A 285,814-nucleotide genomic window follows, 5' to 3' on the forward strand; every position below is an offset into this window, starting at 1 on the left:
GATTCCTGAAAGCTTCTATCATAATTAGGGTTGCCAACCTCCTGGTGAGGCCTGGAGTTCTCCTGGAATTCCAATTGATCAGTTCCCCTGGAGAAAATGGCAGCTTCAGAGGGCAGACCTTGTGGCATCACATCCTCACTGAGTTCCCTCCTCTCCCAAAGCTCCATCTTCTTCAGGCCCTGCCCCCAAAACTCCAGGAGTTTCCCAAGCTGGATTTGGCAACCTAACTATGAGGAAAATGATCACCTTTAAGATGTGAGAAGACTCCTTTCTTAGTTCTTGTATCTTTAAGGAATGCTTTTTTATAACATTTATTAGTTACACCAGTTTTGTATGTTTAAGTGAAATACTCTGACTTAAGAGAGAATTGTGTTAGTTCATATTCTCACCTATGAAAACTGTCTTGAAGTAGATTGGTATGTATAATGATTTCTATAAGATATTTTTATTATAGTCAAAGCAATGATATTCCCAGTAGTAATGTACAGCTGTGAGAGTTGGACCATAAGGAAGGCCGAGCTCTGATGCTTTCGAACTGTGGTGCTGGAGAAGACTCTCGAGAGTCCCTTGGACTGCAAGAAGATCAAATCAGTCAGTCCTAAGGGAAATCAACCCTGGCTGTTCCCTGGAAAGTCAGAAGCTGAAGCTGAACCTCAAATACTTTGGCCACCAAATGAGACGGGAGCACTCACTGGAGAAGATCCTGATGCTGGGAAAGACACAAGGCAAAAGAAGAAGGGGATGGCAAAAGATGAGATGGCTGGACAGCGTTACTGATGTAACTAATATGAATTTGAGCAGATTTCGGAGGATGGTGGAAGATAGGAGGGCCTCGCGTGACTTGGTCCGTGGGGCCGCAAAGAGTCAGACTCGACTGTGTGACTGAACAACAAAAAAATATTTTGCAATAAGTTTTCAAAATTTTGTTCAGTAGCTTATCAGCTTGTTAGAGGTTGATATTCACGGAAACTGTGTGTTTTGTTCTTTTCACTTGCATGCATGATTCTCATTTGGCTTGCTTTGCCTACAGGTGGGGCCTGCAGATCTCCCTGTGTTACAGCTGATCTCCAGACAAACAGAGGCTAGTTCCCCTGAAGAAAAATGGTCCCTTCCCTCTCCAAACCCTACCGCCAAATCTCCAGGCAATTCTCAACTCTGGCCTAGGTCGGTCCTCTTGAACAACTGTCACCTAAAGCAGCCGTCGTGGAGGAAGTGCAGCGGTGTGCGGGGGAATCCCCCAACCAGTCCCCTGGCAGCACTTTCAGAGAAGTGTCTACCCACTGGAGAAGGGAGCCTGAAGATGCAGAGGTGTGGCTTGCACCCACGACTGGCAGGAAAAGCTGAGCACGCAGACCCAGCTGCCTTCAGCAATGCTGCAGCCGCAACCTGCACGGCAGATAAGAGAAAGGGGTTAGCAGTCTCTGCTCAGGGCTGTTGATTCCTGGAAGCAGCTGGCTCAGTCCCTTTCCCAGGCACTGGCTGCACAGCTGCCTGCTCAGAAGCAGGAGGGAGGCAGATCTCCAGATGTAGCTGCACAGTTGTTTGGTGAATGTCCTTAATTCATATATGCAGGGCTTTTTTTTTTTTTTTTAGCAGGAACGCACAGGAATTCAGCTCCAGCTGGCTTTGCATCAGAGGTGTGGCAAATAGGTTCCTACTGGGCTTGTTCTGCCAGAAAAGCCCTATGTTTATGTATGTATAAGATTTTTTTGGGAGCCCCGTGGGGCCGAGTGGTAAAGCTGCAGTACTGCAGTCCAAACTCTCTGCTCATGACCTGAGTTCGATCCCGGTGAAAGCTGGGTTCAGGCAGCCGGTCAAGGTTGACTCAGCCTTCCATCCTTCTGAGGTTGGCAAAATGAGTACCCAGGAGTATCCTCATGATAAAAGGAACACCGGTGATTCTCAGTTCCCTGCTTCATTTTTTATTCTTAAATTTAAACTCTCCCTTTCCCCAGACCCTTTCCCTCTCTTGCTATGGAGGAGGAGGACAGAGAGGAGGGCCTCCAGGTAATGTTCCCTCTAAGCTCCACACCATTGTGAGCCAAAACTTTTATCTCACTCATGAGCGAAAAAACGCTAATCGCATTAAAGTTGTGAGCAAGTCTACATTTGACTGTCACATAAATTAGTTTTTAGAAGATTATTTCCATAACCTTGTAAAAAAAAATCTCAGAATGAATTATTTTAAACTAGATTTTAAGAATAATTTAAAGGTTATAAGAGAATCAAGTCAAATTTCATTAAGAAAATGTACACGATTACAAATGACCAAAGCCTTGTCTGTAACCAGTGTATACTATCGCCAAGGCTTTTTTTAAGCAGGAATGCACAGGAATGCAGTTTCAGCTGACTTGGTGTCAGGGGGTGTGGCCTAATATGCAGATGATTCCTGCTGGGCTTTTTCTAGAAAAAAAAAGCCCTGGCTATTGGACACATTTGCAAGATTTGCAATTGTAAGTGTTCCTCAGCAGATGTCAATGGAGATGTATTCTCTCAAATATTTACACCAACACTTTCCTGTTGGCCTTTCTCCTGTGAAGACCTTCCATCAATCTTCTCCTGGAAGTCTGTTGGTCTTGGCTAGAACCAGCATTCTTGTCTCTACCATGGTCCAGTCTTTTAAAATGTCTTGTTGGTCATAAGACTGAAGGGATTGGAATATTGACCATGGTCCAGTCAATCAAGGATGTCTTCAGGAAACAAAGGGATCTCTTCTGCTTATGTGTTGGACATGCCAGGCAATCATTGCCAAGAACTAAGATGGGACACCATAGAAATTGAGGATAGAGCAGCTCTATCCCATTCTGCATATGTCAGCCTTCATTCTGATGGAAAGCCCAGTCTTGTTTTTCCTGCATACCCAGAATCCTCCCGCTACGGCTGAACTGCATCTTCCTCTTGGCCAGCAGAGTCTGGATTGGGGGTGGCCAAGCTGCAAGTTAGGAGGCACATTTGGGTCTCTCACACACATCGTGTGACTCTCAAAGCCCCCACGATCCCACTGGAGAAGGCATTTCTCCCTTTAAATCACTTCTTCAAGCCAAGCCAGCCAGCAGCTTGGAGAATGCGTTTAAAGTTAAAGTTGCTTTCTTTCCACTTTTCCCTCCCTCCCCCATCTATTTTCCTTCCTTCCTTCTTACATTTATTCTATGTCGCTCTTAAGTTAAGCAAGTTTGGCCACCCCTGGTCTGGATCTACTAACCTGTTCTGTCATATTTCTTCTGGCTTACTCTCTCTAGGAGCACTGACCACTCTAAAAGCCACCTCAGAAAAAAGACCCTGAAGATAACCTTGCCGCTTCAATTACTCTTCATCAGAGACAAACCCACCAAGTGCTTGCCTTGATCTTTCACAAGGTTTTTTTATTCCTTTCATAGAGATACTTCAGGAAATATTGTCCTTGTGTACAGCTGGTGCCTTATCACCTGTCCTGTCCTCTTCCCTCCCCTGCCTCTCACCCACCCACCCACCCACCCACTCAGTACTGGTCTTGATATTCTGGAAAGCCCCAAACTCCAAAGGAAGTCCCCCTGTGGCTGAGGGACCTTGTAGAGTCCTCCTACACAAAGGAAGAGTAGAGGGAGATGGATTTCGCATGGCAGCAGCTACAGCTAGAGTCATGACAAGTGTCCCTCCCTCCCCATCCTTTGTGCACTGTGATGGTAAATACTTTTACAGATACTCAATATCAGTAGTTGAATTGGACAATATTTTGTCTCGGTTCATTTATGTGCAAAGCCTGCTTCTCAAATTCCATCCCACTCTTGTACGGCCAAGGAACAGATCCCAGGATTGGGCAGAGCAGCAGGCAAGAATTCAGACTGATAATTTTTAAAAAATGCAGCCTCGATTTGCCTGAGGGCCATGCTGAGAAGCGGAACGGGGCTTATCCCTTCAACCTCCACTTCGTTTCTTTGCAACTGGAGACTGGGCTCCCTGCATTGTTATTAAGCATTTTAAAGAAACAAAAAAGCATGTCGTCTTTTCTCCTTTAAAAGGCTAATGACAGGGAGATGGGTTTTGAATGAGAAAACTGAGTGGCGAAGGTGTTGAAGAGTTAAATGGTCTGCAGCGATTGAGGGGTTCTCAAGGGCTTGGGTCACTAGAAGTTTAGTATCTTCAACAGCAGCCTGGGTGGTACATGGGTCACCCAAGGAAGGGACAAATGAAGAAAATGGTGTGAGAGGGAAGCCAGAAGCCTCTCCTTTCCAGGCTTTAGAGGTGCTTTGAAAAGGGTTAGTATTTGAGTGGAAGACTGCCAAAGAAGTCCAGGATTGCTATGCAGAGGCAGGCAATGGCAATCCACCTCAAATGGCTCTTGCCTTGTTAACCCTCTGGGGTGACCGTACATTGGCTGTGACTTGATAGCATTCCTCATCTTAATCTCACAACAGCCCTGCGAGGTAGGTCAGGCTGAGACAGCAACTGATTCAAAGTCAGCGAATTTAACGACAGAGTGGCTTAGGAGGGAATAGAATGTGGCTCTTTAAATATAAAAATGATTTTTTTTTAGTTTACTGGAAGAGGAAGTAGGATGCTAAAAGAACCCGTATAGGAAGGGAGTGACAGGCAAAGATTTTAATGGGATTAAAGGATTTCGTAGAAATGCTTTACAGAAAGAGAAACGATAGAGGCGAACAGTTGCCAGTAATCTAAGAGTGACTCATGCACATACTTATGTGCTTAATCTAGACCACCATAACCCCTGTTGGCAGAGTAATTAACACTGCAACGATGCACAATCTGCTTAAAGAGCAGATAAAGGTTTATTTAGGAATTAACATACTTGATAGGAAAAAGGAGAAACAGAGATAGGTTCCTACCAGACAGACAAGGAAGGACAAGGAATTGTCTTCTTGTTGCTCTTCTTTGTACACCAGGCATTGCCTTTTCCAACAAGAATTGCACAAGGTGCTTCTGTCTATATTGATGACTTAAAGTGAGACCTTGCAAGTGTCACTTCCAGTTAAGATACCCTGACCTGGATAGCCCAGGCTAGTCTGATCTTGTCAGATCTCAAAAGCTAAGCAGGGTCAGTCCTGGTCAGTATTTGAATGGGAGACGAAGGAATACCAGGGTTCCTAAGCAGTGGCAGGCAATGGCACACCACCTCTGGGCATCTCTTGCCTTGAAAAACCTACCGTGTGAACGTGTCATTTCCTAATAAAGGACTCGCAACAACCACAGCTTAGGCCACAGAAACTTCATGGATTATTAATCAGCATGTCAGCTCACCAGTGATGTGGTATCGTTTCAGTTATGCAAATGGCCTTTCTTCTACTGACTCTTTGTTGATGTCTCACTTTGAATTTCGACATCCTTGGGCTCTTTTGCTATCAACCCTCAAATAAAACAATCAGTAAATATTTGTCATCATCTCATACACACACACACACACACACATCCGCCAAACTATAGCGTTTTCTTTAAAAAGGACTAATCCCATTCAGTCATTTAGCCCCAAGAGGCCCCACCCATCTCTTTGATCCACTGATTAGAACCTCCAACAGGTGAATTTTCCATCACCCCAATTTCAGTCCCAAAATTCACAGCGCAAAGCAGGGGTGGAGGGGGGAGGGAATTTGCACTCAAAAGTTCCAAATGACAACAGTTTGGAATTCCTTCCACTTTCCTCATCACTTCATACAGGTGCGAGGTTCACCAAGAGAGATCAGAAGCCTCCCCCTGCCTCCCAGGAGGAAGACCAGCATTCGGTTGGAGTCACTTAAAGTGTTGTCTAGTTAACACAGAAACGAAACATGGCCTTCAGATCTCAGGTTCACAGGGAGCTCCTTACTTTTGTTTTTTGGCTTTCTAAATTACCAGCTGGCAGAGCACACAATCCAAGGAACAAGTGCAATACTTCCTTAGAGTGGCTGCATGCCTTTAAGAAGAATCACTTTCCCCTTCTCTGTGACAGGAAGGACAGTCCTTGTTGAACAATGGCTTGATGTGCAGCTAGGGTTACCAACCCCCAGGCGAGACCCAGAGATCACATGGAATTACAAAGAATCTCCAGATTACTGAGATCGGTTGCCCTGGAGATATTGGCAGCTTTGGTGAGTGGAGTCTGTGGCTTTATACCTGGCTGAAGCCCCTCCATCCCCCCCCAGGCTCCACCCCCAAAATCTCCAGGTATTTCCAAACCTGGAGTTGGCACCCTATGTGCTGCTGGTAAAGTAGCAATACAGTGGGAATACCCCACCTCCCCCAATGTTTCTACACAGCCTCGTTCTGTAGGCCCCCAAATGGTGGAAGGGTTCCTTCATAGATGCATTTTTATCACACCTTTCCTCCAAGGAACTCAAGGCGGCATACCTGGACCTCCAGTCCTCCATGTTCTCACATCAGCCCTCTGAGGTTGACTGGCTTCAGAATACCCATTGAGCTTCATAAAGATTTCACCTAGGGTTCCCAGCTCTAGGTTGGGAAATATCTGGAGAGTTTGGGGGTGGAGTCTGAGGTGGAGCCTGAGCAGTGGCTGGGCACGTAAAGTGCCATTGAATTGACCCTCCAAAGCAGCCATTTTCTCCAGGTGATAGAGATCATCTGGAGATCACCAGCCACCACCTGGAGGTTGGCAACCCTAAATTCACCTCAGGACTCCCAGGTCTGACACTCTTGACCACTATACCACACACACTGGCTGTTAATCCAGTTTCTTCTGGCCAGATCCATGCGTCTTCAGTTTTGCTATACTATAAGGATGCAGGAGGCAAGATGCTGCTGCTGCTGCTTTCAGATTTCCCTCTCCAGACATTTCACTCAGGAGTCAACTTTCTTACCCACCTGATATGTAGCTATTAGTAGGCCATAGTCCGTGCTGTGATAAAGCCGATTTCAGCTGATCCAGCTGCCGGTAAACAAAAATGCCAGGCTAGGATTTTTTACTGGTTACCTGACAATCCTTAGACAGCTAAGGTACCCCCAAGATAACTGGTTTTATTACCATTTTCCTTAACTCCCCCCCCCATCTATTTTGTGTGGGTGATGCTACTGAGGTCCCTAGCTCTTCTGCCCAGCCACCCCCAAAACCATGGCACTTACCACAGTGGCACCAAAGGGCCAGAAATTCATCGTTCAAGCCCCGGGTTGAGACGTCCCACCTTGATGGAGATCGGTTGCCCTGAAGAAAACAGCTACATCCTCTCCCCAGCCACCCCAGAAGATGCGTTATCTCCAGCAGAAGCCTGAACGGAGCAGCCATACAGAAATACAGTCCTCCGAGAGAGCCCGTCTTGAGTACATGCTGCCCAAACCATGTCGCCTGGCTGCTGGGTGAAAAAGGGCAAAGCCACACTGGCGAAGCTTTTACTGTTAAAACCACAGTGGGAGGAAATGTGTTTCAGAAAAGCAACAGTTCTGAGTAACCAATCAGAAACTGGAGGAAGCTCTCATGCTGCTTGCAGCCTGGGAGATGAGGCAGTAAAGGTCTGGGGGGGTGGGGCGGGTCACCACTGGAGCCACGGCAGGCTAGGCCCATGTCCCCCAGCCCAGCTAGCAGGATCTCTCATGGCCTCATTTAGGGTAGTGTGAGCACTGTAACTATGGTCAGAAAACCATTGAAGGAACCCTTCTTTCCAGGTTGAGTTTTTTGGGTGAAGTATAAAGCCATCTTCTTGGAAAAGCTTTCTTATGCAAATCAACGCCACCTCTGCACAAGAAAGCACTGGATGGAAAAGAGACCAACACGCAGCTCGTTGTTTTATGGGGAGTTCCATCGATTCGCTCACAGTGCTTCACAGAAAACAGGATTTTTTGTTTGCCGTTTGCAAGGCGAAAAGCAGAATCGCAAATGGAAATTACTTCCAAGTAAACATAGCAGGGTCTCACCTACAGGAAAAAGAATTTTGGGGATTTTATAGGGAACACAGATCACTTGAACATGAGCTGATTGGCCCGGCCTGGATGCTATCGGCGAGCAGTTATTTCCCTCACAGTGTTGTGGTATTTCTGCCCCACCCCGGTTTTTCTCAGCTTTTTGGTGTTCAAAACATCCTTTGGTGCATATTTTGAGAAAGGTCACCACAAAGTTGGGCCAGCTGCCACTTGGGTGGGAAAGTCCAGATCTTCCAAATCCTGCCGCGCAGCAGCTGTTTCTCCTAGTCTGTGTACCATCAGTGGGGGGTTTTTTTGGAGTTTGTTTTAAAATCCACATGTTTATATTGTGGTTTATTGACATGTGAATGACTGGGTTTTTTTAAAAAAAAAAAGTCTTGGAAAGTCTTCTGTGTTTTGCATTGATATCCCACTTTTCTCCCCAGTTGGAACTCAAAAGCTGCTTAGAATATCATTCTCTGCTTCTCCCTTTTTTCACAAACAAGCCTGCGAGGTAGGTCAGGCTGAGAGTTTGTAATGATCCCCAAGTCACCCAACGAGGAGCTTCCATGGTAGAAGTTTTGAAACAGGGTCTCCCAGGGTCCTAGTTCTCTGCTGTATCCACTGTGATACCTGGGGACGAGGGCAAGGGAAATGCAGGAAATCTGCCACCCAAAGACGCCACTGCTGTTATGTTGCATTGTCAACTGCAGCGGAAAACGTTGTCAAGGAGAAAAGGCCACAGCACTATGTAAATGTGTCACGAGGGCACCCACTTTCAAGTTTCCAGCCCAACTGATAGCAGGACAGGCACAACCCTCCTATGGATAATCTGTAGCATAGAAGGGGGGGCTGCCTTCAAACACGAAAGGGTCCTGCCCCAGGTAGAAAGGACATTTCAGCCAGGGGAGCATTTCCAATTTCTGCTTTCAAATTCCCAGTGTCTGTGCAGCTAGTAAAGCCAGGAGGGACCAGACGTTGAGTGTTTGGCCGTCTCTGCACCAGGCAGCACTGCAAGCTCCAGAGGTCAATCCCTGACTTTCACTGGGTGCACAGCTTCCCTTCTGCAATGGGGAGAGAAGCTATCTTTGTTGGTACTGCATGGAGGGCGTTTTTAGAGTCTGGGCCTGGCAGCCCTTAAAAGTGTCTGGCTAGACTGCAGCTCCCAATCAGGGCAGTCATCTTTTTTTCCCTAGCAGGCCTCTTGGCTTTCAACCACTGCTTGACAGGCAGAAACCCAGCAGGGAAAGCTTTTCCTTGTCACAGCCCCACAGAGAGGGCTGTAGCTCAGGGGGAAAGCATTTGTTTTGCAGGCTGAAAGCCCTCCTTGTTCAGTCTCTGGCACCTCTGGTTAGAAACTGGTGCAAAAGACCTCTGCTTGAGAACCTGGAGAGCTGCTGCTGGCCACAGTAGGCAATAACTGACCACGATAGAGCAATTGTTTGCTCTGTATAAAGATTTACATCTATCAGCAGGGCTTTTTTTGAGCCGGAACATGCAGGAATGCAGTTCCGGCAGGCTTGGCATCAGGAGGTGTGGCCTAATATGCAAATGAGTCCCTGCTGGGCTTTTTCTACAAAAAAAGTCCTGTGTGAAACAATGGTGATGCCAAGGGGTGTGGCCTAATGTGCAAATGAGTTCCAGCTGGGCTTTTTCTACCCAACCCCCCCCCTATCGGTTTAGCACAGGTAAGAGTATCAGCCTGGCATGCAGAGGGTCCCAAGTTCAATCCCTGGCATCTCCAGTTATCAGGTAGTAGGTGATGCAAAATTAACCTGACACCATAGAGAACTGCTGCCTATCAGAGCAGGGAGTACTAACTTAGGATCAGGCAGCTTCACTTGTACCCAGAAGGCATCAAATTTGGCAACGAGAGCAGAAAACCCACTTGGCGAAGAACTCTTCAAAGCCAGGAGCCTTCTCAGAGAGAGAGCGGTCTGATGTAGTGGTTCGAGCCTCAGGCTGGATCTGGGAGACCTTGGTTCAGATCCCCTCTCTGCCATGGAAACTTGCCAGGTGACCTTGGGCCAGTCACTCTTTCTCAGCCTCACAGGGTAAGGATGGACAGAAGGGGCCTAAGGTCCTTGGGTGGAAGGGCAGGGATAAAACCATATCTATCTAGAAACAAGACACTGTGCCCCATTCAGGGTGTTTTTATGTACAGGCAACAAATCCCCCAGTCTTTAAAAAAAAAAACACCAGAAAGCTCTGATTGGGTGATCTGGTCTAAGTTTAATGGTTTCGTCCATGATGCTGACAGCACAGAGCAAGTATGTTAGCATTAGATGGACCAAGGAGCCCAATAAAATCCCACCCACCCCACCAGAAAGGCAGATCTGGGAGCGGAAGGGGAGGGACAAACATCAATACACAAAAGTGATAAAAAGGGACTAGTAATACTTCGTCTCCCCATTACACATTAGAGGATGGGGTTCAGAGTTAAGCTTAATAAATATTCAACTTTCAACACACACACAGAGAAAATACATCAGCCGGCTAACTTTTCACGGTAAACTAGACGGGATGGGAGCTTTTTGAGAATGTCCCTCTCCTTCTGTGCAGCTCCCATTCTTCACTGCGATGCTAGCTAACTGATGCTAGATTTAATAGGCAGGAGGACCGCAGTGCTGGAGTTCTCTCCCCGATGAAGCAGGAGGGGTCTTTATTCCCGCCTGAGGAGGAGGAGCGAGCAGGTCTATGCCAGCTGAGAGCCCCCCCTCCCCATTCTGCAACCCTTCTGGCGCAAGCATGTCCCCTTGCCAGAGGAAAGGGGTGATTAAAGAGAGGGTGGATCCCCCATCTGCCCCAAGGACTATTCGGCATAGAGGGTTGCAGGTCGAGGAAGAAGGGTGATTTCTCAGCAGCTCTTCCCAAGCAGGCAGAAAAAGGCAGTTCCTCTTACCCTGCTCGCCTGACTCAATTGCACCCTGATGACTGACCATCGAGTTTTTCTGAGAAATGCTGCCAAAGTCAGGACTCTCCGTGACACCCCCAGCTCTCTGCCACAGGTACTGCTTTTAGCATTCCCGGCATTGCCCTGTTCTCTGTTTGGCCTGTAGCACAGATCCTCTCCTGGCCCCTGACTGTCCCGGCTTCACCCTTGCCTCTGCTGACTCTCCCGCTGCATACTGACTCCCCATCCTCAACCTGTCCATCTGTCAATAACCTCCCAGAAGCCCCTCCCCATAGCCACTGGGCAGCCCTGTGCTGCTCTGTCAGCTCCTCTTTGCCCACCCTATTTCCTGGCGTGCTCAGACCATCCACCTCTCCTCTCTTCCCCAACATCCCGGTTCCCTCCTCCCCGCAGGAGCTCTCCTCCAGAGGATCAAGATACCCTGAAAAGTATCTTGCAAAAGGTACGGGAAGCAGCAGTTCTGACGAGGCCAAGGGAAGGAGCTGGAGCCCTTGGAACCTCTGACCTGAAGCCAAACTGAAGCTGTAGGATGAACCATTCAGGGGCATACTGGCTGCTTAACTTACAGGGAAAGTTCCCAGTGGGCTGCTTCCAGGCCTGGCCCTGCCACCAGGCAGACTAGGCAATTGCCTAGGGCGCTGGCTTCGTGGGGGTGAAAAATTGGGCAATCCCCCACCATGTGACTGGGTGACATTATCAGTGGGCCGGCCCTGGCTGCTTCTCTCTCAAGAGCTGCTGGCAGTCTGCAGTGAGCCAAGCCAAGCTTGAAGTGCACTGCCAGCAATGGAGGGACCATCTGGCAGGGACCCTCTGGTGGCACTGCTAATTATGGGTGTCACCTCACCAGCAGTAGGAGGCTGCAACGGGTGGGCAGATGCTGCTGGCTGCAGGAGCCTCTCGGCCTTGGCTTGCTTGTGGGCCATCGCAACTCCTCTGGGATTGCTCATGAGCAGTTCCTCCATTGGGACCATCTCATCTCTTTTGTCAACAGTGTCGGGAGGGTGGGATTGAGTCTATTGCTTTGGCCACCCCCATGGACATGAACTATTCCTGCTGCTTGTGCGGTCTGCAAGAAAAGGGTTCCCATTCCCCCAAATTAAGCCCTTCAAATAATTTGCTGCCATAACAGTTTGCAGGAGACTGGCCACAATGGGCGGAAGGCAGGCCAAATGGTCAAGGCCCCTCTGCTCGTTACAGGACGATGCAGGACAGGCATGCCACATGACTCCATGGGTGTAGCTATAGATGTCCCAAGCCTCTGAAATCCTCCTGATTGGTTCCCTTGCTTCGATTGCTATTGTTTTAATGGCCCAACCACCAGAGGGGCCATCCCAAGCAGAAGGTTTGGGGGTTCGTCACAGTGAAAGGCAGGCAGATCTGACTTAGGGGAAGAGCTCTGGAACAGCCCTTGTTCACTGCGCAGGTAACGCCCCCCCGAGGGAATTGTGCCCCCATGTTAATTGGAGGAGGGGAGAATTGGGGCTCTCCACCCCAGGCATAGAAGACAGTCACTCATCTGGAGGCCGGATGAGTTAGCATTCCAAAGTGCATGATTTCAGAAAGACCATCTCCCTGCCCTCCCCAGCCCAGAAAGTCCTTGTTGTCTGTCCAGATGAAGCATCCGAAGGCAGTGCAAAAGAGGAGGATGTGGCTGGCTGACTCCTGGGGGAAGCCTTTGTGTTCTGCCAGGGCCTTCCCTGGGCACTGACCGCTCTCACCTCCACGATCCTGCCGTCTTCCGCCTGTTTACACCCGAGCCATGATGCACAATTGCCACGGACAAAGAGACCCTGTACATATATGCACACACGTACACACTCGGCTTGCATGGATGTGCATGCCCCCCCTCCCCAGGTCCCCTGTGCAGGCACAGACGCCACGCTTGTGAGACGGTGTGCCTATGACTCACGCCCATACTGCCACTGTGCTGCCCGACGCACGAGGAGGGGCAGATGAATGTTTTCCAATGCCCGAGACTTATGATGCTACATAATTGAAAGATACGCGGAAATCTTGGCGCAAGCACCGGCGTCCCTCGTCTCTTTTTTTCTTCCTCCAGCGCATTCATACCTCCCTATAACAGACAGACAAATGGAGAAAAGAATAATTTAGCCATAGGGAGACAGCTGGTGCCGGACGAGGATCTAAGCGACTGTCATTAAACAGCACTGGGTAACCCAGTCTCCCAGGGGTTGTTGCGCAGACACAAACAGGGAAAGAAGAATTGTGTGTGCTGCCTTGACCTCCTTGAAGGAAGGGAAGGATAAAAATGTGACCGTTAACATAGCTAAGATGGATCCAGGTGGGTAGTCGTGTTGGCCTGAAGCAATAGAATAAATATGACAAAGTTAGAGACCAATAATACCTTTAAGAACATAAGAACATAAGAGAAGCCATGTTAGATCAGGCCAATGGCCCATCCAGTCCAACACTCTGTGTCACACAGTGGCCAAAAATTTATATACACACACACACACACTCTGTGGCTAATAGCCAACAAAGTTTTATTCAGTTTTATTTAAGGCCAACAAAGTTTTATTCAGGATGTGAGCTTTCCTGTGCATGCATGCTTTGTCAAACGTCCTGTTTGACAAATTGCGCATGCACAGGAAAGCTCACATCCTGAATAAAACTTTTCTAGTCTTCAAGATGCTATTGGACTCTAACTTTGACACATTGCTTCAGGCTGACACAGTTACCCACCTGGATCTATCATGACAAAATAAAGTTAGTGTTGTGTATGTGGCACAGATGTACAATTCCTGCCTGGCTCATTGGAGCCTTTAGGCTTGAGCTTGGGGACCTGGGAACAATGGGCTTCAGGACCCAAATCCCTGCCGCCCTGCTCCAATCACAGGCCCCCTGCTGGCTTAAATGAGCCAATGGAGTCCTAGCACTGGAACCTTGAACTGTATATAGCTGGCCTAGTAAAACAGTCTTCTTTGAGTGCAGCCATGACCTTGCTGTAAGCAATATGATTGCTGCAACCGCGTCTCCTCATTGTGTTGAACCCACTATATTATAGTTAGAGTCCAGTGGCACTTTTAAGACCAACACAATTTTATTCGCGGTATGAGTTTTCATGTGCCTGCATGCTTCTTCAGATAAAGAAAACGGAAGAAGTCTGCTTGCACATGAAAACGCACATCTTGAACAAAGCTTTGTTGGTCTTAAAGGTGCCACTGGACTCTATATTCTATAGCTAAGCTATTTATTCTATAGCTAAGATAGATTCAGGTGGGGAGCCGGGTTGGTCTGAAGCAAAAGAACAATGTTTGAGTTCAGTGGCACCCTGAAGACCAACAAAATTGAATTCTGGGTATCAGTTTGAGTGCATGTGCACTTCTGAATTTAACTTTGTTGGTCTTCAAAGTGCCACTAGACTCAAACATTGTTCTATAGCTAAGATAGATAATAAGGCTCTCCTTTGCAAGAAGACGACGACAACGATGACAACGACAATGACAACAACTATGACATTGGATCTATATTCCGCCCGCCACTCTGTATCTCAGAGTCTCAGAGCGGCTCACAATCTCCTTTACCTTCCTCCCCTGCAACAAACACCCTGTGAGGTAGGTGGGGCTGAGGGAGCTCTCCCAGAAGCTGCCCTTTCAAGGACAGCTCTGAGAGAGCTACGGCTGACCCAAGGCCGTTCCAGCAGCTGCAAGTGGAGTAGTGGGGCATCAATCCCGGTTCTCCCAGATAAGAGCCCGCGCACTTAACCACTACACCAAACTCTGTCCTGAAAAGCCCTCCTCCTTGATATGATAGGTGGACTGCCTGTAATTACTTATTAGCATGGAATGGCACCTTTGCACATGCCCTGTTTGACCTGCCTGCCTGTGCAGAGATCTAAAAACAATTGTGTCAAGAATACAATTTGACAAATCTTACAAAATCTATATATTGTATTGTGCAAAAACATCCAATTAATATTCCAAAACCATAAATCACATAGAGAACATAAAGTCCCAAACAGAAACGCTGTTTCTAAGGATGACTCCGACGAATTCTTTATAAAAGTCTATATGGAGTAACACTACTCAGAAGTAAGTTCCAAACGGAGTCCTTCCACTGATGTCGGCTTCCGAAGGAGAAATTCGTTCCTTCACGCAATCACTGGCTTAAATCGCGTTCCGCTGCACCTGCAGCTTCTTCATTTTTCACAACTGAAAATTCTAATTTGGGCGTCTGAGAGAGGCCGGTCTGAGGACCTTGTCAGTTGGCTTTGTGAAGAAGCTGCAGGTGCAGCGGAACGCGATTTAAGCCGGTGATTGCGTGAAGGCAAGAATTTCTCCTTCGGAAGCCGACATCAGTGGAAGGACTCCGTTTGGAACTTACTTCTGAGTAGTGTTACTCCATATAGACTTTTTTATAAAGAATTCGTCAGAGTCATCCTTAGAAACAGCGTTTCTGTTTGGGACTTTATGCTCTCTATGGGATTTATGGTTTTGGAATATTAATTGGATGTTTTTGCACAATACAATATATAGATTTTGTAAAATTTGTCAAATTGTATTCTTGACACAATTGTTTTCAGATCTCTGTTTATATTGTGTTGCCATTGCTTTTTCTGCCTGCCTAGGCAAGCTTATCTGGCTAATATGAGACAATTGCTTAAAACGCTCCTCATTTGTTCACTATAATGCAGGCTGATGATGATTCGAAGCTACCTTATGGTTGTTAGGCTATTTGGCTTGATGGTCTTTGCCATTGCTCAAAATTTCATTCAGATTGTTTTCATTCTATGTTGTGATAAGCTGTCACACGTGAACCCTACCCTTGCCCCAAGGAGCTCAAAGCAGTGAACATTACTTCTCCCCCTTCTTCCATTTTATCCTCACAGCGACCCTGTGAGGTAGGCTAGGCAGGGATAGAATGGCTTGCCCACAGTCATAGAGCAGGATGTCCCACTCTTTAACCCCTGGAAAGCCCTACTGAGCTTCTTTCTGGCTGCAACTAAGAAGAAGGGTTGGTTTTATACTCCACCCTTCACTACCCGAAGAAGTCCCAGAGCAGCTGATAATTGCCTTCCCTTCCTCTCCCCACAACAGGCACCTTGTGAGGAGGGGGGCTGAGAGAGCTCTTAGAAACTGTGACTAACCCAAGGTCACCCAGCTGACTGCATGTAGAGGAGGAGTGGGGAATCAAGCCAGGTTCTCCACCGCTCTTAACTGCTATGCTGGCTCTAAGAACCGGCTGCAAGGTTCCAAGCATATGCCCCTGAGGGCTAGAAACATACTTGCTGAAAAATATTCTTTCCCGGGTATCAAAGTATGCATTTGTGTGATGCAGTCATAAACCCACAGACAGTCTTTACAACTGCTTGCTGTGGGATAGCAGTCAGAGATCTGGACTTCGAAGGAGAAGAAGCGGGTTCAAATCCCCAATCAGCCGTTGGCTCTTTAAGTAACCTTGGGCCAGTCAGACTCCCTTGGTCTAATCTACCACACAAGGTTATTGGAAGGGTTGTCAACTCTGGGTTTAGGAAATACCTGGACATTTTGGAGGCGTGGAGCCTAAGGAAGGCAAGGTTTGGGGAGAGAAGGGACTTAAATTATGGTATAATGCCATAGAGTACACCTTCCAAAGTGGCCATTTTCTCCAGATCGCCAATATCCGGAGATCTCTTATAACAGTGGGAAATCTCCAGCTAAACCTGATAAAATGCCAGAGGAGACAGCCACGTTGGCTACCCTGCGTTTGTTGAAGGCAGGATGAGATAGAAGTGAGATCTGACAGTTTTGGACTACAGAAAGGACCTGCAGAATTTCTGGAATACATAGCAGAGTGCTAGTCCACAACTTGGAAAGCTTCGATACACCTTAATATCCCACAATGCATTGGGAGGCAAGACAACTGTGGCATCTTACATTCTCCCCAACCCTTACCATTCTGTTGTCTATCCCTAGATTCAAAGTGTTCTGCACAGGGATGCAGAGGGGAGACTGGGTTAATTGTTATGGCAGGGGGTGGACATGCAGGAATAACCAAGATTTCTTTATCTTGCAAAAAACTGTGTGTGGGGAGGGCGGGGGGGGGGTTAATGGTATAGGACAGTTCTATGGGTCGTGAACTGGCAATCATAGCCACAAACAAATGCATTTAAAATGCCTCACCTGCCCAGTTCTGGTACACTTTGCAGCATTGATACTTATGCCCAGGGCTTTTTTTGTAGCAGGAACTCCTTTCCATATTAGGCCACACACCCCTGATGTAGCCAATCCTTCAAGAGCTTACAGGGCTCTTAGTACAGGGCCTACTGTAAGCTCCAGGAGGATTGGCTACATCAGGGATGTGTGGCCTCATATGCAAAGGAGTTCCTGCTACAAAAAAAGCCCTGCTTATGCCTTAATAGGACTTCCCCTCCCCATTTCTCTCCTGCCCCCGGCAAGCACTCACGAGGCCGTGAGCGTGGAGTTGAGCAGCAACGTCGTGCGGATCCGGTAGAGCTGTGCCAGCGTCAGTTTACGGTGCTGGATCGCCTGCGAATCCGAAAGAGTCCGGCAAGCGGCCGGTAGTTCTTCCCCTGGGAGCTCACTCATCAGCCGGCAAGGGGGCTGCGGCAGCCCTTCGGAGGAGGCGACCAACGCTGGGGAGACACGGACCCTGGGCAACGATGACTCCTCAGTCTCAGACAGCTCCGAGGCACTGCTGTTGCTGCTGCTGCTGCAGGCACCGGCCGCTTTACTGCCATGCCGGTTTCTGGGTCTGCTAGTCCTCGGGGAGCCCAAGAGGCACACGTCCGGGCACAATTCGGAGAGGCTTTTGCTCTGAGACAGCTGGAGCATCAGGAAGGACGGGGACAGTTGTAAGAGGTTGGCCTCGGACTTGGATTTCAGCACCTTGGCCTTGGAGGGCAGCAGCTGCACAGGGGTCCGCCGACGGAGCTTCGGGGAGCCAGCCCGTTGTGAAGGGGTGGTGGCGCAGTCCTCCCCTTCCTCCTCCTCTGCAGTCTCTGGCTGCTGCTGCTGTCGCTGCTGTTCTGCAAACTCTTGGATGGAGGTGGGTGAGAGGGTCCCGTAGGCGCTGTCGATGGATGCTGAGCGGCAAGCACCCGGCTCGGGGTTCAGGCAATGGGGGGCGCCAGCAGGGAGGGGCTCACACAGGTCCATGGTTGGGGTAATGGAGGAAGCCGTGGTGCTGATGGAGGTCTCATCAGACTGCGAGCTGAACGGGCCAATCTCAAAATCGGGGGAAGGGGGTCCCTCGCTGGCATCGACCACAACAACTGAGATGGTCTCAGTGGAGCCATCAGAGAGGCTGCAACAGAAAGGGGTTGAAAGGGGGTGAGAGCTCTGGGGGTGTCCAATCAGTTTGCAAAGTCAATGCAAGTTGCCAGTGTTAACCTTAGAAATATGCTACCTTAGGGACGCTTACGTGGAAGGAAGATGCACTGATCACAACCGGATATATGTCCAGGGAAACCTGCATTACATAGCGGTATAGCATAGAAAACATTTTTTCCCTTACGACTCCCCTGTCTCCCAGGGCACTCAGAGTATCTGCCCTCTGCCACCATTTATGGAAACCAGAATGTCATCTCCCAGGAGCAGGGCCTCCTCTGTGGTGGCCTCTGCATTAGGGAATATCCTCCCCTTCCATGAGACCTGCTCAGTTACATCTGTTGTGACCTTAAAGGATTTTTTTAGTCAACCATACATTTGGTAACTTTTTGTTATTTTAATGCACTTCCATAGCTTCTTACAGCTAAACAACTTCTAAATTGAAGTTACTGATATACCTTCCTCTTAAACCAAAACAAACATACTTTTAGAGTTCCTGACAGCAAGACTGTCCCACCCCTGAAAGAGCCCAACCTCTCCGTTTCTGCCTGAGACATCAGAATGCGACGGCTAGGCTGTTACTAGGGCTCCCGAAGTGGGAGCACATATGGCCGGGGCTGCGCGAGCTTCACTGGCTGCCAGTTATATACCGGGTTCGTTACAAAGTGCTGGTCATTACCTTTAAAGCTCTATATGGTCGAGGGCCTGCCTACCTTAGGGACCATCTCTCCCCATATGTGCCCCAGAGAGTACTGAGATCAGGGGGAAAGAACTGGTTGACAATCCCTGGGCCGAAAGAGGCCAAATTGAAGAGCACGTGTGAACGAGCCTTTTCGATCGATCATCGCTCCGCGCTGGTGGAATCAACTACCGGATGAGGTGTGGGCCCTGCGGAGTCTTGACCAATTCCATAGGGCCTGCAAGACCACTCTTTTTAAAATGGCCTTTGCCTAAATGAAGGCTTAATGTAGACCTGCAGTAGATATAATCTACTATATCCATCCGCCACACCCACTAAGGAAAGTATCCAAGATGTAGCACCGAAAATGTTAATTTTAATTGCAAATGATGGTTTTAATTGCGTTGGTTTTATTTATGAATTATGTATTGAACTGTATTGATGTTTTATATTGTAAATTGTAATGTTGTAAGCCGCTCTGAGCCAGCTTCGGGCGGGATATAAATAAAATGTATTATTATTATTATTATTATTCTGGATGCTCCCCCTGAACTAGAAAGTCAAGAGGCACAACGAGCCACCTCTTCTACATGTAACAAGGTACAATTTTTTTTGCTTGTGTTTCCTTTCAGTTTTTTCTTTTGCAAAGGCAGCTGCCAGGACTGCTTCTCAAGGAGAAGGCGGCACAATGTTTAACCCTTTCCTTCCCTCCTGTTTTTTCACTGGCAAAAAAAAAAATCTCCATCTCGTCATCATGTAGATACCCATTAAGGTTTTCCCAGCAGGATGAAACAGGAGAGGAAGAGGTTAAACTCCACTTCCTATTTCCCTACATCTTTTTTCCCTCTTTAAAGAAAAAAGTACTTGAAAAAGTATTTGCAAAAATAAATAAATAAAATGAAGGATGGAGGGACATAACGTCTTTGAATATATTATACTACCTTTCTGCACCAAACGCTACTGAAAGCTCTAAACACACACAGTGTAGAGACAAGAGATCATTACAGTTGGAAGCTGAGCGGTGACTCATGCAGAGATGCTCCAGCCAGACTCTCTTGAAGCTCCCGAGTGCTTCACCCCAGACTCACCACTGCTGCGAATCCAAGCTGTTGGTGCTCTTCCGAAGGATCGTGGGAGAGCTGGCCTCAGAAGTGCCGCTCTCACCTTCCTCTTCCTCTTCTTCCTCCTCCTCCAGGCTCTGCAGCTGCTGGCTGCGCTGGTGCTCCTGCAGCCGCAGGCGTTGCAGCAAGTTCTGTAGCAAGGGACGGGGGAGGGCACAATGTTATTCTGGAATGTCTCGGGGAAGCTCCCGAGACACGAGAAAGAGGAAGGCTCCTCACTGGCAGACAGTGCCCTTAGAGCACCACTTGCAGAGGGGGGATCCTTGCAGACAATGCATGCCTCAGGGCAGACGCTGCTGTGCTCCAGTGTGCCCAATGCAAGATCTCAGGCACAGCCCATGAAAGGGGAGAGTCTCCCATGGAGGCCCTCAAAAAAGGAGTCTATGTAACAAGGGGAGCACATCTCAATAGGAAAATCAAAACGTTGGCCAAGAACGTGGAGTCTTGTCCTCATGACTCTGCAACACCTAAAAAGGTATCTTTGCACACACTCTAAAAGTATTTTTTTTTAAAAAAAAATGCCTGACCCAAAAAGGTTTCCCAGTGAGCCATCTCTTACTTGGTAGATGCAGTGAGACAGAGCATTTGATTTTTAAAAATCAGTGGTCTCCATGTATTGAATGGAGCCTGTTCCACAGCAGGATGCTGCTTCCCTCTTCCAGGAAGCCAGTCTTCACTGCATATGACACCAGTGTTTACGCGCATGCAAGGCTGAGAGGTCAGAAGGCCTCCATGTGGCAAAAGAGTGCACTGCAGTGAAAGACACATTGTTCTGCCCCTTTTTTGTCAAATGAAAGATTGCTCCCAGGAGATTTCGCTATAAAAACCAAGTACATACGAAAATACATGAAGCTGCCTTGTGCTGAACCAGGTCCTTGGTCCATCAAGGTCAGAAGTGTCCACTCAGACCGGCAGCCACTCTCCAGGGTCTCAGGCAGAGGTCTCTCCCATCACCTTGCTACCTGGTCCTTTTAACTGGAGATGCCGAGGACCGAACCTGGGACCTTCTGCATGCCAAGCAGGGGGGAACACAGGCCTGAATGTGTTCCTTCTCAACCCAGTTCTTTCTTAGTATGACAATCTTTGCTCCTGCCTATGTTCTTTACTTCCACATCTGGCCTTGCCTTTAAGCCTCGGCCTGCAAGCGCAGGACATGCTCTGCTGGCAGCACATAAATGCACACGCACACCTTTGGGCTAAACCAGAGGGCGCTTTCACACATGCCAAATAATGCACTTTCGATCCACTTTGCAACTGGATTTTACTGTGTGAACTGGCAAAATCCACTTACCAACGGTCGATGGAATGGATTGAAACGACATCATTTAGCATGTGTGAAAGTGCCCTTGCAACCTAGTTCGCAGACTCCTCGGAAATACGGCAGCAGCAGGCAGCTAAGTTCTCAAGCAGTGCAGGGGGCCCAATTCAGACAGGGACTGAAGCACAGCGGAAGAGAGGCTTTAGCCCCTTCCTCCAGCCCACCCCCCCACACCATTTTTCCCAACCTGAAATGTCTAGAGGGGGTATTGCTCTTTTGGAAGGGACAACACATGCAGTATTCAGTTTGTTTGTTCCTCTTTATTTTATTTCTTATTTGGAATATTTTATTTTATGTCTTATTTGGAATAGCCAATTGCCATGAAATGAATAGTAGAATGCAACGTAATTTGGAATGGTAGATTGGAATGTATTTCTCTGATCTAAGGACAGAGGAGACAACTACACTGCCAACCACCCTACCTCAAAGAAGAGGATACTGTTAGGTTGCCTCCGCGCTTGAGAGGAGACGAATGGAGCGTGATAAGCAGTGCCTCAGTTAATTACTCTCGGCATTCCAGAAGGGTACAGCCGCCTCAGTCTCCCATTTTGATTTATTTCCTTTGATATATTTATTTTGATAATATTCCTTCCCCCCACCCCTGGAATCAAACCCAAATAAATGATGACCCAATAAACCAAGTTTTTGTTATTCCAGTTTGGTCCTTGCATCCACCAAACACCTTTTCAATGTTGTATGCTAATTTGCTGCTCTCTGCTTATACATATGGACGGACAACTTTCATTTCACTGTATCTAAAGAAGTGTGCATGCACAAGAAAGCTTATACCTTGGCTAAAACTTTGTTGGTCTTAAAGGTGCCACTGGACTCAAACTTTGTTTTGCTGCTTCAGACCAACATGGCTACCCACCTGAATCGATCTTCAGTATTCAGTTTGGTTGTCAGTGCTTGGCTCTCCCCCAAACCCACCTGGGCATTGTAAATCGCTTCGATCCAGCTTCGGCACAAAGACTGCCCGCTGGCCTGGAAAGTGTAGGCGCAGACAGCACTCCGGAACTCATTGAGATAGATCAGCAGGAAAGAACCTGGCCAGGATGGAAAGGGGGGAATCACATTAGCATCTTGACATTAGTAGCTATATTTTCAGAAAGCAAGTCATGGGTGGAACTAGCAAATCCAGAGCACAGACAGGGCTGTGATCCAGCATGAGTACAGAAAAACCACAGAGTGGGCTACTGAGCACTGGATCTGTTATGTTTTTCTCCTCTCCTCCCTGGGTCCTGCTGATCAGAGGTGCAAAGTTCTGTGCTCAGAACAAGCAACTGTTCTCTTAACGCCTGTGGCAAGAATAATACCGGCCTGCCTTACAGGGGTGTTGTAAGGATGGCCAAGCGATGCAGTGAAAGGCTTTAAAGATTCCAAAGGTATTTATTAAATGCTACAGGTAATGCTGGCCACTTGCATCACAATAGCACTTGCATCACAACAACTAATTCCCGCTCCTGGAGCATGCTCCCAATCCCTAACCGCTCCTCCAAACTACTGGTGGATTGAGAGTAAATGTGGCCCAGGGCTTCCCAGGGCACAGGGGATGATGCAGATCCAAATAATGACATGAAGGGAAAGGGGTTTTCCTGGCTTGCAGAGCCATGGGAGGTGATTATGTCCCATTGGGGAAACCAGGTGTACTGTTTTTATGCACAATGCATGCAAGCAGGGCTTTTCTTATAGCAGGAACTCCTTTGCCTATTAGGCCACACACCCCTGATGTAGCCGATCCTCCAAGAGCTTACAGGGCTCTTAGTACAGGGCCTACTGTAAGCTCCAGGAGGATTAGCTACATCGGGGTGTGTGGCCTAATATGCAAAGGAGTTCTTGCTACAAAAAAAGCCCTGCATGCAAGTCTCTCCAGGGCAAACAGTGCCCCCTGGGGGCATTTCAGGTAAGCGACATGGAGTGGGAGAAAAAGCTGACATCCCTTCACCCTTTGTGTCATAGTCCTGTTCCAAATCTTCCCCTAAACACTTGAGAACTATCTTCCAAACATAGCAACAGCCAGGACTTGGGGGGTAGGAGAGGGTGGGAATGCAAGGAAAACCCAAAACGCAGTTACGGTCTCAGTCTCCTAAGAAGGTTAGTGTACATTTGCCTAGTGATTAGTGATTGAGAAGCTATAGTAGAAAGCGGGGTGGGGTGGGGGATGTGGTAAAACCTGAGAATAAGCCAACCAGTGATAGGGGGAACTGAGCAAAGCTGGTTGTGATAGCAGAATATCAGATACAAAATAGGAAAAAAATCATGCACGTTGGTTTAATTTGCATAATTTATGCCTGCTGCAGAATTCACATTTTCCTAGTGGAGAATTTGGGAAATCTGATATTTTGAAATCCAGTCAACCTGCAGTCCTGATCATGGGCAAGCTCCTGTGCAGGGTCTCACGGACTGAATTGTATTACCCACCTCAATAATGCAAAATTGCCAACTTTTATTATATTTCACCTTTCCTGGGGAGGGCAAGAAGCAGTGCAGAACACTGAAGCCCGGCTGGAAAGGGACCATCCAATGGCCACTTACTCAGAGCTCTGACAGAATCCCTAGTTGGTGTGCTTAGAATAGCTGCTGCAATCTTGTTCGATGACCCTTTCAGGTGTTGTTCTCCCCCCACCCCCCAAATATACTTTCAAGCAGGGGTCATTTTGTAAAAAAAATAGGTGGTGGAGCTCATTAGCATATCCCCCCAGCCAAAAGCAACCCAATGCAAGAAAGGAGAGCCCTGGGCGAGTGAGGCCTGCTTGGGCTAACTAGAGATCCATGTGTGGGTCAAAAGGCCAGCAAGCCACACACTGTCCAAAATCACATAAGAAGTAGAGAAAGGGTGGTGCGGGCTTCTCCAGGGGTTAATGAGGGCTGCTGGGGGTGTGGCAAGACCCCTGGTGGCTGTCTGGCTGCCCGCTCTCCTAATCCAGGGATTGTTATGCAGCTGCACCTAATATTCAATGGACAAGGTAGGTGGAGAAGAAGATGCAGAACCATCAGAAAGGTTCAGGAGCTGTGCTCCTATGAGCTCCTGCTGAATCTGAGGCCTGCTTTCAAGTATATTTTTCAGTGGCAGTAAGCTTGCTTCTTTCAAAGTGAAAGCTGAAAGTATTAAGCACCCAAACTCTGTGGCCAGCATAGCCTGTGGGTTTCCTGTGCTCCGAACAATTTCACCCTATAGACATGGCACCAGCAGTTGTTATTTTGTCTAGGAGAACACTAAATGGTGGTCAGAAGCTTGCAGCCTCAGGGAACTCAGTTCTGTGCCTAATATTGCTTCCAGAGAAATTGTGGCACAGATATGACCAACTTATGCAAAACTGGCCAGTCAAACAGGAGCACTTCTTTGGGGGACTTCTTTGGGTGTACACATGCATACCCACAGATAGACAATTCTCACCAGGATCCTTGAGGTCCCGGCACACCACCCTATCAACAAGCAATGGTTGGCGGATGACCTTTGTGCGTTCAGCCTTCTTCACCGGCTTGGTGATGAGGAAGAGGTCTGTGAACAGGAAGCAGTAGACGTCCATCTAGAGAAGGCAATGCCGAATCAGAAAAACAAACCGGAAACAATGAGATCCTGAACGGTGTCAGAAGAGAATCAGAGAAATCTGAGTTCAGCTCCTCACTCAGTCACCAAGCTTCCTAGATGATGTCCTTTCAGCCTAACCTACCTCACAGGAATGTTGTGAGGATAAAGTGGAGGAGGGGATAACAAGGGACCCTGCTCTCAGCTCCCTGAAGGACAGTTTGGGAGTAAAACATGGCAGACTGGCAAAGGAATGGGAACACCTATAGACTTGTTCCAAATTGTCAATGTGGTACAGCCCTCCTTGGGGCTATATCACTTCGTGCTGCGGGTGGAGGGCTCCATCTTTGAAATGCTGTGAGGCAGGTGGGGCTGAGAGGGCTCTGAGAGAACTGCTCTTGAGAGGGCAGCTCTGAGAGAACTGGCTCTCTGGCCAGTTTCTACATATCCTCCATGCATCTGATAAAGAAAGTTTTGTTTCTCAAAAGTTCATGCTACAATAACATTTGTTAGTCTTCTGATAGAACTTGTGACTGATCTGCGGTCACACCAGCAGCTGGAATCAAATCCAGTCCTTCCAGATTACAGTCTGTCTTCTTAACCATTACACAAAACTGGCTCTCATGCACAAATAAATATATGCAAGAAACAGTCATACTCCACTGCCCCCCCCCCCGCATCTACAGCGGTACCTTCCAGAAAGGGTATGCCGCACAATATTCTCCAGGCAAGATGACACCAAGAGCCTGGCAACATTGCATTTGGCCCTAACCTTGCTGTCTTTGCCCTCTTTCATTCTAAGGCTCCCCTCTAGCAGGAGTTGGCGCGTCTCCTCTGGGGATGTCCCTGGGATGGGGGTCGTCAGGTCCAGGCGCAAGAACTCCTTCAAGATCTGGGAATGGAACATAAAAATAGATTAAAATAGTACAGGCAAGCAGACAGATGAAGCCAGCCAAGGAGTGGCCACCTGCCGACCCATCCATTTGGCCCGCTCTGCCTCACCCCACCTTGTCCACTTCGTCAGTGCTGCCCTCCACCACTTCATAGGCGTCAATGCGGCTGACGATGGTAGCCAGGCGCTGCTGTTCCTGGCGCTGGCGCATGCGTGAGTTGACATGGTTGATGAAGCGTTCCACTGAGTTGATCTGGAAGGAGGGGAAGGTAAATAAAAATCCTGAATCCTGTAGGGACAAACACTTGGGAAGATGAAGCAAGGGAGATGGGTTCCTCCTCTGCTATTTCTACCCATGGAGATTTTCAGCTAGACCCTTCCCCCCCCCTTAGCTTGATAGAGTTGGAAGGTACCTCCAAGGTCATCTAGTCCAACCCCATGCACAATGCAAGAAATTCACAAATACCTCCCCCCACATCCCCAGTGACCCCTGCTCTGTGCCCAGAAGACAAGCATCCATGTATAGTGCTGAGGAGAGGCTGGGGCTTAACAGCACAGCACTTTCTTTGTATGTGGAAGGTCACAGGTTCAATCCCTGGCAGCATCTGCAGTTGAAGGATCTTGGCTAGTAGGTGCTGGGAAAGACCTCCCTCTATGGGAGAAGTGCTGCCCATTGGAGCAGGACATACAGAGTTAGAGGCACAAATGCTACATGTTGTTTCACTGCAGGGAATTGCCTGGATCGGGGTACACAGCTCTCCCTCAAAAGAGTGACTTCAGCTCCCACCGCTCTGGGGACTTTGAAAGAAGGAGCTGATCTCCTCGGTCGCATCATCCCCTCCTCCTATGTAGTGCAGCCCCAGAAGACTTTGCAAGGATACAAACTCATCAATGGGATTTGGGCACAGAAGGGAACATTCAAAAGCCCTTAACAGACAATGCGATGAACATGGCAACATTGGCCTGACCTGGATAGCCCAGGCAAGCCTGATCTTGTCAGATCTCAGAAGCTAAGCAGGGTCGACTCTGGTAAGGACTTGGATGGGAGACCGCCTTGGAATACCAGCAGTTGGGAGACAGAGGCAGGCTTTATTCAGCCACCTTAATATCCTCCAGGCCCCAGTAAGGGTCAGAGGTAACAATGACTTCCAGGTGCACACACACGCGCATGTAACAATACCAAAAAAAAGGGCAACATTGCACATAGAAGGGGAAAGGGCATGCGCCCCCATCTACATACAATCCTTGGCTCATGAGCAAGGAGTCTATACATGTATATGTGATTAAGAGTGCTACTTTTTCCAATGTTCTGATCACAGGGAGGGAACCCCGGTGCATATGTGACTGGATTTTGTACTCCCAAGCCAGAGGTTGTGCATAGGTGGGGCCAATGTACCCATCCTTGTTCTCTCTCTCTCTCTCTCTGTGTGCAAGTTTATTTCAATACAGACATTATTGCATAGGGATCAAAAAACCCAGTATTCATTTTTTTACAACATAGAAGCACATTTCTAGCCCTTAAAAAGGTGTGGGCAAAGACAAAACAGCAGCATTCTTTTGCAAAAACTCTGCCTCTCCCTAAAACAAATAATGCAAATTTGTGGAAGTGCATCATTTTTCAGGGTGAAGAATTCACCTTTTGGGGGCGGGCGGGGGGAGTACACACAGCCCAAATTCTTTCTCATGCTGTCCTATCCCATCCCCTCTCCCGTCGCCCCCCCCCCCAAGTTACCATAGTGACAATGGCCTCCCGGACGTGGGGCTCTTCCGTCTTTTTCAGCACGGACTTGAGCAGCAGCGGGTACTTGGTGAGGCGCTGGTGCGGCTTCACCAACATGTCGCTCAGCTTCAGCCGGTTGCACTGCTTGTGTTTCTCGGCCCACTGCAGGTGGCAAAGGGGCAGGCTCAGTGATGGCAAGATGGGGGCCAGAAACAGGATGCCCCCCCTACCTCCGCAACGTGCCTATGCTTCCCAAAGGACTGTGGGGCAGCCAAAAGGGGGACTTGCCAGGACAGGACAAAATCAACAATGTAAAAATGGGCGATGGCAACTCAACCGTTTTTTTAAAAAAGACTAAAAACAAGACATGAAAACCAGCCAGGGCAAATAATCAGCATTAAAAGGATATTCATAACAAACAGGAGGTGCCCATTGCCACCTTCCAGGCACATGTGGATTGGACTCTGCAGAGGGGCCACGGGTGACATCCCTCCATGCCAGCACCATCCAGGTTAGGGGGGGGGCTTCAGAGGGGCCGCTACTAAAGTCTGTCCTAGAGTGCTACCAAACCAAGCAACTGTGGTTTCTGTACAGTGAATGGAAACCTGTGCCCACCCCCCTCGCCTCAAGTATCGGCCTCTTGCTCCTTCCTACAGGCTGATCCCAGCAACAAGCCTGTTTGGTCTAGTGGCTAAGTGCACGGACTCTTATCTGGGAGAACCAGGTTTGATTCCCCACGCCTCCACTTGCGGCAGCTCTGTCTCAGCCCCACCCACCTCACGGGGTGTCTGTTGTGGGGGAGGAAGGTAAAGGAGATTGTAAGCTGCTCTGAGATTCGGAGTGAGGGGAGGGATATAAAGCCAGTATCATCATCTTCTTCAGACTAAGCTGAAGATATTATAGCTGGCAGCTCAGCCGAGGTCAGCTGACACAAAGGGCCAATAAGGCTGTGCCTGCTTTCATAAGTCTTCTGACTGCAGCTCAAATTTCCAGGCACAGGAGTTAAAACACATTTTTGACTAGCAACCATTGGTTGGGGTGGGGTGTATCCTACCCTGCTCACCCTTACCGTTACGTAGCTGCGAAAGAGATCACTGTCACGCAGCAAGTTGCGCATGTATTCCATACAGCCTTCCTCTTCCATGCAGTACCGAATGTAAGGTTTGAAGAGGGAGCCAAACTGCAAGAGAAAAAGGAGGCAGAGTTAAGAACCAATGTAGGGTGCCTGTGGCTAACTCCTGTGACGTCACCAACCCAGGAGGCAAAAATATTGGTGCAGGTGGGTACTGTACAAAGCTGGGACTGTACAAAGCTGACTGTACAAAGCTGGGATTCTGACCATTGGGAAGAAAGCCCTTGATCTCTGCATCACTACGGCAGCTTTCCATAAGAAAGCTAGTGGACTGGATTCCACTGCTCTTCAGCATCACCAAGGAGGGCCAACTGGTTTTATAACAGGCAACTAGTATTATAGCTAGCATTTGAATGATGAGCCAATCAGGTTGTCCCTACTGCTGGAAGTATTCTGTCTGTGGCTTGACTTCTCAGTCATCTTTTGAATTGAGACCAAGCCATCCTCAGACAGCCCCTGCCAGTTTCCCCAGCTGACAACTCCCCTGATCTCCTGCTCATCTTGCTTCAAGCCCCCTCCTCCCCCCCCCACAGCCCATTTTCAACACTAACATTTGAGGCTAGAACACAGCCACGTCACAAAGAAAACAACATCTCTGAGCACAGACAGAAAGATTTCCAGGCATTTCCAGACAGTGAGATTTCCAGGGCCAATTGCTTTGTGAGCTACTGCCATTAAAGTGGTGAGCTACTGCATAAATTAGCTTGCTCTGGGGCCATTTCTCCTGAGCTAAGACAAAAACGTGTGAGCTGGAGGCTAAAAAATACTCGTGAGCTAGCTCACACTGACTCAGAGGGAGCACTGTCCAGGGCCCACCATTTCCTTTCTGAGATCCCCTCCCCACCTCATGCCAACAGCACCCCCGAGGGCAGGGCTCTCACACCCACCATCTTGAAGCCCTTGAAGAAGTCGCTAGGGTCCAGCAAGGCCCGGCTTGCCCTGGCTTTCTCCAAGATGGGGCCCATGACAGTCCTCCAGAGTGTCCGGTGCAGCTGGATGATCTCCTGGATGTTGCTGAAGAGCCGCTCAGCATCCACCTGCGAGGGAAGCAAAAGGAGGGGCGGGGTTTGCCAACTTGAAGAAAATACAGATGTTGCAGAGAGCATTAACATTGAATTACAAGAAGAGGCTGATAACCCTGAAGGAAAGAGGAAGGAATAGTCCTGAGGACGTTTTTTGACGAAATGAGCCTATATCTGGGTGTTTGTTGAACGGACCTTTCTTGTAACATTGTAATGTACAAAAAGATTATATGGTTCCAATTTCAATTCCAAAAACCTTGCTTGGCATAACGATTATATGATTCTTTAAAAGGTTTTACTAAACATTGTTAGTCAATACATCACAGTATTTGTTAGTTTCTTGTATTGCCTGTTATGTGATCCCAGGTTGTTGATTTTTTTAACCTCCAGGTGGGGCCTGGAGAAGTCCTGGAGTTACAATCGATCAGCTGTCCTGGAGCAAATGATTGCTTCAGAGGATGGGATCTGTGGCATTATACTCTGCTGAAGTCCCTCCCTTCCCCAAACCCACACTTTCTGCTCTCAAATCTCCAGGAATTTCCCTGCCCAGAGTTGGCAACCCACGGGGGAAACTCAGCACACGGGGAGGCCTGCCTCACTGGGCCACAGCTAAGGCTGAAAGCACATTGCAGAGGGGGCATCGCAAGCAGATGAGAAGGGGAAGCCGTGTGTGTGTGTGTGTGTCATTATGTAACTGACATTTCAATAACATTAAGTGCAAGAGCCAGCTGCCCAGGTGGCTGACCGTCATCCCAGGGGCCTCTCTTTGGCCAGCATCCTAAGCAGTGGGAGCAGAGTTATCCCAATTGCTCAGCCAGAAGCAAAAGCTTCTTTCCCTTCCACCTCCATAAGCAAAAAGGCCAACAATCTGGTTTAAAACCAAAATGCTAGACATTCAAGAATGTCCGAAGAGTAGGGGGAGAGTTTCCTAAAAGGTTCTTCTGCTAGCAACGGCTCAGAATTATTCCCCGACCACTAAGGCTTCCTTGGAGGACTGGCGATTCAGCATCTGACTCCATTTTGTTTCCCTTCTTATCTTAACAGGGAGAACTTTTTCTCCCTAGTTCTTCACAAGGCAGCCTTTCCTACCCTCCCTGAAGTTCCATACCTATAACCCCGTTTGCCCCCAAAGGGGCTGGTATGTGGGACGCTGGCAAGCAACTCTCCAGCAATGTCTGTGAGATCTGAATCAGGAACTTACACCATCAGGGAATGTATTTCTATAACTGCAGAAATTAAGACTGGAGACAGAAGGTTGGAGAGGGCTGATGGTGGTGTGACGGCCAGAACGGGATCCCTACACATAAGCTTTTATCTTTGCTTAAACTGTGGTCCAACAGGTTGTGGAGGATTTGCATTCAAATGGCTGCCTAAACTGTTTAACCAGAAATAGCATTAGGAAATGGATAGATAAATAAATACACTCACGCAGAACCACTTTCAATTCTCTTAAAAACAAAACACATCATGCTGTCATCTGCCTCCAGCCAAATGCTGCCTCCTGCGGCACCCTCACCGTGGAAAATGTGGTTAAGGCACTTCTTCAAACCATTAATAATCTTAAAAGTGTTTTCAGGCAGAATATGACAAAGTGAAACCAGACCACTTTCTGAGAACAGACAGGAGGCTATGGAACTGAGGCTGTGGTCAAAAGTTGGCAGGGATGAGCAATGAGAAACCCTAGAGACCGACCAAGCCCCAGCAATGGGATCTGATGTGCTTCCTCAGTGCCTGGAAGAAAACTGGTCTTTCTTCAGTCCCTCAGCAATATTGTCCCTGACAAGGGAGGGGGAAAAGCACCTCTGAATTAAACTGAGGGCACCACCTCTTCTGTGGAGCACAAAGCATGCTGGGAGATAGAGCCACATTTGTCTTCTCTGAAAAGATGGGGTGGTACAGTGGCTACAGAATCTAAGAGTGAGAGGATCCAGGTAAAGACACCTGCTGGTCACAACACTCTCTTAGTGACCTAGGGCCAGTCATATTTTCGTAAAAGCATAAGAGAAGCCATGTTGGATCAGGCTAATGGCTCATCCAGTCCAACACGCTCACACAATGGCCAAAAAAACAGGTGCCATCAGGAGGTCCACCACTGGCGCCAGGACGCTAGAAGCCCTCCCATTGTTGCTCCCCCAGCACCAAGAATACAGAGCATCACTTGCCTGAGACACAGGCTAATATACCATGGCTAATAGCCACAGATGGAACTCTGCTCCATATGTTTATCCAATCCCCTCTTGAAGCCGTCTATGCATGTAGCCGCCACCACCTCCTGAGGCAGTGAATTCCACGTGTTAATCCCCCTTTTATCCATTCTATCCCGACCGCTCAGCAATTTCATTGAGTGCCCATGAGTTCTTGTATTGTGAGAAAGAGAGAAAAGTACTTCTTTCTCTACCTTCTCTATTCCATGCTCAGTCCTGTAAACTTCTATCATGTCACCCCTCAGTTGTCTTTCTCCAAACTAAAGAGCCCCAAGCATTTTAACCTTTCTTCATAGGGAAAGTGTTCCAACCCTTTAATCATTCTAGTTGCCCTTTTCTGCACCTTTTCCAATGCTATAATATCTTTTTTGAGGTGTGGTGACCAGAATTGTACACAGTATTCCAAATGAGGCTGCACCATGATTTATACAGGGAGATTATGGTACCATATAATTTGTTTTCAGTTCCCTTCCTAATAATCCCAGCATAGCACTGGCCTTTTTTATTGCAATTGCACACTGTTTCAACATTTTCAGTGAGTTATCTATCACAACTCCAAGATCTCTCTCTTGGTCAATCTCTGCCAGTTTGGACTCCATCAACATGTATTTATAGTTAGGATTTTTGGCCCTGATGTGCATTACTTCGCACTTGGCCATGTTGAACCTCATTTGCCACATTGACACCTACTCGCCCATCCCCAACAGATCCCTTTGGAGTGCCTCACAATCCTCTCTGGTTCTCACCACTCTGAACAACTTAGTGTCATCCACAAACTTAGACACTTCGCTACTTACTCCCAACTCCAAATCATTCACGAACAAGTTAAAAAGCGTCAGACCCAGTACTAAGCCCTGTGGTACCCCACTGCTTATCACTCTCCATTGTGAAAATTGCCCATTTATACTCACTCTCTGTTTCCTATTAATTAGCCAGTTTTTGATCCACAAGAGGAATTGTCCTTTTACCCCATGACTATTGAGCTTACTTAGGAGCCTTTGATGAGGAACTTTATCAAAAGCTTTCTGAAAGTCAAGGTAAACATCTACTGGGTCCCCCTTGTCCACCTCCTCAAAGAACAGGTTAGCTAGACAAGATCTTCCCTTAGAGAACCCATGCTGAGTCTTCCTCAATAGCTTTTGTTCATCAATGTGCTTATTAATTCTCTCTTTAATAACGGTTTCCACTAACTTACCCGGTATTGACGTCAGACTGATCGGCCTATAATTTCCCGGATTACAGTCAAAATTACCTCAGAGGGTTGCTATGGGAATAAAAGGGGGAAGGGAGAACCGTCTATGCAACCCTGAATTTCTTCGAAAAAACAGTGGGATAAAAATGAAGTAAATAAAATAAAAACAAGCCAGTTTCTGTCATGGCTCACAGGAATAGTATTGTTTAGTTAATTATATCCTACTTTTCTCCTCAGGGAGAGACCATTCTCCTCTGTTTTAGCCTCACAAGAGCCCTGTGAGAGAGGTTAGGTCAAGAGAGCACTGACTTGTTACACCTCAAACAACTTTTTATTGGGGAATATTAATATTTCTTAGCTCAAAATGGTAGGCCTACGAGAGGTGAGGTGTATGGGATCTATGTCTTTGTCTACGGAGATAGACCACTGAAAATCCTTTGGTTAATAGTGGATTTTATTATAGCATAAGTTTTCAAATAGTTACATCCCAATCAAACAATTTCAAGCATACAAGAGGAATACAAAGAGGTTAGCTGATTAAGCATGGGTGGGGGAAGGTGATACAATACCTAGATCTTGCAGGGTAGACTCAGTCAGAGGAAATGCAAGGCCTCTGGAGGGAGATTTCTCTTGAGAGGAAGGGGGGGTGAGGGTAGGAAGGGGGTGGAGGAAGGAGAGGGTGAAGGGATTCCCTTTTTCCTTCCTTTTTCTTCTTCTGCAACCAGCTTCCCTGCTCCTACACTACGCTAAACCTGACAGGTTGGGTTGTCTGTTTTCTAGGGTAAATTACGTCACATCACTCAATTAACCTACCCAATGAGGGGGCAGCGTGTCACACCAATGGAAAATCGGGGTGTCATTTGTGTAATATCCAGTCAGAGACCATTCGTATCATAGATCCATACCCCAACATAGGCATTTTAATTACACTGGCCAAATGACTTTATGGCCTTGTTTTTCCCAAAACTGGTTCCTTTGAAGCTCCCCAAAAGTGATAGATTTCTCCCTTAGTGTCAACCATGGATGGGCATCCATCAAGTGGTCAGGGGACTGAATGACTTTGATGGCCTTAGCAATTAATTAAAGAAAAATAGAAACTTTGTTAAGAGTCAAAATTGTGATATCAGTTTACAGGTTATAACACACATTCACAACAAGAGGAGTGCTTAGTCTCTAACCTTTGTGTTCCTGCTGTCTTGTCCTGAGGATTACCAGATACAAGCCATTTATTTGTGTTGGAGGCTTCCTGGGTCAATCTTATTTCCTTATGCTTTGATAACGGGACTTTTAAAGGTTGCCAAAAGTGAAGGAATTTTTATGGCACTGCCCACCAGTCTCTCTGGGCCCGGAACATTTTCATTCCCAGGAGCAGAAAGATGGATGCTTCTCAACCTTTCAGCTGGCCACATGTTGTTCTGGCTTGTGGACCAGAATCACATTACAGACCTGCTTTGGGGTCAAGAAGGAACTGGATTTGTCTCCCTTATGTGCAAGAAAGACCATTCCAATTCAAATGGGCATTGCTGTATCCAATTAATATTCTAGGGTTACATTGCAATATCACATTCCAGGGGTGTATGGCTTGGAAATAAGTACAGGGGTGTCTTCCTGGGTATCAGACTGGCCCAGAGTTACCCAGCAAACTTCCATGGTAGAGTCAGGATTTGAACCTGGGTCTTTTGAATCTTAGTCCAACACACTAACAACTGTTCCAAACTGGCTCTCTGTGGTTGTATGAAGGGATTTCTACAAGGTTTCAAACAGATCCTTCTCAGCACTCTTGTAAAAATTTCAGTTCCCAAAATTTGAAATGAAGGGGAGAGGGCAGAGCTGTGACGAAGTCAATTTCAAAGCAGGTTAAATATGTCCTTGTGAATGGCTGGTGCACTTTCAATTGGAAAACAAATATAGTTTGCGGGGGGGGGGGGCAGACAAAGCAGGGAGTCCTCACCTCACACAACAGCCCCGATTCCTGCAGGTTCAAAAGACAGCAGAGGAAGAGCTGTGGAAAGAAAGAGACAAGTGATGCTCCATTCAAACTCATGCCAGGAAGGGGAGGGGAACTGCATCAGAGTTTAACATGCTGGTGGACTCAAAGCACCCAGTGCAGAAGAGGCTGTCTGCTGCATCTCTTCACGATGTACTCTTTTGGCCTCAGCTCCCTTCCAGTCAAGCTTTTTCCTCCCCAAGGAAGATAAATAAGATAAATCTGCCTTGTCCCTGCATCAAATGTGACTGGAACATTCTGTCATCCTTGAGACAGACACACAATGCAACAGACAGCCTTTTCTGGGGGATAGGCAATCGCCTGTCCCCCCCAGAAAAGGCTGTCTGTTGCATCTCTGTAAGAGTTACTGCTCTGAACATGCTGGTTGGCTACTGAGGGTGAGCTAGTCTTTCTCTGACACACTGAAAAAGTAAGCTTTCCAGGGAAATAAAGTGTGTGCACACTCTTGATTCAGATAGTGTGCCGCAGTGATCAGGAGTTTAGAAAACACTGCTTCTGCTTCCTCCAGTCAAGGGTGCCAGGAATGTATAACATGCTCTTGTGTCCCTTTCAACCCCTGCCTTGAGATTCAGCCAAGTCACGCCTTCCACCGAGCGCTGTGCAGTTTTCCTTACAGTTTCTGGCTCCATCCATGAGAAGGAGGAACAACAGCCGCCCTCTCCATGGCTCTTTAACTATCCCTTACTGCATGCATCCACCTGCAATTGTTTGTGCTTTCGGAGCTGCAGATGCCTCTACAAGGGAAAAAGGCAGGAACTCACATCTGTGATGACTTTTAGCTTCTTGATGTAAGAAGCTTCCGTGTGCAGCAGCTCCCAGATCGCCTCCTGCTGGTGACACTGCCGGCGGGTCAGAGCCTGGAAGAGGGAGGGAAAGGGAGGAGACAAGTCAGCTTTTGGGGGCCAGGCCCATCTACTATCCACACATGGAGGTGGAACGTGCCGTCAAGTCACAGCTGACTTACGGCAGCCCCGTGAGGTTTTGAAGGAGAGAGATGCTCAGAGGTGGTTTGCCATTGCCCGTCTCCAAGCCTTAGCTCCCTTCCAATCAACCTCTTCCCCCCAAGGAAGATAAATAAGACAAATCTGCCTTGTCTCCGCCTCAAACATGACTGGAACATTCAGTCATTCTTCAGACAGACACCTCCAAGTATTGGCAACAGTCACCTCTTTTGAGCCAGCACTGGCTGTCCAAGGGTGCAACATGAACACTCCATCAGCAGACCTAGCTATGCATTTGTCTAATGCAGATGCTTGTCAGACTTCCCTGGAAAGAAATTTAAGAAGGGAAGCTCGAGGGTGGCTTTCCCAGCAGGAAAATGGTGAGGAAGGGAAGGGGTTAACATTCCTTACTCCTCCCCATCTCAGCCACGCTCACCCTTGATAAAGCAATCCTGGAGGCTGCATTTGCAAGAAAGAAAGAAGCTTTTAAACATAAACACAGAACAAAGCAAGGGCTTGGCTTACAGTGCTCTCTGAACCAGCGGATATGAAATCCCTAATTCTCATAAGAATAAGACACTAATGACTAGGACTGCTAACCTCCAGCAGAACCTTAGAGACCAACAAGATATCTGAGGAATAAGCTTTCAAGAGTTGAATCTCCCTTCCTCTGGCTGTACTTCTGCAGTCCAACATGGCTACCCTCCAAAACTACTGCGGGGTCATGAATCCCTACTGTCCAGCCATGTGCACACCCTGACCCTCCAGTCTTCGCATTGCAAAAATGTTATTCCTAAACTCCCCAATTCAAGGTCCCTATGATCACCTCATAGAGTTGGAAGGGATCTCCAGGGTCATCTAGTCCAACTCCCTGCACAATGCAGGAAACTCACAAATATCCCCCCCTAAATTCATAGGATCTTCATTGCTGTCAGATGGCCATCAACCCCCCAGTCTATTTTGCTATTCCCCACCCCTGGCAAGCTGTGAGTATTTTAAAGGCGGGAAAGATGCTTCCTTTAATAAACCTCCCGTGAGAACTGACCAGCAAAGAGAAACAAACTTACCCTAACAAAAAAAAAAATCTCCGGGGCTAACGCTATCTAAAATGATGACAGATGGCATCCTGGTACCCTTTGGGGAATGGCGTTTGTCCCCTCACCTCGGTGCCCTCGATGATCTCCTGCCAGCTGTCTTCCAGGCACAGGCTGGCATCGTCATCATCCTCCTCCTCCCAGGAGTCTTGATCGAAGCAGAGCTGCTGGGGGTACTTAGGCAGCCCAAAGAGGCTGTAGCTGTGCAGTTTGCTTTCCAGCTGCTCCATCTTGTCCATCTCCTGAAAGGGCACGAAGAGGCCTGAGAAATGACCCTTCGGGGCTCTGCTACGCTTTCCCACATCCCCTCCGGCACCAAACCCCTCAAGAAAGGATAGCCAAAGGCAACAGAGGACAGTCTTTTTCAGTCATTGCATAGAAGAAAGCAGAAGGCACTAACAACAGGTTGGGTCTCCCAAAATCCTCCCCACTCCTATGCATCTATTTAAAAAAAGAGAGAGAGAGAGAGAACCCAGTTATCCCTCTTGGGATCTGATTACTATCTCCTCTAGATCAGGAACCAATTAACTTTCCCAAACAGCCTTTATCTGCAAGTGCCTGCCTAGCTGTGATGGCTGATGAAGTTTGCAAGCACAGAAACGGAGTATCAGAAAGGCCACGGACATACCCGTGCAAAGGGGCTGGCGCTGTTGCCCGAGCCAAAGAAACCACTGAATCGGCTGGCAGCCCGGTTCTTCCAGGTATCGATGCCATTGCTGGACAAGGAACTGCCCATATGCTGCAAGGGATCCTGGTTCGGAATGCTGGCATCGCCCAAAAATTCATTCATGTTTTTCCTCTGCCGTCCGGGGGCCTGCGGGGCAAAACCGGCAACACATGAGAAAACCGAGAAAAGTAGAGGAAACATAAAAGTCTGGGGTTATCAGGTGATCAGAGGCACCAGAGGTAAAGGGCTTTCCCTCTACCTGCAGGCCACCCCCCACCCACCCAACCCCAACATGACAGCTGCGTGTACCTTGAGGAGGAAAGAGAGCGGCAGGAAAGCGCAAAGGAACATGTCTTGCACCTTGTCCCACTTACAGAGTAATGGCAGCTGCATATCTTGAGCTGGGCAGAGAAGCACAAATCTCCAAGCTGCTTGGCTAATCTGCACAAGGCCTTGCTATTCTCGGCCCAAGAAGACCTCTGGAGCCCTCGCTTTCTTCAGAGCTGCCTGGTGCTCTGCAGATACCGTGGGCCAGAATTTAGAAGAAACTTGAACTCATTGAGGTTTCTGAACCAAGCCACTGTGGCCTTTCTTTCCTTGCATCCCACCTGAGAGCCCCCAAAGGCAAATCGCAAAGTTGTGCAAGCCTGCAGGGAAGGGAAGGAGGGGTTAACCCTTCAACCTCCAGTCTATTTTGCTATCCCCACCCCTATCCTACAACCGACTAACACAGCTACCCTTTGCAATCATCAAGGACTTCTAGTTCCCACTGCAATCGATTACAGGTTCATTAGTTACAGTTGCATTGTGGCTGATTAATTGGTTATGTTTACATAATCAACATACTGTCAAATTTTTAAAGGCAGTTGCTTTCTACAGGAAATAGAGGGCAATTTCCACTGCAATAATGACAAGTCACCACTAGGAGGCAAAGCCATCTTTAATATCCTCTGGGCCAAAGTTAGAGTCTGGGGGCACCTTTAAGACCAACAGTTTTATTCAAGCTGTGCACACACAGTTCTTCAGATACACGGAAATGGAAGTTGCATACAGGTAGAGGGGTGAGTACCAGATTAGCATACAGCATAATTAAGGTGTTTGACAGATGCAAGGACCAAATTGGAATAACAAACTGTGTTTATATGGTTATCATTTTGTGTGTGTGTGGGGGGGGGGGTGTAATTCCAGGACAAAATATAGTGAAGAAAACAAATATATTGAAATTGGCGATTGATCAATGGTGACCCACAAGTCCAAATTTACTGGGTGGCCCCAGGGTTTTTGGCACCTCAGGCAAACTACGATCTTGGCATCCATCTAGTTCAGCATTCCATTTTCTGCAGTGGCTAACTAGATGTTTTGGAGGAACCAGCAAGCACTGCACCAAGGGGGCAGCTGCCCCCACTATATGAACCCCATGCAAGTGGCGTTCTGACATACCCAGCCTTTGCATATGGAGGTTTCATCCCAGACTTTGACCACCCCCTTCTTCTCCATTACTCCCTCTAACCCAGGGGTGTCAAACGTGTGGCTTGAGGGCCAGATCAGGCCCCTGGAGGGCTCTTATCAGGCCCATGAGTGACTCACTGTCATATGCTTTCTTCTTCATCACAGCTTGCTTTGCCAGGCTTGCTCAATCACACAAGAGCTACAGAGCAAAGCCTCTATTTTCTCCATTGGCTGACCAGCACATGAAGCAACTTTTGCACAAAAGTTTGCAGTGCCCAGCCTTTTCATGTTTTCCCCTGGGTCTAGGGCTCAAAGCATTGACCATGAGATTTCTGTAATGAATATCAATAAATCAAAAGTAGATTTGAAAAAAAACACTGCAAGAGTGCTAATCTTTTAAGCATATTTTATTTTTAAATTTTTTAAAAAAATCTTTAATTGCGTTTATCTGTGTCCTTTATAGAGTTTATATCTCCACTACCTGGCATTACATTTTATGACCCACATGGCCTGGCTTGACAAGGTATCATATATGTCAGATTTGGTCCTCATAACAAATGAGTTTGACACCCTTGCTCTAACCCACCCCTAAGAGTCTAAGAAACTCACTCTAGTAACCATTCAGTCATGTTTATGCGATGAACATGCATATTCACTGAAGAAAAAAAATACCAACTAATACAAAACATGGAAGATGCTGTTTCCAGGGTTACATCTTGCGAAAGGGGGTAATGGAAAGGGAAGGAAGGGGCAGCCATTAGGGCGGGTTGGCCTGCAACCCACTTTCAGAAACTTCGGGACCCATTTTTGGGGAAGGACGGTGGATTAGTGGTAGAGCATCTGCTTGATAAGCAGAAGGTCCCAGGTTCAATTCCCAGCATCTCCAACTAAAAAGGGTCCAGGCAAATAGGCATGAAAAACCTCAGCTTGAGACCCTGGAGAGCTGCTGCCGGTCTGAGTAGACAATACTGATTTTGATGGACCGAGGGTCTGATTCAGTAGAAGGCAGCTTCATATGTTCATATATGTTCACCGCTCTAGCAGGGCTATAGGCGGGAAGACTGGTGTCGCCCAGACTCACCTTAGCTCACGCCGCTTGCTCTTTGGCCCTGGGAAGACGCCCACAGAACAAAAGCTGAAAGGCAGGACAAGGGGCCCAACAGCCTGGCTGTCTCTAGTGGGCCAGCTGGCAGGCAGAGGGGGAGAGCTGCTCTTGAGTCAACACTCTGCTAGAAGTGCTCTCCCCCCCCTCCCCAAACTTCCCCTTCATTCACATTAATTGCATTGCTGAGAAGGCGTTGCAGGACACCCTGGTGATGAGGCATTCCTGAGCAGGGGAGGGGGGGAAGGCAGGCATCTCAGAAAGACAAGTCTGCCCCGGGCAGCGCGCCCATGCCACAAGCTCTCCCACCAAGCTGGCTTGCAGGAGGGCACTCGGCCTGGTACAAAGGACCACTGAGCGGCCCTATAGAATCGCTCTTTCGAAGCCCACGTGGCTGGCGCAGGTGAGAGTTGTCTCTTTTAAGTGGGCCAAGAGAGGCCTGGCCACTTCCCAGGAAAGGGATGCAAAATCATATTTCCTGCCTTGGGGTCAAACAGGCTGGGCAAGTTTTCAAAATCAAAGCAACCTGGAGCAGCAGGAGGAGAGCTACAGGTGCCAGGAGCCCCAGGCCTCTTTTAGACTGCCATAAACTCACTGGAAAAAGCTTATCTCCCTCTAGAAGTTGCAGGCGTTTCATTATATGCACAACAAAAAATGCAAGCTAGTGACCAATTTACTAAGAAATATATAGAAACCAGTCCAAATGTCCAAAACATGTACATTCAAGTCCCAAAGTAGTGTGGTGGCAAGTCAATCGATTAAGTACTTGTTTCTTTCCAGTCTTCACCAGAGCTGGGACCAATATTGATTCAATTATATAGATTCTTTACATAATTTTTAAGAAAGGGGGATGCAGAGCGCCTCCAGCAGTAATTTCACATCGGCTACAGCTCAGTATAAAGCTTCTTGCACAGTATAAGGCTTGAGTATAAGGCTTGAGCTGTAGCCGATGTGAAATTGCCCCTTTTTAAAAAATTATGTAAAGAATCTATATAATTGAATCAATATTGGTCCCAGCTCTGATGAAGACTCGAAAGAAACAAGTACGTAATCGATTGGCTTGTCACCACACTACTTTGGGACTTGAATGTACATGTTTTGGACATTTGGACTGGTTTCTATATATTTCTTAGTAAATTGGTCACTAGCTTGCATTTGTTGCTGTGTTATCCATTATAGTGACCTCTCTCGGTTTGTATTCTATTCTGTTTCATTATATGCAGCAACAAGCAAAGAGAATTGGTCTAACGCTGATGGCTTTAACTACGGCTGTCAACTTATGGTTGGGAAAATCCTGGAGATTTAGGGGTTGGATCCTGGCTAGGGTGGGGTTTGCCGAAGGGAAGGACCTCAGCAGGGTAGAATGCTACACAGTCAACCCCCTAAAACAGTGGCCCACAATCTTTTTGGCACCAGGGACCAGTTTCATGGAAGACAATTTTTCCATGGACTGGTGGGGGGGATGGCATTGGGGTTTTTGCCATCCCAGGCCGCCCCCACCCACCCATGCAACATCCCTGCCCCTCATGAGGGTCTTTAAGTGGGGGGAAGACTGGAGCTGTTTCTGCCTCCCCCTCCCATTTAAAGACTCCTGCCAATCAGCTGATCGATGGGGGAGGCGCCTTGGAGCAAGATTCTGCCACCTCTTAAGTCTGGGGCAGCTCTGCCTGGCTCCACTGCCTGGTTGCTAGCAGGCCACGGACCGGTCCACTGACCTGTGGTTGGGGACACCTGCTCTAAAACGGCCATTTTCTTCAGTGGAACTGATCTCTGTAGATAAGTGTTGATTCCAAGAGAGTGCCAAAATCCACCCGGGGATCTGGCAACCCTACAAACATAGCCCATGACTAGGAAGAGACGTCTCTCATAAGGAATTCATAGTTTACGGGGACCCATCCTGCTGGGCTGGCAAGGATGCTGGCCCTCCCAGCCAGCCATGACATCCATGCCCTTCTTTCCACTCTGCTTTGCCTTAATACCAGTTTTCCCCGAACTTTTTTTTTTAAAGAAAAGCTTGGAACTGCATGGTAGTAAATGGCCATAACTTGCATGCATACCATGTACCGCTTGAACACAACTGTGCCATCTCCTTGTGTGTACATCACTGACGCTGGACTCACAAAGCTGCCTTATACAAAACTGTCTACCAAGGATCATCTTGTCTATTTTGACTGACAGTAGCTCTCTGAGGTCAATCACAGCCCTGGCTACCAGTTATCTGGAGATGCTGGGGACTGAACTTGGGTCCTTGTGCCTGCAAAGCAGATGATCCATCACTGTGCTCCAGCTCTTTCCCTTAGACTTGACTTGAGGTCTCCATAATTTCTTTTCATTCTAGAACACTGGGAAACACTCTGTGAACAACAATGGTGTTTGGGGGAAGCATCTCTGATGGGAGGTGGGAAGAAAATCATTCATTTATCAGGGAAGAGAAGGAGGAGGAGGAGAAGGAGGAGGAGGAGGAGGAGAAGAAGAGGAGGAAAAGGAAAAGAAGAGGAGGAGGAGGAGACTGGATTTATCCCCCGCCCTTCACTTGGAGTCTCAGAGTGGCTTACAATCTCTTTTCCCTTCCCCCTCCCCACAACAGACGCCCTGTGAGGTAGGTGAGGCTAAGAGCTCTGACACAAACTGTTCTTTCCAGAACAGTCTCTGACAGAATTATGAGTGACCCAAGATCACTCCAGCAGCTGCATGTGAAGGAGTTGGAAATCAACCCCGGTTCTCCCAGATAAGAGTCCACACACTTAGCCACTACAACAGACTGGCTTAATGTAAGGAAATGGGCAACTGAAGCTTTTCATGGCATGGGGTGAATAACATCACCTATTACATCACGTCTCATGAAGCCTTTGTTAAAAGAACAGGACATTTCCCCTTCTCCAGGCAACTGGCAACCCGATTAGAGTCTAAAGCTTGATAGCAGCCTGGGATGACTCACTTTGCTTTTCACGCAGATAACAGTCGCATCTGCTACCATAGCACAAAACTTTATGCGAGACCTGAAATTTTTAACTGCACAAATGTTCTTTTGGAACTGCACATTTTCCCCTCCCCAGAACTGCACATTTTGTTTCTCATTGTACATTTTTAAAAGCCCTGGTTTTGCCCATAAAGCAGGAACCCACGCAGAGAGAGAAAGAGAGACAGAGAGAGCACTTTGTCTTTTCCTTCTGCAAATTATCATGGAAGAAAGGTTGCCAGTCGCTAGTCTCTCAGCACCAAATATGAACTCCCTCCCAGATTAAATCCCCTCCACCCACATTTCTCTTCCTCCGCTAGGCAGCTTTTAACGTCACTTGACCTACCAAACTCATTCCAATGCTCTTCCCTCTGCCTCTGAGTCTTCCTTCATAATTACACCAGACCCAAAGAAAACCACCGTCATTTATATCATCAATTCATTTCCATTGCAAAGAAAGGAAAGGAATCCCAGGCTTACACCCCCCAGGGGTGGAAATCCAGGAGGAGCTCCTTTGCATATTAGGCCACACACCCCTGATGTAGTCAATCCTCCAAGAGCTTACAAGGCACTTTTTTGTAAGCTCTTGGAAGATTGGCTATGTCAGGGGTGTGTGACCAAATATGCAAAGGAGCTCCTGCTGGAATTCCACCCCTGCCCCCCCCCCCAAAAAACCCATGTTCACTGCAAACAAGGCAAAGAGAGGAAAGCAGCAAGAGACACCAACTGTCAAACAGAACCTCTAAGAAGAAGAAAACAGGTGTCCGCGAAAGGGGTGAGGGGAGAGCTCTAGCATGAGAACAGAGAGTCAAGTTCATGGCTCACCACCCCGGAGCTGCAACCTTCAAGGCCACCTCCGGACATCTCTTTTGCAGAAAATCCTGAGACCGGTCCTAGAGGGAACACGCACTTCCACCACATTCTTCCAAGAAGCATCACCAGTCTCCCAAAGAAGCACATTTTGACAGCACCTGCTGCTGGAGCTCTTGCCGCCCAGGCCCACATTCATTACCTAGCCCCCTCCCCCCCCAAAAAAAATACAATCTGCAGAGACCCTCCGATACCTAGTAGACGTGATTGTGCTGAGCTCCTTGGGGGGGGGGGGTGGATCTTGTGCCAGAAGGAAGCCTGATGGCAACAAAAGCCTCCCTGAAGAGAAAGGTGCAGGGCTCTGCTCCAACCTCCTCCTGGCCTGGCAGCCCAAACACAGGGCTGGCGGATGATTCCCAGCTAGCCGGGGACACATGAATGGGAGGAGGAGAGGAGAGGAGAGGAGAGAGGCTCCCCCTCTGCTTGCCCTGCCCTGGGGCCCGCAGAGTGGCTGGGACAAACAACTGGATCCTCAGGGTCACCTCCCCGCGCATAAGCCGCCCCGCATCGGTGACAGCTAGTCTGCCCTCTGGGCAAGCGGAGAGCAGCCGCTGACAAGGAAACAAAGCACCTCTGGGGCCCGGGATAGCACAGGCTCCATCTTCAGCTGTCGCCTGCCTGTCCCCCCTCCCCTTCATTGTTTGGCAGGGGCTGGGCTGGGACTTGTGGGAAAGGGAGAGATGATCCTTAATGCCAGAACGGGCAAGAGAAAAGTGAGAGGTTTTTTTTTTAAATCAGGTAGACAGGTGGGAAGGAAAGGCTGCTCAAGAGAGAGGTTACATGCCAGTTTAATTCAGCACACTCAAGAGGTGGGAGACACAGAGAGAGACTGTGCGTCATTTCTCATTAGAGCCTTGCTGGATCAGACCAGTGGTCCATCTCATCCAGCATCCTGTCTTGCAAAGTGGCCGATCGGTTACTCCGGAGAGCCAACAACAGGGCATAGAGACTTCCCTTGTTGTCTTCTGGCTCTGGGATTCAGAGGATTAATGCCTGTGAATGTGGAGGTTTCCCTTTAGTCAATACCCACTGATAGACCCCTTCTAATCCCCTTCTAAATTTGTGTGTGCCTGCGGCCATCAAGAAGAAGAAGCCCAGGCTGCCTGATCTCATCAGATATTGGAAGCTAAGAAGGGTCGACTGTGGTTAGTACTTGGATGGGAAACTTCCTTGAAATACCCAATTGAGAGGACAGGGGCAGGCTTTCACCCACCTCTCAGAATATCCTCCAAGCCCCCAGGAGGGGTCAGTCACCAGAGGCTGACATGACAGACAAACACACACAAATATATATATATTTATATTTATATATAATATATACATATAAAATAACAAGAACAGGAGGGGGAGGGGGGAAAAGAAGAGATTGGATTTATACCTCACCCTTCACTCAGAGTCTCAGATCAGCTTACAATTTTCTTCCCTTCCTCTCCTCACCACAGACACTTTGTTAGGGGAGGGATGGTGGCTCAGTGGTAGAGCATCTGCTTGGTAAGCAGAAGGTTCCAGGTTCAATCCCCGGCATCTCCAACTAAAAAGGGTCTAGGCAAACAGGTGTGAAAAACCTCAGCTTGAGACCCTGGAGAGCCGCTGGCAGTCTGAGTAGACAATACTGACTGTGATGGACTGAGGGTCTGATTCAGTATAAGACAGCTTCATATGTTCATATTTTTAGGGGAGGGACGGTGGCTCAGTGGTAGAGCATCTGCTTGGTAAGCAGAAAGTCCCAGGTTCAATCCCTGGCATCTCCAAAAAAGGGTCCAGGCAAATAGGTGTGAAAAAACTTAGCTCGAGACCCTGGAGAGCCACTGCCAGTCTGAGAAGACAATACTGACTCTGATGGACCAAGGGTCTGATTCAGTATAAGGCAGCTTCATATATATATATAAGGTAGGTAAGGCTGAGAGAGCTCTGAGAGAAATTGTGACTGACACATCACCCAGTTGGCTGCATGGGGAAGAGTGGGGAATCAAACCCAGTCCTCCAGATCAGAGTCTGCTGCTCTTAACCACTACACCAAACTGGCTCTCTACACTACCCTACATCCTCTGGCAGTGAATTTTAATCATTTGCTGCATGAAGTAGTATTCCCTTTTGTCCATCTCATGCTGGACTCTCCCCTCCCCAGCACAAAATGGGGAACAGTGGGGTGCCATGTGACCAAACAGTCTGGGGGGCTCCTGTATCCAGTTCCTCTTCTTGGAGGTTCGACCTTGCAGGGTCGTTGCCAAGATCGCCAAGCAAACATCCGTGAAGCGCTTGGCATGCTCCAGAGTTCAACAGAAAAGCATATTTGTTTTTGTCATCTACGTTGGCCTCTTCCAGAGTCATGCCCTGGCACAAGATGCAGATGCCAAAGCCGAGGACTGGCACCAATGATGCCTTGCGTGGCAGCTGGTCCCTGCAGGTCACAGAGAAGAGTCTTCTCCCTCTTGCACAGATGTTCCATGCAAAGGGGTTTTCCCCCATGAGGAAGCAGGCAATCGACACACACAGAGCCAAGGAACATCCAAAAGCAGTAGAGCCACCCACACTGGTGGGCTCAAGAACATCCATAAAAAAAGAAAGGGTGGGGTGGGAAAAATTAGGAATTGATGGTCAATTGCTACTATTACTGGGAGACAAACAAGCATGTTTGGAGGGTTTTGAAGTGATTTTGTTAATTTAAAAAAGGCTTTTTGCTGCTAAGTTTCTTGAAGAAGCCAGAAATGGAAGGAAAGATGGTGCGAGGAGCATAAAAGAAACAAACAGGCACAGCTTATGATGGGATATAAAGTCTCTATAAATTGAAAGGGCCAGAGAAACCCTCTTGACAACAGAGAGGGACTTCTTGTACTTTTTGGAACGCCATAAACCAGGATTAATGAATAAAAGCCATCTCAGGGCACCTTGAAAGCACAGATTTACGGCAGGTAAAGCTTTTGTGGACAAGAGCCCGTTTTATATCTCATCCACAGAAGCATAATAATAAAATCTTTAAAGGGCCATAAGGTTCTTGTTTGTGTTTCTCTCTATCATAGCTCTGGAAGAAACCCAGACTGCAAGATCACGTATTATACATTACACAAGCCATAAAAATGTAGCCATTTCCTTCATTTATACCCTGCCGTTCTCCCCAAAGGGAACCCAAAGAGGCTTACATCATTCCCCTCTCCTCCATTTTATCCTCACAAAACCCCTGTGAGGTGAGTTAGTGGAGAGAATGTGACTGGCCCAAGATTGCCCAGTGAGCTTCCATAGCAGAGGGGGGAGATCTGAACCTGGATCTCCCAGATACTAGTCTGACACTCACAATTACTACACCACACAGACTTTCAGGTACATGTCTATCACTGCCAAGGCAAGCAGCATAACCAGGGGGCTTCTGTGTCCAGATTGCGGAGGGGTATGTGTGGAATCTCAAGCTGTGCAAGCATAATTGGCCCTGCGGTGTTGCACACAGCAAACCACTGAGAAAACGGGGGGGGGGGGGAGGCCAGGGTGCAATACTATGTTAGGTCAGGGTGCAATCTGAAAGCCATGAACTCCCCCAGCTGGCTGTAGGAGGACCAGTCACTTCTCAGTATCACAACAGGATAATTCTTGTAGCTTATGTGCTACGGCAGGGGTGGCCAAATTTGCTCAATGTAAGAGCCACATAGAATAAATGCCTGATGTTTGAGAGCCACAAGACATGAGCTTCAGATATTTGAGAGCAGGCAGGCAGGCAGGCAGGCAGGCAGGAAAGAAGGAAGGAAGGAAGAAAGGAAGGAAGGAAGGAAGGAAGGAAGGAAGGAAGGAAGGAAGGAAGGAAGGAAGGAAGGAAGGAAGGAAGGAAGGAAGGAAGGAAGGAAGGAAGGAAGGAAGGAAGGAAGGAAGGAAAGGAAATAGATGGGGGAGAGAAAGGTGAAAATAAAGCAACTTCAATTTTAAAAGCATTCTCCAAGCCACCATCTGGCTTGGAGAAGTGATTTAAAGAGAGAAATCCTTTCTCCAAGCTGGCCGAAGGGATGTTGGGGGTTTCAAGAGTCACATGTGGGTCCCGAGCCACAGTTTGGCCATCCCTGCACTAGAGCATTGGTAAGGGTGATGGAGAGGAACAGATAAGACCTTTCAACAACCTGAAGTGCTGTGTAAACGCAAAGTGCTATTGAAATAATGCCAATCACGGCCACAAAAGCATGTAAACAAGAGCCATCGGGGCCTTCCTGATGGTCTGAAGAGCCAAGAATCATAATGCTAAATTTCCCCCAGGAATTTCTCATCTCTCTGTCATGCTCTAGCCTTGAAGGGGACCAACATTCCCCCAAATATTTCACCTATCGGCTGTTATACAGAGATTTCCTGCCCTCTACCTCTCTACTCACATTCGGCCCACGTCCCTGGCTTCCCAGCATGCCACCGCCTGCCGCATCTTGGAACAAGAGGCCCAGACCCGCTGGATTCCGCTGCTGACTCAGCCGATGGTAAGGTCGCAGGCCTGAGGCCTCTTTGTCCTGGTGGAAAGGGCCTCTCCCAGGTATCACCCCCTCTTGGGGGGCTGGAGGACCGCCAAGCTGAGAATTATACAACCGGACCCTGGTGGCAACAAATCCAGGTGCTAGAGACAGCAGTCCGGCTCTCTGCGGGTCTCTAGCTGGGGGTTCACGAATGTGGGTACTGTATTTCCCACGAGGCACCACGGTTGTCCGGTCGCTGGAGACTCGCCAGGTCTTCCATTTGGAACTCGGCATGATTCACACCATGCCGCTGAACCGTCCCCACTCTTCGGAGTAAGAGCGCTTCCTCATCATGCCGGATGGGACCCCGGTGACCCTCTTCCCAAAAATTATTCCGCAAGCTGTTGGCGAAGAAGCTGCAGTTTGAAAAACTCCATTTGCCATGGTTACTGGATAGTAGAGATGGAGGAGGTTGGGAAAACAGCTTTGAGGGCCAGGGACTGGCAGGCCAAAGCAGGGACGTGGGGAGATACCCCCAAGCACAAGATCAGGGTCTGCTAAAAAGACTTCCATGTCAAAAGGCCTACATCAAGAACACACGAGAGAAGCTGCACCCTCCTCTGGAGGTTCCGCCTGACTGTCCTCGGCGCAGGCTGGCTGGGTCAAGGTTCTTCAGCTCACCTTTGGAACAGGTAGGCAAAGCTGTAATTCCTGCTTGGCTCAGAGAATCAGGGGCAGGCGGTTCCACCCATAGGCAAAGATCAAGGAGGCAGCGAGGACGAGGGGGGGAAACAACACAAAACTATGCAAATCTCAGCTGAAAGTTGGCCTCACACAATACTGAGCAGCCAGACTGCTTAAGCGCTCAAGCAGAGGAGCTCCACAGCCCTGCCTGCTTCCCAGAATCCCCCCGGAAAGCAAGCTCTGGGGCAAGAGGTTGGATTTTGCCACTCCTTCAGTTCCTGACTCCATCTCCATCTCCTCAGAGCCCCTGCTTCTGGAACATGGGGAAGGAGCTACAGTAAGGAAAACCATTCCTTGCCTGTCAAGACCCTGAGAGTGGTCTCACTTGGGACAGAAATATGGCTGGAGCTGGCCCTGTCCAGCTCTTTCTCAGATATGGCTCTGGAGCAGGGGTGGCCAAACTGCAGCTTGAAGCCCACACTACCCCATCGGCTGACTTCGAGAAGGCATTTCTCTCTTTATATAACTTCTCTAAGCCAAGCCTGCCAGTGGCTTGGAGAATGCATTTAAAGTTAAAGTTGCTTTTTTCCATCTCTCCCTCCCCATCTATTTTCCTTCCTCCCTCCCTCCCTCAAACATCTGACGTTCATATCTTATGGCTCTCAAACACCTGACATTTATTCTATGTGCCTCTGGCCACCCCTGTACTGGAGTGAGGACTGAGCAAATATTGCCATAGAAGCACATTAGAAACATGTGCTCTCAGCACAACCGCACCGAGCTCATCTGCTCACAAGGCATGAGTGAGAGCTGTTCAAATGAGAGGAACAAGAGACCCCTCCCCTTGCCCCAAAGCCACAGGTGTCCAGCCCTTGAAGCCACCTGTTGGCAAAGCTGCCTCTCTTACTGGACCGCGAGAGGCTAATTTCCCTCTGGCATACTTTGCTCTGCTGCGGCGCTCCATGCACACACGCAACCCAACGGAATGAGCACAACTGAGGTCGACCTGGTTACCATTGCTGACAGACATGTCGGACAGACTGGTGAGCGAGCTAGATCTGGAAACCTTTGCAGCAGTTACCCATCGACATACACAACTGGATTTCCCCGTGTGGACACGCCAAGCCAGTCATAAACGATCGCTCTAATACAACAGCAGCACACTATCCAGTTGCCCACCAAAGACAACTCCTCAGCAGCTGGCCCTCCTGCAATGCCCTCTTCTGGTAGCAGCCCCCCCTCCAAATGAGAAAGAGCCCCCAAGCACACAGCAATCTAAGCCAGATCAGTTTCATATCCAAGGCGGGATTGAAACTGGATGGAGGGGAGTTCCGCATTCAGTGGCTTTAAAATGTCTCTTGGGAGGAGAAAATGACTCAGCAAAGCAGATGAACGACCTGTTCTGGACTCTCCTTGAACTCGAGACCTTCAGTCCCACTCGATTTGTTGCACCCCAGCAGCCCCAACGGGCTTCTAGCGCCCCCGTTCCTGAGCTGCAGCCACCCTAAGCCTCCCCCACTCCCCACTCACCAGGATATCAGCGTTCTCTCTGCGAAGCGGCAGGTGCTCCAGCCGGTCCAGGGAGGGGGTACAGGGGAAGGAGGAGCCAGGGCCGGAGGGGTGCATGATGGGCAAGCTGAGGGACTTGAAGTCTTTCACCGCCTGCTCCACTTTGAGTTCATCCCCAGGTTTGGCTGAAATGGAAAAAGAGAGAAAGGGCACCACAAGTCAGCACTTGGATTCTCCAACCAAACGCTGGGCAGCCATGCTTGTCTTGGGGTGTATGCTCATCAGCCACCATGTGCCTGGAACTGCTTGGCAAGGCAGCCGCATCCATCCCGCCCTGAGCAATGTTCTCTCTAGGCTGAGTGAGAGTGAGCTAGCTCACAGATCTTTAGCCTCCGGCTCACACGTTTTTGTCTTAGCTCAGGAAGGATGACCCCAGAGCATACTAATTTATGCAGCAGCTCACAACTTTAACGCCAGTAGCTCGTAACTTTAATGCCAACAGCTCGCAAAGTAGAATTTTTGATAATAAAACTCTGCATCTTCGAGGGAACATTGGTCCTGGGTGGTCATCTGAACACTAGTCCGGTCTCCTGGATTTCTGGCCTCCTACAGACGTGTTTCTGGTCTCCTGCAGCTGCAGCAGGCCTCGTCGCTTTTAATTCTATCTGATCTATTTGTTTATTGCCTATCTCGGTGACTTTCCATCCCTTATAACGAGATAAAATGTTTCAAGTATAAAACACGCAAATCCGATCCGACAGCATCTTTAGCACAATTCGATAACCTCACTCCCAGAAAAACCCACCAGTGCCTACCTTTCACACGCAGGTAGTGGCCCCCGAATCGGTAGGCTTCGAAATTGAGTGAGAGGGGCGTGTTGGACTGATCCAGGTAAATATCCACCTTTGACAGGTCAATGCCTTTCCTCTCAAACACTGGCAACAGCCCTTCACTGCATCGAAGGGAAGAAGAGAGAGCCCATAAATGGCACAGCCACTGCAAAGAAGCACTGGAGAGTCCCTCCTGCACACTACAACCAGGATGCACCTGCCTTTGACAGGAAACAACCAGGAGCTAAAGCACCTCATACTGGCCCAAAGGAATGTAACTAGGTTGCTGCAATAAAGGCACTCGGGCACAAGTGCAAAATGGGCATCAAAAGTCATATGACTTATCGGTGGGTATCAATGTGTTTTGCATGCAGTAGTCTTTTGCAGTTTGGAATACGTTTTGATGATGGTAGATGAAAAGACAGAGCAGTATGCTCAGAGGCTTAGTATGGGCAGCAGGCCAGGCAGAATGGCACCATTGCTTCAGACTAACCCTGTGCCTGCAGCCTAACACAATGGAGAGCATTCAGCCACTGCTGTTAGAAGAGAAAATCAAAAATGTGAAACTGGACAGCAGCAGGCACTACTCATGGATTTCACAGAGCAGGACTTTCCCACTTCCTCCTCCTCCTCCTTCCAAACCTCCCTCCCTCAATTCTATTCCTAGGGAGGTCAGTGGACCCTCAGGAACAGCTCAAGGGACAAAGTGAGGGTCTGCGTGGGAGGGTGGAATTGATGGAAATCACTGCTATCTCTTCTGCAAATGGAAGCACTGTTCCTTCAGGAGAACTACTTGCTTGCATGACTACAAGTAGGTTTTTCTGCATAATGGATTTTGTACAGGAGCAAACTACCTGAGCTATGAGGATTCAGGATTTCACCTGTCACTCATCCAATGCCTTCATGCTCGCTGGCAAGGAAGGTGGGAACAGGTGAACTTCTCACCGAGCAACTGGGTAGAATTCTGCACCAGAGCGCAAAAACACTGGCGCTATCTTAGGAAGAATCCCATGCCGTTTCTCAGTGGCTGCTGAGGCTCTCAAAACCCACATGTACCCCTTTCCCAATTCCCAGGCTATCTTTGATGTGTTTACCCCAGTGACTTCTTCTTCATGGCTGGCACAATTTCGGTCTCGATGTCCACGTTCAAATCAAACTTCAAAGTGAAGCATTCCTTGCTAGGGTCCTGGGAGAGAAATTAGCACAAGGGGACATGATCTCAACCCCAAAGCAGGGATCGGCATTCATCAGCCCCGCCTTATTAGAATTGCCAGCCACAACTGGCACCCTGATGGGAGAATGTGGGGGCCAGAGACCAGCTCTTCCGCATCACACCACGGCACAACATCACTTCCAGCGTGAAAACAGAAGTGACATTATCACCCTGGGGGGACACTGTATGATTCACTCAGTGTTTGTGGTAAATCCTGGGACATCGGGCTGATGCAATGATATCACTTCCTGTTTCATGCTGGAAGTGACATGAATCCTAGACCGTTGCCCCGACATGCTCACTTCTGCACCAAAAGTGACACTGTGATGCCAAATCACCTCTCCCCATTCCCCCCCCACTGGTCTGTTATGTGGCAGTGGGAAATTGGAGAGGGGGTCTAGACTGGGAGGTGTCCCAAGTATAGTGGGAGGCCTGGTCTCCCTACCCATTACCCATGCCAACAACTGCTTTCCCAATGAACAAATGTTCATCAGGCCAATGCCTAGAATCTTCAAGAGTGCAGGGAAGGGGGCAGCATTCTTGTTGATCTTGTGGGAATTTTTGGAGTTTTGAGAAAGTAGGATGGGGGCAGAAGCCAAGTGCCCTTACATCTGTGTGTCGCCTCCTGGCCTTCTTCTTGGGCAATTTCAGTGCTGAACCTTTCTTATCCCTGCAAAAGACAAACAAGGAGACAGACCTGGCCTCAATAAAAAAAGCTCTGTTCTCTCTTTACCACCATAACTGGGGGAAGGCAAGCAAAGACATTTTTCCAGTGCAAGAAAGAACTCCCCCACCTGCACCAGGAGGATTTTACAGACGTTTACAGAACTATGGAGCTTTCAATGGTGCAGGTGTAGAGGTCATATCTTTTAATTCCCCAAACATGCACATTTTATTTTTAAAAATCCAAACAAACAGTTGTCTGCCCATGACCAGCATATCAGAAAGGAAGTTATCTTAGGAACTTTCTCCCCCCTGAGCTGCTCATTTTCTAGATGCTGAGAGTTTTTCCTGAATTCAGCAGTGGCCAGGCAGCTCTCCCCGGCACTCACCCTCTTCCATCCATCAGCCCTTCGTCTTCCTCCTCCACATCTGAAGCAGGGCTGGTGCGTGGTGGGCAGGACCGCGTGGAGACATTCCGGGCCAGGACAGAACCTGAAAGTTGGAGGGAATGGATTCATGTGCTGCAAGAGCCTCAGTCACACTCCTCCTCCCCTAGGGAGACATTGCAGGCGGCAGGTCAGCACCAGGCTTCAAGTGCTGCCTGTGAGCTTCTCAAAGCCCCACCCACCTCCCCAACACTTGTTGAGTGCTGGATGATGGGCTAAGGGTGGCCAAACTTGCTTAACATGAGCCACATAGAATAAACATCAGATGTTTGAGAGCTGCAAGACAGATGGGAGGGAGGGAGGGAGGAGGAGATGATGATGATGATGATGATGATGATGATGATGATGATGATGATGATATTGGATTTATATCCCGCCCTCCACTCCGAAGAGTCTCAGAGGGGCTCACAATCTCCTTTATCTTCCTCCCCCCACAACAGACACCTTGTGAGGGGGGTGGGGCTCAGAGGGCTCTCACAGCAGCTGCCCTTTCAAGGACAACCTCTGCCAGAGCTCTGGCTGACCCAAGGCCATCCCAGCAGGTGCGAGTGGAGGAGTGGGGAATCAAACCCGGTTCTCCCAGATAAGAGTCTGCACACTTAATCACTACACCAAACTGGCTCTCTCACTACACCAAAGGGAGGGAGGAAGGGAGGAAAACAGATGGGAAAGGTAGGTGGAAGTCAAAAGAAAACAACTTTAACTTATAAGCATTCTCCAAGCCGCTGGCTGGCTTGGCTTGGAGAAGTAATTTAAAGAGAGAAATGCCTTCTCCAAGCTGCCCAACAGGGTGGTGGGGGCTTCTAGAGCCACACAGTATGTGTGAAAGAGCCACAGTGTAGCCACCCCTGGGCTAAATGGGCCTTTGGTGAGATCTTGCAGGGCTCTCCCATGGCCTTCTGGAACAAATAAGCACAGGCAAAAGCATTTCCCAGAAGCACAAACTGGCCTTCTTATCGGGATTAGCTGTTAAAGAGCAGCATTTCTAGGGCTGCCAGCTCCAAGCTGGACAGTTCCTGGAGATTTGGGAATCGAGGCTGGGGGCAGCAGGAGCTGCTTAGGAGAGGGGAGCTCAGTGGGGTATAATGCCATCCAGTCCTCCCTCCAAAGAAGCCATTTGCTTCATGGGAACTGATCTCAGGAAATCAGGTGTAATTCTGGGAGATCTCCAGGCCCCACCTGGAGGGTGGCAAAACTAGGTATTCCAGTGGCTAGGAAACAATTTTAACCGGTTGTGACAGTAAGAGTCAACAACTGATGGCCCTCAAGAAATATCTAGCCCCTTTAAAAGCTTGCCCTTCCACCCAGCAAAGAAACATAAATTGATTGGGGGTGGGTTTTTTTTAGGGTTTAAAAGGATTAACATCTGGGCTTGAAGACTGTACAGGAAAACGTGGAACGATGATGCCTTTGGGGGTGTCCGGGGATCAAGGACCAGGCCTCTGCTCTGCTCTTGACCCTGCATTCACACTAATGCACATACACACCCACACACAGCCTGGCCAGGGTCACCTTGCAAGTCGAAGCGGATGTGGCCGTCAAAATGCATGGCGCTGTGGAAGCGTCCGTCACACGTCTCGCACAAGTGGAGGGGGCTGTTGTGGTTCAGCTGCTGGCACTCGGCGTGGTGGCATACCTGGGAATGCGGGAAGGGAAAGAAAGAAACCATCGTGAGGCAAAGCCAACCTGGTCAAACTGAAGGCCAGTTTCAATATCAACAGGACTTTTTTTGTAGCCGGAACTTCTTTGCATATTAGGCAACACCTCCTGATGTAGCCAACCTCCTGGAGCTTACAGGAAGCCCTTTACAAAGAGCCCCGTAAGCTCTTGGAGGGTTGGCTACATCAGGGGTGTGTGGCCTAATATGCAAAGGAGTTCCTGCTACAAAAAAAGCCCTGGGTACCCTTAAGAGCTGCAGAGAAGAGGGGCATTTCAACACGCACCATTTCCCATACAGGAGAGAGGAAAGGAAGAACCACCAGCATCTATCTCCTCCATAGCTTGGAAAGGTACAGAGCCCTTGGTCGCCTTTGGATCTCCCCTGCCAGTGCAGACCAATGCCTTGCACCATAGTGGGGAAGAGGTATTTAAAACAGCCTCCAATTTGGCATCCTGTGGCTCTTCGGGCATCTTGAAACAAAACTTTTTTTTTTCTGCTTGAGGATGAGAAGCTGAAGATACAAAAACCCACAGGACGGCGCTGATTGCATGTGTGTCTGTTTCTAGCCAGAGAAGCACACGCAAGCAGAATTCCTTAGGTGGTTCATCCCCCCCCCAGTGCTGTTCCACATGTATTTTTATCCATAATTAAAGACTGAGAGAACAACCAAGCTCTGCACAAAAGGACACATTGATCCTGGGGCTCCTCTGCTCGGGAAGGGCACCGGGTTTGTTCATCTGAACTTCTGCTCTCCCCTTCTAGCCGCCTGTCAGTTCAACGAATGCAAACAGAAAAGAAAAAAAAGAATGTCACCCTCTTACGAAGTCTCCTTCCTTCTTTAAGTGGGGGGGAGGCTCAAATACAGACTGGAATGCACAAAGCTGCCTTGTACCTGTTTCCATGTGGATGTTTGGCTCCAGCTTCCCTACAGGAGCACTGCGTTTGGGAGCACCCACGAGACCTCATCTTCTAGGTCCTGCCCCCCCCCCCCCCAGGTTTCCTGCAATGTGGTTTGGTATAACCTTTTGGGAAAGACTGCAAATCAAAGTCCCTTTGGATAGCATCTGGACAGGAAGGTGCACATCTGTGCAAGGCCTGACAACACTGGCACCATTTTCCTTACTTCAGTCCTTGTGGTACCCATTTCTCTTCCACCAAAAGGCTTTCAGGGTTTTTTAAAAATCAGCAATAGCTGCATCGCTATAGCATTATATCCTCAGCACGGTGTAGTAGCCGAAAGCGATGGACTCTGACCAAGAGAACCAGGGTTTGATTCCCCACTCCTCCACATGAAGCATGCAGTGTAACCTTGGGCCAGTCACAATTCTCCCAGACCTCTCTCAGCCCCATCTGCCTAACAAGGTAAACTGTTACAGGAAGAGGAAGGGAAGGAAATTGTAAGTCGCTTTGCGACTCCGAGTACAGAAAAGCAGGGTATAAAAACCAACTCTTCTTCTACTTCTGTTATAATGATCTATTGCAACAATGCACCTGTTCCCAGCTTTAGTTTATTTAGGTATCTAGCCCTTTTCATTGCAGGGTTCTAAGAGAAAATGTACTGGCTATCTTGATCCCTAGAGACCTCCAAGCCAATGCATGTTTCAGCATGCTCACTTACACTGCTTTCACTGGACCTAAGTGCTGGTTTGTGGGCCATACCAGCACTTAACGTCAGCTTGTGTGTTTGTGTTAAGTCATTTTTGACTCAGGCACTGAGGCAACAGCAATACACTAATGAGAAGGGGGCACTGCAAAGAAGCTCACACAAAAGAGCTCATTGTATTGCAATGTGTCTCTTCCTATGAGCCCCTCAAGTGCTCACCAGATCTCTGTGACAAGTCCCCAACAACCCCTTGTAGCTGCACTGCACATGCAAAAAGAGTAAAATACGAAATTGAGATGCAGGCCATTTTATTGACAGACTGGCAGTTGCCACCCTAAACAGAGCTGTACCTTTCTAAGCCCACTGATGTCAATGGAATCAGAAAGGCATAGCTTTGCTTAGGATTGCACACCAAATTTCCCTCCAAACGTTTAACATTCTACCTCAGGAGAAACTATGCAACCAGTAAACCAATATATGGGTAGGAGTCAATCTTCCCTTGAGCCCCCCTTTCTACATAATGCCAAGTGGGGCTAACATCACTTATTGGTGTGGCCCTCCCATGTTGACAATGATGCTTAATGAAATAATACTATTTCCTATTGCAAAGGGCTGGCTAATTTGGCATCACAGATATGGGAGTAAGAGGGCACTGCTTCTGCAGGAGAGACCTGCAGATGTGTGTGTCTGACTCCAGGAAGAACTGAGAGGAGAGTGGTATAAAACAAACAGCCTGGAGAGAGAGGAGGGGTCAGAGAGAAGCTCCCAGGTCAAGAACAAAGAGCGGCATCCCATGAAGTGGATCAAACATATGCTACATGTCTAGAGCAATGTAGCACCACCACCACCACCCAACATCCAGGCATGCTGACTGACACTACTCCAACACGTCACTCCCAGTGGATGACGTCAAATATAACCAGTGCTACACCCACCGGAGCCACAGGTCCCTGACAAGCTAATGCTACATGCACAGCAACCGAGGACCACTTTAAAGGTGGAACATCACACGGATATGCAATTTTAGACTTATCTGACCTCCGTTCAGCAGCAGGAAAACTGCCCTCTCCTCATTTCTTCAGAAAAGTTGTCTGCAGTCCCTCCTGCCAAGGCATGACTCCCTACTCCTTCCCAGGGCTTTTTTTTTTTGTAGAAAAAGCTCAGCAGGAACTTATTTGCATATTAGGCCACACACCCCGACATCACCATTGTTTCATACAGGGCTTTTTTTGTCCAGCAGGAATTCATTTACATATTAGGCCACATCCCCTGACACCAAGTCAGCCAGAACTGCGTTCCTGTGAGTTCCTGCTAAAAAAAAAAGCCCGTCTCCTTCCCATATATGGAGCAGCCCACACCACTTGTATGCCTCCCCAAAACCATTAAACCCTCCCCTTCAGCTAGAACAGAAGCGCCACTAGGAAAGAGTCACCCCTCCTGTCTTTCTATCCTAAATACAAACCATCAGCAGTAGCAAAAGGCAGCTCCTTGGCTGAAGCTATGGCCCCATCTCTGAGTCAGCTGTAGAAGAGGCCATGGGGTTAGCGTTGGCCTATCAGTGTCCCCCTCTTGGGGCAAAGGAAACGAGTGTCTGCTGCAGAACAATGCACCGGCAACCAGAGTGTTTCCTCCGATTGTGAGCAGAGGCCGTGCTGTGCCCAGGGCAGTTCGGCATCGACCAGTGAGGGGGGCGGTATTTTTAAATGCACAGCCAGGCCCTTGGGGAGGAGGGGTGTGCTGCTCAGTGCCCTGTGACCTTTCTGCCCACACACAACAATGCCCACGGATGGCAACAAAGAAATATCTCTTAGGGCCGTCTGAATCTGCGGGGGAAGGGAGTAGATAGGAATTAATTGGCTTCATTTCCAAAATAAGAATTTCTAAAAATAAGAAGCAACTGTCCAATGACCTAAGGTCAACTGGACAGGAAATGTGGTCTACAGTCTGATCTTTTAAGTATGGATTCTGGTAAATGATTTTAGGATCTTATGCAGTTATAGTAATTTAGCTCTGACCAATCTTGTCAGTTCTTGATAGCTAAGAAGGGCCACAGAATCATAGAGCTGGAAGGTAGCTCCAGGGTCATCTAGTCCAACCCTCTGCACAATGCAGGAAATTCACAAATACCCCTGACAAGTGTTCCCTGCAAGCTGAGTTAGTGTGAGCTAGCTCATAGTTTTTTAGCCTCCAGCTCACACATTTTTGTCTTAGCTCAGGAAAAACGGCCCCAGAGCAAACTAATTTATGCAGTAGCTCCCAACTTTAATGCCAGTAGCTTACAAAGTAGAATTTTTGCTTACAAGAAGAAGACTGCAGATTTATACCCTGCCCTTCTCTCAGAATCAGAGACTTAGAGCGGCTTACAATCTCCTTTATCTCCTTCCCCCACAACAGAAACCCTGTGATGTGAGGTGGGTGGGGCTGAGAGGGCTCTCACAGCAGCTGCCCTTTCAAGGACAACTCCTGCGAGAGCTATGGCTGACCCAAGGCCATTCCAGCAAGTGTAAGTGGAGGAGTGGGGAATCAAACCCGGTTCTCCCAGATAAGACTCCATACACTTGACGACTACACCAAACTGGCTCTCTAGACTCCACAGCTTAGAGGAAGCATTGCCCACGACCCTCAGTGACACCTGCCGCACACCCAGAAGATGGCAAAGAAAACCCCTCCAGGATCCCTGGCCAAACAGGCCTGGAGAAAAATTGCTGTCTGACCCCAAAGTGCTGATCAGCATTTCCCTGGGCCCCGAGAACTAAGCACTGATGCAACCCTTCCTGCCCTCCTCATGATCTGCCTAAGTTCACAGAATCAGCATTGCTGTCAGATGGCTATCTAGCCAGGGTCGGCGCTGGCTAGTATTTTGAGGGGAGATCTCCAAGGAAATCCAAGGTCCTGATGCGGAGGCAGACAATGGCAAACCACCTCTGAACATTTCTTCCCTTGAAAACCATATGAGTACACACAAATCAGCTGTGACTTGACAAAAAAAGAGGAAATGGATAGATTGATTGACCAAAAGGCAGATAGGCCAGCAGGGGGCGACATAACACAGCCCACTGGAACGGCCTTTGCTACAATTTCAACTATTCAAAACTCCCAGAAGTTTTAGGATTCGCTGAACAGTGCAGTTTCAACTAGTTTTCATTTCATTTTGCAAGTTCTAGGGCTGCCACTCTCCAAGTGGTGGCTGGAGATCTCCTGGGATTACAACTGATCTCCAGCCGGAAGACCAGTTCATCAGGAGAAAATGGCCGCTTTGGAAGGTGGACTCTATGGCGTTAGCCCCACTGAAGTCTCTCCCATCTGCAGGGTCCATCATACTCTAAACGCTCTCCCCCAGACCTCCAGGTATTTCCCAGAGCCGGCAACCCTATTTGCAACTGGGTTACTGCGTGAAACAGGAAAATCTACTTGCAAAATAATCATTGAAGTGCACTGAAAGTACTTTACTCAGTGTGTGTCAAAAAGCCAAGGTGGGTGTGTTTCAGACTCCTGGAGTCTGTCTTATCAGGCTTCGATAGGAAATCTGCTTTCAGCAATCAATGACTACAATCCCCCCATTGTGTGTCAGCTACAAAATACTCTCAGAGAGTTCTGTTTTAATGTCTGCTGCCTTGGGAACTCTGTTTGGGTAGAAAGGCAGCATTAAAAATGTCTTAAATAAATAAAAATATAAATAATTATATGGTTGTATGTATCACTCACTGCACATTCTGTTTATCAGATTCTGTCAGGCACTCCTCACTACTGCATGTCAGCTGTCAAACACTGTAATCACGTATCATAGGATGTCAAATTACAGGTGCCAAATATTCAAAAAGGTAAAAAATAAAGGTATGCATGCCATTAAGGCTACCAACCTCCGGGGGCGGGGGGGGGGGCTGGAAATCTCCCAGAATTACAACTTGGTCTTCTGAGATCAGTTCTTCTGGAGGAAACAGCAGTTTTGGAGGATAAACTGTATGACATTATACCCCAGTAGGATCACTCCCCTCCTCAAACCCCAGCTTCTCCAGGCTTCACCCCAAATCTCCAGGTATGTCCCAACCCAGAGTTGGCAACCCTACAACCATCCTGACCTCCTAGGAAGGAGTAGATTGAAAACATGCCGCTATTGCTTTCGGCTACATAAGCCTGTCGAATATTCACCGCTGCATCTCTGATCATCACCGACTCCTACAGAATGTTAGCTGCCAGATGTTAAACACACTTTGGATGACAGAACATCAATCAGCGACTAGCTGCACGCAGCAAAAACTTTGGCCATCAGAACTTGCCCAGAAGAAACTGGAGAATCTGGGAAACAGATACGTTTCAACTGTAGCACAAGCGGACCAGAAGTTTTTATGCCATTTGCCTTTGATAACTCAGGGAAGGCCTAGTAATATGTCAGATCCTAGTATACCCATCAGAACTGCATCTCTGTGGGTTTTTTCCACCCTGCGACCAGTCTGGGCAAACACCTTGCGGAATGTCTCCTCTTTCTGTTCACGCACAGCACTGCACAACATTCATGACTCCACGCCCAACCCTGCCGTTCATCAGAGCTCGTTTTCTGCAAATGCATCAGAGTTGGTGCAGATGCATGGGCTCAATGAATGAATACAGCATTACTTCCGGGAGCCCGTAAAACTAAGAGGAAGCAAGTCAATACGGAATGAAACAGAATGAAGACAAGATGGAGCTAACGCTGGTCAATAGACCCCTTGCTCTAGTCTAGAAGGTGCTCCAGGGTTTAGACCTCACCAGGGCTTTTTTTGTATAAAAAAGCCAGCAGGAACTCATTTGCATATTAGGTCATGTCACCATTGTTTCACACAGGGCTTTTTTCTAGGAAAAGGCCAGCAAGAGCTCATTTTCATATAAGGCCACGCCCCCTGATGCCAAGCCAGCTGGAACTGCGTTCCTATGCATTCCTGCTCAAAAAAAACAGCCCTGGACCTCACTGTTCTACCGCCAAAGACAGCTACCCTCTGAAATGGCTGTAGAAGGAATTTGCTTCCCTGCTTTTGGCCATCCAGTGCTACCCTTCCCTAAGTATATAAGAAGCCTCTTGGGGTGCTTTTGGTTCCCCTATTGCTCTGCAAAACACCTGTGGCAAAGACTTTCCAAATTTATAGGATTGAGAAACTGTCCTCTCTTCAAGACCCGGCTAATCTGGCCACACTGCTGCATGTGCAACCCCAAGGCAGGATGGATAAAAATCAGTATCTAGAAGATACCAGAGAGTTTCAAAGTTCCCAGACTGTTGGTTTGTCTCCTCAGTGGTAACTTGTTTGCTAACAGCAATGCTGTTTTAAAATAAATCTTTTAAAATGTTTTAAAATAAATAATGCATATAGGTAGAATACTGTAAAACAGATGCCTACCCTACCAGCCCACTGCAAGTTGGTGTAGGTATATGCAGTCAATCCTTTACCTTCTTCTAAAAGCGCACAATGAATAAAGGATTCATGGGGACAGGAGAGATATGGATAAGGAGAAGTCTGGAGTTCAGCTACAAAAGGGCATGACAAGAAGCAGAAACAAAAGTAAAAGTGACTGAGCAGCACATTCCAGAAACCTTCAGATCTTCGCAGCTTGCCTTAATTTGAGGTCTACAGTCCTGCTCTCTCATGGAAAACCGGCTTAGGCTATAATGGTGACAGGCCATAAAAAAGACCCAGTTTGGGAACATTTTAATCAAGTTCTTCTACCTGTAGGCAGGGCTCTTTTTTTTGCAGCAGGAACTCCTTTGCATATTAGGCTACATCATGGGGATCCTTTACAGTAGGCCCTACAATCCTTTACAGTAGGCCTTGTAAGCTCTTGGAGGACTGGCTACATCAGGGAGGCGTAGCCAAGTATGCAAAAGATTTCTTGCTACAAAATGCACAGCCTGCTGCGTAGGGTTGCCAGCTCCAGGTTCAGAATTCGGGATGGGGGGCCAGGTGGGGATTTTGGGGAGGGGAGGGACCTCAGCAGGATACAAGGACATCAAGTCTGTCCGTCCTCCAAAGCGAGGGTTGCCAACCCTCAGGTGGGTAGAGAAGCCGAGAATTCCACAGGACAACGTGACTTATACGACAACACGAAAAACTGTGGAAAATAACAACTCATGAAAATTACTTCAAAAATATAATTCATCGATTTTTAAACACTACAGCATCATGTATTATTGCGTATTATCAAGAATTCATGAATACAAGGTATAAAGGGCAGGGAATAAATTTTCAAAAGTGCTTGCAGTTAATCATGTCCATCGCCGACTTAAGACGCTTGAAGCCTATTCACCCAACTCCGCGGGACAAATAAAGTGCCAGTGTCGGCTGTGTTGCAAATGCAGATAGTTTTTGTTTTTCAGAAAAAAAGTTTTGGATTTTAAGATGTTACATTAGACATTCATCCTTTAAAGAAGTTTAATATATAGTGGATGGTCATCAGCCTCTAACAGTAAAGCCTGTAATACTGTTTCAAGTGTCTTCATCTGGGAGACGTTTTCCACTTATCAGTACCTAGCATACCACATGCCTGTGACATGAGCTCTGGAGAAAACCTGGGATCCCCCAGGTTGGAGGCCCTCTCCTCCGCTTCAGAGTTATCAGAAAGCGGAGGGGGGAGTATCTGCTGGGCACTCCATTATATCCTATGGAGATCGATTCCCCATATAATAGAGAATTGATCTGTGGGTATCTGGGGCTTGGGGGGGCTGTTTTTTGAAGTAGAGGCACCAAATTTTCAGCATAGCATCTAGTGCCTCTCCTGAAAGTACCCCCAAAGTTTCAAAAAGATTGGAACAGGGGGTCCAATTCTATGAGCCCCCAAAGAAGGTGCCCCTACCCTTCATTATTTCCAAATGGAGGGGAGGCATTTAAAAGGCATGCAGTCCCTTTAAATGTGATGGCCAGAACTCCCTTTGGAGTTCAATCGCGTTTGTCACAACTTTGCTCCTGGCTCAGCCCCAAAGTGCTCAGATATTTCTTGAGTCAGACCTGGCCATCCTCTCCAAAGCTGCCAGGTTTTTCTTCAGGGGAACTGATCCCTGTCCTGTGGAGATGAGCGGTAATTCCAGATCTTGAGGCCTCACCTTATATATGGATTTCCTATGTCTTTAAAAGAACTACATATTGAATGAACAGAAGGAGTTTGATATTAAAAGTATTCTAGTGATTTGTGGGTTACGACACTTCGGTGGTTTTTCTGCTATTGTGTTCTGTACATAACTCCCTCCCTTTATTTGCAATTTTCCCACCTGGAGGCTGGTAGCCTTACTTAGAAGACCAAATGAAGCAACATCATGAGAATAGATCCAGGTGAGCAGCCGTGTTGGTCTGAAGCAGTAGAACAAAGCAAGAGTCAAGCTGCACCTTTAAGACCAACAAAGTTTTATTCAGAACGCAAGCTTTCATGTGCTCGAAGCACACCATCAGACAAAAGCATGGAATGGCAAGCAGTCCTAAATATACAGAAAATGGGCAGTGAGTTGCTATGTAGAGTCATGGAAATGTTTTTTAGCAGATGATAAGAGTCACAAATTGGGGCCTGGTGTTTGTTAACTGTTGTTGTTTCAGCCCAGTTAACATAAACTAACAAACCCCAGACCCCAACTTGTGACTCTTTTAATCTGCTAAAAAACATTTCCATGACTCTGCATACTAACTCACTACTCACTTTCTCTATATTTAGGACTGTTTGCCATTCCGTACTTTTGTCTGATGAAGTGTGCTTCTAGCACACGGAAACTTATATTCTGAATAAAACTTTGTTAGTCTTAAAGATGCCACTTGACTCTTGCTTTTGCTCATGAGAAGTTATGTAAAAAAAGGTAAAGGTAGTCCCCTTGACTAGTAATTTAAATCACAATTTAAATAAAATCCACCCTGTAGGCTGGACTGCTGCAACCTACTTCAAGTGGAGCTGCCCTTGAAGACAACTCAGGGGATCCAGTGTAAAAGGAAGTTATCCATTGGTTTACTGAGTCAGGTCAATAGCACCAGATTATACCCATGCTAAAACAGCTGCACAAGTTACCGATCTGCTTTTGGAGACCATTCAAAGTCTGCCAAACCTTTAATAACCTCGGGACCACATACCTCTTCCACTGACATATTTCCCATCACTGATTTCTTTTGTTGTCCCACTAAGTAGCCCAACTGGCTTTGGTCCCAAATCATGCATTTTCAGCTGTTGATCGATTATCACAGACCAGCCACCTGAAATCCGCAGGCCAGAGTCCTTCCTTCCTTGGCTTTTGGAAAGCTTGCAAAGCCTTATTTCAGAAAGTTTCCTGTTGACATAGCTGGCTATGGAAGTTTATATATATATAAAAAGGGCATTCAGTTTATTGGAGTATGAACTGTAAGTTGTTGCTTTGGGTGAAACTGAGATGTTTTCATGTTTGTACTAGGCATGTTTTTGAAGATTATTTTGTCTGGGTTTTTGTGATCGACATTAGCCGCCCTGAGTTTTGTTTGAAGGGTGGGATATAAATAGTTCAAATAAAGAAAGTGCATACAGGAAACTGTTGAGGAAGATGGATTAAATTTAAAGCAACCTAGCACTGCCATGGCCCTGATCTGGCTCACTCTGGTTAGCCCAACCTTCTTAGATCTCAGAAGCTCCACAGGGTGGGTCCTGGATAGTATCGGGATGGGAAACCACCAAGGAATTCCAGGGTTGCCACACAGAGGCAGGCAATGGCAAACCACCTCTAGACATCTCTTGCCTTGAAAACTCTATGGTGTTGCCATTAACTCAGCTGTGACTTGATGGCACTTTTCGCCACCAGCCCATAGGCTACAACAGCCAAAGCAAAATGCCAACTTCGATCTTTGAATCAAACTCCAAAGTCAGAAACTTGAAAAGTTGCAATGCAGAGTTGCTATTTAGAACAGAATCATAGAGTTGGAAGAGACCTCCAGGGTCATCTAGTCCAACCCCCTGCACAGTGCAGGAAATTCACAAATGCCTCCCCCCACACACACACCCAGTGACCCCTGCTCCATGCCCAGAAGATGCTCCAGGAACCCTGGCCTGGAGAAAATTGCTGATTGACCCCAAAGTCAGAGGCTAGATGGCCATCTGACAGCAATGAAGATCCTGTGAATTTAGGGAGGAGGTATTTGTAAATTTCTTGCATTGTGCAGGGGGATGGACTAGATGACCCTCGGGGACCCTTCCAACTCTATGATTCTATAATTCTTTGAAAGTGGCAATCAGCATTCCCCTGGGTATGTAAGAAGGGGCAATGAGAACTGAGCACTGATGCAACCTTCCTGACTAAGTCTGCAGAACCAGCAATGATTTGAAAGGGCATGGAAAATTCCTTGCAACATTCTCCAAATCCACTCTTGAGTGTGCCTCATTCAGTCAGCCTCTTGGTCCATCAAGTTCAGTGCTGCCTACTCTGGTTGGCAACAGCTCTCCGGGGTCTTTGATGGAGGCCTTTCACATCACCTAATGCTGGGGACTGAACCTGGGACCTCCTGCAGCTTGCCAAGCAGATGTTCTACCATTGAGTTTTGGCCCCTCCCTACAGAAATGCCAAAAAGCATTTTTTTATATAGCCAAAAGGAGAGAGAGGGCGTCACAGACTTGCAGAAGTTTTTATTTCTTCATTTATTTACTTCATTTATAGCCTGCCTTTCTCCCCACGCGGGACCCAAAGCAGCTGACATTGTCCTCCTCCCCTCCGCTTTATCTTCACAACAACCCTGTGAGGTAGGTTAGGCCAAGTATGTCCATCTAGCCCTATGTCATTCAGCAAACTTTCATGCCAGGCCAGGGATTAAAACCTGGGTCTCCCGGAAACAAGCTCTACACCAGGGTTGGCCAAACTTGCTTAACGTATTATTATTCGTTTATTTATATTCCGCCCATTCCCCCATAGGGGCTCAGAGCAGAGTCAGAATAAATGTCAGATGTTTGAGAGCCACAAGGGTGGAAGGGAGGGAAGGAAGGAAGAAAAATTGAAAGAAAGGTGGAAAGAAAGCAAAGGTATGGGTGAGGGAGAAGGGAGGGAGAGGTGGAAAGAAAGCAACTTTAAATGCATTCACCAAGCCACCAGCTGGCTTGCTTTGGAGAAGTGATTTAAAGAGAGAAATGCCTTCTTCAAACAGGCCGATGGGGCAGTAGGGGCTTTGAGAGCCACACAATATGTGTGAAAGAGCCACAGTTTGGCCACCTCTACTCTACACTCTAACCACAACGCCAGCTCTCCACTACACCATGCCAGCTTTCTATATGTAGCTAGCTATCTCACTGTCTTTTCTTTTTGTTCTCCTGCTTACATAATTGCCTTTCTTCCCCCAAAGTCCTGGAGTTCTTGCAGCCATCTTTTCGAGTTTTGCACTGTGTCCCAGATGAGCAGAGGCCTGCTGGACCTCTCTTTCCCAGAAACTTCAAGCAGACAGGCCTTGCATCTGTGCTTCTAGGGCCACACGGTTCCCTTCCAGCAGATGAAAGTCTGTCCGTCGGCCAGATGGGAAAGCTGCGGGGGGGGGGGCGGGGAAGATGCTGCAGAAAGGGCAACAGCTGCCAGGACACCCTCCCACATCTCTCTGTTCCCAGGGAGTTTTGCGGCTGGCCAGCCAGCCGGGCGAGGTTCAAGAGAGCCCACCGCCAGCAGCAGTTCACAAAGGACACAGCGATCCCAAAAGCCTCATGCTGCTGTGGCTTGTTCCCGTGCAGGAAGCAAACATGTAAATATTTGCAGTCTTCATAAGATACAGAATCCTAGAGGAACGAGCCAGAAAGGGGGTGGAGCGGGGTACTGACAACATGGCAACCAGCCCCATCAGCTGGCACAAGAAGCACTGAACAGATGAAGGGGGGGGGAATCAGCAGGTGGCTCTTTCTCGGGACCTGGGATGGGAAAAGCCAGGCACTTTGGCTCAGTTCCCACAGCAAGCCAGCCAAGCTCCCAGGAGAGATGCAGAAAAACACCTAGGCGGAGGGCAGCAGAGAGCCACGGCTGCTACCGTGCGCGCTGCTGAATTTTTAAACCATAGTGCGGCCGACATGGAAGCGAACGCCCATCGTGCAAAGGCCTGCGAGGACAAACGGGGAATCTCTTTGAAGAAAAAAAAGGTCGGTCCAGGGAAGAACAGAAGCCATGACTCCCCAGACCCCAGACTCACCTGTTCTCCAGCCACAGCGGTCTCCCCAGCCCCTTTTGTCCACCAGGCCGGTTCATCTGGACTGTGGCAGAAACAGTAGTGCCTCTCAAGCTCCGGGGCCTCTGGCCAAGCTGGAGCTGAGCTGGGCTGACTCACGGTTGTCGGAGGGCTCTGGGGTAGAGTCTCTGTTGTGACAAGAGGTTGACTAAGCAGGTGGGGCATCTCTGGGGTTTTGCAAACCCGCTCCCTGCCAGTCTGGGCTCAGACAATGCGGCGATTTACAGCTGGCTCAGAGCACGGCTGAACGGCTGCAGCTGCCTGCCTGCAGGTACTTGCCTCGGCCTTCGCCTTCCTCTCGCCCGCCCCCACTTTCTGCCGGAGACTCTCCCTAGCTGGAAATTAAGCTGCAAGCTCCAGCAGGGACATACCTCCACTCCAGCAGCAGTAACCAGCACCCTGCGCATCAGGTTTCCGGAAATGCTCTCTCTCTCTCTCTCTCTCTCGCTCTCTCATGCATGCACATATAATGGTGGAGCTGCGTACACACAGGTCATTCTGGATGTCTCCTTCTGTCTGGAGCCCACCAAAGGCCCACTCAAGCCATTTTTATTTTTGCTGAAGGCAAAAAAGAAATCCCTTGACTCATACACATCCGCAATGATTTGGCCAAGGTACTACAGAACAGTGAGGCATCCTTTGTTCTCACTGTACATATGACTGAAAGAGTGGCTATTTTTTAAAATGTCGCCATCGAGACTCAGGCTGCAGTCACACACACTAAATAATGCACTTTCAATCCACTTTCAGGGCACTTTCCAACTGGGTTTTGCCAGTTCACAAGGTCAAATCCAGTTGGAAAGTGCATTGAAAGTGGATCGAAAGTGCCTTACTTGGCGTGTGTGATCACAGCCACTGTCTTCCTGGATGCTGAAAGGCCTGTGTTAACCACCAAACATGTACAAGTTCTATAATTGGTTTTAATGACTGTATTATGAAAGGTCTGTTGACCGTGTAATAAAGACAATGATGAATACCACTGATCCCAACCATTGTGCCCTGGAGGACCACACTACTCCGCAAAGTGTTCCACGGTGCCTGCTTGTTCCCATGTTTCCTGGTCCCTCCCTCCCTCCTTCCAGATATCTTTTCCCAGTTCCCTTCTTCTCTTTATCCTTCTCAGCTCTTATTCTTTGCTGCCTTCCACATCCCTCCCTTTCCCTTCCCCTTTCTTTGCCCCCTTTCTCTTCCAAGTCTGATCTTCACCCCTACCCTACCCCCTACCTCACCTCAGGGGTACCAAAGGCGATGGGAAGATGGTGAGGTAGACAAGATGGGAATGGCAGGAGGGGAAAGAGAGAGATCACCAAAGCTCAGTGGCACACAACCCCAAGTCTGGGTAGTCACCACAGAAGCCTAAACGTTGCAGCTTGACTCCATTTGTCTCCATGGGGGTGGGGGCTTGTTTGAAACTACTTTGCCTCAACAACAGCTCCACTGCTAAAGAAAGGAAAGAGTAGGAGAGTGAGAAGTGAAAGCAAATGCAAGAAAAGCTTGAAGAGATAAGGGAGAAGGAGGAGGATTTCACGCTTCTCCAGGCTCATCCAGGGGAACTCCTCCTCCCCCACCTCGAGAATCACTCCAGACAACAGCCAAATAAAATCTGTTGTAAACAGGTGTACAACACCACGGTATTGGCTTCAATAAGATTATATCTGATTTATCAGAGTCTCTCATCCCGGGAAGACTTGTAGAGAGCAACTAAGGCTGCCCCCCCCCCCCCACATAAATATTCATTTGTTTCAACTGCATAAACAGCAATAAGCTCAGGCAAAGTCACCATTCTTCTAACATTTCCTTAGTCTTTTCAAAAACAGAAATCTTCCTTTTTTCCCCACCCCATGACCATTTTATTTAACTGAAAAGTTATGTTTAAAAGACAAATGGGGAGAATCAAAGTTAGCCTCTACACGCATATTCAGCAACCACTTTGTGGTGCCCCCCCCACTACTCTTTCCAAAGGTGTCACCAGTATTAAGACAGTTGAGAGTCCCTCATCAAACGTTTCCTCCATTCACTTGAATGGAGTGTGGGGAAAGAGGGTACAGTCAGGTAAAAGGAGAGAAACAGCTGACCTTGAAACTACACTAAGAGGTGTCAACCTCCAGGTGGAGCCTGGAGACTTCCTGGAATTACAAATGATCTCCAGACAGCAGAGATCAGTTCCCCTGAAGAAAATGGCTGCTTCAGAAAGCGGGCTGTATGGCATTATGTCCTGTGAGGACCTTCCCCTCCCCAAACCCTGCCTTCCACAGGCTCCACCCCTAAATCTCCAGGAACTTTCCAAACTGTAGTTGGCAACCCTGAGGAAGGATGTTCCCTTAAAAGGCTCTTCCTGCCAGGTGGGAGGACCAGCTTTGCTACATTAGTAATAGGATAGGGATGCCAACCTCCAGATGGAATCTGGACATCCCTCAGAATTTCAACTGATCTCCAGACTGCAAAGATTGGTTCCCCTTGGTGGAAATGGCTGCTTTGGAGGGGAGACACAATGGCATTATACCCCACTGAGGTCCCTCCGCTCCTCAAACCCCACCCTCCACCCCCCAAATCTCCAGGGATTTCCCAACCCAGAATTGGCAACCTTAGAAGGTAGGATGTTTCCTCAAAGGCTTTTCCCCACCAGGCAGGAGGTCCTGGAAATGTGCTGCCTCAGGCCATTTCCCGTGCTGACTACCAGGTTGGGCCAGCCTTTCGTCTACGAGGCAGCCGCCCCACCGTCTGTACATGTTTTCTCCTCATGGCTCAGTCTGATGACTCAAGGGAAATCTCTGAGGTAAGACATGAGCTTCATACTGTTTTGATCCAAGGCGTCATGCTGTTTTCACACATAGCAACGCTAAATGTCGATCAGGCGCGTCTTGGGGGGTTCAAAGCACTTAGCAGGCATTATCAAAATTATCCTTTCAACAGGAAAAAGACGGGAACTTTGGCACGGGCAACTGGGGGAAGAAAAACAAGCTCAGGTTTCCTCTTCAGGATACAGAATTCTCCATGCTTCTTTCATCTTGGACCTCTTAGCCAGCTGTTGGCTTTTACTGTCCCTATTTAGCAGAGATACCCTCTATTTTCAGTTCCTCGGTTTGATAAACCAGTGTAGTCTTGGACTAGGATGTGGAGCTAGGATTAAGAGCGTTGGACTCAGATCTGGGAGACCCAGATCTGAATCCCTGCACCACCGTGGAAAGCTGCTGGAGGGCCAGTCACTGAACCTACCTCCCTGGATTGTTGCAATAATAAAATGGAGGTAGAGGAGAATACTGTTGCAAGCTATTTTGGAAAGAAAGGCAGGGTATAAACAAATAAAGAAATGATTCACTTTCCTGATTTTACCTGCTTTTTCGCGTTAAAATGGGCTATCTTGATTGTACTGAACATGCATAGAATGGCATGCACATAAACACAAAGGCTTCATACCAAAACACCAAAAACTCTTGTGGCAACTTAAAGGCAGAAAATTCCGTGAGTCACAGCTCACTTGGCCAGATCCTGAGGCACCTTTTGAGCAGTGCAAGGATGTCTGTCAGACATTCTGCCTTCCCATGACACCTTCAGCCAAAATCACAAACACTCTCTTGACTTTTCAGCCAGAGAAGGGCAGGCTATTGCAGAGTCAATGAACGCAGCCTGCCACAGACAACCTTTGGCAGCGCATAAACAGGGAGGGGAAAGATAGGGCAGCAATCCACCGGGGTGGGAACTGAGCTGTATAACTGTGTCTCTGTTTTCATCCGAGAAGCTTCAGAGGTACGCTTATCTAACGATTTTTTACAGGACCAAAACAAGTTAAGCTGAGTCACTCTTAGAAAGCACAACAACCCGGTCACACTTTATTTAGAAAATGTGCTGTTTCTGTAGACGCTAGCTTAGGGCGGTTCACAACATAAAATAAGATTTTAAAAACCCTAGAAGCAGAAAAGCACTGAAATTAACAAACTATTAAAAGCCTAGCCAATTAAAAAAAACAAACCACAGACTATAAAAACACATAAAACCCCGCACCATAACCCAAAGAGTAATACAAGCCTGAAATCCCAGAGCATAAAAGCATTTTGTATAAGCATTTTCTTACAAACATTCTGGGACCAAGGGCTGAAGGCCCCAGGAAATGTGCAGAGCTTTTTTCCTCTATGAAAGAAAAGGCATCTTTGCCAGTCCAAACGTGCCTTCCTCTCAGCCTGTCCACCCAGAATGGCAGAACCTCTGTGGACAACTGATTGATTTAGAAAATAGTGTTTTTAGTGTACTGGCTGAGCATTTGCAGCCAACCAGTCAGTCACTGCCACACATGAAGCTGCCTTAAACAATAAACTCAAAAAACAATAATAATAGGATCACAGCAGAGATACACTACCAGAAACAGAAAACATAATTATGATTCATATAGGCTACCATAGGTAGATTTAGATAGGTAGCCTATATAAATCACAGTTATGTTTTCTTATACTGAATCAAAGCATCAGTTCATCAAGGTCAGTTTTGTCTACTCAGAGTGGCCACAGCTGTGCAGGGTCTCAGGTAGGGGTTTTTCTCATCACCCGCTACCTGATCCTTTCCACTGGAGATGCCAGGGACTGAACCTGGGACCTTCTGGATGCTGAGCAGAGGCTCTGCCACTGAGCCGTCACCCCTCCGCTAAGCCATGGTCCCTGCCCAAGCTGGGTTATCTGGTTCACTCGCACAGGGGCTGGCAGATCAGCATTCCAACATCCCTCTTCTCTCAAAATACCCTGCACAATGATGCCAGTCATCTCCATAGTCAACAACAGCAATGCTGATTCTGTGAACCTAGGCAGATAATGAGAGGGAGGGCAGGAAGGGTTGCATCAGTGCTTAGCTCTCATGGCCCTTTCTTACACACCCAGGGAAATGCTGGTTGCCACTTGGGGGTCAGAAAGCAATTTTCTCCAGGCCAGTTTGGCCAGTAATCCTGGAGGGGGTTTTTTTTTGGGGGGGGGGGTTATCTTGTAGGCAAGGAGCAGGGGTCTCTAGATGTGGTGGGGGAGGTGTCTGTGAACTTCCTGCATTGTGCGGGGCGGCGGGGGGGGTTGAACTTGATGATCCAGGAGGTTCTTTCCAACTCTATGATTCTATGACAGCCCTGCAAAGGGATGGTGTGTCACACGGCAGCATGGCACGCACCCCTGTGAGTTACCTTAAATCAGCTGCCATTTCCACGCAAATGACAGCTTAGCCACGTGCACTGGCACGCCACCTGCATTCCTCACTGGTGTTACATCCTGTACATTTGACAACTGGCCAAAATTCTGGTCAGGCCAAAACAGTCGGAGCCAGGCCCATAGCTACAATGGGGCCGGGGGGGGGGGGCAGGCCCATCCTTTCAAACCCCCTTCCGACTGTATGGCCCCTCTGTTGGAGGGCCCCCCAATCTGTCCCCTTTTCTCACCGCCACTCTGAACAAGTAGTAGCATTGCTGCCAATCCCTCTGCCGCGAGAGGGGCACATAAGAAAGGGGTGAGGGGAGCTGAGCTGCTGCGGCTGCCCAGGTGAAGTGAGGTTAGCTTGTGGAACTCAAGGCAGCCTACAGTGTCAAGAGCCCATGGCCACCAAACTCAATGGGCTCTTGGCCTCCCAAAACACCAAATCTTGCTTCCAAACATTAAATCCTGGCTATGGCCCTCGGAGTCAGATGGCAAACCTAGTTCACGGCCAATGACATCTACAGTACTTTCCATGCAGCAGGCAGGCAGTTCCGGAACGCCGATCACCACCAAGAAGCTACTTCAGGTTCAAAGTGGCCCTCTTGGGAGATGCCAACTGAAACCAACCTCTTTAACCCTCCAAGCAGCTCAGATGTCATCAGGAGCTGCATGCTCAGGATCAGGGAGTGCTCGAAATCTAATCTTCAATGCCAGGCGGGGTTGTGGCTGTTAACGGTTATCATCGTGAAGATCAAAGGTAAAATGGCTCATTTCCAGGCCTGGGATTTGTCAATCCAGGAAAAGAAAGAATGCAAATGATCTAAGCCCTTCTCTTAGGTCATGGCAAGGGCAGCCCAAGAACAGGCATGGCCACGCTTGGTTCACACGTGTGTGAGAAAGAGATGGTAGAATGCTGAGCTGGAACTATGCCCCTTTCAGCCTGCACGAGCTGCATTCCTGCTACATTCCTTTGTATTTATTTTTTAAAAGCTCCCTGCCGATAGAAAACAAGCAAGACAGGGAGAAAGGTTGTCTTTCAGCTTGCTATGCTGGTTTTCTAATTGCGGGGAGTGCTCCAACCACGATCCTTCATCTTCATTCCAAAGCAGTGCAATCCAGTCTAGAGCGCTTCTTGCTTGCGTGAGTAAGGCCTTCGTCAGGGGAAGGTCTCAAGCCTTGGCACGTTTTCTTACTTCAGGACTCTGTCCAGGGAGTACATCGAGTAACAATAGAAAACAAATTGAACTCATGCCATTCTTTCATCTCCCATTTGCCACCAGGAATTAGAGCCTGTGATGATGGGAATATACTGGCCTGAATCACAGGGTTGCCCTCTTGGCCAGTTTTCAGCCCCAGAGAAAGAAGGGAAATCCAGCCGAGCCCTTCTTGCTCTCTGTTTGCAAGTGAGCGTCGGAAGAATGCGCCAAGGCATTATGTCGGGGCAGGAGGTGAGCCTGCACTCTCAGAACAGTTTGTGCACAAGCATGGCACATACTGTGCTAGCGCATCGAACCAACACAGGGAGCTGAAGCTCTTTGTAAAAGGAAACCGTGAAACCATGGTCTGGCGGCACCACCGTTTTGCAAGGTGATTGCAGGAGACGGCCAAACAAGGTGGCCTCCCAGCCACTGCATAGGCCGAGCCAGAATAGCATATGGACCTCTCCTCCTCCCATCAGATGCCCCAGGCCACCCTACTGTGAAGGCAACCCCAATGGCAGAACCCCAGGAAGGTAAGTGAGGGGCGGCACAGCAAGGAGATACTCCACAAAACACTCTGTGCCTGACAAAGAGTAGAGTTTAAAAAGAGGAATTTACCTTTGAGAGAGGAACTCTGCACTTGCCCAGAGGTTAGTACAAATAAATAACTTGTACATTCTCAATCCCCATTTCCATGCCACTGGGAGATACCCCAGTTTTTACTGGTTTTTCTGCCTCAGCTGGAAGCAGAAATGAGTATTTGGCACAAGGAAGGCACCACCCAAATGCTACTCCTTGCCCACAGGTATTAGATAGTATAATTAGGGTTGCGAACTCTGGGTTGGAAAATTCCTGAAGATATGGGAGTAGAGCCTGATTGCTGCAGTCGAAATCACAGTTGTCATTCTGGGAGATTTCCCAGGCCCGGCCTGGAGGCTGGCAAACCTAAAGCCAGCCCAAGTGTTCAGGAAAAAAAGAACACTTTTCTTTCTGCCCTTGACACTGAGGGCCCAGCACTCCTTCCTGCCTCTCACTCTGGTCTTTGTGTGTGTTGAAAGTTCAGGAGGAGTGACTCAGATCTAACAAGTTGGGACGCAGCCATGTTACACAGGGTGACCTCTGGAAGGGACACCCCAGGGCTCCTCCGACCTGTGCCCTCTCTGCCGATGATGATCATGGCTGATGAAATGCTTTTCTGCTTGTTTGCAGTCGCAGAGCAATAACAAGGGGCAGCTCGGTTCAGCTAAGAGTCATCTAATGTAATGGTGATGGAAGTAATACGTTTCAAGGTGTCACTTCCTCCTTCCCGTGCACCCACACACCAGACCGTGCGTGATTATTCGTCTCGTATTACAAAATTTCCATCCCACCTTTCTGCCCTCGCAACGGTCACCAAGGAAACTAAAAAAAAACAAAATATACACCATAACATCAAAGCCAGTCCTAAAGCTGAAACAACTCGTCATCAAAGGAATTAAAACCAGAGCAAAAACATCATGGAAGCAACTAAAACCAGGGCTAAAACATGTTGCAAGCAGGATACACTATTGTGATGCCACCTCAGCACTGGCCCACTCTGAAGCCAGGGGGTTTTCAGATCTGTCAAAATACACAGATCTGCTGGTGGTAATCTCATATGCAGTTGGATTTAGGATTCTGCAGCCTATAAAATTGGCTGAATACACTACCATTATTCCTTCAAAACATACATAGAGGCATAAAAACAACAATTCAAACATTACTATGCAGATGCCTTTGTATCACTGGCTGACTCGTACGCTGACACACACACACCCATTTACAAGCACCATGAACTGGGCCTCAACAAGTAAAACTGAGAAAGCGCAAGACATACATTCATGAAAATAGAATAAAGCAGTAGACAAGTGCACCTTTAAGTCCAACTAAGTTTTATTCAGAATGTAAGCTTTCGTATGCTCTTAAGTAGACTTCATCAGACAAAATTTTGTCTGATGAAGTCTGCTTAAGAGCATACGAAAGGTTACATTCTGAATAAAATTAGTTGGTCTTAAAGGAGCACTTGTCTACTGCTTTGTTCTATTGCTTCAGACCAACACGGCTGCCTTCTGGGATCTACATTCACGAAAATGTTAATACTTTCTGCAAGTGCATCTGCAGAAGAGGATGCCCAGTGTGTCTCTTCATGAGCTGCTGTTGCAGCCTTGCCTCCTTTTTTTAAACCTCCACTAGGGATAGGCAGTGGGTTAGTTCATTTGCTTCCAGTGTAGATGCAACAGTGTCGCAGAGGATGCACCCCTAAGAACAGTGATGCATGCAGAAATGGGGGGGGGGTCTGGGTTCTCATAAATATCCTTGCCCTTTCCCCCTCAAAACATGCCCAATGACAAGAGAGAAATATGCCTCCAATACAAGAGTCTATCTACGCTTTTTGAAGAACAGGAGATACTTGTTTAGATACATGCATAACAATCTTTGACTGGTCTTGACCACACTGTGATAGACAAGGTATGAAAAGAACAGAGATTCTTAAAATATTAAGAAACACTAGACGACATATTGTCGTTATACAAATACATTTTGAAGACACCCAAAAGCAGGATTTTATGCCTAGGAAAGTCCCATCCCAAAATTGCCCCCTATATCTGCCAAATGTCCGAAAATGCCCTTGAGAAGGAGTGACAGCCAATTCACATAACCTCTTCCCAGTTCATCAGAGTACCCTCTTCACAAACCCTGAACCGAATTGTCCTTTGGGGCTCACAATCCACACATCTCCCTTCGACTTTCCCATTGCGCCAAGTTCAAAGGTGTGTTTCAGGTACCATAGTGACATATTCAGCAGCAAGCAAACACAACTCCCACTCACAGTGGAAAAGCCAAGTTTGCAACATCACCCTGAAGAATTTTTCCAATGCCTATGACCTTAGCCAATACACACAAGATGTCATCAATTCAATTTTCATAAATTTCCACAGGTGCCAAAACAGTAATTTTGAAGAATCAGACGATGCACTTCCTTGAAATTTTCACAATGCCCATACAACTCCTCGCAGGTATCATCTTAGAAGAGGCATTTGTTCCCTTTCACCGCCACAGAGGAGGAGGGATGTCTCTTTTTAAGATTACGCACATCAACTATGGATTTTGCACTAATGCTCAGGAAAAGCAAAACAATTTTCATCATCTTCAGCCCAGCAAATCCAGCGCACCTTTTAAAAGATTTTCCATCAGTTAATCCAAAAAGACTGATTCAATATTCCAGGAGGTGGATTTTGCCCTGTTCAAAAATAATGTTGAAAGTGGTTGGCAAGATTCTGGCAAGGGAGCGAATGGGAGAAAGGAGGGGCGGGGCTGTCACTGGACTGAACTCTTGAGGGCCAGCCCTAGGCTCAGCTGCATACCAGCCAACCGCAATAAATTTGGGGAAGGGTCCCGAGGGAGCAGCTGCCCATTTATTCTGCAACTGGTTGCACCCTGCAAATAGCACTAAACCAGCCCCCCCCCATCCAGGCTTCCCTTTCAATCATATCCACCAGCCCTGGGGGGTGGGGGAAAGAGGACACAATTGAAGAGAGCCAGCAGCCAAACCACCAGACAGCCTATTTGGCTGCAACCTTTGAATGAACGGCTCGGCGGTGCTACTCAGCAGCCGGCCTGTTCCCCCCCCTCCCAGTTGCGTCACTGCTCTTTGCTGCAGCCGCTGGAAGACGAAGGCAAAAAGGGCCGAGTGGACGGACCTGGCAGCGACCGGCCAAGGTCAAAAAATGGGTCAAATGCCATTGGGAGCAGCCCCTGCGGTCTCAGACATGCTCCCGACACTGTCAGCTGGCAGGGACTGGGGAGGCAGGATGCAGAAGGAGTGCGCCATAACAGCCCTTCTCTTGTTCTCCTAAAAAATTAGAAAGACACTTCTGAACGTGAAAAATGGAGCAGCCCTGACTAAACCAACTGGAGACAGCTGGCCAAGACCTCGCACCAGGCATGCCTTTCTTCTGTACTCAGGCCACATCCTTCCTCGGAGAGGCTGGGACTCTCACTTCGGCAGCACAAAGACCAGGGCTTTTTTTTTGTAGCAGTAACTGCTTTGCATATTAGGCCACACCTCCCTGATGTAGCCAATCCTCCAGGAGCTTACAGGAGGCCCTGTACTAAGAGCCCTGTGAGCTCTTGGTGGATTGGCTACACCAGCGGTGTGCGGCCTAATATGCAAAAGAGTTCCTGCTACATAAAAAGCCCTGACAAAGATTAACACTGGAACAATCCAGAGATGCTGGCCGGGACATCCTATACCTAGTGAAAGCTGTTCTGTCCCAGGTAGACTTTGTCGGGCATCAACCTGCGGCTCTTTGGCAAGTGCATCTGTGTGTGTACAGCACGGATTTATAGCACTATATGTAAAAGAAGCCCTGCGGCGCAGGAAGACCCCTTTCCACAAGTCAGGGCGAGGCTCCTGGAGGATGTGCGTGACTCTTGGGATGCCCTGTGTGAGAACGCAGCCCAAAGGGGCCAGAAGAGGTTTCTAGCCTTCAAGACTCTGCTGAGAGCAGATGGGCAGGAGGGGGCTAAGCTACAGTCTTCCCAGCCCCACAGAGTGTTCCTGCCTGGGGAGAAATGGATCCTTCAGTCCCCTCTTCATTAAGCCGTCCAGGGAAGCAGGCAGCACAGGTGAAGGCTCCACACAACCTTGCGTGGTAGTAGTTAGGGCTGGAAATCAGGGCTTTTCTTGTAGCAGGAACTCCTTTGCATATTAGGCCACACACCCTGATTTAACCAATCCTCCTGGAGCTGAACAGCAGACCCTGTAATAACAGACCTGTAAGCTCTTGGTTGATTGGACTACATCACAGGTGTGTAGCCTAATATGCAAAGGAGTTCCTGCAACAAAAAAAGCCCTGATTGAGATCTAACACAGGCTAGGACCAGGGCGACTAAGGTTTGAATGTCTATGCTGCCATGGCAGCTTGTGGATGACCTTGGGCCAATCACTCTCCCTCAGATGACACTATCTCACAGGGTTGTTGTGAGGATAAAACAGAGGAGGGGGAAACCCCAAAAGCCACTCTGAGCTCCCTGGAGGATCGGTAAGAATAGAATGTATGAAACCTCTAAAATCACAACTACTGAGTGAGCTGAGTGGAACCAGTCACCAGCGTGGGGCCAACAAAGGGAAGAACAGTTTGGTGCAGTGGCTAGGCAAAGGCCTGGGTTCCAGTCCTCCACTCTTCCATGAATTGGGTAACTTTGGGCCAGTCACTGTCTCTCAGCCTCACCTACTGCACAAGGTTGTTCTAAGGATAAAATGGGAGTGGAGAATCCTGCAGGAAGCCAATAGCTTTTGGAAGAAAAGTTGGGATAAAAATGTATAGATAAGGATAGAGGTAGTGCCTCTGCTTTTTGTTTTGTTTGCATTTTTGTATTTTGTGTCTATGTGTATGTTTGTGTGTCTGCACCTGAAAGTCATGTAGACTTCTGGTGACCAACACCTGCGGGGGGCCTGGAGGATATTCAGGGAGGTGGCCAAATAAGCCTGCCCCTGCATCCTAACTGGGTATTTCAAGGACAGTCTCCCATCCAAGTACTAACCACAGTTGACCCTGCTTAGCTTCTAATATCTGATGAGATTGGGCTTTCCTGGGGGATTTTTTTTTAAAAAAACTTTAATACATCTAATCTCACCACCATCTATGTGCGCCTTGAACGCTGCACAGCCAAGAATCAGGGCTGACCCCCCCCCCTTCCTCTGAGTTCAAATGCTAACGTAAAACACGCAATTCACTCACTGCTGGACGAGCAAGAACAAGCTGTTCTGACCTGCAAAAAAAAGATTCTTAACTCTGTCCCGAACATGGTAAATCAGACCCTGCCACACCAAGAGCCCCATGGCGAAATTTCCACGAAAGAGCACTCAACCAGATGGCAGGCCTCTTTCACAGAACCCCCTGTTCTTGGCATCGCAAGGATACCAAACAGAATCCAATACCCCCTGGGTAAGCCCAGATACAACAAAGTGCCTTTTCTCTATGTTTCGCCACTTGAAAAACTTAGTCAGACCCAGCAGCGATCCCCAACACAGGCTCCAGAATCTACTCCCATCTATGCCAGGTCTCTGAGAATGTGCAAAGTGCCTCTTCCTCACCAATGAGAGCATCTGCAAAGAATGTGGCTTGCAGGGCAGCGGGACAGCAGGTACCATTTGGCCAGGTTTGGGGGGGCAGTTTCCTCAATTCCAAGGTTCCTTTCTCTCTGGTTCCAGACACTGAAAACCAACTGTGTGTCCCCATAAAGGGGCAATCCCATTTTGTTTTATTACCCACAGCAACCACAACGCAAGTTGTTAAAATACGTTGGGTTTCCACCACCACTCCTCCCCCCCACAACATTTAATTTATCCAAGAACAGGCCTTTGAATCTTCCTGTGAATTTTGCCCCCCCCCATCATAAGATCTTCACGTTTAATCCCTTTTTCCAAATCAGTGTTGAGCCTCACTTTTGGTCCAATGCAACCCAAAATATTCTGTAAACTAAACCACAACTGCATGCACCTCGGCCACCATTCATGCACTGACACCCCTGGGTGCCCTGCTCACATGGGGTCTCCAAAACCAGGCTACCAAGGAGCCCTCTGGGTCTCAGCTGCTGAAGCCACAGTCCCTGGAATTTGGGAGATGACCTGGGTGATAAACCCCCTCCGTTGCCTGGGGGAAGACCCATTTGCAACAGAATCCGGAGACAGAAGCAACAGAACTGGGCGGCCGCCAAGGCTGCCGGGCGGCTCAGCTGGAACTCAGGCGGAACTTATCACTTCCCAGTCAACCGACCTGTTCTTGGAAAGCCAACTCGCTGCTGGGTTAGCAGAGCTGCTGCCAGAGAGGGAGGCACACAGCCAGGGCCGGCCCTAGGCTGTCCGGCACTCTAGGCAAGGCTAACTTCTGGTGCCCGCCCCCCCCCCCCGCACTGATAATGTCACCGAGTCACATGGGAGGGTGCCCAATTTGGCGCCCCCAGAAGGCTGGTGCCCTAGGCAGTCACCTAGTTTGCCTAGTGGCAGAGCCCACCCTGCACACAGCCCCTGTGTTAGGGGCACAAAAGCTAAGCCTTTGCCAGAGGCAGGCTCGCTTGCCTCATCTTTTGCTTTCGGACTGGTCAAACCGGTGTGCAGAGAGGGTGCTTGCTTGCTTTCCCTGGGTATGCCTTCATGCTGCACAGACCCTACCGGCCTCCATTCATCCAAGACTCCTGCTTTCTTTCTATCCACCGCAGAAAATCTCTCAGGCCCCGCCTGCCAATCAGAACTGGGCAAAAGCAAAACATTATGTACTGCTCTCCCCCCACCTCACCCGGCTCCCCAGATCTCCTTGGAATCTGTCAGCCGAGCCCAGACAGAGGCTGGAGGAAGGGAAAGACGGATTCGCTCTGCAGTCTAGACGCAGCCCGTCGCTTTGCTCGACTAACGTCAGATTGCAGCCGCGCTCCTCAATTCTTCACTGGCAGTGCCACCCCATACTTTCGCTGCAAGCCCCGCTTACACGCAGACCTGAGACACTGAACCCCCATCCGGCCACCCCTGTCCAAAGACACCACTCTCTCCAAGCCGGTGTGGGGCACGGATCTGCCAGATCCAGAGCCACAGAGATCCCACCGCCCGCCATGGCTCCCCTTGCACAGACAGATTCGGCCCTCTGGTTCACATCCCAGCTTCCCAAACTCACCAGTCGGAGGTGGCTTTTGGTGGGCAGCCCCTCGGGGGTCCCTCGCCCCTCGCCCAGCGCCTTAAAGTCCCCCAGGCGCTGCCTCATCGTAGCATTCCCAAAGGCGGGGGGGGGGTTCAAATGCTCCAACGCGGCTGGCCCTCTGTGCGCATCGCCTCCCCGCCAAGCAGCTCGGTCAGACGCCGCCGAGACAAAGCCACGTTCAAGCCCGGCCGGCGGGAGGGAAGGAGGGAGGAGGAGGCGGAGGAGGGCTCGTCGGAAGGAACCTACCACTTCCCTTCCCAGGAGAGGCCGGCCGGAGCGTACCATTCTTCCGCCGCTCCACAGCAGCCGCAGCGGCCAAGAGGGAGCGTAGCAAGGCGAGAGCGGAAGAGGGCCAGGTGTGGCCTGCTGCTGACCCCCAAGGGGGCAGGCAAGTCAGAGGCGGGCAGGCCCCCTCCCGCGTTTGTGGGCTCTACAGTGCCAAGGCAGCACGTGTTCCTAGGAACCCCAAAGCCAGCTTGTCACAGGAAAGGGATGATGATAATGATATTGGGTTTATATCCCGCCCTATACTCAAAATATTAAAGTCTCAGCGAGGTCACAATCTCCTTTCTCTCCTCCGCCCGCCCCACAACAGACACCCTGGGAGGTGGGTGGGGCTGAGAGAGCTCTCACAGCGGCTGCCCTTTCAAGGATAGCCCTGCAAGAGCTATGGCTGACCCAAGACCTATCCAGCAGGTGCAAGTGAAGGAGTGGGAAATCAGACCTGGTTTCCCCAGATAAGAGTCTGCACACTTAACCACTACACCAAACTGGGACCAGGCGGCCTGCCCATTTCCCTTAGGGCAGGGGTGGCCAAACTGAAGCTCGGGAGTTACATGTGGCTCTTTCGCACACCTTGTGTGGCTCTCGAAGCCCTCACCACCCAGTCACTCCCAGCTTGGGGGAGGCATTTGTCTCTTTAAATCACTTCTCCAAGCCAAGCCAGCTGGCAGCTTGGAGAATGCATTTAAAGTTAAAGTTGCTTTCCCTCCACCTCTCCCTCCCCCATCTATTTGCCTGCCTGCTCTCCAGCTGCCCTGAGCCTGCCCCGGCGGGGAGGGCGGGGTATAAATAAAATTTTATTATTATTATTATCTGATGTTCATGTCTTGTGGTTTTCACAAGTTATGGCTCTCAAACATCTGACATATATTCTATGTGGCTCCTACATTAAGCAAATTTGGCCAACCCTGCCTTAGGCCATCATAAGCACCAGGTGGCGGACACTGTGTTGGAAAATCCCGGGATATTTTGGGTGGTGGAGCCTCGGGAGGACGGGGGCGTAAAGGCCATAGAGTCCACCCCTACTCTCCTTCCATCCCAAAACAGCCATTTGCTCCAAGGAGACTGAGCGCTGTTGTTTGGAGATCACTTGTCTTTCCAGATCTCCAGGTCCTACCTGGAGGTTGGCAACCCCAGGAAAAAGTAGAGAACTGTGCTTCTGAAAGGGTCCAGACTTAAGAACCCTTTCCTGGGAGTCAATCCCATTCAGTAACATGAGGATGTTATTCCTCTCTTCCGATGTTGCTTTATCTTAATGCGTTAAACATTGTTTGTGCAATATTGGCACTGTAAATTTAAGCAATGCTTATGTGCTTTCACAGTTCTTACTTGATGTTTTATAATTGTGTGTTCAGTATATTTCAATAAAGTTTATTTAAAAAGGAAAAAAACGGGGATTACTTCTGAGTAGAGCTGTTTAGTATTGCTTTCTGAGGTCACAGGAGCACAGTCCTCTAGCCTCACATGTCAGTATGGAAACATTTTGATTTTCATAGTGAATTTTTTTAAAATAATAATAATAATAATAATAGTATCTTGTTCTCAAACATATCTTGGCTCAGCCCCGGTATCAGTTTCCATTGCCAGAGCTTAACTCTTAGGGTTGCCAATTCTGAGGAATTCCAGGAGATTTGAGGGTGGAATTTAGGCTGGGGAAATTAGGGATTCCAACCTCCAGGTGAGACCTGGGGATCCCCCAGAATTGCAACTCATCTCCAGACTACCGAGATCAGTTCCTCTGGAGAAAAGGGATACTTTGGGGGGGGGGTGGACGCCATGGCACTGTGCCCCACTGAGGTCCCTGCTCCTCACCAAGCTCCAACCCCCAATCTGCAGAAGTTTCCCAAGCTGGATCTGGCAGCCCGTCCCTTCCATTCCCTGCCAGTGGCAGACTGGAGCAAAAACCCAGAAGGGATGCATTTCCTCTAAGGGAACTGACCTCTGCCGCTTGGAGATAGAGATCATTTCAGGCTCCACCCAGAGATTGGCAAACCTACCTAGAATATGTGAAGAAAGAATGGATTATCTAGAAATGAAGCACTGCCTAGAAATGCAGATTGTCTGGTTCACCCCTCCCCTTTCTAAAAAAAACCCCAAAACCAAACAAAGCTATCTAAGCAATGTGATCACCATCCAAAGCATGCCCCCATCAGCAAAACACCAAATCTCATAAGTGAAACCTGAAGAGATTTGACAGTCTAAAAAAAACATTGTTGGCTTTTGGATCTGTGCAGAATTTGGTTTCTGCTTATGCAGAACCTGGATGCTGATCTGCAGAAAGATGCACCGTTTGGAGCCCGCATCTGTTACAGAGACGCTGCATTATGGGAGAGAAAGTGGCTCAGTGGTAGGACATTTGCTCCATATGCAGAAGGTCCCCAGTTCAATCCCTGGCATTTCCTCTTAAAAGTAGCATAGGGGCATGAAGCAACAAATGCCACTTCAGACTCCAAAGGGTACTGCGCATGGGATTGATGTCACATCAGTGCTCCTTCTGCCTAGTCCCACTGCACTTGTCATGCATGCCTGCTTCTTATTACACATACATTTTCTTCTTCTGCAGTCTGGCACACACGTTGTGATTTATAAACAGAATGAGCAAGTGGCTGCATGCAAATCTGTGAGAGCTTCATGCCTACCAGCTGACACCGTGGGGTTATTATGGGAAGAGAAATCCCAGGTGAACTCAAGGCCAAGAACAAGAGTCCCTGAAGGCTAGGTGGTCTGGGGACAGTTAAGCAACGCTTGAGAGGTTTCCCTAAGCATATGCCATGAGACATAAATTGATTTCTGTAATAAAAGGCACCAGAGAGCTTATCCTGGCAAGAGGCTGCCTGCCACTGCTCTGCAAGATTACCCTGTGCTAGCCTTGCTACTTTCCAGTTAGACTGTGTTGTACCGTACACTGTACAAAACAGTTCACAAACTTACTTGGATAAATGGTTAGAGACTGTTGTCTATACTGCTATGTATGGCTTGTAGGTAGGATCCTATTTATGTAATTTCTGTCCCATTTAACGTGTCGTGTGAATACTTCTTCTAGGCTTCAGTTTTTTCTGGTGGTTCCAGACTTCTAAAATCCTAATGCACTGGTTATTCAATCTCCCATTTTGTTGATTGTACTGACTTGCTATGTGTAATCTGTCTTGAACCCCAGTCAGAAGAGTGACCTATAAATGATGCAAAGAAAATGAAAATAAATAAAAGGGTCAGTAAGTCTGCTCCATCTTGGAGTAGGATCTAGGAGAGACCTGAGTTCAAATCCCCACTCTGCCACAGCAGATTGCTAGGTGTTGTTAGGCCAGTCACTCTCATGGAGCTGCCTCAAACCGAATCAGACCCTTGATCCACCAAATCCAGTATTGTCCACTCAGACTGGCAGCAGCAGCAGCTCTCCAGAGTCTCAGGCAGAAGTCTTTCGCAGTCACTTACTGCCTGGTCCTTTTTAACTGGAGATGCTGGGGATTGAACTTAGGACCTTCTGCATGCCAAGCAGATGTTCTGCCACTTAGCCGAGGCACTTGCTCAGCCAAACCTACTGCCCAGAGTGATCATTGTGAAGATAAAATGGAAGAGGAGAGTATAATATTGTAAGCCACTGGAGGGAGAAAGCAGAACATACATAGTTCAACAAATAAAGCAGAACCACCATATCCAAAGGGTGCCTGTTTCCTGTCCAAGTCACTGTTCTGGAGTCCTATACAGGAGACCCGTTCTGAACAGTGACTCTTAGAAAAACAGAGGGTGGGGGGGTCCTCCCGAAGGTTCCTTCTTACTCTTTTTTTGGACGTTAAGCATGAAGCACACCTGAGTTTTAATTAAGAACAAAACTGGAAATTGTAGTTCTGTGAATGAGGCCGAGGGATCTCTAACAGTGAATGATCTACGTTCACACCCAATGATGATTCCCAAGATTCTTCTGAGATCCCTTGTTTCAGAAACTGTGAAGTTTCTGTTCCCTCCATGGAAGAGACTCTGCTTTGCATGGAGATGGTCCCAGGTTGAGTCCCTGGCATCTCCAGTTAAAAAGGACCAGGCAGGAGGTGATGTGAAAGACCTCTCCCGAAGACCCTGGAGAGCCACTGCCAGTCTGAGTCAACAGTAGTACTGACCCTGAAGGACCAAGGGTCATTATAAGGCAGCTTCATGTGTGTTTATATGTGTTTGGGGTGGTAAAAGACCTGGGTTATTCTCCCTGGGCATGTTGCAAGAGGAATGCCCTTGGGCAGTGCCAACCAAGCCAGGACCCTTTCAAGGAACATTTTAAAAAGACTTTCCTTCCTTGTTTTCAAGAGTAGTGCAAAGGAATTGAGGCCAGGGGAGGGGAAAGAATTTCAGCTACTTGAAGCCTTCTCGGTTTCAAACCAAACAGCAAGACATTTTTCTGCATCTCCTACTAGAAACAGGCAAAAGGCAGTCCACCCACCTCATCATACCAGATTCTCCCACGATTCTTCGGGTCTTGAGATGCTGAGAACAGAGCCAGCCAATTCTTAGCAAGCACAGCCATCTTGTGGCTGATTGTGGAAGTGCTACCACCAAAGCAATGTAAGTGGGGAAAGGATGCACTAAGGGAAATCTTCCTGAGCAGAATCTGAACTGGACTTTTAAAAAGTGGGTGTAAAAGATTATTAGGATATACTGCTAATGAGATAACACTCATTCACTGTACAGAATGACTAAGATTCTTTTTAATGGTGGGTGGGAAACTAGCTAATGGCTGGGCTTGGAGGTTTAGTGAGGGCAGCAGGCTGGGCAGTATGGCACCACTGCAACTTCTAAACAGTCCCATGGCCTGCAGCCTAACAGAGTAAAACAGATTCACCCATTTTGTAGTGCTGGCTTAGCAGGAGAATAATTAGAGAGCCAATGGTATTTTAAAAAAAAAACATACACACCCAACTTTTAAATAGAGAGCACTTGGAATTTTAGCGTCAGACTCTTATACAGCCATGTTTGTAACTCAGCCCCAGGTTGTCAGGGGGGAGGTGAGGGATTGGGAAGCCTGCCCCAAAACTAGAAATTATTTCTAATGCAAATGGCCGTTATAATCATTAGCACATTTACCACCTTTGGAGCCCTGGCCTGGATAGCCCAGCTAGCCTGATCTCTTCTGATCTTGGAAGCTAGTAAGGTTGGCACTGGCTATTATTTGGAAGGGTGACCTCCAAGGAATGCCAGGGTTGTGACCAGTGTTCCCTTTAAGGTGAATTAGTGTGAGCTAGCTCACAGTTTTTTAGTCGCCAGCTCACGCATTTTTGTCTTCGCTCAGGAAAAATGGCCCAAGAGCAAACTAATTTATACAGTAACTCACAACTTTAATGCTAGTAGCTCATGAAGTAGAATTTTGGCTCACAAGACTCCACAGCTTAGAGGGAACATAGGTCGCAGTGTTCACGCTAAGCTGAGTTAGCGTGAGCTAGCTCACAGTTTTTTAGCCTCCAGCTCACACATTTTTGGCTTAGCTCAGGAAAAATGGCCCCAGAGCACAATAATTTATGCAGCAGCTCACAGCTTTAATGCCAGTGGCTCACAAAGTAGAAATTTTGCTCACAAGACTCTGCAGCTCAGAGGGAACACTGGTCATGACTGAGTGACCAATGTTCACGCTAAGCTGAGTTAGTGTGAGTTAGCTCACAGTTTTTTAGCCTCCAGCTCAAACATTTTTGTCTTAGCTCAGGAAAAATGGCCCCAGAACAAACTAATGTATGCAGTAGCCAAATCGCTTGCTCATAACTTTAATGCCAGCAGCTCCCTAAGAAGAATTTTTGCTCACAAGATTCCATAGCTTAGAGGAAGTATTGGTCGTGACACAGAAGCAGGCAATGACAAACCACCTCTGAAATGTCTCTTGCCTTAAAAACAAGTCTAGCTCAGCACCTAGTGGTGGGTAATGCTAAAAGGAGTTAGAACTTCTGGCTGCCAAACAATCTTAGGATTTCCAGGCTATTCTAGAGACAATGCCATGGGATAATAATTGTTATTTATTAATACCACCATTGGAATGTGTAAAGCACTTTACTGCTTCACTTAGCTATCAGCTATCCTTATAACAGCCTGATAAGGTGGGCCAGGATTATTGCTATCACCACAGGAATGGGGCTAAGGGATAATCTAAGGTGACCATTAGATTTATGCGGGGGACTTCCTGGACCATACAGATGCTAGCCTGACCCTCCAACCACTCTGCCACTCTCCCTCTCTCTTGAAGTTTTTCTCCTGTTTGCATACGGTCAGGATGAATCGTTTTGCTCAGTCCTACCTTTTTGTATAAGGGATTCTCATTCCCTTGTGCTGTCCGTGTTGCCCTATCCATTTCTTTGGTGCTCCACAGTTCAGCGCCTCATCCCTGTAAGCACCGCCTCTGTCCCCCAAATAACAGCTCCTGGCAACGGCAGGAAGCCTCCAAGGCCAACAGCCATCTCTATTCTAGCCTCTGGCAGGATTCCAGACCCCAGCAGAAGAAGAGAAGTCTCCGGCCTTGAGGAAGCCTGGGCCCTCCTGCCTCACCAGACCAGATGGGGATTAATCACAAGGAAAGGCCTTCTGGCTGCCAGTTGTCCACCCTCGCCAAGGTGAACGCTGCCTCGTAAATCAGACAGGAAGCCGCAGGGTCGAAAGAATGGCTGGCCTCCCAGTCCTGGTCTCGGTCTCAATGAGCTTGACTGTTCCAGGGTGAAATATTAGCTGCCTGTGCTTGCAGAAAGGGCTGTGGCTCAGTGGCAGAGTGTCTGCCTTGTACACAGAAGGCCCCGGGTTCAATCCCCAGCACCTCCACTTAAAAGGATCAAATAATAATTAATGTGAACAACCGCTAGCCAAGATCCTGGAAAGATGCTGCCGGTCAAAGTTAGACAATACTGACTTTAGTTCCCCTGGAGAAAATGGCTGCTTTGGAGGGTGGGCTCTATAGCATTATAACCCCACTGAGGTCCCGCCCATCCCCAAATTTCACCTTCCTGAGACTCCACTCCCCAAATCTCCAGGTATTTCCAAACCCAGAAACTGATAAAGCAGTTTCATGTGCATTCCATGGGAGAAAGACCCTAGCTTCATGTTCCCCCTTTTTATTTCACTTTTGCACCTCTTCCAAAGGCAGCCACACTCTAAAGCAAGTTAGGACTAGAATCTAGAGGCTACTCTCTTGGGCAGGGGTGGCCAAACTTGCTTAACGCAAGAGCCACATAAAATAAACATGAGATGTTTGAGAGCTGCAAGACATGAATGTCAGCAGTGTTCCCCCTAAGCTGAGTTAGGGTGAGCTAGCTCACAGATTTTTAGCCTCCAGTTGACACATTTTTGTCTTAGCTCAGGAAGGATGACCCCAGAGCACACTAATTTATGCAGCAGCTCACAACTTTAATGCCAGTAGCTCAAAAATACAATTTTTGCTCACAAGACTCTGCAGCTTAGAAGGAACATTGAATAACAGATGTTTGAGAGCTGCAGAGAAAGAAGGAAGGCAAATAGATGAGGGAGGCAGGAGGGACAGAGAGATGGAAAGAAATCAACTTTAACTTCAAAGGAATTCTCGAAACTGCCAGCTGGCTTGGCTTGGAAATGTGATTTCATAAAAGAAATGCCTTTTCCAAGCTGGCTGTCAAGGCATTGGGGGCTTTGAGAACCACACCATATTTGAAAAAGAGCCCCATGTGGCTCCTGAGTTGCAGTCTGGCCAGCCCTGCTCTAGAGTGTCAGAAGGGCCAGGGCACTAAAAGCAGGCAGCCCCATCACAGAGCCTCTCTAGCCCCATAGCAGCCACCCAGGTTGCTTGGCCAGCAAGCAGCTCAGGGTGTACCTGTACCAGTAGGGGGCACCAAAGGCACTCAAACAAGCCCTATTTAGGGTTTCCAGTTCCAGGTTGGAAAATCCCTGGAAATGGGGTGGGGCAGGGGTTGGAGCCTCAGGAAGGTGGGATTTGGGGAGAGGAGGGTCCTCAGTGGGGTAATTATGCTGTAGAGTCCACCCTCCAGAGTAGCCATTTTCTCCAGGGGGGCAAATCTGTCATCTGGAGATCTGTCATCCAGAGATCTGTCATCTCCAGGACCCACCTGGGGGCTGACATCCCCAGCACCTGTCTGCATCCAAGGATCCAACCAAACATCCTTTCTCTCCAGCACTTCAGCCAAAACACTCTGGTCACCCAAAACTAAGGGATATGTTTCTGCCAACCCATGGCAAACCTTTGGAGAACAGGCCAGGAAGGTGGCATCTCTTTCATCTTCTTCATTCCCCGGGATCAGTTTGCCAGGAGGTGTGCACTGCCTCTAGAGAGGAGAACTCTCCCACATGCAAATATGTCTAATCCTTTGTTTAAAGAAAGCCATCTGGGCCTATCCCTGTCAGAACAATCGGTGACAATGAATCCTGTAAATTCATTAAGTATTGCAGGAAGGAAGGCCTATTAGGGATCCCAGCCTCCAGGTGGGACCTGGGGATCCTCTGGAATTACAGCTCATCTTCAGACTACAGAGATCAGTTTTCCTGAAGAAAACAGATGCTTGGGAGGTTAGATTCTGTGGCACTGTATCCCACTGAGACCCCTGTCCTCCCCAGGCTCAATCCCCAAATCTCCAGGAGTTTCCCAACCTGGATCTGGCAACCTTGCCCCCCCTTCCCCTGCTGGTGGCCAGGGGGGACCTGGCAACCCTAACTTATACCCTGAACTCTCTGTCAATCAATTGTTCCAGAATCCCCCCAAACACTGGATGGTTGTTGAATAGGTAGAGACAGAGAAGTCTCCATTATCTCTTTCCTTGCTTTTAACCTGCTACAGTCTCTCCCACCCCCAAATTCCCGTAGGCTTAAAAAAGAAAAGAGAAAACTCTAGAACAGGGGTGGCCAAATTGCAGCTCGAGAGCCATATGTGGCTGTCTCATACATATTGTGTGGTTCTCAAAGCCCCTACTGCCCTGTGGACCAGATGGAGAAGGTATTTGTCTCTTTAAGTCACTTCTCCAAGCCAAGCAGCTGGCAGTTTGGAGAATGCATCTAAAGTTAAAGTTGCTTTCTTTCCACCTCTCCCTCTCTCCTATCAATTTGTCTTCCTTCCTTCCTTCCTTCCTTCCTTCCTTCCTTCCTTCCTTCCTTCCTTCCTTCCCTCCTTCCCTCCTTCCCTCCTTCCTTCCTTCCCTCCTTCCCTCCTTCCTTCCTTCCTTCCTCTGACATTCATGTCTTACAGCTCTCAAACATCTGACGTTCATGTCTTGCGGCTCTCAAACATCTGACATTTATTCTATGTGGCTCTTACATTGAGCACGTTTGGCCACCCCTGCTCTGGAGTGTTCTCAATGATTGCATTGGCTGATGATCTGCTTCCGATTATTCTCCCAGGAGCTGGTTACAAGGTGTTTTATAGCTGTGGGATGGGCCTGCCAAGGTGGAAGGGTCACCCAAAGCTAAGGTATACATTTCTGCCAACCCAAGGCAAACCTTCCATTTGCAGGTGAAGTAGGTCTGATGACCTTTAAAGCCCTAATTGGCCTGGGATCAGCACTCTGAAGGACTGCCTGCTCTCCTGCCCCTGCAGATCAGCATCAGAGGTGGTGAAGAAGGTGGCGACTAGTGACAAAGAGGCACAGACAGACAGATGGTAAGCCTCAACCAAGTCTCCCTCTCTTTGTCCCTGTAACCACTACCATTCTTATGGCCCAGATCCAGCCTGTCAAGAGACTAACCAGCCAAACCTAATAAGGGTGGGTGGAAATTTTGCTGTTTACTTTTAACAAAATGAAGTATCCAAGTCCCAGGGGCAGGGGGAGACAGAAAGACTGAAAGCAATGTACTTCATCCACTGAGACTAACGTTTGCATCCACACATTCTGCTTCTCTTTAAAAATCAATAACATTTAGAAACCATTTATAAACTGGTCCAAGAAACCATTTATAAACCGGTCCAAGAACTGAAATGCTGCTCAAAGGCAATGATGTTACAGGTGCTAACCAATAGGGTCCCCACAGCAGCCGTAAACAGATGCTGGGATTAGAGCTTCCTCTCCCTTTCCAAAGAAGGATTCATTAGCCGAACAGCTGCGAAAAACAACTAGCAGAACTGGTTTTTAAGAACCCGGCCATGCAAATGGGGGGGGGGGGGAGATGTATATCTGTATTTTGAGCAGGGATAATGCCCACAATCTTCCTTCAGCCAAAGGTGCCACCATTACAGTACTAAGCAGAGTTACACCCTTCTAAGCTTCAGTGGGTTTTGAAGGGTAGAACTGGGGCTAGGATTCACCTGCAAGTTAAGTCTGCAGTGCACACCCAGGCTGTGCCTTGATATGCAAAACACGCATCTCCAAAACCGAACAGGCTCAGTACTCTGAAACCGCCAAAGAGTCAAGAACACCCTAGAGAAAGAGGAGGAAGGAGAGAATCTGGGGAAGCAGTTTGCTTTTGACACCGCTAAGAAAGCATTCCTCGGCACTTACCTGAACTTCAAGATGGTCCTTGAGGGGTAGAAACAGGCCGTATTATTAAAACAAAAACAGGATTTACACTACCTGGAATTCAGTCCTGAAGGAAGACAAGCCCTCTAGAGAACTGCGCAGAAGGAACAATGCCGTCTGCTTGGACTGTGGGGGGAATAAGAGGCTCTAATTCCATCACAGCTTTACATTAAGGAGCAATTAGGTTAAGAGGGGGGAGGGAAGTCTCGCTGGTGTTGCTCTCCACATTATGCCTTGGCAGGGGGGGGAAGGAGGCAGGTCAGTCCCACATGAGTTGGGATAGGGTTGCCAGGTCCCCCCTGGCCGGTGGTGGGGAGTAGGGTTGCCAACTCCAGGCTGGGAAACTCCTGGAGATTTGGGGATGGAGCCTGAGGAGACAGAGGTACAATGCCATAGCGTCCGTCCTCCAAAGCAGCCATTTTCTCCAGGGGAACTAATCTCTGTAGTCTTAGAGGAGGTGCAATTCCAGGAGATCTCCAGCCCAGGCCCTATCTGGAGGCTGGCATTCCTAGGTTGGTATGACTCCCTCCAAGGCTGCTAGAAAGAGGTGAGGGGACCTGGTAGGATTAGAGAGCCAATCGGGTGTAGTGCTGAGAGTTCTCGACTAGGAACTGGGAGACCCAGGTTCAAATCTCCACTCCTCCATGGAAGCTTGCTGGGTGACCTTGGGCCAGTCATCTACTCTCAACCCAATCTACATCACAGGGTTCTTGTGAGGATAAAATGGAGGGGAGGAGAGAAACGTAAGCCACTTTGGGTCACCAGTGGGGAGAAAGGAGGGGTAAAAACATGGTTTTAAAAAATTAAATATTTCACCCATTCTGCAGAGGTAAGATGACATCTGTCAGAAAGTGCCAATTTGGCTGTCTGGTGAGCATATTTATGTTGATATTGTTTTAATTGATTTTAATATTGTTTAAGTTTTAATGCTTTTAATACTGTAATTTTGGTGGATTGTTAGCTGCCCCGAGTCCGTTTGAGGAGAGGGGGGATATAAATCCAAAGTAAATAAATGAATAAAGATATATGCTTTCAAAGACACATTTGACTCACTCAAATGTTGTTTTAGGTGTACCTTTTAGATAGATGAGGAGGAGACAGACAGACAGACAGATCTGTCTAATATGTTTGAATCTCGCACTTCCCCCAAGAATCTCAAAGCAGGGGTCTCTCCCCCCACCAGCAGCCCTAGTAAAACTGGGATGTGCCATGTATGCACACCGTAAGCAGGGGTCCTTCTTTGAAATCCTTTCCATCTCACGGGGTGGGGGGAATGTCTCCACCCCAGCCTGAAAGGGCCAGGATCCACTCCTCCACAGCCTCTATGCTCCTGAGCTTCATGACTTGTTTAACACTAAGGCCCACCACCACACTCTAGAAGCACCTGTCTCTAGCCAGCATCCGGCCTACTCATCTCCGGGACTCTCTCTTCCCCAAGGAGCCAAACTAAAGGAAGTTGCCTGCTCACCCCCCTTTGGGGAAAGAGGGAGCGTGAAAGGGGTCCTTGTCTTTGCAAGCCCTCTCCTTCGGCTCTGTTGCAACTCAACAGCTCCAGTTAATCGCTGGGAAAAGGACTGTGAAGGGTGGGGGGGAGGAGAGCAGCTGTCTCCGCAACAACACCCCCCCTTTCCTGGCCCAATCCCTTTGCTGGAGCGGAGTCAGGCTCTGCCCCTCGGAGCCAGAACGTTTCTCCAGCTGTTTTGGCGCTGCCACTCTGTCTGGAAAAGTCATTGCGGTCTGCGCTCCCAAGGAAAAGGGAGTGAGGTCATGGGAGACCCGGGTAAGGCCTGAGACTGAGGCAGGACGGGGTGTGGGGAGGGGAGAGGGGCAAGAGGAACAGCCAGCTCCACCTCTGGCACACACCGCTGCTGGGCACAACCTCCCCTCTCCTCTGTGAGACATCCCTCCCCCTGGCGAAGTGCTAGCATCTCCCAGTGGCCTCCTGAAGCCAGAACTTTAAGAGCGCACAAAGACAGACAGGAGACTGACACCCCCCTCTCAGTCTTCCTGCCAAGAAGGTTAAAAAAAAACAACCTGTCAACAAGATGACAGCTCGCTTCAGGATCTCCAGGGAGGGATTGCTTCCTGATCCATGGAAGCCTGCCAGTCAGCCAGCTCCAGGGACCCCCACTCAGCCGGGCACAGGGAGGTCCTCTCATGCCGTCAGATCCCCCCCTCCTGGAGGGAGCAGAGAGAAGGGGTCTGGATCAGTGTTCCCTCTAAGCTCGGGAGTCTTGTGAGCAAAAATTCTACTTCCTGAGCTCCTGGCATTAAAGTTGTGAGCCAGTAATTTGGCTACTGCATCCGTTAAGTTGATCTGGGGCCCTCCTTCCTGAGCTAAGACAAACATGAGTGAGCTGGAGGCTAAAACATTATGAGCTAGCTCACACTAACTCAGCTTAGAGGGAACACTGGTCTGGATGAGATTCTGCAATCTGCTGGAGGAACCCGTCTGGCACTTTCCCTTCATTCTCATTTAGGGTTGCTGCCCTCCAGGTGGTGGCTGGAAGTCTTCCACTATTACAATGGATCTCCAGGCAGCAGAGATCAGCTCACCTGGAGAAAATGGCCATTTTGGAAGCTGGGGTCTATGGCTTTATGACCCAGGCTCCACCCCCCCCCCCCCCCCAATCTCCAGGTATTTCCCAACCCAGATCTGCCAACACTATTCTCTTTTGAATCCTCACCTAGGGTTGCCAACTTCAGGTTAGGAAATTCCTGGAGCTTTGGGGAATGGGGCCTGGAGAGGGTGTGGTTTGCTAGGAACCTTGATGGGGAATAAAGCAGCGGCTCTCCAGAGTCTTCATATCACATCCTACCCAGGGCTTCTTTTTTTTTTTAGAAAAAGCCCAGCAGGAACTCATTTACATACTAGGCCACACCCCCTGACATCACTGTTGTTTCACACAGGCCTTTTTGAAAGAAAAAGACAGCATGAATTCATTTGCATATCAAACCACACCCCTGGCACCAAGCCACCTGGAACTACGTTCCTGTGCATTCCTGCTTTTTTTAAAAAAGGCCTGATCCTATCTGATCCTTTAAATCAAAAATCTTGAGGACTGAACCTGGGACCTCCTACATAGCCCGCAGCCATGCCTCCTCCCCTAATTTGTAATATTTTGTTCAACCGCGGTTCTTTTCTTTTAAGAAAATTACACATATTTAAATAAAGTAACATATCAATTACTCGCCTCTCCCCTTTCCTCCTAAGCGTGCAGCATTGCAATTCAGTCTCAAAGCCAGACAGTTCTGTTTTTCACAACAGGCAGCAGCCAAGGAAATTGAAGATATGCAAGTCTGTGACATCTGATGTTATTTGACCTCATAAGAACGTAAGAGGCGCCATGTTGGATCAGGTTGATGGCTCGTCCAGTCCAATGCACTGTGTCACACAACAGCCAAACCCTAGGGGCCATCAGGAGGTCCACCAGAGAGGCCAGAACTCCAGAAGCCCTCCCACCATTGTCTCCCCCACAAGCACTAAGAGGGCTTCTGACCCACCTCTTGTCCTGATGTCATCAGGCTGGCTGTAGCTTTGACCCTTCCGCCCCCCCCCCCCCCCATCAGCAACACCCAGTGATACAGGAACAGAGACAGCTTAATGATCATGACCCAAGGTAAGGTCTACTCCATATTACCGTTTAGGGGAGAAAACAGCCCAATGGGCTTTAATTTAATGGAGAATCATGTCTCAAAACCTGAACTTGACTGAACTCCAGCTGACAGGGTCTCTCCAGGGTCTCTCTCATGCTGAGGTCTTTCATATCCTGCCTGCTCCTTTTATCCGGCAGTTCTGAGGACCTTCTGCATACAAAGCTGATGCCCTGCCCCTGAGCCAGGGGCCCCACTCTAAGACTAACATGTGCACATGCAATTTTCAAAATTAATTGATTTTTATTGACTTTATTAATACCCCACCTTTCTCTGCAACGAGGATCCCAAGTGCCTTACGCCGTTCTCCTCTCATCCGTTTTATCCCCACAACAACCCTGTGAGGCTGGTCAGGCTAAGTGAGTGTGACTGTCCAAAGGTCACCAAGCAGGCTTCCATAGCCCAGTGGGGATTCCAAGCGGGGTCTCCCAGATCCTAGCCCAACACTCTAGCTGCTACACCATGCTGGCTCATAATTTTGCTACTTTAGATCTGATAAAAAAAAATTGCCACAGGGGCCTCCGGCTGTGTTTGCTGAAATCACCTGGGGAAAAATGCCCCCCTTTCCAACAATGGACCATATAACAGGGATTCCCTGGGTAGAAAACATCCGACCTCCCAAGCCCCAGGAACTATGCAATTGCAACCAAGTACCTTTACAGCTCTCCGCTTGACCGTGCAGTTGGGACTTTGGCAGTGCAAGACTTTCTCCTCCGTCACAGCCCGTTCGTCTAGAAGTAGAAGAAACAGATCAGCCTCTCTGTCCCTGGAACAAACTTCCACAGCCTGCAGACTTCAGATCAGCAGCCAGCCTGTGGCCACAATATTGCTCTGTCCATCTCTTGCAGGGGTGGGGGGGGAGTGGTAGGGGGGAGGCAGCCAGCTCTAAGAGTGGAAAAAACTAGTCTGTGGTCTGAGGAAGTGGGGAGGGGGGGGGGGGGGAGGAAGGGAGAAAAATCCAGACAAGGCAGATCTTCCGGAAACCAAGCAACAAAAGGTGCAAGACAGAGAAAGTGTGCCAGTTACAATCAAGGCTCCAAGCTGGGATGAAAAGCTTCCCGCTTGCAGGAACTGACGGGAAAGCGCATTTCGAAAGCGCAGCAAATCGCCTTCCATGTCAGCTTCACACAGCTGGAAGGGCTCAGCAGAGCATGCAGCGGTGGGGAAAAGGCAGAGACGCTTTTAGGAAACAGCAAGTGCCCAATCTCTTGAATCACTGTTCGTATTAGAATTTATTTACTTTGTTACGTCTCACCTTTCCCCTCAATGTGGACCCAAAGCAGCTTACGTCATTCTCCTCTCCTCTGTTTTATCCTCACCACAACCCAGTAAGGTAGGTTAGGCTGAAGGTAGGTGACTGGCCCAAGGTCACCCAGCCAGCTTCCAAGGCATAAGTGGGGATTCGAACCTGGGTCTCCCACATGTTAGTCTGATGCTTCAACCACTACATCACACTGGCTCTCATTTTGCACGATATTGCTTTGTTGTGTGATTTGTCTTAATTTTGCATTTGTAGTTTAACTAAACCTGTTTTTTTAAAAAAAACAACAACGGTAGTCCCCTGTACAAGCACCAGTCGTTTCTGACTCTGAGGTGATGTCACATCACAACGTTTTCACAGCACACTTTGTTACAGAGTGGTTTGCCATTGCCTTCCCCAGTCATCTGCACTTTCCCCCCAGCAAGCCGGGTACTCATTTTACCAACCTCAGAAGGATGGAAGGCTGAGTCAACCTTGAAAAGGATGGAAGGCTGAGTCAACCTTGAGCCGGCTACCTGAACCCAGCTTCCACTGGGATCGAACTCTGGTCTTGAGCAGAGCTTGGACTGCAATACTGCAGCTTTACCACTCTGCACCACAGGGCTGCTTTTTTACCTTTTTAGTTTAACTAAACCTGTTTGGAGTAGTTTAAAAAGTACCATTTTTAAAAAAAAAATTCACCCCTTTCTGCCCACAGTGACTTTTCCCTCCTCAAGAGCACTAGATGTTTCTTGGGCAGTCAGTACAGGGTCTTTTTCTTTGCCAGCAGGGAGCACCGGAGCCTTACAGCATTTGGGCAGCGTGTGTTTATTTGCAAGTAAGCAGGCTGAATGTGGAGGGAGCCAGCAAGCCTCTACAGACAGAGCCATTCTTTAAGGCAGCATCAGTCCCCTCCAAAGCAAACAGTTTCGCTGGGAACTTCCCCCCTCCCTATGGTTTCTCCTCCTAGCTATGAAAGTCAGACTTGTTTCTTTTTGTTGGCTGTGTTGCAGTTCTCAACTGCTTTTCCAGCTCCCACCTGCGCATGTGGGGTGTCCCATCATCTGCATCCACATAGGGACCATTCTCCGTATGGACTGATTGCCTCACATGGGGCCATTCTCTAGTTTTCCCTTTCTATGGCCCTGTGCCCAGAATCCTCCACCCAGCACCGATGGAGGTCTGGGGGGAAAACATTTGCCCTGACCTAGATAGCCCCAGCTAGCCTGATCTTGCCAGATCTCAGAAGCAAAGTAGGATCAGCCCTGGTTTGTGTGTGTATGAATGGGAGACCACCAAGGCTGTGATCGCGCACACTAAACAATGGACTTTCAGTGCACTTTCTAACTGGATTTTGCTGTGTGAACTGGCAAAATCCAGTTGGAAAGTGCACTGAAAGTGGATTGAAAGTGCATTACTGTGTGTGTGTGCTTGCAATACCAGGGTTGCTACACTGAAGCAAACCACCTTTGAATGTCTCTTGCCTTGAAAACTCTATGGGGTTGCACAGAGCTGCTTTTTTTTTTTTTTTGCAGAAAAAGCCCAGCAGGAATCATTTGCATATTAGGCCACACCCCCTGAATCCAAGCCAGCTGGAACTGCATTCTTGTGTGTTCCTGCTAAAAAAAACAACAACGCTGGAGTTGCAAGTCAGCTGCAACCTGACAGTCAAAATAGCATATATCATTATAATGATAGCAATATACCTGCTACCAGGGCTCTTTTTGTAGGAAAAAGCCCAGCAGGAACTCATTTGCACATTAGGCCACTCCCCCTGACATCACCATTGTTTCACACAGGGCTTGTCTGTAGAGAAAAGCACAACAGGAACTTATCTGCATATCAGGCCGCACCCCTGACACCAAGCCAGCCGGAACTGCGTTCCTGCTCAAAAAAGCCCTGCCTGCTATCAGTTTTTTAAAAGCCCTCCAGTGGCTTGAGTAGGGGGAGTGGCAGGCCAAGATGATGTGGAGAGGGGATTGGCAGCAGGGAGGACTGGAAAGCCACACCTTCCTGTTCCAATTTGGACTAGCTTGCTTTGACTCCAGTGCATCTGGTCCTATCAGGCCAAAGCAGGTTCCAAAACCCCAGAGCAAAGGAGGAGAAACTGCAGAAGGAGCATAGCAGTGGGATAATATTGTGCAGATGCTCTGAAAACCCTGCTGCCATTGGGGAGCCGGATACAGTCAGCAAACCCTCTGTGTGGAAGCCTCCCTAGTTCAGTAGCCACTGGTCATCAGTGTTGAAGAAGGCTGAAGAAGCCCTCCCCATCCGCTCAGTCTAGAAACAGCAATGAACCATCAGGGTGGAAGTTAAGCAAAGATGCCTTGACACGACACAACTGCCTTTTCATGATTCATGTTTCCCAGTAAGCTCCAAGCTGTTTCGGAAGGAGCAGGATATAAATGTACAGAAATAAATGCATAAATAAGCTGCAGCAACAACTGTGGGCCAGCAACCAAGCCACACTGTCAACTACGTAACTTTCTTTATTTAGGATATTCTTATGCCACCTCTCCAGAGTCTTGTTCAAGGCAGCATCTGATCAAAATAATAAGTTACCAATACAAGCCAATAAAACAATCCCGGAGACATAAAAACAGCATCCTTGTAAAACAAACCACAGGCCTTAAAACAGATGGAATTGTTAAAAACAACAACAAGCCCTTCAGTAAAAAGAAATGTTTAGTCCTGGTGCTTAAAAGACTGTAAGGTAGGCACCAAGTGAACCTCACATGGGTAACCTTTAAATGAAAGGTCTTTATAGAGTATTGAATGAATAAACGTTCTGACCTGAATAGTCCAGGCTAGCTCGGTTAAGGCTAGCTTGATCTATCACAGGGGTGCCCAACCTTCCTTAACATAAGAGCCACATAGAATAAATGTCAGATGTTTGAGAAGGAAGGAAGGAAGGAAGGAAGGAAGGAAGGAAGGAAGGAAGGAAGGAAGGAAGGAAGGAAGGAAGGAAGGAAGGAAGGAAGGAAGGAAGGAAGGAAGGAAGGAAGGGCAATAGAGGAGGGGTAGAAAGAAAGCAACTTTAAATACATTCTCCAAGCCAGCCAATGGGAGGCAGGCTTTGAGAGCCACACAATATGTGTGAAAGAGCCACGTGTGGGTCCCGAGCCACAGTTTGGCCAATCCGGTCTATCAGATCTGGGAAGCTAAGCAGGGTCAGTCTGGTTAGTACTTGGATGGGAGACCACCAAGGAAGTCCAGGGTTGTGAAGCAGAGGAAGGCAATGGCAAACTACCTCTGCTCCTCCCTCGCCTTGCAAACCCTACAAGATCGCCATAAGTCGGCTGGGACTTGACAGCACTTTACACACTCATGCACAAATCAATCTAAAGCTTTTCCAGTGTTGTGAACTTTCTCTTCATTCTGCATCATGAGGTGCTAAAAATGCTTTATTTGAAAACACAGCGACTGCCACTGTCTGTTTACACATCCCCGCTGCTTCACATTATCGCTCTCTCTGTGTGTTCTTATGTCCTACAATATCCAAACACCACTTCCTCATCTGCTGAAGTTTCCAGTTCAAGTTCCGATTCTGCATTCTTCATTACAAAAGATGAATACATATCATGCTGTGCCAACCGATGTTCAACCATTTCCCACTTAAACATCAAGGAATTTTTCCTGTGGTTCTTTTAAAACACGGTAGTGCAAAGTGCTCTTGAGTTACACTCAACTTACAGTGACCTATAGGGCTTTTAGGTCTAGAGATGAGCAGGGAAGGGATTGCCATTGCCTGCCTCTCTGTAGCAACCCTGGACTTCCTTGGTGGTCTCCCATCCAAGTACTAAGCAGGGCAGACTCTCCTTAGTTTCCAGGGCTTTTTTTGTAGCAGGAACTCCTTTGCATATTAGGCCACACATTCCGGATGTAGCCAATCCTCCAGGAGCTTACAGTAGGCCCTGGAATAAGAGCTTTCTGTAAGCTCCAGAAGAATTGGCTACATCAGGGGTGTATGGCCTAATATGCAAAGGAATTTCTGTTACAAAAAAAAGCCCTGTTAGTTTCTAAAATAAAGACTAAGAGCTGTTTTATAACCTTCTTTTGTCTACCTGATAGTTTACAAGCAGGTAGCAGTTTACAATAGCCTCCCCTTACTTTTCCCACAACAGGCACCCTGTAAGGTAGGTGGGGCTGAGAGAGTTCTGACAGAACTGTGACTGGCCCAAAGTCATCCTGCAGGCTTCATGGGGAGGAATACGGAAATCAAACCCAGTTCTCCAGATCAGAGTCCACCACCCTTAACCACCCAGCACTCTTAACCACCTTGAGATCTAATGAGATCAGTCTAGGGTTTTTTTAAAGATACCATGGCCAATTTCTTCTCCAACAAGACTTTCAGTGACATCTCCATGTCTCATTGTTCCTTTAATCTTGTAAACTTTTCTGTTTGCTCCAGAAACCATCCAATAGTTGTACCATAATAAATGCTACAACGTAATCTAATATTCAAGGGACATCTATCCTCCATTGGTTTTTCTTTGGAGCTGAGTAGCATATGCAGACCATGATTTTAGTATGCCTTCTCCCTTGAGGCTTGCCTGACTCCCATTTTACTCTCCTTTAAACATGGGGCCCAATCATACCTTTTTACTCCAGCTTTTAACTGGGTATTTCCACCTTCTAAATCTGTTTTTACAACCTGCTTCTAACCTGAGGACAGTTTCGCTGAACGTTTTTCTCCTTTTCTATGCTCCAGGCTTGTTTTTAAACAGCTTGTTTTCATTTTAACGGTGTTATGATTCCTTTCTTTACTCTTTTAACCCTTTTGTTTTTTTACTCTTGTTGCCTGGAGCAGGTTGGTGGAGAGGTGAGACATAAATTCTAGAAGCAAATGAATAGCCTCCTGTGCCATTGATGAATATTTAATTCTTTATTTCCTGTTTTAATTGAGCACAGCACCAAACTAATGGAAAGCAACAACAAAGCCACATCATTAGCGGAAAAATAAAGGGCTGCGTCAAGTCAAGGGGGGGGGGGGGAATCATGTGGATCAGGAATCCCCAGCCTTTTTGAACCTGTGGATGCCTTTGGGATTCTTGAGATGATCGTGGGGCACCTGTGATCATAAGTGCAGCAGTGGGTGCAGCCACAAAATGGCTGCCGCAGGAGGTGAAGACCCTCATGCTGTGATGTCAGCTGCTGTCAAAGCAACATTTTTAAAAAAATCTGTGCAGACAATCAAATCCCCAGTTGCTGGGACCCTGGCCTGGATAGTCCAGGCAACACAATCTCATCTTGGAAGCTAAGCAGGATCAATGCCAGCAAGCGCTTGGATAGGAGACCTCCTTGGAATACCAGCAGTCGAAAGGCAGGGGCAGGATTTATTCTGCCATTTCTCTGAATGTCCTCCAGGCCTCCAAAGGTCACCATAATTCCAGGTGTGCACGCACGCATGCATGCGTGCACACACAAACACACACAAAAATACAAAAATACCCCCCCCCCCAAAAAAAAGATTTGCAGGCAAAAGCCCTACCCACTTTTTAAAAACCACTTGGTGGGTGCCAGAAAAGGCACTTGTGGGTGCTCCCGTGCCCCCTGGCACCATGTTCAGGACGCCTGATGGGGATGTTCAGCTGCTGCTGTGAACACTTTCACATTTGCAGTGTCACTGAAAGCTCTATGGAGAATCATGGCCGTGTGGAAACAACCCACATTCAAAACTTGCCTCTGCAACAAACTCAATAGGAAGCCTTAAGTGAAGACATTCTATCTCAACCCCTCATTCACAGTGTTAGTTATTATTCATTATCGTCATCATCTGCTTTTATGTAGATGTTCCATCTTATGTCAAGAAGAGCGTTGAGGTTTATCATGTGGTGTGTACACAGAGTATGTCTCAACACTTTGTCTGGCTCCTTCTTTCCTTCCATAGGCTCATGATGCAGATGTGTGCCAAATAACTTGCCTTAAGTTACCCATATTAGAGAATCTGGCTTTACAGAGGGCAACATTGAAGTAACCTGTGACAGAATTTGGATAGTTGCTTCTGCTAGCATGACAGGGGAGTCAGTTTGGTGTAGTGGTTAAGTGTGCGGACTCTTATCTGGGAGAACCGGGTTTGATTCCCCCACTCCTCCACTTGCACCTGCTGGAATGGCCTTGGGTCAGCCCTAGCTCTGGCAGCTGCTGTGAGAGCCCTCTCCAGCCCCACCCACCTTACAGGGTGTCTGTTGTGGGGGAGGAAGGTAAAGGGATTGTGAGCCGCTCTGAGACTCTTCGGAGTGGAGGGTGGGATATAAATCCAATATCATCTTCTTCATGACAACACATGAGGGCCGGAGGCTATCAGTAAAATCCTAAGAGCACTTCCCGGGGAGTAAGCACCACTGAATAAAACTGAGTATGATCCTGAGTAGACCTGCTTAGGATGGCTCTCTAGCAATATGCTTCACTGTCATTGCTGATGGTATGTTATGATCACAGGCGCCCCGCTATCATCTCAAGAACAATGGGTTCTGCAGACTTCTGCAGCACTTCAAAAACCTGCAAAGCCTCTTTGACCAGAGATTTATAGTTGGGCACCAAAAATGAGTTTGATGCAACATGGTCAAAAATGCCACCAACAACTCTCTAACCGAGTCTCAGAGATTACCCCAACTTCTGTCAATCATCTCCAGTTTTCAGCTTGCCCAGTCCTTGGCACCAAAAAGATTAGGAACCAGAGAATGCACACTTCTTGATCATGCAAGTTACCACCCACTACTTACACAAATTTGCCTGATTCATTCCTGGCGAATGAACAACATTCCCCTGCAAATGAACAACAAAGGTAAATGCAACATTCCCCTGCTGTGATTTTCAAAGATCATTGATACAGCATTAACGTATTGGGCATAGCAAAAAACTCAGGATGCCGAACTCTTCCATGTATTCAGCCCCAGCGAAAGAGATCCGTACCTCCTCAAATATCTGAAATCACAGACAGATACTGATGAAGACATTGGAAGAAAGTTTTTGCAACTGGTATGAACATGTGACGCTGCTTTATATTGAATCAGACCCTTGGTCCATTAAAGTCAGTATTGTCTACTCAGACTGGCAGCGGCTTTCCAGGGTCTCAAGCTGAGGTTTTTCACACCTGTTTGCCTGGATCTTTTTTAGTTGGAGATGCTGGGGACTGAACCTGGGACCTTCTGCTTACCAAGCAGATGCTCTACCACTGAGCCACTGTCCCTCCCCGATCTATATGTGGGCAGGGAGCTTGGTGGGCAGGGGGCAGTGACAGTTTCCAAGACAGTGCTTGAATGCCAGTGCTTGGAGTGACACTGGTAAAAAAAAAGTGCACCATTTCCCACCCCGCTGTCTTGAGCCAGGGAAAAGAAAAAAGGCTGTTTTTGTAGGTATTGCTGCAGGATATGGCAGAGTTGGTTCAGTTTATTTTTAGCAGTGAACCAAGCAAGTCCCAAGTGCAGGTCTCCAGCCAACAACAACAAGTGAGAGTCTGCATTCGTCTTGACGGCATCAGCAATCTACCTTTGACCTCATGCTCCAAGCCCTGCCAGCAAACTGACTCACAGCTGGGATTTTTTTTCCCTCCCAAATTTCCACTAATCCCAAATGCAAAAAGGAACCCAAAACCATGAGGCTTGCCTATTAAGGAGGTCAGCGAGAGCCAGGTATGTCTGTTAACTAGAGGCAGCAAACGGGCAGAAAGGGATGAGTCAAGGTGGGGTGCCGGCTGCCATAGGTGTAGCATCAATGATGCACTTGGCAGTGCCTTTGCCTTACTGAGCCACAGCCAACCTCACCCACCATATTGTGCCACTGTTCTGGTGGTTGTAGGGATTTCCCCAAGCAAACTGGAAATGGTGTGTGTGTGTGTCACTCTAGTATTTCTGCCTCTGTGCCACACTCTGCACTCAAATCTCACTCTGAACCTCAAAGCTGTCGCCCTGACCTGGATAGCCCAGGAGGCAAACCTGATCTTGTCAGATCTTGGAAGCTAAGCAGGGTCAACTCTGGCAAGTACTGGAATAGGAGAGCCCACTGCTAAACTTGCCTTCACAACATTTTGCAATGGAGACAGGCCACACAATTCAGCTGTGAAGCATAAGTGTTTGGAACTTCTCTGCCATTCTAGGAAGAAGAGATGGGAAGAGTCCAAGAAAACAACAGCACTCTTTGGGGTCCACCTGGGAAAATAAGCCCCATCTGGCTGTCTCCTCCAGGTTGCCTTTGCTGCTGAGGGCCACCCCAAGCTTAACGAATCCCCAGTCCCCCAAATGGGTCTACAATCTGCTTTTAAGCTTTAACTGTTACAATGATCTTTAATCCAAATCCCATTGTGAAGGCTTTTCTTTTGTGATGGGCTGCTGGCATTCAAAAATAGCTCCCTCCTTCCAGCACGTTTCCAGACATGACACCCTGATTGTGCTCCCAGGGACTGTGGTGACTTCTTGGAGCTGTGCAGGTCTCAGCTTGGTAGGGGAGACTACTGAAGGAAGAAGAAGAAGAAAAGAAGAAGAAGATGATGATGATATTGGATTTATATCCCGCCCTATACTCTATCTCAAAGCAGCTCACAATCTCCTTTACCTTCCCACCCCCAACATACACCTTGTGAGGTAGGTGGGTCTGAGAGAGCTCTTACAGCAGCTGCCCTTTCAAGAACAACTCCTATGAGAGCTGTGGCTGATCCAAGGCCATTCCAGCAGCTGAAAGTGGAGGACTGGGGAATCAAACCTGGTTCTCCCAGATAAGAGTCTGTGCACTTAACCACTACACCAAACTGGCTCTCAGGAGGGGATAAACCGGTGAGTGGTGCCCTGAGTATCCCCCTAGAAAGAGCAAGACAAGGAAAGGGAAAGCTTATAGGAGCAGCTAACTATGAGATGAATAACCTAGATCAGGGATGGCCAAACTGGTTTCACACATATTGTGTGGCTCTCTCAAAGCCCCCACTGTCCAGTCAGCTAGCTTAGAGAAAGCCTCTGTCTCTTTAAATCACTTTGCCACGCCAGCCAGCAGCTTGGAGAATGCATTTAAAGTTAAAGTTGCTTTCTTTCCACTCTCCCCCCGCCCCGATCTATTTGCCTTCCTTCCGGCTCTCAAACATCTGACATTTGTATCTTGTGGCCCTCAAACATCTGACTTGTTTCCTATGTGGCTCTTACATTAAGCAAGTTTGGCCGCCCCGATGTAGACTTTTTGTTTTGGCAAGACTTAAGTTACTTCTTCACAATGGGGTGATTACCTGATTGGCTCTCATTGCTGCAGAGAAAGCAAAGGCATTTGCCATAGCTCAGAGACCCTTCGTATCAGGTGATTACCCATTCTTTATCCGCACACCTACTGTTTATCCCCCCCCTTCCACTCCAAGTCTCAGTCCTTCTGAGTATCTCAATCAGAGCCAAGCTTATATCACCTTTGGCAAGTCTAATCCTTTTAAGAAGCTGAACAGAGGAAGGTTATGCAGATTGGAGGATGGTTCCTTCGGGGGTTAGCAAACTGTTTTTTCAGATATGCTTCTGGAATTGTAAATATCATTCCTCCTCCTCTGCCACTTTGTACTCCACATACTCAACAATCATTCAATGGATCCTTTGGGGACATTCAAACCTGTTCTGCCTGAGCTTATATGTCTGGGTGTCTCCTGCAAAGGTTTTGTTAAAATAGCATGTTAGACCCCCAACTAAAACAACCGAGGGCATTGAAATGCTATACAGTCAAAATAGTGATGGGGTCTACATCACCTCAACATGATAAAACTCCCATCATACAATAACAATGCTATGTTATTTTCCTGCCTGTTTTTCTGCTTTTGTATCCTGCCTTTCTTCCAAGATATTCAGAGCAATGAACACTGTTCTCCCTTCCTTGTTATTATCCTCACAACATTCCTGTGAGGTAATTAGGCTGAGGGAGAGCATAACTTGCCCTAAGTCACCCAGCAAGCCTCAAAATAAAGATCTGAACCAAGGTCTCCCACTAGTAGGGTTGCCAGCCTCCAGGTGGGGCCTGGAGATCTCCCACTTTTGCAATTGATCTCCAGCTGGCAGAGATCAGCTCCTCTGTAGAAAACGGCTGCTTTGAAGGGTGGACTCCAGGGCATTATGTCCCATTAAATCCCCTCCCCTCCCCTCCCCAAACCCCTCCCTCTCCCAGATCTACCCCCCCAAAGTCTCCAGGTATTTTCCAACACAGACCTGGCAACCCCATCTCCCAGATACTACTCCAACCCAAACCAATCCTTTAACCACTAGACCACAATCACTCTCAGATGGTTTATGACCAGTTCTGGATGAAGTTGCACTCCCTGAAGGCACAGGTTCACACTTCACAGCCTGGGGGTGTTCCCATTCCCAGCTCTGTGGCTTCTGATACAAATTGCAAAGGCAAGGAGAAAGATATTCCAGCAGCTGGAACCGGTTCACCCGCCGTGACCGTTCCTAGAAAGGACAGGCTTAATCACAGCTGTAAGTGTCTCGGTAACATCCAGATTGGATTACCGTAATGTGCTGTAGGTGGAGCTGCCTTTGAAAAATGCAAGGAATTAGCATTAGGTTCACAACACAGCTTGCTAGGGTTTGCACAAGAAAGAACACACATCACCCTGGTGGTTCACGGTATTGGTTGCCCAATTCCCATGCCCCACCTTTAAAGCTTTGAGGATTCCTCCATTTTACCTGTGATCAGAGAGCAGTGGCTGGTTTCCTGCTTTCTAGAATCCTGTTTACGGGTTACAGTGATGGGCATCCGGAACAGAACTTCCTTGACTGTGGCTCTGAAACTCCCTAGCCCTTCAGCTCCTGCAGTTTTGGCCTTCCAGAGCAAAGACCATTAAACCCATGGCAGGCATTTGGTGATGTGTAATTGCCTAACCCAGACCCAATTGCTTTGTCGCCACTATTATATAGTGGGTTCGATGCATTGAGGAGGCGAGGCTGTGGTGATAATCAGCTCTTTATTAAATACAGCATAGTATGGGGCTGCACTAAAAGACTGGGGAACAGGGCCAATGGGGCCAACTATATGCAACTCAGGGTTCCCGCACAAGCACGTTATTGGATCATTCAAACCAGCAGGGCACCTGTGATTGGAACAGGGCAGCAGGGATTTGGATCTGGCTGCCCATTGTTCCCAAGTCCCCAAGCTCAGTCCTACAGGCTCCAATGAGCCCGGCAGGGACACCCATATCAGTCTTCACTTTGGTCCGCATACATAACATCCTGCCTTTCATTTCTGTTTTGCATTGCAGTGTTAATACATTGACTTTTTAACAAGTATTTTGTATTTGCAAATCGCCATTAATAGTAGAAAGGCAGGATAAGCAATATCTAAAATCTATATGGCTGCTGTTACACTGTGCAAGATTTGCTGTGTTGTGGTATCTTCAGGCTGGAAGAGCGCAGGAAGATTTAGGAATAAGCCTATCTCCATCCCTAATGTTTTCTGCCACCCCAGAAGGTCGGACCAGAACCAACAGGTTGAAATTAAATCAAAAGGACTTTTGGCTAAACATCAGAAAGAACTTCCTGACAGAGTGATTCCTCAGTGGAACAGGCTTCCCTAGGAGGTGGTGGTGGGCTCTCCCTCTTTGGAGGTTTTTAAACAGAGGCCAGACGGGCTGTGAACTTAGGCAGATCATGAGAGGGAGAGCAGGAAGGGTTTCATCAGTGCTTCATTCTCATGGCCCTTTCTTACACGCCCACGGAAATGAAATCACCACATTGGGGTCAGGATGCAATTTTCTCCAGGCCAGTTTGGCCAGGGATCCTGGAGGGTTTTGTCGGGGGGGGGTGCCATCTTCTGAGCATAGAGCAAGGGTCACTGAGGGTGTTGCAGGGGAGGCAGTTCTGAATTTCCTGCACAGATGACCCTGGAGGTTCCTTCCAACTCTATCATTCTAAGAGCAAATAGCAACTAATTGATTTTAAAACTCACTTTAAAACAAGCATACATTGGGACTCCACTGGAGTCGATTTGACACCCCCTCCCCAACAACATGTTAGCAAAATGCTTTTAAGCAGGGTTGCAGGGCAGGGGGGGGGGGTAGGGTGGTTATATCTAGGCTGGGAAACCTCTAGAGATTTCAGGATGGAACCTGAGGAGGACAGGCACCTCAGTGGGGTACAACGCCACTGAGTCCATCCTCCGAAGCATCCATTTTCTGCAGGGGAACTGATCTCTGTAGTCTTGGGATGAGCTGCAATTCTGGGAGGTTTCTAAGTCCCAACTGGAGGCTGGAATCTTTACTTTTAAGAAAGGTAGAAAAGTTTTTTTGTTTGTTTGTTTGTTTTTAAACCTCTCCTATGATCTTAGTTGAGCTATAGGAACAAAGAAGGCAGCTGCATCTCGGTCAGCTTCCAACATCGTCCAGAAGACACCCACCTCTCCCCACTGGCTAACAGTGGGTAACACTAACAACAAAGCATCTCCAGTCACTGTTTACATCCCTGGCCATTTTGCCAGCTAGCTCCACCCACCAAGTCTCTCCCACACAGATTAGGCTATAAGAAATGGACTTTCCAATCCACTCCTCCCCTGCATAACTTGCAAATTTCAGAAATCTCTTCTTTAAAGAAAACAGAACAATCCTAACAAGAATCCAGCAGTTTTTAGACCTGGCTGAGAAGGCAAAGTTGAAAGGCTTCAGGTATCAGCCATGGAAGATGGACACAGCCTGGCCTCTTTCTTTTGTCCTCAAGATGGTCAAGAGAAATATGCATGTTTGAGAGCCGGGCTACCCACGCTTTGAAATTATTCCCCCTACCCTCACCGAACAAAGACGTCTCTATCCACCACGAGGTCACTTCTGGCCCTGGCTGCTCGGTAACAGCCTCCCCATTGGCTGCCTCGCCAGGCAAAATTATCATTGCAGTTGACCTATTATGAATAATAACGGAAGTGAATGAGGAATTCTTTCAACTGGGGAAAAAAAGGAGAAAGGTTTTTTTTTTCCCAAATGGAGGGGAAAACAAGGAAATCCAGGGGCAGCCCTGGGATCAAGCAGCACTTTTAGGCTGAGACCCTTGAGCCAGGCCTCAAGAATGGGGTTGCCAGCCTCCAGGCAGTAGCTGGAGATCTCATGCTATTACAACTGATCTCCAGGTGGCAGAGATCAGTTCACCTGGAGACAATTGTCCCTTTGGAACTACCACCATCTATTATTTATTTATTTATTTATTTATTTTGAAATTCCTTTCCTCCCAAAACTCCATCCTCCTCAGGTTCCATCCTCCAGATCTTCAAGTGCTTTGCGACCCGGAGCTGGCCACCCTACAATGGAATTATTGACTGTTGTTTTCCACACCAGGGTAGGGATTGCCTTGGGAAACATACTTAAGAAGGTTACCCTGGCTGAATACAGGTATATGGGCCTAACTGCATGTTAAGCTTTCCACATGTTTCTCCAAAGACTTTCAGTCACACAGGGTTGCTAGCTCTGAGTTGGGAAATTCTTGGAGATTTGGGGTTAGAATTTGGGAAGGGTTGTGGGAAGGGACTCAGCCAGCTATAATGCCATAAAGTCCACCTTCAAAAGCTGTCATTTTCTCTTGGTGGGGGGTGGGGGGAATGATTTCTATTGTCTAGAAATCCATTGTAATTCTGGGGGGTCACCAGGCCCCACCTGGAGGTTGGCAACCCTATCAGCTGCTACTTCCCTGCTAGAATTCATACCAGGACTGCGACACTTTGGGTAAAGGACTTCAGCTTTCCCCTGGGCCATTTTCCTGTCCTGAAACAGCCCTGGGAGGGCTCATTGTTTCCATTTCTAAGGTCATTTTCCGTATTACCCCACGTTTCTCCCTAAATGGGACACCAAGCAGCTTGTCGCATCATTCACCGTTCTTCCACTTTATCCCCACAGCAGCCCCAAAGTCACCTGGATGAGCTTGCATGGCAGGGCAAACCCCCTTGTCCCATTCTAACCTTTATGCCTGCACATGCACTGATAGTGGGGACAGAAAGGTTTCCACAAAGGAGCAAAAAGCTGATTCACCATTACAATCTTTGTTGAGCTAAATACCAGTCACCAATGCCTAAACAGCAATCACTTAAGCAAGCTGTGATGCTTAATTTTTTATATTTATATCTCACTATTCTCCCTGATTGGAGACCCAAAGGAATGTTTCACATCATTCCACCCCCCTTCACTGAAGGTTCACAACAACCACCTCAAGAGGCTAGGTGGGGGTGAGGGTGAGAGACTGTGACAGACCCAAGGTCACCTGGCAGGCTTCCATGCTTGAGTAAGGGATTCAAACCCAGGTCCTAGTCCTACACTCTAACTACTAGGCCACACCAGCCCTTGATGGCTTGCCCCCCCCTCACAAACTTCACACCAACAGATGAAGCTGCCTTATGCCTAGTGAGACCCTTGAGCAACCAGGATCAGGCCTTGAATTCAGCAGGAGCTTACAGCTCCTGAACCTTTCTGATGCCCGCCCCCCACCTTGTCCATTGAACAGTAGGTGCAGCTGCATAACAACCCCTGGATTAGGAGAGTGGGCAGCCAGCCAGCCACCAGGGGCTTTGCCACACCCCCAGCAGCTCTCATTAACCCCTGGAGAAGCTGATGTCACCCTTTCTCCACTTCTTATGTGATTTTGGGCAGCGGGTGACTTGCTGGCCTTTTGACTGGGGGGGCAGCCAAGGAGAGCCCCAGGTGAGCGAGGCCTGATTGGGCTGACTGGATCTCTAGCCAGCCCAAGCGGCCTTGCTCCCCGGGGGCTCTCCTTTTTTGTGTCAGATTGCTTTCGGCTGGTGGGGAAGGCGGCATATGCTAATGAATTATGCTAATGAGCTCCACCACCTATTTTTCTACAAAATGACTCCTGACCAGGATCCTTGTCTACTCGACAGGGACTTTCTGGGGTTTCAGGCAGAGGACTTTCCCATCATCTACTGCTTGGTCCTTTTAAACTTGGATATGCCAGGGATTGAACCAGGGGCTTTCTGTGTGGTAGGCAGATACTCAACCACTGAGCCATGGCCTCTCCCATTAGAAGCCTGGTGGCAATCCTTCTCATCCCTCATTTCATACAGTAAAACAGATCCACAGGTCAAGGATTCAGTGGTACTTCAGCTCCTCTCACCATTCTCTCCTGGTTTTCCTTCCCCTCCCTGGTTGCTTCTTAGGTCATTATAATTCTTTCTACAATGCTCACATAAATTACTGATGGTACATTGATCCTAAAGAACAATCCCCACATCACTTATATTTTTATCCCATGCTTTCTCCAAGTTGCTCAGGTCAGTGTACAACGTTCTCCACCAGTTTGATATAGTGGTTCAGAGCAGAAGACTCTAATCTGGAGAAGTGGGTTTGATTCCCCACTCCTCCACATGCTGGTGCTGGTGTGACCTTGGGTCAGTCACAAGTTCTCTCAGAGCTGTTCTCTCAAGAGCAGTTCTTGAAAGAGGTCTCTCAGCCCCACCTACCTCAGAGGGCATCTGTTATAGGGAGGGGAAGGGAAAAAAGATTTCAAGCCACTCTGAGTGAAGGGCAAGGTATAAATGCAACTCTCCTCTTCCTTCTCCTAGCTTTAGCCTTATAACAACCCTGTGAGGTAGGTTAGGCTGAGTCAGGATTGCCAACTCAACTCTAGGTTTCCTGGGAATTTTGAGCCAGGGTGCAGGATAAGAGAAGGGACTCAGGGTGTGTAATGCCATAGAGTTCAATCTCCAAAGTAGCCATTGCCATCAGGGGAACGAATCTCTGTTGTCTAGAGATTAGCTGTAATTCTGGAAGATCTCCAGGCCCCACCTGGAGGCTGACAACCCTAGCACTGAGTAGCAAGACCAAGATCAGCTAGCAAGCTTCATAACTGGAGGCAGGACATCCAGAGCCAAGTCCAGCTCTCTAACCACAGCACCACTCTGGCTGGTCAAAAAGGTCAGGAGAATGGGGTGGGGGGCCCTCAGCTGATAATAAGGCATTTTGAATGATTTCTGCCAGGACCGGAACCAACAGGTTGAAATTAAATCAAAAGAGTTTTTGGCTAAACATCAGAAAGAACTTCCTGACAGAGTGGTTCCTCAGTGGAACATAATAATAATAATAATAATAATAAATTTTATTTGTACCCCGCCCTCCCCCGCCGAAGCAGGCTCAGGGCGGCTAACAATACGGTGACCAATGGTGCACCAACAGTAAAACAGTTACATTAAAAACATTAAATTAACATTAAACTAACCTTAAAAGCCTGAATTAAAACAATTAACTAAAACATTTTATGACGCTATCCTTGACATTCTTCTAGTTGATGCTGATGGCGGATTTTCAGTTATTCATAAGCTAATTTAAAAAGGGTGGTCTTGCAGGCCCTGCGGAACTGATCAAGGTTCCGCAGGGCCCGCACCTCCTCTGGGAGTTGGTTCCAGAGATGTGGGGCTGCGGCCGAAAAGGCCCGAGAGCGAGTATTCTGTAATTTAATTTGTCTTGGCCCAGGGGTAGTCAGTCTGTTCTTTCCTACTGACCTCAGTGCTCTCTGGGGTTCATACGGGGAGAGACGGTCCTTCAGGTAGGCTGGTCCTCGGCCATATAGGGCTTTAAAGGTGATAACCAGCACTTTGTACTGGACCCGGTATACAATCGGTAGCCAGTGCAGTTCGCGTAGCCCCGGCCGCACATGTTCCCATCTTGGGAGACCAAGTAACAGCCTGGCCGCCGCGTTCTGCACTAGCTGTAACTTCCGGGTCCGGCACAGAGGCAGCCCCATGTAGAGGGCGTTACAGTAGTCCAATCGTGAGGTGACCGTCGCATGGATCACCGTTGCTAGGTCCCGATGCTCCAGGAAAGGGGCCAACTGCTTTGCCCGCCTCAGATGGAAGAAAGCTGACTTGGCAGTGGCTGTTATCTGGGCCTCCATTGATAATGAAGGCTCCAGTAAAACACCCAGACTCTTCACCTGCTGCGCCGCCTTTAGCTGCACACCATCGAAGGTCGGGAGGGATATTTCCCCCCCTGGAGTGCCGCGACCCACACAGAGAACCTCTGTCTTTGCCGGATTCAGCTTCAGCCCACTCAGTCTAAGCCACGTTGCGATAGCCTGTAACGCCCGATCCAGGTCTTCCGGGGGGGAGGCGGGCCGGCCGTCCATTAGCAGATAGAGCTGGGTGTCATCCGCATATTGGTGGCAGCCCAGCCCAAACCTCCTGGCAATCTGGGCAAGGGGGCGCATATAGATGTTAAATAACATCGGGGAGAGGACTGCTCCCTGAGGCACCCCACAATCTAGTGTGCGCCTCTGGGATCGTTCACCCCCGATCGCCACCCTTTGTCCCCGACCCATGAGGAAAGAGGAGAGCCATTGTAAAGCAGACCCCTTAACCCCAATGTCGGCGAGGCGGTGGATCAGTAGCCGATGGTCGACCGTATCAAATGCAGCCGACAGATCTAATAACATCAGCACTGCTACACCGCCTCGATCCAGTTGCCGTTGGAGGTCATCTGCCAAGGCGACCAAGACCGTCTCCGTCCCGTGGCCCGGTCGGAAGCCAGACTGGCACGGGTCTAGGACAGAAGCGTCATCTAGAAATCTCTGTAGCTGCAACGCCACTGCCCTCTCGATGATTTTACCTAAAAATGGTAAGTTAGACACCGGTCGATAGTTCGCCAATTCGGCCGGGTCTGCTGTTGATTTTTTCAAGAGGGGGCGGACCAAGGCCTCTTTCAGAGGCGTTGGAAAACGCCCCTCTAAGAGGGATCTATTTATGATGTCCCGTAGAGGACATCTAAGCTCCCTCTGGCAAGATTTAATCAGCCAGGAGGGGCAAGGGTCCAGATCACATGTTGTTGGGCGAGCAGCGGAGAGAATTCCATCAACTTCTTCCAGGCTGAGTGGGTCGAAGTGGTCCAGCAGTAAATCCGAAGACAGGCGCGGAGCCTCAGTCTGACTTACTGTATCTAATGTGATAGGTAGGTCTTGGCGGAGTGATGAGATTTTATCTGCAAAATATTTCGCAAATGCCTCACAGCCTATCTCCAATTCTCTAATGTTTGGTTTGCCTTGTGGCAGTGTTATAAGATCGCCAATTACCCTAAACAGTTGTGCTGGGCGCGAATTTGCAGATGCAATCTTGGCTGCAAAGTATTGTTTCTTTGCAGCCTTGACTGCCATCTCATATGACTTCATAAACGTTCTATAGGATGTTCTCGTCACTTCGTCCCGAGTATGCCTCCACCGCCTCTCTAGTCGTCTGAGCCCTTGCTTCAGCTGGCGTAGCTCCAAGGTATACCATGGAGCCAGCTTCATACGAGGGCGCAGAGGGCGCCGGGGTGCGATTTCGTCGATGACCCTGGATAGCTGATCTTGCCAGACTTCCACCAGGTCATCGAGGGAATCGCCAGTGGGCCAAGGGTCCCTCAGGGCCGTTTGGAACCGTTCCGGGTCCATCAGGCCCCGAGGGCGAGCCAAAATAGGCTCTCCGCCCATACAGGGTTGGGGCGGCACCTCCATACGGGCCTTAAGGGCTAGGTGATCCGACCATGGGACCGCTTCATCTGCGATATCGTTCACCAAAATCCCAGACGCAAAGATCAAGTCTAGTGTGTGTCCGGCCTGATGCGTGGGTGTTGTAACAAATTGAGAGAGTCCTAGTGTCGCCATGGAAGACACTAGGTCCATCGCCTGAGTGGAGGCCGTGTCGTCGACATGGACATTGAAGTCACCCAGGACCATAAGTCCCGGGCTCTCCAATGCCCAGCCCGCCACTGCCTCCAATAGTGATGGTAAGGCGCTGGCTGGTGCGTTAGGCGGATGGTACACCAGCCAGATCGCCAACCCCTCCCCAACATCCCACCACAGACCGACACACTCGATGCCATCGATCTTTGGGGCCGGGAGAGCCCTAAAGGAGTAAGCCTCCCGTATGAGCAATGCCACCCCTCCCCCCCGCCCGTTACTCCGTGACTGGTGAAAGACCGAGTAACCTGGGGGGGTCATCTGGGAGAGAGCTACTGTCTCTCCTTCCCGCACCCAGGTCTCGGTCACGCAAGCCAGGTCCACGTCCTGCCTAAGCAGGAACTCCTTAAGGGTTGAGGTCTTGTTATTGATGGACCTGGCGTTGCATAACACCAGTGACGGAGACGAGCATTTCCTCTTAGGCCCACTACCTGCCACCGTTGGGATGGGCAATAGACTGGAAGGTGGCCGAGCACTGGTTTGTCTCTGTCTCCTTCCCTTATATAATTGTCTATTCCCACCGTCATATCTTCCCCTCCCCAGGAGCACTGGAATCCCCTGGGCCAACATCTACACTCACTTGGAGTGGGCTCGCAGTATACTCCTCACAGTTGTTCCCAATTATCCTCACCTGGCTTTCACTCTATCCTCCCCTGTCTGTTCTTCCAATACTTGCTGCCAGTTAACCAATTATCATAAGTAATTAATTTAGTAGTCCACTCAATTTCCCTTCCAATTAACTAGTATAATATTAAATTGATCAATTTCAGCACCATTAATAAACAGACCATCCCTCCCCCTTACCAATTGATGTGCTGAAATTATAAATATAATTACATATAAATTGATATATAAATATATTGTAGGAATCAATCACTAATTATTTGGCTAAAAAATCCAATAAATTAATTAATAAATATCTTCCCTAGGAGGCTTCCCTAGGAGGTGGTGGTGGGCTCTCCTTCTTTGGAAGTTTTTAAACAGAGGCCAGATGGGGAGAAAGAAAGGAATTTCAGCCTTTTGGATCACACCCAGCCTTCCTTTCCTGGGCTGCTGCAGTGCATGCTCCTTTTCCTGAGCTCCTGTGCTCTTCTCTGAGATCAGAGCAACCGAGCCAATGGCAGAGATGTGTCCATCTGCCCTGGGACATGAGGACAGCTCAGCCTAGATAATTGCCACCAACTATCCCTGGCATATTAGGATATGAGTTCCACCAGATAATCAGGAATCTGACTATCCTCCATGCGCTAAAGAAGGCCCTGCAATCCTGGCCCTCAGCATTTGGTGCTAATGGTGGAAACTGCCATCAAGTTGCAGCCAGTTTGTGGCAATCCCTCATGGGGTTTCCAAGGCAGGAGATGAACAGGGGTGGTTTGCCATTGCCTACTTCTGCTAAGCTGCTTTGTGTTTTCTTGGTGGTCTCCCATCCAAGAACTAACCAGGGCTGATCCTGCTTAGCTTCTGAGAACTAAGACTGGGCAGCCTGAGCCATGCAGGGCAGGGCTGCCTTTAGGCACCAGCTGAATATCCATTCCTGCCCTCCAAATGCCAACAGGAGGTTCTCCTGGTGCTCTTCCCAGTTCTTCAACTCTACTGTCAACTAGGGAAAGGCATCTGTCACAGCAAGTGGTGTGTTTACCAAACAGAGAAGCACTCGAGTTAAATATTTGTGTGAAGTTAAGGGGGCGAGATGAACTTTTAGCCACTAACTGTCCAACTTGCAAATGTTCACAGTGAATTATAGCCCAAAGCATCAAGTTCAAGCATCACAAACTCTTCCTGACTGATGCTCATTGGCTCTTCTTCATAAAATAAGTGACTCTATTTTGTTGAGAAGCTTCTCTGCTCCAGAAACTTCCAGCATGTTGGTTTTGTTCTAACCCAGCTAGTCTGCTTCCCAGAATTCTCTTTGCCAACATACATAGCATAATATCAGAGGCCTCCATCCCCCCAAAAGTTACATTTCAAATATACAATCACAAGATCCACTGATCATCAGTGGAGTCTGCCGAGCATTCATGCATAATTTTGTAAATCTTCATCATGTCACTGTTCAGTCATTGTTTCTCCAAACTAAAGAATCCTAACCTCTTTAACTTTTCTTTATAGGAGAGGCGTTTCACCCCCTTAATCATTTAGTTGCCCTTTTTTTTTGCACCTTTTCCATTTTTTTAAGGTGCTATGACCAGAACTGTACACAGTATTCCAAATGAAACCACATCATAGATTTATACAGGGGCATTATGATACAGGCTGATGTGCTTTCAATCCCCTTCCTAATAAGCCTCATCATAGCATTTGCCTTTTGGTGAGTCCAACCTCCAAAGTATCTATTTCCTCCAGGAGAACTGATCTCTGTAGTCTGGAGATGAGCTGTAATTCTGAGGAATCCCCAGGTCCCACCTGGAGGCTGGCATCCCTACTCTGGCACCTAGCTTGGAGAATTATTATAGGTCATCACAGCCATGGACTATAGTTTTGGGATTCTCTGTTCTGGGCCATCAAAACAGCTAAGAAACTGTGCTGTCATACCAAATCTGATGCACCCAAAGACTCACTTATTTTCATTGAGGGAGATAGACATCACGAGTAACCAGCACCTCTCTCTTTTCCTGTCCTGCAGAAAACAAGTCCTTTACTGCCCTCCCCTCCCTGCTCTAATTGCTCAAAAGCCTGGCTTGGCACACACAATCTTCACTATTCCTTTGTTGATTTACTAAATCTAACATTTTGTTTAAAAAAATTGTTTAAAAGCCTCTGGCCTGGTCATAAAACAAACTCTGGCACAGTCTGGAAAGAGACAGAAAGAAAGAAAAGCAATTTCTCTGAGCGGAAATAAATTATCTACACTTAAAATATTTGCATAGTTTTGGGGTTGGCTGTGGGAAGCGGAGAGGGCAGACGCAAACACCAGGACCGCTGACTTCATCCCTCGAGCCTTCCGCATGCAAGGAGTCTGACCTACCATCCAGATCGTTGGTCATGTCTGCAGCCGAACTCCAGGAGAAACGCTCCACTGTGCCGTCGTCCAGTCCCACCATATCCGTGGGGAGGGTCTCCAGCTCATAAGCCCCCCTTTTCTTCCAGTATAGAAACATGCTGCCAGGGAGGCCCGGAAGATTCTCAGAAATTCTGCTTTGCTCTACGGATCATGGGCTGGGAGGGGTAGGGGGTGTTGCTCTTAACAGCCCCAATTGGCGACCACCACATTTTCCAGCCCAAGTCCCATCTGTGGCTCTGACACCAGCCGGCGAGGCTTCAACCTTAAGGAGCAGGTTCTGACAGATGCCCGGACAAGCGGCGTATTCATTTTGCGAAACAGAAGGTTTCTGGGACAGCAAAGTGCTTCGAAGAAACTGACCAATGTTCTCTGCACCAAAGCGGACAAAGGGCCTTTCTTCAGCCTCCTACAGACATTTTACAAATTTCACTTTCCATCATTTTATGAAAGAGATCTCAGCCAAGGATACAAGACATATTTATGGTGGGCTTTAAATAAAGAAGAAGAAGAAAAAACTTGCCAGACAGCAAGGAAATAAGACTGTTCAGCAGTTTTGCCCCTGACAAGGAGAATTTCAGAAGCAAAGGGTAATGTTGCCTGACCACAGGCAGGGGAAGTGAAAGAGCTTCATCTCAGCCCCAGGAGCTAGATTCGAGTCCTGTAGCATCTTAGAAAAGAACAAGGTTGGGAAGGGGTGGGGTATAAGCTTCCTTTGTCAGATACAAGGAGGAACGGAGCTCTCTTAAGTCCAGTTATCCCAGTCAGAAGGTGGAAGGGGTGTTGCAAAGAAGGGAGTCAGGATGCAGAGGTACAATGCAAAATGGATTCGGCTTGATTAGAGCTGGGGAGAAATCCTTCAGGCAGGGGTGGAATTCTAGCAGGAGCTCCTTTGCATGTTAGGCCACGCACCCCTGGTGTAGCCAATCCTCCAAGAGCTTACAAAAAAAGAGCCTTGGAGGATTGGCTACATCAAGGGTATGCGGCCTAATATGCAAAGAAAAGCCTGCTAGAATTCTACCCTTGCTTCGGGGTAAAACCTTGTTGCAACTGGACTCGAATTTGGCTTTTCTACTGCAAACCAACATGACCACCCTCCTGAAACTCAGCTCTGAGAATGTGCTTTTGTCCTTGGTTTTCCATATGCAAAGAAAAGCAAAGCCTCTTCATTAGAAGGTGCAAAGAAGAAGAAGAAGAACTGCAGATTTATACCCTGCCCTTCTCTCTGAATCAGAGACTCAGAGCAGCTTACAATCTCCTCCCCCCCCCCACAACAGACACCCTGTGAGGTGGGTGGGGCTGGGAGGGCTCTCAGCAGAGAGGTGCATGTGTGACAGCCAATGAACCACAGTGGTGCAGTAGGCTTGCCAATCCCCAGGTCCCAGCGGGGGTTCTCCCGCTTTCCCAGGCTCCTTCCCGCCCCCAGTCAGCTGGCTGGTGGGTGAAAACCCCGCCCCCACAGCCACCATGTGCCTTTCCACCTCCAGAGGCTTCAGACTCCGATTGGAAAGGCTTCCTCTTGGGATGGTGTGTCTGTGTTACTTTGAAGAAGCTGGCAGCAACTCATGAGTAGAGATGCCAATCTCTCGCTTCAGAGTCGCCAGAAATGGGGGTTGGGGAGGGAAATGTTTGCTGGGCACTTAATTGTTCCCTATGTGGAGATCGATTCTCATAGGGTATAATGGGGAATTGATCTGGAGGTAAAGGCACCATATTTTCAGTATAGCATCTAGTGTCTCTCCCCAAAATACTCCCCAAGTTTCAAAACGATTGGACCAGGGGGTCCAATTCTCTGAGCCCCAAAAGAAGCTGCCCCTATCCTTCATTATTTCCTATGGAAGGAAGGCATTTAGAAGGTGTGCTGTCCCTTTAAATGTGATGGCCAGAACTCCCTTGGAGTTCAATTATGCTTGTCACACCCTTGCTCCTGGCTCCACCCCCAAAGTCCCCAGATATTTCTTGAATTGGACTTGGCAGCCCTATGGTGCAGGGACACAAGGACTCCTGTTTTCATCAGTGCACACTTGGTACTATGGAACTGGCCCAAGCAAGCCATCTGCCAAGAGGATAGAAGCCTCAGGATCTGAACATATGGATATATGAAGCTGCCTTATCCTGAAACAGACCCTCAGTCCATCAAGTCAGTATTGTCTAATCAGACTGACAGCAGCTCTCCAAGGTCTCAAACTGAGGTTTTTTCACACCTATTTGCCTGGACTTTTTTTAGTTGGAGATGCCAGGGACTGAACCTGGGACCTTCTGCTTACCGAGCAGATAGCTCTACCACTGAGCCACCGTCCCTCCCTGAAATGATCCATCTGCAGCTGGGACATTTAGAAAGGAGCAGGTTAGCTTGCCAATGTGGCCTTGGGGCCACCCCCATCAACACCAAGGCTCTTAGGAGCCATGCAAAGCACATCTGGTTTCCACACCTGACTGCAATTCAGAGCTTTTTTTTTTTTAAAGAACACAGCAAAATAATTCTTCCAGCTGGCTCCGACTCTCATGACCAAGTCCATTTTATTTAACTCTGAGCTCAAAAGCAGGAAATGCTCGATCAGGCGTTCAAAAGTGTTTCGCACCTAAGGAGAAAGGTCAGCCAGTCCCTCTGTAGACTAAACGGAGCAAGGAATTACTGGGAACTACACACACGCTAATCTCCCCATGCAAACTTGTTTTTATTTCCAGCTAGCAATGCCTTCCCCACGCAGAATGTGCATTTTACTAAACGCTCCCTCCCTTTGCTCCTGGGGCGCCACAGCCGTTGGGGACATTACTGGGACAGGGTCTGCAAAGCAGGGACACGCCTTCACTGGAGGCTTTTTTGAAGCTGAGAAATCTCAGTCCTCAAAGGTGAAGGGCAACAGCCAGAATTCCAGAAGGTGGGACTGCAAGAAGCCCACCCATTCCTTGGAAGGATGCCTGTCTCTTTTTTTCAGCCGCAGCCACACCCTTCATCTTCCCCCCAGTCCTGGCTTCCAAACTTCCAACAGCTCCACAGGAATTTTTCCTTCCTCTCACCCCAACCACCTTCAGATCCCTTTCCCAGTCGGCTGCGCTACAGACCTGTCCCACTTCGCAGGATGGGCTCCTGGCTCACTGCCCCACAGACTACTTAAGATTCATCTCCGGCCAACCGGTTTTTCCATAAACTTAACTCAGCTGCCAAAGAGTCCCAAAAGCCCTGGCAGTTCAACCCATCCTGAGCTGGTTGCACGAACCTCAGTTTTTTAGTTGCCGGCTAGTCTTTTGTGGACTGATGCTCTGTCACACTCACGGCTATGGGCAATACTCATATGTAGGGCCTTTTTTGAGCAAAAATGCACAGGAACACACTTCTGGGTGGCTTGGGGAGTGTGGCCTAATATGCAAATGAGTTCCTGCTGGGCTTTTTCTACCCAAAAAGCTGTGTGCAAAACAACAGTGATGTCAGGCAGTGTGACCTAATATACAAACAAGTTCCTGCTGGGCTTTTTCTATCCAAAAAAAGTGTGTGAAACAATTGTGATGTCAGGGGGTGTGACCTAATATGCAAACAAGTTCCTGCTGGGCATTTCCTACAAAGTTTTATTCAAGGTGTGAACTCTTGTGTGCAAGAACACTTTTTCAGATACAGTGCAGTGGAAGAAATCCATTCAAACTCATAGACAGGGTTGAAAAGCAAATTAGCGCATAATACAATGTAGTTATTAGAGACAAAACAAGAACAACAAGCCAACTATACAGGGCCAAAAGCTGTATGGATCCAATTTGACCCTATACACTTGGTTTGTTGTTCCTGTTTTGTCTCAAATATCTATGTTGTGTTATGTGCTGATTTGCTTTTCAACCCTGTCTACACATTTGAATGGATTTCTTCCATTTCATTGTATCTGAAGAAGTGTGCTTGTACACAAAAACTTGTACCTTGAATAAAACTTTGTTGGTCTTAAAGGTGCCACTGGACTCTAATTTTATTCTATTCAGGGCTTTTTTTGAGCAGGAACGCAGTTCTGGCTGGCTTGGTGTCAGGGGGTGTGGCCTAATGTGCAAATGAGTTTCTGCTGGGCTTTTTCTACAAAAAAGCCCTATGTGAACTAATGGTGACATTAGGGATGTGGCCTAATATGCAAATTAGTTCCTGCTGGCCTTTTCTTTTTAAAAAGCCCTGATTCTATTGCTTCAGACCAACATGGCTACCCACCTGGATCTATCAAAGGTACATTGTTAATGAAGAAACTTACCACCTTTGGGTTCAATGTGCCAATGACAACATTATTCACCACCTATCAACGACTGCTGAGCTGTCAGTTTGTGCATGCACTTCTTTGCATGACCTAACAGGAGTTTGTCAGCATCCCATGTAACCTGTGGCATGACCTGGACAGAATAGTTACACTTGTTTAGACAGCAGATCAGCCCAATATCCACAAGGGCTACAAGACTTCCAGCATGCAAATGAAGCTCCCTTTTTCAGAAACCTTAGACCAGGAATGCCCAAACTGTGACTCGGGAGCCACATGTGGCTGTTTCACACATATTGTAGCTCTTGAAACCCCCGCCACCCTGTCGACTAGCTTGGAGAAGGCACTTGTCTCTTTAAATCACTTCTCCAAGCCAAGCCAACCTGCAGCTTGGAGAATGCATTTAAAGTTGTTTTCTTTCCACCTCTCCCTTCTCCCATCTGTTTGCTTTCCTTGGTTGTCTTCTGGCTCTCAAACATCTGACATTTATGTCTTGCAGCCCTCAAACATCTGACATTTATTCTATGTGGCTCTTGCATTAAACAAGTCTGGCCACTCCTGGCTTAAACTCTCAAAGCTGATACCCTGAATCTCTGGTTGGTCTCTAAGGTGCTCCTAGGTTTTAGTCTAACTGGTATCCAGAGGTTGATAAGTTTTGTTCTATCCCAGACTAACATGGCTACCTTCAGAAACTTTTTTTTGTGTGTTGTAACCATCAGATAAGAATATAAGAACATAAGAGAAGCCATGTTGGATCAGGCCAATGGCCCATCCAGTCCAACACTGTGTGTCATACAGTGGCAAAAAAAACCCCAGGTGCCATCAGTAGATCCATCAGTAGGGCCAGGACACTAGAATCCATCCCACTGCCCCCGCCCCTATCACCAAGGATACAGAGCATCACTTGCCCCAGACAGAGTTCCATCAATACCCTGTTACTAATAGCCACTGATGGACCTCTGCTCCATATGTTTATCCAATCCCCTCTTGAAGCTGGCTATGCTTGCAGCCACCACCACCTTCTGTGGCAGTGAATTTCATGTGTTAATCACCCTTTGGATGAAGTACTTCCTTTTATCAGTTCTAACCCAACTGCTCAGCAATTTAATTGAGTGCCCACGAGTTCTTGTATTGTGAAAAAGGGAGAAAAGTACTTCTTTCTCTACCTTCTCTATCTTTCCCGCTTTGCCCATTTCCATCGCCATCATTTCGTATTTTTTTCTTCTTTATGCAATTTATAATGTTCACCATTTAAAACCAACAGCTGCAAAAACAGGCATCCATTTTATCGCTAATACAGAATCGAATTTCATTAGAACTGTTGGGAACAAAGTACAGTTTCACCCTTTGTGAGCACGGCAGAAATCAAAATGTTTGTAAGCGAAACAATGTGTTCAAATTCGGTGAACGCCCCCAAGTCTCACAGCACGATTGCCGCAATTGCAGACTGGCACAGCTTTGCCCTCAGTCCTGAGGACCCTCAGGGTTGGGCACAGGACACAGCTCCAGTCAGGAAGTGCAGAGAGCACACGCTGTGCGGAACATCACCAATTTTGGTGTCTTGCAAAGATCTTGACCACAGCCATCCTAGCAACAGCTTCCAACTTTAAGCCCAGTCCAGCCAGGTTTTCAGTCTATTTACCTTTTCTTCTTTTCCAGAACATTTTGCATGCAAAGACAGGAGAAGGGGGGGATGCATGCAGAAAAGAATGTACCGTGTCACTGTTAAAAAACCTCTGTCCACTTTAAAGCAGCGGCAGGATCTTGGGCTGCAGCAGGAACTAATATGATGGAAACAAAGATTCTCTTATATGCACAATTTTCCTTCATGACCTCTGGAGCACCAAATGGAGTTGATAAGCACCAGAGTCAGGATGGACAAAAAGGAAGGAATCCTTCACTCAGCCAGTGTTCAAACTGTGGCATTCACTGCCAGGGGATGTAGCTAGGGCCATGAGCATAGAGGGCTTTCATAAGGGATTAGGCAGATTCATGGATGAAAGGTCCATCAATAGCTGCTAGGCACGATGACTGAAGGGAACCTCCACATTCAGAGGCAGTCAACCTCTGGATACCAGTGCTAGGAGGCATTGTCAGGACATCAGGCCTCGGTCTCCCTGCTCTGATTGTCAGTCCTCCAGGGCTGTGGTCCCCAACCTTTTGGGCACCAGGGACCGGTTTTGTGGAAGGCAATTTTTCCAGGGACCATGTGTGCGATGGTTTTGGGATGATGCAATTGGGCACTTTATTTGGGTGTGGTTAAGTATGTGGGTTTGATTCCCCACTCCTCCACTTGCAGCTGCTGGAATGGCCTTGGTTCAGCCATAGCTCTCACAGAGTTGTCCTTGAAAGGGCAGCTTCTGGGAGAGCTCTCTCATCCCCACCTACCTTACAGGGTGTTTGTTGTTGGGGAGGAAGGTAAAGGAGATTGTGAGCTGCTCTGAGATTCGGAGTCGAGGGCAGGATATAAATCCAATGTCTTATTGTTGTTGTTGTTGTTACTACATTATAATATATAATGAAATAATTATACAACTCACAGCCCAGTTGCTAACAAGTCATGGACCGGTACCAGTCCATGGACCGGGGGCTGGTGACCCCTGCTCCAGGGCATGTGGTTGACCACTAAGTGAAGGAGGATGGTGATTAAATGGACCACTGGTCTAGTCTAAAAAGGTGACTAGACAAACTAGGTGATTGCCTAGGGCGCTAGCCTTCTGGGGGTACAAAATTGGGTGCCCCCTCATGTGACTTGGTGACATTATCAGTGCGGGGGGGCACCAGAAGTCAGCCTTGCCTAGGGTGCCAGACAGTATAGGGTTACCTAACCCTGGCGACTCTTTCACTGCATCCAGCTGGGGATGGTGGAAAGTGCCATCAAGTCACAGCTGACTTGTGGCGACTCCCTGTGAAGTTTTCAATACAAGAAGCAAACAGAGGCGGGTTTGCTATTGCCTACTCAAGCTGGGCAACTCTGGACTTCCTTGGTGGTCCCCCACGCAGATACACCCTGCTTATCTTCCAAGAACAGACAGGATCGGGCTAGCCTGGGCCATCCAGGTCAGGTCACCACAGATGAAAGGAGACAGAGAATGCAGAACTGGCAACTGTTTGGTCCCCACCTGTGGACTCATTGATGCCATCCCTCCTGAACTCACAAAAGGTTGCTGGGAAGCAGGATTGACATTAGAGGCACTCGGTGTCTTTTGTCATCAGAGGAGAATCAGCTCTCAAAGGAAGGCCATCTTGCCCCCCAAGAGCCTGTTCAATCAACTTCAGAACTGTGCAAGCTTCAAAGCTTGTTTTCTCCCCCTGGCCAAGATGAAAGGCCCCACAGAATCCACAGGGGCAGACAAAACACACACACTGTTGCCCAAGACGTTCCTCCCACCGGGCTGCGTCTGCTGCCTGACCAATGTGAGCTGTCTCTTGAGAGAACCCGCTCTTCACCCAAGCAGCAATGAGCAAGTAAGTCGAGTGTCATACACAACAACTTATGGCAGAGCTGGCTCAAGGATCTAGCTGGCCCTAAGGAAGCCCAATGAAGGGCAGGAGCGTCTTTGTATGAGCAGCAAGTGAACCAGGGATTCAACCCCCTGCAGGTAACCAAGGAGCCTCTCCCTCCATTTCCCTACCACCACCAAACCTAGTAACCCATGTCATCAGTTCTGAGATCCTGGTTTTTCATTGCAAAGGAAATGTTTTTACACCCCCTCCAATGCAATGTGGTTTTTATTAATTTAAGCATTTTCAGAAAATTGCTATGCACCCCCTTTCTATTGCCAGCAGCAGGCTGGGAAATTTCTGGAGATTTGGGGGTGGAGCCTGGGGAGGGACTTCAGCAAATTATAAGGTCATAGAGTCCACCCTCCTAAGTAGCCATTTTCTCCATGGTCTGGAAATCAGCTCCACTGCTCCATGGTCTGGAAATCAGTTGTAATTCTGGGAGATTTCTAGGCCCCATCTGGAGGTTGGCAACCTGGCCCATTCTAGTATCTAGGGACACAGCCCCTGAGCCTATTAAGTATGAAGGACCACATTTCTCAGCAAGCTCCAGCAGTCCTACAGGAAAGCTGCTAATTTTGCCAATGAAAGGTAAACTTTTTTTTTAATAACCTTCCTCTTCTTACACCTTTTCAGCCTCTGAACATTTAAAAAGTATTTTCCTCTCTCCCCCAAAAACTTAAAATGAGTTGCTTCCCCTCCCTATCTGCACCCTTGCCAGAAGTCACTCACCTGGGCAGGTGCCCCAGAACAGCTGCTCTTCTGTGGCAGCACCTACTCCAAGACCTGCCACAAACAGCCACACCTGAATATAAGCCTAGGGATTCTCCAGTTTGAGCTGCACAATGAAGCCTGAAAGCACTGCCTTTGGACCAGACAAGGGCAGACCCTCCCTTTACTGAAGCTAGCCACAATAGAAATGCTGCAGCACTTCCAAATACAGCAGCCAATGCAACACACACACACCCCACTCTTCCTCACCAAGTCCATGGGAATTGCTAGGCTAGATCCTGTTTTTAAACCAGAGATTCTGTTCTACAGCCAGCTACAGTGGCCATGCAACAGACACACACCTCTCTCCCTCCAAAGCGCATGACAATTGCTAAGCTAGATCCCTTTCCTAAACCAGAGAGCTCGATGAGGCTTCACTCCCCCCTCACTTCAGGTTCCAGAAAGGAGGGGGAGTGAAGCCTCCTCCAGTGCTCTCTTAAGAGAGAATGCTGAGATGCCCAGGCCGCATCTAAGCAGGTAGGGCTGATTTTAGTGGCGCTTCTCTTAGAGCGGGGGGGGGGGGGGGGGGCAGAGCGCGGCATCACAGAAGGGAAGTGGGGGCGGCCCAGCCTGGGGTGTGCCCATGCACCTAGAGTCCCCAGGGGCACAGGGCAGCAGACAGTGAGTCTGCCTGGGGCGCCACACACCCAAGGGCCATCCCTGCGCACACCCCTCTCTCAAAAGGCCCAAGTCTAGGGGAATTGCCATACTAGTTCTCTTTCCCAATCCTAAAGTTCTCCATTCAAGCCCAAAAGTTTCCAATACTCTTCTCCTTCCCAGGCCTCTCCCTCCCCACTGCCACCAGGTTTCCAGGCGAGGAAGCATTGCTAGGGGAAATTCATTTCAAATACATCAGTCACCCCCAATTTTGGTTCCAATTCAGTGACAAGGGCAGGACCTTAAGCACAGCTCACTCTACTGTTTCTTCAGTTGAGATCCATATGCAGGATTATCTATGCAGTGCCTTGCAGCCAGTAAATCAAATGCTGCTGTGCTTGAACAGCAGAGTCATCCTGTCCTCTCTCCCTTCCCTACCCCTTGGATTTCTGGAAGGAGAACCACTTGGCAGTCAAGAGCACCAGACTTTAGCCTGGAACCGAAATGCTGGCTGCAGCCGTCACGGATTTTACAACATCTCTGCCTGGATGAACGGAAATTCTGACGAGGCGGCGGTGTTCTTCATCAAGCGGGGAGGAAGGGTCATGAAAAAATACATAACGGAGAAAGTCGCTGGCGCAAAAGCCAACTGGCTAGCAAGCCAGTAGCAGAGGCTGGCAATTGTTCCCAGGGCAGAGGAAGCTTTGAAGGGACCGAAAGAGCAGCTAAGCCAACCGCTTTCCCACGAACAAGCCACCAACTAGCCCCCATTCCCAGAGACATCTGCCTAAGACATGTTGTTCCCTCTAAGCTGAGTTAGGGTGAGCTAGCTCACAGTTTCTTAGCCTCCAGCTCACACATTTTTGACTTAGCCCAGGGAAAATGGCCTCAGAGCAAACTAATTTATGCAGCAGCTCACAACTTTAATGCCACAAGCTCACAGAGTAGAATCTTTGCTCACAAGACTCCGCAGCTTAGAGGGAGTGTTGCCTTTTGTGCCTTTTGCAAGAAGATTCCTTGCATCTCTCATGGCAGAGACTTGTAGTCCAGTGTTCCATGAACTATAGCTAGAGTAGAGATACACAAAGACATTTTAAACTGCCTCATAGTGGATCAGACCATCAGTCCATCAAGATCAGTATTGGCTACTCAGACTGGCAGCAGCCTTCCAGGGTCTCCGGCAGAGGTTTTTCTTTTCACATCATCTACTGTCTGCTCCTTTTAACTAGGAGTGCTGAGGATTGAACCTGGGGCCTACTGTACACCAAGCAGAGACTCTTTCACTGAGCCAAAGGTCTTGCTTGGACATCCCATAGCGATGAAGGCAGTGTCACTGACATATCAACAATATCACTGCTTATGACAACTGGGAATTGGCCACTGTGATGCAGGATGCTGGACTGGATGGGCCATTGTCCTGATCTGGCATGGCCTCTCTTATGTTCTTCTGTGTATCTAGCACATTTTTGTCCCAGCATTTCAAGATACTCAGTCTGACACAGATGGATTTTCTTCCACTTTATCCCAACAACCCTATGAGGTAAGCTAGGTCAAGAGTGACAGACCCAAAGTCACACTGCTAATTTTATGGCAGAACGGGGATTGGAAACAAGGTCTCCCAGATCTTGGAACAGCACTGTAACCACTACAGGCTGGTAGTGTGCCATAAGCAGAGACCTAAAGGTGTCTGCCAAACTGATAGTTTTGGATTAAAAAGGTGAAAGTAGTCCCCTGTGCAAGCACCAGTCATTTCCGACTCTGGGGTGACATCGCATCACAACGTTTTCACAGCAGACTTTTTACAGGGTAGTTTGCCATTGCCTTCCCCAGTCACCTACATTTTACCTCCAGCAAACTGGGCACTCATTTTACTGACCTCAGAAGGATGGAAGGCTCAGGTCGTGAGCAGAGCTTGGACTGCAGTACTGCAGCTTATCACTCTGCACCATGGGACTCTTCTTTTTTTTGTTAATTACTTCAAGCCATTTTCAATGAGAGCCCCGCCCCCACAACTTCTGAGATGAGTGGTCAGTCTTGGGACAGAAATCCACAGAAAGAGTTATAAAATGATGACCAGACAAATTCTTCTTCCACTTTTTTAAGCCTATAGTATGAAGCAAAGGCAAGTCTCCTAATGAATCTGGTCTGCAACAGTGGAACAGCAGGCAAGCAAAAGTACTTTATCATACATCCTGAGCTTTTTTGAGCAGGAACACAGTTCCGTCTGGCTTGGTGCCAGGGGGTGTGGCATGCAAATGAGTTCCTGATGGGCTTTTTGGTAGAAACAAATGGTGCGAAACAATGGTGACATCAGGGGGTGTGGCCTAATATGCAAATGAGTTGCTGCTGGGCTTTTTCTACAAAAAGTTCCTGCATGCAATATTGGTTAACTTGTTGTCTCTGCTGCCATGAGCAGTAGCGATGGCTGCTACATAAGAACATAAGAGAAGCCATGTTGGATCAGGCCAATGGCCTATCCAGTCCAACACTTTGTGTCACACAGTGGCCAAAACCCAGGTGCCATTAGCAGTCCACCAGTGCGGCTAGAACTCCTGAAGTCCTCCCACTGTTGTCCCCCAGACACCAAGAATACATAGCATCACTGCCCCACACATATACCTTGGCTAATAGCCTCTGATGGATCTGGGTCATTTCAAGTTCTCCTGGTGGTACAGAATACAGAATTCAACCTCTCATACGACTGTTCTCTGAGCCCGGAAGGCCATGCCGGAAGCTGCCATATAGAGAGTCTGACAGGAGCTGTCCTGGGTCTCAGGCAAAGGTTTTTCACTTGATCCTTTTAACTGGAGATGCTGGGGACTAAACTCAAAGCAGAGGAGGAGGAGGAGATTGGATTTATACCCTGCCCTTCACTCAGAGTCTGAGAGCAGCTTACAATCTTCTTCCCTTCCTTTCCCTACAACAGACACCCTGTGAGGTAGGTGGGGCTGAGAGAGATCTGAGAGAACTGCTCATGAGACAACAGCTCTGAGAGGACTGTGACTGGCCCAAGATCACCCAGCTGGATGCATGTGGAGGAGGAGTGAGGAATCAAACCTGGTTCTCCAGATTACAGTCTGTTGCTCTTACTCAGTAAACCAAACTGAGACACAACTCCTCTCTTTCACAAGAATGCATGAGGCTGTTTTACACTGAAACAGACCATTGGTTTATCCAGGTAACCAGGTCGCTATTGTGTAATCAGCAGCCACTCCTCATGGTCTTGGTTCTTTCACATCACCTGCTTTGTTTAGCTGGATCTGCTGAGGATTGAATCTGGGACCTTCTGTATGCCAAGCAGATGTTCTATCACGGAGCCATAGCCTTGAAAGATGGATTAGATGCATTCATAAGAGATCTATCACTAGAATGCTATACATCAGGGATGGCCAACGGTAGCTCTCCAGATGTTTTTTGCCTACAACTCCCATCAGCCCCAGCCATTGGCCATGCTGGCTGGGGCTGATGGGAGTTGTAGGCAAAAACATCTGGCGAACTACCGTTGGTCACCCCTGCTATACATTAACTGATGACTGCCCTAAGATAGACAGATGGAGCCAAAGAAATAGGGTAGAAAGCCCCCCGTCATTATTTCCACTGATGAAAGTGGGGTGGGAGGGAAAACCAGAAGCTCCTCTCAACCCCATAGCACTCCCTTCCTGCACCAAGTGAACAATTGCTATTTCATGTGAACTCCCCTCAATGGACATCTGACTGTGAGCCAGGATCTGCACCTGTGACCTGACACATGTTGGGCATATTGTGCATTTTGGCCCTAAAGCAGGACCCTTCTTCCCCTTTGAATCTCTGGCCCTGTGGGTGGCACCCTCTTTAAGGAAAAAAAACTGGGAGAAAAAATCACAAGATCCCCATAAGCTTCCAGACCCCAGGCTCTGAAGTCCCACACTGGTTCTCTGCTCCTAGCCCAGCTGTCTCCTTGGAGAATGCAGCCCTTGGCTTTCTGATCTGCTGTTTTTTCCCACTTTTAGGGTAAAAGCAGAAAGCCAGATGTGCAGAAAAGGGAGGGGGGCATAGCCAAGGAGGCAGGGTGTGTGTCTGCACATACAGCTGTGCCAGGACCCTAGAGAACTTGCGTGAGAAGCCCGGCCGCAGAAAGCTTCGAGCTTTTTTTCTGCCTATTAAATGTAAAAGTGGAGGAAAGTGGGGCCTGGCCGCTGTGATGAGCAACAGGGTCCCGCATGACGTCCTGTTGTAAATTACGCTCCCGGAGCAAACCCAATTCCCCTTCCACTATACACAACCCCACAAGACGGCTGTTTTCTAAAGCTCATCCGACCCCAGAAAAAACTCCGAGAGCCCTAACTGTGGCTTTTATTTCATTTCGATACGCATGCCCTATTTCCCACCCCCAAGCAGCTGGCATAGCCCCAGTGCCATCATTACACCAACAATTAGAGCCAAACGGGTGGTGGGGACTGGGGGAGGAATTGTACTGTTGGCATCATGCAAATTGCAAGCCTCTTTCTGCACAAAACTTGTTTCTGCCTCTGGAAGTCAAGCTTCTGTCACCGGACTCTTTGCCTAAAGCGGCTGTCAGCTAGAACTGCCCAGCCACCAATTTTAAGGGTTCTTATTGGGGAACTGAACCCAGTACCAGTCTGGCATGCCAACCAGAATGCCACACTGGTTTTCAAGATCTGCCCTCTCTGTAGAGGGGAGGTGGATTTGGAAAGCCCACCTGGTGATATGGCTAGAGGACAAACTCCCTGTCAACCGTGGAGATCTCTAGGTGTCCTTGCTCTCCTCCAGCCTAACCTACTTCACAGACTTGCTGTGAAGAAAAAGCAAGGGGAACTATAGAACTGCCAACCTCCAGCTGTTGGCTGGAGATCTCGGATTACAACTGATCTCCAGGCAACAGAGATCAGTTTGCCTGGAGAAAACAGCCACTTTGGAAGGTGGACCCTGTGGCATTCTGCCTAAAATGAAGTCCCTCCCCTCCCCACACCCTGCCCTTTTCAAGATCCACCCCCAAAATCTCCAGGTATTTCCCAACCTGGAGCTGGCAACTATATGTATACCATTCTGAGCTCTTTGGAAGCAGTGTGTGTATGGAGAATAGAGAAATAAATTTGACCGTGCATCTTGAGATCTTCTGAAGCTTTCCTGCACACACACACCACCTTTACACTGCCCTGGATCCTGGTCAGGTATGTGTAGGGTTGCCAGGTCTGTGTTAGGAAATACCTGGAGACTTTGGGGATATCTGGGAAAGTTTGGGGTTTGGGGAGGGGAGGGGAGAGGCCTCAGCATAGTACAATGCCATAGAGTCCATCCTTCACAGCAGCCATTTTCTCCAGGGGAGCTGATCTCTGATAGCTGGAGATCAGTTGTAAAAGTGGGAGATCTCCAGGCCCCACCTGGAGGCTGGCAACCCTAGCATATGCAAGAGAACTTTGATGCATTGGGGCCCAGCTCTCCTAGTAGGAGAGAAGGGACTACTTGGATTTTTTTCTTTTCTTTTTTTTGCCTCTAGCACACAATAAAAGTCTTGGACCAAAGAAGAGAAATGGGTGTGGAAAAGATGAAAATAGCTAGACAAAAAAAAAAGTTAAGGGCAGTTTCATTCCTGAGAGGCACGAAAACCAGCAGAAACTCCCTATAATAGGAAAAAAGCGTTGGAAGGATACGCAAAGAGTTTTCCAGCCGGATAATCTATCAGTGTCTCCTCTGCTTGCTTTTCAAACAACACGTGGCTCTGAACGGTTTGTTGTTTTGTCTGTGCCGCTTGCCAAAGAAGTAGCCAGGGTTTTTAAAAAAATCACTGGCCCCTCCTGCTTCCGGCTCAGAATCGCTAAAATATCACAAGCCGCATACTTGTCTGCGAACATCACCAAAGAGTGTATATGTGGAAGCGATCTCAAGCTCCCCACCCCCAAGCCGTTCTCCAGACTAACTAGGGAAAGACCACAATGCATGTACAAAATAGGTCAGTTACATTCTGGGAGTTGACTAAGGGGGTGATCTCAGTAAGGGTGCAGCTTTGGTCTGCAAGTGCTTTTTAAAGAAGACCACATTTTAAATTTAGCAGGGGCTAGAGAGCTTGCTTACTCGCCTGAATCCTTGTGGCCCTGAGACAAGCAAAGGGCTCTTTCCCTCTCCTCTCCAAAGTGAACAGGAGCTGAGGCTTTGGTAGAGCCCCTCCCCTGTAGGTACTCCACGCTGCCTGTATCCTGGTTTCTGCACAGGGGTGAGTGACAGAAGATAATGATGGGGGCAAAGGGCTCTGCCCAAGCTAATCTTGCTGCTCCCACATGCAGGCACAAGGGTTAAAAAGCCCTTTGCCCATCTCTTAAAATAAGAAATTGTGACTACGTGGGAGGAATACCTGATAAGCCTCTAGAAGTGACATTTGGCTTGGGGGGGCCTCCGTTTGCCCATGCCTCACCTAGATATTCTTCACCCTTGCAAAGGCCTCTTGTGCCCTTTGCCTCTGATCCCATTTATGCTTTCCTGGGCTGCTTCTAGACACATGAAGCTGTCTTATACCAAATCAGACTTTTGGTCTATCAAAGTCAGTATTGTCTCCGTAGACTGGCAATGGTTCTCCAGGGTCTTCCAACAAACTCTTAAGTTACTTAACCTGTTTTGTATTTATTTATTTACTTCATTTGTACCTCTCCCTTTCTCCCCAAAAGGGATCCAAAGTGGCTTGCATCATTTTCCTCTCTTCCATTTTATCCTCATAACCCCATGAGATAAATTATGCTGCCTGGAAACTGACTGTGGGGGGGGGGATAGACAGGAACTCCTTGAAGTACAGACTGAGCCCCCCAGGTTAGTTGATTTACTCTTCTGGGGCATCAGGTAGAGAAAAGGATAACATAAATGCTTCCAGAGACAGAAGTGAAAAGGGAAGCAGGCCAGTCTGCAGTGTCTAGCACCAAAGTCTACCAGCTGGGAGAAAGTCAGTCATTCCCTTCCTCTCCCCCAGCCACCATAATGTAATGCTGAATGGGAATTCAAAGCTAGTTCCAAGAACTTGATTGTCAGCCCCTAGTTGAGAAATACCAGATTTGAGGGGTGGAGCCTGAGGAGGGTGGGGTTTGGAAAGGGGAGGGACCTCAGTAGGGTATAATGGCATAGAGCAGAGGTGGCCAACGGTAGCTCTCCAGCTGGCCAGGGCTAATGGGAGTTGCAGGCAAAAAACATCTGGAGAGCTACCACTGGCCACCCCTGGCATAGAGTCCACCCTCCAAAGCAGCCATTTTCTCCAGGGAAACTGATCTTGGTCATCTGGAGATCAGCTGTAATAGCAGGAGATCTCTGTGTGCCACTGGGAAGCTGGCAACCTTACCTAGAACTGATCTGTCCGTCAAACCTCACACTAGTTTGCAGAAGCATATTCCTTACAAGAAGGCTGCACCATTGGGGTTGGGGGGGGGGGGGAGACTTGCATGTCTGAACGCTAATGACCCTTTGTTGTTATATAGCACTTTTGCAGTTTAAATCACCTCACCAAATTGTTTTATCCCTCAGTTCCTTCCACTCATATCACGCTAAGTACCATGCTTTCCAAGGAGGTCTTGCCCACATTGTCAGCTACAGGTGCACCTGAGAACCAACTCACCCACTTGCCCAACTCAGGATGTTGCAGGGAATGCCCTTCTGCTTGCAGCCTCACAGCTGGGAAACTAGGCTTGCAAACCTAGCAAGAAGTATATCCAGCTCAAAGCACCCTTGATTCTCCCTGAGTGCATCTGATATGACACAGGAGAGGTATTTGGAAGGTCTGCCCAACTCCATCACTGCTTTCCTGTTAGTGAAAAGTAAAAATGTTGGTTCTGGAAAGCTTGGGGGGGCAGGGGAAAACACCCTCTGATTTATAGTTTCTGTCCCACATCTGTGTTCTGTTAGATTAACTCATTTGATTATTTTACATATTTACTTTTAATTTTACAGTGATGGCCAGCATAAATATCCAGTCGTCTCAGAGATTTTTTTGTGTCAGACAGGCAGGACAGAAATATTCTAAATAAATAAGCCAAGGCAAGGAAGCGCAAATGCTATTTCAGCCTCACATCCAATGACTCAAAAGCACACAGAGCTGCTGGCCTTTCCCTCTTTCTAAACAGCCTGAGTGGGCTTACTTTGGTCTAAGGGTACTCAGCTGCTCAGCCACAAAGTTGTTCTCTCTGCTATCTAACCCACCTCTCAGGGTTATTGAGAGGATAAAAAGGGGGTAACAGACCCAGATGGAGTGCCCTGTGTTCTTGATGGAATACAGGTGGAGAATCAGAAAACACCAAGGGATTTTTGGGGAGGACGGAGCAGAGAACACCATCTCTAGCGTTTCAGCTGGCCAATGAGAACAGCAAGGAATTCTCCAATGGAGTTGGTCTTTGCTACAAGAAGAAGAGTTAGTTTTATACTCTGCTTTTCAGTACCCAAAGGAGTCTCAGAGTAGCTTACAACTGCCTTCCTTTCCTCTCCCCACAACAAACAACCTGTGAGGCAGCTGGGGCTGAGAGAGCTCTGAGAGAACAGCTCTTGAGAGAACAACTTTAAGAGAACAGCACCTAGAACATAAGAACATAAGAGAAGCCATGTTGGATCAGGCCAACGGTCCATCAAGTCCAACACTCTGTGTCACACAGTGGCAAAAAATTTTATATATACACATACACTGTGGCTAATAGCCACTGATGGACCTGTGCTCCATATTTTTATCTAAACCCCTCTTGAAGGTGGCTATACTTGTGGCCGCCACCACCTCCTGTGGCAGTGAATGCCACATGTTAATCACCCTTTGGGTGAAGAAGTACTTCCTTTTATCCGTTTTAACCTTTCTGCTCAGCAATTTCATCGAATGCCCACGAGTTCTTGTATTGTGAGAAACGGAGAAAAGTACTTCTTTCTCTACTTTCTCCATCCCATGCATTATCTTGTAAACCTCTATCATGTCACCCTCTATCATGTAAACCTCTATCATGTCACCTGGCCCAAGGTCACCCAGCTGGCTGCGTATGGAGGAGCAGGGAATCAAACTGATTCTCCAGATTAGAATTCACTACTCTTAGCCACTAACCAAGCTGGCTTTCACCCACCTCACAGGGTTACTGAGAAGATACAAGGAGGTAACATTCCCAGACAGAGTGCCCTGTGTGCCTGGTGGAAAATCATAAAACGCATCTGGCCTTGTCCCATCAGGGCCTGAATCCTCACCACCACCAAAGTCCTTCTGGGACCAGTTTTTCTATAATCCCTGTTACCACTTTAGCAAGCGAAGGATCAAGGATGCTTGAGTGGCACTGCTTCTCATTTCTGAACATCGGCAGAAGAACGAGGCTGCCTTTTACACGTAACACGAGAAAGCATCTTTGCTTTGCTGCAAGCATTAATAAACTGGATACACATCCTAAACAATACAGATTTAAGCACCACAAGAAAGAACCCAGTCCCTGGAAGCTGCACCTCCCTGACCACCCCCCTTCCACAAGCTTTGTGGCCCAAGAAGAGCCGACTTTACTTACTCATCCCTAGGCGTAGGTTGAGCCAGCTACGAGGCGGGGACCCGTACTTGGTCAGGGCCGAATTCATAGCCTTGCCTCTCACAGAGCAGATGACCCAAAGTAGCAGTGGTCACGGTACCATGGAGGGCCTTGCCTCAAAATCCACGCCGACAGAGCCAGGGTGAGCAGCCGGTGGGGCTAAGCTCCCTTTAGGAAGGAGTTAGCACTACGCTTCCCCCACCTCCAACTCCTGTGCCAAATTCAGGCACAAGAGTGATTTGACTGGCTCAAGCTCTTTGACGAGAGAAAAGTAAAGGTCCACTCGACTGCTGTAAAGTCATGCCTCCGCTGATCCAGGCCTTCCCCGGGTCTTGTATATTTTAGACCTGGCTTGCTAGGGCTGTCCGTTTCTTGAGCCTTTCCCAGACTGGATTCCCGCGCTGCCTCAGCTCTCGCTCCCCAGCCTGGGCCTTCCCCTTTCCTGGCAACCTGCCACCTGCTTTCCCCTGGACGAACTCAGGCGTCACTGCCGCCGTCCTCAGCAGGTAAAGACATCATCGCCCTGGTTTCTCTCCCCCCCCCTTCAAGCCTGCCCAGTCGCTCTTCCCTGACAAACCTCTCCTCCGACCACCCCCCCCTCTAGAAGCACACACAAAAAAATCAGTCAGTGAAGCGGAGTCCCTTAGAAAAACTCAAGCTACAGGCCACTGAGCATCAGGGAGGCAGCAGGATTGGTTGCCACAGCAACCAGCTACTCAGAAACAACTAGGGAAGCATCGCTGCACCCCTTGTTTCATCTCTTCCCCCCCCCCCCCCGCCCCCATACAGCCATTTCATATCCAAGGCATATTCAGTTTGGACATCTCACCGACTCTGAAAGCCTGTGGTTGCAGAGTTCCCTCCCCACAAAAAAACAGGGAGGGAGCTAGAATAATTCAGGAGCAAGCTGAGGAGTTATGAATATGGGGGTAGGTTTGCCTGATTAGGCCCATGGTGACAGTTGTGGTCACAAAGGGCAAGTCAGATTGGGTCCAAACTAAGCGTCTGCGTGGTCTTGCTAATGACACTGGGTTCAATCCCAGCTGACAGCAACCCTCCAGAACTTTCCCAGAGTATTAAAGGGCTAGTCTTGCCTGGCCCGATTTTTCAGGGCTTCTTTTGTAGCAGGAACTCCTTGGCATATTAGGACATACCCCCCTCATGTAGCCAATCTCCCAAGATCTTACAGGGCTCTTAGTACAGGGCCTACGCTAAGCTCCAGGAGGATTGGCTACATCAGGGATGTGGCCTAATATGCAAATGAGTTTCTGCTACTAAAAAGCCCTGGGTTTTATTAGGATTCTGAAACAGATATTTTATAAACGTATGTCTCCTTCAACTTGACCGTCTTGACATTTTACATGTGATGTCCCCCCCTCCCCATCTCCTTACCGCACAGATGGCCCCCATATTTATTTTAGCCACCGTTCAGGGTAGATCGTCTGCCAAAGCTTTTTCTGCATTGCCAGACTTGGCCATATGGGGAGAATTAAGAACAGACAAAGCTACAATTTTAACCCTTCCAGAGGCAGCAGCGCAACAGATGCTGGCCTTAGCCAATAAGAGCTTTCGGCAGACTCCCCCAACACTGCTCCTCCCGCTCCCCGCAAGCCAAGCTTCCCTAGTTTCGGTCACTGTCCATGGACAATGAAGAGTTAACAGGAAACCAGTAGATTTCCCAGGGAAACAGACAAAAGTGTTTTTGAGGTTCTAAATCATGTAGAGCTGCTTTGAGGTAGCTGTCCATAGGAATCATAGTTCAGCCCCAAGGGAGATCTGGGCCACAAGGTTTGCACATCAAATACAGAGACACGGAGGGCTGTTTCACACACTGCACGCTCCACACGGAAGACATAACTCCAACAGCTGCATGCATTTGCAAGCTTGGAAAGCTTTGATTCAAGACACCGTTCAGCTCAGTGGGCAACCTTTGGCCAGCCAAGTCATTGTCTTTCAGCCTGACTGAGAAAAACTATGCCTCTCACACTGTGCTCTTTGGAGGAAGGGGGACAGTGTAAATAAAGGAACCAAACAAGCACGTTTGTTGCATTAACTTGAAGACACGTGCTTAAATAATGTGTGGTTAGTATGTCATTTAAGACACCTTGCTTGGGATGGTTTTGCCATTTCACAGAACTCTTTTTAACAGCTAGAACAAAAATGTGATGCTTCAGCCTCCAGTGAATCCGCCGGCAGGCACTTTCCACCAGACTCCACAAATGCATCTTGGAAAGCTCCCTTGGGAGTGCTACAGCAATGCCATTGCCTGAAAGGCATGCTCTGAATCCCTTGTTTCCAGATGCATGCCAAAGCACATGCACGCAGGCTCCTTGACTAGAATTACAAAGTTGCTCTGCCCCCCAACTCTGGAGGGCCTGTACCAGACCATGAGCCAGTTCTGTTTATATGTTCAAGGATCCAAAGCAATTACCCATCCCCTGCCTAAAAGACAAAACACTTCAGTTGTTAAAACCCTGAAAGTAGAAATAAAAGCAGCCTAAATCCTCCTCTGGTTAGATTCTTTCACTGCTGCCCAACTCTGGGATAAATGGCCCACGACAAACACTGTTCGAATGAAAACCTTGTAAGCTCATTTCGGCCTTTTTCAATGCACAATGACATCTCCTGATGCCAGCATTCTTTGAGAAACCATGCAAAGCCCTCTCGAGACATTTAACTGGTTTTAAAACATGAGCTCTGAGCCTGCACGAAGGTCTTCCAAAACACCCAAGCCGCTGGACTCTCTAAAGGGATGGTGCTCCCCCTGCAGGGAGCTAGTATATAAATCAAAAACCAGGCATCTTCCTCTCAGGCATCTAAACTGGATTTGGCGGAAAGAAGGGGAAAAGCCAGTATTAACAACTAGCGCAGACTCTCAAAAAGGAGACTGGTCACACACAGAACTCCAGAAGTGATACATCAATAAGAGGAGTCATCTCACTGGCTACCTTTGGGTGAAATTCTGTATCCAGAAGAATAGAGTCCGACACCAAGGAGTTTACACCAGATTTTAATTTACATTAAACAAAAAAAAAACTCGGTGGGGATGGGAGGGTGGGATATAAATCGAATAAAATGAAATTAAATGAAATTAACAAAAACTCAGTGGACCAGGATTATGCTGTTAGCCATAAATATAGTCACTTTGCTGTGTCCCTGCCAACAAGGCTGGGAAAAGGAATTTATGGTCCAAAGTGCTCTCTTCTCTTAAGATTCTTGTTCCTTTTCAATTTCCCAGCACCTGAAATGCCATGGTTATACTCTGACGTGACATATGGTATTTCCCCTTCAATTCCCAGCTGAAAAAAAAGAAAGAACAAGGATTGTGTTATTGTCTGGGTCACTTCTCTCCCTACCACGCCCCTAGGCAAATGCCACCAAGAGACTAACTGTGAATTTCTAAGGCAAAAACACCGGCAGGCATACAGGTAGACCTTTCGATGGCTGAAAAGCTGAGCGATGGGACAGGCTGAATGTGGTGTACGGAAGATGAGACAAGGAGAGGGGAAACTGTTATTTTTTTCTGGTTAATGAAACTCAGACTAAGTGACAGGTGTGAAGGACTGACCAAAGAAGCCCTTTGCCATGCCATGCATGATTAGGGTACGTTGCCACAAGATGTCATGAAAGCCACTGGCTTAGACGCACTCATCCAGGAGAAGACGCCTCTAAAGGGCTATTAGCCATGACAGCCCAATGGAACCTCCCTGAGCTCAGAGGCAGTGACACTTCTGGTTGTCAGATGCTTAAGACAAGGGACTGCGGACCTGTTGTTTCCGTGCCTGGCTTAGGGGTTTCTCTGCATACATAGGGTAAGCACTGGGATCTCTCCCTTGCCTTTATCATGGCATCCCAAACCACTGCACAGGCTACAGCTGTGTCAATACAATTGTTATTGAAAAATCTGCAAGCTTTGCAAGTAAAAAGCAAAAAGGTGGGAAAACAGAATTCTGGATTCATTTCCCGGCATCTCCTGCATTCTGGCTGGGGAAAGAACTTCATGCCCAGGACTTCCTAAAGAGCTCCTGGCTTACCAGTCCTGGACCAGACAGCCCAATGGGTAGTTTCATTATAAGCAACATGTACTTATACCCAAGGCTGGGCATATTCTGAACAGGTGTGGGGATGGGGGGAATTCGCATCTTGTGCTCAGGCCATTCAAACTAGACAACAGACTAAATTCTGTCTCCCTGTGCTAAATTACATAAAGCAAGAGAAATCACACATTCAGGTTTTGCTAGTCATTATGAATAAAGGGAAATAAACATAGAATACAATGACGCCTCTGAAAACCTTGCTCAGCCACCCCCTGGTTTCACTAGAGGCCATGCACTTTCATACATTCCTTGCAGTCATAACTGCTAGAGATTTTTTTAAAGGAAAGCCAATACCACACTCTGCACTTTTCTCTGCTATTCCACAGGCTCGTGGCAACACACAGCTCTGCTCTCATTTGCCACTTCTGAATCCTACTCTGCCTCCAAGGAGCACAAGGCAACTTGTGCGGCAATGATCTCATTCTATGCCCTGCAGCAAAGGTCCCCAACCTTTTTGAGCCTGGCGGCACCTTCAGAATTCTGACACAAGGTGGTGGGTGCAACCACACCATGGCCGCTGCCAAAGGCAGAGCCAACCACACAATGTCAGAGAGTGAGGTTATGCATAATTCTAATAACTTCGCATTCCAGGGCAAAAAAACCCCTGTGTTTTAACAGGATGCCTTTTTAAAAGAACATACTGTTTTAAAATGCTTTCTTGCATACATTCAGCTTACCTTCAGTGAAAGCACTGTGCAGTGGTGGCAGCTGTTGCCAAGGCAAAACTTAAAAAAGAAAATATCTGCAAAGCCAATCAGGCCAAACCCACTTTCTAAAGACATTTGGTGAGTTGGAGTGGTGCCCATGGGCACCATGTTGGGGACTGCTGCCCTACAGTACTTAATACTACTACTAAGCATTCCCACAGCTTTTTCAAGCATTTCACGTAATCTTGTTGTAATCCCTACACTGAAACTTTAAGGCACGTTAGGATGACTGTATTGCAGATGGCAGGACAAGGCCAAGAGAAAGCAGCTTGACAAACACCACTTGACCAATGCCACGCATTATGTTTACAGCAGATATGAGATCTAAACGGGGCCTCCTAGGTTCACAACTCAGTATTTTAATCACTAAGTTCCAACAAACACCTCAAACAGGCTTGCTCTACTCCAGTCAGAGGATTTTGTATCTTAGCTTATTAGAACCTGAAGTCCATGCTTCCCCCAGTTCTACTTAGCATTAGCTCTAGGGCCAAAGTACATTATATACTTGGCCAGAAATCAGGTTTGGGGAACTCTGACTTGCTTTGCCTCCATCCACACAACAACTGCAGGAACTTATCCAAATGCTGCAGGGCCTGATTTGGATTGGGGCTCCAGTGCCAGGAGAGACTCCAGCCTCAGGCCATTTTCCTGAGTCAAAATGAGTCAAAAGGTTATCTGCCCCATAAGCAGATCTGCTTCTTGCTGTCAGAACACACCTGCAGCCCATGTGCTAGTTTTAAATTACAGATGTGCAGACCATACATTCAGCTACCGAGTGTCCAACTTATCCTTACTTGGTTCAGGAACACGCAGTTAGGAACAGGGATATTTCCAATCAGTAAACAATTCACCAGTCGTAAATTCTCTGGAGCTACTGGGGTCAGAATATGATAGAGTTTCTTGTCCATGTCCACCCCTCGGACAATTCCTGCAAAACAGAAAAGGGGAGATATTACAATTGTTACTTAGCAAGGCAGCAGTATGTCTGGAATTCTAGAAATTCATCACAACTCAACAGAAATCATAATTCAGGGGACAGCAATTTGTTTCACTCTCCAAGCCACAGGGGAGCTAATCCATCTAGTTTGATAAAGATCTATAGCACAATTTGAGTATCAACCCAGAGAGATGCCAGCGGCTGCTAACAAATTCCACTCATGCTCTTATTCTTAACCAGCATTCGTTCCACAAACAAGAAAACCCCAATTCAATACACATCAGATAAAGAGCTACTAAGACCTGAGCCGAGCCAGAAAACCACACTCCTGATTGCTGGAAGCTAAGCTCAAAGCACCCTTTTGTCTCCGAGTCTTCAGCATCTATGGCTCACATACCATCAGAGCTATGTCCCAATAAGGATTAGAAGGTGGTGTGGAAGGAAAAAAAGCTGAATGAAGGGATTCAAGGAGCCATGCATCAGCATGCAGAGAAATCCATGCAATCTTGTCTGCAAGTGAGAACCCCAACATATAGCGGCGTCACAAACATGCTCATCAGTTCACCACTAGCAGTTTATTTTTCAATCCAGTGAGAGCCCCCCACCCTTTATGGAGCTTGAGAAAGGTCAGGGTCCTCCCTGACCTCACGCTAACTACCGACAAGCTCTTCAGCTGCTCTGAGCTTGAGTTTCTCTGTGACATCGCAGACTGAAGCCCATCCCAAACAAGATAGAGCAGAGGCCTGCTGAAATTTGCAGACCACTGCCCAGTGTCTGAAATGTTTCTGAACTATTCCCATGCATACCTCGGTCAACTGCTCTAGTCTTGCATGAAACCTAGATTCCGGAACACGGAGTCATAACAAAGTGGTAAGATTGCCCTAACACTGCTTACCAAAGCCCAGGCAATCACAGATTGGTGTCTGCGTTAATAAGACTGGTCCATCGGCTTTACCCTGGACCTCATCTGGTAACTGGCAGAGGCCAACCCAGCTGGCATTGACGGAATACAGTATGTGGGCAGGAGCAACATCTGTATGAATAACCTTGATTGAAACAGCACTGAAGGGTACCTAGAAAAAATTAATAAATGTGTGAATATATAGTCAGACAGAAAAGTCATTTTGTTGCAGAGAGAAGGGGGAAAATAATGGAAATGAGTTTGCTATACTAGTCAAGAATGGAAGGTCTACTTGACAGGCATACAATACTGCCCCCATTGGACAAGCAGCAGCAGATTTTTGGGGAGGTGGACAGCACAGCAGCAGAGCACATGCCTGGCACAGAAAAGCGGCACATTCAATGCCCAGCACCAGCACTCTAAAAGACAACTATCTTGTGTGTCTGGCTGATCCCAAGGAAGTAGTAGTACTAGAAGTAGATTGTAGATTTATACCCCGCCCTTCTCTCTGAATCTCAAAGCAGCTTACAATCTCCTTTATCTTCTTCCCCCACAACAGACACCATGTGAGATGGGTGAAGCTGAGAGAGCTCTCACAGAAGCTGCCCTCTCAAGAACAACTCCTGGAAGAGTTATGGCTGACCCAAGGCCATTCCAGCAGCTGCAAGTGGAGGCCTTAGAAATCCTGAACCCAGAGTATCCAGAGGTAGTTCTGGAGTGGAGCAAGACTAATACATTGAAGCTTAATCCTAACAACTTGGAAGTGCTACAGGGTGAGTGAGAAGTCCGACCTGGGACTTAAGTTGTCCTCCATTCTGTATGGGGCTGTGCTCCCCTTGAAGGAATGGTGCCATGGTTTGGAGGTGCTCTTGGATCTAAGAAGCCTACTGCTGAATAAGTGGGTGGCAGCTGTGGCCAGGAGAGCCTTTTACCAGCTCTGACTGGTTAGCCAGCAGCCACCTTTCCTGGGCAGAAAAGTCCTGGCCACTTTGGTGAATGCCTTGCATATAGGAGACTGCAACGCACTCTATGTGGGGCTGCCCTTGAAAAGTGTTCAGAAACTTCAAATGGCGCCTAGTGTTCCCTCCTTCCTGCTCTATATTTCAATCAATTTTATGGTTTTGTGAGTGTATTTTAGTTTTAGCTTTGTTTTCAGGATATGGGGTTTTTCCCCCTGGTTCTAAAATGTTTTTTTTTACAGATGTGTTTTTATTATGCTTTTAATCTGTTAACCAACCTGGTGAGGACAGAAAGGCAGGGTATAAATTCTGTAAATAAGAACAAATGAAAATAAATGATAAGAAAACCTGAATAGGCAAGCTCAGAAAAGATCTCAACTCTGACTCCTGACTGATTAAATAAGTCCTTGGTGGCTCCTTTCCCACCCCCAGGTCCTGTTCAGCAAGCCCTTAGCACAGGCCCTGCCTTTTACCTGATAGGGCACCAGGCTGTGCAAAGGAAGCACCAAGTCCATGTTGGGGGGCTGCAACTGAGCCAGGTAAGCTAGGATGGTCATGTCCCGGAGGACACTTCTGTGGGTTCGCCTGGAAGAGAAACATGAAACACAGCCAAAACTGGAGTGCGCCCTGGAAGCACAGCCTGTGCCACAGGTTTTCAATGTACCGTAAGTGTTTACATCCTCAGAATCAGGTGAAAACAGCCCTATTTCAGTGCCAGTTATGATTCAGTGCATTAATCCAGAATAAACTGTAGCAAGCGAGAACTGTGCAAACATGCCCTTGAGTTTTTGTTCTTCCAGCGCCTAAAAGGACGAGCAGGCTACTAACAATGCTGTGGGCTAAGGAACTTTTCTGTACCAACCTGCAAGGCTGCATCAGTCAACATCTAGATTCTGAAAGGGAGCCTCTGTTCTGCTGCCCACTGTTTACAACTCTGAGGCCGCTTTCAACATGATATCCGTGGCATGGAAGCTCCACGAGGCCTGGCTCTCAGCCACCCTGTCAGAGGTAATGCCTGACAGCAGCGAGGGCAGCTCTGGCACTGGAAGGAGCTGCAACAAAGACTCCCACATGGTCTGAGGCTTCCGACATTACCACATTGCTGTGGGTGGCTCTTTCCCACACCGCTGAGATCATGCTGGAATAACTTAGTTTGGCTGATCTCTCAAGAAACTGGACATCAGCATCCAACAACATGAATCCCCATGAAGGGACTTGCCTTATACGTTTCTTGAATACATTAATGTCAAGAGTCACTCCATCTTGTTCCTCGTCATGTGTATTCAATGCTAGGCTGTGCTTCAATGCTATGCTGCGCTTGCAATGCCTTTGACATAACTGTAACTTGTTACTTATCTGGAGGGATGGCATGTCTGGGAGTTAGCTAGTTGCTAGGTAACCAAGGGCAAGAGCTGGAGGAGATGTGAACCATGAACTGATAGAAAGCACCTGTGGTGATGAGAGCTTTGCAAAAACCCCACTTTTGCTTGGTGCGTTTTGGCTTGAATTATAATGGTCAGGGCAAAGATTTATAAGTTGGGGGAACTGACTGGACTTCCGGGGTTGGAAAATGCCGAGCTGAACTGCTTCTCAGAAGGGGAGCAGGTTGGAGCTTCTGTTCGGAGTAGTGGAAGGCCATCTAATGCCTACTTTTCTCAGTCAGAGATCAGTCCAAGATATGCACAGGAAACTTTGAGGAGATTTACCTTGTCTAAAAGGGAGTCCCCGGGTGGGGGGGCTCCTTTGAGGCTTTGAGTGATCTCGAGAGACGAGTTGCATTTTCATCATCTGCAGAAGTTTCCAGAGTCATTTATTTGACATAAGCTCGACAGGATCCTAATCTTCTTTGATACTGCTAAACATCTAAAGCTATACAAGACTGGTGTTGATCTGGATAACTACAGAAAAGGTACAGATTGCTATCTTTCATTCCGGGACTAATTAAAGTTAAACAAAATAAAATCAGAAGGTGGGAAATTGAAATCTAGAAAGCTTGGAAGAAGAAGGGGAGAAGGGGTGAAATTTGGACTTCATAAATTTAAAGGACAGTGCTAAAAAGTGGAAAGGAATTTATTGTTTTGTCTGCTTGTGGTTTTGAAGAAAAAGCCCCATCGTCATAGACTTGCAGCTCCCACAGCCGACACAGGAAATACATCAAGTATCGTGAGATCCCTCTACTAGCGAAAACGGGATTTGATGGAAAGCAAAGCAGGAAGTATCGGATGGAAAAGGGAAATCATTAAAGCAGCCAGCCTACTCTAGGACTATAATATCATAGAAAAACATTGGCGGCCATTGCTAGGAGGTTAAAAATTAAATAAAATTTTTAAAGTGTTCGGGATATTAAAAATTGTTGGAGCCGACAGAGGTGACGATTATAAGGTAAATACTATTGGACATTACTGTTAATAACCATTTTAGAAGCCTCTAGAAGAAAAAGGAAATGAGGCAGAAAGTTGCGACCACCATTTTGGAAAAAATGAAAACTTTAAAAATTAATATCTGAGCCCAGGAGGCTCTGAGGACAGTGAAATTAGGCTTATTGAAAAGAGCAAGCCTCACTCTTTTAAATCTGATAGCTGAAATTTAATTTGGTGAGGTCAACATTTTCGGTGTTTTTACATGTCAGACCATAAGCAAACCCGAGCAAGGACTGCTTCACTGGAGAAAATGCAGGACCAATTAGATGCAATGGAAGCCAGGATAATGAAAGGGATGAAGGAGATAACTGCTTCCAAAAAAGAAATTAGAAAAGATATTGAAGAGCTAAAAAAAGATAGAGGATCTCAGAAATGAGACTGTGGTGACATCAAAAAGGTGGAAGGGAAGAGTGAAAGTACATGATTCCACCTTGTTAAAAATACAAGAAAAAGTGGCAATTCATGACTGCAAACTGATGGAGACCCAGATACGTCTGAGAGGAGTACCTGAGGATAAAGAAACTGATTTGAAAGAATATATAATAAAAATAATTGCAGAATTTTTGGAGGAAGATCCTGAAGGGACTAGAAACATGTATGACTATATGTATAGAATGAACTCACTATATGCCAAAAAAAATAATCTACCAAGAGATGTGGTTATAAGATATATGACAAAAGAAATGGTGGGAAAGATCATGAATAAAAACTTTGAAAAGACATTGATAGTGGGAGGCAGCAGAGTAAGAATTATGAAGGAATTGCCAAGACAAGTGATAAATGACAGAAGAGCATATAAGACATTGATAGAAAAATTACTGGACAATGAAATGAGGTATAGATGGATAATACCTGAAGGTTTGAGCTTTGAGCTACAAGGAAAAAGGATTACAATTACAAGCACACAGGAACTGCGTGGATTTTATGAAGAACATAAATAATTTGCACCATGATGGATTACAAATTATTATCTTGGAATGTAAATGGACTAAATTCACCACAAAAAAGAAAGGCAACATTTCATTGGATTAAAAAGCAAAATTGTAATATAGTTTGTTTACAAGAAGTACATATCAAACAAAAGGATTGCAAATTTTTATGGAATAAACAATTGGGACTAGAATTTCATTCATTGGCTGAACAGAAGAAAAGGGGAGTGATTTTTTATATTAAACAAGAATTGGACCCGAAATTAGTGTTTAAAGATAAAGATGGAAGATTTGTAGCAGTAGAAATATTAAATGCAAAAAAAACATTGTTACTGGGACTATATGCACCAAATGGAGAAAAGGATGCTTTTTTAAAAGACATTATACAACAATTTGATGAAGTGACATATGGTCAAGTTTTGATAATGGGGGACTTTAATGGAACAATTAAGAACACACTGGATAGATCTGGGGGGGGGAGGGAATAATAAGGAAGGAAAATTGCCAAAGTGTTTTTTTGAATTGGTCAAACAAGAAAATTTGGAGGATATATGGAGGAAATTTAATCCTGAAGTGCAGGACTACACCTTTTATTCAGCAAGACATAAAACTTTTTCCAGAATTGACATGTTGTGGTGCACTAAAGACTTAGGCCTTATAACAAAGAAAATAGAGATTTTACCTAAAATAGGGGCTGATCATAACCCAATAATGTGGATTACAAAATTGTCTAAAAAGTTGAGAAGATGGAGATTGAATGAAGATTTACTACAGAATAAAGAAATGACATCTCTAGAAAATGAAACTAAAGCTTTCTTCCAAATAAATGATAAAGATATAGAATTTCAGACGGTGTGGGATGCTTATAAAGCAGTAATGAGAGGAATATTGATTATATTGAATAATAAAGACAAGAGGGCAAAAGAAAAACATGCTGGACATTCAAAATGAAATAAAGAAAAAAGAAGGGGAACTTAGAAAAAGGCCAGGGAAAAAGAAAATTATGAGGGAGATTATAATATTACAAAACACAAATGAGACATTTGTTAAATAAAGAACTGGAATGGAATCTGAAAAGACTGCAGCAGAAATCTTTCGAGGGAGCAATTAAACCTGGAAAATATTTGGCCTGGCAATTGAAGAAAAAGAGAGAAAGTAAAATTATTAATAAAATTGTGGTGGAGGGAAGAGAGGTGGTAGATCAAGAAGGAATAAAAAGAGAATTCTTTAAGTATTATGCCAAATTATTTAAGGGTGTTAAAATAAAAAAAAGAAAAGATGGAAGAGTATTTACAAAAGATTAAAATAGCACCCTTAACAGAAAATATGGGGAAAGTCTTGAATGATCCAATTGAAAAAACAGAAATTGAAGCAGCAATTAATGCAATGGAAAATGGAAAAGCACCTGGGCCAGATGGATATACAGCTAAATTTTTTAAAATCTTCAAAGAGGAGTTAATTCCAAAACTTCAGAAATTGATGAACATGATAAGAATAAAAGGGGAAATACCAAATACCTGGAAGGAAGCTGTTATTTCGTTGATTCCAAAGGAAAATAGAGATGTCACGAATGTAAAAAATTATAGACCAATCTCACTATTAAATAATGACTATAAAATATATACAAGAATCTTGGCAAAACGGCTTAAACAATATTTGATAAATTTTGTAAAGGAAGATCAAGCGGGGTTTCTCCCCAAAAGGCAAATAAGAGACAATATTAGAACTGTTGTAAATATTGTAGAATATTATGAAAGACATTCAGAAAAGGAAGTAGCATTATTCTTTGCGGATGCAGAGAAAGCATTTGATAATTTAAATTGGGACTTTATGTTTGCAGTAATGGAGAAAATGGAGTTGGGGGAAAACTATAAGGATGATAAAAGCAATATATACTGAACAACGTGCAAGGTTATGTATAAATGCAGATCTTACAGAAGACATGATAATTAGCAAAGGTACAAGACAAGGCTGTCCGCTTTCCCTACTGTTGTTTATAATGACTCTTGAAATCTTACTGATGCAAATCCAAGAAGATAAAGCAATAGAAGGATTAAAAGTAAAAGGATTTACTTACAAATAAGTTTGTAATGATATATCATTTGCAGATGATATAATGTTTATAAATGAAAATCCTATACAAGTCACACCTTTGTTGTTAGCTAAAATACAAGAATATGGGGAATTGGCGGGACTGTGTATTAATAAAGAAAAATCAAAACTTCTATGTAAAAATATGCAAGTAAGCAAACAAAAGGAACTGCAGAAGATAACGGGATGTGAAGTTACCTCTAAGGTAAAATATTTGGGTGTGGAGATAACAATGAATATTGACTTGTTTAAAAACAATTATGAGAAGCTATGGCATAAAATGGATGAAGATATGATAAAATGGAATAAACTTAATTTGTCATTGCTTGGCAGAATAGCTGCAATTAAGATGAATATTTTGCCAAGAATAATGTATTTGTTTCAAACTATTTCGAATCTGAAAGACAGTAAACAATTTAATAAATGGCAAAGGAAAATTTCAGAGTTTGTGTGGACTGGGAAGAAACCAAGGATCAAAATGAAAATCTTAACAGATGCAAAAGAGAAAGGAGAATTCCAATTACCAGATTTAAAATTATATAATGAAGCAGTTTGTCTAGTGTGGATAAAAGAATGGGTGACGCTGTTAAACAAAAAACTTTTAGCGTTGGAAGGTCATGGAAATAAATTTGGCTAGCACGCTTATATGTACTATGGGAAAAAAAGATGGATGTTTTTTCTCTCACCATTATATATGAAATAATTTGCTAAATGCTTGGATGAAATGTAAGAAGTATGGGGATGAGAGAAAACCGTTATGGATAGTGCCAGCAGAAGTAATAAAAATAACAGCTGAGACGGGTGAAGAAAAGTGGTTGTCATACAATCAACTATTAAAAATGCAAAGTGGCAAAATAGAATTGAAAACTGCTGAAGAGTTGAATAATAAATATGATTGGTTCCAAATGCAACAAATAAAGAGCTTGGTGGAAAATGATATTAAAACTGAAGGAATAAGAAGAGAGCAAACAGAAATGGAAAAAGTTCTGCTTGGAGACAATGAAAAATTAATTTCAAAATAATATAAATTACTACTTTTTAAATGGCCTACAGAAGATGAAGTAGTGAAATCTCAAATGATTAAGTGGGCAATTAATGTAAATAAAGAAATACAGATGAAAACTTGGGAATATTTGTGGAAGAATTCTATAAAGCTTTCGACGTGTCATAGTATTAAAGAGAACTGTTTTAAAATGATGTACAGATGGTATATGACTCCTAAAAAGTTGGCAAAGATGAACAATAAGATGCCAGATAGATGTTGGAAATGTAAAAAACATGAAGATTCTTTCTATCATATGTGGTGGACTTGTGAAAGAGCAAAAAAGTATTGGCGGATGATTCAACAAGAAATTTCTAGGATCTTGGGATACGAATTTAAGAAAGTTGCATAGACTTTTCTGTTGGGATTACAAATGGAAAAATTTTCAAAAGAAGATAGAACTATAATCTGGTACTTGCTTTCAGCTGCTAGGACACTGTATGCGCAGTTGTGGAAGCAAGAAAAAATACCAGAAAAATGGGATTGGATTGTAAAAGTTATGACATGGAGTGAAATGGACAAATTAACAAGAATTTTAAGAGACTATGACTTAGAAGTTTTTAAGATGGAGTGGAAAAAGTTTAGAAGATATGTAGAAAAAGAGTGGAAAATAAAAGGACATTGGACAATTTTTGATAATGATTAAGTCTTAGAAGGAAGAAGAATATTAATCTTTGTTTTTATTAGTTAAGGGTACCTTTAAATGTTAGTATTTCAAGTAACACCGGCGGGGGTCAAGTAATGGGGGGAGGGGTGGTTAGAAAGTAAAATATGGGATAGATAAAAAGAAGTTATTAATGATGCAAGAAATATTGTTACTATATGTTACTAAATAAAATTGTTTTAAACAATATAAGTTGGGGGAACTGACAGAGAGGTCAGTTCTGACAACACGTGTATATGCCCATGAAGCTGGAATAAAGATCTTGAACTTCAACTGTCTTTTCCTTGACTCTGGGTCTGACAATTTCTTCTGTTACTAAACCTTACTTTAGCTCCAACCAGGGCTTTTTGGGTAGAAAAAGCCCAGCCGGAACTCATTTGCATATTAGGTCACACCCCCTGATGTCACCATTGTTTTGCACAGGGCTTTTTGTAGAAAAAGTCCAGCAGGAATTCATTTGCATATTAGGCCACACCCCCTGACACCACGCCAGCTGGTACTGTGTGCCTGCTCAAAAAAAGCCCTGGCTCCAACTATTGTAAAGAACAGAATTATGAAGATGCGTTCATCAGCAATTTCAACAAATCAGCCTTTTTGTTGGCTATGCTGTAAAGTGATACGGACCTGCGAGAGTGTGCTAGGAGAAAAACAGGGCCCTGCCTTGGCCCACCCTACAAAGAAAAGAGAGAGAAAGAACCTGTCCAGTCTTCCGTGTGGAGCTGGGTGAATCTTCCTCTATGCTGCACAGAGCAAAGTGGGGCTCGCAGCTCCTTCCCTACTCCAGGCAGGACAAAGGCTGATGGCTGGCAAGCCATGCCCACCTGTAGGGGAGAAGCTCCCCCTTGCTTGCAGCCAGAGCAACCTCTGCGGGAGGGCAGCCCCACCAGTATAGCCTCAGTGAGGTGATCTCTCGGACCATCCACCCACCAGGACTTTTTCCAGTGGCCAATCCACCCCAGGGGACTTGGGCAGTTCACAACAGTATTCAAGGTATCAACTCTGGCATGCAAACTGTCCTGTCTGCCTGCTCTTGTGAGCCCGGGCATTAGCATTTGGAGGCCTCAAGTCAAGGCCAACCTTCTAAGGAGAGCAGAAACAAAAGGGATATGTGAAAGGGCTTGCTGGCAGGCCACCGTGTGGATGGGGTGAGTGAAGATCCAGACATTCACTCCTTAAAGAAGCCTGCTTTTAAAACTAGTTGCTGACAAGGGCTCTATGCCAATCAAGCCCAGGGAAAACTATGCAGGGGTTCCAGAGTGGAAGATATACAGCCTATAAAAATGATTCTTTAGATTAGCCAACAGGTCACACGGCACTTGCCAAAACAGTTTGCAGTGTGCTCCAGACAGAAATGCTGGCGGAGAGTTCAAGACTCCCAGTGCTTTGAGGAGATGGAGTCAGTGGGCAGCAGAGATGTAAGCAAAGACAAACAGAGTAGCCCAGGAGAGGACTTAAAACTTGCTTCTACTTAATACAAAGTTATTTCCTTCACCCTTCCTTTGTGTCCTCCAATCCCCACCTCCATTTGTGACTTACCCATTGCCAGCAACTCCTGCCCTGGGGAACTCTGGCTGAATACACAGCAGTTTGTGCCCAGAATGTGGGGGGTGGAGGTCTCCTTGGGCCCTGCACAGCTCCATGTCCTCTGTCCCATTCACCAGGGTCTTGCATTTGAGGGGCCCTTTGCCTTTCGTATGCAAGCCTGCGGAGCTACAGGTATACTCTGGGGAAAGCTGAGGCATGTCTTTGAAGTTTTCTGCACTGATCTGAATGACGTGAGTAGGTGAAAACAGCCGGATGATGTCGATCAGAAGCAGCAGTCCAGCACCTTTGAAGAAGACGATGACACTGGAATTATATTCCGCCCTCCACTCAAGAGTCTCAGAGTGGCTCACAATCTCCTTTATCTTCCTCCCCCACAACAGACACCCTGTGAGGTGGGCAAGGCTGAGAGGACTCTCACAGCAGCTGCCTTTTCAAGGACAACCTCTGCTAAAGCTATGGCTAACCGAAGGCCATTCCAGCAGGTGCAAGTGGAGGAGTGGGGAATCAAACCCGGTTCTCCCATGTAAGAGTCTACACACTTAACCACTACACCAAACTGGCTCACTACATCAAGCTGGCTTTGACCACGGGGGAAGAAATAAGGACAGGTGTTGGGCTACTCTGGCTGACAAGGATGGAATCCGGTATCTCATACAGAAGTGGGCAACCTGAGAATGTCTGCATTCCCCCACAAAACAAGGACAGTTCTCACCTCTGCAGATGCAGGAAATAGTTTGTAAACAAACAAGCAATGTTATTTTGAAAAACCTATTCTGATTTCACTAGTTGTGGGGAAAGGATGCACATACATAACTGTACAGAGCACCAAAGCTCCAACCACAGAAACCTTATCTTCCCACTGCTATGAGTTCGAAGTTTCTAACATGCCGAAGTGCAGATATAGACTAGAAGCATTCCCTTTAAAGATTAAAGTTAAAATTCTCAAGAAACTGGATTATGTATCGTTTCTGCACTTCTGCAGAACTGCAGCCCGGGGTGAGAGTGCTCCATATGTATCTCCTTCTACCAAAATCACCATCTTGAATTTTCCACCTGCAATTCCTATCTAAAAAGGTCAGTGCTGGTTCTCCAGGCCAATGTGCAAGACAGGATGATGGACTAGAAGGACCACTGGTCTAATGCAGCAAGGCACCTATTATATTCTGTGAAAATAGGAAACTTGGAACCAAAGTATGCAAATACAACGAATGGACTAAGACTTTTCCTCATTGCTTTCAATGTATCTTTCTTTATCTTCTCATCCAGATGTTTCCAAAATAAGAAGCAAAGGAAAGGAATGGTTTAGCTTCGACATGAGAATTTCAACTTTCATTTTCTTTTTCAAGACATGATTTTTCTAGCCTTCTGGGTTGCAAAGACAGGTTCCGGCCTATGTCTTCAAATCTAGTGAAATCTTCCAAAGGGAGGGTGAAGAAGCACAGGGCCCTACATTGCTCAAATATATAAGAACCAAACTATGCTACATAGGATTGCCAGGTGTCCCCCCACCCCCACCACTGGCAGGGGATGGGGTGGCCGGAAGGGGGGGTAGGGTTGCCAGTTACAGATTAACTGTACTTATCTGTGCAAATTAACTGTACTTATCTAAATAAATGTATTGCAAAGGTGTTTGAGTAATTTTAATTAATGAAGTGCTATAATATAATTGTGCTTTTGTCCATTATTTTTCAACTTATGCACAATCAAATATCACAATAATATACAGGATGCCCTCTTACAGCAACTTTGCAAGCTCCAGGAGGTGATCTTCAGTGAAGCTGGATTTATATGGATTTTATATTTTGTATTTATGCCATCCATATGGACATGAATATGATTATGTAAACAGTAAAGGACTCCGCATCTATATATTTTTTCGAGTTGAGTTTGGCTTTGGAATTGCATGATTACCTATTATTGTGATATTTGATATGCTCATAATTTGAAAATAACTGGCCAAAAACACAAGATTATATTATAGCACTTTATTCAAACGTCTTCATAATATATTTATTTGGATAACAGTTAATTTGTCCATGGCATTTTTTGCATTAGTTTACAGGTGAGCTATAGGGCAAAACTCCCCTTCTGAAGAAAAGTGTTCGCCCACTCCCAGTACATTTCCTGGACCAACAAGCTTACCTTTCACCCATCCCATGGTGTTGATGACCAAAGGCACATCTCTCTCATAGGCACTGAACACATACTTCAATGTGTCAAGATATCTTTCAGTCTCCTGTTCGCAACTAGTGTCACCAAAGTATGCCATTTTGTGGGGTGTACGCGGGTGAGTGAATGGTGGACCTAGAATGAAATAGACCAGATGGAACTGCAAGTACTCGAAAGCCACATTAAAATTAAAATACAGAGAAAAACACAGAAGAGTATTTCACCATTCCCAGCCCTTAAAATGCAACCAGCAACTGGCTTTCCTCCACTGCACCAGCAAAGCAATTGCTTCCCCCCAGTGTTTGTTTCATCTCTTTCAGAAAGGATGACGTTACAAACAGCAGCTTCGCTCGTTGCTGAGAACAGAACAAGGGGCTACGCATTTGACACACTTCTGCAAACCACTTCAAAGCACATACCCAGAAATGGTTCCGTCACATTAATTAGCGAAATACAGCCAGGGGGCGTGAACTCAGACTGTCCCAGATCACATTCCAAAAATTCAATGCATGGAAGGCTATGTTTAAAAAAACAAAAAGAAAGAGGACAAATTTTAAGAGGATCCCTCAGTCTACAAAGGAAAGAAAATACAATTTGAACAGGCTAAAAGATCAGCTGCCTTTCTTGATCAGAATCTCTTGACTACCAGAAGCAGGATGGTTTGGCTGCAAAAAATTTTCTTAAAAAAAAAGGTTGTTCCTCAGCCTAAGTTCTGCTCCCTGCTTTCCAGTCTCTGAACAAGCACTACATGCACAGAGCTCTTACTGACAAAACACATGAAATACTGATAGACAACAAAAGCAGGCCTGTTCCATAAGAAAAGAGACTGGAGTTGAGAAAAGGGAGTGCACGTTGCACCCCCTTTTGCTGAGGCAAAATTTCATCTTTGTGCACTAAATTCTTGCCCTCACTCACTAGGCTTTGCCTCTTGATAATATGAAAAAAAACCTGCCATCTTTTTCAGATCAAAGTACTAGAAGGCACTGGTTTGTCTTGTGACTGAATTATAGAAACCAAAGCTTTCTGAATATAAATGCATTTAAGAAGCAAAAACAGTACTATGAAGTATTATAGTTGCAAGAGGTTGCAAAAGAACAACAGCTCAACAGATAAAGGCCAGAAATTTGAAAGCCCATGCTGGAGAGGAAATTGTAAAAGAGAGAACTGCAAGATCAAAGCCAATTCCACAATAGACATTTAATCCTGGTCCAGGCCTGTCCCCAGACTGATTTTCTACACTAGAATCATAAACTCATAGAGTTGGTTTTCATGATCCCATTATTCAAGTGCAGAATTTCAGTTTGGAGACAAGGCTGGACCAGGATTAAAAGTTTAGTGTGGAATTGGCCCTATAGTCTCATAGAAACAGGAAAAGAGCACGAAGGATCAGCTGCACCATTTAACCGGAATGTGCCTGACCTGTGTCCATAAAGAAAACAGCACAAGAAGGCCAAGAGTGACAAGGAGCAGTGTTCCCTCTAAGCTGAGTTCATGCGAGCCAGCTCACAATTTTTTAGCCTGTCTCACACATTTCTGTCCCAGCCTACCCTGCTCAGGAAGGATGGGCCCCTGAGCACACTAATTTATGCAGTAGTTCACAACTTTAATACCACTAGCTCACAAAGTAGAAATTTTGCTCACAAGATTCAACAGCTTAGAGGGAGAATTGCAAGGAAGAGAGGTTTCTGCATACCTGGAAGAAGCCTAAGGTACACAGGAAAAATTATTTTCTCTCCAGTGCCCCACCTTTCGGCGGGGAGGGGGGAGTTATGCATGCACACTGTCTTTATACTGCCACAAAAAAAACTGGTAGCATGAGGGAGGGAGAGCAACCACATCTCCAATCTCTGCCTTACAAGCCGCCCTGAGCCTGCCTTGGTGGGGAGGGCGGGGTATAAATAAAAACGTATTATTAATATTATTATTATTACTACAACTGTTACACCAAATGGAATCTGGAGACTTACAAGCTCTTTCCCTTCAGCTATCTAGGGGAGGGGAAGGGAACTGAAGCTCCCCAGCATTTCTGCCCAAAGAAACTGCAAAGAAATCTTTCACATTCCTCAGACAGGCTGGCAGAGGGAAAGAGCAAGACACCCTTCCCCTGTCAAAACTTCCCAGAATGGCTAGAGAAATTAAGATCAAACCACATCAGACCTTACTTAAATACCTTCAAAACATACATTTAAGCAGCAGAAGGAGTGTAATCGCGAAAAGAAATATAGGATGTGGAAATCAAGGTGAGGGAATACGTACATGACAGCATCCAATGCCTGACTACTTTGACCTATAAGACTTCAAAAAAGGAAGCAACTGCCATTTCTTTCATTTCAACTGCAAACAATAGAGGAACTCAGGAAGAGGGAACAGAAGGGGGCAGGTCCGGCCCTGTGATTCGTCACAAGTCACTCACTGATCTCATTACTTTCTAGAACCAGCTTGTGAACTTTACAGCAAGCAGGACAGTCACTCACCGGTTCAGCAGAAGATTAATCAGGTGTCTGTTAAAAGTGGACTTGCCAACACTTTTGGGGCCACAAGCGAGGATGATAGGGCAGCCTTCATCTTCCTCTGAAGGCCAAAAAGAAATATTCCAAATTGCATTAATTTAGCAGTTCCTCTACACTTACAACTCACCCTTATCACTTGAAGCGTTTATACACATACGTACAAATAGAACAGTAATTTACATGGAAACGATACAAAGGTTAATGCATGTGTGCATAAAGTGCTGTTGAAGATACAACAGACTTATGGCAAAGTCTTAAGGAGTTTTCAAGGCAAACGCTGGACAAAGGCTATCTGTCACCTCCTGTCTCTACACAGCAACCCTGAACTAGGTCTCCCATCCAAGTACAAACCAAGGCTGAGATCACACTAGCCTGAGCCATCCAGGTCAGGACACAAATGTAAATATTGCTAATTATCTTGGTGTAGTGGTTAAGTGTGCAGACTCTTATCTGGGAGAACCGGGTTTGTTTCCCCACTTCTCCACTTGCAGCTGTTGGAATGGCCTTGGGTCAGCCATAGCTCTCGCAGAGTTGTCCTTGAAAGGGCAGCTGCTGTGAGACCTCTCTCAGCCCCACCCACCTCACAGGGTGTCTGTTGCCAGGGGCGGGAGAGGTAAAGGAGATTGTGACCTCTGAGACTCTGAGATTCAGAGTATAGGGCAGGATATAAATCTTGCAGAGTTGTCCTTAAAAGGGCAGCTGCTGTGAGACCTCTCTCTGTCCCACCCATCTCACAGGGTGTCTGTCGTGGGGAAGAAGGTAAAGGAGATTGTGACCTCTCTGAGATTTAGAGTATAGGGCAGGATATAAATCCAATATCTTCTTCAATAGAAGGACAGAGTCAGGCACTCCCATTAGACTTAGCATCAGAAAATACAAAGTCGATCCAAGCCCTTGATGTGGCATCGCTTCCACTGACAGGCAGAATTTTATACTGTACTTTAAGTCAGATCCTGCTGCATTTCAGCTACAGCTAAATGTTTTAAGCTACTCACCCTGACATGCTTGGACCAACTCTTCAATGGCCGAAAGCGAGCTCTCCGACAAGAGCAGGCCATCCCCCGGATCCTGCCTCCAAATGCTGGTAGAAGCGAGGATTGCATCTTCTGGGGTGGAACGGAGAACCTTTTTTTTCTGGGGATGAAGAAGCATTCCTCTGAGGAAAGTTTCAGCAAAAACAAAACAAAGAAAGAGTAAAAGAGAATACTCGTGGCTACTTTGAGGCTTTTAGCTGCTTTGGGCTTCCCTCAGGAGAGCAAGGTGCGGTGCATATTGAGAAAGGACTATGCAGAGCTTCACATTTAGGAGGCCAGAGTGCTCAACTTCAAGAGGGGATTGGAACAAATATAATGAAGCAGAGGTCCATCTATGGCTATTAGCCACAAGGTATAGATGGAACACTATGTCTGGGGAATTGATGCTCTGTGTTCTTGGTGCTTGGAGGGCAACAGTAGGAAGGCTTCTGGACTCTGGCCCTGCTGGGGGACCTCTTGTTGGCACCTGGGTTTTGGCCACTGTGTGACACAGTGTTGAACTGGATGGGCCACTGACCTGATCCAACATGGCTTCTCTTATGTTCTTAGATGTGCAGAAATTTCAAATAAAACCCTCTGCCCAACTCCTAACCGATCAATCTTTTATTTGTTATGACCGCAGATCAGCCAAGATTGACAACAGCACATCTCCTATACAAAGGAGAACACAATAAAAGATAGTTGATTGTTTCACTTGTGTTCAGTAGGCAGGGGCTGTGCAACTACTGATCTCAACTCTCAGAAGAAGGGAACACAAATCACAGCATTGTCCAAAGAAGAAGACGACTGCAGATTTATACCCCATCCTTCTCTCTGAATCAGAGAGCAGCTTATAATCGCCTATACCTTCTCCCCCCACAACAGGCAAGGCAAGGGCCACAACAGGCAAGGGAGATCAGATGGAGGAGACAGTCCCACGAGAACGCTGACCCTAAACCACTTGGGAGTTTTACAGGTTAGCACTACTGCCTTGGGTTAGATGTGGAAGCAAACTAGCAAGCAGTGCATGTCAGCTTTGCACAGCATGTGCTTGTGTTAAATAAGGCTAATTGCCAAATGGCAGATATAAACAAACAGCAGCAGGAATATGAAGTTCTGGCATAAAGTTAAGACAACATAAAGAAGGCCAATAAATCCAGGGAAGGCAGCACCAGTCGAACCCAACAGGTAGTTTGACAGCTTTCAAGTAGTAACGAAGCCTCAACTAAAATCAAGAAGATTTTCAACCATCATAAGAAACACCAGGGCATAAAAGGGCTTGATTTTGCTGAAATACACAGAACTCATATTCTGAAGGGAAATACGTTAAACAGAAATAATACTTTGTCCAGACCGTTGTTGCTTTGCCTCAATATAACCAAGGCTGCCTGCAATCGGTTTTCACCTTCCAGTAATTGCCATAGCGTAAACAACCAGGGAGAAGATGGAACTCACCTTTGCTGTGAAAACACGAGAAAACTCTGAGTGTCTGACAATGAACCTTGTCACTGGAGTGTCCAGGTGTTCCAGGAGAACCATGGAACACTGTGGAACAAAGCTTTTCATCAGCTTGATTCTTGCAGCTGGAAAGGAAGAAGAAGAGACTGGATTTATACCCTGCCCTTCGCTAGCCAAAGGAGTCTCAGAGCAGCTTACAAATCTCCTTTCCCTTCTCACAACAGACACCCTGTGAGGCAGGTGGGGCTGAAAGAGCTCTCTCAGAATTGCTCTTGAGCAGAACAACCTTGAGAGAACTTGTGGCTGACCCAAGGTCACATCAGCAGGTGCATGTGGAGGAGTGGGGAATCAAACCCATGCACGTAAACACTACACCAAACTGGCTCTTGCTAATGGATGAAGCCACCAACCAAGTGGAAAATGAAGGCAGCAAAAGTTTTTCTGTACCAATATGCAGCTCTCACAGGGCACTTGCACTCCATCAGGGATTGCAGCTTAAGCGCTGACAATCTTGGCCTATAGGATTTCAAGAAGGGGGCCCCTCCCAGTCTTGATAACCTTCAGAGAGGATTGTGAGGAACTCCAAAGGGATCTGTTGAGGTTGGGTGAGTGGGTGTCAACGTGGCAGATGCGGTTCAATGTGGCCAAGTGCAAAGTAATGCACATTGGGGCTAAGAATCCCAGCTACAAATACAAGTTGATGGGGTGTGAACTGGCAGAGACTGACCAAGAGAGAGATCTTGGGGTCATGATAGATAACTCACTGAAAGTGTCAAGACAGTGTGCGTTTGCAATAAAAAAGGCCAACGCCATGCTGGGAATTATTAGGAAGGGAATTGAAAACAAATCAGCCAGTATCATAATGCCCCTGTATAAATCGATGGTGCGGTCTCATTTGGAGTACTGTGTGCAGTTCTGGTCGCCGCACCTCAAAAAGGATATTATAGCATTAGAGAAGGTGCAGAGAAGGGCAACTAGAATGATTAAAGGGCTGGAGCACTTTCCCTATGAAGAAAGGTTGAAACGCTTGGGACTCTTTAGCTTGGAGAAACGTCGACTGCGGGGTGACATGATAGAGGTTTACAAGATAATGCATGGGATGGAGAAAGTAGAGAAAGAAGTACTTTTCTCCCTTTCTCACAATACAAGAACTTGTGGGCATTCGATGAAATTGCTGAGCAGACAGGTTAAAACGGATAAAAGGAAGTACTTCTTCACCCAAAGGGTGATTAACATGTGGAATTCACTGCCACAGGAGGTGGTGGCGGCCACAAGTATAGCCACCTTCAAGAGGGGTTTAGATAAAAATATGGAGCACAGGTCCATCAGTGGCTATTAGCCACAGTGTATGTGTGTATATAACATTTTTGCCACTGTGTGACACAGAGTGTTGGACTTGATGGGCCGTTGGCCTGATCCAGCATGGCTTCTCTTATGTTCTTATGTTCATATTAGTATCCTATACTTCTTCTGAGGATTTTAGGGCACCCACCTTCATTCTCACAGCAAGAGATCGAATTGAGAGAAAAGTGACGCGTCCAAAGCCATCCAGTAATTTTTACTGCTGAATACCCCAACCACTATGTCACACTGGCTCTCACCTGATACCCCGGGGAAAGATTCCTGTTAATGCCAGGATCTCACACATCGAAAGCGCCTACCTTATGACAAACCACATCATATTTTAACTGAAGATCTATAGGGTTTTTAAAAAGCTATTCATAACCTGCCTCGTGAGCCAGTGCCTGGCTGGGAGGCTGAAGGATTTAAACATTCATAATATAATCAGCACCAACCTCAGCCTTAGCACTGCTGACCTGTCCCCAGATTTGCAACCATAAGACCAGAAGTGTTTGTAATGCTTGTGCTAAAACCAGCCTTCTCTCTTCATTGGGCCACCTAAAATTGAAGTAGCCCATAGCAGATTAGCTGCTTTCAGATAAATGAGATTAAAACAGCGAAAGTACCAGGGCACAGGGTACCATGGGCATTAGCCATGCCCATCTGAAAGACAATTATTCATGTCCATTTGCAGTCAAATGTTCAAAGACAACTATTCAAAAAGTGCCCGGCACCTCTCCATAAACCTTCTGCTTCCTCTCACAATGGCAGGAATTCGTGAAACAACTGGCCATCACAACACCTACTTACCTTGTGGCACAAGATGAGCTTTCAGGATGGACCTGGCCTCCACCTTCATCTCTTTCTTGGATTTTTCTGACTCCTTATAGGCAACAGCTTCAATGGAGAGGGCACAGTGCGTATGAGGGGAAAAGAGGTTGTACGGGAGCTGTTCAGGAGCAATGTTGAAGCCAAACACTCGCACGGACCCATAGAGGCAAGTCAAGCAACACCTCCCATTAAATGTCAGGCTCTGCAGAAAATGAAAAGCAAGGAGTGGAATGAGGAATAAAGGAACTGTAAAAGGTCAAACGATTTCCTGAAGAGCCTAAGCTACTAAGAACGTGAAGTGTTCACAAACAGAGCAAGGGTGTCAAACATGCGGCCCAGGGACAAAATCAGGCCCCCCAGAGGGCTCCTATCAGCCCCCCCCCCCCCGCAACTGGCTCTTGTCTGCTTCCTTCTCCCTCTCTCTTGCTTCCCTCTGCATCTCAGCTTGCTTAACAAGGCTTGCTCAATCGCACAGGAGCTACAGAGCAAAACCTTGATTTTCTCCACTAGTTGAGGCTCCTCTCTCTCCTGGTCCCCTGGGGAGGGAGGGAAAGAGCCAGAGCTTCCTTTGTCCAGTTCCCTGGATCCCATGGGAGAGATACAAAGAAAACACCTTTAAGACCAACAAGTGCTAACGTTTTAAGCATCTTTACCGGTGTTTATCTGCGTCCTTTAAAAGTTTCTCTCTGCTACCTAATCTTAAATAGGTACACGCATGGCCCGGCCCGACAAGGTCGCATTTATGTCAGATCCGTCCCTTATAACAAATGAGTTCGACACCCCTGCTCTAGCTAGCAAATCCAAAGTACAAACAGTCCCTAAACCAGGACCATTCAGAAGCACGGCTTCCCCAGATGCTTCCGAAGCATTCAGCAAAACAATGCCCATAGCCCACCCCACAAACGCCCCAGCGGCGCCCCTTCCTACCCGCCCTTGAGGCAAAAGCAGCACCGCGCTGCCTCCTCCCTTGGCTTCCACCACCGTCAGAGGAGGCAACGACGGCGGTTCCTCCTCGGCTCGCTGCCCGACCTCCGGCGCTTTCACTAGGCCCGCAGAGACGAAGGAGGCGGCGAATTCGCTCCACCCGTCCGCTCCACTCCCGCTGTTTTTGCCGCTGGCCGAAGGGCGACAGCGAGCCAGGGAAGCGAGCAGGCGGCGGCGTCTCTGCAGCGGTCGCCGCTTGCGAAGCGACACGGAGGCGGGACGGCGGCTCGGCATCGCGGAGACCATAGCGACTAAGGCACGAGCACGACAACTCTCGCGAGAGGAAGGGGGAAATGGAGGAATGGTAGCAGGGGTCTCTCTAGGAACTGGGAAGATGACAGAGCTCGACTTAGAGAACCTGGGTTTTTTGTGCGCACTCAGCTCTTCCGGGTATGTTCTGCAGTTTAATATGCAGGACTTCCAAAGTTTTGTTCAGAATGTAAGCTTTCCTATGCATGCATACTTTTTCAGACAAGGATAGGTGAACAAAGAAAGAAGTGAAAGAGAGTAAACTTTGGCCTTTATTATAGCACACTGAGGGCAAGTCCCTCCCTTCCCAGGCTCCACCCCCAAAATTTCCCGGTATTTCCCAATCCAGAGTTGGCAACCCTATGTCCATTCCCCAGGCTCTGCCTATGTGCCCATGCCTGGAAGTCACGGCGACTCCTACTTAGGCAATGAGGACGTTAAAGGAATTGCCTTGATAGTCCACCCCTGCCTGCATCCCGACCCTGGTGTTCTTTCGCGGTCTCCCATCCAAATACTTGACAGGGTCGGCCCTGCTTGCCTTACGCGATCTGATGAGATTGGGCTTGCCTGGGTTATCCAGGTCACAGCTATGGGCTGCTTTTTAATTGATTCTTAAAATGTTGCAAGCTTTCTTGAAGCTCTGGCGGAAGGTGGGGCAGGTCGAAGGAATTCATTATCCAGGCAGGGAACTGATCCTGGTAGCCTGCTTCATACGTGTTGTCGCCATCCCCGCCCTTTCCTCTGAAACAAACAGCAGCAGTCTCTTAACCCTTTCAAACTCAGGCTTTCTAGCGCAGATGGCCGAGTGTGTTTTTAAACACTACTTGATCCAAATTTCCTCTACTGGGCAAGGAGAAGTAAACTGCCCACTATTTTTGCAGCTCATTGACTCTTGTTCATTTTTGCGCACTGTGGTTGTTGCCAGGTTGTGTGTAAACTGTCACTAAGAGAAAACTTTGCTGAGCTGAGGTTTTCAACAGTTCTGCAGTGCAGGGTAGCAGTTTTGCAGTCATGTTGTAGGCTTTAGAAGAGCTCCGTGGCACAGAGTGTTAAAGCTGCAGTACTGCAGTCCTAAGCTCTGCTCACGACCTGCGTTCAATCCCCAGCGGAAGCTGGGTTTTCAGGTAGCCGGCTCGAGGTTGACTTAGCCTTCCATCCTTCCGAGGTCAGTAAAATCAGTACTCAGCTTGCTGGGGGGAAAGTGTAGATGACTGGGGAAGGCAATGGCAAACCACCCCGTAAAAAGTCTGCCGTGAAAACGTGAAAGCAACATCACCCCAGAGTCGGAAACGACTGGTGCTTGCACAGGGGACCTTTCCTTTCCTGTAGGCTGTAGACAGGGATGGGTATGGCTTCTGATGACCCTGCAACATAACATGGTTGTTACCCTTGCACAGCTGGGACAGACCACTTTAAGACGGCTTGCTGCAACCATGCTTAGCTTCTGAGATCTGACGAGATTAGGCTAGGTTGGGCGGTAAGGGTAAAGTGGTCAAGGTGGTAAGGGTAAAAGCAGTTTTGAACACACCTTCAGGAAGAAGTGACTTTGAGCTGTGTTCCCTCTAAGCGGAGTTAGCGTGAGCCAGCTCAGTTTTTTAGCCTCTGGCTCACAAATTTTTGTCTTAGCTCAAGTACAATGGAATTTGTGTGTTATATTTACTCATTTTAAAACATTTAGCACCTAGCTATGCAGTCCAAGCTCCATTCACGACCTGGGTTCAGATAGCCAGCTCAAGGTTGACTTAGTCTTCCATCCTTCCGAGGTCGGTAAAATGAGTACCCAGCTTGCTGGGGAGTAAAGTGTAGATGACTGGGGAAGGCAATGGCAAATCACTCCATAAAAACTCTGCCAAGAAAACGTCATGATGTGACATCACCCCATGGAGCGGTACAACTTAGTGCTTGCACAGGGGACTACCTTTACCATTTTTCCTCAAAGGGCTCAAATGCAGCTAACAAATGCTTATGTTTTTTAAAAATATATATTCTTGAACAGAATTATTCAAATACAGAATATAAAAACAATCTATAAATCTCTCTCGGCTTGACTTCGCAAACGAAGATTTAAGAAGGGTGCAGTAGTCCACGTCTGCTGCAGGCTCGCTGGTGGCTGACAAGACCAATGCGGGACAGGCAGATCCGGCCACAGTGGCTGCAGGGAAAAGTCTGATTTGGGGTTGGTGCTGTAGCAGTGCGATTCTTCCTCAATCTCCTTTTGTCCTCAAGACCAGCTATGTGTGCGTTCTCAAAGGAAGAGACAGCCTGGTGGATGGTGTTAAATGGTGGTGGAGTAAAGAGCAGTCAAGATGCAGCTGGCTTATAACAACCCCAGAGGGTTTTTAAGGTGGGAATGTTCACAGGCAGTTTACCATCACCTCCCTTTGGGGAGAGACCCTGGACTTCCTTGGGGATTGCCCATCCAAGTACTAATCCTGCTTAGCTTCTGAGACCTGATGAAATCGGGCTAGCCTGAGCCATTCAGGTAAGGGCAAAACTAAATACTCAGAAATAATGTTACACTCGTCTTTTAGTTGGACTCTCCTATGGAACACTGAAACTGAAGCTCAAATACTTTGGCCACCAAATGAGAAGCGAGCACTCCCTGGAGAAGATCCTGATGCTGGGAAAGACAGAAGGCAAAAGAAGAAGGGGACGGCCAAAGATGAGATGGCTGGACAGTGTTACTGATGTAACAAACACGAATTTGAGCAGACTTCGGTGGATGGTGGAAGACAGGAGGGCCTGGCGTGACTTGGCCCGTGGGGTCGCAAAGAGTTGGACTCGACTGTGCGACTGAACAACAAAATGGAACAGGACAGGGAAATAAATGCACACAATTTGCTTAATGTTCTCACCACATCCTAGTGGCTCTCTGCTCCCGAAACTTGCCGTATCCTATTTCCCATGAGCTAGTGCTGTAGTGGTTCCAGGTGTGCAGGTTTATGTAAATGATCCATAGTGATTCAGGGACACACAAACCTCCACACTCTTCCCCTAAAAAGCAAATTGTCTTTGCACCAGCTCCATTCTCTCTTCCAGACCACGGTGCATGTTCAGAATGGGTTGCTCTCTCCCATCCTTTCTCTCCCTATCCGGCTTGGTCCTCTTGGGATGCATTTGCACAGCCCAGGACCTTTCTTCTCCCCTGAGAAAGGATGGAGATTACACCATTGCAGGGATGTTCAAAATTCACCGCATCGCCTTCAAAACAAAATCCAGGCCAGAGGTTGACATTTGTGCCAGGTAAGTGGATTGGCCATTCTGCAGGACGAAGGGAGGGAGGAGGTCAGTCCATTCTATGCAATCAAAAAGTGGTATGGAATTGTAGTGATGGTAGAGATGGGGCCATGGATCAGAAACAGAAAAGCTGCTTTGCACTCAGAAGGTCCTGGGTTTAGTCCCCAGCATCCTTAGTTAAAAAGGATCACTTAGGAAGTGACATGAAAGACCTCTGCCTAAGACCCCGGAGAGCAGCTGCAGTCAAAAGTAGACAACACTGACCTTGGCAGAGCAAGAGTGACTCAGAACGAGGTAGATTCATATGCTGTTTCCTTCCTAATAGTTCAAGTTTTGAAATGGCTCCAATCCTTTATAGATGAGAGAACATCTTGTACCTTCACACCCTCTTAGCTCTGCTTGCTTTCTATGTGGTTGTACACAACTTCTACAATATCATAGCTTGGCATGGTCCGTTACTTGTACATTGTTTCTTTCCAACTTGAGACCAGTGTTCCTTCTACTGAGTTAGTGTGAGTTAGCTCACAGTGTTTTATCTTCCGGCTCACACATTTTTGTCTTAGCTCAGGAAGGCTGGCCCAGAGCAAACTTAATTTATGCAGCAGCCAAATCACCCGCTCACAACTTTAATGCCAGTAGCTCACAATGTAGACTTTTTGCTCACAAGGTTCCACAGCTTAGCGGGAACATTGCTTGAGACACCTCCTCCCTTCCCTGCCTCCTCAGGGATTTTTGCTGATGCTGCATAGATTGACTGTTGATTTTTGAGCTTCAGATGCTTTTGATCTCCCTATCTCTTGGCTACCCCAACCTGGATGGCCAAGGCGAGCCTGATGTCAGAAATGAAGCAGGGTTGGCCCTGGTTAGCACTCGAATGGGGGGAACTACCAAGGAAGCTCAGGGTTGTGCTGCAGAAGCAGGCAACAGCAAGCCACCTCTATTCATCTCTTGCCTGTAAAATCCTACAAGTCACTGTAAGTCAGCTATGACTTGATGGCGCTTTCCAGGGCTTTTTTGAGCAGGAACGCACAGGTACGCAGTTCTGGCTGGCGTGGTGTCAGGGAGGGTGGCCTAATACGCAAATGATCCCAGCTGGGCTTTTTTGCAGAAAAACAATGGTGACATCAGGGGGTGTGGCCTAATATGCAGATGAGTTCCTGCCAGACTTTTCCCACAAAAAAAGCCCTGGCGCTTTCTATCGCTGCTTGTTGGACTCGATTTTGTACCTTGCTTTAGCGACAAGGGCCAGCCAGTGGCTCCAAGTCAACCCTCTCCACTGATTCAAATGATTCCAACCGTCTTTCAGGTCCAAGTTCCTCTGTGTTTTTTCTCGTTCCAATAGCATGGGGAACAGGAGCAGCCACGGCTACTACCTCGCCCAGGCCATGCGCTTCAGCATCGAGGAAATCAACAACTCCAGCTGCCTTCTCCCAAACGTCACTTTGGGCTACGAAATCTATGATGTCTGCTCGGAGTTGACCAACCTCTATGCCACGCTCAGTCTCCTGTCCCAGGGGGTCAAGGGCTGTAACAGCCATCAACGCATCCCCATTGCTGACAACTACACCAGCTATTTACCCAAAACGGTGGCCTTGATCGGGCCTGACAGAAGCGAGTATGCTCTGATTACTGCCAGCCTGCTGGGCATCCTCCTTATGCCAGAGGTAACCCTGGGAAGACTGCAGTTGATGGGTTAGAGACTCAACCGAGATTGTCTGCCATTGTCTGAAGAGGGAAGTGGATGGCGTTACCTGGGGTGTGGATGGGCTCATTCGGGAGGAGATGTGCTGTGAGCAGTGTTCCCTCTAAGTTGAGTTAGCGTGAGCTAGCTCACAGATTTTTAGCCTCCAGCTCACACATTTTTGTCTTACCTCAGGAAGGATGATCCCAGAGCACAATAATTTATGCAGTAGCCCACAACTTTAATGCCAGTAGCTCACAAAGTAGAATTTTTGCTCACAGGACTCTGCAGCTTAGAGGGAACATTGGCTGCAAGCAGGGCTTTTTTTGAGCAGGAATGCACAGGAACGCAGTTCCGGCTGGCTTGGTGCTAGAGGGTGTGGCCTAATATGCAAATGAATTCCTGTTGGGCTTTTCCTACAAAAAAAGCCCCATGTGCAACAATGGTGACATCAGGGGGTGTGGCCTAATACGCAAATGAGATCCTGCTGGGCTTTTTCTACCAAAAAAGCCCTGGCTGCAAGTACTGACATACATGGAACCCACACTAACTGGCCTGAAAGTTTGCTCACTGATCAGTGAGGGACCAGAGCTCAGTGGCAGAAGCCATGCCTTGCCAACAGAAGGTCACAGGTTCAGTCCTCAGCATCTCTAGTAGTAGCTGCGGGAGGGGGGACTTTTCTCTGTTCAAGCTGTTGCCAGTCAGAGTAGACAAATTTGATAGTCCGGTGGTCTGACTCTGTAACAAACAGAAGAGGACCGCAGTAGTGTCACCAATGTAACACATACACACCCCAACAATAGAGTGCACAGGAAATTACAGATACTAACCAAGAGGAAGACTCCAGGTCAGGGGCCCCAATTTTTCTGAGCCTCCAGGCACCTTTGGAATTGTGACACAATGTGGTGGGTGTGGCCACAAAATGGCTGCCACAAGAGGTGGAGCCAGCTATGCAATGGCTGCTACAGCTTACCTTCAGTCACAAAGTGAAGATATTTCTGCCACGATGGCAGCCAATCAGAAGCCTTTCTGGGCCAAAGCCCTGCACGGTCCTGCTTACTCTCAAAAACACTTAGCAGGCTCCCAGAAAAGTGTCGGCAGGTGCCATGATGCCTACAGGCACCATATTGGGGACTCCTGCTCCAGATAAATTCACAACTCACATCTCCATCAGATTCATGAGATGTTTTTTGGGGGGGGAAACACACACACTCCATTCTACACCACACTGGTTGTTAAACCCCTTTAGGGTTGCCAGGTCTGTGTTGGAAAATACCTGGAGACTTTGGGGTGGATCCAGGAAAGGGCAGGGTATGGGCAGAGGAGGGGTCTCAGCAGGGTCCACTGAGTCCATCCTTCAAAGCAGCCATTTTCTCCAGGGAAGCTGAGTTCTGCCAGCTGGAGATCAGTTGAAAAAGTGGGAGATCTCCAGCCCCACCTGGAAGTTGGCAACCCTACTTATTTACCAGGCAGGACACAGTAACTCGGTGGGAAGTTGTACAAGGGAGAGTATCTTGGAGGATTGTGCCCACAGTGAGTACAGCCAGCAAAGGCCCTGATTTTAATTTCGCTGTTATACATAGAGCAGAATGTCCCTCTTTTCATCTACGGAATGTCACAGTGGAGAAGATTTCACTTCGGTCTACTTACCTTACAGTCATTACCACCAACATTCTTTCCTGCCTTGTTTTGGCTTGCTCTAACCCTCTCTTCCAGGTCAGCTATGAAGCCAGCAGTCCATTGCTAAGCCTTAAGCGCACCTACCCCTCCTTCCTGCGCACCATCCCCAGTGACCGCCTGCAAGCAGAGGCCTTGGTGAGCCTGCTGAAGGCTTTTGGGTGGACCTGGGTGGTGGCAGTGGGCAGCGAAAACACCTACGGGCGCCAGGGCCTGCGGACGTTGCACGAGGTGGCCACCAAGGAAGGCATCTGCTTCGCCTATCAAGGGGTCGTCTTCATGGAAACTAGCAACACGGAACTGGTGGCAAATGTGCAAGTCGTACTGGCTTCCGACACCAAGGTTGCCATCCTCTTTGCCAACAAGCGTGGTGCTGAAGTGTTCTTCCTGGAGGTCGTGCGGCAGAACGCAACCGGGAAGGTGTGGCTGGGCACCGAGGATTGGTCGTTGTCTCGAGAAATCTGGGGAATCCACGGCATTCATGGTATTGGCACAGTGATTGGAGTGACAATCATGCAGGCGCCACTCCCAGAAATGTGGGCATTTGAGGTTGCTTCAGAGCATTCAGAGAGTCACAGAGTTCAGGCCTCCTGTTTCCAGGGTTGCAGGGAAACCTGCAGCCAGCACTGTTCCCAGTTGTATGTACCATCACTACCACCTATACTGGAGTCATCTCCATACGACACGCAAGGCGCTTTCAATGTGTATTCTGCCATCTATGCTGTGGCGCACAGCCTCCATCGCTTGCTGGGCTGCCAAACGGGGGTGTGCCGCAAGGATTCTGTCTATCCCTGGCAGGTGAGCATCAATTTTTCACTGGGTATGACAAATGCCATGCTTGGCTGGGGGAAAGAGTGCGGGAGTTTCCATGTGGGGGAAACACAATGAGCTTTCCTGAGATCTGGGATCCTGAGATCCTGAGATCCTGAGAGGGGGGGGCGTTAAGAGAGAAATGAAATGATGAGGAAGCCTTCAGCCAGTACCTATGTCCCTGCTCTTAACCAAACCATGACACTATAGCAGGGCTTGGTACCCTTTTGTAATTAAAGAGCTAAACTGCGTCAACATGCAGAGCCAGAAATCAACAGAGAGCCAGTGTAATAAAGCCCATTTGCATCACTGAAAATATACAGTTTAACATTACTGATGATTGACATGTGAGTTAATAATCCATAACATTTCCACAGTGCAAACACTGGTTGTACTGAGTCCTTTATTAGGAAGTGGCACACATGAAGTCTCACAGTAAGTCATCAGTGCATATACAGGGGCATCCTGCATGATTGTTTTAGTAGTGCATTGGCATTAATCTGCACATGGTTCACTTTGATTATTGGCAACCATCATTTCTGTCCTGTCCCATCTCTTAGAAGCCCTTTAGTCCCACACAGATCTTTGCTTACTGTTCCCAGCATTATTAACTTGAAGGTTTCATTTTTATCTCAAAAGACCCACATTTGGCTCTAGTGCTATAGGTCAGGGGTGGCCGGTAACTCTCCAGATGTTTTTTTGCCTACAACTCCCATCAGCCCCAGCCAGCATGGCCAATGGCTGGGGCTGATGGGAGTTGTAGGCAGAAACATCTGGAGAGCTACCGTTGGCCATTCCTGCTATAGGTTGCAAACCCATGGGCTTTACTGACACTGAAATGTGGAGGGATTCCATCAGAAACAAGAAAGGCAGGGTGACCATCTTTACTGAGGACCAGAGTCTTTTACAGTCTGATCCTCTACACATTTACTTAAAACTAAGCCCCCAGGAGCACAGGTCATTGAAAAACATGTAGGACTGCGGTTTTATTGTATCTTGTTCTCCATTAGCACCTGAGAAGAATTGGCTTGGATTGGACCATAAGTTTCTACGCTGCATGTAATAATTTTTTAAAACCCTCAGAATTTAGAGATACGAGTGGTGGAAGGGGGGAGGGGAAAATACACATCAGAATAAGTTCCCAAATTTATAGTGTAATCCTAAACAAAGTCACACGCTGCTACCACCATTGACTTCAAAGGGTTTTGAACTGGGTAAGTCTGTTTAGGTTTGCACGGGTGATGTTGGGGAGGATTAACAATAGAGATGCTTGCTTTACCTAGTCTGAATGGAAGAGATATCAATTCAGATTTTATGTGCTCGTTTTTAATTCACCTAAGCGAAATTGTAGTTCCAGGAGCAAAGCAACCACCTAATCTATTTAGTTTAGCCACCTTCCCAGCAGGCAAATAGACTCTTTCTCATCAATACTACAAACTTAACTGGTTTTGGAGCAATTTCCCCTTCATCAGAGAACTCTGGGAACTGCCACTGAGCATGTAGTTACCCTCACCAAATGGTAGCTGGATACGGGGGGGAGGGGGTGCCATAACAGTTATCCATTAATAGAACAAAGTATGAGTCCAGTGTCATCTTTAAGACCAAGTTTTATTCACTGTATGCACTTTCCTGTGCATGCACAATTCCTCAGATACTTGAGGAAGTGTGCACACACAAGAAAGCACATATGCACAGTGAATAAGACTTTGTTGGTCTTAAAGGTGACACTGGACTCAAATTTTGTTCTGTCGCTTCAGACCAACACGACTACCCACCTGAAGTTATCCAGGGAATGTATTTGAAGAAGTGTGCATGCACACGAAAGCATATACCCAGAATTAAACTTGTTGGTCTTAAAGGTGCCAATGGACTCAAACTTTTTCCTGTTGCGTCAGATCAGGAATGAAACCCAAAGAAGTTTGCAGTGCAGACAAAACCTTGGACAGTGACTCTCACAATTTCTCACTCTCTCCTGCAGCTCCTAAAAGAAATGAAAGAGGTGAACTTCAGTGTGAAAGGCAGGCAGATCTATTTTGACAGCAATGGGGACCCCTTGACAGGCTACGACCTTGTCCAGTGGAAGTGGGCAAACCAGACATGGTTCTATGATGTGATTGCCACATTCAGCATTAAACCAGTCCACCTGACCATCTACAGGGACAAACTGCAGTGGCACACTGGAGATAACCAGGTAAGAAGAACACCTGGGAGCCACAAGGTTGTGGTAAGGTGGTTCCCTTTTGCCACACATTGGTGACAATTTGAAAATGGAAGGTCTCTTCCTCCTGAGGTGCTTGATGATGCCTCTAGTCAAACAAGACTGACAGGTTTTTATATCGTTTCGAAATCCTGTCCTGCAAAACAAGTTTAATGATTTGGGCAGTGGGGGGGGGGGAGACAGTGGTGCTAAAGGACTAAAGTAGTGTATGGTGTTGGACGCAGGACCAGCTCACCCACTAGGCAAACTAGACGCTTGCCTAGGGTGCCGGGAGGGAGGGGGTGCCAAATTGAGCTCCCCCGCCCATGACAAATGCCTAGTTTGCCTGCCTGCCTCTCTCCCCTCCGCCGCCGCCGCTCTTTTCCTTCCCTTCCTTTCCCTCCCCGCCTCCCCATCGCTGCCGCCACTGCACTTTTCCTTCCCTTCCTGCTCGCCCCCCTGATTGCTGCCACATTTTTCCTGCCCGCCCATCGTCGCCGCTGCTCTTTTCCTTCCCTCCCCTCCCCACCCCCGCATTGCCACCACCACCACCACCACCGCACTTTCCTTCCCCTCCCTCCCTGCCTGCCCCCCATCGCTGCTGTTCTTTTCCTTCCCTTCCCTCTTGCCCCCCCCCATCACCGCTGCATTTTTCCTTCCCTCAGGCCCTAGCCTTTCTAGCGTATCCCCACGGCTGCCGCCTACTTGCGAGTAGGTGCGGGGTTACTCACAAGTAGGCAGCAGATCCAGTGACTGGGGTGGGGTGGAACTCTGCAGCTCAGGGCGCCAGAAGGGCTAGGGCCGGCCCTGGCTGGACGCAATCTTTGTCAGAAGCTGCTGTCTGCGGCTGAGACTGGGCAAAGGTCCTGTGAAAACAATTTATGTATTAATCAGAGAGCTCTCTCATGCTCTGGGTCTCCCAAGTCCCAAAGCATTGAACATGTGAAATTGCCTTGTACTGAAACAGACCATTTGTCTGTCAGGGTCAGTATTATTGACCCTGACTGGCTGTCCAAGGTCTCAGGCTGAGGTCATTCACATCACTTCCTACCTGATTCTTTGACTGGAGAATTTGAACCTGGGACCTCCTGCATGCAGATGCTCTAACAGTGGACCAGGGCACCTTCCCATTCCCCCTGGGGCTGTATCATGTGATATTTCTGAACCAGAAGAGCCCTGCTGGATTAGTCCATCTTGTCCAACCTGTTGCCTTGGAGGACCCACAAGCTGGGCACAGAGACCAAGGCCTCCCCATGATGTCACCTACTAGCAGTTTTTCAGAGGTGAACTGCCTCTAGATATGGAGGATCCCTTCACTCCCCATGGCTGGTAGCCACTGATGGACAGCCATCTCCTCCATAAATCCGTCTAATCCCCTTTGAAAGACTTCTCTGCCTAGCCTTAATGAATGAAATGTGTTCAGCAAATTCAACACTCCCATGGTTTAGCCACCGGGACCACAACATGGGCTCTCAAGCATGTACCTGGAAACGGTCTGGCCATGTTGTTTTGTGCTCCTCTTCCCCAGGTTCCTGTCTCAATCTGTTCCAAAGACTGTGAGGCGGGGGAACAGAAGGTATTGCAGGGGACCCATCAGTGCTGTTTCCATTGTGTGGCCTGCTCTCCGGGGACCTTCCTGAACAAGAGCAGTGAGTGAAGCATTGACAGCGGCCCACAAAGAAAGGGAAGCTGGCTGCCCCAGTTCCACCTCCCTTCCCTCTGTCCTGTGGCTTTCCCCAGGCAGCTGAGAGCTGAGCTTGAAGATGCAAAACTCTCCTTCCTGCGTCCCTCTGAAAGAGGGTGGCATGGAAATAGGAGCACTGTTTGGCCACCCTAGGTGAAAATTGGTCATTCCTGAAATTTCCATTCTTCAGGCATCTTGTGTGTGTGTGTGTGGGGGGGATGCGATAGAATGGCCATCGTACTTCCATAAGGTGCCAAACCCGTGGTGGTGGCTGGAGACCTTCCACTATTATAACTAATCTCTAGGTGACAGAAATCAGTTCTCCTGGAGAAAAGGTGGATTCTAGGGCATCATATCCCACTGAAGGTGGACCCTAGGGCATCATATCCCACTGAAGTCCCACCCGTCTCCAAACCCCACCCTCCCCAGCCTCCACCCCTCAAATCTCCAGGACTTCCCAACCTGGAGCAGGCAACCCTATCCTTCCACCTCAACTGTAGCGCCTTTCTTTCTCCATAAAAATGAATGGGGCATGGGGATGGGTCTGCCATCAGGTAAAGTCATGGAGAGAGAGAGCAATGGCCACAGTGGAGACTTTTGTGTCATCGGGGCTTGGTTGAGAAGCAAATGGTATCACCCTGCCTCTAACAGATCCATTCCCCAGCTCGTTCCATACAAATTAATGGACAGCTCCATTCTGTACACCATGTATATGGCAGGAAGAGCCAAACTTTTAGGGGTCCACCCTGCAAGCACCCATGGTGCCTTACAGAGTCAACTAGTGGGGCTGGCAAGTGTTGGATGTGAGGCCTTCTTTCACTGATTTCCTTTCTCCCTCTTTCAGATCCCTACACTTGTCAAATGTGCCCGGAAGACCAGTGGGCCCCTACCGGAAGTGACACCTGCTCCCCCCGAGCCACCATCTTCCTCCACTGGAGCGACCGCATCTCTCAGGCTCTCCTGTCTGCCACCACCCTGCTGCTCTTGCTGCTGGCCGGGGCCATCTTTATCTTTGTTCGGAAAGCCGACACACCTGTTGTGAAGTCTGCTGGGGGCTGGCTGTGCTTGGTCATGTTGAGCGCTCTGGCCAGCGCCGACGTCAGCCTCTATTGCTTTTTCGGGGTCCCCAACAGGTTCACCTGCCTGCTGAGGGTATCAATGTACACTGTTAGTTTTAACATCTGCCTGGCCTGCATGGCAGCCCGCTCCTTCCAGATCGTCTTGATCTTCAAGATGGCCACCAAGGCTCCAGGCCTGTATGAGGCCTGGAAGAATCATCACGGATGCAGCCTCTTCATAGTCAGCTGTACTGGGCTACAGGGGGCGATGTTCCTGGTCTATCTGTGTGCTACTCCACCATTTCCCCACAAGAATTATGACATGGCTGACCAAGTGATCCTCCTGGAATGCAAAGAGCGCAACCCTGTGATCCCTTTTGTGGGATTTTTGGGCAACGGGCTGTTGGGTATCTTCTGCTTTGTCATCAGCTACATGGGCAAAGATCTGCCCAACAGCTACAACGAGGCCAAGTGCACCACCTTCAGCCTGATCATCTACTTTGTCTCTTTAATCTCCTATTTCACCACCATCAGCGTCTACAAGGGCAAGTACCTGCCAGCTGTTCACGTCGGCTCTCTCCTCTTCCCCCTCTTCGGCATCTTCGGAAGCTACTTCATCCCCAAGATCTACATCATCCTCTTCCAATCTGAGCTCAACACCCACGAACATTTTCAGATGTCTATTCAGAGCTACACCAAAAAGAAAAATGTGACAAATTGAAGGGGGTGGATGGTCTGGGGAAGCCACCATGAAAGCAGGGATGGCTCAGCTCAGTAGGTTCTATCGGTGGCTTTATGGGGTAACAGAGCAGCAGAGATTCACTGCTAAGCAGGAAGTGCTTCTAGAGAAGCGGTTTTCAAACATTTTGAAGCAGGACCCACTTCTAGGGTTCCGGCCTCCCAGTGGCAGTGGGAGCTCTCCCGCGACGACAGCTGATCTCCAAGTGACAGATCAGTTCCTCTGGAGAAAACGGCCGCTTTGGAAGGTGGACTCTATGGCGTTATAACCCACTGAAGTCCCTCCCTTCCTCAAAGCCCACCCTCCTCAGGCTCCACCAGCAAAAGCACCAGGTATTTCCCAACCTGGAGCTGGCAGCCCTACCCACTTCTAAGTTTGCTGCGCCATCTGAAGCAAACCAATGGGCTTAGAAAGGGGTAGCTCTGCTCAGGATGGCCCAGGGAGTGTATTTTGGGGGCTGTCTGGCTGTATTTTTCGAGACCCACTTGCCTAATTATGTGCTACTTTGCCCCTCCTCCCCAACATCAAACACAAGAATCTCTCATCCCTTAACACTGAAATTTATTTTATTTTTCATATGTTGTGTTTATGAACATTGTTATACCCTAAGTTGGTTCCCTGTGGAGAAGAGAGCCCTGGAGGCCAACGACATTTTTGTACTGTTTGCTTTGATGACAGAAGTAAAGCACAGGTGGAGGCCCAGAGAGGCTCCCGGGAGCAGAGGCTACACCAACCCACACCAGTTGCAGTGAGCAAGAGAACCTGCACGCTCCAATTCCAAGCACTGTGTGTCTACTTCTCTCTTGGCTTGTTCCAGAATCTAAAATTCTTCTTTCTTCAGATGCAAACTCATGTTTGTGATCAGTTTAGTTTCTACTTTTTGCCTGTAGATGGTGACTGGCATTTGTGGTTTTTATGGTTTTGGTTCTGTTTGTATTGTAAGCTGCCTCATGTTACATAAGGTAGAAAAACAGCTAATAAATGCCTTAAATAAACAAACAATATTTGCCTTCTCCATTCAGATTGGGTTGGGGGGGGCCCTCTTTCAAGCCCTAAAGACAAAGCCATTTTCAACCCCATTGAGGAGATGCCTGCAGTCAATAGGAAACATTTCTTTTTGAGCTGCTCTAGGCCAAGCCCATGAGATAGACTCCTTCAATGCTGGATTAGATGACCCTGGAGCTCCTTTCCAGCTCCATGATGCTATGAAAGTAACCCATTTCTCCTACCCTACTGAGTCAGCAAGTTGTATTTCATGCCTATTTCACACATCATACAGAAGCAATGAGCGTCCCAGAGTCTTCTTTTTCAAGTCACTATTGCTCCTCCTTCCTTTTGGCCTCTAAAAGAGAAGGAGGAGGAGGAAGAGATGGAGATTGGATTCATACCACACCCTTCACACGGAATCTCAGAGCTGCTTACAATCTCCTTTTCTTTCCCCTCCCCACAACGACACCCTGTGAGGTAGATGGGGCTGAGAGAGCTCTTTTGAGAACTACTCTTGAGAAAACAGCCCTTTCAAGAACTGTGACTGACCCAAGGTCACTCAGGAGGTCTGTGTAGAAGTGGGGAATCAAAGTTCTCCCAGATTAGAACCCACACACTAAACCACTACACCAAACTGGCATTTTTGTGTCCCAATTTGAGAACCACTTCTGTAGAGGGAGGAATGCAGGTCCCCAGCCAAGCTCTTAAATCAACATAGTTCTTTATTTTTGACAATATTTATACCCCACTTTTCTCCTCAATAGGGAACCCAAAGTGGCTTACAACTTCAGTCTTGGTTTTTCCTCACAACAGCCATCCTCTGGACTGAGAGAATGACTGGCCCAAGGCCACCCAATGAGATTCTGTGACAAAGTGGAGATTCAAACCTTGCTCTCTGAGATCCTAGTCTGACACACTAACCACAACACCACACTGGTGTGCCTCTCTCCACTTTCCCTCCACTGAACCCCCCTTTTCCTCACTCCATGCAAGAGAAGAATAAAAAAAAGTTTTCTCTTATTTGGGCAGGATAGGCAGGTAGAGATTTCATGGTGCAGGCTCCATTATGCCACGCTCAGATGATCCTCCAAGCCACCATTTCTTCACAGTTCATGTGCAAAACTCTTCTGTTAGCAGCAAGAGCCCATCGGCCTTCAAAGGTATTAAAGTTAGAAGCAAACACTTTTAAAGGTATGCATTGTCATGTATGTGTACCAGACACAGGATACATGAACACAACATCATAAACACAACATCATCAAAATACAGGAAGAGCCGTATTGGATTCGACCAATGATCCCTCTGATCCAACATCCTGTTCTCCAGTAGCCAACCAGAAGGCTCATAACAAGGGGCGCAAAGGTCAAAACTTCCTACAGGTTTTGTCTCAGCAACTGGTACTCAAAGGTATACTATTGCTGAACATGGAGGTTCTATTTAACCAGCTTCACTAATAGCCAAACTGGACGTCATGATTTTTCACAAACTAGGCTTGGGTTCCCTGACCTGACTTCAGTCATAAAACAATCTGCTGCGGGGAATTTATTTCTTTTAAACATCACCACTGTTTCCAGTTGAATTGGCAGATCAAGTCACCGGTATACCGTATGGGAATCGGTTTCCATATGGAATAATGGAGTGTCCAGCAGACATTTCGCTCCCCCCGCTTTCTGATAACCCTCCAAAGTGGGGGAGGGCCTCCAAACCAGGGGATCCCCTGCCCCCACATGGGGATTGGCAACCCTAGTTAATCACAATGCAATATTAATAAATACTGTTCTTAAGTTTGTTAGTCACGAATCTCAATAACAACTCGTTTTTATCTCGAGCCAGTAGCATTAAAAACCATAAGTCTCGTTTGATTTATTCCTCCGGTTTCTAGCATCCGGGGGCGGGACTGACATGCCCCGCCTCTTTAATAATTTATCCTGCATTTACCCCGCCCACGGCCCCGCCCCTACTGCCGCTCGCGCGCGCCCCCTCTCTCCCTCCTTTTCGCGTCGTGACGTCACGTGTCCCAAGATGGCGCCGGTTTGGCTCATGTCTCCCTCTCAGCCTGGGCTGTAGCCGCGGCAGGGGGGGGAGGGGAGGCGCGACGATATAGAGGGCTGAGGTAAATGGGGGCTGAGGGAGTTTTTCTTTCGCGCTGGGTTTCTGCTTCCATATGGTTGCAGAGCACTGAAGGGTGCGGGGAAGCCTTCCAGAATTCTTCCCTGAGAGATGGGGAGGGGAGGCAGGCAATGCAACCCCCACACACACACCTGCCCTTTCGTTCGCTTTCTGTTTATTTTTTGATAATTTTACTAGGGCTTTATGTTCTGCAGCCTCTCAGCATGACAGCGACTCTGCTTTGGTCATCCCTAATATAATAATTCCTTTTTCATCTTCTTTGCCCCTCCCTCCCATACTTGCCCAAGTGCCAGACAAGGCGTATTTACTCTGAAGAAGTAAATATCACTGAGGGCAGTGGGGCATCTTCCTATGTAAGCATGCTGGACGGTTGCTGCTCTGGATTTCTCCCTTTTGTGCCACCTTCAGTTTGTGAACGAAGAGCCATCTCCTTTCCCTGCTTCTGCACAGAGGACAGGTTTCCTGTCTGCTGATCCTGCCCTTTCTCTCCTAATTTTGCTCACCTTCTCTTTGATTTGGAAGCTGTAAATAAACACTTGAGACTGCTCTCAATATAGAATGTAAAGGATTAATTTAAAAAAAATGTGAAAGGAAGTTTCGCAAGGTAGAGTGGCTGGGATAGTCTGTCTCTGTCCCCAGAATATTTCAGGCAAGCTTTTTTGCAGGGTTTTTTTTTTTTTGCAGAGGTCCATCAGTGGCTATTAGCCACCACATATTGTTGGAACTCTCTGTCTGGGGCAGTGATGCTCTGTATTCTTGATGCTTGGGGGGGCAACAGTGTCCTGACCCCACTGATGGACCTCCTGGTGACATCTGGGTTTTTTGGCCACTGTGTGACACAGTGTTGGACTGGATGGGCCATTAGCCTGATCCAACATGGCTTCTCTTATGTTCAGTTGGAGTCTAGTAATGTAGGCTGGTGCTGTGTTGATCCACCCCTGTTTTATCCTCTTCACTATTCTTTTCTCTTTGCATGCATCTGGTCTAAATTCTTTGTGCTTTCATAATCCGCAGTCCATGTTTTATTGATCACCATTCTCTTCTTGATGTGTTTTAGGCAGATGTCAGCCCATTGTTAACTACTTCATATTCACCTCCAGCAGAGCCTCCCTGGTGGTGGTGGTGGTGGTGGTGGTGGTGGTGGTGGTGGTGGTGATGGTGGTGAGGAGTCTGAAAAGGAGCTGTGTCCAGCCACCACCTACCCATTTTGTCTTTCTTCTCTTCCAGCAGGTCATGGAGGGCTCCTTTATACAACACAGTGTGCGTGTTCTGCAGGAACTCAATAAGCAGCGGGAGAGTGGACAGTACTGTGATGCCACCCTGGCAGTGGGCAGCTTGGTATTCAAGGCACATTGGAGCGTCCTGGCGTGCTGTAGCTCCTTCTTCCAGAGCATGTACACTGGAGCTTCCAGCCGGGTGATCCTGCCAGAGACCTTTGTGGAGATCTTTGCTTTGCTTCTCGACTTCTTCTACACAGGCCACTTGGCAATCACCTCAGAGAACTGGAAAAAGCTTCTTGCAGCTGCTAAGGAACTCTGCATCCCAGAAGCTGTCAAGCTGTGCCAGGAATTCAAGCCCAAATGCTTGGATAATGGCGACCAGAACAGCCAGCCTCCGTGTGAAAAAGACTTCAGCAGTCACTCTGAGGAGGTGACAGATGTGCAAGAAGAACCGGCCTTTCAAGCCGCGTCCAAAAATGACTCTGTTGAGGAGCCCAGTCCGAAGCCCTGTCCCCAGGGGGACAAAGTGGCCCAGGGTCAAAGGGAGAGCCCCTGTATCCTTCGGGGAAGGTTGAAAAGGGCTCTCAAAACAAACACACTGAGCAATGCAGGTGAAGTAAAGAGCATCCCGGAATGTAAAGAACTAAAAAGGCCATTGAAAAGAGGAGCCACCGAAGACGCGAGCGCCAGTAATGAGGTGGCGTGTGGAGTAACGTCCTAACTAGGGATTTTCTTTGGGTGTTGCAAAAGCATTCCTGATGGAAAATAAAGGCACCTAAGAGAGGAAATGTTATTACCAGAGATGGTCACAGCAGTATAAGTTTGCTGTTATATTGGGGTGGGGGGTGCAGGAGAAAGGCAGATTTTTGGGCCACATGGATTGGATCTTAAGGGGCAGCAGGATTGGGGTTTATGGAATTGTTGCATGTTCAGTGGAGATCCCACATGGGTCTTTGGGGAGGCCTTTCCTAATTCCTCCATTTTCTGCAGAGCACTTGCTCACTGCAGAGGAGCCTGGAAGATGGGAGTCCTCTCAATAGAATCATAGAGTTGGAAGGGACCTCTAAGGTCATCAAGTTTTCATGGGGCCCTGTGGAGCTCCGTATGAACTGAGAACATGTCCTAGTAGGAACCTGAATGTATTGCCAGGGAAGATCAGTAATGGCAGGCAAGCTGGCTTCCAGGTAGGTTGATGAACTTTCAATGCAGAGCTCCTACTAACCTTCCAGTAGGTTCTCAGTTGGAAGCTGCTGCATCCAGCAGAGATCAGCAATTGAACACCATCAGTTGAAAGCTGCTAGTGATTCCACACAATTAATTTGTATGCAATTATTCATATTTGGATGGCTGTGGTAGATGATTCCCAGATCATGTGGAGTACTTGCAGCCCTGGATATCAGTTCAGTTTTTGTTATCTGTGCCAGAAGTCACAGATAACAGTGGAATATCTGTTAAAAGGTTTATTTAAAGGCAACATCCATGTCTTGCAGATTCGACTAAGCATAGGCCACCCCAACGTAGCTGCTATTAAAATAATTCACAACATGTGATACTCAGCAAAGCTAGCGTGAGGTTTAAAAGTGCCCAAACGAAGCTGCTCGCTTAAGTAACACTCTCTGACTTTACTGTCCAGTAAAAGAAAGCAGGCTTGTGTGGCACTGGCCAGGGTTTTTTTAACCTTTCAGCAAGAGGTGGAATTTATTTAATTAAAACTGACATGCAAATAGGGCATTTTAAAAGCTGACACACAGGATTTTCTTTTGCATTTAAGAGCACACTTGAGTGGAATGTAACTTAACACAAATCCAGTTAAACAAAAATCCAACATTTATTCCAGACATATCTGAAGAACTGAGCTCTAACTCATGAAAGCTCATGCTGGAATACGTTTTAGTCATTAAGGTGCCACTGGATTCCTGTTTCATTCTTCTGCAACAGGCTAAAATGGCTTGTCTTTTAGAATTGATTTTAGACTTCTAGACTGCTCTGGTATTTAAACATAGCAAACCCTGGTGTGGTTTTGTTAATATTTACTGTATCACATTTGATGAGACTATCCTCAGCTTTAAATTTGTGTTGTGATTTGATCCATAATCATACATCATGACACACCCATACACGCATATCTCTTGAATTAAATTCTGCTACTGACTGCCAAAATGAAGGAAGAAATATCTGCTCCAACAAAATTTCAAGAAATCTGTTTCTTGACATTAGAAAAATCCAATATTAGAAAACATAACGAAACAACCAATTCCTAAACTCTCAAAAGAGCTGGTAGCGTGCTCTGTTTGGTTCCCAGAATGGTCCTGAGGATTTCATTTTGGAAGATTTCCAAGCTGATACCTCCCAGTAAGCCTTAAACTTCAATGCTGTAAACAGTTTTGAGACGAAAGGTTTATCTCTGGAATCTTCCAGATGTGCAGAATCTGCTTCTCTTCAAACTGCTCACAAAAACAAAATGGCCACAGAAGGAACTTGCTCCAGTTTTACCTTAGTAGCTGAATGTGAATAGATCTGCACAACCCTGAATATGCACAGTGAAGTGTTCTGGCAGCTATACAGTGTGTGCTGTTCTGGCAGGAGCACTGTAAAGTTTGCACCTCAATGTAAGGGTGCAAGCCTACCCAAAATGCTAACACACACCATCAAAAGCATGTATTTAGTCCCAGTGCTGTGTGAAAAGTAGCAATTAAAAATATAGCCCCTACTCTTGCACAGAAGCAGCCCCATGGCTCAGAGTGGTAAAGCAGCAGTACTGCAGTACTGTGATCTGAACTCTCTACTCATGACCTGAGTTCGATTCCGGCGGTAGCTGGATTCAGGTAGCCAGCCCAAGGTTGACTCAGCCTTCCATCCTTCCGAGGTCGGTAAAATGAGTACCCAGCTTGCTGGGGGGAAAGTGTAAAAGACTGGGGAAGGCAATGGCAAACCACCCTGTAAAAAGTCTGCCATGAAAACGTTGTGAAAGCAATGTCACCCCAGAGTCAGAAACAACTGGTGCTTGCACCTTTCCTTTCCTTTTCCATGCACAGATCTAACTTTAGTTGACTTTGCTCCAAAATAATGGCTATGAAATGCTGCTGTAATACAGTCTTATGGAACAGGTTTAGACCCCTGAGTCTTTAGATAAATCCCCACCCCCCAACTCTTAAAGTTCATGCTGGATCTTCTAGATCCCAACACGTTACACTAAATGCCTTTTTCAGGTAATGTTGTATTTAAAAATTCTCTGGTATAAACACTTCTCTTATTCAAGGTGGGAACCAGCGAAGTTTTTATACAAGATCCCCTAATGGAGCATTTACCAAAATACATAGGGATTTGGACCATTTAATAAAACTCTCAACCTTGCACCTTGTTCCTTTTTTCTTCTACCCACTGGTGCGGCCCATCTTCCTGTGGTATTTACTGTAAAAGCCAGATCAGTTGATGAATAATAGAAACTTTTTACCAGCAGCCATTAAAGTTTCTGTGGAAAGTACTGTGGGCCTTGAGCAGACAGTGATGCTGTCAAATCACAGCTGACGTGTGGTCATGCTGTAGGGTTTTCAAGACAAGATACGTTCAGATATGGTTTTGCTATTGCCTGCCTCTGAATAGCAACCTTGGATTACCTTGGTGGTCTCCCATCCAAATACTAACCAGGGCTGACCCTACTTAGCTTCTGAGATCGGGTTAGCCTGAGCCAGGGCAGAGCAAGCATTATATATTGTCAAATATCTGGGAGCCAAGGGCAGATGCGGAATGTGTGCTAATCCATTGTACATAGTGGTCAAAGTAGGTGCTGCACGTTCAAATCCGTATTTGGACATGACACTCTCTGGATGAATGTGGGCAAGACATTTGCCACCCTCACCTACTTCACAGGGTTGTTGTGAGGGCAAAAGGCAGGGATTAACTATATATGGTACCTGAGTTCCTTGGAATCAGGTAGGGGGGAAATATAGTTTGTAATGTGCATTTGGGTTGTTGGTGTGTGTTTGGTGGGAGTTCAAGCTTGCCTATATAAAGTGGGAAAGAGCTCAGCACATGCACGTGTGCATGTAAACTCATGTTCCATTTTGATGTGGTGATTGCCTTTCTGTATGATTCTGAATGTAACCATGCTCTTTTGCAGCTACTGTGTGCATGTTTGATTTTGTATCCAAACTAAATCTGTAGTGAGCTGGGCTGTTTCTGGGCTTATGTCAGTGAAGGAGAACTGCTTAGTCTCTTGAATGTTATTCTCACATATCTATAACTGAAGAGAATTGTCAGCTATGCATAGAAGTTGAATCCTTTGTTCACCATTTTGTTTTGTTTCATAATTGTGAACAGGACTGTAGTTAGCACATGCCCCTCTGCTGTAGCAAATAACATTTTAAATCTCTGTTTTTAAGCATGGGCAGCCATAACTGAAGATTCTCTTGTCACATCAGTAGCATAAGGTTGGACTTCTACTAGACGTGTAAAAATAACTTGTGATGTTTTATTTTTAATTCCAGTGGGAAATCCAGGTGGTCCTGGGCCCTAATGACCTCCCTGCTGAAGATGAAGGCGGAGGAAAGGGGTCTCAAGAAAGAGACGAGGATTACATTCCTGGGAAGAAGAGCATGAGGACCAAAAGAAGATCTCACTTGGCCAGAAAGCCCAGTGCCTCTGAGACTGCAGGGAACAGCAACCTGCTAGAGACTGGGCTGCTTGGAAACCGCAGGGGCACTTCTGAGCCTGTCGAATGTCCCACCTGCCACAAGTCATTTCTCAGCAAATATTATCTCAAAGTGCACAATAGGCAAGTCTCTGGTGCCCCCACCCTGAAGGGATGGGTGAATAATAGGGAGACGGGGCAGGACTAGGAACCTAGAAAAGGATGTATTCCTAGAACCAAGGCAGATGTAGCGATGTTTGCTGTAAAGTAGCTCATGGTGCTGATAACAAAACTAAGACTTATTGACTGTGGGAAATACAAAGGGTGAGTTCACACATTACGTGAGGGCAACTGTAGACCAGGCAACCTGAGGCCTGGTTCACACATTACATGAGAGGTTTGTAGGAGGCAATACTGGGTGAGCTTCCTTGAGAATCTGGAGAGCAACTGCTGTCTTGAGTTCTGCTTACTGTTTCTGCTGTGGCTCACACTGGCTTTGTTTTTTCTCCTCCCTCTTATTTGCAGGAAACACACTGGAGAGAAGCCCTTTGAATGTTCCAAGTGTGGGAAATGCTATTTCCGGAAGGAGAACTTGCTGGAGCACGAAGCAAGAAACTGCATGAACCGTTCGGAACAGGTACCTGGGGATGGAGGAGATGCGTCTGATCAGAGCATTCGTAAAGCTATCAAGGCTGAAACCTGAGGCTCACCTGGACAGAGAAGGATTAGTACACGTTCAGTATGGAGGGCTGGGTTGAAGTGTTGGAGATTGAGGTCTCTTCTAACCGTGCAGCTGCCAAGATAGCTTTGGGGGAGTTGCCATGTCTCAGCCTGTGGGTTGTGGGTGGGTGTGCTTAAGGTCACATGAAGTGTGGCAGTTCTAACAAGTCAAGTGAAGGTTTGGTTCTTGCTCAAAATAATCTTCTCAAAGCAGTCAGAGAGCTTTGTAAAAATTCATGTATTTGTAATAATACCCTCCATTAACTACACCATTTAAGAAATCTAGAACATGCCAAACAAGATGAAACTAGAATGTTTCTTCCTGACATGCTAACTTTTGGAAGTTTTTGATAAGTAGGAGGTTATGACTCCATCCCCCTTTTGCTGAGGTGTTATGGTTCCAGACAGAAAGCAACTGCACAATTTTTCCTTCTGAATGTGTAGACCTCTCTGAGTGCTCTAATGAAGTGGCTATTTCAAGTAACACCTTTTGTAACTCCCAGCTTCTTTTCTCTTCAGGTTTTCACCTGTTCTGTCTGCCAGGAGGTGTTCAAGAGGCGGCTGGAGCTGCGGCTGCACATGGTGTCCCACACAGGAGAGATGCCTTATAAGGTTAGCCTGCCCTGCCCTTGAGCATGTACTTGGCTGTGACTCTTATCACTGGGTGGGCTGAGGGATCTTGGGGAAACAGCTGGTGCTGCTTTGCAAGGACGCTGTGTCCAGGAGACATCTTGGGCTGCTTGTTTAGCTTCCTCTGTGTAGCAGTGGTGCCAGGTGCCCTCCCTGTTAAGGCTGGCAAGCAAGTGACACACACACACTGTTTGGGCAGCTGGGCCTTGTGTTCTGGTTCTGAATAGAACTTGAGCTTGGCAAGTGAGGTTTGGTTTCAGCACACCCAAAACGTTTTTTTTGGGGGGGGAGGGGGGAAGAGTGGTTGACCCCAAACATGTCTTACACTTTCAGTTCCTTTTCTTTTTAAAATTTTTCCAGATTTTATTCTAGTAATATTAAAGTACATATAGAAGTGATATTGGCATAACCAAACAAAATAATAGAGGCAGTAGGTTTCAAAAGCATATATGGTACAGTGCTTTAGCTATCAACTATTAAACATTAAGGACATGGAACTATAACACCTTTGAGAGAAGGGAACATATAGTGTTTTGAGGATTTTGGAGGTAATTCAGGCTACCTTAGAAAAACACATACTCAGTTAAAATAAAAAGGAGATACTGAGATTAAGATTGTGTAGGGAACGTTAACCTACATAGGTCTCAACAGCCAAACGTGCTTCAAAGGTAAAGGCATTTATGATCATTCGTATTAGATGGTAGAAGATCCCGATCTTCCATATAATGTAGCCCAGGTGAGGACAAATTTAGAATAAACTTTGTGGGGTAAAGCAGCTTCTTTGGGAATCCCCAATGGTGTGTTTGGTGTAGTTTAAGTCCCCTGCTATTCTCTCTTAGCTTCAATTCAATTGCAATATAGGGATAAAACAGGTCTGCCTTTCAGGGCCATTTTAAGTGTTACTAAATAAAGCATCTTGGGTTTTCAGAAAAGACATATGTAAATGATAAACAGTAGTTTTCATTCAGATGAAAAACTTACAGCATCTGGGGGAAGGGATGACTCCTACATTGTGTTTCCATTTAAAAGAAAAGAGAAGACATATCTGAATTTTAAAACATCTGCTTGGACAACAAAAATCAGCCACATTGGTCTGAAGCAGTAGAACCAAGTAGGAGTCAAGTATCACCTTTAAGACCAACAAAGTTTTATTCAGAATGTAAGCTTTTATATGCATACATCTTCAGACGAGGGGATAAGGTACAGTGGGCTGAAATACATGTAGTTGTTGGGTTAAGAGTGTAAACTGATACAAAGTTAGGGTCAAATGGCAAAATAGTGTAATAAATTGGAAGACTATTTGGTCTGGATAGCAATATCAGTTTGAATATTGTCTGAAGAAGAATACATGCATACGAAAGCTTACATTCTGAATAAAACTTTGTTGGTCTTAAAGGTGATACTTGACTCCTACTTTGTTCAACAAAAATCAGCATCTGCTTCTCAATCCGTGTGTTGATTTCACAGGACAAAAGCAATTTGGCACTGATAACTTATTCAGGACACAAAATTTGGCTTAAGCAAATTGTTTGCCTAGATTCTTTGCCCTGTCTTGCCAGACACAGAAGGTGCCTCCCCCTGCTCTAGCTAATGGGAATTCACTTTAATCTCTGTTTGCATGTTGAAGTTTCAACAGGTACTCCATATGCATGTCCTCACACTTGTCTCTGGAGTTATAAGTAACAGAATGTTTGCAAAAGCTGCTTGACCAGACAGTTGGCTTGTGTGCACTGAGAGGTTCTTCTGGGTCTGACTGAAACCAGCCCATAAGCATGTTAGCAAATGTCCTAGAGAGATGGCTGATGCTGATCCGTGACTCTTGTGTGTTTCAGTGCTCTTCCTGCATCCAGCAGTTCATGCAGAAGAAGGACCTGCAAAGCCACTTAATCAAGTTGCATGGAGCCCCCAAACCCCACGCGGTACGCCCTGGTAGTTCCTGGAGCTGGGGAGAGTGGATTGGGTGGAGGTTAAGGTTCCAGTGTGCTGGAACAGAAAGAAAAATGGATTCTCTAGAGTTAGCATCAGGGAACCCTGAACTCTTAAGAATATTGTGGAAATGACCCGTTAACAGCAGCTATCGTTGGCCTCCTATACACAGCTTCTGTTGCATTTGCCCCCAAGTGATTCTTCAAACGCCTTAATGATGGAAGCGTAAGTATTGGTACTGAGACACAGAGCAACAGGCTAAGCGGTCGTACCTCTGCCTGTGACAGGAAACTAATTCTGGTCCTCCTTTTGCTCTTCCTCCCAACAGTGCTCTGCATGTTCCAAGTGCTTCCTGTCTCGGACAGAACTCCGCCTACATGAAGCCTTCAAGCATCGTGGGGAGAAGCTGTTTGTCTGCGAAGAGTGTGGTCACAGGGCCTCAAGTCGCAATGGTTTGCAGATGCACATCAAAGCCAAGCACAGGTACACAAGGAACCTCTGATCTTTCTCTTTTTCTGTGCCTTTGTGATTAGCAGGTGTGTTCAGGTGTGACTAGTCCCCCCCCCTTTCTCTCTTCCCTCCAACCCCTCCCTCCCCGGCAGGAACGAGCGGCCCTATGTGTGTGAGTTCTGCCACCACGCCTTCACCCAAAAGGCCAACCTCAACATGCACCTTCGTACCCACACCGGAGAGAAACCCTTCCAGTGCCATCTCTGCGGCAAGACATTCCGCACACAAGGTACAAGTGCTAGGTGACCCTCTGCCAGGTGATCAGGGCTTTATTTAGCCCTTGAGGCCTGGAGTCCTCCCTCAATCACTGAGGGCTTGAAGAAGTAGGTGATGGGAGCAGAATGTTAGGGTTAAAGTGACAGGGTTCCTCCCCCCACCCCGTTGTCACTGCTTTGGAGACATCTGATTGGGGGCAGGGTTAGGGAGCGGAGCAAAGTGTACTGCAGCTGCTTCTGCTTATGAGGGGTTGGCTTAGAATCTGAGTTGCAGGGGAGGGGGGACAGTGTTAGACCAACCTGAGTAATTTCGGCCAGTTCTGAAAGGCCCTTTCACTTTTCTGTCTTCTGTTTGGGGTTTTCTTGTTAGCAAGCCTGGATAAACACAACCGGACCCACACAGGCGAGCGCCCCTTCAGCTGTGAGTTTTGCGGCCAAAGGTTCACGGAGAAAGGTCCGCTGCTGAGACACATCGCCAGCCGGCACCAGGAGGGGAGGCCCCACTTCTGTCAGATCTGTGGGAAAACTTTTAAAGGTAATGTCAAGAGGGAGGCTCGGAACAGGGAAGGGCAGGAGTCAGAAGCTGTTTCTGGCCTCAGTTCCTTTTAAAAAATTTGCCTGTGGTGTGCTGGCAAAAGAAAGCAGGGTGCAGAAGATGGTGACTCTCCTTGGCTAGACAAACTGGGGGGAGACCAAACTTCACTGGCACTGCTAGTACCGCTAGGGTGAGCCTCAGTCCTGGTTAGCAGCTCCACAGGTCCAAAAGGCAACAATGGGCATGATTTGTGCTTGTTGCTTCCTTCCTCCTGCTCCTGCTCAAGGGCATGCCTTGATTGCTGGGGTTGAAAATTGGCCTGCTTGCCCCGATCAGACTGTGTGTTGGGGGTTGCTTAGCTCTGTTGTTGGGCAACCTTGATGTAATAGGAAACGGGGGACTGCTGGCAGCAGAATGATGCTACTTTCTAGAGCAGGAGTGGCCAACCTTGCTTAATGTAAGAACCACATAGAATAAATGTTAGATGTTTGAGAGCCACAAGACACAAATATCAGATCTTTGAGAGCCGCAAGACAGGAAGGAGGGAAGAAAGCAAATAGATGGGTGGAGGGAGAGAGAGGTAGAAAGAAAGCAACTTTAACTTTAAATACATTCTCCAAGCTGCCGGCCAGTGGGGTGGTGGGGGCTTTGAGAACCACACAATATGTGCGAAAGAGCCAGAGTTTGGCCAACTGTGCTCTATAAGAGAGCCTTTGTCCTGATTGAGACCTAGGAATGAGTTTGGGAAACCTCTCCTTGATGGGGCAGGAAGGAGATGGGAGCAGAATCCCACATGCAAGAGGCGGAGTCTCAGTGGGTCAAGTAGCAGGACCGGCATGAACCTGAGACCTTGGAGAGCTGGTGCCTGTCAGAGTAAATAGCAGCAACTTGTCTTGGGAGTGAGGCGGCTTCCTGTCTGCTCCAACTTCATTGTGGAGTAACACAGCAAGGCTCAGGCAGGGCTTCCTTTGGGCAGCTGCATAACGGCCCCCTCCTGGTCTTTACTTTCTCAGCTGTGGAGCAGTTGCGTGTCCACGTTCGCAGGCACAAAGGAGTGAGGAAATTTGAATGCACGGAATGCGGCTACAAGTTCACACGACAGGTATGCAGTGTGTGTGCTGACTCAGAATGGCTATTCCTTGACTTTGCAATAGAGAAGAGTAAGGGTCCAGGAGTAACTTAGACTAACAAAATTTGTGGCAGGTGTGAGCTTTCATGAGTCACTGCTCACTTTGTCAGATACCAGGTTCCAAATGGTAACTGAAGAAGTGAGCAGGGACTCATGAAAGCTCATAAAGGTAAAGGTAGTCCCCTGTGCAAGCACCAGTCGTTTCCAACTCTGGGGTGGTTGCTTTCACGACGTTTTCACGGCAGACTTTTTACGGGGTGGTTTGCCATTGCCTTCCCCAGTCATCTACCCTTCCCCCCCCCAGCAAGCTGGGTACTCATTTTAACAACCTCGAAAGGATGGAAGGCTAAGTCAACCTCAAACCGGCTACCTGAACCAGCTTCCGCTGGGATCGAACTCAGGTCATGAACAGAAAGCTTCGATTGCAGTTGCAGCTTTACCACTCTGTGCCACAGGGCTGCTATGAAAACTCATATTCTGCCACAAATTTTATTGGCCTTTAAGGTGCTTCTGGACTCTTGCTCTTTTATGCTGCTACAGACCAACATGGCTACTCGTCTTGCCTTTGCACAAAGACTAAGAGGAACAGGGGGTGCTAGGGTGGGATCCTTTCATCTCTGCCTGTTTTCTTCCAGTCCTCCTTGGTCTGGCAGCTCTTTCCCATCGCTTTCTCTGAAATTGCCCCCCCCCCTCCAAAAAGCAAAGGTTTTCAAAAGCGGCTTCTGTGCCTACTGCTTGATATTGCAAAACCCTTTTCTAGTCATTAAGAGCATTTTTCTTGTAATTCCTTGTAATCCTAGAGCAGCCTTGTAAAATGGGTCGGGGTAAGTCTCTAATATAGCTGCATAAGGTGGCCTTAGGCAATCTAACACATTTTGATATGCACCCTGCGAGGTAGGTCAGGTGGAGAAAGAGTGATTGGCCTATGATCATCCAGTGAGCTTAATGGCTGAGCAGGTACTTGAACCCAGTTATCTCCCACCCAACACTCACTACTCCACCACACTGGCTTGTTCCTGTTATTTTGGGGGCCTTCCTAAGTTGTAGTTGACCTTTGATCGTGAAAGGGGGGCTGTGCCAACTCGTTTTCTATTCAGCCCCTCTCCTTTTTTCTCTCTCTCTTGTTCTTTTGAAGGCTCATTTGAGACGGCACATGGAAATCCATGATCGGGTGGAGAACTACAATCCCCGCCAACGGAAGCTGCGCAACCTCATCATCGAGGACGAGAAGGCGGTGGTGGTCGCCCTGCAGCCCCCCCACATCCTGGAGGTGGGCTCCGCAGAGGTGATTGTGGAATCTCTCGGCCACACCTCCCTGGCAGAGGAGATCCCTGTGCAGAGACTCTGTTCAAATGAGAACTTCACCTCCGCAGATATAATTGAACAATCGCTCATCATAACAATCCCCGACGACTGTGAAACGTAGCAGTCATGCCTCTGTAAAGCCCCCTTTTCCCAATAAAGTTCAGGTGGTCTCGCCTCTTGTTGTAGTCTTTAATGGGGCTGTCTGAGAAATTGCACTGTTTTAAATGTCTTTAAACTGAAAGCAGATTTTGAGTTGATTAAGCGTGTTGGAGGCAGGGAACCAAACGGACAGGAGAGCACTTTTCCTTCAGGGCAATACAGGTTTGCCTTAATTTGGAGCAGTAGGCAGTCTTTCATGTGTGCACACTGAGATGAGAAGGATCTGTCCAAAGAGCTGTGCAAAGCAACAGCAGAACGTGATTTAGGGCGGGGGTCCCCAAGATGGTGCCTGGAGGAGCCACAGCACCCACCAGCACCTTTCCTGCTGCCTACCAACTATTTTTAGAAAGTGGGTGTGGCTATTTTCCAGCCACTGGAAATCTAATTGGTTGTGCAAATTAAAATAACTGTCCAGGTGGCAGTTAACATCGGTTTTGGTGTCGGTTTTATTCTCTCACACCTCTTTCCCTCTGTATATTTTTAAATTACTCCTCCTGTCCCCTACCCTTGGACTTCCTTTGTGTGTGACTCCACCTCCCACGAGGGCCATTTTGTAACTGAGCCCACTACCTTTTGTCACAACTCCAAAGTTGCTCACAGGCTCAAAAAAGTTGGAGACTCCTGATCTAGGGGAAAAATTAGTGGAAGGCAGGATTGAGTTTCCTCCTATGGGCAAGAACAAATCAAAACCTTTTCTTAATTGATAGTTAGCAGAAAGGTTTTCCCACATTCTCGCTCAGAAAGCAAGCCATGCTTTCAGGAGATATTCCAACTGATACTGCTGACAATTCTTTGGGCTTTGCATGTGATCAAAAATTGCAGATTTCTTAGTTCTATATTGTGGAAAGTTTTGTTCTTAGTGGTAATGAATCTTCTAAAGGAGGGTTGGGACATATTCAGGGTGAGTTAAAAGAGTAGTCCTGCAGTCTGCTTGCAGTAAGAGCTACGTGCTTGTGTAGATTGGCCCACAAGATCAGGAATGATCCCACAGTTCTGCAGAGAACTGCATCTGCAAAGGGGTGGCAAAATTCCATTATAGTCATGTAGAAATCTTGTGCTTCCCTGCAAGGGGGAGGGGAGGAGAGAGAGAAAGTGCAGCCTGTATCTGCTGTAGGCGCAGACGTGCAGGAAGCCTGAGAACCACCACCTGAGGTCATGTCACACAATATGCACCCACAGCCTTGGCTGCAGGTGCCACAAGTTACCAAAGGCCAGTGCTTCTGGCTGGGAACCGAGCTTCAAAAACACAAGAGGGGCTTTAACACCAGGAACGTAGAACGAAGGAGTAAAGCTTGTGAGTTCTCCAACCAGTGTTCCTTCTAAGCTGAGTTAGTGTGAGCTAGCTCACAGTTTTTAAGCCTGTGGCTTACAGGTTTTTGTCTTTGCTCAGGAAAAACGGCCCCAGAGCAAACTAATTGATCCAGTAACACAACTTTCATGCCAGTAGCTCACAAAGTTAGATTTTTTTGCTCACAAGACTCCACAGCTTAGAGGGAACTTTGTCTCCAACCTATTCATTTGAAACTCTGATGAAGTTGGGGTGGCAGAGAGTTTCAGCCATTGCAGGAGTAATGCAGAATTCCTGTAAAACCCCGAACGCAGAGGCTAGATAACAGGTGCAGTTCTCAAACGGAGATGGCGTTCTGAAGCAGAAGTCTTACACTGAACGCACACTTTATTCATCCTTCAGATTTTCAAGTTTTGAAGGAAAAAAAATTTCAAAATATAATACCGTTTTTTCTATTCCCCCCTGCCCCCCCACCAGGTATGTTACATACAATACTTAAAGGCTGAACACAAGACCTCCCAAAGTTAAATAAATACAAAGTTGTCCATCTGGTTCTAGAGCTTCCAAGCTGCTACAGATCCAGCAGTGAGCATTACATGGGGGGGGGGGGGAGTATCATCTTAATAGGCCAGCACATGAGACTTTATGGGTTAAGTAATAACAGTACAAGATGTAGGCAGCAGTAGCAGCTCAAGGTCTGTAAACAGCTGGCGCAGAGTTGCAAAAAATCTGCCATCCTGAGCAAGCCCTTAAAGCAAAGGAAGGGCTTGGGATGCAGAGATCATCGGCTCCTTTGGCACAAAGGAACACGCAAGTCAGAAAGAATGAGAAAAACACAGGTTGATGTGTTTTTTTAAAAAGGTGAGTAAAGGCTGAAGCAGAACACACCTCGCAATATGCATGCACGCATGCCCTCGCAATGTACAGCCTCATGCTCTGGCACTGAGTCTTGCATGAAGAAGAACTGCAGATTTATACCCTGCCCTTCTCTATGAATCAGAGCGGCTTACAATCTCCTTTATCTTCTCCCCCCACAACAGACACCCTGTGAGGTGGGTGGGGCTGAGAGAGCTTTCACAGCAGCTGCCCTTTCAAGGACAGCTCCGAGACAGCTATGGCTAACCCAAGGCCATTCCATGGTCACAAACTGACAACCTGACCATGCCCATTCTAGCTTCACAAGCAGCTAAACCTTTTTCTGCAGACCAGTGGCCAGTCTGCTGTTTCCCGCAGCTCAGGAATAGCTGCTGCTTCTCTCTGTGATGGCAGCTCACCAGGGGATGCCTTCGAGAAGAACCAAGAACAAAGCACAGATCCAAAATGTCGGTCCGCCGTCTTTGGCAGCGCCGGTGGAGGGTGGGAGCTGTGGCCTGTTTCACACATTCAGAAGGAGGAGGCAGTGGAGCCCTGAGGGGGTCAAACGGTACCACACAGCTTCAGACATCAGGTGGAGGATTCCAGACTCTGGAATGTTTCTTTGTGCAGAAAATGAGCACCAGCAGGGAGAAAAGGTCTACTTTCTCTCTTGGCTGGAAATGCTGGTTTTCTGTTTGGGGGGAGTCGACCAAGAGAAGGCATGTCAAATGGGGACCCCTCTGCTGAAGCTAAAGTGGTGCATTTGACCAACTTAATTCCTCCTGCGTGTGTGAACCAGGGCTAAGGCTTGTTTCAAGCTGCATTCCATTAAGGCACCATTGGTGAAAACCTCAAACCTGTTAAATAAGAGTGCCCCACCCCCCCCAATGGAGATCCTCCCCTCTCTCCATCTTATCATTTGGCTTTAGAAAACTAAGAGAAAGTGCCCTGAACCAAACAGTGAGTCAAAAAAACAACTGGTCCCTTCTTAGGGACCTCCACAGCAGCAACTGGAAGGAAGGGGGGAAAAGGCCCTTGACTATCTGTGATAACCACCCTTCTCCTGTTTCTTTTCCAAATGGGAATCTGACACTCAGCAACTGAAAAACCTCATCAGGAACACCCACTGCCGACATGCCAAACAACTGACTGGGAGGCTTCTCTGGTTCCACACGCTTGCTCCGATTAAATAAAAAAAATAAAATACAATTGCTCAACTTGCTCTGTGAAAACTAGAACGTTTAGAGACCATCAGAAGCAATAATATTGTCCTAAGGGACAGGGGGAAAAAATAGTTCTCTCTACTCAAAACATAGAAGGCACCAACACTGAAAGGAGGTGCTGTGAGTTCATTAGAGGAACACGGGATCCTCTTGTGCCAAACACACACCATAGCAGCTACACTGTTTGCACAACAAAATTACTCACTTGAATACTGTTATTTTTCCTTTGCTCATCTTCAGAAGCAACTCTAGTTATTCTATCCAATCCCACCCCCCCTCCCCGCAATATGAGCAGCTAACAAAACAGATATGACACAGCATCTCCCAAAGCAGCACTATCCCACCCATTGGCACCTGATTGTGGGTTCTCTCCCCAAAAAAAGGAAACCGGGTTTGGAACTCCTTCCTTACAGGGAGAGGAAGGGGTCCACCAAAGGCAGGTGTTAAACAGAAGGGGTGCAGAGACTGCAGCTGCCCATGCACAACAGCAGCTTACCAACCTGCTGCTACCTGAACTATTCTTTTGTGGAGGGAGACTGTTTTTCCCTTAAGGAGTAAAGGATTTGGTGGGAGGAGATGCTTTCGGCAAGGGAGGGGGAGCTATCAGACCCCTTTTGGAAAGGCTACTCCTCCAATCATCACTCTCTCAGCTTCCAGCCAGGTGATGAGTCAACCATTCCCCCACCCCTAAAAGATTCCTTTCCAGGAATTCCCCTGTTCTGCTGCCCCCTCCCCTGCCAAAGAGAAGGCTGATCCCCAAGGAAAACACTCAGTGCCCCCTATGCTCCTCTTTTCCATCTGCCCGGCAATTCGGGTCGCCTCTTCAAGCATGCACGTCACAGACTCCAACGCCCAGCTTGCCTCCCGCCCCAGAAGTGACGTCCGTTCTGGGTGGCAGATTGGCTCCTAGCCACCAGAGACAAGCCGGCCAGCCGTTAGTGCAGCTCATTCAGGTTCTGGTTGCGAAGGTTCTGCTGCTGCTGACGGCTCAGGCTGACGGCGTTGTCCAGGGGGAGCTCCTCGTCTTCCTGGGTCTCGGGCATGAACTGGCGGAAAATGCTGACGCTGCTGTGCCAGAAGATCGGCTCCGGCAGCTGACCCACCACGCTCCAGGTCCGCGTTTCGGGATCGTACGCTTCGACGACGCCTGAAAGTTCGAAGGTGCTGTCATAGCCGCCAGAGACATAGAGCTTCCCGCCTAGCACAGCTAAGCTGCCCCCAACGTGAACCTGGAAAGAATCATAGAGTTGGAAGGGACCCCCTGAACAATGCAGGAAATGCAGAAGGGAGGCAATATTGACCACAGCCACACTCCATATGAATTAAATATAGCAAGCCCAGTTTTCAAGTCCTCTCTGCCACCAAGACGTCGAAGAAGAAAACTCCTCTGTTTAGATACTTAGCCACTTGTAACATCACATGAACACATGATGCTACCTGATACTGAATCAGACTGTCGGTCTGTCAAGGTCAGTGCTGACTACCCAGAATGGCGGCAGCTTTCCAGAATCTCAGGCAGAGGTCTTTCATTTCACCTATTACCTGGTCCTTTTTAACCGGAAATCCTGAGAATTGAACCTGGGACCTTCTGCCTGCCAAGTAGAGGCTCTGAGCCATTATCCTGCCCCCTCCATTTTATGCTGCAGGGCATGTAAGCATGTAATTAAGTGCCATCAAGTCACAGCTGACTTACTGATGAACCCAGCAAGAGGCTTTTAAGGCAAGTAAGAAGCAGAGGTGGTTTGCCTTTGTCTGCCTCTGCGTAGCAACCTTGGACTTAAACGATGACCTCCCATCAAAGTATCAACCAGGGCCATCCCTGCTTAGCTTCTGAGATCTGATAAGATCAGGCTAGCCTGGTCCATCCAGGTTGGACAAACAATCTGACCACTGTATGTACGCTCAGTCAAGTTGCAACCAACTTATGGGAACTCCAGCAAGAGGCTTTCAAGGCAAGTGAGAAGCAGAGCTGGTTTTTCATTGCCTTCCTCTGCAGAGTCTTCCTTGGTGGTCTCCCATCCAAGGATCCGCCCTGCTTAGAGATCCAACAAGATTGAGCTATACCATGCTGCCTTCCCTCCCATCCCTGGGAATGGGCTTGACCATAAGAGTGACTGGCCCAAGGTCACTCAACAAGTTTCTATAGCAGAGCAGGGATTCAAGCCTGGGTCTCAGAACTGAGTCTAACCACTATTCCATACTGGAAGTTTCTGACCATGTCCCCTACTTTCATGTTAAATTTGCTCATAAATCCCACACAATGGCTATCCTATGGATTCAATCACAGCTGCCAACAACAGAAGAGACGGACTGGAACCATGAAAGGGAAGTTGGGAAAAGGCAGCTCCTTAAATGTAAGTGTGGGATGCAAGTGCTGTCTGTCAATTCCAAGCCTAATGTTAGTTTCCCTAGGCTGTTCTTCACAACGAGGCCTTAAGAATGTAACCAAACACCTCTGGATGCAACAGCTCAACTGTTTTTCAGTGTGACCATGTAAACAGAGGCCACTGTGAAGTGTCATGCAGTCACTGACTCAGACCTACTGGATTAGTGCAATTATCTTTACTGATTCACACTCCCACATGTGCTGATGTGCTAAACAGAGGCTACCTGGAGCAATTAGGCACCATGAGCAATACTTCCTCTAAGCTGCAGAATCTTGTGAGTTACTGCATAAATTAGTTTGTTCTGGGGCTATTTTTCCTGAGTTGAGACAAAAATGCGTGAGCCGGAGGCTAACAAACTGTTAAGCTAGCTCACATTAACTCAGCTTAGAGGGAACGCTTGCCGTGAGGCTTTTTAATTTGCACAATTCATCATCAGCTTTTACAGAACTTATATCCCACCTCACTGTTCAAAAATAATAAGTCAGGGGTCTTAAAGTCATAAAGACCAATATGCATAATAAAATAAAATATCTAGCCACAGTAAATGGATACAGTACTAAAATCTATCACTATCAAACCTAGTAGTTAGAATCTGTTCAAAACTGCCCTGCAGCAATGAAGCAGAGCACTACCACAGAAGACCTCAGGATATAACCAGGCCAGCTCGTCAATTAAGAGTGAAACAGCCATGGCTCAGTGGGAAAGCATCTGCTTTGAATGCAGAAGGTCCCAGGTTCAATCCCCAGCATCCCTGGTTAAGATCAGATATTAGATGACATGAAAGACCTCCTCCACCTGAAACCCTGGACAGCCACAGCTAGTCTAAAAAGACAAGAGAGACTAATCTTCAAAGGCAAACCCAGGAAGAACATGTTACAGTAGTCCAAGGTGGATGTTACCAGGGCTTGTCTTGAAAGTGGCGAAGTCTGCTTCTTCTGGGAATGCAGAGAGCTGGCAAACCTGCTTAAGCTGGTAAAAGGCAATGGCAGCCACCTCCACAACACACTATTCAGTGAGCAACCATGACCTTGTCATCGTAGATCTACATACAGTTCTGATTGCATGTTACTTGCTGTAGATTTTGTGCACCAAGGCATTCGCTACCTCTAGTGACAAGAACCCTTACCATCCACAGACCTATCAAACAAATAATTTTTGAATCTCCAACACAGCACAAAGCAATACTACAATTAAGATCCCTTCTCCTTTCCCAATTACTATAAATTTCTGTCTCAAGTCTGAAACAAAGTGAAGACCTGGATTCCTCTGGTTTTGTATGTGTGTGTCTTAAAAAAAACACCTTTTTAAAAAAGAGAGGATCAGAAACAAACCTACCTGGAGCATTGAAGGGATTTTGTCCCATTCATTCTTCGCCGGGTTGTACACATCAACTTCAGCAGAGTCATCTCTGTAGATGGAAACAAAGGAAAAAAGAGGCTATGGAAGAGACCAAAGAGTATCCCATCATGTGAACAAGACCAAAGACATTCCCAGTTTGGTATAGTGGTTAAGTGTGCATACTCTTATCTGGCAGAACCGGTTTTGATTCCCCACTCCTCCACCTGCAGCTGCTAGAATGGCCTTGGGTCAGCCATAGCTCTCGCAGGAGTTGTCCTTGAAAGGGCAGCTGCTGTGAGAGTCCTCTCAGCCCCACCCACCTCACAGGGTGTCTGTTGTGGGGGAGGAAGATAAAGGAGATTGTGAGCTGCTGAGACTTGCAGTGGAGGGTAGGATATAAATCCAGTATCATCCCCATCATCATGTGTGCATACCTCTACTTCTCTCCCAGTTAGGTCAAAATCCACCAAAGTAATAATTATCTGCAGGAGACTTATTATATATTTATACTCCACTCTCCCCCCCTCATCCCGATGGGGTCCCAAGGCAACTTACAACAGCATTCTCCACCCCCCCCCCCCCATTTTATCCTCACAATCACCACCCGAGGAAGCAGGTGAAGTTAAGAATGACTGGCCCAAGATCAGCCAGTGAGCTTCTATGCAGTCTCTCAGATCCTAGTCCAGAACTCTGGTCACTACCCGATGCTAGCTCTCTAAGGGGCGATTCTTTCTTCCCAAAATTCCTTAAGCTTCCAAAACCATAGTGGTGATTAATGCATCGCCAGCACCTATGTTTTAGACAGGCACAGACTGATAGCAACTGTGGCACTGGTAGCAAATACACATCTTCCCCACAATCAAAAACAAAGTGAGGAAGAAGCAAGCAGTGGCTCACGAAAGCTCCTCCCCTACCACCAATTCTGTTGATTCTTAAGGTGCTACTGGACTCTTGCGCCTTCCTCCTGCTACAGACAGACTAACGCGGCCACCTATCTTGATCTAACATAAACCAAGGTGGGCAGAATCTTTCAAAAAGTTTTGCGGCTTTCTTCTGTGTAGCTTCACAAGCTCCCTTTGAGGAAGCCAGGTTGCCTGCTCTCTGCAAGTACATTATCACCACTGGTTTCTATTTAGTGTGTTTTAGCCAGGAGGAAATTATGAGACCCGGCATGGGCTAGTGCAGAGGTGGCCAAACTATGGCTTGGGAGCCACATGTAGCTCTTTCACACATATTGTGTGGCTCTTGAAGCCCCCACTGTCCCATTGGCTGGCTCAGAGAAGGCACTTCTCTCTTTAAATCACTTTTCCAAGCCAAATCAGTCAGTAGCTTGGAGAAGGCATTTACAGTTATAGTTGCTTTCTTTCCACCTCTCCTTCCCATCTATTTGCCTTCCTTCCTTCCAGTTTGGTGTAGGGGTTAAGTATGTGGACTCTTATCTAGGAGAACCAGGTTTGATTCCCCACTCCTCCACATGCAGCTGCTGGAATGGCCTTAGGTTAGCCGTAGCTCTTGCAGGAGTTGTCCTTGAAAGGGCAGCTGTTGCACGTGCTCTCTCAGCCCCACCCACCTCACAGGGTGTCTGTTGTGGGGGGAGAAGATACAGGAGATTGTGAGCCGCTCTGAGATTCTGATTCCGAGAGAAGGGCGGGGTATAAATCTGCAGTCTTCTTCCTTCCTCACGGCTCTCAAACATTTGACATTCATGTCTTGCGGCTCTGAAACATCTGATATTTATTCTTTGTGGCTCTTACATTAAGCAAGTTTGGCCACCACTGATCTAGTGGCTAAAGCATGGGCCTAGGATCCAGGTTCAGATTTCCACTCTGCCATGGAAGCTCACTGGGTGACCTTGGGCCAGTCACTCTCTCAGCCTAACCTGCTCTTACAGGGTTGTTGTGAGGATAACAGGGAGAAGGTGAGAGGAATGTTGTGCCACCTTGAACTCCCTGGAGGAAGAGCTGAATAAAAATGTACAAAAAAGCAGATAGGCCAGAGAGGAAGAGCCTGCCCTAGATGAATTGTGGGCATCTGAATAGGTTAAATAAATTAGAGCAGCGCTCTGGTTGTAAGAGGCTTGTTTTCCTTGCTTTGTTGATGAAACAGGAAGCTGGTGAGAAAAAAGTGCCCTTTGCCTGTCCTGAACTGTGGCACAGAAACCCAGCAAAGTAGAAGCCAACATGCAGAAGGGTCAAGGAGCAACTTTGCACTCCTTGTTCCCATCTGCAAACAACCGCCCCCCCCCCCCCCCTCGGCAACAACCTGCAGCCACAAGCACTTATCTTACTTGCGAATTTCACTTCTTTCTTACAGGCAAACCTTCCAGAGAGTAAACTGGCTAAAATGAAACCCAGCTTTCCCCTAAAGGAAAACTTGGGTTAAAAACAATGCTTCATAACGGAGACAGGAAAAGCAAGAGTAGCCGAAATGCTGGGCTTCAGAAAAAGCAAAGTATCTCAGAAGTTGGCCTGGGAACATCTCCGGCAGCAGCTGCCCTGGAGCTCCAAGCACTGCCTTTGTTTTTCCAGGCCCAGTTAGGAATTTGAAATATTTGCTCATGTCCTGCTCCGCAGGGATCCAGCACCTGCCATGCTGGAAATCTGTCCTGCAATTGCAGACAGGAGACAAAGTCACCGCCCTGCAGCTGAACCACCTCTAATTTCAGTAGGAGTGGGGAATGCAGAGAAAGCACATGTTGAAAGGCATCTGAGTGGCAGGAATCCCACGCTTCCCATTACATGCCTGTTGGGGAAATCCTGCGCGAGTCGCTCGAACGACAGTCTCCCACAGCACAATCCGAAGCAGAGTTACACCGCTCCAAGTCTATCGACATCAGGGAGCTTAAGAAGGGCGCAACTCTATTTAGGATTGCGCTGCCAGTCTTGAGCTAACAGGATGAGAACCAGACAGTGGTGGGGGGATACCTCCTGCCTCAAAAGCATTCCTCTGTGCCAAGAAAGGAGCACATGCAAGAATCAACACACACAGGGGGTTATTTTCCTGCCTCCAGTTAAGTTCTGCTGAGAGGGGTCCATTCCTTCTTTGCAAGGAAGAGGTGGACACTGACAGTGCAAGGAACATAACAGTGTCTTGTGGAATACAAGGGCAGTGCTTCCTAAGCCAGGGGATGGAGTTCTGAATGAGGAACGCCCCACCCATTTCAGGTCTTCCAGCCACAAGCTGACACCCCTGTCTGAAATCTGAAAATACTTACCCTGGCCTACCATCCAGGGCTGTTGTAAAGATTACAGAGGTACATCATGAACCCTCCAAAGCACAAAAGAAATAGTAGCATCCGTTTTGTATTATTACATTATTATCCATTTCAATAATAAGGCAGTAGCCCACATGCAAGCAGTCTTGTTCACAAACGCCTATATGAACAAGGCACATGACATTTATCACTACCTGAATTATTCCAACTTGGTTATCAGAATTCCTGGAAAAAAACAGTACCATCAGCTGTCCCAGTACCAGTCATTAATAAGCTGCTATACTCGTTCAGGACGAGCCCAAACCCCCAACTAGAAGTTACACTTGACACCCTTCTTTTCAAAGTCAACGGGGAACATAAAGTCCGATGTGCTATTTTCAATCCTTGGTTAGTCACATGCCCGGCCTGTCCCCTGCTGAAGGACTCAAGGGTCCGCGCAGGCCTTCCATTCAGATAACAAGAATCTGACCCGCCCCTTGTTCAAGGGAGGACTGTGAGGTCAACAGCCCTTTTGCAGAAAGCTTTGCAGAGAACAAACCAGCTGCAGCTCTGGGCCCTTCACAAGCCCTCACTCTTTGTCTGGCAAAGAAGGCCTTCAGGGCGTACACAGCCCTGGCTCAGTAGTAGAGCAGCTGCTTGGCATTAAGAAGGTCCCAGGTTCAATCCCCACCACCTCTAGTTTAAAGGATCAGATAGGAGGTGATGTGAAAGGACCTCCACCTGGCACCCTGGAGAGTCGTTGCCAATCTGAGTAGACAACACTGGATATGACGGTCCCGTGGTCTGATTCAGTATAAGGCAGCTTCATGCATTCATCGCCAGCTAGAAGTGAGTGTGCAGCTATGATGTGAAGAAGGAAGAAGAAGATGATGGATTTATATCCTGCCCTTCACTCCAAATCTCTGAGTGGCTCACAATCTGCTTTACCTTCCTCCCCCACAAAGGACACCCTGTGAGGTGGATGGGGCTGAGAGGGCTCTCCCAGAAGCTGCCCTTTCAAAGACAATAGCTATGGCTGACCCAAGACCATTCCAGCAGGTGCAAGCGGAGGAGTGGGGAATCCAACCCAGTTCTCCCAGATAAGAGTCCGCACACTTAACCACTACACCAAACTGGCTCTGTGGTAGATGCTCAGTGGTGCGGCATCTGCTTGGCATGTAAAAGGTCCCTGGTTCAATCTCCAGCTAAGGTCTGATCACAGACAATGCAAAAGATCTCTGATTAAGACCTTGGAGAGCTGCTGCCAGTCTGAGTAGACAATAGCAACTCTAATGGACCGAAGGTGCAATTCAGTGCAAGGCAGCTTGAAAGCCTGCCTTATTCCATGGAGACAGGAAAGAGCTCCTGCCCACCCACCCCCCTCCCAAGCCAGAGGGATATTTTTCTTAAGTGAATCAAGACCATGTGATCCTGACCTTTCCAAAAAACATTTGCCCACACAGTGGGGGAGAGATCACCAGTCTCCACAGACCGCATCTTGTTTTGACTGAGTTCCTTCCCTCCCTAGGTGGCAAATGCTATTTTTTTTAAGGCAAATGCTATTTTTAGAAGAGGAAATCTGTTGCTTCAAAGCAGTTCTGAGAAACACTGCTGTTCCTCAAAGGGAGTCCGTCAACCTCTGCTTCTCAGCTGCTTTCCTTCTGCATCATAAACCCTTTCTAAAAAAAGGAACAGTTTTCCTCGATCATGCCAATTACGACACCCACACAAACACCTTCAGCATTTCAGGCTTGGATCCTAACATCCATTTCTGTTTACAGAACAAGGAGAAGTGATTTTTCCTGAAACCCTGCTTTCACTTCAGCCCCCCCCCCCCCAAAAAAAAATGTTTCACGGAGGACATGTAACTGGAGTAAGAGAGCAAGGCAAGAGAGCCATGTGTTTACACCGAGCACATACTGTGAGATCCAAATCTTAACTTCTAACCCACACAAAGAGCTTTACCTGCCTCCCCACATCTGTTCAGCATTAATAAGTTCAGTGGCCCAAGAGGGACATTTCGCTTTTTCTCCAAACCCCCAAACAAGCCCAGATTCTGTGTCATCAACCCTAAGCAACACCAGCAGAACTTACCTTACAAAATACATCAGCCCGCTGAGAGTGACCGTTTTGGGGGCGAATGACCAAGGGGGCACCTGCCCGCAGTTGACAAGAGACCACAGGTCCGTCTCCGGGTCGTAGCACTGCATAACCATGGACTCTTTGCCAGCCAACGAACCTATGGCATAGAGCTTGCCACGGCAGGCTGTGGTGGAACAGTTGTCCATGGGGTAGAGCATGGGTTGCATCGCCTCCCAGGCATCCAGCGAGTGGTCGTAGCGTTCTGTGCTGTCCGAAGCCACGACATAGAGAAGTCCATCCAAGACCACCGAGCTATGGTACTCGCGGGCTTTTAACATTGGGGACACCTCCGTCCACTCATTCACACTGGAATTGTATCGCCAGACACAGTCGTAGAGTCTGGAGCCATCAGATCCTCCTAAGGGAAACAGCACAACATCCCCCAGGTAAGGCTTTTCCCAGATACAGCCACAAGGCAATGTGGGCCACTGACCATGCACAGAAGCAGACACAGTAAAGGAAGCATAACAGCAGGCATCTTAGACAAAGTGTGCCACTAGTAAACAGTAGGTATTATATCAGTCTTCAGCAGTATCGTCTTTATTTCGATGAAAGCCATTCCCTATGGTATGTGTGTGCTGTCAAACATTTAGGAGTGGTTTTTCACTGCCTGCCCCTGTGTAACAAACCTGGTACTCGTCTCCCATTCAAATACTAGCCAGGGCTGACCCTGCTGAACTTTTGAGATCTGATGAGGTTGGGCTAGCCTAGGCTATATCCATATAAGGGTACTTCCCTAGGACACTAAAGTTTTAACATTATCGCAGAAAAAAGCACACAGTTCTGCATGAAAGCAGCCTATGAGGAAAAATACCAGGGCTTGGCTTGGAAGTCTGTTAATACAGTCCCTTCCTCAGGAACCTGAGCATCCTTCCAGCTTGTGCCAACGAAAACACCAAATGATGTATGCTCGTTTTCTCTGCCAGGGATGGCAAAAGTCCCCAGCTTTAAGTTGTGTTTGGTGTCAGGGACCCCCCCTTCCCTCCCTCCCCTCCCCACCGCTGCCCTCCTAAACGCCAGCCCAGCCCCAGACTTAAGAAATCAGTCCCACTGAAGCTCGCGGGGCTTTCATCGAAATAAAGATGATACTGCTGAAGACTGATATAATACCTACTCGGCAAGGAAACCCACAAGCACCTTTGGGCACCCCGCCTGCCCAACCCAGAGGAACTCCAAGGAGGGGAAGCTCCAGCCGGGATCGATCCATCCGAGGACTGGGTAGGCACAGCACCCCGGGAAAGGAAGCCACCCCACCCGCCTCCCTTCCTCTCCCGGATTACCGGAGACGTAGATGTCGTTGCCGAGGGCAGCCAGGCTGTAGCCGCCGCCCAGGTGGTCGGGGAACTCGGCCAGGTAGCGCCAGTGGCCAGTGCGCGGGTTGAAGCAGTCGACGGTGACGAGCTCGTCGCAGTCCCGGTCGCAGCCGCCCACCACCACCAGGATCTCGGCCAGGCCGGTGGAGGGGCGCGGGCGGAGGCGCGCGCAGGGCCCGAAGTCGTGCCGGTCGAGGCGTGCGGCCTGGAAGAGGCGCGCCTCGGCCACGAGGCGGAGGCAGGCGGCCGAGCGCGCCACCAGCGGCTCGCCCTCCACGTGGGCCAGCAGATAGAAGCGGCGCACGAAGGGCAGGCGGACGTGGGCCAACAGCTGCGGGAGGAGCGCGGCGCGCGCGGCCGGCTCGGCGCGCACCCAGCGCAAGGCCAGGGCGAAGGCGGCCTCTTCCTTGGGCACGCGCAGCGCGTCGTCGCGCAGGTAGGAGACGAGGCGGGCCAGCGGCAGCCGCTCCAGCTGCGCGCCCAGCCCGTCGGAGCCGGCGGCGGCGTGGCGCAAGACGCAGCGGTGGGCGGCGGCGGCGAGCGGCGCGCACGCGAAGGTCTCGGCGAAATCTTGCATTTCCAGCGCCGTGGCCGGCTCCAGGCGCGCCGCCAGCCAGGCGCCGCACGCCTCCTTGACGGCCGGGAACTGGAGCAGGTCGGCGGCGCGCAGGAGGCGCTCGGCCAGCTCCGGGCCCAGGCGCGCCACGCGGCCAGTGTAGGCGAAGTCGAGCAGCAACGCCAGGCACTCAGGCTCCACGCCGTGCAGCCGCACTCGCTCCGCCCGCGCCTCCCGCAGGGCCCCGCCGAACATGGCGCGGAAGTAGCCCGAGGCCGCCGCCAGCACGGCCCGGTGGGCCCCGAACTCCCGCCCGCTGCCCGCCACCAGCGTCACGTCCAGCAGGCACCGCTCCGCCCGCAAGGCGGCCAGGCCCCGCAGGAGCGCAGTCCCGTGCGCCGCCTCTGTCGCCGTCTCCATCCTCTGCGCCGCCAGACGCGCAGGCACACAAAGACGCGCCGCCCGCCGCCGCCTCCCCGCAGGCGCCCGGCCGCCCCTTGACCGGCTCCTCCCTCCAGAGAGGACGGGCCGGCGGGCGGCCGCCAGATCGGCTCGCTTGCTTGCTGACTGGCTGGCGGGAGGGAGGGCAAAGCTGCCCGAGAGGGGGGCTGGCTCCGGGGCGCCGGCTCGAAGCCCCCTGCTTGGAACGCCTTTCGAGCCAGCCAGGCGAAAACACGCACCTCGCCTCACAAACTAACTTCCAGCACCTGGAGTCCAGGTGGGGGCTAAAGATCTCCTGGAATTACAAACGATGTCCGGACTACTCAGATCGGCTTTCCTGGAGAAAATGGCTGCTTTGTAAAGGTAGACTCTGGCATTATACCCCGCTGAGATCACTCCCCAAACCCCACCGTCTTCCCGAATACCCAACCGAGACTGGACAGCCCAAACAAGGCCTGGGACTTGCTTACAGAAGAGCCTTGGTGTCTCCTCGGAGTAGCCCTATTAAGAGCTTAGCTGGCTCACACTTCCTGTTTCCCAGGGCTTTTTTTGTAGCAGGAACTCCTTTGCATATTAGGCCACTCACCCCTGATGTAGCCAATGTTCCAGGGCTTACTGTAAGCTCCAGGAGGATTGGCTACATCAAGGGTGTGTGGCCTAATATGCAAAGGAGTTCCTGCTACAAAAAAGTTCTGCTGTTCCCTCGTTCCAATGTGCCCCACTTCACTCTCTGGGTGCATTCACACTTTAAATCAGGAGTGTCGAACTCATTTGTTACGAGGGCCACATCTTACCTAAATGAGACCTTGTTGTGCCAGGCCATGTTGGCCAGGGTCATGTGTGTACCCACTTAAGATTAGGTAGCAGAGATATAAACTTTTTAAAGAACTCAGACAAACACAGCTAAAGTTTGGTTTTTTAAAAAATTAAAACATGCTTAAAACATTAGCATTTATTGGTCTTAAAAGTGCTTTCTTTGTATTTCTCCCTTGTTCCTCAGGGAATTGGGCAAAGGAAACTGGCTCTTTCCCTCCCTCCCCAGGGGACTTGGAGGGGGAGGAGCCCCAACCAATAGAGAAAGTCAAGGTTTTGTTCTGTAGCCCCTGGGCAATTGAGCAAGCCTTGCAAAGCAAGCTGAGGTGCAAAAGGAAGCAAGAGAGAGGGAGAAGGAAGCAGACAAGAGCCAGTTGCTGGGGTGGGGGGCGGATAGGAGCCCTCCAGGAGCTTGATGTGGCTCTCAGGCTGTATGTTTGACACCCCTGATTTAAAGAATGTGTTTTGCAGCTGGATTTTTACTGTGTACGAATAGCAAACACCCAGTGTAGTGTGAACACACCTCTTGTCATCTAGGGAGGCGATTGCTACAGCCAGGCCTGTATAGTTGGGAAAAACAAGTGGCGGAGGAACCTCATAGATTTGAAAGATGCTTGCCCATCAAGGAGGATAGGGTGCAGCACATGGATAGCCTACTGCTGTTGACTCAAATGTAAGCTTCACTGAGAGGTTTGGCATATTGAATAACTCACACCTTGGATTGCCAGCACTGGGCTGGGAAATTCCTGGCAATTTGGGAACCTTGCAGAGTATAATGCCACGGAGTTCACTCTCTGAAGCAGCCTTTTTCTCCAGGGCAAATGCTCTCTGTCATCTGGAGGTCAGTTGTAATTCCAGGAACTCTCTAGGCCCTTCCTGGAGATTGGTATCCCTACCACCACCAATATGGTTCCTTTACAATTATTGTTATTGTTGTTATTTAGACTTTAGACTAAAACTATGTAACTACTGTAGAATGTATGCTTCTGTATGTAGAATGTACATTACTGTAACAATATCTTGACTGTCATATGATAAGATCCTTGTGTAATTTTTGTTATTTTATGATATAGTACTTTTTGATCGTTTATATTTTATATTCTATGTTGTGTTTTATTGATTGTTAGCTGCTCCCTGAGCCCGTTACAGGAAGGGCAGGATATAAATCCAATACAATAAAAAATAAAATAAAATACTGAACAACTAACAAACTCCCACGCATTTTATAGGAAATATCGAAAACCAGCAATTTAATGGTTTTGTATCTTGGGACAGTTTTCTAATATCTCTCTCTGCAGTGAGTAGTAGCACCTTAAAGATGAACAGCATTTGTGGTAGGGCATGAGCTTTCGAGAGGCACTGCTCACTTCTTCATTCAGAGCAGTGACTCACTAAAGCTCATTCCCTGCCACAAATGTCGGTAGTCTTTAAGGTGCTACTGCACTCTTGCTCTTTTCCGCTGTTACGGACAGACTAACACGACTACCCACTTATTGCACTTTATCCCCAGCAAGCTGGGTACTCATTTTACCGACCTCGGAAGGATGGGAGGCTGAGTCAACTTTGAGCTGGTTACCTGAACCCAGCTTCCGCCAGGATCGAACTCAAGTCCCCCCCCCCCCCCCTCAAAAATTATTGGGAGCAAATTCACCCATGGGGCATACCTAAGGTTAAGCCTCTAAGAAAGGAACAGGACATTTTTTCTTTCGGTTGTCCTCAACCCCTTCCTTTGGTCCTTAGGAAGGCTTAATGGATCTTTCGAGGGACGTACACAGTAGTGCAGCCTCCATTTCTTCCCCAGCCACTCTGCCTAAGCTCTCCAGGAGGAGCCGCCAGTGTTTTCTGCAAAACAAGCCTGTCCCTCCTCCCTGGAAGGGAGTGACTTTCCCGCCAGGCTGTAACTGCTGATCAGCACATACCATGTCAGCTGCTTATGTAAGGAGCACAAGGAAAGTCAGCCAAGCTGGAAAGGCTTCCAGCACTCCCAAGTTTCAAAGTTGTTGGCTTGGCTGAGATGGCTACTACGCAGGGCCCTGAACAGAACACAGGGAGGCAAAACTTAATAAACTGCTTACAGGCAGGGCTGGCCCTGTCACTAGGCAGACTAGGTGATCACTTAAGGCGCTGGCTTTCGGGGGGGTGGGCTCTGAATTGGGCGCCTCCCATGTGACTTTGTGACGCGCTCAGTGCAGGAGGGAGCGCCAGAAGATAGCCTTGCCTAGGGGGGCAGATGATCTAGGGCTGGCCCTGCTTACAAGTATAGACAGTTTCAAGAGGGGACTAGAGAAACATTGAGCAGAGCTCTATCAGTGGCTATTAGGCACAAGGTATAGATGGAACACTATGTCTGGGGCAGTGATGCTCTGTATTCTTGGTGCTTGGGAGGCAACAGTGGGAAGGCTGGAGTTCTGGCTCAGCTAGTGGACCTCCTGATGTTACCTGGGTTTTGGTCACTGTGTGGCAGACTGTTGGACTGGATGGGCTGTTGGCCTGATCCAACATGGCTTCTCTTATGTTCTTATGCTCTTTTTAGACCAGCACCCCACCAGCTCCTTTTCAATCCATAACTCACACTGTCTGCACTATCAAGAAACGTTTGCTCAAGAAAGCAGTTCTTAGCTGCTTTGGCAACTGCAAGAGTGAAGAAACATCTGCTCTGGGAGTGCACAAGTCAAAACAGTTGCACAGGTCAGAATCAGTTATCACTGGAACTAAACGAGCTGCATTGTGAATGTACAGCATCTCCAGGCATCAGCCTATAACAGCACCAGGCCATTCTTGCCTTATGAGTTGCAGGGTTTGGGCTGTGTGGGATTTGGCGACACTTGCAGCTCAAACAAATGAAAATGAAGATCACTGTCTTGTTCTTGCAGGCCTCAGTTTACCTTGGCTAATGCAGGAAGGACAGAGGAGGCTTAACCCTTCAAGCTCCCCTCAGTTCCACTATTCAAAATCTGACTTGCTACTTTGTTAACATTGTTTTAACAAAAAGATTTCCCTTTCATGGCAGCTTGTCTTAAGAACAATCACTCCTCTTGTGGTGCCACAAAACAGCTGGGCATTGCTCAGAGAACAGATCAGATAGTCGATGATATGAAAGACCTTCGTTTGAGATCCTGGAAAACCACTGCCAGTCTGAATAGATAATACTAACCTTTTGGGTGTATTTTTATGTGCATGTGTGTATGTCTATATGTGAGTCTGTGTGTGCACCTGGAAGTCATGACGACCTCTTGTGACTGATCCCCTACTGGGAGCCCTGAGGATATTCAGAGAGGTGGCTGAATAAAGCCTGCCCCTGTCCTCTGACTGCTGGTATTCCAAGGAGGTCTCCCATTCAAGTACTTGCCAGTCAACCCTGCCTAATTTATGAGATCTGAGATCAGGCTTGCTTGGATTATCCAGGTAAAAGTGATAGTACTGACCTTAAGGGACAGTCTAATCCAGTATAAAATATCTTCATTCCCTTACCAGTAGCAAAGATAGATGGATTTCAGAGTTGTTGTTGAGCCACAACACTTAGGTTTTCTGGTGCTGTAATCTTATGGAGTCACCCTGTGCCTACGGCCCTGATAGGCAACACTCCACCAGTGAAAGATTATGCCTTTGCTACTCTGCTATGCAGTGATGGTGTGAAAGATGCAGCGATGTATTCGAAACTTCTAACTGCATTCAATGAGACACTCTAGAAAAAGACCACTGGAGGCAGAGAAGCGAACCAAGACACTGAGTCTGACCAGGGGTGTAACGTAACAGCGGTGTGTCTTACCAAATGTGGGACTTGGAGGAAGCCACCTGTCTAATGCTTATCATATGCAACATTCACTGTAGTTCTCTGGATTAGTAGAATGAGAGAATTGTAACTGGATAACTGGTCTGGGAACATGGTGCCCTTTTGATGGACAACTGTAGGTGCCTTAAGATACCAGGGCACATTCAAGTGTTAATGTACAGCAAACATAGCCCTATACTTTAGGGGACAATACTTAGAAGAAGATGATATTGGATTTATATCCTGCCCTCTACTCCGAAGAGTCTCAGAGCAGATCACAATCTCCTTTACCTTCCTCCCCCACAACAGACACCCTGTGAGGTGGGTGGGGCTGGAGAGGGCTCTCACAGCAGCTGCCCTTTCAAGGACAACCTCTGCCAGAGCTATGGCTGACCCAAGGCCATGCTAGCAGATGCAAGTGGAGGAGTGGGGAATCAAACCCGGTTCTCCCAGATAAGAGTCTGCACACTTAACCACTATACCAGAGTGTCAGACTAGAATTGGGAGGCACAGATTTGAATCCCCACTCTGCCATGGAAGATGGCTGGGTGACTAGGGCAGGTCATGCACTCTCAGCTTAACCCACCTCACAGAGCTGTTGGGGGAAGGCAGGGGAAATCATGTCATAGACAGCTTTGGGTTTCCCCTGGAGAGAAAAGCAAGTAAATCTAAATACCTAACAAGTCTGCAATCCTGGAATTTTTTACACTGAACATACAAAACTGCCTTATATAACAGCCAGCATGGTGTACTGCTTAGGAGTTGGACTAAGATCTTGGAGACCCAAGTTTGAATCCCCATGGAAGCTCACTGGGTGACCTTGGGCCAGTTACATGCTCTCAGCCTAACCTATATTGCAGGACTGTTGGGAGGATAAAACAGGAGACGGTAAGAATGTTACAAGCCATGTTGAGTCCGTTAGGAAGAAATGTAAGGTATACATGAAATAAATCACTCATCCACTCAGGACAGCTACTGCAAGCCAACATTTTCAGCAAAGTTCTTCCCAAGACTGGAGTTCCTTTAACCAGAGACCCTAGTCATTGAACTGGGGTCTTTCTCCATGGAAATCACATGTTCTGCCACATCCCCTCCCCGAGAGTTCAGCAAGCTCTGGCTTTGGAATTCCTGGAGATTTGGGGCAGAGCCTGGAGAGGGTAGAGTTCTGGGATTGAGTTCATCAGAGGTAGGATGCCTTATAGTCTTCTCTCCTTTTCCTCCAAGTGAACTGATATTTGTATCTGGATATCTGTTGTGATTCCAGAACTCTAGGCTCCACTTTTGAGATTAAGTTCTGAGCCAGCACTTTCAACCCACTTTTAAAGCACTTTGCAACTGGATTTTACTGTGTGGAATGACAAAAGCCACTCGCAGACAGTCACTGAAGTGGATTAAAACTGCATTATTTAGCAAGACTACCTTCCATCTTTGTTTATGCTCCATTCAGCCCCCTGCTGTGTTGCTGGGAGAATGAGCTGTATTGTTCCTGGGGAGTACAGGCTCCCCCCCAGCTAAAATTGGATGCATGTAAACAAATACACCTCATAAAAAGCCCCACCTGTCTCCAGTAATCACTGCTTAGGAAAGGAAAGGTCCCCTGTGCAAGCACTAGTCGTTTCTGACTCTGGGGTGACGTTGATTCACAACGTTTTCACGGCAGACTTTTTACGGGGTGGTTTGCCACTGCCTTTCCCAGTCATCTACACTTTCCCCCCAAGCAAGCTGGGTACTCATTTTACACACCTCGGAAGGATGGAAGGTTGAGTCAACCTCAAGCTGGCTACCTGAACCCAGCTTCCACCGGGGATCGAACTCAGGTCGTAAGCAGAGCTTAGGACTGCAGTACTGCAGCTTTAACACTCTGAGCCACTCACTGCTTACCAGGATACAAACTATGAAAATGGCAAGAACTTCCGATCAGGGAAAGAAGTATGGGGACCCAGATTCACAAGCCACAACTGTGTTTGAGTGGAAATGGAACTTGTCCTGCAAAAACCAAATTCCAAAGTGAGATTCTCAAGCATATAAAAATCTGTGCCACTGTTTATGACAGAAGGGGAGGTCCCAGCACTGTCAAGAAACAGAAGTGGAAAGTGCCATCAAGTCACGGTGGAATTATAGCAACAAACATATAGGGCAGGGGTGGCCAACAGCTCTCCAGATGTTTTTGCCTACAACTCCCATCAGCCCCAGCCAGCATGGCCGATGGCTGGGGCTGATGGGAGTTGTAGGCAAAAACATCTGGAGAGCTACCGTTGGCCAACCCTGACATAGGGTTTTCAAAGCAACAAAAGGTGGTTTGCCTGTGCCTCTGTGTAGCTACTATGGCTTCCCTTGGTAGTCTCCCATCCAAGTACTAAACATGGCTGACCCTGCTTAGATTATGAGAATGGATGAGATTGGGCTAGCCTTGGCCATCCAGGTCTGAACACTAAAGAGCAGAGCTGAAATGTCACAAAAAAGGAGCTCATTCTCCCTTAGCGACCAGGTGGGCTCCTTTCATGCTTGTCCGATGTTCTAAGATAGTAGTTCCACCTGCTAGCATGAGATATTACGCTAATTGTTAGGGGAATTTTCCAAGTTCTCTCTTTTCCTGAGATCTATCTGGGAATGGAAAAAAGGAGGTTATATTAGAACTTGGGAAACTCCCCTAACACTAACGTTGGTATATTGGCAAAGGGGAAGAGGATATCATTGTGTTGTAAGAAAAAATTACAAACTTGTGAGATTCTCTTTTCTGTATCCTGGATAAGGGGATAGTGATGATCCCGGTCCTGGCAAGAGAGAAAGGTTGTTTCAGCAGAACTGAGACTTCCTGCGCAACCCTGTAGTGTGCAAGCAGAGAGTGTGAATCATCAAACAGTTTTGGTCAACTGCTTACCTCACGATTTGAAAACCTTATATTGTAATCTGCTCGGGGGTCCTCCATATTTTAACCCTCCCTCCCCACCTATCTACAGCATACTCATTTCTGACAGTTCACTCTTCAAACATGAAGCCATTCATTCTGATGTGCCTTAGGTCACCACTTCACTGTGCCAAGACTGTTACCTTTGCATTCAATCCTACTGTAGTCATTAGCCCAGAGACATGTTCACACCCACTTTTATTTATTTTATCAAATTTATATCCCACCCTCCGCTATTGGGCTCAGGGTAGCTAACAACAGATAAAAAACATAGAATATTAAAAACAATATACAATAAAATCAATTCCACACGTTTTTAACCATAAAATCTAAGATGCACGTCAATGTTTCTGAATATCTGTATTTGTCCAATGGGATTGTCAGTGCTGTGGGGCATTTGCTACCTCCCCTTAACTGCTGAAGGCAAGCTTAAATAGTTCCATCTTACAGGCCCGGCAGAACTGTGGCAGGTCCTGCAGGGCCCTTATGTTTTCAGGGAGGGCATTCCACAGAGAGCTCTGGCTCTAGTGGTGGACAATCGAACTTCTTTCAGTCCAGGGATCTGAAGGAGATTTTGGGACCCTAAACGTAGTGCTCTCTGGGGCACATATGGGGAGAGACAGTCCCGAAGGTAGACCAGTCCCAGGCCATAAAGGGCTTTAAAGGTTATGACCAGCACCTTGAAACGAATCTGAAATGCCACAGGCAAGAGTGTAACGTTTCCAGCACAGGTTGGATGTGCTCCCATACAGGTAGCTCCAATAACAACCTGGCTGCTATGGCTCATAAAAAGCAGGGAAGAAGGAGTTTCAAAACTCCAGCTGTGTACTGTTCTTGATGCAACCTTGGCTTAAGTAGAAATAGGCACTGCCAACATATCTAGAGAAGGGCAGCCTGATTTCCTTCATACTTCCTCTATTTAGGTCATTGATGCCCTGCCTTTCTCTGTAAGAAGGATAACGAGTAATGGATAATTCCTCTCCATTTTATCTTCACAATAACCTGGTGAGGTAGGTTAGACTATGTGGCTGCTCCCAACGTCACTCAGCAAGCTTTTTGGCAGACTCGGGATTTGAACCTGTGTCTTCTAGATCCTAAATCAGTACCCTAACCCAGTGGCCCCACCCTTTTTGGCACCAGGGACCGGTTTTGTGGAAGACAATTTTTCCATGGACTGGCGGGGGTGCTGGGGTTTTTGCTGCTCCAGGCTGCCGCCACGCCCACACCCTGTCCCTGCCACCTATGGGGATCTTTAAATTAGTAGGCAAATGTCTCTGCCTCATTCCATGGCCCGGTTGCTAACAGGCCACAGCCCGCTACTGGTCCACGGCCTGAGGATTGGGGACCCCTGCCCTAACTCACCAACCAACTCATGGTACAATGCAGTGCTGGCCTTGCAGAATGCAATGTTGCTTATGGACACAGGAGTGCTGACATCCCGCTTTGCAGAAGTTCCTGGTTCTCATGACTGGTAGCCTATATTTAGGCATGGCATTACTTTCTTCCATACGAGGCAGTTGCAGTCGCATGTTTGACTTCACGGGATCCTGAGCAGCACCTACGGGGCCAAGTCCCTTCAACCTCAGTCTGCTGGGATGGGAAATGGACGCAATCGCCAGCAGGAGACACACGAACAGGGGAAGGACGAAAAGCCTTGCATGAAAACAAAAACCACATAAAGGAAAGAAATGAACATTCCCACATTTTGGTTTATTGGTTTATCATGCTCATACGACCTAGATCAAAGGTTTACTGAATTTGTTAATTTTACTATTCTGTCACTGGATCTTAAATTTGTACCATTTTGCATTCTGAGCCACTGCCTACCAGCTATATGTGGCTCTGCTCACTGTACCTGATTCCTCGTCTGATGAAGTGTGCTTGGAGCACACGAAAGCTTACTTTCTGAATAAAACGTTGTTGGTCTTAAAAGTGCCACTTGACTCCTGCTTTGTTCTACACATTTTGCACGAAAGCGCAAATAACATGATCTGCAGCGAAAGCGGCACCCTCCGCCCCCGACACTCTTCCCAGCGCCCCTCCCCGACAGAGGCGACCGCGCGCGCACACAACTCCTCTACGCAGGCTCCCGGCATGACTCGCGCGAGCCTAGCAGCTGCTGGGGGAGCCTCTCTCCGCTCCGAAGGGCTGAGACTACAACTCCCAGCATGCCTCAGCGGATGAGTCTTCTCCTCCTCCTCCTCCACCACTACCATACCACACCTCCTCCTCCTCCGTCCCGAGAGGAGTCCCCGCCCCTCATCTCCCTCCCTCCTCCGGCGGGGCGGGGCTCCCTCGCCCTCCCGCCCCTCCCTTCCCCTCCCCCCGTGCCGGTGTCGGGAGGTGTCTCCGCCGTTGGACCCCGCCATGGACTCCGACTCCTGCGCCTCCCCGCCGCCCCCTCAGGTGAGCCCCTCGCGGGAGGAGAGCTAGGCTAGGCTAGGCTGGGCTGGGGAGGGGGCGCCCGCCGGGTGCTTTCCCCGGAGTTCAAGGGCCTCCCTCGCCGCCTTTTTTTCGAGGGGGGGGTTTAGGGAAGAGTGTGATGGCGCCCTCATCCCCATCCCAGGAGGGACCATTGCAGAGCCCCCCTCTCCCCTCCCCAAAGAGCGGGGTCCTGCCCTTCCCCCCCCCCCTCTGAGATTGCAAGACGCTTCCCGCCCCGAAAGGAAGCCCCCCCCCAGCTCCCGCGATCGTGCATGGAGAAATGGAAGGGAACCCCCCCGCCGCCTTTGGAGATGGGTAAGGAGGGGGCGCCCTGCGTGCTAACTCCTCCCGCCCCCCCTCTCGGTCTTTTTTTGCAGGATTTCCCTCCCAGTTCCCGGCGATGCCGCACCGTGGAAGACTTCAACAACTTCTGCACCTTCGTGCTGGCCTACGCGGGCTACATCCCCTACCCCCAAGAGGTGAGCGGGCCCCCCCCCCCCCACCCACCGGCGGGGCAGCAGGAGTCGGGCGGCAGCAGCCCAACCGCCTGGACTAATGGCTCCTGCCGGGCGAAGGTGGGCGGGGAGGAGCGGCTGTGTGCTGGCAGGAGGCACAGGGCGAGGGGGGGAGGGGGTTTCCTGGGGAGCCAGCAAATGCTCGCTTTTGCGGGGGGTGTGTGTGTGCTTGTTTAGATTTGTCCTTGTGTGGAAAAGAACAGCCAGCGGCGGAAAGTGTGGGAGCATCGTTTTGGGGGGGAGGGGGGGGAGAAGCCCGGAGAATGGGAGGGATTTGGAAAAGGCTGGGAGGTGCCCAAAGCAGCAAGCGCCTTGGAGACTCCATCTCAGGTTGCTCACATCTGGGGATCTCCGGGGCTCACATCTGGACTTCTGATCCCTCCCGGTCCTCTGCAGGACTCCGTGCGGAGCAGCCCCAGCCCTCCCAACAGCACCGGCGGCACCATTGACAGTGACAGCGGGGAGCCTCACTATGGGGACGCCCCCTCGGCCATCTCCCTTGGCCAGCTCGCCCGGGGCCAGCCCTACTCTGCTGCCCTGTACCAGTGGGATGAGCCCGGCAGCTTCCTGCTGGAAAGAAAGAAGCCAGAAAAGATGAGGAGGAAGAGGAAGCTGGGGAGGAGGGAAGCGCAGGCGGCACCGGCAACGGTGGCAGCAGAGGAAGAGTACCGGGCGAAGCTGCTGAAGGAGGAGGAGGAGGAGCCCTACGCAGCGAGGACGCCCACGAGCCCCTCCTCGGAAGGCGAAGCTCATTCCTCTGCAGATCGCTGCTCCGCCTGGGACTCAGACACCCCCTCCAACGCTTCTTACCCACCAGTGGTCCTTGAGGAGGAGCAGGGCCTGATCCAGACGGTGGGCAAGCGCACCATCATCCGGCAGGGGAAGCAGGTGGTGTTCCGTGACGAGGATGGCAGCGGGGATGACGAAGACATCATGGTGGATTCCGGTAGGCAAGATGGGGGAGGGAGGGCAGGTAGAGTCTTTGGTACCAGCCAGGGTTTCCCTTTAGAAAGTGTGAGTGTGTGGGAGGGAGGGAAATCCAGAGCTAGTTTGTGGGGCAGTGACACTGCTGGCTTCTGCTTGGAAGGATTATTGCTCCGGTTGTTGCAGAACTGAATCCTGATGTTGCAAGGATTCCTGGGGCTGAGCCTCAAGAATTCCCTGCTGGTCATAGCCAGTGAAGGGATTCTGCTCAGCCAGCACCCTCATGCTCCCAACTAGCTAAGTGCATTATAAATCGGGAGAAGGGAGGCTTAAAGAACTGTCCCTGCACCCCAGGTGAAAGCAGGAAAAGTGCAGAGGACTTTCCCTCTGTTGATCACATTTTTATCCTGCCTCTCCTGTTATGTAAATTCAAAGATCTTCCCTTTCCCATGTTATCCTCACAACAGCCCTGTATGGTAGATCGGACAGAGCAAAAATGACTGACACAAGATGACAATCATGGCTGGCTGGAATCTGAACTTGGTGGTTTCTTAGAAAGATAAAATGTGAAGAAATGTTGAAGCGGAGGGGTGCGGGGGGGGGAGTGTGTTTTTTAAATGGTAGTTTGGGAAAACACTGAAAGATGTTTAAGGTTTTACCATAAAGCCTAAATTTTTGCAGTTTTAAGAACATTAAATGCATCATTTGTAATCTAGCATGTACCACTATAGTATTTGCCATTTTTATAGAATTCAGGAGTGCTAATGTCTTAGTTTTCTACAAGCAAAACTTGTTTACTTGCTTCTTTTGCACCCCACTTTTCTCACTAATGGGGACCCCAAAGCAGCTTACATTGTTCTCTCCTCCCTTTCACAACCCTGTGAAGTAGGTTAGGTTTGTGAACAGGCCCAATACTTGAGAGAGCTGCACACTGCAGCACACTGTACTAGCTTAGCACAGGTATTGTAAATTTTTGCCCTCTGAGAGACAGGGGAAATGTAGAAAGTAGAAAACAAAGCTTGCAGTAAACAAATAGAAGTGTATTTATTTGGACAGAACCCTTGCAATCTCAGTAGGACTGCCAGCATATACCCAATTTTAAACTATTGCAAACACTAAAATCTAATATGTTATCAAACAAATTATAGCATATTAATTGTTACTCAATTAATATTCATATATAAACATATTCCCAATGTCTGTAATCTGCACACAGTAATTATTGAATGTTGCAGACTGTTTTGCCCATTTCAGTGCCCTACCTCCAATTTGAAAAATTTCTTCAAAATGAAATGTAGTCTGGGTTTTTTGCCCATGGCATTATCCCTCTAATATGTTGAACAGCCCAGGCTAGCCCAATTGTGTCAGATCTCAAAAGCTAAACAGGGGTTGACCCTGGTTAGTATTTAGATGAGAAACCACCAATCAAATCCAGGATCAGTATACAGGGCCAGGCAATGGCACATGACCTCTGTTTATTTCATGCCTTGAAAACCCTATGGGGTCACAAGTTGACAGCACTTTCCAACACCATTGTGATGTATTTCCTTAATTCTAAGACAGAGGATACTTCATAGTATCTTTTTCTATGTGCTACTGCTGCTGACAGCAGACTTGTGGGGGATATTATCTGATTCTGCCTGGCGGTTGCTCCACATAAATGGCTACCTTCTTATAGTGAACAGTTCCTATGCAGTTGCATTTGACTCGGTGCTGGCCTGGTTCTCTGGAACCTATCCTACTACAGCTCCCTTTCCTCTGGACATTTGCATGCCTTGTCTGTACATCTCTTGGTGTGTTTTAATATTGTATTGACTTAATTATTTATGCCGCTAGGCATACTGGCTTGAGAGCTGCCTTAAGCCCCTTCTGGGAAAATCAGGATATAAATAATTTATTGAGATAAATGTTTTAAAAAATCCCTGGACTGTGTTCCCATCAGATGACGACTCCTGGGACCTCGTGACCTGCTTCTGCATGAAGCCCTTCGCCGGACGGCCCATGATCGAATGCAACGAGTGCCACACCTGGATCCACCTCAGCTGTGCCAAAATCCGCAAGTCCAATGTCCCCGAGGTCTACATCTGCCAGAAGTGCCGGGACTCCAAGTTCGACATCCGCCGCTCCAATCGGTCCCGGATGGGCTCACGCCGACACTTCCTGGACTAGCGGATGGACCCCTTCCCTGAGATGCAAATGGACTCACCCTGCAGAACTCAAAACTCCAGTTGGCAGGGAAGGAGTAGCTACACGAGCAATGGTTTCCCCTCTATGCTGGGAGCTTGCTGGGTGTAACAGTAACCCCAGTGGCCCTTGAATGCCTGAACCACTGCTGGATAAGGGACTGATCCAGTGCCTGAATCAGCTGGGAAATGCAAGACTGGGAGGATGATAGCAAGAGGCTAGTAGCCTCTTGTGTTGCATCTCTTCCTGTCTGTTGCTTTCCTTCTTATCCCAGCATTAAAATATACCAGTGGGTGCTAAGGGGACTGCACATTGAAAAGGTAGAGTTGGGGTTGGGAACAAGGTGTCCTGGGCCCCGAAAGAGACTGCAGCTGTCGGTCTCTGTCTCAGGTCTGCCTCTTGGTTTGTGCCTGGGATCTCTCTTAAAGGATGTGGTAGGGAGAGTGAGCGTAACCCGCCCCATCTGGTGGTTTGTCAAGAGCAGGGACGCCACCCCTTTCCTGAAGCTGGGCAGTTCCAAAAACAATGTTAGTGAGCTGGGCATTTGATGGAAGAAGCCATCCGTGGGTGAAGATGGAAATGAAGGCTCACCAGCCTGGCTGAGTTTTCTCCTGTGCGTGTGTTTTTGTGTTTTGTTTTTGCTAACTCTAAAGGCTCTGGTCCACCGTGGTTTCAGATTTGCTTTAATTGACTATCCCTTCTCCCCAGGTATTCTGAGAGTGGAATAGGTGCACATTTTTTTAGTGCTAGATGCAGAAAAATACAGGAGGGAGCAAAAGCTGGCACCTGGGCACCAAGAAGGATCAGGCTGGCCTTTTTTAAGATCAGAGAAGTATGGAAGTTGGGGTGTCTAATGACAGGCCCTGTAGATTCTGGCTGAGGAGCTACATTAGAGAATTCATGCAGAGGTGGACGACACTTCCCTCATCGGGGGTGGGGCAGTGAGGTACTTCTGAGCATTGCACAGACTGAATCGTTGTTTGCAAGAGGTTCAGCATTGCTTGAAGAAGACCAAATTCTCTGTCCAGTCAGAGAGATGAGGGGAGAGCTTGTATGGGAGAAGGGCATAGCAGGGCTGCTCCACAGAGCACACCCAGGTGGGCCTTCTCTGTGCCTCAAATCCAGCATCAACGGCCAGCCTTGTGGGTATTTCCTGCGGTCAATTCATGTGAGACTGTGTGAAAAATCTCGAGATCTGTGGTGCCCATGGACTCAGATGGAGAGCTACTAAACAATGATGTGGTGGGGAATTCTTTTCACCCCCCGTTTCATCAGTTACTGATAGGCTAGAAGGGACACTTCGGTTGTGTCCTGCTTTGATGCAGCCACATGGAAAAGCTCATCCAGATCTTGACTTACCAAGACTGAGAAAGTTGTATCCAGCTTGCTCTTTCAGGTGAAACCATTTGTCAAAGATGGTTTTTTGCCTGTAGCGAAAGCCCCTGGGACGCTTTTCGCACCGCAAGGGGACGATCCTGGCAGCCTGGGCCCCCATCTCAGGTTTTTACTTCTGCAGAATCACTGTGGGATTCTTTCCTCTAACTTGCAGGTTTGCAACAAGACCTTTTGGGTTGACGTCAGGGTTTCTGCTCTAGGATTTCATTTCAGTTTTGTTGTTGTCTATTTCTTCTCACGGGGTGGTGTCTGATAACCCCAAATTATTGGATTTTTCAGCTGAAGACTAAACACCTGCATGTCTGAGTACATCCATGTATAATTTCAATTTGGGAGCTTTAATTTTTTTAAATAAATAAATAAAAATTATTTGTTTTATCAGAGGTAGCTTGTCTGTCTTTCAAACATTTTTAAGTTGTTGTCCGTGGGTGATTGACCTGCGTCACAGGTACCACCAGGGCTTTGAGACGTGTCTGGAATCCAGGGGCCCTTGGACCTCACTTTAGCAGAGAGGCTAGCCAGGCTGTTCCCCTTTTAAGGCAAGGAGACACCAGGCAGGGCTTCATATGTACTGATGGGCTCATTAGGGCACCATCGCCTGAGGCTAGAATAACAATGCTTTGTCAATGTTAGCTCCAGCTTCACAAATGCTTCCTGTAGACTCTTGCAACTGGGAGGAGATTTATGTTGAAACAACTACCCTGCTTGGGGGAGGGGAGTCCCAAACCCATTTCCAGAAAATGCTACAGTATTTTAGGAGATTCTGGGAACAAAGTCCCCTCCTCTGCTCACTAGAAAGACACTGTTGTGTCAGTCTCTGCAGCAAGATGGGGGCTGAGAAATAGTATCATTTAGGGTTGTCATCCTCCAGGTGGGGGGCTGGAAAATTCTGAGAATTCCCAGAATTTCAACAGATCTCCAGATATGAGATCAGTTCCCCGAGAGAAAATGGCTGCTTTGGAGAGCGAACTCTATAGCATTAGACCCCTCTGAGATCCTGCCTGTTCCCATATCCCACCCTTCCTAGGCTTCACCTCCAAATCTCTAGACATTTCTCATTTTGGAGTTGGCAACCATTCCAGGGCAAGACCAGGGCAGTGGCCAGAGGGGCATGTTGCAAGCTGCAAAAGAGATAAGGGGCTTTTGGGCAGGGATGGGAGTACTAGGAAGGAAACCAATACATTAGGTGGGTGAGGGATGCTTATGCTAGCTGCTGCAAACAGACTAACACAGCTACCCTACTGGACTATGTATCCTCTGTAGGAGTTAACATTGGCATCTGGCTTCCCTGTGCTATGGCAAGAGAGTCTCTGAGCAAACAGTGTTACAGCAGCAGTTCTCTTACAAAAGAATGCCAGTGGTAAATCAACGAGACTGCTGAACTGCAACTAATAATGTCACTCAAGACAATGCGCCTACCTGGACTGAATCGAGGTTTCCTGCCTTATTAGCAATGTAGATTTCTTCAGGCCCACTCCTCTGCATATTGCACCTAACACAATCCCCTCTGCTATTGTCATTCACCTGCTGCCTTTGAGCATCTGAGATGACTCCGCTTTCCAATATATAGGACAAAGGGACTCACATTCTAGCTGTATATGAAGTGAGCAGTGACTCACAAAACATCATACCCCTGCCACAATTTTATTTATTGTTCTTTAAGGCGTTTCTGGACTCTTGTTCCTTTCCACTGTTGCAAACTCGAAAGGGTCTGGACTGGGTCGCCAGTTGTGAAAACGGTCAGATTGAACAGCAGCTGAGTCCATTACTACTCACCTATCAGTTATTTTCATTTTCAGGGCAAAGAGCACTCCCTCAGTTGCTGGCTTCATTGAGGGGAAGGGGACTGCCTACGGTCGTGGGGATTTGTCTCCAAATCCGCTTCTGGAGGCAAAGCTCAGAAACCCCGGGCACACGGAGGGTTTCCATGGACACCTCCAGGTCCTAGCAGAGCACGCAAGACGTCGCGCGCGTATTAACAGAAGCCCCGCGCGCGGCGCTACGCCCCCATCCCCGCAGATGACGATGTTTAAAAGGAACCGAAACTTCCGATTCCTTCTTTTCCCTTAACCCTATGATGCGTGCTAACCGGTGCTTCGTTCAGAGAAGCGGAAAGAGCTCGATGCCGAGCTCACTTCCGGTGACCAGCTGCACGTCACGGACCTCGCCATATGCGTGGGGGAAGCCCCAACATTAGCCTAGCGTCTTGGCTTGTTTCCGTAGGAAGAGCTTGGGAAGGCAGGGCCAAGAGGGGAGGCGAAGGCAGAGAAGCAGCGCTCCAGAGGCCAACATTGAGGAAGGCGTCAGCGGCAACACAGGGGGATCCCTCTTTGCCTCCCCCAAACTGCGAAGGAACATATCCACGCTCTTTTGCAATCTTGCATTTTTAACCCCCCACAACCCGGGGTGGGGGGAGAGTTATACCTCTTGAATTACAATTCACAGCATGCAGACTTTTTAAGGTAGACTTATCTGCTCCCCACCCCTGCTAAGTGTCTTTTTCCTGAACTTTTGGGGTGTGAGAGCTACTTCAAAAGATTACAGGACCAAGCACCTCCTGTCCCTTTAAACTCTAGTTGCTTAATCTTTCCCGTCATTGATTAAATGTTAGAGGAAAGGTACAGAGTCCTGCTAGAAAAGAAGGGTCGTTCTGCCCTAGCGGTGGTAACGAGGAGGGAGGGAGGGAAGAGAAGAGGGCACAATTATTCCAATACTGATTCCCATTTAGTTCCATGAAGCTAGTTTCAGAGGGTAGCCATATCGGTCTACAGAGAGCTTTGACTCTCGAAAACTTATATGCTGAAACTCTGGTTGCTCTCTTAAGGTGCTACTGGACGTGAATCTGTTTAGTTTCAGTCCTTCGTAAATGAGCCCAGGATCTGCAATTTAATCTTAGTACAACCATTCGATATCTGCACTCCTCATTCATCACCTCTCTTTCCTTGCAGGCTACAAAGGTCCTGAACTCACCTTGAGAATTTCACCTTCATCAAAAGCGTCATATGCTCTCGCTACTAGTAAGCTTTATCATTTTTGTTTTTAAAAAGTGCAGAAAAGTCATGCAGCTTTGTGATGAGCCACAGCTGGGACACTGACCACAGAGCCCTATCTTCACCTCCTTGCTTGAGCATAAGAACACAATCCTATAATAGGACTCTACAGGAATTTCTCCGTTTGGAACTAAAGCAGCACTTAGAAGTCTGTGGGTGCCGTTTTCCAAAACAGCCAGCAGTTACCACCCTCCTGAGGGTCCTTTCTCATGCACCATGATATCTCTAGTCACAAAACTTATGTCAAAATTGGTCTGAAGATCAACAAAGTCCAAAGTAGTATCTCCAAAGTGACCTCAGTGAACCCTGAGTTACAAAGCAAAGTATCAAAGATAATACAGGAAGTATTGTCATTGTGTGACCCAGCCATCTGCACAAGAGAGTTTGCTTTACATCAGACTATATGAAATGAGAAATATGTACTTCTTAAACTACTACCTCATATGCAGGAATAATAGGCAAATGCCCTGACCTGAATAGCTCAGGCTAGCCTGATCAGCCTTGGTTAGTATTTGGACAGGAGACCACCAAGAAATACCAGGGTTGCTATGCAGAGGCAGGCGGTGGCAAACAACCTCTGAATGTCTCTTGCCTTGAAAACTCTAAGCCAGTGTGACTTGACAGCAAAGAAAAATGACATCAATCAAGCACTTTTCTAAGAGTGACCTATTACGTCAAAGTGGGTCCCATAGGCTTGCATCAAACCATTTATCATACCTATGGCAATTTGCCACTAGCCCATACTTATAACAAGAATAATACCTAGTTACAGAGCAGGGGGAGAGAATGGGGATTAGGAAAGAAGAGCTGGTTTTTATACCCCCCTATTCTCTACCCTAAGGAGTCTCAAAGCGGCTTACAATCACCTTCCCTTCCTCTCCCCACAACAGGTGCCTTGTGTGCTCTAAGGAGTCTCAAAGTGGTATACAATCACCTTCCCTTCCTCTCCCCACAACAGGTGCTTTGTGTGCTCTAAGGAGTCTCAAAGTGGCGTACAATCACCTTCCCTTCCTCTCCCCACAAGAGGTGCCTTGTGAGGCAGGTGGGGCTGAGAGTTCTGAGAGAACAGTGACAAGCCCAAGTATACCCAGCAGGCTTCACACTGAGAAGAAGAGCTGGCTTTTATACCCCGCTTTTCTCTACCTGAAAGAGTCTCAAAGTGGCTTACAATCACCTTCCCTTCTTCCCACAACAGGTACCTTGTGAGGTAGGTGGGGATGAGAGTTCTGAGAGAACTGTAACTGGCCTAAGGCCTCCCAGCAGGCTTCATGCAGAGGACTGAGGAAGCAAACCCAATTTTCCAGATTAGGGTCCACAGCTGTTAACCACTATGCTGGAATGGGGAGGAGGCTGTGGCTCTGTGGGAGAGCATCTGGTTGGCATGCAGAAGTAACTCCTGGCATCTCCAGTGGAACAGATTAGGGGTAGTAGGTGATGTGAAAGACCTCCGCCTGAGACCCTGCTGCCAGTCCGAGCAGACAATACTGGCCTTAACTGACCGATGTTCTGATTCAGTATAAAGCAGCTTCATGTGACGTGCTAAAGAACATCAAGAAGCCCTATGGTTGGTTTCAGTTACGCCTTTGCAAGTAGAATAATTAATGCCAGGGAACACGTGGAGGGAGTGGATGGCCTAGGGAAGGAAAAAGCCAGACAGCATCCTGTCACCACTTTCCCTTGTCTTCTAGTAAAACTAAAGCAAAAATACACATGCAGCACTAGTACAAACCAGCAGATGCAGCTGTCTTACCTGGATGTGAAGACTCGCATTTGGCTCCATCCCACTCTCAGGCAATTGTATACCCCCCCCCTTCCTTCTCCCCTTTGGCAGAAATCACAACCGATCTTTGCCAAGTGCGTTCCAACCAGAGATTCACTCACAGCTCTACCACAAAGTGGGTCAATTTTATTGTCCTTATTAGTTACAGTTGAAACCAGAGGCTCCACCCTCAGCAGCACATCATATCATGCGCTCTGCAGTTCCCAGTCGCAGAAGGGGGAGAAGGGAGGGAAGACTGTCATCGCAGAGATGTATGTCCCAGAATAAGCCACCAAGCAAGAAACCCACGTGCCTTCTTGTGCTTTGCGCAGAGTCCCTCAGAAATCCCCTCCCAAGCCTGGAGTCAGATTAAAAACACTGTCATTTACTGCCCCTGCTACTTTCCTAGGGGGATTACTATAGCCCTGCAAAGTATTTCTTCTCCCATCAGCTTTAAAGGATACTGGACAAAAATTCACCTGTAGAAGAGGGACCTTTGTGGGGAACGGGAATTTTTACTGCACAACAAACAGTTAAAGGGAAATGAATGGAAGAGCAGGTGGAGCTGGCAACAGAGATGAAGATATGTGTCAAATAAGAAAGAAGGGGAACTATACGTGATTTTGAGGATGAAGAAGCAGGAGTGTGGCAGGCCACATCTAAGATTCCTTGGAATCTCCTATTGTTTTGCTCAGGGTAAAGGCTACGGCTTATTGCGAGGTCAAAATGCTGGCCCAGGAAAGAGAAATCACTAAGGACCGCAAAAGAACCGTATGATGGTGAATTATATAATAAGCGCATCGAGTTCAAGGAATACCAGTTGCGACAATGCTCGTTTCTGTTTCGATGCACCTGTTTTTTGGGAAGTTTGCATAAAAATAAAAGCAGGTGCTTGGAGGAAGGACCAGGAGCAAGTCTGGCATGCCAGCAGCCATTCCTCTTCCATGGAGGCTGCCAAAACAGGTGGTGCAGCTGCTCTGGGTGGCACAACAGCAGCTTCCTCCCCGGAGGTACAATTAACACACGCAACGTACCACAGCATCAGAGAAGGCGGTCGCCCTTTTGTGTAGAGGTTTGCTCTTATTTGGCACGCTTGTTTTGCATCTGTTTGGCCTCCCCAATGCCAGTCCACCCAACCTTCTCCTAGCTTGACGAGGAAGAAAACACGTGCGGCTAAATTAATCCCCGGGACTGTGGGCAATCGGCCAGGAGTGCTGTTCTTATCGAGCATGTCCCCTCTGCTCCCCACTGGGCATGATCAACTGCTAAGCTGACCGTACGGCCAGGACAGGATTGCATTACAAGTTGTGTTTTGATTTCAGAAGAGATGGGAATTGCTACGCAGTCTTTGCCTTGCTGAGGACACACAGGTTTTCCCCTCCAGAAGCGGGGGGAGGGGGGCAGACAGGTGGTGGGCTGAGGCAGTTAATTCCTTTAAGCTGCCATATTCTTCGTTTGACGTGAGTAACCCTATTTCTCTGAAAGTAACAACTCTTATTTCCATCTCATCTGCTATAGCCTCCTTTCCCCAAAGTCCCCCTGGCTGAAGATGCTAGGGTCCTGGGCAGGGGGGAGGGGTTTTCCCCCCATGCTCCACCCCCCCCCACACACCTGGGGCAAGACAAGAAACTGTCACATGCTGGCTGCATCAGCCCAGCAGCACCCAGGTTTTGCTCTCATCGAAAGCTGCTTCATCTCATTTGTCCTGCAACGTAATTGGTGTAAAAACCAGCCTTTCCATAAAGATCATAAAATTAAGAGGCGTCTCCGGTGACCCTGAAGACTTGCTGAATCCAGGAAGGAGGAAGGATGGCACGGTTTCTGTTGACCCCAGCACAGAACCTAGCATCTTCCCTGCTTCACTGCCAAATTAGCCATCCGTGTCTATCCGGTGAGCTGTTGAGAGAGAGGGAGAGAAGAAAGTGTTTTAAAAAGGGACTGTGCAAAATATATGTTAAGTAGCAGCAAGAATGTGTTGCAGGTGGGGGGGTAAGTGAGATTAGTATAGTGTATTTATTTATTTATTTATTTAGTGGACTTATATCCCGCCCTTCTCACCGAAGTGTCTCAGGGCGGCTCACAACATAGTGATTCATACAATTCGATTTAAAACATTTACAAATACAATAAAACCATAATTAATAAAACAAAGATAAGATAAGATGAGATAAAATGTAGTGTAGTGTAGTGTAGTATAGTATAGTATACTGGAGAGCCAGTTCGGTGTAGTGGTTAAGTGTGCGGACTCTTATCTGGGAGAACCAGGTTTGATTCCCCACTCCTCCACTTGCACCTGCTAGCAAGGCCTTGAGTCAGTCATAGCTCTGGCAGAGGTTGTCCTTGAAAGGGCAGCTGCTGTGAGAGCCCTCTCCAGCCCCACCCACCTCACAGGGTGTCTGTTGTGGGGGAGGAAGGTAAAGGAGATTGTGAGCCGCTCTGAGACTCTTCGGAGTGGAGGGCGGGGTATAAATCCAATATCTTCATCTTCTTATCTTCTTCTATAGTATAGTATAGTATAGAGGCAGGGCTGACTGGCATCTTAAGGTCTCTCAGGAGGAAGATAGTCTGTTATTGGCTTGAATGGCCAGTAATGTGGATGGGAAATGCTCTTGGCCTTGAGCAACATCGACCACAGCAGCAGAGGCAGTAAAGCCCCTGAAACCAATGCCAGGAGGCAGCATCAGGGGAGGGAATCAGCTTCTCCATTTGTTCACCCTCCAGGGCAGCTGACTGGCCACTCTACAAAACAGAGTGAGGCTCTTATGTTCTTAGCTGCTCTACTGCCAGACGGCAGCAGCAGCTGGAGAAGGAGGAAGAAGAAGAAGAGGAGGAGGAGGAAATTGGATTTATACCCTGCCCTTCACTACCCAAAAGAGTCTCAGAGCAGCTTACAATCCTTTTCCTTCCTCTCCCCACAACAGACACCCTGTGTGAGGTATGGGGAGCTGAGAGATCTCTAACAGAAACTGCTCTTGAGAGGAACAGTTCTGTGAGAACTTGTGAGCGATTCAAGGTCACATCAGCAGGTGCACGTGGAGGCAGCTTAGCACCTATCGGCAGTGTTTCAAGGTCAGACTTGGATAAACGAAACCGGTGGTAATGCTGCCGTGTCTGGAGACGGTAGGTTTGCCCAAAGCATCAGCAGGCTACTTGCCAGCTACAATTCACACTTAAGCTAAGATTATTTATATGAAATAAGTAAATAAAACTAGAGGTAAAGGTGTTTGTTCCATACAGCAAAGGTCTGAATACCTGTATAATAGCCCCAGGTTCAATCCTAGCATCTGGCAGAGCTCAGAATACTTGAATTTAGTAAGAGGCTATTTTATAGGACATGACACAGTAGGTTCAATGAATTACACGATGCCCTGCAAAATGCAACCCTCCCCCAAAAGCAAAGAAAGACCCTTCTTCCTATTTCAAAAGCCCTGATAAGGGGGACAAGATTAAAAACCCCACAGGCCAATAAATTTAAGTTACTGCTTAATTTTTTTTCTAGGTTTATCCTAGGGATTTTGCAGAATTCAGAAGATTCTGGTGTGAACGTGCTAGATCAGACCAGTGGTCCATCCAGTGCGGCATCCTGTCTCACACAGTGACCAATCAGTTCCCCTGGAGGGCTAGAAATGGCACAGAAGCCAAGGCCCTTCCCTGATGTTGCCTCCTGGCTCTAGGGTGCAGAAGTTTAGTGCCTCAGAATGTGGAGGACAGGATTTATCCTCCATGAATCTATCTAATCCCCTTTTAAAGCTGTTCATCTGTGTGGCCATCACTACATCCTCTGGGAGGGTATTCCACATTTTAATCACACTGTGTAAAACAGTGTTTCCTTTTGTCCATCCTGAATCTAATCCCCATAACCTTCATTGGATGCCCTTGAGTGCTAAAACGTTGGGGGAGGGAGAAAAAATTCTCATTGTCAACTCTCTGCATACCATGCATAATTTTATAAACCTCTATCGTGCCTCTATCCTGAAACAACTCAGATTCTTCAGCCTTTCCTCATATGGAAGCGGTCCAACCCCTTAACCATCCTGGTTGCCCTCCTCTGTACTTTTTCCAGCTCTGCAATGTCCTTTCTGAGATATGATAACCAGAACTGTACACAGTATTCCAAAAAAGGCTGCACCATAGATCTATATTGTTGTTAATCGACTCTTGGAGATTCTATGGGCCAGCTCTCTACGTTTTCCAATCTTGTACGGTTTCATAGACCTGTACCCGGGCATTACAGTATCGGCCATCTTATTCTCAATCCCTCTCCTAATAATCCCTAACACAGAGATTGCCTTTTCCACCACTGCAGCACACGGGGTTGACATTTTCATTGAGCTGTCCAATATGACCCCAAGAGCTTTTCCTCTTTCATTCTCAGCAAGTTCACACTATGGACAAAGTGTGATGTGAGGAAAGAATGCAAAATGCTGCAGGTAGCAGGCACAGACAACAGAGAGGCAGAGCTGCAAAATATTTCCATTTATAGAAGCCAGAACAAACATCTGCAAGTTCTGGGCGCTGGTACACAATTCCTAAACCTAGGTCATACAAGTCCTGGAATCAATGAGGCCCATCACTGGGTCTGATGGAGGAGAGCAACCCTCTGAAGCTAGACCAGAGACTGTCTGGGAATCCTGTATAACCTGCCTTGAGGTTAATGGTAAAAAGGAGGGTGGGTATAAATCAATATGTAAATTATGCTGGTTATTCCCCACTTCAAAGCAGGTGTTGAATGGCAGTCCACCATGACCAGGACTGGAGACCAACAAGCGCACCCACTTACATTGCTTTGGTATCCTAAGGGCCTCGTTGTCGGCAGACATCACTTGGTGTAGAACTCCTCGGAACTGGTAGAGCACCTTCAGACTCTTCTCCTCCCCAACGCAAGGGTCATAGAACCCGGGCAGACCAGCCTGCAAAAGGGAGATTGCCACAGGCTCAATCCATGAAGGTGGCAACAGACAGCCTATTGCAGAAGTTTTCTTGGGGAGGAGGGAATTGTTGATGCTAAGTGTTTAGAATCCACAATCAGTGGACAAACGGGGTTAAAAAGCACTTAAAACAAGTATAAATACCACATCATGGAAGTCCAATCTTGTTTCTCAAGCAATATATATATATATATATATATATATATAAGGAATGAGCACCTTGAGACATCTTAAATACAACTCCAAGGCAGCCACCCTTCCCTAGGTACTACATCTGGAAGAGGGGGGAGTGCAGGCTGATCTAGAGTGCCCCTACCTTGGACGCTTCTGTGAGGATGAGCTTGGAGTCCTTCACCAGGCACTGCAAGGGCACCGTCACGTCTATGACTTTCACCTTTTCATGCCTCCTGCTTTGGTCATTGACAAACTTCCCGTACCAGGCGTTCACCACGATCAGGCCTGCATCAAGTGAGAGGGCAGAGAGGGCTAAATGCTTAAGACAAGCGTCAGGCAAAAGGTGGGGGCATGTCAACAAAGGAAAAGTCTTATTGCTATACCACATCACGTCAACAGTTGAAACTGGTTTCCTAATGAGGATCAGGGCTTTGGAGCAGGCAGCCTTACTGTCTCATCAGCAGAGCTCTGTGTGTGTGTGTGTGTGTGTACCCATGCGTGTGTGTGCATACACACACACACGCACGCAGCTATGCTGAAGGAGAGAAAAAAAGTCTAAGCTCTGTGCTAAGAACAGCTTGGGTAAGTTATGCATGATTATCAACTGGGGCAAATGAAATGCTGCTTCTTACTGGGAATCCTCTCCTGTCTTTCCCTTCTCAGCTCTCTTATTCTCACAGCCCACAGGGTTTAAAAACTTCAGAAGATCAAGACTCTCAGGACATTGAATTCTGCAGCAGAGACCAGTTGCTAAGCTGGCAGAGCACACAATGCAACTCTGCTAATAAGCAAAGCAACCGGGGCAACCTTCACTTTCTTTAAAAAAAGGTAAAGATAGTCCCCTGTGCAAGCACCAGTCGTTTCTGACTCTGGGGTGACATCGCATACTGACATCTTCACGGCAAGACTTTTTGCGGGGTGGTTTGCCATTGCCTTTCCCAGTCATCTACACTTTACCCCCAGCAATCTGGGTACTCATTTTACCAACTTTGGAAGGATGGAAGGCTGAGTGAACCTTGAACTGGCTACCTGAGCCCAGCTTCTGCTGGGATCAAACTAAGGTTGTGAGCAGAGCTGAGGACTGCAGTACTGCACCTTTACCACACCATTAAAAGCACCAGATGCTTTTAATTCAGTTCAGTGTTTCCCTTTCTCATTGTATTAGGGGGGAGGGTGACAGCTGCAGACCCCCGATTGCCAGCCTTCACCTCCGGGTACCAAGGAGCACGAGAAGAAGATCAGAGACCCCTACCCATTCTCGCTTCCTCTGTCTCGATTATCCTTCGGACAGATTCCTGCATCAACCGCACCTAGAGCAGCACAACGAGATAACGTGGAATTCAACCTCCTGTTCAGAGGCATGAGAGAGACAGGAAATGAGAAAAAGGAAGCACTGTGACAGAAGCAGACCAAAGGGGAAAAAAGAATTCCCCAGGGATGAGTGGAGGAGGTTTCCCTGGAAAGATTGGGCAAATATAAAACTCGAGGGAATGTTTTCATGTTGCTGTGCGCATTGAGCACTTGGATTTCCAGCCCTCAAAACCAGCAGATTGTGTGCAAAAGAGCACCGCTGTGAACAGCTGCCTGTCAGTAATAGTCAGCAACTTCTGACGTTTTGCCAATTGCCACTGCTATACTTTGCCGCTGTTAAGGACTAGAAACATTACTTTTTTGCAGGGCTTTTTTTTTTGTAGCAGGAACTCCTTTGCACATTAGGCCACACACCTCTGATGTAGCCAATCCTCCAAGAGCTTACAGGGCTCTTAGTACAGGGCCTACCGTAAGGTCCAGGAGGATTGACTACATCGGGGTATGGCCTAATATGCAAATGAGTTCCTGCTACAAAAAAGCCTTGCTTCTTTGTATCTAAAAAGGGGGAGGATGAGAAGGCAGAATGACAGCATGAGAATGTGGCACACACAGAGAGTTCTCTTTCAGAGGTTTCTCCCATGATTTAGAAAAAGGAGCAAGGGTCCAAGCAAATCCTTCCCCTTAATGAGGCTGTGCCCTGCAGCTGCTTAGCCACAAGGAGATAAATGCCCAGCATAACCGGGATCAGCTCTTTACGGGTGCTGATGCCCCAGCTAAGCCCTGGTGACCTCTGGGTCTCTCCTTGCCCAGAGGTTCTTTAACTAGAGATGCCAAGGCTGGACCTGAAATTGCCACCGCCCACCTCCTGAGCACCATGCTATGACCACACCTTCCCGGTGCACAAAAGCAGAAAAAGGAAGCAGACATGGGCAATAAAAGAGAAGCATTTTTTTCTTTAAAAAAAATCAACCCTAAGTGAAGGAAGGACAGCCCAGAAAGATAGCTAACCTCTAAAGCCAAGCTGGGAAGTGAAAAAAAAAATCAAAGCACTCACACCAACTGAAATCCACATTGTGTGCTTAACACTGGAAAGGGAAGGAAAGCGTTGGCCAGAGGGCAGTGAAGCATGCCAAGAACTGCATTATCTGGGAATGAAGGAGAGACTTACAGCAGCTTCTGCCTCCTGCTTTTTCTGTAGAATATCACTGGCAGTGTTCTCCTGCTGCTTCTCCAACTCCCTAGGGAAAAGGGAACCAAGTTCAGAGTAAATTTGTGGCCTCTCCCTGGGATTTCTGCTATCACATTTCCTGCATTTCCAACCACATAGGCTGGTAATGCCCCACGCAGTGCTAAAGTGCGTTAATCTGCCCAGTGAAGCTTTCCCTAGTGTCTGCGCATACAGAAGGAAGGCAAGGCTGTTTTCCAGAAGTCTTGCTTGGGAATAGCTCCTCCTATTTCATGTTGCTAATCTGCTGGGCAGTGGAGGCAGCCAGTGACCACCCAGCTCAGGGGTGGCCAAACTTGCTTAATGTAAGAGCCACATAGAATAAACGTCAGATGTTTGAGAGGCACAAGACATAAATGTCAGAGGTTTGAGGGAGGGAGGGGAGGGAGGAAGGAAGGAAGGCAAACAGATGGGGGAGGGAGAGTTGGAAAGAAACCAACTTTAACTTTAAATGCATTCTCCAAGCCTCCAGCTGGCTTGGCTCAGAGAAGTGATTTATAGAGACAAATGCTGTCTCCAAGATGGCCAATGGGACAACGGGGGCTTTGAGAGCCACACAATGTTTGTGAAAGAGCCACATGTGGCTCCCAAGGTGATGGTGGGTGTCCACTCTGAGCACAGGTCCATCAGTGGCTATTAGCCACAGTGTATGTGTGTATATAAAATTTTTTGCCACTATGTGACACAGAGTGTTGGACTTGATGGGCCGTTGGCCTGATCCAACATGGCTTCTCTTATGTTCTTATGTTCACTATCCTCTCACATTTCCAAAGATGCCTACAAGGCTGGGGTCCTCTGATATACACTATGACTCAGCAGGAGAGGCCCCCTATGAAAACGTGAGATGGCCTTCCATTTTGGGTGCCAAGGACAGCAAAGCAGCAAACCAATCATATCCATGAAACATCTTCCTGCATGAGCCCAGCTAAAAGGAACAGGAGCCACACAACCCACCAAATTTCAATGAGACTCATGCTGGATGACTTCTGTTTGATTATGCCCCTCAGTAAATCATCAGGAAGAGGAAAGCGCCATTGGAATGTTCTGTCTCGGATCAAGACTTGCCTGCTAAGACTCGGAGACTGGTTCCCTTTATGTGCACATTGAGCATTTGCCCCACCACCACCCCATCCAAGCTGGATATATTGGACCCTGGGCACTCACTTCTCCTTCTGGGCTCTGAGATAGGGCTTGATGATGAGCCTGTGCATAGCAAAGTAGATGACAAGGGGTCCGGCAGTGGCATAGAAGACTGCACTGGGCAGCAGCTGGTCTGTCAGGTGAATGGGGAAGAAGTACGTCTGGCTGGCTCTGTTTAGCCTAGAAGACAGGAGAAAAAGAAACCATGGGCTCTGTGGTACAGCATCCACTCAGCACCCAGAAGCTCCCAGGTTCAACCCTGGGCAGATCCAGTATGGATCAGGCAGTAGTTATGTGGAAAGCATCAGCCTGAGCCCCCAGAGAACTGCTGCTGGTGGTCTGAGTTAACAAAATGACTTCGATGGACCAAGAGTCTGACTCAGCACAAGCTGGATTCATGTGTTCGAAAAAGGAAGTGGCCAGCCAGGGAAGCCAAGTGCACACATATGACCCACAGAGCTAATTCAAGGCCTTGGTGAGAAAATCCCTGCCTTGCTCTCAACATTGGCCAGCACCTATCTGGGATTGCAGAAGCCGGCACAGCCCTGACCTACCAAGCAGAACCCACAAGCCAATATATACTACAGCACTTTGTGAGGCCAGTTCCAGGTTTTGGGGGGCCATGGACAGCAAATGTCCAGCAGCCCTCCTTGCCCGCCCACTCACCCGTGTGTCATTCCTCCGCCCACTCTCAAGCTCTCCTGCCACCTGCAGTCTCCTGCCTTTCTCTAGCAGTGCTGTGGAAGATGCAGCTGGCAGCACAGGTGACAAAGCACTCATAAGCAGGCAGTGGAAGGGGGTGACTGCAGGCGTCAGAGATATATGTGAGTAGGGAGTTAGCAACAGTGGGCCCCATCAGAAGTCATGCAGTGCCTGGATGCTCTCTGGGCCAAGGCTGAACACAGGCACCTGATGTTTCTTTAGTCAGAGTGAGTGAGTGGGGTGCAGAGCTAGCTGCAAAGCCTGATTGTGCCTTTAGAGCTGTCTGAAGGTCTCCAGAGCCCTCTGCTGGCAGAAGGAAAATCTGCAGTCCAGCTTCTCAGCAGCGCAAGTTGCACAAGGCCGTGGGTCTTATTCAGTAAAAAGACAAAGTGCCCTAATATTCTGACATGCTTGGATCCTGATGTCACTCGAGCAACATCACCTGCTTCCCTGGCATTTACCTGCTCCTTTGCCTCCCATCAGTTTGGCAGAATGCCTCAGTGGGTGCCAGCAAGCAACTTAACAACCCAGGCAGCCAAGACTGGTGCACACGGGTAGAATCTCCCAACTCACTTGATTTTCAAAGACACTCCCTGAGGGACACCGACGCTTACGGTGGCTCCGAGGATACTGTGCCTGGAGATCTTCCGCTCTGCTCCATATTCCACAATGGTCCCAAAGAAACCAGCCCTGGAAGGGGAGAAAATTGGAAATGATAAGAAAGGGAAGTGCCATCTTCTGTCTTTCTAGATTGTTGGTTTTGCACAGGACTAGAGGTGCACACCTTCTGCACACGTAAGATTCAAAAACAATACCGGAGGCCTCCCCCCACCCCCTTTTCGGACTGTAGATGATCTCTGGCTGTGCATGGAAAGAACCATCAAGATGGCTCTGGGCATGTGGGCTTCACCATTCTGCATACGTACCGCAGATGTGGAAATCCTGGCCCAGCTGATATAGGATGATGCCTTCCCTTTAGAGCTATTTCTGTAGGGTTTGGAACACCTTCACAGAAGAGCTTTGAAAGGCATCCGCAATCTATGGCTCTAGAGCCAAATGTGGCTTTAGTAGGGAACCAAATGTGTGTGTTCGATGCTATCAAGTTGCTCCTGACCTATGGTGACCCTATGAATTAATGACCTCCAACATGTCCTATCATTAACAGCCTTGCTCAGGTCTTGCAAACTGAGGGCCATGGCTTCCTTGATTGGGTCAACCCATCTCCTGTTGGGTCTTCTTCTTTCCCTGCTGGCTTCAACTTTTCCTAGAATTACTGTCTTTTCCAGCGAGTCTTGTCTTCTCATAATGCGAAGCATAATAGCCTCCATGTAGTCATTAGGGAACCAAACATGACACTTTAATTGTGCAGGGTGCTCCCGTGTATATTCATTATTACATCTTGTGTGTGCTGCTTGCAAGTGCTTGTGTTTGGGCTGTGGAAGCTTTATGGATTTTCAACCAACATCAATTGTCAGTAACGATGTTGTGTATTTACACTAATGCAAACAGGCCCTCTTAAACAGGCTCTTTGTTGGTCTCCTGCTCTGAATTTGACATAGCTTGTCTCTTTAATTGTAAAAGGTTGCAGACCCTTGAGTTAGGCCCACCATGGCACATTCAAGAGTAACACAGGCTTACTTGAGAGATCCTTTCACCCGCGTCTGCTCCTCGTCCTCAAACTTATGCTGGTAGCTGACCATCATGAAGGAGTGAGGGATGCCCAGCTGCAAGACCAGAGAAATGAATGGTCAAGTGACCCATATATCTGCTTAGGAACTGAGGCTCTGTAGGCAAGACGCTGACAGAGAGAAAAGCAAGAGGAAGTCCTCCCTCCCACATGCATACCGAGCTCAGGGACTTCCCTGACGCAAGATGTAGCAACAGCCAGTAGGGATTTTTAAAATGACTGAGCCAATTCATGGCATATTGGTCCTGGGATACCCCGGAGAAAGTGGCGTGTACAAACATTTTAAATAAATACATTGTAAGGAACGAAAAAGATATATATCTCAAGAATAATGACAGCTAAATGGATCCATGTTCAGATGCAGGGACATAGAGCCATCATGCTTTGGTGCCCTGCTTATGAACTTCGCAAAGATGGCTGGCTGCTGTTGTAAGATGGAAGGCTGAGCTAAGTAGAGCTTCGACCTGATTTCAGTAAGGCAGCTCCTTTGTTCTTAAGATCCTGTACTCTCTGGATAATTTCAGTGTCAGTGGCAAAAAAGAAAAAAACAACCACATAACTTTGTAAATAGCTTGGCAATCCAAGCAGAATGCTTGGGACAGGCTGGAGAATACACCCAAGCAAAACAAACGAACAAGCAAACCAGTTTTCTTTAACAATCCAGGATCAGTGAAAGACACAGACAATGGAATGTTGTCCCCACTGGAAGTATGAAGCCCAAAGCTTTTTCTGTTCTTCTCTTCCCAAAGTATCCGTCTAAGCTATGGAGTCTTGTGAGCAAAAATTCTACTTTGTGAGCTACTGCCTCCTCTCCCACTGTGTTTCATGGGGGTGAGGATGAGGCTTTTACCTGAAATGCCATGGTGAAGTGGCTGGTTTTTGTGTCCCGGACAACGCTTGTATTCATCGCTGACTGAATACCCCAGCGCCACTGCAAGTACCCCATAGTGTTCTTATCCAAGTGCCTTGCCAGGACGGTGGTAAAGCCTGGCCGCATCCCATGAGAAGAGAACTGCAGCGCAAAGTTTGTCGTGACGAAGCTGCAAATTAAGGAGATAGCGGCGTTAAGACCCTGCCAGAGAAAATTCTGTGTGCAAGCGACGTTTTCCTTTTCACCCTTTATCGGGCTTCCAGCTTTTTGAGATCCTCGCCACTCTCCTCAAAAGAGGACAGAACGCCTATCTCTTCAGGAATCTCAGGATGTGTAACCGAGTGGTCAAGCAACCCCAGCTTCCAATTAGCCCTCTTCAGTTCTTACAACACATATGCACCTTTTGTCCAGGATCACCTCCCTGGGTTAAGAAGGGACCATTTGGGGTGTTTTGGCTGCTCTGCATGACTCTGATGCACGTGTGCAGAGGAGCTGCCCCATCCCCTTCGACAGGAAAACGGCAACCTTTATTGTTCTTACATTGTTCTACAGGTCTTAAGCAGGGCTTTTTTCCTGGGGGAATGCAGTGGAATGGAGTTCCAGAACCTCTTTGTGGAAACAAAATTAAAAGAAATGTTTAACAGTTCATGAGGGACACTCAATGGGTTTCTCCTTCATTTTTCTCGAGAGTTCCAGCACCTCTTTTCCAGAAAAAAAGCCCAGGTCTTAAGTATCCTCCCTCCAAGACAGTCTATTTCATCTCTGGAAGCTACAAGGATAGCTAGGATTATAATTCATCCAGGAAAATATGCAAAGGTATTTTTCCCAGGTCTGCCTTCAGCAAGGAACCCTTTGTCCCATGTTCCGCTGAGAACTGAATTTAAAACTGTGTTGTCAAAGCTCAGGTTCCACACAGGCCGGCTAGATGCTGCCAGTTGCTATTGAGCTGTGATTCCTCCATGATTTATGCAAAAGAAGCTGGGAGAGGGGGGAGGAAGCTTTTGAAAAATACTAGCAAAGGCAAACTCCTGCCCTGGTCACAGATAGATATGACGCCACCCTAAAGTTTTGTTCCCTATTTAGTTGGTCTCAAGGAGAGGTAGAACACAGCTTTGGTGTTTCTTCGAAGCAAAACAGATACCAGGAACCTCTATAAGATGGAGTCACGCAAAAGACTCAAGAGGTCAGAAAGTCATAGATGCCCGGAATGAGTGTGTTCAAAATTATCATTTTGTGAAATCCTATCTCCTGCCAAAGAGACCCCAAGTTTCCTGGCTCAGAAAGTCTCGCTGGAACAGCAGTGTCAAGACATGCTCCCTAATGTTTACAGCACTTGCTACAATATTCAAGGCCATGAGTTCAACTCACAATGTGGGATGCTTGGTAAACTAGGTCTGCTATGCAGCAGCTGCCAAAAACTGCTCCTATATAGTGGTGCTTCACACGGCAGCTCAGCACGCTGAACTCAATGTACCTTTGGTCTGATCCAGTAAAACAACACTATGTTTTGAGGCTCACAGGGTGTCTATTTAATGAGGAATAACAGCACAAAGAGGAAAACGAACAGAAGTCAGTCTTCTTTCCGAGACTGTGCCCATTTCAAAGGTACTCACCATCTTTGTGTGAGATTCCGAAATACTTTCAGACCAAACAACGGGCCCTGCAGGTCTCCGGCTCCAAATTCCAGCTGTGCAGACACAAGACAGGTGACCGTGAGAAAGCAACAGCCGCAGCCTAGTTCACCATGGTTCAATTAGGCTGTCATCTGAACTCCCCCACTGCCCTGCAAGCCACAGTTCCTCTCTGGCACCATGCAGCTGCTGCACAAGAAACGGCAGCTGCTGAAATCAGCATCAACGCCAGAGAAGCTCAACTTCTGTGGAGCCCCAGAGTTCCTCAAAAACACAGTTTGACATGCATAAGAGAGGTTGTTCAAGTTCCAAGTTACGAATGAAAAGGCAGGGAAAGGGCAGGTTGTTTTTCTCCTCCTGAACTTCTGCAGTGATCACAGAAGGAAGTGCGCTGTGCAGACCACATGGCCTGTGTTGAATCCTCCCCAGCCCCATCGCAAGGCATTGCAGGCAGGACCCTTCTCTAATGACAATCCACCCTCAGAACTCACACATTCAAAGGATGGTGTGGATTTTGCAGAGGGTGGAGGTAATGACCAATGTGCAACAAACTGGCCAGGGAACTAGCTTGATTTTGCTCCTGTCTAAGGCTGGCCATGTATTTTCCATCCACAGTCTTCTCAGAAGAGTGTGCCAGTGTTGTTAGGAAAGGTGCTCTCTTTCAGCCTAATTATTGTTTGGCTACTGCAAGGTTAAAACACAACTTTGGAGTACCTTAGACAGAAGGGCGAGGATACAAACCTGCCACAGGTCTTAAGCTGCAGTCCAGGGATTCAGCCCATGTGCCCTTGGCATGGCTATACAAAAGCCAACCAAGGAAGACTCTTTACTCCAGTGAGCCAGAACAGGTCAGAAGGTAACTGCAGGTCCTTAAGAAATGTTTCAGGTCAGGGTCCCTTACCACTCTAAGGAGCTCTGCTCTTGAGGAATACCAACCACCTGCACCTTTCTCTCTGCTCCCTCACCCTGTATTTGCCTAACCCTGCCCTCAACCGCATAGAAGCTGGATTTGATAGTTAGATGCAAATGTTAAACAAAAGCCAGATGCCAGAGGTTGGCATAGGTCTGGCTGATCCCTTGCTGCTGCCTACTAGACCAGAGTCCTTAAGAACTCTTCATACCAAGCCTCATTAGCAGTTTCCTGCCACAAAGGCCAATGCTCCAAATGTTACTGGACCAGGCAACTTCCAAGGCTCCCATTCCACAATCTAATTTGGTGTTGGCTTAAGTTTCCTTATCCAAATGCTTTTCAAGGAAAGGAGCTTCCAATAACCATTGTGAATTCTCCTCTTTCAGGCCCAGCTGTGAGAAATCAAAAATTACTACACAGCCCCTGTCTGCGTAGATCTGCCCTAGATTTTGACTCTGTTGGACGTTCATGGATGTAGCATCCAGGAAAATTGCTTTTTTTTTTTTTCAAATAAGGTGGCAATGCAACGAATGACTGGGCGAAGAAGTTACTCTGAAAATCGGACTGGGACATTGTTAACTTTCAGAAAAGGCAGCAGCAAGACTCTGGACTTAACAGGAAAAACAATGCAGGAAAGGAGAAAGAAAACATGACGACAGTTGCTGTTTGGAAAATGCAGAGAGAGCTTAAAGTTGCCCAGAAACAGAGTGAGTGACAGCAACTGGGCTTCTCACCTCTCCCCAACCTTTGGCAGACGTCACCCGCCGAAGAGCCAAGTTAACAGAGCCACCTCCGTTCCCGTTCTGCGTGGAGAGGTTTCCTGACAGGATCGCTGTGTCCGTGGCAGTAAGCGGGGCCTATGATACATACAGACCGTTACTACACATATGAGCTTCAGGTGTGACAATGTTCTGCCAAGAGATGCCCACATTAGCACACTTCCCCAAGGCACGTTCTTACTGAAACTGATTTGTGTGGTCCACAACAAAGCTCAGAGTGCTTCTGGGTTTGTAATGTGATACCAGGTGCCTTTTCAAAGAAAAAGAGACTCTGCACAGAGGCACAATAATATGTTTAAGCAATGTGTCAAGCAACCCGTGCCTATGGAAGCAAACGTTCACCTCCCCCCATGTTCCAGGGTAGCCAAGAAACCGAGCACAAAACAGGGCTTGTGCCAATAAGTGCTACACAGGCAGGAGCAGGCCTGATTGAGTGAAAGGGCTGGGGCTCCTCCTCTGCCTCTGATCCCAGTGAGCCACTGCTTGTATGAGTAAACCTGCGATGAGCTAGAAAGACCAGCAGGCAGACATAACAGGAGGTAGTTGTGTATGATTCGCATGGGCCAACCCAGGGAAGGAGCACAACTGAGCACAATTTACTTCATCCACTGGTGTCCTGGACTACTTTTTCCATTATATATTTCCCTACATTCACAAAGGCAGAGAAAAGTTAACTCCTGACACAGCTGCTCAATCTCTACAGGCATGGTCCTACAGGGAGATGCAGTTAACATTGGTGTGCTGTGTGCATGTCAAAATGGCATGCAAATCAGGAGCTGGAACGCCAGCATATGAGCCCGTACGGGATCCTGTTGGTGAATGCCCTGGCTCCTACCCTCCCCCACTGTTTCCTCACACGTGTGCATGCATATCTTACTTCAATGGACTGGGATATGTGCATTTTGTTAATTTCAATCTGGGGGAAACTGCTGCTGGACACATCTTCATATTCCTCGTCATAGCGATCAAAGAGGTCAGTGGCATCTATTCCAACGCTGATCGTCCCCTGGAAAAACAAAAACAGCTCAGTGTCAAAAGAGACCCAAGCAGTCAGCCACGGTGAAAGCTCCAGCTCCCAAACAGCCCCACTTGACCTACAGTACTGCCCTTTTGGGCTCTAGAACACCTCTGTGACACCCCCACCCCAGAACCCAGCATTCCTCTGAAGCTTTGATAGTAACTTCACAGTCCTCACACCCCTCAACTAAATGAATCCTTGCACATTCAAGCCTCTTAGTTCTTTCCCCACCCCCCCTCTCTTTCTCCCTTCTTGCCTCTGTCATCTCTTGGTCATCTCTCTCTCACACACATTCACAGACAGTCCTTTCATGACAACATTTAAGATTGCTAGCTCCTCCAGGCAGAGTTCAGCATTCCTTTTTTGCTTGCATACACTGATGAAACTGCATACGAAAATGCTATTGTTGTTTTAAACAATTTATTGGTAGCATATGGTTACAAAGCTTATCTATTTCTTAATTTTTTCTTTTTTCACATTAACCCATATGACATTTCCATCCCCCCTCCCTCCAATGTTGACTTCCCCGAGGTTATAAGTTCAAATCCATACTAAAGGCACTTCTGATTGCTCAAAGTTCCGTATATATATTCTTACAACTAAAAAAATGTCCAATATTTCTTTACTTTCCAAGTTTTCTCCATATATCCTTTAAATTTTCTCCACTCCCTTTTGAATATCTCTAAATCATAGTCTCTTAGTGTTCTGGTTAATTTGTCCATTTCACACCACGATAAAACTTTCATGGTCCATTCCCATTTCTCTGGTATTTTTTCTTGCTTCCAAAGCTGCGCGTACAAAGTCCTAGCAGCTGATAACAGGTACCAAATTAAAGTCCTGTCTTCTTTTGGGTATTTTTCTAATTGTAATCCAAGTAAAAACGTCTCTGCAATTTTCTTAAAATCATAGCCCAAAATTTTGGTGATTTCTTGTTGTATCATCTTCCAGAATTCTTTCGCTCTTTCACATGTCCACCACATATGGAAGAAAGAACCTTCATGTTTTTTACATTTCCAACATCTATCCGACATTTTCTTACTTATCTTAGCCAATTTTTTCGGAGTCATATACCACCTATACATCATTTTAAAACAGTTCTCCTTAATGCTTTGACAAGTTGATATCTTCATTGAGTTCTTCCAGAGGTGCTCCCATGTTTCCATTTGTATTTCTCTATTCACATTAATTGCCCATTTGACCATTTGAGACTTTACTACTTCTTCTTCTGTAGACCATTTCAATAATAACTTATATACTTTTGATATCAATTTTTCATTGTCACCTAACAGGACTCTTTCCAGTTCTGTTTGTTCTCGTCTAATCCCCTCTGATTTTATGTCATTTTCCATCAAACTTTTAATTTGTTGCATTTGAAACCAATCATAATTGTTATTTAGCTCTTCTGAGGTTTTTAATTCAATTTTGTCTCCTTGAATCTTAAGCAGTTGGTTATATGACATTTCTCTTTTTTCTTCAGAATCAGCTGTTATTTTTATTACTTCTGCTGGCACTATCCATAATGGTTTTCTCTCGTCCCCGTATTTCTTGTATTTTATCCAAGTATTTAGTAATGTATTTCTGACATAGTGGTGAGAGAAAAAACCATCCATTTTATTCTTCCCATAGTACATGTATGCATGCCAGCCGAATCTATTTCCGTGAGCTTCTAACCACAAAGGTTTTTTATCTAACAGCATTATCCAATCTTTTATCCATGTCAAACAAACTGCATCGTGGTATAGTCTTAGATCGGGAAGTTGAAAACCTCCTCTCTCTTTGGCATCCGTTAAGATCTTCATCTTTATCCTTGGTTTCTTTCCGGCCCAAATGAAATCAGAGATTTTCCTTTGCCATTTGTTGAATTGTTTTGCTTCTTTTACAATCGGGATGGTTTGAAACAAATACATTATCCTTGGCAAAATATTCATTTTGATTGCAGCTATCCTGCCCAGTAAGGACAAGTTGAGTTTATTCCATTTCATCAAATCTTTGTCCATCTTACACCACAGTTTTTCATAATTGTTTTTGTATAAATCAATGTTCCTCATTGTTATCTCTATTCCAAGGTACCTAACTTTGGTTGTGACTTCACAACCTGTCACCTTTTGTAGTTCGTTTGTTTTATTTGGTTGCATGTTTTTACAGAGGAATTTCGATTTCTCCTTATTTATGTATAATCCTGCTAGTTCTCCGTACTCTTTTATCTTAGCTAACAGCAGTGGTGACACTTGAACCGGATTCTCCATTATGAACACTATATCATCTGCAAAAGCTTTATATTTATAAGAGAATCTTCTAATTTTTAGACCTTCTATTTTTTCATCTTTTTGAATTTGTTGTAACAAAATTTCAAGAGTCATTATAAACAACAATGGTGATAGCGGGCATCCTTGCCTTGTTCCTTTACTCACTTTCAATTCTTTGGTAAGGTCTGCATTTATACACAATTTTGCATGCTGATCTGTATATATTGCTCTTGTCATTTTTATAAATTGTTCCCCTAAATTAATTTTTTCCATTACCGCAAACATAAAGTCCCAATTTAAGTTGTCGAAGGCTTTCTCTGCGTCAACAAAAAATAAGGCCACTTCTTTTTCCGGGTGCTTTTCATAGTATTCCACAACATTAATAACAGCTCCTACATTGTCCCTTATTTGTCTTTTAGGAAGAAATCCCGCTTGGTCTTTGTTTATAAAGTTGGTCAGGTATTGTTTCAGTCGCTCTGCTAAAATTCTTGTATAGATCTTATAGTCATTATTCAACAATGAGATTGGTCTATAATTTTTTACGTTTGTGCTATCTTTATCTTCCTTAGGAATCAGAGAGATTACAGCTTCCCTCCAGGTCTTTGGGATTTTCCCTTCTTCTCTTATCGTGTTTAACAACTTCAACAGTTTGGGTGTTAATTCATCCTTGAGAGATTTGTAAAATTTTGACGTGAATCCATCTGGCCCTGGAGCTTTACCCTCTTGCATTGCTTTTATTGCTGCTTCTATTTCAATTTTCTCTATTGGGTCATTTAATATCTTTTTCATATGTTCCGTCAAAGGTGCCACCTGAATGTTTCGTAGATACTCTTCCACTTTTTCTTTACTTACATTCACACCCTTGAATAAATTTGCATAGTATTTAAAGAATTCTCTTTTAATTCCTTCTTGATCCACTACTGTTTTCCCATTTGCCATGATTTTATTTATAGTCTTATTTTCTTTCCTTTTTTTTAATTGCCAGGCCAGGTATTTACCAGGTTTGTTTGCACTTTCAAACGATTTCTGTTTCAAATTTTTTAAATTCCATTCTAGTTCTTTATTCAGCAAATGTTTAACTTGGGATTGTAATATCGTAATTTCTTTTATTAATTTTTTCTTCCCTGGTCTTTTTTTTAAGTCCTTTTCTTTTTTATCTATTTCATTTTGCAGTGCTGACAGCCTTTCTTCTCTTGCTCTTTTGTCTTTATTATTCAATGTAATTAATATACCCCTCATTACTGCTTTATAAGTGTCCCATACTGTTGGATATTCCATATCATCCGTTTCATTTATTTGGAAGAATGCTGCAGTCTCCTTTTCTAAGAATGATACAGTGTCTTTATTTTGTAGTAAATCCTCATTAATTCTCCATCTTCTTGATTTTCTTTGCAATTTTGTTGACCAGCATATTGGATTATGGTCCGCCCAAACCTTTGGAAGAATCTCAATTTTTTTTGTTATGAGGCCCAAGCCTTGGGAACCCCACAACATGTCAATTCTGGAAAAAGAATTATGCCTTGCTGAGAAAAATGTATAGTCTCTTACCTCAGGGTTGAACTTTCTCCAAATGTCTTCTAGATTTTCCTGTTTAATCAACTCAAAGAAAGAATTGGGCAGCTTCCCTTCTTTATCATTCTTCTTTGGACTTGATCTGTCAAGGTTGTTTTGTATTGTCCCATTAAAATCGCCCATCATCAATACCTGGTCATAAGTCTCTTCGTCCATTTGTCTATTTATGTCTTTAAAGAATTTGTCTTTCGCTCCATTGGGTGCATAGAGTCCTAGTAGTAACGTTTTTTTCGCCTCTATCGTCACCTCAACAGCAATGTATCTTCCTTCTTTGTCTTTAAAGATTAATTTTGGGTCAAGTTGTTCTTTAATGTAAAAAACCACCCCTCTTTTCTTTTGCTCTGCTAGTGAAAAAAATTCCAACCCCAAATTTCTATTCCACAAAAATTTACTGTCCTTGCGTTGTATATGAACTTCCTGTAAACAAATTATATTACATTTTTGCTTTTTAATCCAATGAAATGTTCTCCTTCTTTTCTGTGGTGAATTTAGTCCATTTATATTCCAAGATAGTAATTTGTACTCCATTATGATGTTGGTTCTTTATTTTCTTCAAAAAAGCTATGCATCTCTTGTTCGCTTCTTATTGTAATCCTTTTGCCATTTTGTTCAAATCCAAGACCCTCTGGTATTATCCATCTATATCTTGTGCCCTCTGCACGCAACTGATCGGTTAGCTTCTTGTACTTTTTCCTATCGCTGATCACTTCTCTTGGTAGCTCTTTCATTATTTTAACTCTGCTCCCTTCTATTGCCCAGGCTTTTTGGTACCCTTTCCTCAAAATTTTCTCTGCCACCTCTTTTGATCTTAATCTTATGACGATGTCTCTTGGCAGACCTTTATTTTTCGCATAAACTGAGTTGACTCTGTAGGCACCCTCCAACATACTCTTAAATCTGTCAGGGTCTTCTTCTATGTACTCAGTGATGATATCCACCATATAGCCTTTTAAGTCTGTATCTTCTTTTTCAGGTACCCCTCTTAGACGCACTTGTGACTCCAGCAACTTACAGTCGTGTATTATGACCTTTTCTTGAATTTTTAGCAAGGCAGAGGCCTGTGTATCCACTTTCATCTCTACCTCTTTCACTTTATTTTGAGTCTCTTCCTTAAAATTCTCTATCTCCTTCTTAAGGTCTCCAACTTCTTTTTTAATATCTTTTTTTATTGCCAAATGCAATTTGTCCATAGCTTTTAACATTTTTGCCTCCAGAGCGTCAAATTGAGACTGCATCTTGTCAAATGATTGGGCTCTTGCACGTGTTGTTCTTTCTACTGACATATAAAAAATCACCAAACCTTAAAAAAATCCCCACATAAAATTTAGCATCCAATCCAATAGCTTAGAGCCAGTTCTTTCAGATGAGACTAGTTTCGTTTTTCTCCCTTCTTCCTGAGCAAAGATATTGAATTTTAACAATTTTGACAGTTTTTCTCCCTTTTAAAATGGCAATCGTTATTTCTCTATGGTACAGTTCCAGCCTAGAGAGGTCTCTCTTCGTCTTTCTTGATCTGAGTCTTGGACTCAATTCCTTCCTAGTTCAAAGGTCGGATGTCACAGCTCTTGTTGTCCTTATAGGCTCTGATTTATTGTCCAGCCCCTTTTAGTTTCACTTCCTGTCACAGCTTAGACTGATCTCGTGTCTAGTCTCGCAGTTTTTTGAGCTGCATGAAGAAACCGCAACCACAAAAATTCACAACAATATGTCTTTTCTCCAAAATATCTTTGAAGGCAATTGTTTTTACGGCGTTCAGTTTTCACAAGCTGAATTCTTTTCCTGCTATGCCCCCACTCAGCTCAGTTCATTCTATGTTCTGCAGTTTATGGGCATATATACACGGCAACTCTCTTTTCTTTCTTCTGCGTCACCAGCCTCCCATTGCCAACTTTCACTCTTATCTTGAAGGGTTTTTTTTTTTTTTGCTGTTGTTCACATCCAAAGCCACAGAGCTCAGCTTAACAAGGTAAAAGTTTTTTTTTCCCATTCAATTATGCTTTGCCTTCGTCTGTTATTAATCCACTCAGTGTTTAAACTATATTCAAAGTCTCTCAGAGTGAAGATAAGAATGATGAGTCTACCTTTTAGATGTTCTCAACTCCCCCGGCTGCTATTTTCTTGCAATTAAAATCAGTCCTTCTAGAGTGCTTGGATTCCGACAGCCTTAAGTGACCGAAGTCACTTTAGAGTCACTGCAGACGATGGTTGACATTCCATTGCCGGACATCAAGAAATGAAGGAGTCAGCTCCCTGACTGCTCCAGTTCGATATCAACAGCATTAAAGGAAGATAAGTCGTCTTGGGTTAACCCTTGCCTAGGGTTAATGAGCATAGACCTTATCAGGGGTCTTTAATACCCTGAACAGTGACAATAAAATCCCCCTCTGTTAGGGAGCTGCAGACTGTCTTCCAGCCAAACAGGAAGTCCTCCATACGAAAATGCTATTAAAGTATAATAACTGATCTCACAAGCTCTTCCAAGGTCCATCTTACACATGTCTCATGTCACCAGATGAGGGTGGCATCGAGCAGAAACCTGGGCATGTGGAACAAGAGGTCAGAAAGCCCAAATGTGGTCAATGACAACATAACTCACACATTCAGTCACGAGTCATCAAGAGCTAAGAAAACAACTCACGCCTGCAACACAATCTGAAGTGATGCGAGGTTTGAGCTGTGAACTAGAAAGCAGAACCCTGTTCTGAAATGCTTCCTGATTGGATAAGACAGCAAAAGGGTTGGAAAGATGATTACAACTCAGCATGATGTTTGGGCTGTGTGCCCTGGCCTGGAGCATCCTTCTTAAGAAAAGTAGGCAGGAGACCGACAAAAGAGACATGAAGGCAGCTTCAACCAGGGATTGCTTTTCATCCCTCTTCCACCACTGGTCTCAAAAGCCTGCAATAGCAGAGCCGGGGAAGACCTCTGGCTTGCGTGTCATCTTGAAAGAATCAGTGCTACGGCAGACAGACCAGTGACCCAATTTATAATGCCACTTCAGAGGCTCACAATTGCATTAGCTCCTATCCATCCCTCATCTCTCCCTTGCAGGCCAATCTGGACTGTAAGCCCCCAGAGCGAGAATCTGTCTTTTGTCCAGAATGCAACCCCCCCCCCCATACATTACACAACAGGGGTCACAAAACTTTTTGAGCCTGTGGGCACCTTTAGAACTTTGAAGCAGGGCAATCGGTACAGTCACAAAATGGCCGCATGGGAGGCAGAGCCAGCCACACACAGAGAGGAGCACAAGTGCAGGGGATAAGGGCAACTTTTAAAAATACACTGGGAAAGAGGAGTCAAGAGAAAGAATAAAAAACAACACTGCAGTGGCAGCTCTCGCTGAAATGTTATTTTAATCTGCACGGCCAATCAGATCTCAAAAATGGGCAATCAAAAGCTCTACTGGGCAGGACCTTATCTGGCAAGCAGTAAGGCTCCGCCCCATCTCCTTGTCCACAAGCAAAAGACTGTTCCCCGTCCCTCCCCACAAGACACACACAGAACTTTTATCAAGGACACTTTTCTCCATGTGTTTGTTTTGGAGAGGAAATCCTCAGTGTTCCGAAATCACACAATCCACCCCCTCCCCTCCCATTGCTTTCTCTGGTTCTTGAGACTAAGCCACAACTTTGGAAACCCTCTGGGGCAGAGCCCTCTCAGATCCAGGCCTCCTGAAAGCAGCTGAGCAATCCTAAGGACACTTTCCCGGAGATAAACCCCACTAAGTAGAATTAGTAGACCTGCTTAGGATGGCACTGCATGTCATTTGAAGAGAGATCTTTCAGAAAACAATTGACAGAGGCACACAAGATCCAGAGAGGAGAAATATGCAAAGAACCGCTCGTAACATGCAGTGGTCCTCACAAGAGTGGTTTGCAGGCCAGAATTTGGCTTTTCTCCATGTGGAATATGGATTTCCGGGGTCTGCCCTGGACATCATAGTAGCGGAACTCGTTACTTTAACTCAGAACAGCCAAGCTCAGCAGAGTGCTTCTGAGAGGTGCAGTAACTCACTTTCATCTTCTGTTGAATATGCTTTAATAGTGCAGGGGGTGGGGAGGAAGAGAGCATACCCAACTCCAGTAATGAGCAAGCAGAAACGGTCTTGGGTTTTGATTGGGAATAAAGGCAGAAAGCTGCAGCCGCTGCCAAGGGAATGTGTGAAGCGCGATGCCATAAAATGAACTGCGGTGCTTGCCAAACGAGGCGTGTCTCCTGCTCCCGCAGACCTGCCCGCTATTGAGGCTCCTGGCGGAGCTTCAATCCTGTTTTGCTTCGGCCCAGGATTCTGGAGAATGCCCGCTTGTCAAGTCAGGGTAACTAGGCACTTCAGAAATAAAAACGGCTTTCTGAAAACACACAGTGCCTTTTATATGTTCACGTTCTGCCACAAGAAAAGAGGCAGGGATGGTGGAAGGAAAGGGAGAGCCTCCCAAACCCATGTGGCAGAGCACGTTCTTGACTGCAGCCCCTAGATTCCTAAACGCACATGAAGCTGCCTTATGCTTGATGGTCCGTCGAGGGCAGTATCGTCTACTCAGACCAGCAGTGGCTCTCCAGGTGGAGGTCATTCACATCACCAACTGCCTGGTCCTTTTGAACTGGAGATGCCAGGGATCGAACCTGGGACCTTCTGCATGCCAAGCTGAGGCATTCCCACTACCACTCTCCCTAGATAGACTGCTGGCCCCCAACTGGAGCAATGGCCAAGACCTTGCAGGAATGTCATTTGTTTTTACTTATAAGCTGATGTTCTTCATGAGTTATAGGCAGGTTACAGACACTTTACAGAACTGCTCTATGAAGGCCTAGAGGTCCATCCTCAAAAGAGGCCAAAGCTACACACATATTTAGGAACTCCCCCGCCCCGCCCCCCCATCCTCTCCTGCCTTCTCCTTTGGAGGGTTGTCCTACTCTTTATACCCACTGTTTAGCAGAGCCTCCAGCCTCACTTATTTTGCAGAGTCAGCTGTTTTGCACCTTTTCTCTGACAGGAAGGAGGTGGTGGCCTGACTTTCTTTCACTATATGTGACCTGCTTTGCTGAGGAACAGCCCCCTCCAGTTGCCCTGCAGCTACCATAGCAAGTCCCTACCATAGCCAGGACGTAAAATGAGTATCCAGCTTGCTGGGGGGAAAGTGTAGATGACTGGGGAAGGCAATGGCAAACCACCCTGTAAAAAGTCTGCCGTGAAAATGTTGTGAAAGCAACGTCACCCCAGAGTCGAAAACGACTGGTGCTTGCACAACGGACTACCTTTACCTTTTACCATAGCCAGACGGAGGACCAACTACAGCTGGAAAGCAACAAATCTCCCCCCCCCCATCACAAAAAAATGTTTGTTCCCAGATAAAGAAGGCTGGCCGCAGTTTTACTGCCCTCCTATCCCACTCCTGAGTTTCCCCCGGATGTCTTCTCCTCCTGTGGGCTTGGCAACTCAAATTTCCCTTCCTTATTGCTATTTTTAAAATTTATATCTGCTGCCCTGCAAGCGGCTTATATCATTCTCCCCACCTCCCCTCCCCTCCATATCCTTGCCGCAACCACTCTGTGAAGTAGAACAGGGTGAGAGTGTGTGATCGGCCCAAGGTCACCCAACAAGCTTATCTGGCACACCAGGGCTTTGAATCTGGTTCTCCCAGGTCCTAGTCCGACACTCTAGCCCCTGCAGCGTGCCAGCTTCCTACCAAATTCGCATAGGTCCCATCTCATTAAAGTTGTAAACCTGTGTTCAAGGATGGACTACGTTACTTTTGTACAGCGTCTAGGCTCAGACACCGATAGTATTAAATCATCATTTTTGAAATATACTGTCTATCCCTCCTTCACATTCTCTCATGAATAGATTCACATTTGTACTACCCAGTTGCAGGAGTGAGACGTACAGGAGAGCCAGTTTGGTGTAGTGGTTAAGTGCGCGGACTCTTATCTGGGAGAACCGGGTTTGATTCCCCACTCCTCCACTTGCAGTTGCTGAAACGGCCTTGGGTCAGCCATAGCTCTGGCAGAGGTTGTCCTTGAAAGGGCAGCTGCTGTGAGAGCCCTCTCCAGCCCCACCCACCTCACAGGGTGTCTGTTGTGGGGGAGGAAGGTAAAGGAGATTGTGAGCCGCTCTGAGACTCTTCGGAGTGGAGGGCGGGATATAAATCCAATATCTTACAAACTATGGCCTGTGTGAAACAAGGTTCGGGTCCAGTGGCACCTTCAAGACCAACGAAGTTTTATTCTGCTGCTTCAGACCAACATGGCTACCCACAATCTACGGTCCATGTACCGATTCATTTTAGAACCGAATATGCAGACTGCTGTGCAGTCCAGTACTTGCAAGAGTGATGCCTACCTCTTTCCCTCTTAAACTCCTTCCCACCAACACTGCACAGCTCTGTAACAGAATTTTGGAGAGCAGTTTTTACTTATGGCAGTATGGACTTGGGAGTGTGTTTGCATATTTTTTGTTGTGCGTTATTTCTAATTGTACTATTGAGAGTTCATTGCTGACTGTGTATTTTGATATTGTATGAGAAGTGTCTGTTAGATATTATGTACTATCACACGGTGAAGCATTAATGAAGACTGTACATACTATTTACTGGGGCTTCCTTTGCTGTCTGCTATTAGGGTAGCTTTGCAAGCGAGCCTACAAAACTTACTACAAACAAAGTTCCTCTAGCTTGCTTGCCCACACAGTCCTACGCCAGTCATCTGTGACGCATCAGCAGCCTCAAATGGGAAAAAGAGCCTAATTTCCTTCCAGATGACAAAGATTTCCCTGCTTGCTCACCTGAAATCAATTCTTGCTCACCACAGGCTCCCAGTCAAAAGGCTATTTACAAAGCCTGCTCTAGGTATCCTGTGCTGATGCAGTCTTTTTAAACATCTGAGCAGCTGGAATGTTCATAAATATTCCATATCACCTCAGCAACAGAGCCAATAACCAGGAAGGCTACCCTTCAAACAGAGTTCTAATAGCCAGTAGCTACAGAGGTTTTGAAGACAGTACCCTGTGGTGCCTTTCTTTTTCTGACGTTTCTCTAATTTCTGAGCTAAGTTGCAGAAAAACAGTACCTTTTGTCAAGTCTTTAATTTGATACCAGATTTGCCCGTGATAGTAGGTCAGCACTGTGAAAGGTTTTCCAAACTGATTGGGACTTGGCACAGATATATCCAGGACTTTTTTTTTGTAGCAGGAACTCCTTTGCATATTAGGCCACACACCCCTGATGTAGCCAATCCTCCAAGAGCTTACTGGGCTCTTCTTACAGGGTCTACTGTAAGCTCTTTGAGGATTGGCTACATCAGGGGTGTGTGGCCAAATATGCAAAGGAGTTCCTGCTACAAAAAAAGCCCTGGATATATCATTACTGTTGATTAGTACCTCACACAGATTGTCCATGTCCAAGAAATACCTTTCCAACACATAGGACCAGCTTTTTGTTCAGTGCAAGCGTACAGTGGCATTAACGTATACCATTCCATTGCTGACTCTGCCGGGACAGACATCATGAACTTGGCAGTGCCGATCATGCCTCTAGTCTCCAAATCCAAAGAGGAATACAAAAACATCCAACTCCGTCGATCTCACCTGACTGGCTCCTTTGGGACAAGCAGGACAACAGGCAGGTCATTTCCCCACCCCTCTCAGCCTTTATTTCATCCACTTCCTCCACAAGAGTGCATTCTGCCAGATATGGACACAAATGCTGAAGCACTGATGAAGCAGGTGAAGTCACCCTTAGGAGCCTGCATCGGCCCTGGCAAGGGAATCTGGCTTAAGTCACAAGGACAGGAAAAAACAACAGATGGCAGGTGGTTAAAAATAATCCTAGGGAATGAGAACACCCCTTCTGTCACCTGATGGGCTGAACGGGTGCTGCATTTGCCATTCACTCACTATTAGCCTCCTGTTCAAGGCAAACCAAAGTGCCAAATTGGGGGGGGGGGGGGGAGAGAAGGTGTTGCATATCAGCTTGGTGTGACTCCTGCACAGTGCAGCAACTCAAAAGGGAGAGGAAGGTACCACCTCAGAGCAAGATCAGAGCAGGAAGGATCACTTGGAAGCCTCTTTAATAAGCCCCACAAGGATGAGCACTAAAACTCAGAGGTCCATACTGCCACATAAGATGCTGGCCGTGTTCAGCCATGAAGACAAACTGTGGGTTCGATGAGAATGAGCCCTAGGAATTCTCCAGTTCGCAATCTCAACCCCTCACACATGCTTCAGAAATTGAACATTCTCTGTTTTCCAACTAACCATAGTGTGACAATCTCTCTGTCTCTTTTGTGAACAAGGGAATCTTCAGTTCTCAGGGGGAGGGAGGAAGCAAGAGGACTTCCCAGGCTTGTTCTCATAAGAGAGCACACCACAATACTTCTGAATGCAGACACTCTCAGTCCGTTTGCAATCTAAATATAACATGTGAAAAGGAAGCGTAGGGGACAAATTTCAATTCCACCGGCTCCTGATCAAAGAGCTGGTTTATTGGTGCTTTGAGGCTGCGAGAAAACAAAGAAAGCTTAACATTCACAGCCTTTGCACAGCAAGATTTACCACACCAGGAAGGATGAAGGAAACTGACAAAACATCGTAAGTTCTGGTGTGGGGAGGTGCATTGCTGAAAAGAACAAGGAATAGACCTGTGTCCTGGTCAGCCAACATTGTTTAAGTTCAACTCTACAGCCATATGGTGAATGCTTTGGTCTTTAGATGACTGCACAGGCTGGCCTTGAAAGCACATTAACTGACCTGCAGAGGTTTGAGGCAGGGAAGGGAAGGCGCTTCACCATTTGGCTTGAACGACCCCAACAGGCAGTCTGGCAGAGACTGGCTAAAGAGCCTCAGGATAGCCACAAAGCCTGTTCTGGAGCGACCTATTTTCAAGAGACAGATGCTGAGATCATAACCCAAAAATTGCATGTCCACTGCAATCTCTCTCTCTCTTTTTTTTGCTGCACTAGAAATCTTCTCAAAGAAAGCTGCTTTTCACAGTTCATTTTCCCTTCAGGTTTTAGCGTGACATTCCTAATCTGCCTTTTTAAAATAAAAATGTCCAAACCTCCTCTTAATTAAACCATTTCACAAAGAACTTATTTTTCAGATCTGAAGAAATTATCCCCACCATGGTGCCCCCTTTTCCCCCCTGTAGAACGCTAGATGCTGCTCGAAGCCCCAAATGCCTGGATCAGCCAGGAGAGAGCCTCCATTTCTAGGGATAAAGAGAAAGCCTGCATCAGGCTAGTCACGGACACAGGTCGGGGAACAATCAGACTGCCGAGGGTTGGAATGCAGTAATTGAGGGACAGTCCTTGTTCCAAGGTCACAGACACATAATAAAGACAAGGGGAGGAGAGGAGGACAAAGAGGAGGAAGACAAGAATCAAAGCAGCAAACAACCAGCCCTAAATTAAAAGGTGTTCTCCCACAAGGCCAAAAGCAAGATTGTTATAAATTGAGTGTTTTTTTAAAAAAGAAAGTCAGATGCCCTGGCTAAGGCGGCAGCAGCAGCATTCCAGAGAGACCCAGAACGCTTCCACACCAGGATTATCTGAATGGTACAGATTAAAAGCAGAATGATGATTGTTGACAGATTAAGCGTCAACGGAATAAATCAATTTCTGAGTACAAAAAGTAGACCCAATGCAGACTGCCTGTTGCCTACATCTGGCTGCCAAGGATGGTTCCCCCCTTACCCCCAAAATTCTACTGAGAACCACAGGGTCTGGAACCATAGATCGTGTTAGCATCTACCATTTCAGTGGCTTTTCATCTGCCCCCCCCCCCCCAAAATCCCCAGACTTCTAGGAATGGCAGGGTACACTCCTCCCATAACTGCACGCACAATAAATCAATGCCCACCAGCAACCCACAATCCTGACTGTAGTAGAATTCTTGTCTACTAAGGCTTGGTTCATACATGCATACTCAATGCTTGTCTACTAAGGTTTGGTTCATGCATGCATGTTCAATGCATGCTCAAGGTCAAGCAATGGCTCTGTCTGTGTGATTGCATCTATTCTAAAAATTCTGTGTTCACACTTTGGCTAAACTCCAGTGATTGGGGTGGGGATAGTGTTGCGGGCACATGCCTGAACCAGCTCTGGATGTGGGCTGAACCAAACCCACAGCTGCAGGAGCTAAAAGACTACTACATACTTGTGAACATACACACGCAATTAATTTCAAGAGCAAAGCCCAGGAGAAAGGAAAACCAAAGCAAAAATGCCACTGTGGCCCCTCTGGGAATCTCAGTTCAGGAGAAGCACTACACTAAATCCATTAGCGGTGGCAAAAGCGATATAAGAGAGGTCGGTCAAGATTTTTGATACCAGTATAGAAAAAGGTCACTGTGCAATTTTCTGTTGCTTCGAGGAAACATTCCAAGAGATGTTTTCTGTATTACTGGACCAACTTTTGCCCCTGCACCCTGAAACCTTATTTTAGACTTTTCTCTTTCGGATGATATTACTTGGACCCTTTCTTTTGCACCGAAGTGAAAAGGAGAATCTCAGGGCCAAGCTAGAGCTATAGCATCCTTTGGTCTGACAAGAACATCTAGTTTGACTGCATTATGCAAAACAGTTCTAGAAAATTTGGGAGTGTGTGTGTGTGTGTGTAGGAGATACCCTCACTCTCTGCATCCACTTGTGCTGTGAGCCGCCCTGAGCCACTTCGGTGGGAAGGGTGGGATATAAATCGAAACTAAACTAACCTAAACCAAACCCAAAAGAGAGTAAGGGCTTTGGGGGACCAGCAAAACACACAAATTCAGATGTGCTCAAGAGCCATGAGTGGCAGCAACCTTCTCCCATAAGCAGCTGACTGGTGTTGGCAGCACATACCACCACCCAAAAATGGCTGATTTCAGTGGACTAAGAGCGCCATCCTGAGTTACTCTAGTCTAAGCTCATTGGAATCACTGGGCTTAGACTGGAAGTCATTTTGCAGTCATACCACAGGTATTCAGGACCTCACAAGATATTCAGGGATGGCTGCTCTTCGCAAAAATAAACTACAGAACGATGGGTGAACTTACATGACCCCCTTAAGTCACCCTGCATATTCCAAGGACAAAAAAAACAAGGAAAGAAAGCATAATGGCAGTGCGCTTGGAGGTTTTTAGTTGAAGGGAGGAGAGAGAAACCAAGTAAGGTTTCCAGCTGGAGACACTACGCTACCCAGGGTGGAATACTGCTAATATTTTTTTTAAAGCCACGCCAGTCTGGTGTAGTGGTTAATTGTGCAGACTCTTATCTGGGAGAACTGGGTTTGATTCCCCACTCCTTCACTTGCAGCTGCTGGAATGGCCTTGGGTCAGCCATTGCTCTTGCAGTTGTCGTCCTTGAAAGCGCAGCTGTTATAAGAGCTCTCTCAGCCCCACCTACCTCACAGGGTGTCTATTGTGAGGGGAGAATATACCGGAGATTGTAAGCCGCTCTGAGTCTCTCATTTAGAGAGAAGGGCGGGGTATAAATCTTCTTCTTCAAGGGCAACCCAGATCTGCCTGCCTCACTGCAGAGACAACCAGGTTTTGCATCACACCACTGCCCACACAGTCCAAGCAAAGTGCTATAGAAAGCCCTGGTCCCATACCTATGCCTGAGTGGAGAATGCTCCTTTCCAAAGAGAGCATTTCTGGAACTGGATCAGGCACAAACCCACTTGGCTTGCCCGCTAGGCTACGGCACGCAAAGCAGATGTACCTTTTTCCTAATCTGGAATTTAACCACTCTTCTCACAGCAGGTCATTGACTTCCTCCAGCCTTCCAGTGCAGCATATCAAAACAGAGAAAGAGCTCTAAATATATATATATTTTAAAAAGACCCAGACAACTCGCAACCTGCCAAGCTGCATGCGTCTGGTTATTGCTCCCCATTTCTGGTTGGAAATGCTTACTTATTTGGAGCCATTTTATAGAACTAATAAACCATTGGAAATTTTAAAATAACTTGCGTTCTTGTATGAAACGATCACAGCTGCGCTACCTAATTCCACAGGAACGCTGCCTGGAGAGACATTTCCATAGAATGCCAATAAGCAATCGCTGTAAACACCCAGATGGCTGATTTTTATCACCGGATGCAGAGGCTCCAAGCTCACGATGCGTCTCTCCCTCCTTTATATTCAGCCGTCACAGCTAAAATGCAGCCGAGGTGCTGAAAATGTCAAGTCCCCAAAGCTAAAGGGAAAGTGAGCAGGGCAACAGGCCCCTGACCCAAAGCACCCCGTGACTGGGAGGATTTTTTTTTGAGTGCTGCAGAATCCCTAGGCTTTAAGAGGCATGCTGATACTACGCATGTGTAAGCTGCTGTTTAAACACGTGGTGAAGGGATAACTGGAGGCAGGCAGGGCAGGAAGTCAAGAAGCAGTGAGTTGCCTGAATGCCAGGCAGGAAAGGGAAACAGACCGATGTGATCCAATCCCAGTGCAACTCTGACTAGCATTTCTGTTAATACACACACACACCAAGATCAGTATAATAAGTGCTGCCAATGGCTGATAAGGCAGTTGGTCCCCTACCTCGAACGCAGCAACTTGGCGACAGTGATCCATGCCACGGTCACCTCAAGATTGGATTACTGCAATGCCCTCTACATGGGGCTGCCCTTGTCTTGAACCCGGAAGCTTCAATTAGTGCAGAACGCAGCAGTCAGGTTGCTAATGGGCCTTCCTATACAGGAACACATTCAACCTGTGCAGAAAGCACTGCACTGGTTGCCTACAGAATACCGGGTTCGTTTCAAGGTGTTGGTTCTCACCTTTAAGGCTCTATATGGCCAGGGGCCTGCATACCTGAGGGACTGCCTCTCCCCACATGTTCCCCGGAGAGCACTTCGGTCTGGTTCACAAAATCTACCTACAATCCCCGGCCCTAAGGAGGCCAGGCTCATGACAACTAGAGCCAGAGCCTTCTCTGTAGTGGCCCCACGCTGGTGGAATGAGTTGCCAGAAGAGGTCAGGGCTCTGCGGGAGCTCATACAGTTCCGCAGGGCCTGTAAGACGGCACTCTTCCACCAGGCATTTGTGAACTAGGCTGCTGGCCACTACAGCTTAATGCAACATATGAACCACCACCGACAATCTGCTGTTCAGCGGCTGCAGAGAGGACAACTTAAGATCTGTTGTACAGAGAATTAAAAAATAGGACACCGTAAGGATCATAGCACAGAAATATTTTTTTTTGTATTTATGTTTATTTTACTCTGTGTTTTATGGTTTTAATGTTATACAATGATGTTTATTCATGCATGTGCATGTCTGTGTGAGGGCGGGATAGAAGTGGAATAAAATAAATAAATAAATTTTCAGCTTATGGCAACTCTATGAATTAATGACACCCCCCCCTCCAAAGCCTTCTCATTAACATCCCTGCTCAAGTCTTACAAACTGAGATTTCCTAGACTGACGTTAGATCTTCCCCTCTTCCTGCTGCCTTAAACTCTTCCTAGCATGACTGTCTTTTCCACTGGCTTTTGTCTTCTCCTAATAGGACCAAAAGGCAATAGCCTCAATTTAATCATGTTAGTTTCTAGAGAGAGCTCAGATATGATCTGAGCTACAACCCACTTATTTGTCTCTCTGGCAGTTCACAGTCCATGCTCCCTCTAAGCTGCGGAGTCTTGTGAGCAAAAATTCCACTTCATGAGCTACTGGCATTAAAGTTGTGAGCTGCTGAATAAATTAGTTTGCTCTGAGGCCATTTTTCCTGAGCTAAGACAAAAATGTGTGAGATGGAGGCTAAAAAACTGCTCTAGTTCACACTAACTCAGCTTACAGGGACCACTTTTCACAGTATCTGTAAAACTCTTCTCCAATACTGTTTCCAAGTGAAGCAACTTTCTTCCTGTCCACTTTCTTCACTGTCCACTGAACTTGATGGCCACTCTTAATTGGATGACACCTCCGCACTGGATCCATTCCAGTCCTGCTTTCGACCAGGTCACGGGATGGAGACGGTTCTGGTCGCTCTCATAGATGACCTCATGCAACATCTGGATTGGGGCGGCTCAGCAGTGCTGTTATTATTAGATCTGTCAGCCGCATTTGATACAGTTGACCATCAGCTACTGACTAGCTGCCTTGCTGACGTGGGGATTCAGGGGTCCGCCTTACAGTAGTTGGTCTCCTTTCTCCAAGATCGGGGACAAAGGGTGGTGATAGGGGAGGAATCATCCCAAAGGCACCCACTTATATGTGGTGTGCCACAGGGTGCAGTTCTGACCCTGATGTTATTTAACATCTATATGCGCCCCCTTGCCCAGATTGTCAGGAGGTATGGACTGGGGTGTCACCAATATGCAGATGACACCCAGCTCTATCTATTGATGGGTGGCCAGTCTGACTGTACCCTTGACGTTGACTCGGAAACTACAGCTATTGCAGAACGCTGCGGCACGGCTGTTAATGGGGCTCCCCCGATGGGAGCACATTCGGCCAGTGCTGAAAGAGCTGCACTGGCTACCTATTGTGTTCCGAGTCCGTTTCAAAATGTTGGTATTGACCTTTAAAGCCCTTTATGGTCAGGGGCCTGTCTATCTGCGGGACCACCTTTCTCCACATGTTCCCCAGAGAGCATTGCATTCAGAGACAAAAAATCTATTGTCCATCCCTGGACCAAAGGAGGCTAGGTTGCATTGGTCACGTGCAAGGGCCTTCTCAGTGGCAGCACCAGAATTGTGGAATGCTCTCCCAGAGGCCATAAGGGCCCTGCAGGATCTTTCCACTATCCGCAGGGCCTGTAAGACTGAATTGTTCCGACAGGCCTTTGATATCTAACCAGGAGAGAACTGCCACCCGACATCATATAGAGTACTAGGTGATCACTGTCAGAAAAGAAGAACTCGCTTATATTGTAGTGATACAGCACCACGAAACGGTTTTAAAATCTTAAATTGTAATTATGTTTTATTGGTTTTAACTTGTGAATATGAATGTTGTTAGCCGCCCTGAGTCCGCTTGCAGAGAGGGCGGGATAGAAATTTAAAGTAATAAAATAAATAATAAATAAAATTGCCAACATTCCAAGCACTCGGGGATAGAGTGACACCCTCGTCCTCATTCACTGAACACCTGAAATGCAGACCTGCAATGCTGCTTCTGTCTCTTATTCCATGAAACAGACCAACACAGTGTATGTGGCTAAGACAACTGGAGGAAGAGAGTCCCTTAACATTAATTGGTATCAGTGGCTGTTAGTGGAATGAGCCACGGCTAAATGAGAGGGCTCACACAGGTACTTACCATCCAGCAGTTTCCCCCTCAGAGGTATCTGCTTAGCTCTTTTGTTAATGGTCTGCAGACAGAAAGTAAAACCAAGCCCGTTCTGAGGAAAGCTTCGGTTGTGTTTCCATTGGATTCTGCTCCTGGAATTTTTTTTTAATTTATTTAGGTATTCCTGGATTCTACTCTGTTCTGGATTTCTTTTTGTGACAGTTTTTGCACTGTTCATAGTATAAAGCATGCTGGGGGGGCGGGGTTGTTGCATTGCTTCCTAATTTTGTAAACAGCCTCAAGCCTCACTGAGAAAGGCAGACTGCAATGTGATATTTTCCCCAGTTGATTTACGGCTCCTTTTGATTTGTTTTCAGGGTTCTTTTCTGTGACTTATTGTGGTTTGATTTTATTTTGTTTAAAATGCCGGCAAGTCACTTTTACGGTTATGAATAGGAGGCAGTAGAGAAATAATTCAATGAACAGCAGGCTCATACCATCTACTCCTAAAGTCAAAATCTTGATCCCAACACAGGTCAGGTTGACTGTGCACTTCGCAGGGATATCAGGTGAATGGGAGATGGGTTGGCTAGAACCAGCTAGCCAGACTTCCCTGCTACCATATACCTGCCCTGTCTTGCTTTCCTCTTCATATCCCCTCACCCTTGTAGCTTCTTCTACAACTTGCCTACAGCAAGGATGTAGCAGAGCATTTGAGCAGCATTTAAAAAAGAAACAAACTGTGCCAGCTAATATAGTATAGGCAATGCAGTTTTAGAGCAGATATGCTCAGACATAGTATTATATGCAAATAACATAGTTAGATGTTGCATACAAATTCCAGCATGCAGAGATTTAACTCTAAAAAAAGTGTGGGAAACTCTCTTACACCATGAAAGCATATCCTTGCTTCCCTTTATAAAACATAATGCTTGCACTAAAATGTGATAGTGTCATCATAGGCCAGATAAAGTAGACTGGGGAGGAGGGATGTATGAAGGTCGAGGACCACCAGTTGGCCACATCCACATCCACAATAACCCTGAACAAATGCTGTAAAATTCAGCCCCTGTAGGTGGAACTCCTGCCAACTGGGTTCCAAATAGAACTGCAGCTGGGATCAAGATCACTGTGATGTCCCAGAGATGGTTAAGTTGGGGGCTGGCTCCCAAACCGCAGCAGAAACACAGACGCAGGGCTTGAACAGCAACCCACCCCCAACGTGAGGGGAGCCACCCACCAAAGCTTGCAATCGCTTGATCTGCCATTTGTTTCAATGGTTTCCATGCCTCAGTAGTGCTGGGTGGATTGTTCCCTTTAAGGTTTAATTTAATTTTCCAGCAATAGCACTGTTGAAGCAGAAGAGAGACAGACTGCTAAAAAAGGGAGAAACGAAAGCAAAAAAAATTAATTATAAACTGTAAAATGGTGTGCATCTCCAGAGACTAGGCAAGGAACAAACAGGTTGGGGGAGGGGAGGAGAGAGGGGGAGGCGTGCAGGCAGACAGGGGGAGAGGATGCTAACAGATAAAACTTTTGTATTCTCAAAAATGGGTTGCCCCTCAGTGCTGGCCAATTGTGTTGCAAATGAAGGAGGAAGATGTTTTTGCTTGGATATCAAAGAAGGGCTGGAAGCTTCAAAATACTAATTTCGGTTCACATGCCTGGATCAGCCACAGCAAGTACATTCCGACAGACAAGATGCAAAGCCCAGCAAGCAGGCAGACCCTCCTGTCTCTGAATACAAGCCTCATCTCCTCATGCAGTCAGTCTTAACATTCCATTTAGTAGCATCTAAAGCGACAGATAGTGTTCAGCCACAAACACAGAGATTTGAGTGAGGAGGAGGAGAAGCAGGGAGAGATTGTCTCCAGTCCAGGCCTCAGAAGTGAAGGTGGAGGGCCCTCCTATCCTGCATGAGAGGGGCTATGCTGCCTTCATAGCAAACAATCTGCGCTTGATTAACAGCTTGCCAGCCTAAAACCGGTTGTAAAAATTGTATCTTGCCCATTATCTCATGAACAGCTCTCATGCAGGATAATAATTAAAACAACAAAGTGCAAAGTACTTAAAAAAAAAACAAAAACCATCAAGCAAGATAAAGAATATGCAATTCAAAACAGCTCCATGTTAGCAGAAACTATTTAATCCAAAATTTCTTGCAAACAAATTTCTTGCCATTTTTATTCCAGTGATAGTTTTGCTTGCATTTCTAAGGTGAACAAAAGAGATCTTTGTAAATATTGTACAAAATGGTACATGTATGCACAAAATGACTTGCTCCTGTTTACATACTGATGGGGGAGTGAGCAATATTGTAAAAGCATGTAGTTGAATAATGTAAATTTTACTTTTCTTGGGTAAACAGTTAGGGACTGCTGCGTATACTACTGCTCAGAGATCATATGACCTGCTGCTTTAAGTAACATCCTTCTGTGAGATTTCTTCATTGTTTAATGCATCACGTCAATACTTGTGAGAGCCAGTTTGGTGTAGTGGTTAAGTGTGCAGACTCTTATCTGGGAGAACCGAGTTTGATTCCCCACTCCTCCACTTGCACCTGCTGGAATGGCCTTGGGTCAGCCATAGTTTTCACAGGAGTTGTTCTTGAAGGGACAGCTTCTGGGAGAGCTCTCTCAGTTCCACCTACCTCACAGGGTGTCTGTTGTGGTGGCGGGGGGGAGAAGGTAAAGGAGATTGTGACCGCACTGAGACTCTGAGATTCAGAGTATAGGGCGGGATATAAATCCAATATCTTCTTCTGCTGCTACTTTCCTTCAATTCTGTTTTCAGATTGGTTGCAGATTTCTGCAATCTAAATCCTAGTGAACTCTTTATTGGATGTCCAGCCTGCTGACTACACTTACTCTATGTAATCTGCCTTGAGACCCAATGAGAAAGGTGGACTATATATAACACAAATAAAAAAAAATTCAAGGACAATTCTACTAGGATGGTATATGTTTTTATACTAGCAGATTTTAGATTTCATCTGTTCCTCAACTTTTTTGGGGGGCTAATCGCCCATTTTAAAGAAGGGTGAACATTCCATGCACACAGGCCTGAAAAAGACATTTTATATATGCACATGATACACAACACCTCTACCACTGGCAGGGGGGACCAGGAATTTGACAATGTACCCACCTCATTACTGAAAGGTGAAAAAGTGACACAAAACAGGAATACTTCTAAGGGCTCCCTTAGCCACAGGTTGCACTACTTGCCTCCAGAGTAATCTGATTAAAAAGCAAGAGACTTTTAGACAATCCTAGAATCTAGATGACCCGGTCTGGCAGGCACACAGTCTGTAACAACCACAGGCACAATCTTCATGTGGGGTAGTAACACTAATTGGACACATTATGAGCAGCCTATCAAGGAAAGAACCTCAGGTATTGATCCAGCATACAAGGAATGGCCCACGTAAAGTTCATAACACATTTGCTATACCACAAGCAATTTTTTAAAAAAAAAATTAAATAAAGGAAGAGATAAACATGACAAGGATGAATACAAAGCGCCCGCTGTCGGGAAGGAAGGGGGCAGAAAACGAAGAGAGAAGCAAAGCTACATTTGGAAGATGTGTTTATATGGGTGATTTCGCCACTGGGGGATCTGCAACGGCGGCACATTAGTTCTGTTGCAGGTTTATTTCTGCAATATACTTGTTATTTTATGCAAGCTTTTCTCTTTGGGGACGCTGTAAGATACTCTGACTCAGAAACAGGATTGAATATGAATTTTAAAAGATGCACATTTCAGCATTCCCATGAAGATGAGGGTATGTGGGCATCTATGAACTCAAGACATCTTTGCGTCTTGTCAACATGGTTATAGCCCAAAGCATAGAGCAGCCTTCCTGAAAGTTGGATGGCTAACTTTATGCATTCCACATTATTCCATAAACTGAGAGGGAGTTTTCGCCCCTTGACTGTGGAAGGCTTTGGAGAAAATCACTGATGCAATTGTTATCTCAAGCTCCGTTGAACGGGGGGGGAGGGGGGGGGGCAGATCTGTTAGTATGTCTAGATGCTGCATCCTAGATCTTTAGATTGTGAGTACAGCTGGGAGCCTGGCATCAGGGACTCCGCGACTCAGAACATCCAAACCCAAAAAAATGAACCAAGCCTCACACAAACTGTGCATCAGGGACTCCGCGACTCAGAACATCCAAACCCAAAAAAATGAACCAAGCCTCACACAAACTGTGTACACTTGGCCTTCAGAGGCCCTTTCAGATGCTCAAGGTAACAGGATGCAAAGAACTGATCACTGCCATTGGCCAGGCTAGGTATAAGTACTAGGTAACTTAGCCTTGTGCTTGGCCAGAGTAAGTCCTATTACCTGTTGCACTTCATACTCTAGCTTAAGCCACTGAACTCAAAGATCCTCAAAACGGGCAAAGTCAACAACTGCCTGTACACAAATCTTCTACGTTGTGGTCCCCACCTTGTGGAATGACCAGCCTAAGAAGAATCGGGAAAGCTCCCACACTCCTGGCTTTTTGCAAACTATGCAAAACAGGGCTTTTCTAGGCAGGCAAAAGGGTATCACTGTTACGAAAGGTTTCACGCTATTACTTGGATATATGCTTGGGGACTGTGGTCTGTACTAACGTCTATAGCAGGGATGGCCAAGCTGTGGCTCAGGAGCCGCATGTGGCTCTTTCATACATATTGTGTGGCTCTTGAAGTACCCACTGCCCCATTGGCCAGCTCGGAGAAGGCATTGGGTTTTTAAAATCACTTCTCCAAGCCAAGCTAGCCAGCGGGTTGGAGAATGCATTTAAAGTTAAAGTTGCTTTCTTTCCACTTTTCCCTTCCCCCATCTATTTTCCTTCCTTCCAACTCTCAAACATCTGACATTCATGTCTTGCAGCTTTCAAACATCTGAAGTTAAGCAAGTTTGGACACCTCTGGTCTACAGTTTGCTGTGGGCTGGCTCCTATTGTGTAACTGCATTATTTAATGTGTCAAGTTAACCCTTAAGCTTTGCTTCAGTCCAGCTTTTTTGGCTTCTAGTTGGATCTACAGCCCAAATCCTATTACACTGTTTTCTGAAAGTCCCATCTTGTTTGCACTGATTCCTCTATGTTATCTGCCAGAAAGAAAGGTGGACAATAAATAACATAAATAAAAATAAAAAATCTGAGCTTAAGGCTCTCAGTCTCTCAACGTACATTGGGCCAACTGAAGCCATAACCTGGCACTGCACACTAAAAGGCAAAGGTAGTCCCCTGTACAAGCACCAGTTGTTTCCGACTCTGGGGTGACACTGCTTTCACAACGTTTTCACGGCAGACTTTTTTACGAGGTGGTTTGCCATTGCCTTCCCCAGTCATCTACACTTTCGCCCCAACAAGCTGGGTACTCGTTTTACAGACCTCGGAAAGATGGAAGGCTGAGTCAACCTCAAGCTGCTGAACTCAGCTTCCACTGAGATCGAACTCAGGTCGTGAACAGAGAGCTCAAACTGCAGTACTGCAGCTTTACCACTCTGCGCCACATAGAACTACACTGCTCAAAATATCAGCTGCTGAGTAGTACTGGGGTGAGGCAAATGTCAGCCATGCCCCTGTGCCCCCACCACATGCAGAGCTGCCATACAAGGGTATGTACTAACACCATGGGCGACAACTGTGGTGCTCTACCACAGTTCTAAGGGACAGACGGGGAGCCACCTGCAATGAACAAGGGAGCACAGCCGCTGATCTGAAGAGAAATTTTTAAAACCCCTTTGGGCACACGCTCGGGCTCACAACCTGCAGGGAAAGGGCCTCTCCATACTGCAGCTTTGTTTGTCAACGTGACTGCTTTGAAATACATACACTTCAAAATATGAAACACGCTGCTTTATAGCTTCTCGAGCCGAGGAACAACATCATCAATAACCATTGATTGTCCCAAAAGCATTATGAAGTTCTCTCAAAGAAAGGGCACTCGCTGTGCCGCTGGAAGGATTCCAAAGTTTTTTTGCACTTATTTTGCAATTCTAAGTTACTGCCGGAATGTTCCCATGGTTCAGCTGGGGGGGGCCGCTCTGCTTCAAGGATGTCTCTGGCTGTATCCCTGCTGCAGAAGGGGAGGGGGAGAGAGCACTTCTGCAGAGTAATGTGAGAAGTCTCACCTGAAAGCTCTTCATGGCCTCGCCCCCTCATCACAGCTATTGCTCTTCAACAGGTCTGCCCATTCTTGCTTGCTACCTCCCCCCACCCCAGCCCCAGGCCTGGAATTCCCCACAACATGCAAGCACATCTATGGCACCACCTCCACACATCTCCTTTGGCTTAAACCCGTTATCCTCAACCAAAGCAAGGCCTAAAACATGTGCAATTATATTTTCTTTCCACCTTTTAGGTGTACTGCTAGCTTAGTCTTTCCCCTTTACCCCTGATAAATTTGGATTATAAGATTCTTGGGGGCAGAGAACTACCTTTTGCCTTACATTGTTTGGGAAAGTGGTGACAATGGTTGATGCCTATGGGTGACCGTTTGTAACCAACCCATGTTTCCTGATAGCAACGCCTTCAGACACCAACTACTGCCAACGCCCCTTTTTCAACCTAACTCACTCTTTCCCTTTTCCTCAGTTTTTTCTGTTCTCCTTCTTCTGATTCCTCTAGAACCGCCACTCTATCATCTAACAAGCAGCTACTTTCAAAGCCCATGTTCTTGCCCCCACCCAGTTCTCCACTATCATATGCCAATACATTCCTAGGACCTTTGCTCCGTCAGTCCTACTATCCTCAGCCATCCGAAGGTCTCCAGCTGCAGCTAACAGCTGCATACTCCCTAAACGTCCCTTTTGCTGGAAACTGACCTCCACAATGCCACTTCTCACTGTGTTTAAATCCTTCCTCTGTAATCACCCGCACAACCCTTTGGATCTCCCCTCTTTCACTAAGACTAATGCAAAGCAATTGTAACTGCAGTGAATGCATATCTTTCCCTTGTTCACACCCCTGCTTCCACCTCCCTTATCTCAAACTTTGTTGTAAATGGCTCCGGGAAAGGATACACTTTCTTGTCATTTGCAGAAGCACACTGATGGTGCTATATGATTATTGCTGTGTCTTAGTACCAGCGCTAGACTGCAACAAGAACCCTGGTGCAGCCCCAAAACATTGAAGAAAAAACTTTCATTTGCACATAGCTCCAGAGACATGCGGTGCTTTTAAGGAAGCGAGAAATGTTAAGGCTTTTTGGCATAACCACGTGTATGATACTGCAGAGGGTGGTCACATTCAAGCCTGCCAGACTTTGCTTCCCCATTTGCAGCCCTTTGAAAATTTAACTTCACCCTCACCATGCCCATCTCTATGCTGCCATAAGGAATCACAGAAAGTGTGGCCAACCTGAACTTAAGGGAGAGATAATAATTTCATCATTTATTTTCACACTCTTTCTGTAGCTAGAAAACACACAGGCTGGAAGGAAAGATCTCAAAGCCAAGTGGGGCCCTCTAGCTTCTTACCTTGGGGTTCGTCCGCTGCTGAAGCCTTCTCTCTTCCCTCTCCCGCTGCAAACGTTCAAATTCCTCCCGGATTTCAGCCGGTGTCCTCCTCCTCTCCACCACCTGCGAGAAAAGAAAATTGAGAACAAGAAGTTCAACAGCAGCGCGGACAGGCAGCAAACAATTATGGGGAAATTTGATCAGGGATGCAACTGGAAGCCCTCAAGGGCTTCTTGGTGTCTGCATACAGGCTCCAGAGGGCTTTTCATTTCCCCTTCTTTGCCTCGCAACGTTCTCGCTCCTAAATGAAGTCCCAAAGTTTAAGATTATTTTATTCAGATTTACGGTCGAGACTCCTGCCCTTCATTGGTGATTTCATACAGGAGGCTACAATCTGATTATAAATGAAGGCTCCAGGCCAGCCAGCTTAGCAGGCAACCCACACAAAACGGTTTCAAAAGAGTATCACAGTAACACTAACAGGCTAAGCGCTCTACTCCCTTTCCTGAAAGAAACGGGCTGCCTGGGACTGGCTAGCCTCAGCACCACAATTAACTAATACAGAGACTTTTAGATTCTATGCTGGGAATTATTAGGAAGGGAACTGAAAACAAATCAGCCAGTATCATAATGCCCCTGTATAAATCAATGGTGCGGCCTCATTTGGAGTACTGTGTATAATTCTGGTCACCGCATCTCAAAAAACATATTATAGCATTGGAAAAAGTGCAGAAAAGGGCAACTAGAATGATTAAAAGATTGGAACACTTTTCCCATGAAGAAAGGTTAAAATGCTTGGGGCTCTTTAGCTTGGAGAAACATCAACTGAGGAGTGACATGATAGAAATTTACAAGATTATGCATGGGATGGAGAAAGTAGAGAAAGAAGTCCTTTTCTCCCTTTCTCACAATACAAGAACTCATGGGCACTCAATGAAATTGCTGAGCAGTTGGGTTAGAATGGATAAAAGAAAGTACTTCTTCACCCAAAGGGTGATTAACACATGGAATTCACTGCCACAGGAGGTGGTGGCGGCTACAAGCTTAGCCAGCTTCAAGAGGGGACTGGATAAACATATGGAGCAGAAGTCTATCAGTAGCTATTAGCCACAGTGTATTGTTGGAACTCTCTGTTTGGGGCAGTGATGCTCTGTATTCTTGGTGCTTGGGAGGGGCAAAAGTGGGAGGGCTTCTAATGTCCTAGCCCCACTGATGAACTCCTGATGGCACTTCGGTTTTTTGACCACTGTGTGACACAGAGTATTGGACTAGATGGGCCATTGGCCTGATCCAACATGACTTCTCTTATGTTCTTATTTATGGGCCATCTGACACGAGAAGCTTGGAGTGTGTTAACACCAAAATCATACGTGCATATGCATGCATACACAGAGCTTTCAGGCTTGGAAACAGCCATATAGATGAAAGATTATACAAACAAAAGGAAGACCCACTACCAAGCCTCAATGGCTGAAGTTAGCATCTGTCATCAAAGCGAGTGGCATTCCCTTCTTCCTTTGGAGATGGTACACTGCTGCACTTGGGAACGGTGTTCTTGTGAGAGACATCCCTGTTGTCACATTCTGGTATTGGATGAACCAATACTCCATAAAGGGGAGGAGAAGAAGAAACGTGCCCAGGGCACAGAGAAATGTTGCATATCCCAGAGTTCCTTCAAAGCCAGTGTGGTGGAGTGGTTAGAATATTGAAATTAGAATCTGGGAGACTCCACTTTGAATCCCCACTCTGCCAGGGAAGCTTGCTGGGTGACCTTGGGCCAGTCTTACACTCTCACCCAGGCCTAACTCACAGAGTTGTAAGGATAAAATGGGGAAGAGGAGAATGATGTAAGCTGTTTTGTAATTTCAGATGGTTGCCATGTTGCTCTGCTGTAGAATACCTAGATTTTGAGTCCACTTAGCACCGCAGAGGCCAACAGGAGTTTCAGGATATAAGCTTTCAAGAGTCAAAGCCACCTTTGTCAGACTCAAAACTGATTTTAAAAATGTGCATAATGTTTGAGGAATCGCATACGTGTAATTGACTTTTGCAACAAGCCAGGTGTTTGGCTCAACCATGTTCTGTGTTCACATTTTTTGCACCCTGTTAATTTTGTGTGCTTTTGAAAGCACTCAGAGTGTTTCATGCACAGCCTTTACATCATCCTTCCAACCACTTCAGGTAGGCAGGCCGATATTATCTCCACAGAGCAGCTGAGACAACAGCAGCTTGCCACAGGCCACACAGAGGGTTTGTGCCAGAGGTGAAATTTGAACCTAGGACTTCCTGGTTCGGTGCCTTAGTCAACAGACAAGAGTGAGTCTCCACCCACACTAAGCCACGAGCACTCCAGAGAGGAAATCCAAATCACAGTGGCCCTGTTACATTTGGTTGCCAAGAGGTAAAGAAACCCAAGCACCAGGGAAAGAGAACCCACCCTCCCAGATATGCCTTTTAAAATGCAAATATCTTTGACAGGTGCGCTGCAAAGTTCACCAACTCAAAACAGGTGGGCAGCAGAAATGGAAAAGCATGAGCCATGGGGAGAATCACGCACACATATTTGTGCAATACCAAATCCTAAAGCTTCTTGATGGAAACCAGGGGATTAAATCAGCAAGGCTTGGCTAGGCCAGGAAAGGTGAGGTTTGTTGTGGAGAATCCAAGCCGCTTAACCTCTGCAAGCCTGAATTAATGACTTTAAATTACTTTATCTCTGACATTCCTTGTGGCAGAAGGAAGAGAAAATGGCTCCATGGGGTCTTGATTCGTTCAATTTCTACTCATCAGATTATAAAGCAAGTTACAAATCCCAAACACATTCGCCAGGGCTAACTGCAAGGTTAAGAACACTCACCCCTCGGTATCCCAAGGAAACCAGAAGAGTTTCATCTGTCTTTCATGTTCAAGTTGTACTTTTATTTGGGAATTCACATGGATCTTTCCTTCGTACCTATGTGATAAATGTTGCACTGCGCCTTTCCTCCAAGGAGTGACATTTTAACCTCCTAACCACCCACAGAGTCTACAACTTAACCAAAGCTAGTTAACAAGCTCCCTGGTCAGGACTTGATCTGGGTTTCCCACACCCAAACCCAATGTCATGTTCTCTCTCCATTCTTACATACTGAACTCCAGGCTGCAAGAAAAGTGAACAGAGGAAGGCATATTTTAAAAAGAGAATTTTGAGTTGTCTGTGGTAGAGCTAGTTTGGTGTAATTAAATGCGTGAACTCTAATCTGGGAGAACTGGGTTTGATTCTCCGCTCCTCCACTTGCAGCTGCTGGAATGGCCTTGGGTCAGTCACAACTCTCTCAGAGTTCTCTCAACCCTACCTACCTCACAGGGTGTCTGTTGTGCGGAGAGAGGAAAGGAACAGGAGATTGTAGGCCGCTCTGAAACTCCAAGTGAAGGGCAGGCTATTACACCAATCTTTTTGGTAGCTTTTACTGCATTTATTCTCAGTTTTTATCACACTTATTGTACCTTTAAAAAAATTTATAATCCACCTTGAGTTTTGGTGAGAAAGGGAAAATATATATCTACTGTGTACATAAATAAATATGCAGCAACTGATCTATTTCAAATCTCTGACGATACAAATTATTTAAGGTGCAGACACAGATGAGCAGATATTTATCCATCCAAACTTTTCTGAGAAAGACTTGTTAAGTGTCACCCTTCTGCATTCATACACTGACGGGCAAGCTGTTTTGCCTTTTCCATGTCTGAAATGCTGTTGTCCTGGTAAAAGTCAGAGTGGATTTTCCCTTTCAAGGCATCATCAACAACAAACTTGCTAAGATCAAGAAACTACCTAGCCAAGACTTTTTATGGTTTGAGGTTTTTTTGAGGTGGGGAGGATTGTTTTTTGCTGTCAAGTCACAATGACTTATGGCAACCTCATAGGATTTTCACTGCAAGGGACAAATGAAGATGGTTTGCCTTTGCCTGGCTTTGTGTAGCAACCCTGGACTTCCTTGGCAATCTCCCATCCAAATAATAACCAGGGTTGACTCAGCTTCCAAGATCTGATGAGATCAGGCTAGCCTGAACTATCCAGATTAGGGCAAAACATGGTTAGGATCCTGATAACTTCCACCTTTATTTGTTTTGAAATGTGATTTCAAGTTAAAGGATTTGGTCCCCGTAGCCATGAATGAAAGAACTTCTGAAACAAAGGACAGCAACACAAATAGTTCACACTCTGAAGCTCTCTTATTAGCTAGGTCTGCGACATCAAATTTGGGGAAGCAGCTATACACAAGGTTTGAAATAGTCTTTTGAAACCCTTCTGCTCCACCGTCAAATTTCTATGTTCTCCTTCCAAGTGTATCTAGCCCTGGATGGAAACACAGTCAGGGAACTATGCAGGTCATAAGCTCATATTGATTAAGTTCCTACTCCGATACACACTGAAACTGAACAACGTTTCTCAAATGATATCATAGTGACTATGAATAACTTTCAGAGACGGGGGATGGAAGAGGACGCTTTCCTTAGCAAGGTCTCTCTTATCCCAGCCTTGAAAGAAAAAGCAGGGAGAGCATCATCACCACCAAGGCTTCAATAAGCAAGAACACATGGGTCTTCCAGAACAAAAGATGCAGACAGAGAAGGAGTAAAGGGAGACAACAGCAAAGCAGTGACCCCCACAAGAGGAACAGAAGACACCAAAGCAGATGTGATAATCAAGAGTCCTGTGAACGAAATGCCCAGCACCTTCTTTGAAAACAGAAAAAGGGTGCAGTTTGGATTAGCACAAGGGGGGATGGGACTCAAACCTCCCCCCCCCCCCCAGTACAGTGTTCCCAACCTGAAATGCTCCCGTGGAGCCAGCCATACTGATATTTGTATTGACAGAGATCAACCCATTCCAAAATTTAAATGGGGGGAGGGGAGAAGAGCACACAACTCTCCATATCACCTTTGGCTTGGACTTAAGACGAAACACAAAGAAACAAGTAGCAATGCTTGCAGCCGTAGTTTCAGAGGCACAGCATGGGGTATTGTCTTGGGTTCCTTAGAACCTCAGTTTTCAGATGAAAAACAGAAAAGCAAGTTTCAGACTTTTATGGTAATGGGAACATGTCCGAGAGCGTGCCGGATGAAACCTCAGAAAATGCTTATAAGATTTCTAGAGGATTAGGGTTCAGTGTCCTATGGTGGTTTTTTTGCCCCTGCTGATGTCTTGCAAAGGAAACACAGCATGTGGCCCAGAGGTTTATGGGTATTCTCCATTGGCTAGCAGCAAAAGGTCATCTCACTGATGTTCCTGAATTAGCTTGAACAACGGTGTTCTTGACTATGGGCTATCTGACTATCCGGGAAGATCAAATTTTGCAACAATATATGAAAATGTGAAGCCAGGGCAATTTCTGAAGAAAGCAGCAAAGATACAATGCAGTCAAATCAGGAATCAGCTCAATCAGATAAAAAAAAGTATTTTCAGAAAGCATAAGGGTATTGGTTCCCCTGACTGGCTGAATCTCTGCTCTTGACGCTGTTGGAAATGCATAACTGAAGTAGCAGCCTCTGGTTCTAATGATGTTATTATCCTGAAGAATAGGAGTCTTGGCTGCGTTTGGAAGAAAGCCCTCCAAATGTCCCTGCTCCCTAGAAAGTGAGGGAAAGCAAAGCAAGGCTGGCACAGCAGGGGGGCCCACAGTGACATTGGCAGTCAATTGCCCAGTCTCCTCCCTCCTTTTTGCATGACCGCAAAGCCCTTAGCTGAAGCAAGGGCCTGAAGAAAGGGGGGAGAGGCAGCAGCCAGAATAAGGAAAGGAAGGGCAGAGAAAACAGGGGCAAAGACAGATGAATGGCTACAGAAGGAGAGACAGGGCTTCCGCACAGCTGCAGCAGCCCACATGGCCGTTTTAGAGAGATCCCCCTCCTCCTACTCTGTTGGGTACCTTGCTTAGAGACAGCTGCAAAGTAGGGGAAACAACTGGGGCCTGCTGCTCCTTCAGCTGCTTCCCTAGCATTGCAGTCCGTCATCTGCTTGACCCGTGGCTTCCTCGTATACCTCTCTTTGGTCCCATCTTCTTGTACGTTAAATGGCAGGTGATCTTTTCAGTGCAGCATGCCAAAGTGGCTACTTCTCAATGACACTGTGTATTTATTTACTTCATTAATGACCTGCCTCCCTTCCCAACGGGGGACAGAAAGCAGTGTACATCATTCTCCTCCCATTCGTTTTATCCTCACGTCAACCCTGTGTGATAGGCCCAAGGTCAGAGAGCAAGCTGCCCTGGCAAAGGGGAGGGAGGGCTCAGGCCTGACTCTCCCAGATCCTGGTTCAATGTTCTAACCTCTACACCACACCAGCTCTTGAAAAGTAAAACTGTAAAACTAACATGCTATCAGCAACAATGTATAGATATGTCCTTTTAAATAGACAGAATGTGTCCTACAGTTCAGGGATTCACTTGATATTGCATTGAAGTGGACAAGCCTGTATTTCTGAAATGATTTAGACTCCTCCTTGCTAGAACAGGTTAGATAGAATAGACAGACAGACAGTGTATCCATAATCTAATTGTCCAGGGAAGACTAAGGTTCAGCTTTCAATGGGGACAGCCAAGATCTTTTACAAGATTAGATATCAGAGGACAAGTCTATCAAACCCAAACAGCCATGAAGGGTAAGTGGAGCCATGCACATGTAGCTGCCTTATACTGAATCAGACCACTGGTCCATCCAGTTTAGTACTGTCTATTCAGACCAGTAGTAATTCTCCAGAGCCTCAGGCTTTCACCTGGTCCTTTTAAACTGGAGACGCCAGGGATTGAACCCTGGACCTTCTGCACGCCAAGCAGATGCTCTACGCTGAGCCATGGCTCTTCCTTCAATGGAATCTCTACATACAAGGTCAAGCGCTAAGAACAGAATATCAAGCGCTAAGAACAGAAACAATAGAGGAATGCTGCCCTTGTGCCATGCTTGAGAGCTTGTAGAAGTATCTGCTTGGCCATGCTGGCCTGTTCCTGCAAGACGGTTCTGAAAACGGCACAGTTGGTACCAACACAAATGCTCTCAAGCACAAGAACTCCAGTAGACGAGAAGGGAACACACCCACCCACACCCAACAGGGCTACAAGCAGCCCCTTCCTCAGTGCTTGCCTTTTACCAGCAACTACGCTCATCTTAACAGGAAGGAAGCAAAGGGCAAGAGAGTTTAATAGCACTTAAAATACTGGCAGCTGCTTTAAAAGTAATACCCGCTGCCTCCCTAGAGTGAAAGCTATTACTGAAGTGGGACAAGATTGTATATTAAACAATTCATCCAGCAGCTGCAGGAACACTCCTCGAAGGCTGCCGATGGCGGCTCCATAAAATGAGCTCCACTGGTTAGATTTGGCTTCACAGTATAAGTAATGGGCTCATTTTATCTACAGCACATTATCCCGATACATCTCTGAGTTAATACCTGGGGAGGCGCTTTGTATGCCGTGCGCTAAAAGGCCGTTTTTTAATCTTTCGGCAAAGGCCTCGCCGCATGCTTTATCATCGTCGTCATCAGAACTTAGGATACAGCTCTGGTGCACGGGAACTTGACTGGCCCACTCTGCCTCTTAAACCACAAATCCAATTTATTAAAAGTCTTGTTTTCAAAGGAGCGTTTATCAGCAGTGAAGCACTCTTCATTTTCTTGACTGCAGGATGTCGTTTTGTAGCAGGGGGTGGTTGTTGTCTTCAGGTTCCCATTTTGCTCTTCCCTTTGAAAAGTAAGGGCGGACTTCTTATTTGGCAAGGGAGAGGAAGACAGTGCATTCTTCCTGGAAAAGCTGAAGGGTAGGAGCCCACTTCTGTCCCTGAAGCTATTGCCAAACTGTGGGTACAGAAGAGAATGCCAACAGGTTTCCACCCGGAGCTAGTGGACAACTGTGGGCTATTCTCCACCTCAGAGCATGTTTTCTTACAGAGATTAAGTAAAACTCCGGGTCAAGCCAGCCTCAGAAGCGCTCACAGAAGGCTGTGCTGCCTTAAGAAGAAAGAGGGATTTGTTTCTTAAATAAGTGTGGGAAACTCCTACAAATGTCACCAGGACTGAAGCAAATGTCACCAGGACTGAAGCACCTTTGGAAGCCTCTTGCAGTGGCCAGATAATCTTAAATCAGAGATATGGTAAGATAGCAGCAAAGAGTATGTGCTCCAAGCCAGAAGAGTCCTTCAGTTAAATCTCAATCATTAGGAGGTCTTCTGCAAGCCTCTCTCTCTCTCTCTCAGCCTCAGAAATACTGGTCTAACCTTACAAGGGCTGTTCTAGGAGCTACTGAGATATGAAAACACAGAAAACAACCTTTTATTTTGACTTTATTGTCTTAGAGGGGAGAGCCCTAGGGAGCTTTCACACCGTGACTATTTGCAAATGGATTTTGCCATTCTTAGTAAAAAATCCAGTTGCAAAGCACATTATTTAGTGCACCCTTAAGTGTTTTCAGCATTTGGTGAATGCATATTCAAAATGGTCCCATAGCTACAGCATCCACTGAAGAGTTTACCTGAACGAACCAGGGTTTGGTTCCACCCTTTAATAGAGCCATGTTGCTGCAATGCCAAAGGTCCCTGGTTCAACCCCCAGCATCAGGTAACATGAAAGACCTCTGTCTGGGACCCTGGAGAGCCTCTGCAAGTCACAGACAACACCAACCTTGACAGATCAAGGGCCTGATTCTGTACAAGGTAGTTTATACAGTCCCCTGCCTGCTAGAGATCATTTAGCTCCCCCACCCCCCATGCTGTCAGCAGACCTCAGGAATAGCATTGAAGGGTTGCAGAAGAGGGGAACTGGCAGAGATCACCACCCCCTCTTCTGAAGACTTAAGTGCCCTGCTTTGTTGGATACGTACCAATACAGGATAACAATACTAACATAAAATAGTAGTACCATGAAGCAAAACAACATAAAATCTCCCTATCTCGTAAGAGTAACAGTATGCTTTTGTAGCAGCAGTCAGAACATCTCTTTATATAGCAGCAGGAGGGGGGAAAAAACTTAGGAGTACAGTTTTCACAAACTATACCACTTCAGGCAGCAGGTAGGGGACTCAACTCCTGATAACTACTCCATATTAAAAACTATAGGCACATTTTAAAAAATTAACCTGTCAGGAGACTACTTTTCTACATGCAGGGAGCTGGTTGCTTTTATTTTCAAACCTGCAATTCTGACTCCAGTCCCTGCACATCTGAAGTGGTAAAGTATAGGAACAGAAAACATAACAAGATCATGTATCCTGACTCTCAGTAGTCTGTGGGAAAGGCTAGTAAGGAAGGCCTCTTGAATGAGTCTGAAATATGAGGTAACACAGTTTGAAGGTACCGCACTGGGGCAATATATTATTTGACTGGGGCATTTACCAAATGTCAAAAGGACTGATCAAGGGAGTTTAAAACAAGCTTCACTTCAAAAATCTTCAGAAGATGAGAAAGGCTATTCCAGCAGATTGTTTTCTTCCCCTTTGCTGTCAAGGATCGTTACTTCTAGACAGGGAAGGGCTTCGGCTCTGTTCTAGAGCACATCCTTTGCATGTGGGTGGTCCCATTTCGCTTAGTTCCTGGCGTCTCCGGGAAGAAGTTCCCAGCAGACTCCAGGACAGATCTTTCTCTGTCTAGAGAATGATGCAGTCAGAGGAAGATGTTGAGCTAGAATAGACCAGTGGTCTGAGTCTGTGTAATATCCCATTGTGTGCACGTAGGGGGGTGGGGGGGGCATCAGTTAAAAAGGACCAGACAGTAGGTGATGTGAAAGGCCTTAACCTGAAACCTTGACACGCTGCTACCAGTTTGGGTAGACAATACTGACCTTGCTGGACCGATGGTCTGATTCAGTATAAGGCACTTCATATTTGTTCATATATCACATCTCACAGGGCAGGATGGAGCTTTTCACTGTCAAGCACTGCCTTGACCTGGAGCATAGTTTCTCCCTTGTTCTAATTATACCTCTGGCACAGGGATTGTGGAGTGCATATGGTGCAAACAGCACAAGCTTGGGGGCAAAGGGTGACGCTCCTGAGTTGCAAGTTCTTTCCAGATGCAAGTTCCTTACCTCCCATCCTTCCATTTCGAGTCCTCTCTTCCCATATATGTCATAGATGGCTCTTGTCTGTGGGTCACTAAGCACTAGGAATTAAAACCAAGACAACATTCAGAGATTGCAGCATTCAAGGCAGAGTTCCAGCAGAAGCACAGCACGCTTCACATCAAACCAGATCAACAATAACCCACAGCCGGCCCTGGCTCAGTGCCAAGTGCATGCCTATTTGAAAATTCTCGTCATGTTCACCCATTTACCTTCCTGAGTGCCTACGCTTTAGTGCAGGAAAGCGGTTGCATGGTGAGCTCCAAGTGCACTCCTAGAGTCGATTTTTCAAAAGGCGGCTTTGTCAACAGGTGAAGAGTTCCCTTTCCCCAATCTGTACCCCTTTCAAGGTCTCTCTCTCAGCTTCTCCCGCCCCTTCAAAGCTTGTTCCCATGCATCCCAAGGCCTAATTAAGAACGCTGTAAATGATTCCACCCACGTTCGAGCCTAATGGGAGGAAAGAAATGCTGACCATTCAGAAAACACTGGAGCCAAATTTCTTTAGCTAATCTCTGGGATTTAATAAGAAATCATTTATTCACTATTTCACTTTAGCTTCCCCTCTGGGCCAAACCGCTGGGCGACAAAGTGTGCTGCTGTTGCAGTTTTTGTTACGGGCGGAAAAAAAATCTGTCCGGTTCCTAATTCGCTTAAGTTTTCATTTGCTTCTCCCCAGATCTCCAAAAAACACTGCAAACAAACTATCAATAATTCACGTGCATGCAAGATTCATTCAACCAAACCCAGATAACAGAATATAATCAGGAGGGCAACCGTTTCAATCAAACCCTTAGTGGAAATGCACTCAAGTCCCATCTGCCTACGACTGCAGAACTAAAAATCTGGTGAGATCACATTATTTCAGCTATGCAGATTCATCACCCAGCACACTCTGAGTTTTCCAGTGGCCATTAATGTCTAAATTTTCAGCAAAAAAAAAAAAATCCCTGTTAAGCTGAGATACAAGATAAGCTTTTATAGGAGACTGGGAAAGTCTTTATTTCGGAGACGAGCATCTTCCTTGATACTTAGTTAGTCTAATTATAGGAGAATTGCATGCAGAGCTTAGCAAACAGCATCTTGAATAAATTATAGCCCATGCTTTCTCTGGTGGAAGAAATTCTCATCTCGGCTATAATCCGTCACAAAAAGCAAAACTAGCTTGATGGGAAACACTTACAGTTACGACTGCTTCGGATGACAATTTCAGCGCTGACACAGTTGGATTTTTAAAAATTTCCTCTACAGATCATGAACTTCTGCCTACTTGATACTGAACAAAAACAATGTCCCCGTTCTCTGATTATTCATCCTCCCTGCATCCCATGCCAAAAAATCTCACTGGGGTGTCTGGCATTCACAATAAGGCCTCAGACTGAGGAAGGATGCTACTGTGCTCATTCAACGAGGAGTCAGGAGGTCTTAATTTTTAGCCAAGTCCATGGCAGATCCTCTGTATCAATTCAAGCAGACCTTTCTATCCTTTTTTTTTTCCTTTTTGCTGAGGGTCAAACTGAATTAGCACCAGCATTCAGCTGGCGAAGGGCTCTGGGGTTAAATGTGTGCAAAAGGTATGGAGGTCTTTGCAGAGTGCTCTTGGCTAAATGACTTACAAATGGGACCTGACTGTGCAATTCTGCCAATATACATGCTGCGATTATCTAACAGGTGCCAAGAACGGGAGGCATATGACAATAATAACCCATATGGTGAGTGAACAGTGTCGGACTTTGACTTTATGACAACCTTGTATGGATAATGTCACAATTATCACCACACTCCTGATTGGGGTCCAAGGCATGTCTTTGGCCTCTAATGGACCCAGCCTTCTGGCTTTGGGAACTGCTCCAGCACTCCAAAAGAAAGCTTGGGAACAGAAGCCTACATTTATGACAGGATGTATGAAGAATTCTGGGCTGGTCAGAATAAAGTCCTGGGGTCTTGTAGGATGAGGGTCTGACCCAGTAGCCAAAGGGCTACCTCACTATTTCCCCTAGTTCCTGTGATTCACCCATTTGCTTCAACCCCCCCAGAGACATTCCATGTCAGCTCACAAGACAAAGGGATTCACTAACTTCCTCTCGTATGTGCTAAAAAAAACTCTACCTCCCCCCAAAGCTACTCATGGCTGCAATGTGATGTGGAGGTTTGCTGATACCATTTGCTGAAGTCTCAGGGGCTTCTGGATGGGGAGACTGCTTTTGCCCCACCTGCATCCGAGTATGCAGCAGCTCTCTTGGAGCAGAGCATGGCCAATGAAAGCTAAAGCCGGAAATAAACTGCCTCAAGAGGGAAAACACCTTGAGTACCGCCTAAGAGAGGGGCATGTCTCCTCCTGCACTTCTGATCTTCCAGGACAGGCTTCAGCTTTCATAGGCTATTAAAAAGAAGGATGCTTTTGCACTCTTACAAGATGGTCAAGTCCCAGGCTCCTCCAGATTGTATTAAAAATACAAGACTGTCCAATCAAACTCTTATTTAGTTGCGTGTGTGGTGTCCCCAAACACACTCGTTTTCAACTCATGTGGCATATACTGATAGTTCAAGTATTGATTCTCTGGAATGAGAAGTGCAAAAAAAAAAAAAAAAATCAACCGTCACCTCTAAAGTGGGGGGGGGGCATCACTCTCTGGACTCTAAAGACGTGCCAGCCAGAAAATCCAATATCGGCAGCTGGACAGACAGTGCCTGCAAATCCAAGGCGTGCACTGACCTTCATAAGCCTGATGAAGAAGGTTAAAGAGCTGCTCGGCCTGCCTTTTCAGCTCCGGATCTCTGTGCTTGTCTGGATGGTACAACATGCACAGCCTGCGATAGGCGGCTTTCAGCTCTTCCTGAGAGGCCTGCAAGAAGAAAAGAAATCCAATTATAGCACAATCAATGCAGTTAAGTCGCTATCATCTTCAGAATCTGCCCTGAAACAGGAACCCATCAGACACACTCCAGCGCATTTCGTGCTACTAAACGGGGAGCATAATGAAACGGTGTTTTAGTTGGGCTTTTTTCCCCCAGCATAGTGTAATAAAACCATCGGTTATGCACATCAGTATTATTATTAAGCTTTTGCACAGAACATTTTAGCATTCAAAGCCATTTGCATTAATTGCCTCTGTAGTGCTTTCAAGAGCCCCACAAATAGAGCCAGAACAATGACCCCACCCCCCGATGAAGGGGCAATGGAGTAAAGAGTGGCCTGGATAAAGCTATCTTATGTACATGATCTCTTACCAGTAGCAAATAAAATTTACCAGCTATGGAAGCTTCATGGGAGCTTTTCTGGGAGGCGGTTGGGTGGAGGGTTGCAAAAATCAACTAGCTGTTGGATCTGTAGTCAGGCAAGCCAGCAATATTTGCAAGCTTCTTAGCAAGCAAAGATCTGAACCAGAACTCTCTACCGACCACACTCTGCCACCCTAGTATAACAGTATAACAGAACTTGTCATTTTACTGACTGCATTTCAAGATTTGTCAGCTCAACCTTGGCAGAGAGGGGCAAGAGCCCTTCTTCACGCTGGTTAGTTCGCTGCACTTGTTTTAAGGCTTTCCATCTTGCAGCATCTGGAAGAACCAGGGAGCAAAGCTTGCACAGGACAGGATCTGAAGAATGTCACCATGAACTCCAGGCACCCATGGGGACTTTGATCTTGTGTCTCACAGCACCCAATAACTGCTTTATAAAAAACCAAGCCATCTTTCAAACACATTCTGAGATATGGGAAGGGTTGGGAGGGAGAGGCCTGGCACTAAGAACTCCCAACATCATTTGGGGTGCTCCGAAAGTAGCTCTTTGGAGGCTGGCCAAAATGTTGAGTAGGCAAAAGCAGAGGAAGAGGAAGGCAAAGGCAACCCAGAACTAGCAAGAACAAGTTCAAAAACTGCTCAGTCCAGGCAACAAGCCTGACTCAAAAGCTTTTACAGCAGCAGATATGACCTGCTTTACTGGTCCCCCTGTTTCCTTCCATGGGCAGACTTGTTGCCCAACATTGCTCAAGACAAGAGTTTTGAGGCTCAGTCAGGGTTTAAATCTCAACAGGCAGCTACTGAGGACACTTCTCTCCATGCCCTGACTTTACTGCAATAGGATGACGGTATTGGCAGATCTCTCACAATAAGGCAACAGGGGCAGGGGTAAACCACAAGTCTGAATACTGTGATCAGTACTTGGTGCTACATTTAGAGGCATGAACAAACCAGAACAGATTCAGAGAAGGATAATGAGGATGGTTGGGAGTCTGGAAAACAAGATATGTGAAGGAAGATCCAAATACATTGGGTGTGTTTAGCCTGCAGAAGACTTGGGGGAGGGAGAGACAAG

At 47.2% G+C, this 285,814-nt stretch overlaps 7 protein-coding genes across 9 annotated transcripts in view; 3 read left to right on the top strand and 4 right to left on the bottom strand.

The window, feature by feature from the left end:
• Positions 1–12,413: 12,413 nt before the first annotated feature.
• On the bottom strand, positions 12,414–138,084 carry PLEKHG5 (pleckstrin homology and RhoGEF domain containing G5). 3 transcript variants are annotated; one of them, XM_060258784.1, is made up of 22 exons: positions 138,031–138,084; positions 97,211–97,287; positions 55,196–55,319; positions 53,627–53,729; positions 53,184–53,244; positions 52,456–52,547; positions 51,347–51,483; positions 50,553–50,716; positions 37,502–37,687; positions 36,942–37,115; positions 35,600–35,695; positions 34,782–34,832; positions 29,300–29,449; positions 28,350–28,460; positions 27,293–27,442; positions 25,676–25,813; positions 25,441–25,560; positions 24,537–24,669; positions 22,070–22,185; positions 19,789–19,952; positions 17,138–17,998; positions 12,414–12,806 (listed from the first exon to the last, which is right to left on the bottom strand). In XM_060258784.1, exons 1-22 carry the CDS (start codon positions 138,032–138,034, stop codon positions 12,797–12,799), a joined length of 3,222 nt encoding a protein of 1,073 aa, XP_060114767.1. In that variant the 5' UTR covers positions 138,035–138,084; the 3' UTR covers positions 12,414–12,796. The 3 variants fall into 3 exon arrangements, with proteins under 3 accessions (XP_060114767.1, XP_060114769.1, XP_060114768.1); XM_060258786.1 differs by lacking the exons at positions 97,211–97,287; positions 138,031–138,084 and adding an exon at positions 92,885–93,023; XM_060258785.1 differs by lacking the exons at positions 97,211–97,287; positions 138,031–138,084 and adding an exon at positions 82,152–82,250 and having other exon boundaries at positions 12,415–12,806.
• A 2,958-nt stretch (positions 138,085–141,042) lies between these two features.
• On the bottom strand, positions 141,043–164,946 carry NOL9 (nucleolar protein 9). Its single transcript, XM_060259323.1, has 12 exons — positions 164,590–164,946; positions 163,642–163,864; positions 161,488–161,615; positions 160,015–160,153; positions 158,984–159,080; positions 156,929–157,026; positions 156,483–156,644; positions 154,332–154,623; positions 146,123–146,234; positions 144,685–144,862; positions 143,647–143,780; positions 141,043–141,347 (listed from the first exon to the last, which is right to left on the bottom strand). Exons 1-12 carry the CDS (start codon positions 164,890–164,892, stop codon positions 141,231–141,233), a joined length of 1,983 nt encoding a protein of 660 aa, XP_060115306.1. The 5' UTR covers positions 164,893–164,946; the 3' UTR covers positions 141,043–141,230.
• Positions 164,947–169,435: 4,489 nt separating this feature from the next.
• Positions 169,436–177,960, top strand: TAS1R1 (taste 1 receptor member 1). The gene is made up of 5 exons (XM_060259156.1): positions 169,436–169,796; positions 171,530–172,288; positions 174,279–174,491; positions 176,026–176,146; positions 177,026–177,960. Exons 1-5 carry the CDS (start codon positions 169,476–169,478, stop codon positions 177,958–177,960), a joined length of 2,349 nt encoding a protein of 782 aa, XP_060115139.1. The 5' UTR covers positions 169,436–169,475.
• Positions 177,961–182,248: 4,288 nt separating this feature from the next.
• ZBTB48 (zinc finger and BTB domain containing 48) lies at positions 182,249–194,090 on the top strand. Its single transcript, XM_060259699.1, has 10 exons — positions 182,249–183,012; positions 186,803–187,089; positions 187,471–187,582; positions 188,185–188,277; positions 190,128–190,214; positions 190,550–190,704; positions 190,824–190,960; positions 191,317–191,481; positions 192,495–192,583; positions 193,746–194,090. The coding sequence occupies exons 1-10, from the start codon at positions 182,251–182,253 to the stop codon at positions 194,034–194,036; spliced, it is 2,178 nt and encodes a 725-aa protein (XP_060115682.1). The 5' UTR covers positions 182,249–182,250; the 3' UTR covers positions 194,037–194,090.
• Positions 194,091–195,731: 1,641 nt separating this feature from the next.
• KLHL21 (kelch like family member 21) lies at positions 195,732–208,846 on the bottom strand. Its single transcript, XM_060259212.1, has 4 exons — positions 207,781–208,846; positions 206,453–206,858; positions 201,163–201,235; positions 195,732–198,669 (listed from the first exon to the last, which is right to left on the bottom strand). Exons 1-4 carry the CDS (start codon positions 208,787–208,789, stop codon positions 198,376–198,378), a joined length of 1,782 nt encoding a protein of 593 aa, XP_060115195.1. The 5' UTR covers positions 208,790–208,846; the 3' UTR covers positions 195,732–198,375.
• Positions 208,847–218,603: 9,757 nt separating this feature from the next.
• Positions 218,604–224,128, top strand: PHF13 (PHD finger protein 13). The gene is made up of 4 exons (XM_060259283.1): positions 218,604–218,709; positions 219,105–219,206; positions 219,639–220,188; positions 222,109–224,128. The coding sequence occupies exons 1-4, from the start codon at positions 218,671–218,673 to the stop codon at positions 222,333–222,335; spliced, it is 918 nt and encodes a 305-aa protein (XP_060115266.1). The 5' UTR covers positions 218,604–218,670; the 3' UTR covers positions 222,336–224,128.
• A 4,553-nt stretch (positions 224,129–228,681) lies between these two features.
• Positions 228,682–285,814, bottom strand: part of DNAJC11 (DnaJ heat shock protein family (Hsp40) member C11) — a 72,807-nt gene continuing 15,674 nt past the window's right edge. Inside the window, exons 2-16 of the mRNA XM_060259241.1 lie at positions 284,213–284,342; positions 281,467–281,540; positions 271,434–271,535; positions 244,790–244,918; positions 243,868–243,990; positions 242,206–242,279; positions 240,572–240,761; positions 239,673–239,758; positions 238,608–238,724; positions 237,357–237,512; positions 236,136–236,205; positions 234,909–234,966; positions 233,799–233,941; positions 233,335–233,464; positions 228,682–230,450 (exon numbers count right to left, since the gene is read on the bottom strand). Coding sequence (XP_060115224.1) covers positions 230,425–230,450; positions 233,335–233,464; positions 233,799–233,941; positions 234,909–234,966; positions 236,136–236,205; positions 237,357–237,512; positions 238,608–238,724; positions 239,673–239,758; positions 240,572–240,761; positions 242,206–242,279; positions 243,868–243,990; positions 244,790–244,918; positions 271,434–271,535; positions 281,467–281,540; positions 284,213–284,342 — 1,608 coding nt within the window. The 3' untranslated portion in view covers positions 228,682–230,424. The remainder of the gene's footprint in view (positions 230,451–233,334; positions 233,465–233,798; positions 233,942–234,908; positions 234,967–236,135; positions 236,206–237,356; positions 237,513–238,607; positions 238,725–239,672; positions 239,759–240,571; positions 240,762–242,205; positions 242,280–243,867; positions 243,991–244,789; positions 244,919–271,433; positions 271,536–281,466; positions 281,541–284,212; positions 284,343–285,814) is intronic.

The sequence above is a fragment of the Heteronotia binoei genome, chromosome 18, assembly GCF_032191835.1.
Source record: "Heteronotia binoei isolate CCM8104 ecotype False Entrance Well chromosome 18, APGP_CSIRO_Hbin_v1, whole genome shotgun sequence".
Classification (NCBI taxonomy): domain Eukaryota; kingdom Metazoa; phylum Chordata; class Lepidosauria; order Squamata; family Gekkonidae; genus Heteronotia; species Heteronotia binoei.

Coding starts and splice junctions, on each gene's coding strand:
- ZBTB48 (XM_060259699.1), top strand. CDS start 182,251: ATGGTGGTGAGGAGTCTGAAAAGGAGCTGTGTCCAGCCACCACCTACC. Junction 187,090..187,470: donor TATCTCAAAGTGCACAATAG/GCAAGTCTCTGG, acceptor TCTTATTTGCAG/GAAACACACTGGAGAGAAGC. Junction 190,705..190,823: donor CACATCAAAGCCAAGCACAG/GTACACAAGGAA, acceptor CCTCCCCGGCAG/GAACGAGCGGCCCTATGTGT.
- PHF13 (XM_060259283.1), top strand. CDS start 218,671: ATGGACTCCGACTCCTGCGCCTCCCCGCCGCCCCCTCAG. Junction 218,710..219,104: donor CCTCCCCGCCGCCCCCTCAG/GTGAGCCCCTCG, acceptor CTTTTTTTGCAG/GATTTCCCTCCCAGTTCCCG. Junction 220,189..222,108: donor AGACATCATGGTGGATTCCG/GTAGGCAAGATG, acceptor TGTTCCCATCAG/ATGACGACTCCTGGGACCTC.
- PLEKHG5 (XM_060258785.1), bottom strand. CDS start 82,238: ATGAGGCAGCGCCTGGGGGACTTTAAGGCGCTGGGCGAGGGGCGAGGG. Junction 55,320..82,151: donor CCAAAAGCCACCTCCGACTG/GTGAGTTTGGGA, acceptor CCGCATTCCCAG/GTATGCCACCACGCCGAGTG. Junction 19,953..22,069: donor AAGCGATTTACAATGCCCAG/GTGGGTTTGGGG, acceptor CCCTTGCTACAG/AACTTGCTGCAACGCCTGCG.
- KLHL21 (XM_060259212.1), bottom strand. CDS start 208,789: ATGGAGACGGCGACAGAGGCGGCGCACGGGACTGCGCTCCTGCGGGGC. Junction 201,236..206,452: donor GGGCTGATGTATTTTGTAAG/GTAAGTTCTGCT, acceptor TTCCATCTACAG/AGATGACTCTGCTGAAGTTG. Junction 198,670..201,162: donor AAATCCCTTCAATGCTCCAG/GTAGGTTTGTTT, acceptor GATTCTTTCCAG/GTTCACGTTGGGGGCAGCTT.
- TAS1R1 (XM_060259156.1), top strand. CDS start 169,476: ATGGGGAACAGGAGCAGCCACGGCTACTACCTCGCCCAGGCCATGCGC. Junction 172,289..174,278: donor ATTCTGTCTATCCCTGGCAG/GTGAGCATCAAT, acceptor TCTCTCCTGCAG/CTCCTAAAAGAAATGAAAGA. Junction 176,147..177,025: donor GACCTTCCTGAACAAGAGCA/GTGAGTGAAGCA, acceptor TCCCTCTTTCAG/ATCCCTACACTTGTCAAATG.
- NOL9 (XM_060259323.1), bottom strand. CDS start 164,892: ATGGTCTCCGCGATGCCGAGCCGCCGTCCCGCCTCCGTGTCGCTTCGC. Junction 159,081..160,014: donor GTTGGTCCAAGCATGTCAGG/GTGAGTAGCTTA, acceptor TTTGGCCTTCAG/AGGAAGATGAAGGCTGCCCT. Junction 143,781..144,684: donor CTGTGATTGCCTGGGCTTTG/GTAAGCAGTGTT, acceptor TCTGTTTTGCAG/GAATTGTCCGAGGGGTGGAC.